The 236,890-nt window shown below is 54.5% G+C and overlaps 5 protein-coding genes across 16 annotated transcripts; 4 read left to right on the top strand and 1 right to left on the bottom strand.

The window, feature by feature from the left end:
• Positions 1-29,451: 29,451 nt before the first annotated feature.
• ULK1 (unc-51 like autophagy activating kinase 1) lies at positions 29,452-50,531 on the top strand. Of its 2 annotated transcripts, none has more exons than XM_081253038.1 (28): positions 29,452-29,776; positions 30,124-30,216; positions 30,299-30,340; positions 38,115-38,147; positions 38,473-38,509; positions 39,203-39,376; positions 39,460-39,533; positions 39,799-39,900; positions 40,948-41,006; positions 41,094-41,176; positions 41,617-41,667; positions 42,013-42,101; positions 42,868-43,018; positions 43,702-43,762; positions 43,966-44,055; positions 44,563-44,688; positions 45,142-45,290; positions 45,415-45,501; positions 45,961-46,229; positions 46,895-47,088; positions 47,420-47,529; positions 47,617-47,760; positions 48,115-48,308; positions 48,409-48,581; positions 48,662-48,780; positions 49,172-49,329; positions 50,119-50,254; positions 50,346-50,531. In XM_081253038.1, the coding sequence occupies exons 1-28, from the start codon at positions 29,666-29,668 to the stop codon at positions 50,399-50,401; spliced, it is 3,165 nt and encodes a 1,054-aa protein (XP_081109164.1). In that variant the 5' UTR covers positions 29,452-29,665; the 3' UTR covers positions 50,402-50,531. The 2 variants fall into 2 exon arrangements, with proteins under 2 accessions (XP_081109164.1, XP_081109165.1); XM_081253039.1 differs by having other exon boundaries at positions 29,754-29,776; positions 39,247-39,376.
• A 5,790-nt stretch (positions 50,532-56,321) lies between these two features.
• Positions 56,322-68,794, top strand: PUS1 (pseudouridine synthase 1). 2 transcript variants are annotated; one of them, XM_081252279.1, is made up of 6 exons: positions 56,322-56,421; positions 57,180-57,411; positions 59,272-59,409; positions 63,352-63,454; positions 66,322-67,013; positions 68,516-68,794. In XM_081252279.1, the coding sequence occupies exons 2-6, from the start codon at positions 57,190-57,192 to the stop codon at positions 68,561-68,563; spliced, it is 1,203 nt and encodes a 400-aa protein (XP_081108405.1). In that variant the 5' UTR covers positions 56,322-56,421; positions 57,180-57,189; the 3' UTR covers positions 68,564-68,794. The 2 variants fall into 2 exon arrangements, with proteins under 2 accessions (XP_081108405.1, XP_081108404.1); XM_081252278.1 differs by lacking the exon at positions 56,322-56,421 and adding an exon at positions 56,428-56,885.
• A 6,897-nt stretch (positions 68,795-75,691) lies between these two features.
• EP400 (E1A binding protein p400) lies at positions 75,692-189,847 on the top strand. Of its 10 annotated transcripts, XM_081252269.1 has the most exons (55): positions 75,692-76,046; positions 92,388-92,550; positions 95,001-96,360; positions 97,877-97,987; positions 110,559-110,649; positions 112,060-112,167; positions 112,676-113,037; positions 115,126-115,419; positions 115,992-116,177; positions 118,158-118,298; positions 119,067-119,145; positions 119,829-119,878; positions 120,230-120,287; positions 121,130-121,219; positions 125,374-125,481; positions 126,413-126,585; positions 126,831-127,008; positions 131,631-131,767; positions 132,786-132,955; positions 133,317-133,491; positions 133,594-133,730; positions 136,506-136,692; positions 138,977-139,143; positions 140,605-140,771; positions 141,624-141,866; positions 143,721-143,885; positions 145,826-145,981; positions 147,600-147,691; positions 148,198-148,469; positions 153,162-153,364; positions 153,452-153,621; positions 155,054-155,250; positions 156,924-157,035; positions 157,186-157,329; positions 160,360-160,503; positions 160,700-160,783; positions 161,091-161,225; positions 161,432-161,476; positions 161,582-161,735; positions 161,854-162,095; positions 162,206-162,379; positions 163,570-163,706; positions 163,839-163,895; positions 166,955-167,033; positions 167,141-167,398; positions 168,460-168,508; positions 168,589-168,698; positions 174,285-174,492; positions 174,602-174,756; positions 176,380-176,598; positions 178,538-178,733; positions 179,094-179,218; positions 180,641-180,787; positions 185,830-185,907; positions 186,709-189,847. In XM_081252269.1, the coding sequence occupies exons 3-55, from the start codon at positions 95,035-95,037 to the stop codon at positions 186,979-186,981; spliced, it is 9,318 nt and encodes a 3,105-aa protein (XP_081108395.1). In that variant the 5' UTR covers positions 75,692-76,046; positions 92,388-92,550; positions 95,001-95,034; the 3' UTR covers positions 186,982-189,847. The 10 variants fall into 10 exon arrangements, with proteins under 10 accessions (XP_081108395.1, XP_081108397.1, XP_081108396.1 ...); XM_081252271.1 differs by lacking the exon at positions 92,388-92,550 and having other exon boundaries at positions 110,562-110,649; XM_081252270.1 differs by lacking the exon at positions 92,388-92,550 and having other exon boundaries at positions 168,463-168,508.
• Positions 189,848-199,281: 9,434 nt separating this feature from the next.
• Positions 199,282-205,545, bottom strand: DDX51 (DEAD-box helicase 51; the record flags this gene model as incomplete). The annotated part of the gene is made up of 15 exons (XM_081253036.1): positions 199,282-200,836; positions 201,069-201,203; positions 201,302-201,365; positions 201,479-201,580; positions 201,766-201,882; positions 201,964-202,079; positions 202,156-202,354; positions 202,499-202,644; positions 202,722-202,830; positions 202,994-203,100; positions 203,195-203,266; positions 203,368-203,513; positions 203,824-203,974; positions 204,988-205,139; positions 205,227-205,545. 15 exons carry the CDS (start codon positions 205,543-205,545, stop codon positions 200,810-200,812), a joined length of 1,962 nt encoding a protein of 653 aa, XP_081109162.1. The 3' UTR covers positions 199,282-200,809.
• A 65-nt stretch (positions 205,546-205,610) lies between these two features.
• NOC4L (nucleolar complex associated 4 homolog) lies at positions 205,611-211,548 on the top strand. The gene is made up of 15 exons (XM_081253037.1): positions 205,611-205,813; positions 206,138-206,258; positions 206,741-206,847; positions 207,144-207,251; positions 207,422-207,571; positions 207,656-207,755; positions 207,836-207,870; positions 208,191-208,241; positions 208,324-208,435; positions 208,604-208,664; positions 208,798-208,908; positions 209,075-209,235; positions 209,325-209,407; positions 209,695-209,808; positions 209,896-211,548. The coding sequence occupies exons 1-15, from the start codon at positions 205,697-205,699 to the stop codon at positions 210,013-210,015; spliced, it is 1,551 nt and encodes a 516-aa protein (XP_081109163.1). The 5' UTR covers positions 205,611-205,696; the 3' UTR covers positions 210,016-211,548.
• Positions 211,549-236,890: the final 25,342 nt, after the last annotated feature.

The following is a 236,890-nucleotide window of genomic DNA, read 5'->3' as shown; positions in this document are numbered from 1 at the left end:
TCACTGAGCCAGGCCAGGCCGCATCCCACATCCGTCTGTTCGCCATCTGGTCCCTGGACCCAGGAAGGGTCTCCGCCCGTCCGACCACACCAGATGGACTAAAGGTCCCTCCTGGGGGAACAGGCTACCTCTGCTCATCAAGGACAGCCCCGCGTGGTCCCACTTCATGCTCCAGCAGCCTGCGAGGGGGTGGGGGGGGGCAGTCCTAGGCCCTCGTGTATTTGGGGAAAGGGCACACAGCCCGTGGGTCAGAGCCGGCAGTGGACCGGGTCTACAAGAACCCAGGCTCTCTCATGGTGGGTGGTGGTCTTACTCTTGTGTTAAAGCCAAAGACCATTTTATAAAACGTTCCCACTAATTCTGTCTCACATGAAGTAAACAGTAGACACAGAAGTGGTGCATCTCTGTGTTCAGTCCTAAAGGACAAATTAGCAGTAAAAGTAGTAGCAGCAAGAGCTGCTCCCACCAGGGGCTGCAAACCAGGGGTCTGGGCACTGAACAAACCCATGGAAATACTTGGCTTGAGCCCATCTTTTTATAAATACACATGCTTTTACATCTTGAAATAGTCTCACATATACAGAGAAGATACAGGTAGAGTACAAGACTTTTTTTTTTTCTTACCTGAATTATTTGGGAGCACACTGATGACCCCGGACACTTTTCTGTGTATTTCCTGCAAACTAGGACTTTCTCTCAAGTCTCTGTAAAATCAAGAAATAATAGGACACATCAGACCCCACTTGGTTTCTGCATTTGTCCCAGCAACGTCTTTTATTGACAGGACCCAACCCAGCATCACACTCAGCTGTCCTGAGGTTTTATGCTCTCTGAGCCTTGGTTTTCCCTTGACCTCCATGACCTTGGCCCTCATGAAGGTCACAGGCTGGCTGTCCTGTAGACTGTCCCTCAATGCCAGCGGCCTTAAGTGTCCCCGTGGTTCAATTCCGGTCCTGCATCTCTGGTAGTAATGTCACAGAAAGATATTATGCTCACATAAAATTTTCAATTTTAGGTGAGTCACTATTTAAACACCTGGAGCTTTCATGTAAAATTTTAGGTTTTCAGTCAAAAGTCTCTATTTTCACCCCAAGTTGTGCTGGCTCTACTTGGAGAAGCTGTGGATCCCCCAGGGAGCCTGCAGCCATGGTGACAGACCCAGAGAGATCCCTCAGGAGGAGAACAGGGCTCACACCACACCTGTGAGAGCACAGACCCCAGGCAAGGTCAGCCGTGGAGGCCCAGGTGCTGGCTGACCTCAGCATGACTGGGCCTTGCAGGCAAACACTCATATGCCTGTGTGCATGGGTGTCAAGTATACAAAACGCGTCTACACAGGGGACCCCTGGGACCAAAAGGTCTCTGTTCTAGCTCCCATTTTACAGGTGGGGAAACTGAGGCTCTGGTCTTGGCTCAGGCTGTCATAACAAAGGCCGCAGTGCAGGCTTAAACAGCAGTTATTTATTTCTCACAGTCTTGGAGGCTGGACGTCCAAGGCCACGGTGATGGCAGATTGGGTTCCTGGTGACGGCACCTTCTGGCCGTGTGTTCACATGTGGTCTCTTCTTCTTATAGGGACACTAAGCCCATCATGAGGGCCCCACCCTCATGACCTCATCTCAGCGTATCACCTCCCAAGGTCTCATTTCCAAGTACCATCACGTTGGGGGTTAGAGCTTCAACATACGACCTTCGGGGGGGCACAAACATTCAGCCCGTAACACACAGGGAGAGGGGCCCCCAGCACCGCAGCTGCCCCTTGGATGGGACCGAGGCCAGACCCAGATTCCAGCCACACCTCATCCCCTCCTGCCACCTTTCCTAGGAGCAAATTATGGGAGGTTAGGAGGCTCTGGGTGACTCACCCTAGAGAATAATCACGATGGTGCAGTTACTGGTTCTGTTCTGCACTTGACAGGCACAAGGGAGGGAATGTGCTTAGTTTCATTTTCCAGATGAGGAAACTGAGGCTCGGAGAGGAGCGGTGATTTGCTGAAGCTCAGGCATTTAGTGGGTGGGGGAGCTGGGAGTGAACCCGTGATGCTCCTGCTCTGGGGGTCCTGCTCACAAGCTGCTGTGGCCCTCCCTGGGTGGGGAGGGGGTGTGATTATGGGACAGCAGTGCGGGTGCCCCTCGTTGGAATCCCAAGGACGGTGAGCGGGTTTTCCTCCAGGCCTCTGGGACCAGGCCAGCGCTGGGCCGGTGTCCTCCCGCCTCCCAGGTGTCCCTCGCGACTGTGTGCCTGTGGGCCTCCCACCCCAGCTGGGCATTGGGCCCCTGCTGGCTCTGCAGCCCCTGCCCTCTCTGGGTGGACCCAGACAGGGTCCCAGTGCGTCCAGAGAAATGAGAGGAAACCAAAGCAGATGGCCCCCAGCACAGCTGCCTGCTCCCCTGCCTCCGAAGGCACTGGGCAAGCTCGAGGCTACAGCAAGCACTCCCACCTGCCCTCTCCCATTTCTGGGTTCTCACCCGGGGCCATCGTGGACTTGCAGCCAGGTGGTGACCAGGGCCGCGTCCTCCTCACCCACATGGCGGTGATGCTGGCTGTCTCTGGAGCCCCCGCCTGGCCTGGGCTTCCTTACCCGGCAGCGGCCAGTGCCAAGGGCAGGAGTCCCAGGAGGCTGAGCGGAAGCCACAGGTCACTTCTGCTGGTCTCATGCCCACTGGCCCCAAGGGAAGGGGACAGACCCCACCTCTCCGTGGGTGACAAGTGTCAGTCCACAGGCTGAGAAACCATGTGAGATCCAAGGACTTTGGCCCCTCTTGGAAAACTCAGCGGGCCACACTGCTCCCCTGAGCACCCCAGACCCACTCCTCCACAGGCAGACAGCAGGCCACCCTGTGGCTCAGACGGAGACTTCATCACGCTGGTCTCACCTCCCGCCCGGCCCCTCAGCCCCTCTGACCCCCAGGCAAGCCACCATCCGCTCTACCTCTTAACTGTCCTCTGCATCCGCACTGGCCACTCTCCCGTCTGTTGTCCACACGGCAACCACAGGACCCGTGAAAAGCTTCATCAGGCCAGATCCCTCTGGTCTCCAAACCCTCCCGTGGATCCCCTGGCCTTGGGAGTGAGCGTGAGGGTACAAACCCAGTCCTGACCATGGCCTAGATCAGGCCCCTCGTCCCTGCCCTCCACCTCCCCTCCCCACCTTCGCTCCAGCCACCCTGACCCAGCCCCTCCCAGACCACAGCTCCTGCCTCAGGGCCTTTGCACACGCAGGTGCCTCCAGTGTCACCTTTGCAGTGGTGCCTCTCTGACCACCTCCCTGCAACTGCAAACAGCCCTCCTTCCCCATAAACGCGCCCACACCCCTTCCCTCCTTTATTTTCTCCATGGCTCCCACTACCATCTGACCCACTCTATAGTCAGTTTATATACTCAGCTTGTATTTTGTCGGCTGTCTTTCCTCTCCACTAGAGTGTAAAGATTTGGCCTATTTTGTTCAACGCCGTGGTTCTGACTTACTAAATGTTTGCTGAGCGAACAAACAAATGACAGAAATGCTGCAGGTGGACCCAGGCCCCATGCTGGCGGCTGGGCCAGGCCTTCTTTTCCCTGTGCCGTCTCAGGACTCCCCTCTTCCTCCTGGCCCAGGAAGCGGCCTTTGGGAGGGCGGCCGCTCAATTTGGATGAAAACCAGGACTGTCCTGGATGGACCTGGACGGCTGGCCCCTCGTTCTAGGCCAGACCAGGAGTGCGGTGCCTGACTCGGGGGTAGACTCCCTGGGACTGAAACAAGCTCTATGCCCGGAGCCTCTCTCAATCCTGACTCCCTCCTGGGGCCCGTGGTGTTTGAATCTCTCTCCGTCCAGCGTTGGTTTCAGAGGGGAGAGGTAAGCCTCTTGCGCTCCGCTATCGGGAGGCCCAGGGATGGTTCAGCAGAGGCCACCTGGCTGATTGCGGCGAGCAGCACGAGGACCTCGAATCAGCACCAGGTGGAGACACGAGAAGCAGCGTGAGACAGGGCGGACTCGGCAGACGGACGCCGCGCAGCAGCCTCAGGGTCTCCTGGCCCTTTGTTTAGTGATGACACATGAGACGTGAACAAGTGATTCCTCAACGATGCGGCCACTCCCTGCCCGGCAGAGCCCTTGTCACAGAGACACAGGGGCAGGACGCAAAGTGCTGACCGAGCCCACAGAGGACACAGGCGGGCCCCCGAGACAGACTGCACCGCAGCATTTACTGTCAGACGCACTTCACAATCGCACCCAGGAACCAACGGGTAAATGTAAGTCGGTGGCTCTGCAGGGACGGGGGCGCAGGTTGTGGGGAAACTGAGTAAATAGCAAGGAAAATGGGTGGTGACCTCTCGCCGTGAGTGAGAGGCGGGAGTTCTGGGAAGGACGGAGGCCCTAGAGGTCTGCGCGGAGCAGCCGGGGCTGAGAGCTGTCTGGGGACCGTCAGAGGGTCATGGAATGTGGAGCTCCCAGGGCCCGCCCTCATCACAGTCACCGCCCAGGAAGGCGGCCACCGGCCAGGGTTGCATCACCCCAGCGAGGCCCCAGGCAGCCCTGGGCCACAGCAGCGTGGACCCTGATGCAATCCTCCACCTGGACTCGTGTGGCCTCGCTGGCCTGCCGGCCTGGACTGTGCCCTTCCGGGGGCCCCGGCCCCCAGTGCAGCCTCCAGCTGCCCCCTCCTCGCAGGCTCCATCTAGAAGCACTTGGGGTTATTGCCTTGCGGTGCCAAGCAAGTCACTAGCGGCCTCCGAGGCTTCCTTTCCCACCTCCCAAGCGGCCCGGGGGTTGGGGAGCCAGGTGCGTGCCTGTCGGGAGCGTCCCCGGCCAGGCCCCCGTTCACGCCTGCTAGTCTTCTCCTTGACGGTGTGACTCTGACTAGTTACTCAGCTGTTTTGTGTGTGAATTGGGGATGAGCACACCTGCCCGGTGGGCCGGATTAAACGAACAGCCACACCCGGCCGGGGCACAGGTGCAAGGCCAGAGCCTGCTCATGTCACGACCGAGTTTCACCGAGTCCTTGATGAACAGTTTGTCACGTGAAATCAGGATGTGTCTTAAAGCTGATGGAGGGTCAAAGTACACCACAGGGACTTCCCTGGCGGTGCAGTGGTTAGGACTCCACACTTCCACTGCCGGGGCGCGGGTTCGATCCCTGGTCAGGGAACTAAGATCCCGCATGCCGCGCGGCGCAGCCAAAGAAAACAAAGGTACAACCCGCAACATTGTGTTCTTTCTAGCAGCTCGTAAATGAATGGGGGTCTTACTATCAGAGGCATTTAGATTTGACTGAACACAGAAGTATTACTAAGCCGGAGAGCACAGGGTGTCATAGACTCCACGGAGGGGAAGCGGGGGAAGAGCTCTGTGAACCAGGAGTGGCGTTAACGGTGCCTGGGCTCGGGGACCCCAAGAAGGTCCCAGGCTGCCCCATGGGCACCGTAGCCCCTGGACACCTGGCCCCTTTCCTGGGGTCTCAGGGACTCCAAGATGCCAGCAGACGTCATGAGCTCTCATTCCAGAGGCAGAAGAGAGAAGTCAGTGCCGCCGTCAATAAAAGGAAGGTTGTAAGTGGTGATCACAGCGGCCGGGATGAAGGTGGGCGTGGGGCACTTTAGACCAGGTGGTCCCGGAGGGCCCCTTGGAGTAGGCGACATGTGAGTGAGCCCTCCATGATGGGAGGGCATGGGGGCAGTGTTCCAGGCAGAGGGAACAGCCAGAGGCCTCAGGCTGGAGCCAACTTGAGAGGCGGGGGAAACAGAAAGAGGCCAAAGGTCAGGGTAGCTGACCCAGGTCACCCGGCTCCACTAGGTGGATTTGAAGCCAGGGCCCAGGCACGTCCAGCTGCACTTACCGCGTTATTGGTTCTAACGAAGGAGAAGAGGAAGAGAGGGGGCAGCTCCAGGCGTTTGGGAGGCAGGTGGCCGGGAGCGGGCGGAGGGGGGCCGGCAGAGGCACATCTTGCATTCCGTCCCATGCACCTCTGACCGTCCCTGAGGAAGGCAACGCTCAGACCCATGGGGTCCCAAGGCCAGGTGGCCCTCCAGGTGGAAACAGGCAGCCGGGCACTGGGGGAGGAGCCGGGGGGAAATTCAAGGGTCTGTTTCTTTCTGAGCCCAGGCCCCTCCCCGCAGGATGAGATGCCCAACTGCAGGGGCGCTGGCCACACCGCAGCTCACACCTCAGGTTATTTCGCCTCTCCACTGAAACTGTTGTACTGTTTCTGACAATGTAGATTTGACGTTCTTTTTCGCTTATCCATACTTTATTTCAGCTCATACCTTTTTCAACAACTGTATGCTAAAATCCACGACACAAAATTTACCATTAGTGACACTGAGTACACTCCCGGTGCCCACCCTGCCCTCCACCCAGCTCCCGACCATTTTTATCTGCCAGAGGGAATCTCCGTGCCCCCGAGCGGTCAACCCCAGCCCCTCACCAGCCCTCAGCCAACACGAATCTACTTTAAGTCTCTGTGCATTTGCTTATTACGGTAACCTCATCTGGGAGGAAATCCCACAATAGTCGTCATTTTGTGTCTGGCTTCTTTAATGTAACATGTTTTCGAGGTTCATTCGTGTTGTAGCGTGAATCAGAGCTTCATTCCTTTTTACGGCTGAATCATGTTCTCTTGTATGGCTGGCCCACATTGGTTTATTCATTCATCCCTGGACGGACATCAGGGTTGGCAACTGTGGATAACGCTGCTATGAACGTGGGTGTGTGTGTTTGCTGAGCCCCGGGTTTTGTCCTCCGGGGAGTAGACACGGAAGTCTAACACAGGCTTTACCGGGGAACCCGAGTGGGCTTCTGACAGCACAGCAGGGGTGCAGATGTGTAAGGTGCTGTGTCACCCAGCCTGAGTCAGGTCTGGAAGAGTAAAGCTCCTCATCCTTTCCCGCGCCCCTCCACCCAGCTGTTAGGGGAACCACTGACCAAAACGCCCCGCCCTGGCCAGACCCAATAGTAACCACTTGCATGAGTTATCTTACAACTGGAGGTCCTGGTAAGGAACGTGGAACTAACAAGCTACCACCAACCGGAAGAATTCGGGAAAGGCCCAAAGGAGAGAGGGAACGCCAGTCCGTATGTCCTACCAACTTCCCAGAATCCTTCTCTCTGGAATCCATCCAGGCTGAGCGATGTGTGTGCTACCAGCAAGGACCCTGAGTCAGAGTGATTGGCCAGAGACAACCCGGAAACTAACCCCGTCACCGTAAAACCCGAGACTGCGAGCCTCGTGGCAGAGCCGTTCTCCTGGGGTCCCTCACCCCGCTGCTCTCCGCCCGGGCGCCCCTTCCCAATAAAGTCTCTTGCTTTGTCAGCACGAGTGTCTCCTCGGACAATTCATGTTCGCGTGTTCGACAAGACCCCACTCTTGGGCCCTGGAAGGGTCCCCTTCCTGCAACACAACCGCGACCCAGAAGCTGTGCCCGGGGAAGGGCTGCTGAATGGGTCTGACCTCTAGGCTGGAGCTGCAGAGTTCCAATCCACCAGCTTCCCAGACAGTCTGCTGCTCAAGGGTATAAATGCATGTGACAGCTTTGCCCGGGCCGTGTGCAATGTCCTGCACCCTCCATCTCCTGCAGAGGCTCTGCCGTGTCCCCGAGGGCATCTGGATTTGACACCCGGGGCCTGTCTTGGTCTGGGGAGGGGAAAGGGGTTCCTGCAAAACCCCATCAGGTAGGTCCTGGAGGCTGAGTATCACCTGTTCCAGATGAGTCCAGGGATGCCCAGGTGTGGACTCTGCAGTGTGGCTGGGCTGGACTGTTTCCTTGGGGTCACTAGGGGGTGAGGAGTGGGAGAGTCGCCAGGACCACAGAGCCAAGCGGATACCTGCGGGGACCCTGAGGTAATGACCCGCAAAAGCCACGTGTTAGGCAAACTGATTTGGAGCCTGTACCAAAGTTTATCATTTGTCAAGAAGGGAACTAGCAGGAGATAAGAGAGTGCCCTTCTGAGAGGGTTTGGAGAACGTGCTTTAGGTATTTGGTACACGTGCCTGTTGGATTTCATGAGGTCCTAAATCTTCTCACCCCCATCGGTCAAGGATGTTGCGGCCATAAAGCCAACAGCCACTGAAGTTGCACCTATGGTGCACCCTGAGGGGAATTCAGGATGCAGAAAAACAAGATACTGGCCCTAGACAAGATGCATATTAAAAAAAAGAGAGAGAGAGAGAGAGCCCATGCGAGAAGGAAAAACAAAGAGGCACATCAAAGGAATGCTAAACAGGAGATGTGATTTCCAACTCCTAACCCAAAGCGCACACAAAGGGGCCATCGAACAGCTTGTGGGCTCTCGCCCTGGGCAAGCAGAAGGATGGGGAGAGGGTAGGACTGACTTGGGACGGCCAGGAGCTCCATCCTTCGCCCCTACCCCAAGCTAGAGATGCCTGGTGGCCCAGGCCCCTCAGCTTTGCTCTCCTACCTGGGCAGCGCAGAGCAGAGGTGCCTGAGGTCTCGGGGAAACGTTGCCCGCATGCATATGCATTCAGTAGGCACTCACCCCCGTGTTCATTCACCGCAGAACTATTTGTGGAGCACCTACTCCGTTCCACGTTCTGTTCCAGGCACAGGGGATGGCAGAGAACTTGAGCCCCAGGGGCAGCCCCTCCTCCACCCTGGGCCGACCTGCTGGGATATGAGCAGTCACTTCACAAAAGAGGCTGGAAGAGCTGAATTTGAGGCAGCAAAGAGATGCTCTTTGAACTGGACACTGTCCAGTAGTGAGTGCTGTCATGGGCTGGTGTTAGCAGGGAGGACCCATGGGTCCGGGGACTCTGGTGGGTGTGTAGCCCTCTGCAACCCCTTTGGAGCATAAATGGGCATATGATTTTGTAAAGTGGAAGCTTTGCATACTTTGTTACTCTGCAATTCCACCCCTAGGTACGTCCCCCAGAGAAACTCTGGCAGGGGACAGTAGGAGACATGAGTGAAAGTGTTTGTAGCAGCAGCCAGTTCCTAACAGCAAAGATCTGGAAACGACCTACGTGTCCATCATCAGAACGGATCATGGCTCTGGGACGGACCTTACAGGGCAGAGTGTAAGGCAGCCGTGACGAGAACGGGCTGCTGCTGAACAACACAGAATGGATCTCAGTGACAAAATGTTTAGTGAGAACAGCAAGGTGCAAAGGACTACAAATGCTATTGTTAAAGATGATCAAAAAAGGAAAAATCATGATTCAGAGCTATAAAAAAGAAGAGGTGTTAAAGATTTTGCTCAAGGAGGGACCCAGGCTGATGTTAGAAACTTCAAAAGAAAATAAAGAGGGACTTCCCTGGAGGTCCAGTGGTTAAGACACCTCGAGCTTCCACTGCAGGGGGCACGGGTTCCATCTGCCCCTGGTGGCGGGGTGGGGGGACTAAGATCCCGCAGGCCCAAAGTTGCGGCCAAAAAGAAAAGAAAGAAAAGAAAAAGACACCTTTATAGATAAGGAGTATTGAAATGAATATGTAAATGGAGGAAAATCTGTATTTCCCCCCCCCGGGGGTGGAGGGAAGATAACTGAACCTCTGTGGATAAGAAAGAATTCCCATGTCTGTCAGTTATGTGCAATTTACAATGAGTTGTAAAACAGCTCAGAGACAACGGAAGCCCAAATTCCGATAGCCCTGAAGCACCTGAAGCAACAGGGTGTGTGGCTGACCCTTGGAATATTTTTCCATTCCGTTCCTTTCAGCCTGCCTGTGTCCTTAAATCTACAGAGAGCCGCATATAGCAGGCAGCACACAGTTGGGTCTGGGTTTTTTATCCACTCAGCCACTCAATGACTTTCAATTAGGAAGTTTAATCCATTTGCATTTATGGATTTACATTTACCCATTTACATAATTACTAATAGGGAAGGATTTGCTCTTCCCATTTTGTTCATGGCTTTCAGTTCACCCTGTAATCTCCTTTCCTTGATGGGGTTTGTTGATTTTTAAAATATTGATATGCTTTGATTCCTTTCTCTTTCTCTTTTGTATAACTCTATAGGTAATTTTTTTGTGTGGTTACTTTGGGACTTACATAAAATATCACAGTTATAAAAGCCAATTTTAAGCTGATAACAACTTATGTTCAGTTGCATACAAAAGCCCTATGGTTACCTCCCCCCTACACATATTTCTTTTTAATTGAAGTATAGTTGATTTACAATATTATATTAGTTCCAGGTGTACAACATAGTGATTCAATATTTTTATAGATTATACTCTATTTAAAGTTATAAACTATTGACTATATTCCCTGTGCTGTACAGTGTATCCATGCAGTGTCTTTATTTCTTTGGAGTAGTTTGTACTTCTTAATCCCCTGTCCCAATCTTGCCCCTCCCTACTTGCCTCTCTTCACTGGTAACCATTAGCCTGTTCTCTATATCTGGGTTCCTGTTTTGTTATATTCACTGGTTGGTTTTATCTTTTCGATCCCACATATAAATGATAACATACAGTATTTGTCTTTATCTATTTCACTAAGTATAATACCCTCCAGGTCCATCCATGTGTTGCAAATAGCAAAATTTCATTCTTTTTTATGGCTGAGTAATAATATTGCATTTTATATGTGTATACTACATCTTCTTTATCCATTTATTTTAGATAAGCATTTGGGTGGCTTCTATATCATGGCTACTGTAGATAATGCTGCTATGTATCTTTTCAAATGTATGTTTACATTTTCCTTGGGTATACATCTGGGAATGGAATTGCTGGATCATACAGTAGTTTTATTTTTAGATTTTAAGGAACCACCATAATGTTTTCAGTAGTGGCTGCACTAATTTGCATTCCCACCACACACACACACTTTATGGTATTGTCACAATTTATATCTATTCATACTGTGTACTTTTTGACATATTTATTAGTTATAGTTATTGTTTAATACTTTTGTCTTGTAACTTTTAAACTAGAATTAAAAGTGATTTACCACCACCATTACAGTGATATTCTGTATTTGTCTATATATTTACCTTCACCAACAGTTTTCTTATGCTATTGTGTTGTGTTTTTTGTACACTAAGATGTCAGTTTTATAAAGCTTAAAAACAAGCAAAACACAATGTCAACGTATATGAATATACATATACAAATACATACATACACATATATATATGCTAAGATTGTTTTGCAAAAGCAAGGGAAGGATGTGATCTCATAGGTGAATCTTTTTTTTTTTTTTTTTTGCTGTACGCGGGTCTCTCACTGCTGTGGCCTCTCCCACTGCGGAGCACAGGCTCCGGACGCGCAGGCTCAGCGGCCATGGCTCACGGGCCCAGCCGCTCCGCGGCATGTGGGATCCTCCCAGACCGGGACACGAACCCGTGTCCCCTGCATCGGCAGGCGGACTCTCAACCACTGCGCCACCAGGGAAGCCCCCATAGGTGAATCTTATGGACATACCTCTTCCTGAATGAAGCCAGACACAGAGACTGAGCTCTGTATGATCCTTTTTTTTTTTTTTTTCTGGCCACACCATGCGGCACACAGGATCTTAATTCCCCGACCAGGGATTGAACCCATGCCCCCTGCAGTGGAAGCTCGGGGTCTCAACCACTGGACCACCAGGGAAGTCCCTGAATGATCCATTTTTATAATGTTCAAGAACAGGCAACACCAATCTATGGAGAAAGAGGCCAGGGTAGTGGTTCTCTTGTCAGGAGTGAAGAAGAGTACCTGAGAGCTTTCTGGGGCCTGGAAAGCGCTGCATCTTGAGCTGAGCAGTGGTTACACAAGTGCAGACATTTGTAAAATGAATCCATATCCTTAAGATTAGTCTACTAACTGCGTGTAAGTTACACCTCAATTAAAAGTTAAAGCAAAGGAATAATAAACACGAAACTCAGGCACTGGCAACCTCTGACTGAGGGGTCAAGTGGACAGGATGGGAAGGAACACGGACAGAAATGGAAATTATCAGGAATGTCGCCCCTCTTTGGCACGGTTTTCAAGGTTGTTCATTCTCTGGTTATGCCTTCCATGTGTGCTACAGATATTATTTTGTATGTATTGAATGGTAATAAAGAAGATTTTCAAAGTAAACATATAGGGATGCCCAATAACAAGTACTTTTCTATATCTCTTACACAGTATTTCTTTCCAGTTGTCGTGAAAAAATTCAAGCTTAGAAAAGAAAATAGTTCAGTGAGCAGTCACATACACAGCACCTAAATTTAATTATTGTTAGCATTTTGCCATATTGCTTCACTTATTTTTGGTCTTGCTGAAGTAATTTTAAAGTAAAATAGACCTCCTTGTTTCATTCTTACTGCATTTTATAAGAAAGTAGACTTGCTTTTTCTGGATCAGTTAAGGTGTTAGAGTATTACATTTCTTGGAAAACATAATTTGGTTTATCAGGAGCCTTCATTGTCTTAATGCAAAAAAGTTCCAAGTGCAGTGATTTCCAAGGAGCTAAGTTCTGATGTTTGTTCAATAAATGTTTCCTGAGTATCTGGTAAGAGCAAGATACTGTGTATTAGGTGCTGTGAAAGAAATCCAGTTGAGAAAACCATAATCCGAAAGGATACATGCACCCCAATGTTCATAGCAGCACTGTTTACAATAGCCAAGACAAGGAAGCAACCTAAATGCCCATCGACAGATGAATGGATAAAGAAGATGTGCTACATATGTACAATGGAATATTACTCAGCCATAAAAAAGAATGAAATAATGCCATTTGCAGCAACATGAATGGACCTAGAGATTATCACACTAAGTGAAATAACTCAGACAGAGAAAGACAAATATCAAGTGATATTACCCATATGTGGAATCTAATTTTTAAAAAAAAAGAGAAAAGGAAAAAATGAACTTATTTAAAAAACAGAAACGGACTTACAGATATCAAGAACAAACTTACGGTTACCAAAGGGGAAACATGGTGGGGGAGGGATAAATCAGAAGCCTGGAATGAACAGGCACACACTACTATATATAAGATAGATAACCAACAAGGACTTACTGTATAGCACAGGGAACTCTATTCAATATTCTGTGGTGACCTATATGAGAAAAGAATCTAAAAAAGAATGAACATGTGTACATGTATAACTGAATCACTTTGCTGTACACCTGACACTAACACAACATTGTAAATCAACTAGACACCAATAAAATAAAATTTTAAAAAAGAAAGAAAGAAAGAAATCCAGTTGCATGAGACTTGGTCCTTGCTTTCACAATTTGGAAAGTAAAATAAAATATTTACACATATACCCCCCCAAATTTTTTAAAATAAAGTAACATAATGACATATTACTCCTAAGTACCTTGTATGAGAATACAGACATTTTAATATGTCAATTATACGTCAGTTAAAAAGAAAAAGATCATTTTCCTGCATGACAGAGACAGCACTGTCACACTTCCCAAAATTAACACTAATGCCCTAATGTCATTTCCTACGTGACCGTATTCACAGTTGCCCCCTTGTCTCCCCAAATACCTTTACAGTGGATTTGTTCAATCAATCCTGGTCCAGAACTACGGTTGCATTTGTAAATCTTTTTTTTTTTTTTTTTTTGTTGTTGTTGTTGTTGCGGTACGCGGGCCTCTCACTGTTGCGGCCTCTCCCGTTGCGGAACACAGGCTCCGGACGCGCAGGCTCAGCGGCCATGGCTCACGGGCCCAGCCGCTACGCGGCATGTGGGATCTTCCCGGACCGGGGCACAAACCCATGTCCCCTGCATCGGCAGGTGGACTCTTAACCACTGCGCCACCAGGGAAGCCCTGTAAATCTCTTTTAATCTACAACAGACCCCTATCTTCCCCATGTCCTTAACTTGATGAGCAACTGGGATTGATTGTCCCAAGACAGGTACTTTATTTTTTGTTTGTTTAATTTTTATTTTATATTGGACTATAGTTGATTTACAATGTTGTGTTAGTTTCAGGTGTAACTTATATGGTTACTACAGAATACTAAATATAGTTCCCTGTGCTATTCAGCAGGTCCTTGTTGGCTATCTATTTTATGTATAGTAGTGTGTATATGTCAATCCCAAACTCCTAATTTACCCCTCCCCCCCACTTTTCTCCTTTGGTAAACACAAGATTTTTTTTTTTGAAGTCTGTGAGTCTATTTCTGTTTTGTTGTTGTTGTTGTTGTTTTTGCGGTACGTGGGCCTCTCACTGTCGTGGCCTCTCCCGTTGCGGAGCACAGGCTCTGGTCGCACAGGCTCAGCGGCCATGGCTCACGGGCCCAGCCGCTCCGCGGCATGTGGGATCCTCCCGGACCGGGGCACGAACTCGCGTCCCCTGCATCGGCAGGCAGACTCTCAACCAATGCGCCACCAGGGAAGCCCTGTTTCTGTTTTGTAAATAAGTTCATTTGTGTCACTTTTCAGATTCCACATATGTGATGTCATATGATATTTGTCCCAGACAGGTACTTTAGACAAGGCAGACCAGGGTGAAGTGATGGAGATGGAGGGGGCGTGGCCTTGCTTTAAGTGGTCAGGGACGCTCTCGGAGGAGGGGCCACCTGGGCTGACCCAAGAGCCAGCCACGCAAAGTTCTAGGGGGAGAGTGTGCCCAGCAGGGGCGAGGCACAGGCTCAGCATGTTTGAGGTGGAGCGTGGAGGCCAGAGTGGGCGGGCGGGCGAGCCCGAGGAAGGGCTAGAAGTGCAGTCAGAGGAGCCGGGGAAGCAGGTCACGAGGAGTGAGCGAGCCAGTGGACAAAGGCTGGCACAGACATTCCAGTTGGACGACTGCCCGTCTCTGTGAATCATCTGCTGGGCATGTGCTACGTGCTGGGCACTGCAGCGAGCATTTTATGTGGTCAAGCCACCCGATCCCCACGACAGCCCAGTGAGTTCCTGACCATCAGTCAGGACCCGCTAGGCTCTGCAGCAGTAACAAACTGCTCCGAAAAGCTCTGCCGCTCGAAACCCTGCAGGTTTACTTCTTGCCCCTGCTGTGTGGTGATCCATCCCAGTGTTGGCTAAGGGCTCCAGAATGAATGTGGGACCATCTGGCATTGCCACACCAGGGGGGAGCTCAGGAGGGGCCGTTAGGAGCTCCATTCCGGAAGCTTCTACTGACAGCTCATCCGTCAGAACTGACCGCACGGCTCTAACCACAAGAAGGACAGGAAGTTTCTTCCCACTGGGCGCCCAGAAGCTGGGAACCTGGAAATATCCTAGTAGCATTGTGGCCCCATTTTACAGATGAGAAAACTAGTTTAAAGAAGATAAAAGTAAGTTGCCCAAGGCCTCACACCTGGTTGCTGGAAAGGCAGGGAGAGCTGGCCTGGACTTGGGCTTTGATGGCAGAGGCCTCGGCAGAAGGATGGTGATGGGCGTGGTGGCTGTGGCTGTTCTTCCTGCCCCATGACACAGGGTGCAAGTGTTTTGCCCGTCTGCCTCCGAAGGCTGGAATCTGCCTCCAGACACTTGCTTCCTAGCCCAGAGGCACCCCAAGTCCCCAGAGGGCTGTGAAGCTGGTGGTGAGGGCTGGGACCGGGACCCCGGGCCTCCAATTCCCCCCCGAGAGGCGTGTCCTACACACGCTCGGTGCCCCACACCCAGACCAGGCTCTGGGCCCTGGAGGCTGCGTCGCCCGGGGACCTCTGGCTTTTCCTGGGTTTGGCCCAGCAGAGGCCCTTAGTCCCCGATCCTCCACATCTGTGAGTTCTATGACCACCTCCCACCCGGGCCCTCCACCCAGCTCCAGCAGCCCCTGCAGGCCTGGCAAAGCCCCAGGTCCCCACAGCCCTGTGACTCCCTTCATTAACGTCCAGTGAGACCCTGCGGAGTGGGATTCTGTCTCTCGTCAGGATATTGACTGATAAGGTCCCTTCACCAAGAAGGTCTGGGAGGTTAGGCAGGGACCACTCACACAACAACTTCGACTGAGGGCTGCCTGAGGGCCAGGTACTGCCTGAGGTTCTGGAAAATCCCTTCCATCATGGAGTTCCCGTTCCACTGGGAGACAGACAAGAAACGCCATTAAACGAGGTCTGTTAGATGGTGCTGGGTTTCCTAGAGGGAACAAAAACAGGGAAGGTGCGCGAGTGTGCGGGAAGGGTCATAACTCTAAACAGGGGGGTCAGGACCCGGGGTTGGGGGGGCGGGCTGGGTGACACGGGTCCCTCCCACCAGAGCAAATAGCAAGTGCAAAGGCCCTGGGGCAGGGGCAATGAATGCCCTGTGTGTTCAGGGGAGGCTAGAAGGGGGAGGCAAGGGTGTCCAGCCTGGAGCGTGAGGACCTGGGCTCCGGCTCGCAGCGACCTGGGCGTCCTTGGAGAGGGGCTGCAGGCTCTGACTTGGATTTTCCAGAGCTGTGGGCCTGCACAGGTGAGAAGAGACTGTGGTGAACCCCGGCTAGAGGCTGGGGATGCGGCCCAGGAGGGAGATTCTGGTGGCAGAGGCCAGCACCTCCCACCTGGATTAGGTGCTGCACTGGGCTGCATGGTGTGCCCACAATTCATGTCCACCAGGGACCTCAGAATGTGACCTTGGACTTCCCTGGTGGCACAGTGGTTGAGGGTCCACCTGCCGGTGCAAGGGGCGTGGGTTCGATCCCTGGTCTCAGAGGATCCCGCATGCGGCGGAGCAGCTGGGCCCATGCACCAGGGCTGCCGGGCCTGCACTCTGGAGCCCGTGGGCCGCAGCTGCTGAGCTGCCTGCCGCAACTGCTGAGGCCTGTGCACCTGCAGCCCGAGCTCCGTGGTGGGAGGGGCCCCGCGGTGGGGGACATGCGCGCCCAGAGGGGATTGGCCCCGCCCCCTACCGCCCCCTCACCCGCCCCTGCTCACGGCGGCTGCAGGGCTCCCGCGTGCAGCCAAAAATAAATAAATTAATTTTTTAAAAAAAGGAATGTGACTTTATTTAGAGATAAGGTTTTTGCGGATGTACTTAAGTTGAGGTCATGTTCAGCTAGGGGGGTTCTAAATCCCGCAACTGGTATTCTCACAAGAGGAGAGGATGCACAGTGGTCTAGGGACTTCCCTGGTGGCACAGTGGTTAAGAATCCGCCTGCCAATTCAGGGGACATGGGTTCGAGCCCTGGTCTGGGAAGGAAGATCCCACATGTTGTGTAGCAGCTAAGCCTGTGCGCCACAACTAGTGAGCCTGTGCACTAGAGCCTGTGAGCCACAACTACTGAGCCCACGTGCCACAACTACTGAAGCCCGCGTGCCTAGAGCCCGTGCTCTGCAACAAGAGAAGCCACCACAATGAGAAGCCTGCACACCACAACGAAGAGCAGCCCCCGCTCGCTGTAACTAGAGAAAGCCTGCGCCCAGCAATGAAGACCCAACACAGACAAAAATCAATCAATCAATATATATTTTTTAATAAAAAAATAAAAATTTAAAAATGTGGTCTATCCGAGCAATGGAGTATCATTCAGCAAGAAAAAGAAATGAAGCACCAATACGTGTTCCGGTGCAGATGAACCTTGAAAACAACATGCTGAGTGAGAGAAGCCAGACACAAAACAAACCAAAAAATAAATAAATAAATAAATAATAAAAGAAGGAAAAAAAGAAATAGAAATAAGTCTGACACAAAAGGCCACACATCGTATGATTCCGTTCATAGAAAATGTTCAGAACGGGCAAATCCAAGAGACAGACTAGTGGTCACCTGGGGCTGGGGGAGAGGGAGCCTGTCAGTGGGTGTGGGGTTTCTTTCTGAGGTGCTGAAAACGTTCTGAGATGAGATAGTGGTGATGGTCGCACAACTCAACATGCTAAAAAACCGCTGGAGTGTACACTTTAACATCCTGAATGTTATGGTATGTGAATTGTAACATACATTTTTAAAAAAATGAAGACAAGGGCTTCCCTGGTGGCGCAGTGGTTGAGAGTCCGCCTGCCGATGCAGGGGACACGGGTTCGTGCCCCAGTCCGGGAAGATCCCACATGCCGCGGAGCGGCTGGGCCCGTGAGCCATGGCCGCTGAGCCTGTGCGTCCGGAGCCTGTGCTCCGCAACGGGAGAGGCCACAACACTGAGAGGCCCGTGTACCGCAAAAAAGAAAAAAAAAAAAAAAAAGGGCTTCCCTGGTGGCGCAGTGGTTGGTAGTCCGCCTGCCGATGCAGGGGACACGGGTTCGTGCCCCGGTCTGGGAAGATCCCACATGCCGCGGAGCGGCTGTGCCCGTGAGCCATGGCCGCTGAGCCTGTGCGTCCGGAGCCTGTGCTCCGCAACGGGAGAGGCCACAACAGTGAGAGGCCCGCGTACCGCAAATAAATAAATAAATAAATAAATCCTCCCATCACTACCTTGCCTTACCCTACTTAAAAAAAAAATAAAAAAAATGAAGACAAATGCAATAAAGATGTTTAAAAAAAAAAAAGAAAAACGCAGTACTGCCTGACCCGCTTGCCTCCGGGTGCAGAGATTGGAAAAGCAGCCTGGGGTGGGTGGACGTCGAAGGCGCCACCGCTGTGCACTGCCCACAAGACAGGCTGACCTGTGTGGATGCTGGTCCACAGCCGGGCTCCAGGACCTGCCAGGGTGTGGCTCTGGGCCAGCCAGGCCTCTCCTTCATCACCTGTAGAATGGGGAAGGTAATGGTGCCCAGTTGGAGCCGGGGGTGAGGAGGAAGTGGGTGGGTTTCCGAGAAGCCCCAAGAGCAGGGCCTGGACGGGGCGCTGTGTTACCCGTCCATCCACAGAGCCCTCGGAGCGCCTGTCCCCAAGCCAGAACCCCTCGAGATATTTTTTTCTGAGGTGCGATTCACACAACACAACATTACCCACCTTAAAGTGAACAATTCAGGGGCGTTTAGCACGTCGGCAATGCTGTGCAACCACCACCTCTGTCTAGTTCCAAAACATTGCATCACCCTGAAGTAAACCCCATCCCAGTTAGCAGCCCCTCCCTCTCCCCTCCTCCTCCAGGCCCTGGCAACCGGTCTCTGTGGGTTCACCTCTTCCAGGTGTTTCATATAAATGGACCACTTGCGATATGGGACCTTAGACTTTCCCTCATTTGAAGCTGCTGGGAGATGAGAAAATAAAAATATGTCTCCACATGGTTATATGAATTGTCCTTTTCAAAAAACTTCTAAGCAAACCCCAGGTGCACTGCTTGGATGAATCTTAGCTCGTGGTGCGTTGTCACCATCAGCCTGGACTTATTTATAACATACAAATGCGTGAGTTCACCAGCCCACCCAAGAACTAGAGTATCAATGGTACCTCCCACCCGCCTCTGCGCCTCGCACCTTCTCATCCCTCCCAGGGACCACTGAGTGTTGCACTGTGACCTCACCGTTGTTGGATGGCAGTTTTAACACAAACGGACAATCACCCAGATATTCATCACACACGCGTTACAACGTCACGTTGCGTTTTAATTGTTTTCAGCTTTGTCGAAAGGGTGTCTGTCATGTTATAGGTCATCTTCTGGGACTCATTTTTTCCCACTGCATATTATGTCGGTAAAAAGCATCTTTGTTGTTGCAGGAAGTTGGCATCTGTTCCTTCTTTTCCACTACGGGGTACTATTCCATTGCAGAAACAGATTATAACAGCGGTTTGGGGAGGGGAGGGTTCAGTATTTTTCCTTTTATAAAGACTACCTGCTGCCATAAAAAGGAACGAAATTGGGTCATTTGTAGAGACGTGGATGGATCTAGAGACTGTCATACAGAGTGAAGTTAAGTCAGAAAGAGTAAAACAAATATCGTATATTAACGCATATATGTGGAACCTAGAAAAATAGTACAGATGAACTGGTTTGCAGGGCAGAAATAGAGACACAGATGGAGAGAACAAACGTATGGACACCAAGGGGGGAAAGGGACAGGGGTGGGGGAGTGGTGTGATGAATTGGGAGACGGGGATTGACATATATACACTAATATGTATAAAATGGATAACTAATAAGAACCTGCTGTATAAAAAATAAATAAAATAAAATTCAAAAATTCAAAAAATTCAAAAAAAAAGACTACTGCTGTAAACATCCTAGGTTGTCCTCTGTGAGTGTGTGTGTCTGTGTGTGTGTCTGTGTGTGTGTGTGTGTGTGAGTGTGAGTGTCTGTGTGTCCAGGGCACAGGCCTGGAGGGGGCTCAGCAGGGACAGGAGCAAGAACAGGCTCCCACAGCAGAGAGGAGAGGCGGGTCTCCGGGGATGGATGGGAAGGTGGGAGCCTGGACACGCCCAGCCCCTGTGCCCCGTTCATTTGCTCATTCATTCATTCAACAATAGCGAACTGGGGACTTCCCTGGTGGCACAGTGGTTAAGACTCTGCGCTCCCAATGCAGGGGGCCGGGGTTCCATCCCTGGTCGGGGAACTAGATCCCACCTGCCACAACTAAGAGTTCTCAGGCCACATCTAAGGAGCCCTCGAGCCACAACTAAGACCCAGCACAACCAAATAAATAAATAAAAAACAATAACGAATTGAAGGTTTCCTAAGTCCCTTTTAGGCTAGTCACAAATTCAAGCTCCCTGTTTTGGAGCTTCCACATTGGTGGAGGGAGCTAGAAAATAAGAAATCAACAAGGAGAGTTCCCATAAGGATAAGTGAGGAAGGAAATGAAGTGGGGCTGAGGAGTTCTAAATTTTTTTAATCTTAAGCACTTTGGAGAGGGTGAATGGTAAATTTCTGCTGGAGGTGAGCGAAATAAGGATGTAAGTGTGTCTCCCATCCCACCTCCCAGACCCTTGACTGTGCTTCTCGGCCCACAGTCCCCTTTGTTAGAGTGCCAGAGGGGACCGGCTCCTTTAGATGGAAAGGCAGTCAGGGAAAGCCTCTGGAGGAGATGACTGGCTGAAGCCAGCGTTTTGACCAAGAGCCGGTCAGTGCAAAGGCCCTGCAGCTGGGGTAGGTTGAGTGGGGCTGGATGAGGGAGGTGAAGAGGGAAGAAGACAGCAATGCTCTGAGCACTGTGCCCACCAGGAGGCCCCAGGCCCCAGACAGTGGTTTAGACCAGGGCGTGGCCAGGACTGGAACTGGGGGAGGAGGAGGACAGCAGGTTGAGGCAGGGAGGCGGGGGGGGGGGGGGCATGCGCATCATCAGAAGACACACCTGGCTGCCCCTTGAAACGGGGCTAGAGGGAGGGCAGGACACCACAGGATTCTGGAGTTGGGGCCCAGGCGCTTAGAGGAAGCCCAAAGTCCCGATCCTTGCTCCAGGCCTGGCAGGGGCTTCTGCGTGCCTTTCCGACGTCCCGAAGGGCTCCTAACTCTCTGTCGTCCATCAGCAGGGTGGCAGTGGTCCGTGTCAGGTTGAGTCACCCATCTGGCAGGATGCAAAGGCCTTGGGGCACTCTGCTTTGACTTCTGCAAGAACCAGCAGCCGCAGGCTCTGGGCCAGCTTGGTTCTCACTCAGGAGCTGCTGACTTCAAGGGCTGGAGCCCTCTGGGCCTGGGAAAATGCGGGCTAAAGCTCGGCGCCCTGGACACAGCAGCCACTCACTCCTTCTCCCTCCAGGCCTTCGAGGAGGCTACTGGCACCCAATGTGCCTTCTAGAACCAGAGCTGCCAGCCCCCAGCACAGCCGCCCATGCCGCGGGCACAGTGGGAAGCCCCCTACCCCTCAGCAGTCCCTGCCCCTCCCCCTCCCCATAGCCCCTGCCAGTCGCCAATCCTCTTTCTGTCTCTATGGATTTGTCTGTCTGGATGTTTCATGTAAATGTCTTTGTACAAGATGTGGCATTTTGTATCGGGCTTTTTCACTCGCAGGATGTTTCCCAGGTTCATCCACACTGTAGACTGTGTCAGTGCTTCTTTTTATTTTATTTTATTTTGGCCACGCCACGCGGCTTGAGGGATCTCAGTTCCTTGACCAAGGATCAACCCTGTACCCCCTACAGTTGAAGCACGGAGTCCTAACGACTGGACCGCCAGGGAATTCCCAGTGTTTCTTTTTAAAATTAACTTTGGGACTTCCCTGGTGGCACAGGGGTTAAGAATCCGCCTGCCGATGCAGGGGACACAGGTTCGAGCCCTGGTCCGGGAAGACCCCACATTCCGCGGAACAACTAAGCCCATGCGCCACAACTACTGAGTGTGCGCTCTAGAGCCCACGAGCCACAACTACTGAGCCCGCATGCCACAACTACTGAACCCGCACACCTAGAGCCTGTGCTCCGCAACAAGAGAAGCCACCGAAATGAGAAGCCCACGCACCGCAACAAAGAGTAGGCCCTGCTCGCCGCAACTAGAGAAAGCCCGTGCGCAGCAATGAAGACCCAACACAGCCAAAAATAAAAAATAAATAAATTTATTAAAAAGTTAAAAAATAAAATTAACTTTACTGAGGTATAATTCACACACAGTTAAATACTCGCATTTCAAGGGTTTTGACAACTGTATAAAGCCATGTATCCACCACAACCCCAATCACCATAGAACACTTGTCACCTCCAAAGCCCTGCCTGTCCTTTCCCAATCAATCCTCCCAGCCCAGGCAACCAACAAGTGATCCATTTCTGACGGATGAATCCCTACAGCAGAGGTCTTCTGGGTCTGGCTTCTCTCGCTTTACACACAGGGTGTCAAGGTTCGCCCGCGCTGCTGCGTGGACAAGATGCTTATTCTCTGTACTCCAGAGTGCGAATATCCCCATTTGTTTCTGCTTTTGCCTGTTGACGGACATTGGTTTCCAGCTCTGGGCTACTCTGAATAAAGCTGTAATGAACATTTCCCATCAGGCACCCTCAGTAAACACCTAGGAGCGGGATTGCTGGGTTGTAAGTTTATGTTCAGCCATCCCTGCCTGGGGGACACAGGTACAGACCTTCCCTCTGGGCTTGAGGCTGGAAGGGGCTGGCTGCAAGGCCAAGGTGGGTGGTGCCCTGAGGTTACCCAGGACTGAAACCAGCCCGGAGCCCCCTTAGAATCCTGGCTGTCACCATCCCAACCTTCTGGAAGCCAGGAAGCAAATTCCCATCTTGCCCCAAAGTCTGAAGTCCTTGAGATGAGCCTATGCCCTGAGAAGCTTTGCCTAAAGTCCCCTAGAGGAGGACAAAGACCTTTTCGGGATGAGATCACCAGCTCTCCCTTCAGCAGTGCTCCTTGATGGCTGGAATTAGCTTGGGATGGGGCTGGGAGGTGGTGGTGTTCTAGGGAACTCCTCTTGAGGAAGCTGGCTGTCTCCATTGTTCTAGTTAATCCTCTTTATTATCCCAGCTGAGATGACCTAGGCACAGAGAGGCCAGGTGGCTACCCAGGCTTCCCCGCTGTGCCTAGAGGGGACCCACCCAGACACTCACCCACTCTGCCGTCCAGCCCATGGGCTGGAGGAGGAGTGTCCTCCCAACACACACACCAGTAGTGTTTCAGTGGCATTTGAGGAGTGGATTCACCTCTGGGCATCGTGGACTGGGGTGATAGAGACAGGAACTCCTAGGTTTTGCTGGTATCCACTACCACTGTTTGGAAGAATGATCCAGAACTTGTAAGTAATGACTTCAGCATGCTCTTTCGTGGTCCAGTTGGAGCATCATTGAAGGACTACTTAGTAATTCAAGGCCAGGGTCACCAAACTCATTTTGTAAAGGGCCACATGGCAAATACGGCTTTGCAGGTTGCATGGCCACCTTTGCAGCTACTTAGCTTTCCAGGTGCAGCTTGAAAGCAGCCAGAGACACTAAGTAAGCAAGTGGGCGTGGCTGGGTTTCAATAAACTTTATTTACCAAAGTAGGCAGTTAATCTCTAGAATATATAAAGAACTGCAACTCAAACAATCCAATTAGAAACTGGTCAAAGAACTTGAGTAGACATTTCTCCAAAGAAGATAAACAAATGGTCAATAAGCAAATAAGATGCTCAACATCACTCATCATTAAGGAAATGCAAATCAAAACCACAGTGAGAAGCCACAACCACTAGGATAGCTATTTTTAAAAAGCAGAAAATAACAAGTGTTGGTGAAGATGTGGAGAAATTGTGATTGCTGATGGGAATGTAAAATGGTGCAGCTTCTGTGGAAAACTGTATGGTGGTTCCTCAAAATATTAAAAATAGAATTACTAGCAATTCCACTTCAGGATATATATCCAAAGGAATTGAAAACAGGATCTGGAAGAGATATTTGTACACTCACGTTCATAGCCGCCTTATCCACAATAGCTAAAATGTGGAAGCAGGGCTTCCCTGGTGGCGCAGTGGTTGAGAGTCCGCCTGCCGATGCAGGGGACACGGGTTCGTGCCCCGGTCTGGGAAGATCCCACATGCCGCGGAGCGGTTGGGCCCGTGAGCCGTGGCCGTTGAGCCTGCGCGTCCGGAGCCTGTGCTCCGCAACGGGAGAGGCCACAACAGTGAGAGGCCCACGTACAGCAAAAAAAAAAAAAAAAAAAAAAAAATGTGGAAGCAACCCAAGTGTCCTTCACTGGATGAATGGCTAAACGAAATGTGACGTATACGTACAATGGAATATTATTCAGTCTTAAAAAGGAAAGAAATTCTGCCACATTATACAACACGGATGAAACTTTTGGACATTATGCTAAGGGAAATAAGGCAGACATTAAACGACAAATACTGTAGGATTCCACTTTTATGAGGTACCTAGACCTGTCAGATCCATAGAGACAGAAAGTGGGAGGGTGGGTGCCGGGGTGGAGGGAAGAGGGAGTAGGTGTTAGTGTTTTCGCAGGGGGTGGCATTAGTGTGTAATGGGGGCAGGGTTTCAGTTTGGGAAAATGAACAATTGCTGGAGATGATGGTGGTGACAGTCTCACAACAACATGAATGTATCGTACACCCTGAGGTGTACACGTAAAAATGGTTAAGACAGCAATTTTTAAGTTATGTGTATTTTACAAATATTAAGAAAATAAAAAGAAAGAAAAAACTGGGACTTCCCTGGTGGTTTAGTGGTTAAGACTCTGCACTTCCACTGCAGGGGGCACAGGTTCAATTGCTGCTTGGGGAACTAAGATCCCACGTGACGCAGGGCACGGCCAAAAAAACAAACAAACGAAAAACAACAAAAAAGGAAAAAACCAAGAGGAGGGCTGGATTTGCCCCCTTAGACCATAAGTTTGCTGATCCTTGATGTAGGGGTTCTGCACCCGTGTTTACCTTTCTGTTGACAATTGATTCAAAGCTCTGAGTCTGTGACATTATCTCCATGTTATCGTGTAGGTTTTTGTCAAACAGAAGACAGATGATTTCTCTGAGATAGAAAAGATAATCAAAGGTTAATGTTTTGCCCTGGGAAACAACAACCAGTTTTGAAGCGGGCTGACCAATCTTACTCTAACATTCTTCTTTTCAAATCCCTGTAAATAAACAATCCCTCAAATTCTACCCAGGAACCATCTTTACTGTCTGGCTGGTTCCCTCCTTACTGAGTTAGCTAAACCTCTAGCCCACTTTTTGCTCCATATTCATATGAGAGTTTGTTGGTTTGTTTTTTTAATTTTTCGGTCACACCATGTGGCATGTGGGATCTTAGTTCCCTGACCAGAGATCGAACCCACACCCCCTAGATTGGAAGCACAGAGTCTTAACCACTGGACTGCCAGGGACGTCCCTGACAGTTAGTTTTTAACTTCTTGAAAATTACAGTGGTGAAGTCACACTGACACAGGAATGCAGCCCTCTGTCTGTTTTAAGGCACACAAACCACCCCTCACCCCCAGCACCTGTGACAGACATTACTAATCCATCACAGAATTCTCAGAACTCTTAAGCTTAAGACTCTGGGTAGCTGCCACCAGTCCCTTTGAAACGACACCCATTCACCACTCCTTTCGTAGAACGTGGCAGCAAGTGCTGGAGGCCTGTCTGGGTGGGCAGGTGGCACCTCCATGGGAGGTGGTGTGTTTTGGCCTGTTGAGTAAGCAAGTCAGGGGTGGTTTTCTTCACTCAACATCCTTTCCACAGGTTTCTTTACTGACTGCTGGGTGCTGGGCTGAGCACCAGAGGTCAGAGATGAACAGGGTTTTGTCCTTGCCTTGGGAGGTTTGGAGACCTAGGAGGATGAGGTGCAAGTGCTTGCAGCGGAGAGGTATCACTTCTTAGTTGTATGACCTTGGGCAAGTCACTTCTCTGGCCATCAGTTTCTTCCCCCATTAAATGGGAGTAACCATAGGAATCTACCTCCCAGGGTTGATGTGGGCATAAGAGTTATTTCCTGTAAGGAGAGTTGCCTGCACATAGCAAGGGCAGTTGATTCTCACTGTTCATGGTACTGTGAATGAAGAATGTTTCCTGCCGTACCAGTAAACAAAGGATGTTGCAGCCATCAAGCCATCACATGACAGCTGCCCCAACGGTGTACTCTGAGAAGACTCGGGATGAGAAGCTGAGGATACTGGCCCTGGATAGCTGAGGTGCATATCAGAGGAATGGTTTCAATGCGCCCAGACTTTGCATCTTCCCATACATAGCAAAGCGCTTAATTCCTTAACTTGTGATGTCTGGTTTTCCTCATTTAACAGTAATCTTTCAATGTTCCGACTACCTGGTCTTTGTTTCAAAAACTCCTATAGATCCTGGCTCCCCGCCCCTTGCCCATTTGGGACAGTCTCTCAGAGTTTCTGACATGCTGTGTCCCAGGCTTAAGTCCTTAGTTTTGTCCATCAAATAAAGCATAACTCTGAACTTTTAGGTTGTGCATTTTTTTTCAGTCGATAGTACTCATGCTCTATAACGTTGCCACCAGCACAGGATTAGCGGATTTTGAACCTGCTCTGGGAAAAATACATTTAGGTTCCTGCCACCCTCTGGTCACAACATTTTTGTCAATCGTTCAATACATCACTGTGTGTTTATGCGTGTTTCTGTTTAAAAGACATCTTATTTAATATATGCTGTTGATTCATTTAACATTGTTTACTTTTGAACAGCGAAATCACCAACAAAAAGCACAAAGATCCGAAGAATGTTGTAGGGCTCCAAGGACAAAGGATGACCCTGCTTGAAAAGGTGTCAGCGTCACAGCCCCTAGGGACCTTACTCACCCTCCCCACCCTGTTGCAATGGTTACAGAATTCCTAAGCCCACCTGGGCGACACCCATCTGAGCAACAGGGGCCTGTCCCAAATAAGGAAAGGCATCTGCCCTGTCCCACTGCCACCCTACAGAAGGAAGGTATATGTGCCTCGACCAATCAGTAAACGAAATTTTCACCTCGGACCACTCCTTTGTTTCCTGGCTATAAAAACTGATCAGTAGCACATGTTCAGGCTCGACTCTCCCAGAATGCTAGGAAGTCAGCCCGCTGTTCTGGCAGCGATGCTTCCCTCCAATAAATTCTATCTTCTTTACGTTCTGCCTTGTGTCTGGAAATTCTTTTCCAGCCCGCGTTCGGGCCGCGACAGATGTGGCCCCAAATAGCCCACAGGACCCTTGTTTACAGTATGAGAGCTGCTGACGCAAGGCAGTGGCCTCCCTCACCCTCAGCTGGGGAAGAGGGCCTGGGGCAACAAACATTTTGCCCACAGAAGCATGTGAGTACTGATTTGGGGGTTACATGAAACACTTAGTGAATAGGCAAATTCGCAGATATGGAATCTGAATCACGAGGGGGGACTTGGCACAGACCATGGTGGGTGTGTCACACAGAGGAGGATGGCAGCCTGAGCAGCTGAGCTGGGCCCAAGGCCAGGGGAATCGAGCATAGCTCGCCTCCCTTCTCTTCCACTGTCGAGGGCCCAGAAACCTTTTCCAAACGCACATCCCATCTCATCTGCCCCCTTCCTAACTTCTGCCCTGTCACTGCCCAAGTTTAGGGCAAATATCTCCTTCCCAGGGTGCGCTGGGATCCTGGAGGCATGTCTCCAGGGGAGCTAGGCTCCCTCTAGCAATCTTGGCTCCCACCATCTGCCCTGCCCATTCTCTGCACTTTCCTGGGTTGAAACTTTACAACTGTCTGTGCAATCATTGCCCGCCTTGTCCCCTGACCCCAACCACTGGATAGGAAGGTCTTGAAGGAGGGGATTCTGTGTTTTTCTTCTGTGGCAACTCTGGGTGTTGAAAAAACAGTCACTGGATGTAGTGAGGGGATGGATGAGGAGGTGAGGGCAGGCTACAACTGACCACATGGCACTGCAAGACCTCGTCTTTGGAAAACAAAGGTGGTGGGCCAGGAGACCCATTGTCCCTTCCAGCTCTGATGGTCTCTGGCCCCAGTCCGGGGTATGGAGTGCCTGGGAGCCTACCCCTCAGAAGTGTGTTCCCACAGGTTGGTGTAACCATCCAGGGCTATTACTGAAGACTGGGAGTGGCAGGGAGGATTGTTTAGAATTCTGCATTTGCAAAAGCAATAATGGAAGGTTATAGGAGCAATTCACACTCAAGGTGTAAAGTGGAAGGGACCGGCTCTTCCCAAAGCAACCACTGTTAACAGTTTCTCCTGTGAGAATCCAGGCTCTTTCTCTTGCTGGCTGTGTGACTTTTTTACCTAACTTCTCTGGGCCTCAATTTTCTCATCTGTAAAATAGGGATACAACAGCAAGTACTTCATGGGATCATTGTGAGGAATAAATGAGTTAATATATGGAAAGACTACTGCCTGGCACATGGTAAGCAATGGGTTAGCTGTTATAATTACCCAATGTACTATATATGCATACATAGTATAGTACTAGGAACCCTATATATGTAGATACATACATAAAACTATATACACACGTAGGTATGGTATACACACATCTCTCTCCAGTGACTTTCTTTATTTTTAATTAATTAATTAATTCATTCATTTATTTATTTTTGGCTGCACTGGATCTTCGTTGCTGCACGCAGGCTTTCTCTAGTGGCGGCGAGCGGGGGCTACTCTTCGTTGTGGTGCGCGGGCTTCTCATTGAGGTGGCTTCTCTTGTTGCGGAGCATGGGCTCTAGGCGCGTGGGCTTCAGTAGTTGTGGCTCGCGGGCTCTAGAGTGCAGGCTCAATAGTGGTGGTGCACGGGCTTAGTTGCTCTGACGCATATGGGATCTTCCCGGACCAGGGTTTGAACCCGTGTCCCCTGCATTGGCAGGCGGATTCTCAACCGCCACGCCACCAGGGAAGTCCCTTGGAGCAGTTTTTATCTGAGCATCTCTGCCTCTAAGAATCTGCTGTGTATTATTCCATAGAAAGGATGCACCAGGATTTACCTAACCTTAGGACTTGTGGGCTATTTCTTAGGTTTGGTGCAGTTTGGGGGACAGTTTGTAACTATCGAGCGCAATTTAAAATTCATAACCTGCAACTCAGTCGTTCCCTTTCTAAGAATTTATTCTATCCAATCTCCAGCCTTGGGGTACACAGGCCACGTCCCAGGCATTAATGGCGGCTATGGCACATGTGCGCCCCCCAGATGCGCAGACAAGGGACGTAGTGTAAGGCTGCAGCAGGAGAACTGGTTGGAGGGCGACCCCTGGCTCATGCCCAGGCTTGCAGCTCCCCTGTCATTCCCAAGGAGGCGGGCCTGCTACTGACCCCGCCCCAACCATCTGGTCCCGCCCCAACAGGCCCCGCCCCGCCGCCAGCGCCACCACCCACTGAGCGCGGCCGCCCGGCAGGCCCCGCCCCGCCCCAGCCAGGCTAGCCCCCAGGCTCCGCCCCGCCCGGCACTCTGTGCGCTTGCGCCGGCGTCTCAGGCTCACGGGCCCGGCGGCCGCGGCTCTTTTGTCTCCCGGCCGGAGCCCGAGCCGGATCCTGAGCTAGGGTCGGAGCCCAGGTCAAGACTGGGTTGGAGTCGGATCGCGTCCGCAGCCCGGGCTGCCCGATGGGGCGCTCCCCCTGCCCACCACCCCCGGCCCGTGCCGTCGCCTGAGCCCCGGCCTGCCTGGCCCGGCCCGCGCCATGGAGTCCGGCCGCGGCGGCCTGGAGACCGTGGGCAAGTTCGAGTTCTCGCGCAAGGACCTGATTGGGCATGGCGCCTTCGCCGTGGTCTTCAAGGGGCGCCACCGCGAGGTGAGGGGTCGGCCGGCCCGGACAGAGCGCCGGCGAGGGCGGCCCCCCCGCCCCGGGGTCCCTCTCCGCATCCCCCGCTCCAGGGACCCCCCCTCATCCCCACCGCCGGCCACCCCTATCCCCACCTCCCCACCCCAGAGGCCTCCTCATCCTGCCGGGGACCCCACATGAACACAGCCGGGCGCCCCTCGTCTCACCTCACAGCCCCGGGACCCCACGTTCCCCTCACATGCACGCCTGACCCCCTCATCTCCAGGGACCTGCTGGGCGCTTACCTGGCTTGGGCAAGGCCTTCAAGGGGTTCCCGGGTTCCCCGCCCCTGAGGGACACCCGCGCTTGGTTTTCAGAAACACGACCTGGAGGTCGCTGTCAAGTGCATTAACAAGAAGAATCTCGCCAAGTCCCAGACGCTCCTGGGGAAGGAAATCAAGATCCTCAAGGTGAGCTGGCCTCAGAGGCCGGAGGGGAGAGGGTGATGGGTGAGTCCGCTTCACTCACGGGAAACTTGGGTTTCTGTCCTAGGAATTGAAACATGAAAACATCGTGGCTTTGTATGACTTCCAGGTAAGGCTGCGGGCCGCCGTCTTGGTGGGGAGGGGGTGTGCTCCCCTCTGCCCCCGCCCCCACTGGCCCCAGTACAGCCTCAGGCCCCGGTGACTTAAGTCCCAGTCCAGCCAAGTGCTGGAGGCCCTGGCCAGGAGTGGACTGTTCTAGGCTAGCATCTCGTACTGGGGGAAGGGGCTGGGCACCCCCCTGTGTGGATGGGCGTCGGAGGCCTGCGGGGACCTTGGAGACCCCACCCTCAGCCCAGTTCTTGGGCCTGGGTTTCCTCTGGGCATGTTGGGAAAGCTCCCACCTTCCCCGGCCACCTGAGTGCCATGGGCGCCAGCGCTGTTCCACTGAGGGAGGTCTGGCTACAGCGTGGCCCTCGGGGAGGCTCTGGCTCAGTGGCTGCGACGCTGAGTCCTGTCCCCAGCGCAGGCTCAGGGCAGCCCTGCCGGCCTGGACCACCTGTCTGGGCCAGCGGATGGTTTGTTGACATTACCCCAGCGGCCCGGCATTGGCCACCGTCTCCCTGTGTCAGACTGGGGGAGGGGCGGGGCTCAGGGAGATTCCTTCTTGCTGGCAGTTGGGGCCAGCCACCCGGGCAGGAGGGAGGCGGGTGCCCAGCTGATGAGGCCATCTCAGGCCTAGCTGGCCCAGAAGACCGCGGCCTGTTTCCCCCAGTGACCCCGGGCCCCCAGGCCTGGCGGGGGGGAGCCCAGCCTCGGCCCAGGTCTGGGACCCTGGAGACCCAGTTTGGGGACCAGGAACCTGAGGCAACAGATCTGAGGGCCAAAGTGCTGACTAATGGTTTTGAAACCTGTTTACTGAGGCCACGGGACCAGCCCCTGGCTGAGGGGAAGTTCCCAGCCTGGCTGTCTGTGTTTTGGTGGCCTCCTCCCTCCTTCCCTGTCCTCTCCCTCCCCCTTCAGAGCTGGGCTGCGGCCTTGGGGGCTGTGGCATGACAAGAGGTGACTTGGGGAGGGCCCAGGTCCAATGTGACAGCGACAGGGGGAGTGCCTGGAAGCTGTGTTCTGGGGCCAAGAGGGCAGCCCCCTTCCCCCTCCTCCTCTCCCACCCTTCCCTGTCCCCTGCCCCCGCCTGTGCGCACCCTCCTTCCCATCCTGGCTGGGCCACACACCTGGTTGTGGGCAGTGCCACTTCCTCCAGGGCTGGCAGTGCTGTGGCTTCCCTTGTGCAGAGGAAGTGCTTAGAGGCCAGCCAGCCTCTCCCTTGCAGGCCCCCCCCCCACTGCCGGGGCTCTGTGCTCTCAGCCTTTGGGGTGTGGGGTGGCTCCCCAAGTCCTTAGACACTTGTCTGAGACACACGTGGGACCCAGGAAATTATGGCTTTTAAAAACAGTTAATGATTTGGCTTAAAAAAAAAAATGAAGAAACAGTACAAAAGGGACGTGGAAAAAGGTGACTCTACCATCCCTGTGCCCATGAGCCCCATCTCCCCCAGAGGGTCTTGCTGGGGACAGTGACACATGCTCACGTACCTCCTTGCTGCCGCACCGTCCACAGCTCTGCTGCGGCATCTTTCACTTCAGTGTGTCTTTGAGAAGGTCTGGGTCACTCCACCTTCACTCAATCCATATGTGAGAAGTGACACCCCTCCTCCCAAGAAAATTGTCCCCCATTCTTTCTGCAAGGTTCAGAGTCCAGACTCTGAAGTTAGGTGACCTAGTTCCAGTCCTGGCTCTGCCACTTAAACGAGCTGTGTGTCCTGGAACGAGTGTCTTAATCTGTCTGTGCGTCCGTGTCTTTCTCTGTAAAACAGAGGGTCTGGAGTTGTTTGGTTGACACTGGTCCTAGGAGGCACTGTATGTGCTGGCGTTGCTGCGACCGTGGCTGTGGTGTTCTTTGCAGCTGTGTGGTGTTCCGTGGCCCTGTATTCCACAGTTGACCTCACCAGCCCCCCACTGGTGGGACGAGAGGTTATTCTGGGATTCTGACATGTCAGCAGTGTGGTGGTGACTCTCCTGGATTCACCTTTGCCGTGACTGTGTGTCTGCAGGGTGGATTCCTAGAAATAAGAGGATGCGTATTTTAGTTTGGAACAGTTGCCAGATCGCGGTCCACAGAGGATGGGCCGTGCACACGGCAGCGCTGCTGGCGGGAGGGGCTGTCTCCCCACAGCCTCGCCAGGAGGTCGGTTATCAGGCTTTCATCTTGGCCTGCCTGAGAGGTGGAAAATGACATCTCTCACGGTTCTGTTTTTCACTCTGGGGGGAGGCTCAGCATCTCTCTGTGTGCACGTGAACACCAGGAATGCCTCCTACCCAGGGATGTGCTCCTGTGGGTCTTGTGATTACTGAGGTTGGACGGCACTGTGGTTAAGTGGCTAACGGCATGGGCCCTGCGCCCTACTGCCTTTCTGAGCCCAACTCGCCCATTTACTTACCTGTGTGGCCCTGGGCAGGTTACTCAGCCTCCTGGTGCCTCAGTGTTGCCCAGAAAATGGGAGACGATAATAGTACATCTATGTCATAGGGTGGTTGTGATGACAGCTTGAGTCTGTGTATGTTGAGTGTTTAGGTCTGTACTTGTTAGTTAGTAAGCGCTATATAAATATTGGTTGGTGGAAACTCTTTATATATTAATGACAGCCCTTCTGTGATAGGTTGCAAATCTTCCTCCTCAGGGGGCTTCTTCTCTGTTGAGGTGGTTTTGTTTCGTGGCCAGACGGCATAGTGACTGTTGTCAGGCCACGGTGGGTGCGTGGGGGAGGCCTCTGGGGCGGTGCTGTGCTCTGTGGCCCGCAGACGTGTGGGCAGGCAGCGGGAGCCCCTGGCCTTGCCTCTCCTTGAGGGGCAGACGGCTGGCTCTGGGTCTTGCCCTCCCCTGCTGGGCCGTGGTTGGGTGTGCTCTTTCTGGGGAGAGTGGTCATCACAGGGGTCAGGGGACAGCTCTGCCCAGCGTGCACCCTGGGACGAGGGCCTTCCTGAGACCGGCACGCCGTCCAGCTGCTTCCCACAGCTGGGTGACTCACTTCCCAGCCTGGCTGACAGAGCCACCCCTAGTGACTTTGGGTGGGTGGACACCTCAGTCAAGGGGAGAGGTCTGCCTCGCTGTGGGGTCATTCAGGACAGTGCCAACCTTTGGCCTTGCTTTTTCTAGAACGCTGGCTCTCGGTGGTGGGCACCATGACCCAGGCGGGCTTGGTGGGTCCCGGGCAGGGATGTGTGGATTCTGTGTTTTCCATTCTGGAAGCGTCCCCTGCTTCTCCCGAGTCAGGGGCAGGCCCGGTGTGTGGGAGGAAGGGGGCTGGAGAGGGCAGCTGGCCTCCCCCCGGCTCCCCACCCCTCGGGAGCCACAGGCACACAATGGAAGCTGAAGGAGGCTCCCTGAGGAAGGGTGGGCTTCCTCCTCAGGGTGGGGCTGGGCATCCCTTCCTGTCTAGGCGCTGTCCAGGAGAGCCCAGCCTGGGGGCGGGGAGTGCCGCGGCTCCCATGGGCTGCTGTGCTCCGGCCCTGGCTGTGGCTTTTGCCTCCTTCTGGAGCCAAGGCGGCCCACTCCAAGGGGTTAACTAGGTCAGTGCCCGCCTGCCCACCTGCCCACCAGGCCCAGCCCAGGATCACCAGACAGAGTGGGCTCGGCCGAGCCCGGGAGCTGGGATCCTCTTAAGCAAAGCACCTTAGCGCCCTGTGGAGGCAGGGCGGCCTCCTGCGTGCCTGGGCGCCCGTGCCAGGCAGCTTGGGACACCTGGCCCCGACACCCGGGCCAGCCCAGTCCCCAGGGCCTGTGGGCGCGCCACTGAGAGACGGAGAGGGCGCCGCTTCATCCCGCCTTCAGGGCTTCGCCTGTCCTCTCGGGGTGTGCAGGTCAGGGTTCACTGCCCCCTTCCTTGGGGGCCACACGCACGGTGGAGTGGCCAGGACTCTGGCGCCCGGCCCTGCCCCTCCCGCGCCAGCTGGATGACAGGCAGAATCACAGGACCTCTCTGTGCCCGTTTCCTCCCCTTAAGTCGGCTGGGACGTCGATGGGACCTGCCCGGTCCCAGGTTGCACCGGGGGGACTGGTGGGCTGGGGGTGACCCCGCTGTGCTCCCTGTAGGCCCGGGGGCCTGGTGGGCCGGCGCCTCGGCCGTGTTGGTGGTTTTGCATTAAGAACATGACGGACTCCTGGGGCCAAGAGCGCAGCCAGAAGCTCCCTCATCCGCCTCCCCCAGGAGGGGAGCCCTCTGGTTCAGCGGTCGCCGCAGCCCCAGGAAGCAGTCCTGGTCCTTTCGAGTGTCCAGGCCGAGTCTGGACCCGACCCCGAAGGAGGCGGCCTGCTGTCTGCAGTCCCCTTGGTCCCCCCGCCTGGGGGAGCTCGTGGAGACCAAATATAGCTCAGGAGGAGGAAGGCCGAGGCGTGACCCTTCCGGGTCTTGGGTGGGCAGCAGGCTGCCAGGGGCAGACCAGCTGTGCCACTGAGGCCGCACTGACCTCCCCCGCCCCGGGGAGCCTGGAGAGCCGGCTTCCTCAGGGGGGCCTGGGCACGCAGCTGTCCTGGAGACCGCCGCACTGGGGGCGCTGCAGGCGTGGCCGAGGCTCGTGCCGGACCGTGGGGTTAGAGCCTAACAAGCTGATGCCACGGGCGGGGAAGGGGCCTCTGAAGCCAGGGCAGTGGGGGACCCCGAGGCCGGGCCTCCGCGGGCCCGAATCCCACGTGGTGAGGGGAGGCGGGCACGACTCCCCCGGCCCAGTCCTGCTGTGCTGTCCCCCTCAGGCCCTGACCCTCTGGGCTCCGCGCACAGTAGGGCCTGCGGGCGACACCCTTGGTCTCTGCTGGTGGCCCACGGGGTGAAGGGACAGCGGTCGGGGAGGAGAGCGGCCCCGGAGCCCCTGGTCTTTGCTCACTGAGGGCTCGCCGAGGCCCGGGGGCACCAGGAAGGCTTCAGGGAGGTCTCGGGGGGCCGGGTTGTCAGGCGGTGGGGAGGGCTAGGAGCCCCGAGCCAGTGGGCGGCGGGCCCCGTGGGGTGGCCCCGCGGGAGGGAGGGTGTCTGGCCCGGCGTTTGGAAGCGGCCCCAGCTGGACTGGGCTCGGGGGTCCCGTGCGGGGGTCCCATGGGTTCCTGGGCACGAAAGGCAGTATGCTGTCAGTGACGCACGGGCACCTCCTTTGTGGGGCAGGAGGTCCTGGGCTCCAGGCTGCGCGGGGCTCACCTCCCCGCAGCAGGCCCCTCGTCCCGTCCAGCCACCGTTCTGCCAGCCCTGGGTGACTCCCCGGGGACCCTCGGGGGGCGTGGATGCTGCATCTGTCTCCTGTCCTTGTCATCCGGCCTCTGTCCGTCCTGGTTCGGTGGGTGATCGGAGGCTTTCCTGGGGAGCAGGGTGCCTGTCGGGAGGACAGCCAAGAGCTGGGGGTGCCTGGGCCCCGCCCTGCGCTGCCCCTCTGGCAGTGTGACACCTCTGGGCCACTCAAGACAAGGCTGCTCCCTGGCGGGCGAATTCGGGAGCCTGCTCAGCGTGTCCCCAGAGGTGGCTGTGGTCAGGGTGACGGCAGGTGAGGGAACGGGTGGCCTGGGTGTCACGGGGAGTGGCTGTTCTATCTCCTGGGTTAGTTCTGGGTCCTCATCTCTGGCCCCTCTGCCCGGGAGCCTCCGGCTCTGCACCCGGCTCTCAGAGCCTCCCTCCGTTGGGACCTCCCTCCTCCTGGTCCCCCTCTGTCCCCGTCGGCCTGGGCCCACCCCGCCGGGGTCGGTCGCAGTCGCAGTCGCAGTCGCAGTCGCAGTCGCGGGCGCGGTGTGACCTGAGACTTTCTCCCTGCATTATCTCTCTCTGCAGCTGGCCTGGGAGGGCGGGGCCTGCGTGCTGGGCTGAGGCAGCTCCCACCTCTCTCCTGGGCGGGGGTGGGGGGGCCTGCTTTGGTGGGCGGAGCCCGCCCCCTCCCAGAGGAGCCCGGCTGGGCAGTTGGGAAGGCTTCTGCATCCCTGCCGGACACGCGGCTGAGTGAGGGCCTGGGGAGCAGGGTGGGGCACGCGGCCCAGCCAGCCCCGGGAGCTTTCAGTGTCCACCTCTCAGCCCTGCTCCCCGGGGCGTCCCCGTCCTGGACCCACAGCCCCTCTGTTGGGGGAGCTCTGGAGGCATGGGGGCTTCTCTTTTGTTTCGAATATAAATGTATCTATTTTATTTACTTATTTTTGGCTGCATTGGGTCTTCATTGCCGCACGCGGGCTTCTCTCTGCGGTCGCTTCTTTTGTTGCGGAGCACGGGCTCTAGGTGCGCAGGCTTCAGTAGTTGTGGCGCACGGGCCCAGCCACTCCGTGGCATGCGGGATCTTCCCGGACCAGGGCTTGAACCCGTGTCCCCTGCATGGGCAGGCGGATTCTCAACCACTGCGCCACCAGGGCAGTCCCGTGGGGGTCTTCTCTTGTTTCAGGGGGCTGACATTTACACCTGGGGTGTCATCCAGTGGCTTTGTGTTCTACTGGTGTGGGTCTGAGCCCAGGCCCAACCTCCTGGGGGTAGGGTGACTGATCAGGGGTCCTCTGTCCTGCCAGGTCGGGGTGGCGGGGGCATCCCTGGGACCTGAGTAGGGGTGGAAGGCGGTGGTCCGCTGCTGGGGATCAAGTCTGTCTGGGCCTCGGGTGCCCTCCGCCAAAGGCCGCTGAGAAATGTCCCTCCTGCAGCCACCTCCCTCCTCCCACCCAGGCTTCCCTCGGGGCTCCCCCCATGCCTTGAGAGCTCTGGGGCCAGCTCATGCACTTGCCCCCTTGCCCCTTGGGGGTTAGAAGTTGGAGCTGCCCGTGAGCAGCGTGCTGGTGGGGAATGGGGACTCGGTGCATTCTGCTGGGCGGCGGGGAGGGGCTGTTCCTGGTCCCCAAGGCCCAGCAGTGTACTGGTGCTGAAGGGGCTTGGGGACTTGCTCCTGGCTGGCAGGGCCCCTCAGTTAGGGAAGACCCCGCCTGGGGAAGAGGGGAGGGGACTGTCTGCAGGAGAGCAGAGCGGTTAGGACCCCACCTGCCTGGTTGACTTGGCTTCGCCAGCCTCAGTTTGCTCATCCGTGACCTAGGGATCTCAGGGGCCCCTCCTAGACGGACGCCGGGGCCGTGAGTGCAGGAAGGCGTCTGTGCGCTGGCCTGAGCAACGGGCTCCTCAGTCCTGCTGGCGTGGACCGAGCTGTGGATGCTGGTGGCACCCCGATGCCATGGGTGGCCAAGGGCTGAGCCGGAAGCTGGCCGGCAGTGGGCTGGCGGCGCCAGCCTATAATGCTGTTGGCATCTTTGATTCCGGAGCCAGGAGCAGTTTCCGTGGCCTGAGAGTCAAGGCCCTCACACCCTCGCTGTGTCCCTTCTTGGGGGCCTGAGTCCCCCACTAAGTGCTTCTCCTTGGCCAGGACTCACCACTCATAGAAGAGCAAGCTGAGCCGTCAAAACCTCCGGGCCAGGGCTGACCCTGACCTTGATGGAGACCTGGGTTGCTGAGGGCTCGCCCTGGGAAGTGGGGTCCTTGCTCCACCCCTGACACCTCTCCTGCATCCTCAGCCCCTTCCCCAGACTTGACAAATGGAGTGGTCTGATTGGCTGCTTCTCCGGTCACTCAAGCCCACTTGGCTCAGACATCCTCATCTCCTGGCCACTAACCAACTGGCTAAGCCCTGGCATGACAGGCCCCAGGGCTGCCAGGCCAGCCAGTATCCACGCTCACTGGCCTCTCCTGCCTGAGCCCAGGTGGTGTGTTGAGGGCAGCTGCAGGTGCCGGGTGCCCAGGTCACACTGGGGCCAAGCCAGGCTTCCCAGACGGCTGCCAGACTGGCGGACAGGGCGTGCTGCCCTCCACCTCTCACTGCCTCTTCTGTGTCCTGCAGGAAATGGCCAATTCCGTCTACCTGGTCATGGAGGTGAGTCCTGGAGGCCAGCTGTGAGGACGGGGAGGCTGGGCCCTCTTGGCTCTCAGGCCCCTTGTCACCTTGGGGTTAGAAGTTGTTTTCATGTCCGTGGGCTTAGGGCCACCTCACCAGCGGCCACAGCAGATGCTGGAGGGGCGGTGAGCACCCCCCATTGACCTCCTCAAGCACGGATTGCGGGGGGCGTCTGCCCTGGGCTGGAGACAGGGCACCAAGTGCCCGGGGAGCAGGCGTCCAGGGGTAGGGTGGTGGGAGACCTGGGCAGGGCTGGAGGGCCTGCCCTGGCCGCTGACCAAGGCGTGTGGCCGGTCTCTTGCAGTACTGTAACGGCGGCGATCTGGCCGACTACCTGCACAGTGAGTGGACACGTGCGGCAGGATGGGCTGCCCACCGAGGCTCACCCTGGCCCATTCTGAGAGGTGGCCTGGCGTGAACGAGCTTTCCTGGGCCTGCTGGTGATGGCGGATCCTCGCATCCCCCTGGCGCCTGCTGGGAAAGATGGAAGGGGGAGTGGAGCCCCACTGGGGACACATGCTGTATCAGAACCACGAGGGGTGGCCTCACAGGGCAGACCTGGTCTGCAAGGGTCACTCTTGAGCGGGGCCCCATGCAGCCCACTGTGGATGCGGTGCCCGGCAGGGTCCCGGTCGCTGGTCGGCTGCTCTGTGGGAGCCAGGCCTGTCCTGGGCCCCGGCGGGGGCCGGCTCTCCACAGGGGGCGGGCCTCCGCAGGGCCCTGGCGCAGGTGGGGGACTACCGCTGAGGCCAGGCCTGGGGCTCATCGCACAGCCGCTGGCCATGGTGCACGCTGTGAGCAGCGGGTAGAGGGAGCTGCTGAGAAGCGGCCCTCAGCTGAGAAGGGGCGGGGTGTGCTGGGCAGCAGCGCGGGCCTTGCAGGCGGGGAGGGGACACCGGGCCAGCTCAGAGTCAGACGGCGTGGCCGACAGGCCTGGAGACCGCAGGGAGGGGCGCGGGAGCTGTGCGGGGCAGGAGGCCCCTGGCTCGGGGCGCCCGGGCGAGCTGCGCCCCACGGAGCCCGTCTCCCCTCAGCCATGCGGACGCTGAGCGAGGACACCATCCGGCTCTTCCTGCAGCAGATCGCGGGCGCCATGCGGCTCCTGCACAGCAAGGGCATCATCCACCGGGACCTGAAGCCCCAGAACCTCCTGCTGTCCAACCCTGGCGGGCGCCGTGCCACCCCCAGCAACATCCGGGTCAAGATCGGTGAGGCGGCGGCCGGGGCCCCGGGAGACCGGCGGAGGTCCGGGGGCCGCGGCCACCCCTCTCACGCCTCTCCTCGCCTGCAGCCGACTTCGGCTTTGCCCGGTACCTGCAGAGCAACATGATGGCGGCCACGCTCTGCGGCTCCCCCATGTACATGGTAGGTGGGCCACCCCCAGTCCCTGCTGCCCTGTCCTGTTGGAAGGGGCGTCCGCGGTGGGGTTCCCTCCCGTGTCCAGAGTGGAACCCCATCCTGTGGCCTCACTTGGGTGGCAACCGGCACGGCTGTACCGTTTCCCGCCACGTCTGTGGCATTCGGCTGGTGTCTGTTATGATTGGCTGGCGCCTGGCTGGAACCAGACTTTGCTCAGCGCACGCTCAGCGTCCATTCTCGCCGTAGCGCCGACCGCACTGTACCCCCGCAGGCCCCGGAGGTCATCATGTCCCAGCACTACGACGGGAAGGCGGATCTGTGGAGCATCGGCACCATCGTGTACCAGTGCCTGACAGGGAAGGCGCCCTTCCAGGTGAGGGCCCCCCGGCAGAGGGTGTGGGCGCGCTCAGCTCTTCAGCCCCGCGGTTGTCGGCCGCCACAGCCCTGCGGCCTGCCCTCACTGGAGTGACGTGGCCGCCCAGCTCCCCACCATGCAGTCACTTCGGGGCCACGTCCTGCTCAGGGCCGAGGCCGGAGTCTCCACTGCCTCTGGGGCGTACCTGTGTGTGTCCATGGGTATGTCTGAACCAAGTTTCGTGGCCTCCCTCCTGCCCATTCCAGGGCTGGCGTGACCCACCAAATCGGTACCAGGACCCCAAGCTCTGGGGTACACCCTGCACTTGGAAGGCAGTGGCCTGCTGTGTGCTGGACCCCAAAGGGTCCAGGGCTCTGAGCCCGTGCCGCAGGCCCTCGTGTCCCGTAGTGGCCTCGTGGACCGACCCGGCAGCTCTCCACTGTCGCCAGCTTGCCCCAAAGCGCCCTCTGCCTGCCCGGTGACCTAGGCTGCCCCCTTCCCCCCTACCCCCGCACCTCCCTGCCTGCCATTTCCTGCATGTGAGCAAGTGACTAGCGGAGGGCTGTCCCCCGCTGGCATGTTGGCCTTGGGAAGGCAGGGGCTGTCTTGCTCTTGGCTGTACCCCCTGTGCCTTGAACAGTGCCTGGCGCACAGCAGTGCTGAGCGTGTGACACATGAACAGGCGTGTGGGCGGGGCCCACTTGGGGGGCGAGCTTGTTCTGGGGCCCTTTGCTGGGGTGGGGTGCACGGGCCACATTTTAATTTCAAGAAGCACATGACCGGTCACACCAGATACCCAGGATGCACCCACACCAGGTGGGAAGGGGACCCAGTCAGCATCCTTGCTCTGGGCCCCCCTGGCCCCCCTGTGTGGTCCCCGTGGTTCCACAGCCTGGCTGGGGGGAAGGGGGGCCCCTTCCTTGGAAGCAGGCGAGGGCGCTCAGTGTTTGGACAGACAGGCTGGCAGTGCTGGACCAGGGCCTCTCGGGAGACAGAGGCTCTGAGCGGCTGGTGGCCGAGAGCAGCGGGGATGCTCACACCTGGCCCCCTGGCCCCCACTTCCAGGCCAGCAGCCCCCAGGACCTCCGCCTCTTCTACGAGAAGAACAAGACGCTGGTCCCCCCGTGAGTGCCCCTCCCGCCAGACACAGACACCCCGCCCCCCCACCCCCGGGCAGGCTGCCCTGTCAACGTCGTGCCCTGTGCCCCCAGCATCCCCCGGGAGACCTCGGCCCCGCTGAGACAGCTGCTCCTGGCTCTGCTTCAGCGCAACCACAGAGACCGCATGGACTTCGGTGAGCACCACCTGGCCAGCCCACCCCCTCGCCCGACAGGCCTGGGGGGTCAGGGCCCTCTGGCTTGCACCCCTGCCCCCCACGTCCTGCACACCCCGCTCCCAGGAGCCCTGTGGCGCCAGTGAGTGGGTTTCCCGGGGCCCGCAGCTCCTTTCCCAGCAGCGGAGATGGTAAAATCCCCGGTTTTGCAATGGGCAGCAGTGCTGGGAAAACCGTGGGCAGGGTGGGTGGACCCGGGCCTGGGCCGCGCTGGGGACGCCAGCTGTGTTCAGGAGCCGCCCGCTGGGGCTCTGCCTCCCCCCGTTCCTGGCGTGAGGCAGCGGAGACCGGGCCCAGAGCCAGCTGGAGCTCGGGCCCCAGGGCACGGCGGGGCCTGGCCTCGACGCTGGGAGCCCTGGCGTCGGACCCTCCTGAGCCCAGGACCGTCCCTCCTCCTGCAGATGAGTTTTTCCATCACCCCTTCCTTGACGCCAGTGCCGCCGTGAAGAAGTGTGAGTCCCCTGAGGGTCTCGGCACTCCCGTGCCCCGCCCCCTTCTCCCTGTGGGCTGCCAGCCCCACCCTGGGAGGTTGGGGGCTACCAGCTCCTCAGCCCTCCTCCAGCCTGTGGTCCCCAGGGGCCCCCGAGGCCAGGGGGTGGGCTCGAGCTCAGCTGACTTGGTGCCGTGGGATTGGAGAGGTGAGGGCGGCCCTCGCCCAGGTCCCCTCCCGGCCCCTGGGTTCCTCCGGGGCGGGGCGGGGCGGGCCCCGAGCAGGTTGACATGGGCAGGGTGGGAGCGCGCAGGGCCGGATGGGAAGCATCCCGTGCTGACGGGTGCTGACCTGTGCCCTCTGCCAGCCCCGCCCGTGCCCGTGCCCTCGTACCCAAGCTCGGGGTCCGGCAGCAGCTCCAGCAGCAGCTCCACCTCACACCTGGCCTCCCCACCGGTGAGTCACGCGCAGGGCGGCGGGCGGCAGGCTCCTCTCGCCTTCGGGGCGTGCAGGCGTCCGCAGGAACCTCGTCGGGCCCCGCCCCAGCTCGCGCCTTTATTTCTGCTGTGTCGTCCGGTCCCATCACACCAGACTCAGACACGTTCCGCTTGTGAATGTGGCGGAGTTAGAAGCGGGTGGGGGCCTGTTTCAGGGTCCCTGTGTCCCGTCGGTCTCTCCAGCACCGTGTCAGCTCCGCGCATGCGTGTACAGAGGCGCGCGGGTGGCCACGGGCGGGGGCCCCGTGTCCTGGGAGCCCACCCGCCCCGCAGCCTGCGTCCCCAGCACAGGGCTGGGGTGAGGTCTGCCGAGGTTGTGCTCGGGGGCGGGGGCCCTGGGGCTTGAACCTCCCTTGGGCCGTCGGTCGGTCTGTCCGTCCGTCCTGCCAGGCGGGGGCCGGGGCCGGGGCCAGGCTGGTGGCGAACAGCTGGCTCTCTCACGCCCGAAGGCGGACCTTCCAGACGCCCCACCTCCCGAGCGCAGTGCAGGGCCACGGGGGGCGGAGGGGGTCGCTTGACACGGGGTCTCTGGAGCCTTTGGGGGCCAAGCGGTTCCTTGTGCTGGGCAGCAGGGGGCTCCGTGAGGTGACCGCTCCTGTGGGGGAGGTCAGCGGAGAAGGAGTGGCCTGGGGGAGGAGAACGTGCAGAGCCTCTGCCTTGTCCCCACGGCCCCCTTCACCCCGGCCCTGGGGCCGGGTCTCAGCGGCCTCCCCTCTTAACCCCAGTCCCTGGGGGAGATGCAGCGGCAGCTCCAGAAGACCCTGACCTCCCCAGCCGAGGCCGCCGGCTTCCTGCAGGGCTCCCGGGACTCGGGCAGCAGCAAGGACTCGTCCTGTGACACGGACGACTTCGTCATGGTCCCGGCCCAGTTCCCAGGTCAGGGGGCCACCAGGCAGGGGCGGGCAGGGGGATCACTTCAGACGTGCCAGACGGAACCCCGAAGAAGGGGCTTCTGGAAGCTTCTACCCCAGATCAGCCTGGCCAAAGAGCCGGAGCTGAGTCCTGCCCGCTGCGGAGCATCCGGGCGCCTGCTCCGAGGGGGAGCTGCTGCCCTCGCTGTGTTTGCTGAGCTGCAGCCCCCACCCAACCCCGCAGAGCTCTGTCCTCGGGTCCTCAGTTCCCCTCGCGACCCCGGATGCTGGCACTTCTGTCACGGCCTCGGCCACCCTGAGACTCCCGGGACGGGGCTGGGAGGGAGCGGGCCCAGGTGTCCGACGGGCCACCTTGAGCCTGTGGGCTTGGCTCCGCAGGGGAGGAGAGGCCCCGCACCCAGCCGCCGGCAGCGCAAGGAGGGCAGCGGGAAGGTGGGGACCCAGCGGTCCTGGAGGAGGGGTGAGGCCCAGATTGGGAGGTGTGGACACCCAGCCTGGGGTTCGCTGAAGGCTGGCGTGTGGGGAGGGTACCAGGGTCTCCTTCGAGCGCCGTGAGGTCCTGACAGGCAAAGGGGGTTGTCAGCGCGAGCGACAGAAGCGGGGACGGGAGAGTGCTGGGCTCGCTGTGGCCCGGGCCCGCCCAGGAAGAGGCGCCTGGGCCCAGCCTCGCCCGTGTCCCATCCACAGGTGACCTGGTGGCCGAGGCGGTCGGAGCCAAGCCGCCATCGGACAGCCTGATGTGCAGCGGGTAAGCCCCCAGCCCGAGCCCCGCCGGCTCTGCGGGGAGGGCGACGCCTGCTCTCAGGCTGTCCCCTGACCTGCCTGGGTCAGGCAGTTTGGGAAGGGCCTAGTCTGCTGTGCCCAGTGCAGGACGGAGTCCCAAGGAGGGGCCAGGGTCTGCGCTCCTTTGGCCTGAATGTGAGGCCCTGCCGTCCGCCCTGTCCCCGCCAGGAGCTCGCTGGCGGCCTCTGCTGGCCTGGAGAGCCGCGGCCGGACCCCGTCTCCTTCCCCGCCCTGCAGCAGCTCCCTCAGCCCCTCAGGGTAAGCGGGGCCCAGGGCGCAGTCGGCATCACAGTGCCCCAGCCCCAGTTGGATCCTGCAGGAAGCGGTCATGTCCAGAGGCCCTGCCTTCATTCAGGCCCGGCAGGGTGCCAGGTCCCTGTGGGTGGTCCAGCGGAAGGAAGGGATTGTGGTGGAAGGGATGCAGGGGGGCCTTGGGGCCCAGGGGTGGTTACCGGAACCACCAGAGACCAGTGTCGTCGCTCCCTCCCCCTCCCCCTGAGCTTGTGGGGCGAAGCGGGCAGGGACTCCCAGTGCCAGCAGGAGCTGGCCCAGCCCCGCTGTCCTCTGTCCACCCCCGCACTGGCTGGTCCCAACCAGAAGCCACGTGGGTGCAGAGAGTGGGGGGCATGGGGCACCAGGGCAGCAGTGCTGGCCGTGTGCAGGGACAAGCAGGTGGCCCGGAGTGGCCTCTGCCCCGGGATGTTAGGGCCTGGGGTTCAGCCCCGCGCCCCATCCGCGGTGACCCCAGCCTCTCCCGCCGCACAGCCGGGCCGCGGCGTTCTCCAGCAGCAGGGGCGGGGCCTCGGTCCCCATCCCAGTGCCCACTCAGGTGCAGAACTACCGGCGCATCGAGCAGAACCTGCAGTCACCCCCCCAGTACCAGACGGCACGGTGAGTGCACGGGGCCCCCCAGGGGCCAGGCACGTCCCAGAGGACTGTCCTGAGAACCCCACGCAGCCCACTTGGACGGTGCAGGGCCACCTCGCACGCACGGTTGTGCAGACTGCACGCTGTGTGACTGTCAGCGCCACCGCTCTGTGGACATACTGGCACTCAGGCTGTACCGTGACTGCTTTCTGGTAGATGTCAGTGAAGTGTCTTGTGTCCACAAAACCGACGTTGATTTTTCTAAGTTTCGGAAGAGGAGAGGGCACCTTTTTTTTGTAATTCACAGAAGCCCCTGTGGGTCGGGGGCTGCCCTGGTGGGGACTCGCAGCTCCCACCGGGTTGTGGCTGCTGGTGAGGCCCGTTATTTGGACGGAGGGGGACAGACACGTGGCATTCTGGTGGCCCTGGCCGGGCGTGGCTAGGGGCCTCACACCCTGTGCCTGCTTGCGTCCGCAGGTCCTCTGCCATCCGCAGGTCAGGCAGCACCAGCCCGCTGGGCTTTGCACGGGCCAGCCTGTCACCCCCGTCTCACGCCGAGCACGGAGCCGCCCTGTCCAGGAAGTTCTCCCTGGGTGGGGGCCGGCCCTACACGCCGTCTCCCCAGGGTGAGCCTGCGCGCCGCTGGTGGACCCAGCCTCGGCGCTGGGACGGGGAGTCTCCACGCGGGGGGTGGGGGAGGGACTCACTCTCTGTCCCACATTGACCTCGGCAACCCCTCTTGCCCCCAAGTCGGAACCATCCCCGAGCGGCCGGGCTGGAGCGGGGCGCCCTCCCCCCAAGCAGCCGAGATGCGGGGTGGCAGGTCCCCTCGTCCAGGTAGGTGCAGCTCCGGCCCAGTGGGTGTGCAGGTGGGGCTGGGGAGGGGCGGAGGAGCTGGGCTGACCTCCCTGCGCTGGCCTGTCGCTGCTTGGGATAGTGGCCGTTTTCCTGGTTCACAAGCATCATTTCTTACGCGTTAAAAGAAGGCAGGAAACTCCGTGAGACTATTTTAACAAGCTTAAGCCTTCAGCTTACGGAGGCCCACTGTGGGGCTCAGATCCCACCCCGACCCCGCCATGCTGTGTGACCTCGCACAGGTGTCTCAGCTCCTCTGTGCCTGTTTTCCTCAGGTGCGCAGTGGAGCCTAGGTGCAGTGCGGCACAGGTGGCCACGAGGGTAAAGGGAATCCTGAGTAGGCGTGGGGGTCTCCATACAGTGTCCTGGTTGGTCGTGTGGGTGGGGCCAGCCAGGCAGTCCTTGGACGGCTGTGATTGGGCCCGTCCTGTCCCGCCCTAGGCTCCTCGGCACCTGAGCACTCTCCCCACAGCGCCGGGCTGGGCTGCCGCCTGCATAGTGCCCCGAACCTGTCTGACCTGCGTGTGGTCCGTCCCAAGCTGCCCAAGCCCCCCACGGATCCGCTGGGTTTGGCGTTCGGCCACCCGCAAGCCAGCCCCCCACAGCCCTCCCACGGGCTGCAGTCCTGCCGGCCCCTGCGCGGCTCGCCCAAGCTGCCCGACTTCCTGCAGCGGAACCCCCTGCCCCCTATTCTGGGCTCCCCGACCAAGGTAACGGGGCTGCGGGCCTCCAGGGGGGTGGGTGGGGAGTAGCTCTGTATGTGCGCGGGCCACCGGGCTTTCTGTCTGGTGGGATTCCCACAGGACCTGAGGGGCCCCGGAAGCCAGAGCCAGGGCTGGTGTGCTCCAGCACAGCTGCACCTGCCCTCTGCTGAGACCTCTTGCGCTGGCTGGTGGCTGGATCCGTGTCTCCCCGTTCACGTGTGGGGTGGCCACGTCCCCGTGACGAAGACTGGCTTCCAAAGCCAAAACATCTGCTCTCTGGCCCTTGACCGGAAGCGTCCCGACCCTGGTCCAGCATCTAGAGCCCCAGAGAACCCAGGCTGCCACCATGGACACATTACTTAGTTCATCCCTTGCCTCAGTCTTCCTGTCTGTGAAACGGGGCCAGAACCTGCAGCTACCTCATGGTGTCTCTGTGAGGGCATAGGTGCACACGTGCGTGGCCTGTGTCGGACGCGTGCGTCTGCGTGTATCACTGTCCTCCAGCACAGGGTGGAGTCAGCCTTCACACCTTTGCTGTGGAGACCTGGGTCGTGGAAGTTTGGGGTTTTGCGGCGTGGGGCCCTGCAGACTCAGGCCAGCGCTGCTGACCCCGTTGAGATGTGAATGTCACCGTGGCGGGTCGTTCTCAGCACTTCACCTGCCCCTCCTAGGCCGTGCCCGCATTCGACTTCACCAAGACCCCCAGCTCCCAGAACTTGCTGACTCTCCTGGCCCGGCAGGGCGTGGTGATGACGCCGCCTCGGAACCGGACGCTGCCCGACCTCTCCGAGGCGGGGCCCTTCCAGGGGCAGCAGCTGGGCCCCGGCCTGCGGCCCACCGAGGACACCAAGGGCCCCTTTGGCAGGTGAGTGGGTGGGGACTCCCCCGACGTGGCCTGCGGGAGGAGAGACCCAGCCCTGCCTGCTGTCTGCGGGCACCTCACTCCCTCTTCAACCCCTTCTGAGCCTCAGTTTGTGCGTCTGTTCAATGGGTGACAGTAACTGCCCGGGGTGGGTGGGAGGACCGGGTGGCCAGCACAGTCGGGACAGGCTGGGCATGCTGACCAGGCTTCGGGGCCCCCAGACCCTGCCTGGGGGGGCCGGGGGGCTGGCCCTGGGCAGCGGGTGGCCTGGTGCCTGGGTCTCTGGATCCCCTGGGTGGTGCACGGCACGTGTTCACCACCCTCCACCCTGCAGGTCCCTAAGCGCCGGCCGCCTCACGGATCTGCTCCTTAAGGCTGCCTTTGGGACGCAGGCCCCTGACTCAGGCAGCGTGGACAGCCTGCAGGAAAAGCCCATGGAGACCGGTGCGCGGGGGGCCGCCAGGGAGCGTTCTGGGAAGTGGGGGCCCCCCCGCGGCGGAAAGATCCTGAGCCCCGCCTCTTGCTCTCCAGCGCCGTCTGCTGGCTTCGGAGGGAACCTGCACCCGGGAGCCCGCGCCGGGGGCACCAGCAGCCCATCCCCCGTGGTGTTCACGGTGGGCTCGCCCCCAGGTGGGACCACGCCGCCCCAGGGCCCCCGTGCCACCGTGTTCTCAGGTGAGGACCGTCGCTGGCCTCGCGGCTACAGCGGATCAGCAGCCCGTGCCGTCCGTTAGGAGGCGGGAGGGGCCCTCGCTGTAGAGTCAGGAGCTGAGCCGGGCGCTACCCTCACACGAAGCCCTGGGAGGGTCCTCCTTGGAGGCTCGGGGGCACGGCTCCCACAGACAGCCCCCTGCAGCCCTGGCCCTGGACTCCGGGGTGTCCCTGCAGTGGGCGGGGGCCCGGGAGGGGTGAGGCCTCCGCTGGGGCGCCTGCTCGCAGAGGGGCAGGAGTGTGGAGCGGGTGGGGACCGGGCTCTGTCACAGAGCAGCGGAGGCCTGATGGGGAGGGTGGCCGGCCCTCTCCCCACAGGGGGCCCCTCCAGCCCCCTCGGCTCGGCAGGCTCCTCCTCCGCCCGTCACCTGGCGCCCGGGGCCTACGGCGAGGCCCCCCTCGAGGTACCCGCCCCCGGCCACTGCTGCAGCTTTGCCGACCCCGTTGCCGCCAACCTGGAGGGGGCCGTGACCTTCGAGGCCCCCGACCTGCCCGAGGAGACCCTCATGGAGGTGAGGGCTGGGCGGGGGCAGGCGCCTGGCCCAGCGTGGCGTCCGGGCAGGGCTGGTCGCGGGTGCCGAGGTGCATCCCTCAGTCGCCCCGTCTCCCCAGCAAGAGCACACGGAGATCCTGCACAGCCTGCGCTTCACGCTCGTCTTTGTCCAGCACGTCCTGGAGATCGCGGCCCTGAAGGGCAGTGCCAGCGAGGCGGCCGGGGGGCCCGAGTACCAGCTGCAGGAGAGCGTGGTGGCCGACCAGATCAGCCTGCTGAGCCGCGAGTGGGGGTGGGTGTGCCCAGCGGGGCCCCGCGGGGAGGCGGCGGGGGTGCGGGCCCCACCCCTGACGCGTCCTTGCCGCCCTGCAGCTTCGCGGAGCAGCTGGTGCTGTACCTGAAGGCAGCCGAGCTCCTCTCCTCGGGCCTGCAGACCGCCATCGACCAGATCCGGGCCGGCAAGCTCTGCCTGTCATCCACCGTGAAACAGGGTGAGGGCAGCCTTGGCCGGTGGCGGCGGCGGTGACAGCGGCGTTCGGGGCACGAGACCCTGAATCGGGGCAGGGGAGTCGGGAAGGGAGGGATAACTGTCTCTGGGAGAAGGTCAGCGAGGAAGAGGTGACGAGGGAGGCCTTCCTGAGGAGGTTACCTGGTGCAGGCCCAGCCCGCGGAGGGATAGTTGGGTGGGGGCAGGTGCAAAGGCCCTGCGGCAGGGCCCCCACGGGTCTGGGGTCGGGAAGGCGCAGCGTGCGTTGCTGGGGCAGAGTGCCTAGGAGGTGGGGCCGGACGGTGCCCCGGGGACGGAGCGAGGGGCTTCTGCCCGCCGGTCGCGTGGGTTTCCTTCCTGGGGGCCGGCCTGAGCTGCCGGGGCTCCTCCCACAGTGGTGCGGAAGCTGAACGAGCTGTACAAGACGAGCGTGGTGTCCTGCCAAGGCCTGAGCCTGCGGCTGCAGCGCTTCTTCCTGGACAAGCAGCGGCTCCTAGACCGCATCCAGAGCGTCACCGCCGAGAAGCTCATCTTCAGCCACGCGGTGCAGACGGTATGACGGGCGGGGCCCCATGTGGGGCAGGGCGGGGAGAGCGGGCTGCGGAGCGGGCAGGGGCGGGTTGACGGCCACAGCTCCGCCGGATTTCAGGGGGCATCACTCCCGGGGTGGGAAGTTACACTACGCTGTCCCCGCAGCCAGCACATGTCACCCAGGCCCCTCCAGCCCTGGTGGGGAGCTGGGAGCTCACCTGGGCTTCCGCCTCGCTGTGAGGCTCCACGGCCCAGGCCTGTACCTCCCTGAAACTCAGGTTCCTTACCTGGAAAGCGGGGAACCTGGTTTTCAAGGCTCTTAGCAGATGAGTTGGTTCCTCCTTCTCTAGAGGAAACCAACGCAGGCAGCCCAGCTGGGAGGTTCGGCGTGAAGGCAGGAGGGGCTTGGAGGGGCCGTGCTCAGTGCTCTGTGTCTGTTGCTTTGGGGTCCTTGTGCCCCAAAAGCACTGCTTTTGAGGCAATGCTTGTTTTTGAGAAAATTCACTCGTGCAGTAAAAACGCACCCCGAACAGACGTTCGGGAACAGTCGGCCTCCTCGTCCCCGAGCTCCCCCTCCCCCAGGGGTGACCATCACCGACATGACTGGGACCGAGGGCGTGCTCTGCCCGGTGCGGGTGGCCGGTCGCCTGCCCTGTAACCCTGGCTGCCTGCGGCGAGCAAGCCTCTGTCGAGACTGGGCGTGACCCGGCGGCGCCCACAGCGTGCTGCACCGTGGCTCGTGCGGCCGTCAGCCCTGGGTCCCCGTCTCTGTGGAGGGCAGCTGGGCCCAGCCTCCGCCCTCACCCGGCAGGTGCAGTCGGCCGCCCTGGACGAGATGTTCCACCGCCGGGAGGACTGTGTCCAGCGCTACCACAAGGCCCTGCTGCTCATGGAGGGGCTGCAGCAGATCCTCTCGGACCAGGCAGACGTGGAGAACATCGCCAAGTGTCAGTGCCCGCCGGGCCCCTGGGTGCGGGGGCGGGAGGGGGCAGCCGGTGCCCGCTCACCATGGTGCCCGCCCCCCCTCCCTCCCTCCAGGCAAGCTGTGCATCGAGCGGAGACTCTCAGCCCTGCTGACGGGCATCTGTGCCTGACCTCCTCGAAGCCCGGCCCACGGCGCCCAAGGGGCTTGGACCTTCGCTGCCGATCCATGGGGTGGGGAGCAGCGTGTTGGCCGGACTCGGAGGGACAAACCCGCGGCCGTGACACCACTTGCTGGTGCTGCGGAAAGGACCATGGCTCCTCATCCAGCGTCCGGAGCCAGGCCTCTCTGTCTCCTGGGCTCCGTGCCCGTGGACTTCAGGGCGCTGGAGGGCCCCGCACAGCACCTCAACGTAGGCCAGTCCCCTGGCCTGGCTGACGGGCAGAACTCCCTGCCCAGCCGGCAATCAGAACTTCTCTCCCGGCTGCCTCGATGGCAGGTGGGGATATGTGGGCGTCCCCCCCCAACCCCGCCCAGACCCCAGGGCTGTCTCGCTGAGGACAAGCAGAGGCCCTGAGACCGTGATGCCCACTCAAGCCAAAGCCGCCAGGCCTGCCCAGCGGATCCACCAGCAAAAGGTGTGTCCTCCTGGCTCCCTCTCCTCCCTTCCCCGAGACCACCACCCAGCTTTGTGAATCACCCAGCACTTTATGCAGGCGGACTGGACCCGGGGCTGCCGCTCGGTCCCGGCTGTTGCACCACCAGGCGCGTGTACACACCCGTAATCACATATCCGTGTGCAGACAGCTCCGCGAGCGCGTGTGCTGTGCCTGCCGCCCGGGTTGCTCGCGGGGCGACACAGCCGTCTTATTTAAATGTTCTTTTAGGGACGGACAGTACGAAGCACCGAGCTTCCAAAACGCAGCACAGACGTTGTTGCCGTCTTTCACACTTTACTCCTAAGACGTGTCTTATCTTCTGCAGCTCTTTTTCTTTTTTTTTAAAAGAAGAAAACTCGTATGAGTTGACGTTTTGTTCTGAAAGGACGGGGGCAGGGTCGGGGCAGCCTCGGCCACGATGCTGAGACCCGGGGGGCCGGTGGCGCTGGGCGCGTGTGGCCTGCGCGTGGCCGTCCGCCCTCCTGCCTGTAGGGCGGCCCTGCCCCTACCCCTGCCCCTGCCCCCTGCCTGAGGACGGCGGGCGGCCGAGGACCGTTTTGTGCATGAACCTCCCTGTCCAGCTCTCACAGCGGGTTGTGACGTCAAGCCCTCCGTCCCCTCGACCGGTCCTGGCTGCCGTGGGGGGTCGGCGGGGAGGCCACCTTCCAGGCTCGGGGGGGTCCCTTTTCTGGTCTGCCCAGCTCCGCCGAGCCCCTCTCGAACGTGTCCTCAAGGATGCAGAGGGAGCCGCCCCGGTCCAGCACCCCTGGCGCTGAGGTTTCACCACAGGCCCAGGCGAAGACCCCACGTGTTTCTCTCTTGCGATACTTGAAATCTTGCCTCTGTGCTTGGACGCAGAAGAAGAAGAGCAGCCCTGGGGCTCGTTTCTGTCTCCGCACCAGTGACTTGAGCTTCTCCTGCGCAGAAAATGTCCGTATTTATTGCTTTACGGTTGGCTGGAACCAGGGCCTCTGGGGGGCCGGCGCCGTGGGAGGGGCCCCTGGGGCTCTGTCCGCGGGCCACCTCCGGGGTGCGGGGTGAGCGCCGCCCGCCCAGCCTGACCTCCACAGCACAGCTCTCCGCCCTTGGTCTACCTTACAAGACGTTCGTGTCACCCGCCCCCCCGCCCCCACCCCTTGCGTTAAGTTGTGTAACATCAATTTAAGGAAATAAACCTCTGGAGTTGTTGGGCTGCTGTTACCGATGGTTTGGTCACGGCCTACCCTTCTCCCGCCGCCTCCTTTCTCGGACTACACGCCCCGCCCCACCATGTCCTGCAGCAGCAGCCGGAGTTTGGAGGTCAGGTTCGGGGCAAGGCTGGGAGCTCAGTCCTCCAGGGGTTCACCGGGTGCCAGACCTGGACAGCAGCCGCGTCACTTCCGTCCCCACCCGCGGCGCAGGAGGGTCCCCCGCCCCACCTCTGGGTGGATGTGACAGGCTGTGGTTGGGATGTGCACGCCCCCGACAGTTAGTGACCTCAAGTATCTTTTCATGTGTTTGTCAGCAATTTCTAGATCATTTTTGGAGAAATATCCATTCATGTCCTTTGCCCGTTTTTGAATCGGATGGTTTCTCTCTTGTTGAGTGGTAAGGTTTCCATTTTTTAGACTACGTGTTGTTTTTTTTTTTTTGCTGTACGCGGGCCTCTCACTGTTGTGGCCTCTCTCCCGTTGCGGAGCACAGGCTCCGGACGCGCAGGCTCAGCGGCCATGGCTCACGGGCCCAGCCGCTCCGCGGCATGTGGGATCTTCCCGGACCGGGGCACGAACCCGCGTCCCCTGCATCGGCAGGCGGACTCTCAACCACTGCGCCACCAGGGAAGCCCCTACGTGTTGTTTTTTATTTATCTGTTTCTAAGTGTATTTTATTTATAAATTTATTTATTTATTTTTATTTTTTTGGCTGCATCGGGTCTTCGTTGCTGTGCGCGGGCTTTCTCTAGTTGTGGCGAGCAGGGGCTACTCTTCATTGCGGTGCGCGGGCTTCTCATTGCGGTGGCTTATCTTGTGGAGCACGGGCTCTAGGCTTGCAGGGTCAGTAGTTGTGGCACACGGGCTTAGTTGCTCCGTGGCATGTGGGATCTTCCTGGACCAGGGCTCGAACCCGTGTCCCCTGCATTGGCAGGTGGATTCTCAACCACTGCGCCACCAGGGAAGCCCCACGTATTGTTTTAATAGGTTAAAAGTATCTCATTAAGTTACCAAAAAGGCTAACCGCAATGTGAAATGAAAGTTCGCGGAGGGGTAGTGATAGAGGAAGTGGAAGGTGGGGCCTCAAAAGGCCAGGTCCCAGCAGGGCTGCTCCAGTCTGGCTTCCTGGAGTGCGTGCTCCCGGCTCTGCAGACAGGAAGGGCCGTGCCTGGTGGAGATGCAGCCCCTTCCGCTCTGTGGGGCTCCCGGTATGTTATACAAAGAAATGCCAAAAGAGGATTAAGAGAACCGTGGCATTTTGTTGTCACATTAATAGACTTCGTTTCTTACGGTGGTTTTAGGTTGACAGAAAAATTATGCAGAAAGTACAGAGAGTCCCCAAATACTCCCTCTCCCCCTGCCACCCACTTTACTTCTCCTGTTAACACCTTGCATGGGTGAGATTCATCTGTTACAACTGATAAACCTACACTGACACATCAGCATCACCCAGAGTCCATGTTTACATTGTGATTCACTCTTGGTGCCTGTGCTGTGGGTTTGGACACACATATGATGACCTGTACCATTTCAGTGTCATGCAGAGTAGTTTCACTGCCCTGAATATCCTCTGTGCTGTGTTCATTCCCTTTACTGTCTCCATAGTTTCGCCTCTTCCAGAATGCTGGAATCACACAGTGTGTAGCCTTTTCAGATGGACTTCTTCCGGGTCTTTCCATGGCTTGATGGCTCATTTCTTTCCAATGCTGAATGATACTCCCCTGTCTGGGGGTACGAGTTTATTTATCCATTTTCCTACTGAAGGATATCCACTTGCTTCCCAGTCTTGGTATTTATGGGTAAAGCTGCTGTAAAGATCCCTGTGTAGGAGCCTGACAGTAAGGAGGGCCCAGGAGGGCTGGCTGGGCTGGGGGTGCAGCGGGCACACAGGAGGGACCGGCTCCCCCCTTCCTGCGGAGCTCACCTTGCCCTGCACGCTCCTGGCAAGCTCACAGGGGGCCTTCGGCCAGGAGGTCTGGCTCAGGTGCCTGCCCCACTTCCAACTGCCCCCTGGGCACCTGTCCCAGCCTCACAGGCCTCAGTTTGTTCTCCGTAGATCAGAGATGTGGGATCGGGGCTGCTGGGTCCGGCTCGGTGCCACCATGGCCAGTTTGCAGGGAGGCCCGTCGGTGGTCTTTTTCTTTCATTCTCTCAGCTGACACAGGACCTCAGAGCACGGCCCCAAGCTTCCGTCCTCTCCACCTGCTGGCCTGTGGCACAGCCTGGGGTCTTGGGCTTGCCCCTGAGACTGCCCTCACCCGGCCTGGGTTTCTCTTCCAGCACCGGGAGCTTCCTGGTTCACACGGGCAGGGGGAGATGGACTGCTTCCCGGGGCACAACCCGAAGTCCCAGCATCCAGTCTCAACTGCCTTCCTCTGCGGCTCTAGTTCCAGCTGTCACAGTTGCCCAGGTCTTGCGTTCACACGGATGGTTCAGCCTGGGCCCCGTGTCCACCTCATGTGCCAGAGCGGGCCCAGGCCTCCAGAGCTGCAGAGGCCGAGGGTGGGGAAGGAGTGTCCCCCGACAAAGGAGTCTCTATGGTAAGGGGTGCTCTGTGATGGTAGGTGCTGTGTGACGGGGTTCTCTGGGGGAAGGTAGGGTGCTGTGTTTTGGGGTGCTCTGGAGATGGTAGGTGCTCTGTGTGAAGGTGCCCCGATGCTTCCTAAGGCTGCTCAGCCACCTGAGTTCCCCAGACCACACGTGACCTTGACCTTTCCTCATGCCTGGAACCCTGGGGCAGCTCTTTCTTCCCTTCCTCAGAGGGGTGGGCTGTCCTGGGGATTGGTTAGCACAGGTGAGCTGTGCCCTCCCGCCTGCCTGAGCTCTTTTCCAACTAGGCCTGAGTTTTCCAACTAGGAGGCTGAGTAGACTTTGGTCCAGGAGAGAATCCTTGTCAGCAGCCATTGATCCCCTTTCTTGCTTGTGGGTTCGCTTTTTCTGGACATTTCATATACAGGTGACGTGTGAGCAACGTGGTGGTTAGGGGCACAGACCCCCCCCCCCACGCAGTCGAAAATCCACATATAACTTGACAACTGGCTCTCCGTGTCCGTGGTGACGCATCCGTGGATTCAGCCACTGGCAGACTGAGTAGTCCTGCACTTTGTATTTAGTGAAACAAATTCTGTATAGGTGGAGCCGCACATTCAACCCTGCGTTGCTCAAGGGTCAGCTGTACATGGAATCATACACGCACGACGTGGCCTTCTGCGCCTGGCTTCTCCACTGAATGTGTTTTCAGGGTTCACCCCCAGCCGTAGCACGCGTCAGTACTTCTGAGTCGTTTTCACACAGCATTTAACACTTGATCACACACTCCCTTGCTGTTGGTCTGTCATTGTCTGTCCCCCCTAGAGTGGAAGCTTCCCGAGGGCACGGGTTCTGCTCCTAGTCTATTCCCAGCCTCTGCAGGCGCTGGGAACCTACTAGGTGCTCAGAAAATAGCTACTGACTGAGTGGCCATCTCCGGGAGGTCTGAGTCCCGTGCTGCCAGCCGCACTTCCTTCCACTTTCTGCGGGCTGTCACTCGCTCCCGCCAGCTGTGGTGACATCTGTGCCGCCTCCCAAACCCCATGTGTGGACGAGTTTCCCATCTGTCTTCTACCAGCTTCCAGGAGGTCCTCACTCCCTGGAGCTCTCACACAGGCGGCTCCAGCATGACCCAGTCTCTCCCTGGCATCTGGGCCCCTCTCCGTGCCTCAGCTTCCTCAACTGTAAAATGGGGACAAGAGAACCTTCCTCAAGGCTTCATGAAGATTGAATAAGCTAACAGGCATCAAGCCACTAGAGCAGCACCTGGCACCGGCACATGGCAAGTGTTTTCTTACGAGAGGTTTGTGGGAAGGCGCTGGTCTGCACACTGTTGAAAGACAGGCTGTCATTCCAGATGCCGGGACTGGTGCTGTGTGGCTTCCGGCCATGGGCTCAGCCTCTCTGTCCCTCGGGTTCCTCTTCGGTAACGTGCTTGCTCTTATGGTGCTTGCTCCCTAAGGCGGGCGAAAGGACTGAATGAGCTAACACTTGTAACACGGAACAGAGCCTGGAAGCGTAGTTGTTAGGACGATTTGTTCGCCCTAAGAGGGCGCATCCACATCGGCCTCAAACCACCCCCGGCCTCAAACCACCCCCGAGTTGGCAGCGGGGAACCGGGCTCCCGGCGCCAGGCCCCGCCCTCCCCGCCCCGAAGCCCCGCTCAGTCCCGCCCCTGACACCAAGCTCCGCCCCAAGCCGCCTCGGCCCGCCTCCCCCAGAAGTACTTTTGTCCACGTCCGGCCGCCGTCCGGCCGCGCGCTCCGCTTCCGCCTTCGCCCACGTGGTCCGGCTCCGGCTCAGTCCGCGGCTCCGTGAGTGGGGCCGGGTCGGGGCGCGCCCCACTAGTCCCGGCGGGGGTGGCCGGGGTCTCCCCGATTCCCGAGGGAGAGCCGGCTGGGCGAGGCGAGAGGACGAGGGGGGAGCAGGAGGGACTGGGGAGGTCAGAGGTCAGCCTGGGGGTCAGGGACGTCTTAGGTTATCCGCGGGCGGGGCTGGAGCGTGAGAGGGTCCCGGGAAGGTTAGCGTTCACAAGGGGTGGGGCTGGAGCGTGGCCGTGGTCGGAGTTAAGGAGGGGCGGGCTGGTGTGTAGGGGCCCCGGGGAGGTTAGGGGTCTAGAGGGCCCGGTGGGTGCGTACTGGGGGAGGTCACGGGTCGGGCGCGTGCCCCCCCGCCCCTCCCGCGTCTGCATGGGGCTCCCCAGCCTGCGGGCGGCGGCCTGGGCCCTGAGGAGAGCCTGCGGACCGTGGACCCCGCGCCTGGGACCGCGCCTCCTCTGGTAATGACAGTGCACTTGTCCGTGACCCCAGGGTAGCACGCTGACCCCCACTGAGCCCGACTGCATGCCCGGCAAGCACCAGCCCTGCTGTCACTGCTCCATTTCCGGGACAGTGAAACCGAGGCCAAGTTGGTGGTTGGGCAAGATCTACAGTTAGCGCCCAGCTGGGATCTGGACTCGGTGGTCAGCCCAGGGTGTCTACTGGACCATGCTGCCACCGTCAGTCTTTCACTGGGCCGCTTCCTTCTGTGTTTTGCTCACACCCCACCCCTCCTCGCCACCGTGTCTTTTCAGTTTGCCCCCCATGGCAGGGAATGGGGAGGCCCCCATGCCCGTGGGGACCAAGCAGGAGCAGGACAGGAAGGCCCGGCGTGGCTGGCAGGGCACGGCCAGGATCTGGGAGGAAACAGAGCAGCAGGCGAAAAAGCTCAAGAGCAGCGAGGACGGGGAGCAGCACAGGAAGCTGCCCAAGCGGAAGATCGTGCTGCTCATGGCCTATTCCGGGAAGGGCTACCACGGCATGCAGGTGAGGGCGCCCGCGGGCCCGGGCAGCTCTGACTTCTCTCGAGGCCCATGTGCTTGGGGCAGGGACCTCGGAGTGACAGTTACCCAGTGAGCCATCTTGGGAAGTGGCAGAAAGCGGGGGTCTCATTCTTCACCTCCTTTACCGTGTGGGTCCCATCAGGCAAGATTTAGATTCACACTGAAGCAGCCTTGAGCCCTGTTTCATCCATGCATTGCTTGGGGGGGGGGCGGGGGGGAGATGTGCATGAGTCTCCCAAGGTGGTTAAAGGCCCAGGCCTGCCGATGGCCAGAGGCGGCAAGTGACTCGAGCTCTCAGTCCGTCGTTTCCTCATCTTTCTGATCACAGTGCTGACCCTATAGGGCGTGAAGGGCCATTAGGCTGACCGATACCGCACACTAGAACTGGGGCAGCGCCAGGGGTGCTCAGAAGAGGCAGCTGTTACTCTTCGTTAGACACGTGAAGGTGACAGTTGTGGGTACGCAGGCACGTGAGAACTCCCTGCCCAACCCAGCCCTGTGACCCTTTCCTGAAAGGCACAAGAGCCCCCGTACCCCAGCAGACGCACGTAGATCTTCTTCTTGTTCCTTGTGGCCAGCGTTGTGGCTCTTACACTTTGGTGCCTTGTTCTTTAAACTTCTGTAAGCTTGACTCGCAGGGAGGAATTCCCTGCTGTGTAGAGTGTCTAACTGAAGCGGGAGTTGAAGGAAACAGTGCCCAACCTTACCAGGTGCTGTGGTCACCTTTGCTGTAAATAGTAGTAGTAATGAGATACTTCGTATCCTATTTTAGTATTTTTTATTAAGTATAGGGTTGCACCCGTGAAACCCATTTGGTGACCTTTGATGACCACGGGTAGATTGTGACAGTGGTGGAAACAGTGCTTCGGTCTCACTTAGTGGAACAAATAAACCACCTCTGCTGCTCTTTGCGGGTGTTTAAATGCTTTTTGGTTTGAGGCTGACTGATTACGTGTGTTGTTGCCTTATGCGCTGTCTTGAGAATTTTGCCTGTGTCTCATCATCTTCTGTTTGCCTCAGTTTCCCCATTAGGGGAATGGATGGGGGGTAGAGGGTGACGGTAGCTCACAAGGTGACGGAAGGACACAGCGGGATGTGGGGAAGGGTTGTTATCCCCGTTTCTTAATATCCATTCCGATCGCGGGAGGAGCATTTGTAGCTTCTTGCTGAGTAAAGGGATTGGACTTAAGCTGCGGTGGGGACTGTGAGGTAGACTTTGGGAAGAACCTGCCCCCTGTGGTGCGTCTTGGCGAAGTGCTTGTCGCCCTGTGTCCCTTGCTTTGCAAAGATTTTCTTTGACAACGTCAGGGTGGTGATCTCACTGATGTCACAGGGTCCTGCAGGCCCTGGACTGTGATTGCACTTCATCCGCACCCACTAGGTGCTGGCAGCACCCTGGGGTGGCTTCCTCCTCCAGCAGGGGGGGCCTGCCTCCCTGTAGTGATGCAGGAGGGCCTGCTCCCTGCTGTGGTGAGGGAGGGAGACCCTGGGGTGATGAGGGAGGGGAGTCCCTCTTTGGCCGGGTGCAACAGACAGATGGGTCTCCAGCAGGAGGGTGCTGGTCTCACATCTGACCAGGTAGGGGGAAATGATGTCTCAGGTGATGCCCGCTGTCAGCTGCCCAGGGTGGGAAGTTTCTAGGACTGTGGGCACCCACAGGTGGCTCTCCTGCTTCCCACAGGTCGGGGGACGAGCTGCAGGGTCTCTCCATGCCCACAGGTGCGGTCCCCACCTGCCGGGTGCGGGCACAACGCACATGCCCCTACCTGGATCGGCCGTGGCCCAGGGCCCCTACTGGGGGTGGTGACTGAGTGAAAAACAAGTTTTCCTCTCTTTTCCTCAGAGGAACGTTGGGTCCTCGAAATTCAAGACCATCGAAGATGACCTGGTGTCCGCCCTGGTCCAGTCGGGTTGTATTCCTGAGAATCACGGGGAGGACATGCGGAAGATGTCCTTTCAGCGCTGCGCCCGGACGGACAAGGTAGGTGCCGTCCCCACATCCCCTGCAGGTGCAAGCGGCACCGAAGCCGCCGGTCTGTGGTGTGTGTGTGTCCTCGTCCCACTTTCCATCTCAGCGCCTTTATCTCTCAAGATTCTCTTGGTCACAAATGACAGATGCACAGCTCAGACTAGTGTCAGTGGAAAGAAAGTTGTTGCCTCGGGTGGCCAGGAAACTGGGGCATTTCTGGCCCAGGTGTGGCTGGACCTAGGTGCTCAGGGCCACGAGGTCTGGCGTCCTCTCCGTCTGTGCTTTCTCCTCCGTCACTCCTGTGGGTGGCACGGTGGCCACGACATCTGCCTTAGATCCATCCATCTCAGGCTCGCGACACAAGTAGGACCGTGTGGCCGCAGAGGCCTGCCATGCGTGTGATGTTAAACTTCCTAGGAGCCACAGCCAAAAGGGAAAAAGGAAACAGGTGACGCTGGGTTTTGTTATCAATTTTATTTAACTTAGTGTGTCCAAGGTAGTCGCTTTTCAACGTGTAATCAATATAAAAAGCGATGAACGGGAAATAGTTTCCGTTGTGCGTGTGTGAGTGCCACGTCTTTGGAGCCCCGCGGGAGTTGCACACCCAGGAGTCTCGGGGGGCCGTGACCCAGCACTGTCCATTCACGCTCATGAGATTGAGTCCTGCTGTCTGGTTGGCTCTCCCACCGTCCCAGGCCAGTCGCTGGCTGGTCCCACCCTGGCATATTCCCAGGTGTGGGGCTGGTGCGAGCAGGGGCTCCCCACAGAGGAACGGAGGGTGTCGCCGAGGCAGGTGGGACAACCAGCCACGGAGAACGTAAAGCTCTCCCCCAGGAGATAAAAAACCCAAAGTGCCCGTGCACCTTTGAGCCTGCTCTCTCAGACCCGGGCCCTGAAATCATCTCTCCGGCCACCTAAGGTCACTGGGAGTCTGTGGTACATGTAGCTTTTTGCAGGTCAGGGTCCCGGGAATCTGAATAACGTTGAGTTTCAAAGGTACAGCGTCCCCTGGGATCCACAGGCCCAGGCCAGAACCCCGGAACCAGAGCTACCGCACAGACAGCTAAGAACAAAAACAGGCGCCTGGCAGTCTCGTGGGTGATCCAGTCACATGGTAGTTGGTCCAGGTAAAGAGTACCGGGGCTATTCGTGGTGTTTGTTTTCTTTTTAACTTTCCCACTTACAGCTCTCTGGTTGTTTTCAAGGCAGAAGAAAAGTAAACATTTGCCTGAGCTAATGAAGACAGCATTTCCAAATACAGGGCTAGCATTTATTTCAGTTTTCACTGTTACTAGAGATGGTTTTATTCGAATATGTTTTCCTTCTTACATTTTGGGAAATCTAGAAAACCTTTGATACTAACATCCCCATGGATGAACAAATGATAATATTTTGTTAGTTTTTGTTGCATATTAAAAAAGAAAGTTTCAAGGCGCTGTAATTCACTCCCACACATTTTGCCCATTTAAAGGGTACATTCATTGATTCTAGTCTTTTCTCACAGTTGTGCAGCCATCACCACAGTCAAGCTTAGAACATTTTCGGGCTTCCCTGGTGGCGCAGTGGTTGGGAGTCCGCCTGCCGATGCGGGGGGCACGGGTTCGTGCCCCGGTCTGGGAGGATCCCACGTGCCGCGGAGCGGCTGGGCCTTTGAGCCATGGCCGTTGAGCCTGCGCGTCCGGAGCCTGTGCTCCGCAGCGGGAGAGGCCACAACAGTGAGAGGCCCACATACCACAAAAAAAAAAAAAAAAAAAAAAAAAAGCTTAGAACATTTTCATCATCCCTAAAACTTCCCTGTACCCTTTAGTCATCACCCACTCTCCACCAGCATATCCAGAAAATTCTCATTTCAACGTGTAATCAGGGCTTCCCTGGTGGCACAGTGGTTAGGAATCCGCCTGCCAGTGTAGGGGACATGGGTTCGAGCCCTGGTCCGGGAGGATCCCGCATGACGCGGAGCAGCTAGGCCCGTGTGCCACAACTACTGAAGCCCGCGCGCCTAGAGAGCCCATGTTCTGCAACAGGAGAAGCCACCGCAATGAGAAGCCCGCGCACCGCAACAAAGACCCAATGCAGCCAAAAATTTTAAAAAAACAAAAAAACATGTAATCAATATAAAAAGATAAGCAATGAGATGTATTTCCATTCCTTTTCGTGTGCTGAGACTTTGAGACCTCATTTCAGGACAGCCATTTTATGCCCTCGGTAGCCACTCGTGGCCAGATGCCTCTGTGTTGGAGGGTGTCTGCCTGGGGAACAGTGGATTCGGCCTGTGTTCCATCTCACCAGTTTGTTTTTTGTCTTCCTTCTTTTTTACAAAAATCTCTCCAACTTTTTATTTGGAAAACGTTCAGACCCCCGGAAGTCCCAGGAACGATGCGTGAACACCCTTAGTCTTCCCCTAGACTCGGCAGTGTTAAACTTTTGCCATATTTGTTTTCGTTTTTGTGCCTTTGAATGGAACCATTTGAGAGGAAGTTGCAGACGTCATCACCCTTCACCCCAAAATATGTCGCATGAGCAATGGCGTCCCCTGGCAACTGCTCCGTGTAGCTATCACCCTTGGGAAATTTAACACTGATACACCGTTTCTTATTGCTCCTGTGTCTAACCCAGGGTTGATGGTTCCATTCAGTTGTCATGTCTTTTGAGTTTCCTTCATTTTTTTTTTTAATTAAAATTTTTTTTTCCTATTTCTTTTATTTATTTATTTTTTTGGTTGTGTTGGGTCTTCGTTGCTGCACGTGGGCTTTCTTTAGTTGTGGCGAGCGGGGGCTGCTCTTCATTGCGGTGTGCGGGCTTCTCATTGCGGTGGTTTCTCTAGTTGTGGAGCACGGGCTCTAGGCATGCGGGCTTCAGTAGTTGTGGCACATGGGCTCAGTAGTTGTGGCTCACGGGCTCTAGAGCGCAGGCTCAGTAGTTGTGGTGCATGGGCTTAGTTGCTCCGTGGCATGTGGGATCTTCCTGGACCAGGGCTTGAACCCATGGCCCCTGCTTGGCAGGCGGATTCTTAACCACTGCACCACCAGGGGAGCCCTTGAGTTTCCTTTAAAATGGTCTCCTCACCTCCTTTCTGTCCTTCCTGACGTGATGTTTTTGGATAGTTCAGGCCAGGTATTTTGACGAATGTCCTCAATCTATTTGTCTGATTGTTCTCATGACTAGATTCAGACTAAAGAAATTTTTCAGTGGAGTGTTACATGTGTTACACAGTACTCTATCTTCTTTGCTTACGTTTAAAAAAATCTTTTTAGAAAGTATGACTGTAGTAAACAGAAAGGTGCATACAGTGTCAGTATAAAGTGAAACGGGTGATTCTACGGTGAACGCCTGGATAATCTCCACTCAGGTCAACACGTGGGTCTCTGCCCGCATCCCAGGAGCCCTCCCCGTCCACCTTCCGAATCACACCGCTCCCCTCCCCCAGACCTTACTGCCATATTGCCTTTCATGAAAACTTGCTTTTAGAAAAAAGGTATAACATACAAATGGTAGATGGTACTCTTCTTGAGTGCAGAGCTTGATCAGTTGTACCTGTGTCACTAGCACCCCATCCCCACAGGATACCTGCTGTTGTGACTTAGATGGTGACCTCTTCCTTGCTCAGCTCCAGAGTTCTGTCACCTAAGTTGCATTTTCTTTTTTCCTAAGTCCTTGAGAGTCACATCCAAGGTGGGACTTTATCTCCTGTCTGCAGGATTTCATGTACTTGTTCCCATGTTTTTTGGGCTGTGAAGTTCACCTGTAATATTTTATAAGTTATGTGGCACTCACTCCCTTGTTCTTGTATCTGATTATTCCCTTCAGAGGCACTTCTAAAAGCAGAATTCCTCCACGGAAAGATGTAGCGCGCAGTGTGGTCCTTCTGCTGAAGAGACCAGCTTGCAGAGTGTCAGAGTGTCGTGCTCCAAGTGCAAGGCCCAGCTGGCCCTCCCATGTCTGCTTCCTTTGCAGGGTGTGTCTGCGGCCGGCCAGGTTGTGTCCCTGAAGGTGTGGCTGATTGACGACCTTTTAGAAAAGATTAACAGCCACCTTCCGTCTCACATTCGGATACTGGGTAAGCCTTGCAGCGCTGGGCTGCACACTGGGTGGTGGCCGGTCTCACAGGGACACGAAATTTCTTCTTTCACCGAATTTCTCTGTTGCGGAGATAAGATAAACAGGGTGGTTGCTTAGCAGTTGGTAGGAGTGGTTGTGAGTCAGCTGTAAGAAAGGGTTCAGGATTCCCACCTCCTTCAGAAAGGGACACAGCCAGACAGACTTGGAAAGGCCCTCGGTACAGCATCTTGGTGCTACATATGCCTTGTTTTAACCAAATGCTTGGATATGAAAGTCCAGATTTGATAAAATTAAAACAGGGGCTCTGACTCCCTATTGTAACAGGCCTGATAATGGGATTTCCAGTCTGACCCTCTCTGCCTTTTAAGTGGCATATATGTGCCATTGATAATTAATGTGGTTACTGGGGCGGCTGGGGGTAGCTCTTCTTGCCTTCTGTTCTCTCTGTCCCATTTGTTTCCCTCTTCTTTTTCTCCCTCCTTTTGGATTAATTGATGTTTCTTATCATTGCATTTCATCATCACCTTGGTTAGCTAATGCGATGACTCGCTATGGTTTTTTTTAGTGATTGCTTTGCCGGCCCTTAAAGCAAGGGCTGGCAAAGTCTTTCTGTAGAGGGCCAGGTAGTAAACTATCTGAGGTTTTGTGGCCACATAGATTACTGTCTCTGTTGCATATTCTTCTCCTTTGTTTCTTTTTTTAACCACCCTTTCAGCCTTAGCTCAGAAGTTGTACAGGAACGGCCATGGTTTTGGCCACTGTTTGCCAGCCCCGGGGTCAAAGCATCCATGGGCCAGTTACCACAGCTGCCTTCACGTGAAGCCAGGCCACCTTGCACGCACCTAACACCTGCAGCCATGTACTTGCGCCTCTCCTGCTGTCGTGACGTGTATTTCAGGTCTGCCTGTGTTATCGCCCGCACACTACAGTGTCAGTTTTTCTTTAACCAGAGAATTAAAAACACTTTTCAATGCTTTTTAAAGTTGAAGTATAACCAGTGTACGGTAAACTGCATAGTTCATTATACAATTAAAAAGTTGTGATATGTGTGCACACCTGTGCAACCAGCCCACTTGAGAGAGTCACCCTCTCTGTCACCCCCAGAAGATTGGAACCCTCCCCACGTCCCTCCCACCCCATTTCTCACCAGGCCACCACTGATCTGCTCTCTTTCACTATAGATTGCTTCGTATTTCTAGAGTTTTATGTAAATAGGATCGTATGGAATGGCTTCTTTCACGGAGCCTGGTTAAAGATTCCCACACGCTGTCGGGTGTATCCGGTTTGTTCCTTTCCATTGCTGCGTGGTTTCCAGTTGTTTATCCACTTGCCTGGTGGGGAACGCTGCGGGTGTTTCCAGTGTGGGGCTGTTACAAAAAGAAACTGCCATGAACGTCTGGTCCAAGTATAAATAGGGATCTCAACACAAAGTCACAACCGTTATTTTTGGTTACTTTGCCCACTATTAAATTTATTTTTTAAATGTTTATTTATGTATTTATTTGCTGCACTGCACGGCATGTGGGGTCTCATTCCCCGACCAGGGATGGAAGCCGCGCCCCCTGCAGTGGCAGCACGGAGTCCTAACCGCTGCACCGCCAAGGAAGGCTCTGCATTTATTATTGGCATAACGCGGTTTTATTTTTATTACCCTGTGGTCTTTCTCTGCCTGGTGAGGATAATTCCCTCCTGAAGACCTTCTCCGGGAGCCAATCCTCTGAAAGTCCCGTGTAAGGCCTCTTGACATTCATTCCATGGGGATGTCCTCATGTACGCACAGGTTGTTCCCCACTTCTGCTAAAATAACACCAAAGCCTACACAGTTCGCAGCCGTTAGCACTGCTTACATAACACAACACAGCAAGGCTGTGTTTCCCTCATTAACAGCCCAGCCATGTGGTCGGCTGCCGGCCCCTTTCAGCCTTTTCTTGGCAGTTACGTTCCGCACGACAGAAATTAGGTGCACAAAGCATACCTGTGACGCTCTGTGTCGATGAAATTGGATTCTTAAAGCAAGACAAAACACAAAAATAAGATTACCCCAAATCAAACGCGACAGCAGAGACAGAAGACGGGAAGGGCGGTGCGGATGCAGCCTTGAACTGGCAGCCCCGGCGCGGTGTCCGAATCAGTCCTTGTAACATGAAGCCAAAGTTGGCCTTTAAGTCAGCCTCCTTGTGAGGCTGAGTCCTCGCGACCCCGTCTTGACTTTAGCGTGAGGACAGCCGCGGAGCACGGAGCACCCAGGGCCACAAGGCGCTTCGTGGTCCCCAGTTCCCAGAAACCGCCCCCCCTAACAGTTGTGATTCTTTCCGAAATTTTCTATACAAATACAGACATAATCCGTATGTTTGTGTTTCTCTCCAAAGAGAAATACACACGTAGTTCTTCGTTTTGCTTTTCTTTTTTCACTTAACGGTTAAGAAGTCTGTTGGGAGGCCTGGCCAGGCACAGTGAGCGCCCAGCGGTGCGGCCCCCGGTCCTGGGGACGGGCACCTGCTCTGCGGGGCTGCTTCCGGTTCATTCTGCAAATGTCTAAGAGCTGTTGATCGTTTCCCTGTTGCTGGACTTTTTAAGTTGTTTCCAGTTCTTTTGCTGTTTGAACACACTGCTGTCCCTGGCCTCACCTGCAGGATGGCTTCTGATCCAAGGCTTCTGGGTCGGGGTCACCGGCTGGTGCTTTAGTCCGCGTGGGTCCCCCAGGATCCGTGAGGCGAGCAGGGTGTCCCGCACCTCGGGGTTTGGCTGAGGGTTTAGCGCACGGAGCCGGGGCCCCCTCGGGCTCGTCCGGGTTCGGCAGGTGACGTGCCGGCACTCAGACCTGCTCCGGGTGTCGTTGGTCCTCATGGCCTCCTCTGCCCCCAGGACTGAAGAGGGTCACGGGCGGCTTCAACTCCAAGAACAAGTGCGACGCCAGGACCTACTTCTACATGCTGCCCACGTTCGCCTTTGCCCACAAGGACCGCGACGCGCAGGACGAGACGTACCGGCTGCACGCGGAGACGCTGGGGCGTGTGAACCGGCTCCTGGCCTGCTACAGGGGCACCCACAACTTCCACAACTTCACCTCGCAGAAGGGGCCCCGCGAGCCCAGCGCCCGGCGCTACATCCTCGACATGTTCTGCGAGGAGCCCTTCGTGCGCGAAGGCATGGAGTTTGCGGTGATCAAGGTCAAGGGCCAGAGCTTCATGACGCACCAGATCAGGAAGATGGTGGGGCTGGTGGTGGCCATCGTCAAGGGCTACGCGCCCGAGAGCGTGCTGGAGCGCTGTTGGGGGGAGGCCAAGGTGGACGTGCCCAAGGCGCCAGGGCTCGGCCTGGTCCTGGAGCGGGTGCACTTCGAGAAGTACAACCAGCGCTTCGGCCACGACGGGCTGCACGAGCCGCTGGACTGGGCACGGGAGGAGGCTGAGGTCACGGCCTTCAAGGAGCAGCACATCTACCCCACGATCATCAGCACCGAGCGCCACGAGAGGTCCATGGCCCAGTGGCTGAGCACCCTGCCCGTGCATGACTTCAGCGCCACTGCCCACGCGGCCGCTGGCCCGGGCACCAAGGTGGGGCTGGCGCCACGGGGGCTGGGGGTCAGGGGAACCACGGGGGCTGGCGCTGGCCCTTCCAGGAGCTCAGCCAAGCACTTGTCCACATCTGTCATTGTCCGTGGCTAAGCTTAAACCCACTCTGCCCCCTGTCATTGTACCCATTGTGTAGATGAGCAAGCTGAGGCACCAAGAGGCCTGTCGCTGCCCCGGGGTCACAACAGTGGGAGGAGCAGGGCCAGGGCATAGGACCTGGTGGCCGGCTCCCCTGCTCTGCGCTCAGTGACGCTGGGTGAGGGACGTGCTCGGTGGCCGTCCTCCCGTGTGTGAGGTGGAGGTGCCAGTAGGACGTCCCCCTCTGGCTGATGCTGCTGGGCAGTTGGCACGTACCTGGCTCCAGAACATGGGGTAGCTTGACAGGCGCCAGGGACGCTGAGCGGCCAAGCGTCGTTCTCCTCGCCCTCTGGGCGGCGTTCCCGTCCAGGCCCGCGGTGCCCTCCTCCGTCTGGGAGGGGACGCAGGCTGTGCTTTGGGCTCCGCTCCCCTGGAGCCCTGCTGTCCGATACCGACCAGGGACCTGGCTCAGAGTGTGATCCGTCTGTGGGTTAACTGCCAACCTTATGTATGTCAGAAGGAGAGCGTCCACGATTGGAGGTGCTGGAGCTGAAAGTTAACATTTTACTTTAGTTCTCAATTCTTTACCCTGGGGCGAGGGAGGTCCCCAAAGCCATGTTCTCTCACGGTGTCCCAGCAGGCTGTCAAAGGGTGAGATTCGCACCTGGAGCTCTGGGAGATTTCTTCCCATTACCTAGATATCTAGAAAAACACTGTCCTTCCTCCCCAACCCGTGTGCGTACAGGTAAGGGGGGCAAGCAAGGTGGGCCAGGCGTGAGAAAGGCAGGGGTTGTGGGTCGGATGGTGAATTCCAGGCAGCGTCGGGGAGGAGACAGGACTTGGTGGAGACTGAGAAACAGCAGGGCTCTCGTTCCACCAGAAGGGCCCCTGCAGCTCAGCGCCAGCCAGTGGAGGGTGGGCCTGAGCGTTGTCGGAGCTTACCTTTTCTCAGGAGAAACTGGGATTCCAGACTTGTATGTGAAATAGTCCACTCTTTAAATGGTGGTGGTTATTAATTTTCCCAGCACTGTGAGGCCAAACGGAGCACGTGTACAGATGGGACCTGGGGGCCAGGCTTGCTCTCTGCCTGATTCCCACAGACAGAGAGAGGCCTCTGACCGTCTGCCGTCTTTATATAGCGCTGAGGGGCTTGCACTTGACCAGCTTTGCAGTAGATCAGTTTTATGTCCCCAAGGTCATTGGAGCCTCTGGGAGCTGGAGGAGCCCGGTGAAGACCCCCTCTGGTCCCCAGCCCTTGGCTTTGCCTGTTCAAGACAGGTTCTTGAATCAGTGAAGAGGAAGCCGGGGTGAGGCTGAGCCTCGCCCTGGGCAGCCCCCGAGCAGGGGAGCCCTCTCCGGGCAGCGTGCTCCCCAACAGCCGTTTCCTGTCTGCTCTCGCTCTGCAGGTCCCCCGCCCCCTGGAAGGCAGTGACGGGGACGGGGACAGTGACTGAGCTGGCCCACGACACGCACGCCGGGACCTGCCAGCCTGCCTCGCCCCGACGGGACGGCCCGCGCCGGCCTCCTCAGCTCAGGATCCTGAGACCTGCATCACTGAGTTTCCGTCACAGGGAGAACCTGCTGCGAGTCTATTTTCAGCTCACGCGTTGACTACACACAACTCAGCATGTAAAGACACTATTTTTTTAAAGAAGCGATTTTCTTATTAAATAAGTACAAACCTTGCTTAGTCACTTCTTTTACCTTTTTCTCAGTCTTTTCCACGGGTCTTTCACCGAGAGAGGTGCAAGGGAGCACCGTGTGCTGTGTCAGCAGCAGACTGGAGCGGTGGGAACGGGTGACCTGGCGGGGGCGCGTGCCTGGGCGGAGGCTGGAGCGGGCGGGACAGCGGGCGGCTCCTGGCAGGACTGGCTGTCAGGCTGTCAGGGTGGGGCTCGGCGGCCCGGCGAGCGGCGCAGACCAGAACAGAACGGGGGCCGTCGGGCCAGGGGTAGCAGTCCCCAGTGCTGGAGGACACGGGCTCCTTCTGGGTGTCCACCTGGCCCCCTGCGGCACGCAGCTTTCATCCTGGTCCGTGCATCCCTGGCGCCGTCCGTGTTCCGGGCGGGAGGGAGGAGGGAGGGCAGAAGGAAGGGGCACAGCGTTGCCTGTCCCGTAGCGAGAGCCCTCCTGGACGTCCCGCCAGCGGCCTCATCCCCTCGCTGGCCAGAGGTGTGTCACGTGGTCACTTCCAGCTGCAAGGGGGGCAGGGAAATGCTTTTAAGTGGCGCCCTGCGGAGGCTACGCTCTGTTACCAAGGAAGAGGGGTCAGGCGGGGGTCTGCTGCAGGAGACGCGTGGTGTGTGTGCACGTGGGACGCACGCGTGCACGTGGTGTGTGAGCAGTTTGTGCACGTTTCTGTGATGTGATTGTCGGTGACGTGTCTGCATGGGTACGTGTGCACGTGTGATGTATGTGCAAATGCCGTATGGTGGGTTGCACACGTGTGTACAACGTGGCTGGGCAAATCTCCTCGAGGGAGCACTCCCTTTCGGAGAACAGAGCCGGTGGGGTGAGTAGAATCGGGAAGACTGGCAGTGACCTGGGGGAGAGGCCAAGTGAGGTGTGCCTTCGGGTCCGAGAAACCTTAGCGAGTGGTTGCCGCTGCCCGGTGGCCTGGGGCTGGGACAGGAGGGAGGGTTCGAGGCTGACTTGGGCTTTGGGTTTTAGGAATTGATGAGCTAGCTGGGCCATTAACAGGTGGCGTGATTAGGAACAGGATGGGCTTGAAGGAGAAATATTGGGGCTTGGCTTTACGCATGTTAATTTTACCTGTGATAGGGCTTTTTAAGTCACTTCCCAGGGCAGAAAGTAACCTAAGAACTGCTGGGATCGTGGGCTTCTCCCCATGAAATGTTACATGGTCTTGGTTTCAGGGTCAAATTGTAGACAATTCCCAAGTGTGACTCCAGGCAATTAGTGAGTGAGTCTTGTTTTGTTTTTTAGCAAAGAACAAACTCCTTTCTTTAAAAAAAAAAATTATTTATTTTCTTGGCTGCATCGGGTCTTAGTTGCGGCACACGGGATCTTCGTTGAGGCATGTGGGACCTTTCCTTGCAGAGCGCTGGCTTCTCTCTAGTTGCAGGGCGCGGGTTTTCTCTCTCTAGTTGAGGCGTGTGAGCTCAGTAGTTGTGGTGCAAGGGCTTAGTTGCCCCGCAGCCTCTGGGATCTTAGTTCCCCGACCAGGGATCGAACCCACGTCCACTGCATTGGAAGGCAGATTCTTTACCACTGGACCGCCAGGGAAGTCCCTGGGTGACTCATTTTAATCACCTTGGAGGATCCATGGGTATGTGATATTTTAAAATATGTACTTGGAGGGAATTCCCTGGTGGTCCAGTGGTTAGGACTCCACACTTCCACTGCAGGGGGCATGGGTTCGATCCCTGGTCGGGGAATTAAGATCCTGCATGCTGCATGGCACGGCCAAAAAAATAAATAAAATAAAATAAAATATGTACTTGGAAAAACAGAGTACAAAAAAACAGAAGTTGCCGTCCCTCCCTAATTCCCAGTGTCTCTCCATAGGCCCCTACTCTTACTTTTTTCTTGTGACTTCCAGAGATCTCTGTGCATACGTGAGCATGTCTGACCCTTGTCTTCACACAGACGGTGGTGGTCTTTGCCGTCACAGAAGTCTGTGTCATTCTTGCTGGTGGCCCACAGTGTACGCCGTCCAGACTACTCAGCCTGCTGGTGGACATGTGTCCAGCCTTTGATTTTGCACACAATGACCGTCCCTATACATCCTTGTCCACGTGTGAGCATCCCTAGATGCAGACTCGGTGGTCTTGCGGGGTTCTAATGCCTACCTAGTTCTGACAGCCCCTGTCCACCGTACAAGTGTTTCCTGGGATCCCTGCCGGTATGATATGACAATGCCTGTTCCCCCACTCTCCACAACGCCAGGGAGCAAACCTGATCTTGGGGCCGGCCTTCTTTTGGGCCTCGTGCCCCTTCCCTGAGTGGGGAAGCACACTCAGGAGAAAGTCAGAGTCAGGGGCCTGCATAGTCGGGGTCTCACTTGTCAGCAACTGAGACTGAGTCTGGCTGATTTAAACAGAAAAGCAGGGCTCCCCTGGTGGCGCAGCGATTAAGACTCCGCCTGCCAATGCAGGGGACATGGGTTCGAGCCCTGGTCTGGGAAGATCCCACATGCTGTGGAGCAACTAAGCCTGTGCGCCACAACTACTGAGCCTGCGCTCTACAGCCCGCGTGCCACAGCTACTGAGCCTGTGCTCTAGAGCCCGTGCTCCACAACAAGAGAAGCCACCATAATGAGAAGCCCGCACACCTCAAGGAAGAGTAGTCCCTGCTCAAACAAAGACCCAACACAGCCAAAAATAAATAAATAAAATAAATTAAAAAACAAAACAAAAACAGAAAAGCACTGTATCCCCCCGATGCAGGAGGGCAAGCAGAGCCTGAGCTGGCACCTCCTTCCCCTGCCCCAGTCCTGGCTGAGGGAGGAGCTTGGCGGCCCATCATGCCAGCCTTCCCCGGCTGCCCCGCAGATTCCCACATTGGCCAGCGTGTAAGATGTGCACAGGAATCAACCATCCAAGAAAACAGTGGGAAAATCATTTAACGTTTTTTTTTAAATTGAAGTATAGTTAGTTTACAATATTCTATAAGTTGCAGGTATACAATATAGTAGTTCACAGTTTTGTTTTGTTTTTTTTGCGGTGCGCGGGCCTCTCACTGTTGTGGCCTCTCCCGTGGCGGAGCACAGGCTCCGGACGTGCAGGCTCAGCGGCCATGGCTCACGGGCCCAGCCGCTCCGTGGTATGTGGGATCTTCCCGGACTGGGGCACGAACCCGTGTCCCCTGCATCGGCAGGCGGACTCTCAACCACTGCGCCACCAGGGAAGCCCGCGGTTCACAGTTTTTAAAGCTTACATTTAAGCAGTTTTGATCTGTGTGTATTGAAACTGCAGTTTGAGAGGGTCTATGAGGGAAAATGTTACAGTCTGCTTCTGGAAACGGAAACCACTCTGCAGATTTAGTTGGGCAGACATTTTCTACAGGAAATTTGGGGCTTGTGCATTGTTGGAGGGGCCTAATAACCTGGTTTGGACTGGGTCTCCTGGAATGACTCCCAAAACAAAACAGAACTGACCCCCCCCCCCAAGGCACCTCCAGTTGCTGATACTGCCTCTGGAGCCGAGAGGGATGGGAGGACCCAGGACCCCCAATAGCCCCACACTTGGAGATGTGTTATGGCAGGCCCAGAGCTGCGTCCAGGGTCAGGGATTCAGGTCAAGAAGCTACCCACCACTGGACCTCCCTTACAGGAGAGACTCAAATTTGTCAACTCATATTCGTCAGCAAGTGCAGCCAGGAGCAGCAGGAAGGAGGGCACCTCCCCGCCACCCCCAGTCATGCACAGATGCAGCAAGCCGGAGGGGCCCAAGTCTTGGCTGGGGCTCTGACCTCCAAGGAATCTGGCAGGTGTAGTTTTTAACTTTCTAACTTTGCTAAGTAGGAGGGTGGAGTGAAGATTGAAAGGGCCTCCCTACCAGTACTTAGAAACATGAAATCACTCCCCCCCTTCATCCAACTCATTTTATCCCTTTCATGTCCCTCTCCTGTCTCCCTTTTATAGTCAAGCTTTTTTTTCTCTTTAGAATTTTCTGTGTGTTTAATATCAGAGAGGATATTTGCATCTGCTTTTTGCTGAGTTGATCACTTTAGCCTGCATTTCTTTTTTAAAGATAGATTTCTGATTGAGATATAATTCATGTACCACAAAACTCACCCTTCCAAAGTGCACAATCCAGTGGTGTTCAGTAAATTCACGAAGTTGTGCAACCATCAGCACTCCCTAATTTCACCTTTTTCATCAACCTTGAAAGGAAACCCTGCATCCAGCTGCTGTCATTCCAATCCCCTCCCTCCAGCCCCTGGAAACCAGCATCTACTTTCCATCTCTATGGATTTGCCTATTCTGTACATTTGATATAAATGGAATCATGTGATACGTGGCCTTCGGTGTCTGGCTTCTTTCACTTAGTGCAGTGCTTTTTTCAAGGTTCATCTATGTTGTAGCCTGTGTCAGTATTTCATCTTCCTTTTTTTTGGCTGAATAATATTCCATCGTATGGATATGCCACATTTTGTTTATTCATCAGTTGATGGATATTTGGGTTGTTTACATTTCTTGGGAATTATGAGTAATGCTGCTAAGAATATTTTCATACATACTTCCGTGTGGCTGTGTGTTTTTAATTCTCTTGGGTATATACTTAGGAGTGGAATTCCTGGGTCATATGTTAACTCCTAACAACTCTTTTGTGGAACTGCCAAACCATTTTTTTCAAGAGGCTGCATCACTTTAAATTCCCACCAGCAGTGTATGAGGTTTCCGATTTCACCATAGGCTTGTGCACCTGTTATTACCTTTTTTTTTTTTTGGCTTGAAACAACGCAGATTTATTACCTTAAAGTCATGCAGGCGAGAAGTCCAAAATGGGTCTCATGCGGCTAAAATCATGGTGCTGGCAGGAGGCTCCAGGGGAGAATTCATCTCCTTGTCCTTTTCAGCTTCTACCCACATTCCCTGCATCACAGCCCACAGCCAGCAGTCGTACCTGTCCAGCCTCTTGCTTCTCTCATCTCCTCTCCTACTTCTTCTGGAGTCAAATCTCCCTCTACCTCCCACTTGCGATTACATTCGGGGCTCACACGGGCTCATTCAGAGCTATCCAAGATAAAGATGCAGTTACCTTTTTTTTTTTTTAAACAATGTCTTTTTAAAATTTAATTAATTTATTTTTGGCTGCCTTGGGTCTGCGTTGCTGCACGTGGGCTTTCTCTAGTTTTGGCGAGCTGGGGCTACTCTTCATTGCACTGCGCGGGCTTCTCATTGCAGTGGCTTCTCTTGTTGCGGAGCATGGGCTCTAGGCACGTGGGCTTCAGTAGTTGCAGCATGCGGGCTCAGTAGTTGTGGCTCACGGGCTCTAGAGGGCAGGCTCAGTAGTTGTGGTGCACGGGCTCAATTGCTCTGTGGCATGTGGGATCTTCCCAGACCAGGGCTCGAACTTATGTCCCCTGCATTGGCAGGTGGATTCTTAACCACTGCACCACCAGGGAAGCCCTACCTGACTTTTTGATTCAAGCCATCCTAGTGCTTTTGGTTTATATTTCCCCGATCCCTAATGACGTTGAATATCTTTTCATGGGCCTATTTGTACATCCTCTTTTGAGGCATATATGCAAGTCCTTTGCCCATTTAAAAAAATTTTTTTAACTGAAGTATAGTTGATTTACAATGTTGTGTTAATTTCTTCTGTACAGCAAAGTGACTCACTTATACACATATACATGTATATATTCTTTTTCATATTCTTTTCCATGATGGTTTGTCACAGGATACTGAACATAGTTCCCTGTGCTATACAGTAGGACCTTGTTGTTAATCCATCCCTTTGCCCATTTTAAAATTAGTTGCTTTTTGACTCTTCAGTTGCAAGTTCTTTATTCTGGATACAAGTCCCTTATCAGGTATATGATTTGCAGCTATTTTCTCTCATTCTCTGGGTTGTCTTTTCTTAATGGTGTCATCTGAAGCACAAGTTTTTAATTTTGATGATGTCCAACCTATTTTTTGTTACTTCTGTTTTTGGTGTCATAAGAAGCCACTGCCTAACCCAAGATCCTGAAGATTTGCATCTATGCTTCCTTCTGAGAGTTCTGTAATTTTAGCACTTACATTTAGGCCTTTGATCCATTTTGAGTTCACTTTTGCATATAGTGAGGCTGTGGTCCAACTCCATTCTTTATGAAAGCAGCTCGTGTGCCCCTTTCTTGTTTGCCCATTCTGTTCCCCTCTAACCTTAAAAGAACCTAATTATAGGAATGAGGTCACTAGGCAATTTAACCTAATTCCTGACTAATGCTCTCCTGAATGCACACATGCCTTGCCTAACCTGTTGATTCTTTCCCTAGATTAAAAGAAGTCAGAATGAAGAACTAAGCAGTTAAAGAATGACCAGCTCTCTGCCCCCAGCAACCCCCTTAGCAATCCTGCAGGCAGATCACCGAGGCAAGATAACATCTGAAGAGTCAGCCAGTGTGCACGCAATGGAGAAGGACGCAGAACCCACCCTCCTGCTTCGATGACTGCCTGAGATTCTCCCCGCTCCTTCCCTTTAAAAACTGTCATGGCTGAGCAGAATCCTCGGAGTTGATCTCTGGACGCGAGTCCACCTCCTCCCCAGACTGCCGGCTTTTCTGATTAAAGCACCTTTCCTTTCTCCTGACTCTTGCTTCCCGTTTATTGGCTTTGAGCAGCGAGCAGCCGAAGCTGAGCTGGGTAACAGTTACCAGTGGACACCCCGTCTCCCCGCACGGTTTGTCTGGTTCTGAGGGATGACTTCCTCGGCTCCCGCCCCCTTTCTGCGCCGCCTCCTCACTCCGCCCTCCGGCTGGCCCTTGCTCCTGCTCCGCCAGCCCGTCTGCCCGCCCCCGCCCCCGCCCCGCTCCGCCCCGCCCACAGCACCGGCAGCCGACCTCGCCCCCCCGGGATGGGCGGCCCCGCGGGCTTCCGAGACCTCCTCCGGAGGCTACCAGCCGGCGCGCAATAGGCGCTGCGGCGGGAGGACCGAGCGCACACCCGCGCCCTCGTCCTCGCAGCGCCCCCAGGGCAACCTCCGCTCTCCACAAACCCGGCGCCCGCTCCGCCGCCGGCCCATCGGCCCGCGCCCTCACCTTGCCGCTCTAGCTCTCGCCGCCGTCTCCACGCCTCCCGCTCCGCCTACGTCACGCCGGGCGCCAACGCGCAGCTGCGAGCGCGGGGTGCGCGTCCCTTCCGGCTCGCCGTAGCAGGCGCGCCGCTGCTTCCTCCGGCCGGGCCCCGGATGTGTCGAGCGGAACGGTGCCGTCTGGGCCCGGTCCCCAGCCCCAGCCCGACGTGGAGGAGCGCGGACCAGACCCGGGGTAGGTGTGGGCGCGGCTGGGACAACGGGCCGGGGGTCTTATGGCCTGCGCCCCGGCCTCGGTTCCCCCTGGAACCTCCCGGCGGGGGCCCGGGGCGCCGGGGAGGGAGGCCCCGCGCGGCGGTGGCTGTGGGACGGGATGGGCTCGGCGCCGGGACTGGTCGGTCGTGAGGGGGGCCGGCGGCGGCCGGGGGCGCTGCGGGCCCGCTGCGGGCCGGCCCGTTGCTCCCGGTGAGTGGGCCGCGGGGCGCCTCGCATTGTTTTTTGTGCGCGGGATTCAAGTCAGGTCTGTTGCTTTCTTTTGGTCTCGTGGTCCGGGTTCGATGCCCGACCCTCTCCGCAGCATGGGGATGGCGCGGCGTTGCTTCTTCGCGCGAGGTGTCCCGCGCAGGTGTGGGCACAGGTGCCGAGGGAGAGTGACTTGTCAGACGTGTCGGCCAGGGAGCCCTGCGGCGCCACGGCGTGCGGCCGCCTCCAGCCCCCCTCCCTCGCCCACTTGCAGCCCTCAGCTGGCTAAGGCTTGTCGCCCCCGGGGTCTTCGCGTTGTCCGCGCCCTCCGCCCGGAACACCTTCCCGCAGAGATCTGCCGTCCGCATCTCTGCTCAGACGCCACCTCCTCAGTCGGAGAAGAATAACCTAGCGGCGGGCTAGTAGTGCTTATCCCGGGCGTTATAGATGAGTTTTATTCTCTTCGCTTATTTGTATTTTCTGGTGAATTTTTTTTATACCTGATATGTGCAATAAAATGGTTTTTGTAAATTTTTTTTAGTGGAACCAATGAAATATAAATATGCTCTCTGAATGGTTGGAAAAAAATGTAAAAATACATATTAAAACTCTAAATCATTCTATCACCCAAAGATAAGCACACTTAGCAGTTTCTTTGTGGCCCCTTGTTCTATTCATGTAATTTTTTTTAATAATGGGGATTGCACAGTGTAATTCTTTGTGCTTTTAAAAACGTGTAGTTAACATGATCAGGTGCCATGAAATCCTCTACAGCAATTGCTGTTAGTGGGGTACTATTAGTGAACCATTATCTACTTAATTTCTTGTGTTGGATCCACTCTTTCTTGCCTGTCCCAGGCCGTGGCTTTAATATTCTTGTTTTGCCTTCAGTTTATCTCCTCTTCAGAGTATTCTCGTCAACGTACAACCCCTCCAGCTACCGTTACCCTTTCTAGGGCTTAGCTTCCTTTTATACCAGAATTAGGAAGACTCGCGAGCTCCCTATCACTACTTCCTCCTCTTGTCCTTTCTCTTGAACGCTGGTTCAAGCTAAGCTTTTGGTCCCACCTCGCCTCTGAAACAGCTCCTCTTGGGGTTAGGTGACACCATATTGCCAAATGCCCCTGTTGGCAGCCTTTGACTGGGCCTCCCATGGCTTCCTTGAATCGCTGTCCCCTGGTGGCACTGGGACACAGCTCTTTTGATAGTCCTTTTACCTTGATGGTTGCTCTCCTCAGCCTCCTTGCTGGTTCCTTCTCATCTCCCTAACTTACACAAATTATAATGCTTCGAGGTGGTCCTCCCACCTCCTCTCTGGTCTGTACAGTGGGTGATCTCATCCCGTGTCACGACTAGATCACTTGTCAACACGCCCTGAATGTGTTTCTCCTGGCAGGATCTTCCAAACAGCTACTTTTACATGTGTGAAACCTGCTTATACACTGCTGCATCTCAGTCAGAGGCAGCGCCATTCTTCCTGTTGCTCAGGACAGAGCTCCTTGTGTGGTCTCTGCGTTCCTTCCACGTTCCAAATTTGATTGGTCGGCACATTAAAAATTGATCTCAAACCTGACTGCTTCTCACTGCCTTCTTGGCTACAGCTGTCGTTTAAGCCCCCCGGGTCATCTCGCCTGGGTTATTCCAGTGACCTCCTCCCTGCTCTCTGCTCACCTGAGCTGAGCTGCTCTGCAGTTGACTCTCAGCACAGATTCGGGTGATGCACTGCTTTGTTCAGAGCCCTCCATGGTTTCTCATCTCCCTCAGAAAAAAAGCCAAGGTCCTTAAGGCAGTTTATGAGGCCCCTTGTACCCAGGTCCCTGCTGCCCCTGTGACTTCATGTCCTGACCCCACTCCTTGTCACCTGGCTCCTGCCACACCCAGCTCAGGCCTGGGCATGCCTCGGCTCTGTCTGAAACATCAGGTCCCCACGTGCCATGGGTCTGCCTCTCACTGAGTTCTCTTTTCAGAAGTTCCCTCCTCTGAGACGCTGCTGGATAACCCAGCACCTTGCCCACTCGCTCCATCCCTTACCCTGAGCTTTGCCACTGCACCGATAGTCTGGCACTTACTGCTTTGTGCATTGCCTTACTGCCCCCCATGGGGCAGGAACTATGCTTTGTTCGCTGTGGTACACACAGTGCTTCAGATCGTGTCTGATGGCGTACGTGCTTAATAAACGTTTGTTGAGTAAATAAGTTAATGAACACATTCTTTTCTAAAGCAGGTGGATTTGGTAGGGACCTAGGCACACAAGGGTAATTAAAAATTATAGGGGTTGCTGAGGAATAGACTTCGCATGCTGTGAGTCAGAGGAGGGAAATTGGCTTATCTAGTAGAGACTTAATGCACGAGGTGAGGTTTGGATTTCGTAGGTAGAAATGAAGAGAATTGAATTTGACTCCTGCAGTTGGAGATGGGAGCTGCGGAAGCCATTGAAGGAAGGGTTCAGCTGCTGGATCTTGCATTCAGGGGGCCCTGGGTGCAGTTGGACGTCCTGCACAGGCAGCATGGTGTCCTTCACGTGGACCGTTCACAGGGGCCGTCCGTCTCATGTCTTGAGTTCTCTCGTTGGCATTCTCTCTGCGCTGCGACCCGCACCCTCAGGGCCCTGTGTCCCCAGGGTGCCAGCAGTGGGCGCCTGCGGGGCAAGCAGCTGCCTGCGGCTGCGGCCTCACATCTTGCTCTGGAGCCTGCTTCTGCTCCTCAGCCCCCTGTAGAGGGACTAAGAACCCGCTGCCTTTAGGAGTCAAGACCCTGGCCCGTAGACTTTTCTTCCGGGTAGAGCATCCTTTGGGCCTGCTATCTCAGCCCCGCCCCTTCTGTGTTTTTTGCTTTATTCTAACCAACAGAAACTTTTATTCTGGTTTGGCGCACTATTATATTGTAGAAATAAATTTAAAAAGTCACTTATGTTCTGAGTGGAAGGGAAGGTCTTTGCATATCCTCACTTTGCTGTTTTACTTAGCTTTTTTTTTTTTTAATGTACGTTTAATAGTATTCACTTTTTGGAGTAGAATTCAGAGAATTTTGACAGATGTGTAATTTCCATGACAATTGGGGTACAAAGCAGTTCCTTCCCTCCCAGCAGTTCCCTTGTGCTGCCACTCTGTAGTCAACTCTTTCCCCAGCCCTTGGCAGCCTCTGACCCCTGAGTGTGTGTTTTCTGTTTTTTTCAGGATGTCAGCTAAAGGAACTCACACAGCGTGGAGCCTTTTGAGTCTGGCTTCTTCCACTGAGCGTAATGCATTTGAGATTCATCCAGGTTGCTGCATGTACCAAGAATGTTTCTTTTTGTGGAGTAGTAGTCCACGGTGTGGATGGACCACGGTTTATCCATTCACTCGTTGAAGGACATTTGGATTCTTGCCAGCCTTTTAATACAAGTAATGAATGAACAGTTCACATTGCATTATAGTCAGACAGTACAGAAGTACCCCAAGCATGATGAGGTTCCTCTTTGCTCTTTCTCCTCATTCTTGACTTCCCCAAACTGACTGATTTGGTATCCATTTCTTTACTTATTTTTAAATTTAAAAAAGAATTTTTTTTTTTTTTTTTTTTGGCCATGCCACGTGGCTTGCAGGATGTTAAGTTTCCCGACCGGGGATTGAACCCAGACCCTCAGCAGTGAAAGCACCGAATCCTAACCTCTGGACCACCGGGGAATTCCCCGGTATCCATTTCTTTTCAAAGTGTATTCTTGTAAACAGCATATAGTTGAGTCTTATTTTCTTAATCTAGATTGTGACTTTAAGATTTTTATTTGATATTTGGTCTATTTAATTTTTTTAATATAAATTTATTCTACTTATTTTTGGCTGCGTTGGGTCTTCATTGCTGCACGCAGGCTTTCTCTAGTTGCAGCGAGCGGGGACTACTCTTGGATGTGGTGCGAGGGCTTCTCATTGCAGTGGCTTCTCTTGTTGCGGAGCATGGGCTCTAGGTGCGCAGGCTTCAGTAGTTGTGGCTCACGGGCTCAGTAGTTGTGGCTCACGGGCTCTAAAGTGCAGGTTTAGTAGTTGTGGCACGCGGGCTTAGTTGCTACACGGCATGTGGGATCTTCGTTCCCAGACCAGGGCTCGAACCCATGTCCCCTGCATTGGCAGGCGGATTCTTAACCACTGTGCCACCAGGGAAGCCTCTATTTAATTTTTAAATAAACGCTTTGGAATAACTTTAGATGTACAGAAAATTTGCAAAAATAGGTTTCTTTCTATATATTAGAAGCTACATTCTCTGTGAGGGTGATATCTCCCACAAGGGGATCAGAATTGGTTCTTGAGAGGAAGGTGAGAAAAAATTAGGTATGACAGTGGGTTGTGGCATCCCAAAGAGTCATGGTACTTCACAGATAGACAGCATAGCTATGGTTTACAACTTCATGGGGGACGGTGGGGAGAGAAATTCCTAACTAGGCTTCTCAGGGGGACAGTGGGGAAAAAAAGGTTGAGAAATAGCAGCAGAATAATGCATTGGGCATTTGTAGCTTTATTGGCTGGTGTTTAAGGAAGCACTTCTTCAGTTTGTCTTGAATGTTCCTCTCAAGCTGAGATAGATCCCACCCGGTGTAGTACAGGGGGCGCTGGCCCATCGGGTTAAGGACCCACCACCAACACCATGATTTTAATCAGAAGGGACCTTGGGGACCTGAAGTCTGGGCTTCCATTTCCACTGCAGCCCCAGAGAGGTCAGGCCTCTGTAGTAGCACATGGTGTAATGCACCCTTAAAACTGAGTTTTAAAACTCAGTTTAGTTCATTTTATATCTTTTGGAACTTACGTATTTTAGGAACTACTATGGAACCTTCATAACCTGCTCTGAAGTGGGAGAAGAATGAGTGTTTTGTTAGCCAACAGGACTTTTGTTAAGTGACATCTGGAGTTACCATCGTAATAGATGCTAACAGTTTACCACGAAAAATTTCAAAGATACACAAAGATTGAAAGAATTTTATAGTAAACACCTAGATAGCCACCACCTAGTTTTCTATTATTAACATTTTACTGACCTGCTTTATCACACATCCATCTATCCATCCATCTTTTAAAAATTTGGGGGAGCAATTCAAGATGAGTGAAAGCATTGTTTTTAATGTGTTTAATTTCAGCCTTTCTTTTACTCCCTCTGGCAGAGGTAGTTGGTCCATTTTTGGGGTGTCTATCAAGTTACTTAGGGCCGCACAAAGACAACTTATAAAAAGCCCTTGAATACAGGTTACCAGGGAGTGGAGGGCAGAGAGCATTCTCCGCAGAGGGGAGTTCTGGAGGGCGGCAGTGCTTTTCCAGGGAAACAGGGAGGGTTCATGTGGCTGGACGTGGGGTGTCTGGGGGTGAAGGTCCTCGTGGTGTAGCTGCCACCGCTCTGCTGACAGGGGTCAGTCTCCATGCCCGCCTGGGCTCCCCCTGAATCACTTTCTCACAAAACTGAGATGTGGTGGTGGTGCCTGGAGCTCGCGGACCTCAGACTCCCCCGGCCGACGCTGCCTGCGTTTCAGCCCTGCACAGGCCTGCGCCGTGTGGACGTGGCCCCAGCGGTGCCCTGAGTGGCGTCCTTCACCCTGGCCTTTCTTAACCCGCCTGTGCCTGTTACTAGGCCTCCAGTCTTAACTCTGCTGGTTTTCAAGAGTGTGAGTGTGTGTGCAGCAGCATCTCTGTTTGAGGAGAGCCCCAGGTTGAAAGGAGAAGCTTTACTTAGTCTTGGATTTGTTTGTCGTCCCATCGCTGACTTGACTTTGAAATACAGATGGTGTTAAACGATGGCGTGAGTTTCTTTGTTTTCAGAGATGGAGATGAAACAGCTGAGAACCACTGTCCTAGAATCTCCTAACCTTTCTCCCTGTCTTCCGTCGCCACCCCCGGCGAGGCTGTGTACATTGCTGCTTGTTCTGCAGAGCTCTCTGCCCCTGGTTTTCCTCCATTCTGCCAGGATGTCATTGTTTTTAGGCCATTTCAGGAGACAGGAAATGTGTTTTAAGGAAAAACCATGAGTTGATACTGACTCCCTGTTCTTATCCAGCATCATGGAGTTGACCCGTGCCTTCCTTCCCCGTTCCGCTGGTGATTATTTTGTCCTTTCCAGAGTTAGATTTGCTTCTGTTTGCGTTCAGTTTTAGGGAGTTCTTCATCCCTATTGATTTAATTTTGCTTTTTGAACATGTAACACTTTAACATGATTCTAAAAGTCAAAACGATATGAGATGGTGTACTCAGAAGCGCTCCTTCCTTCGCTGTCCTGCCAGTCCGCTTGCACCCACCCCCTTCATTTCTGGCTTATTCTTCCTGAGTTCCTTTTTTTGCAAAAGTAAGTAGGTATTTATCGGGTGTTGTTGCTTCCAGACTCTTTAGTGGACATAACTAGGAAATATATTTTTTAAGAAAAATATATATACAGATATGTATATTTGCTTATTTTTATTGGAATATAATTAACATACAACATTATATTAGTTTTAGGTGTTGATCATAATGATTTGACATTTGTGTACATTGCAAAATGGTCACCACAATAACTCTAGTTACCATCTGTCGTCATACAGAGTTACAATTATTTTTTCTTGGGATGAGAATTTTCAAGATTTACTCTCTTGGAGCTTCCCTGGTGGCACAGTGGTTAAGAAACCGCCTGCCAATGCAGGGGACATGGGTTCGAGCCCTGGTCCGGGAAGATCCCACATGCCGCGGAGCAACTGAGCCCACGCGCCACAACTACGGAGCCTGCGCTCTAGAGCCCGTGAGCCACAGGTACTGAAGCCCACGTGCCTAGAGCCTGTGCTTCGCAACAAGAGAAGCCACCGCAATGAGAAGCCCGTGCACCGCAACAAAGAGCAGCCCGCGCTCGCTGCAACTAGAGAAAGCCTGCGCGCAGCAGTGAAGACCCAACGCAGCCAAAAATAAATAAATAAAATTAAAGAAAAAATTGATTTACTCTCAGCAATTTTTGAACATGCAGCACAATATTACTGGCTACAGTTCCCAAGCTCTACCTCCCCAGGACTTATTTATAACTGGAAGTTTGTACCTTTTGATCCCCTTTAACCCACTTCGCCTACCACCCAACCCCCACTGCAACCACCAATTTGTTCTCTGTGTCTGTGAGTTTTGTTTAGCTTTCACATACAAGTGAAGTCATACAGTATTTATCTTTCTTTGTCTGACTTATTTCACTTAACATAATACCCTCAAGTTCCATCCATGTTGTTGCAAATTGCAGGATTTCATTCTTTTTATGGCTGAGGAATATTCCATTGTATATATCTCTATATCTATCTCTCTATATATCTCACATCTTCTGTATCCATTCATTTATTGATGGGCACTTAGATTGCTTCTGTATCTTGGCTATCGTAAATAATGGTGCATATGAACATAGGGGTACATATAGCTTTTCAAATTAGTGTTTTTGTTTTCTTCAGATACAGTGGAATTGCTGGTAATAGAATTGTCGTATGGTAGTTCCATTTTTAATTTTTTTGAGGAACCTCCATACTGTTTTCCATAGTGGCTGCACCAGTTTACATTCCCACCAACAGTGCCTGAGGGTTCCCTTTTTTCCGCATCTTTGCCAGCATTTGTCATTTGTGGTCTTTTTGATGATAGGTGTGAGGTGTGAGGTGATACCTTTCAGGTGTGAAGTGCTATCTCGGTTTTGATTTGCATTTGCCTGATGATCAGTGATGTTGAGCATCTTTTCATGTACCTGTTGACCATCTGTTTCTTCTTTGGAAAAATGTCTATTCGGATCCTCTGTCCATTTTTCAGCTGGATTGTTTGTTTTTTTGTTATTGAGCTGCATGAGTTCTGTATATAATTTGGATGTTAACCCCCTATCAGATATATGATTTGCAAATATCTTCTTCCATTCTTCCTGTAAAAAGATGGCCTTTTTATTTTGTTGACGGTTTTCTTTGTTGCACAGTGCTTTTAAGTTTGATGTCTCCCGTTTGTTTATTTTTGCTTTTGTTGCCATTGCCTTTGGAGTCAGATACAAAAAAAGAAAAAAAAAATCTCCAAGAGAGATGTCAAGAAGCTTAACCACCTGTGTTTTCTTCTAGGAGTTTTATGGTCTCTGGTCATACATTCAAGTCATTAATCCATTTTGAGTTAATTTTTGTGTATGGTGTAAGATAGTGGTCCAGTTTTATTTTTTTGCCTGTGGCTGTTCAGTTTTCCCAACACCATTTATTGAAGAGACTATTTCTTTCCCATTGTATTTTCTTACCTCCTTTGTCATAAATTAATTGACCATATATGTGTGGGTTTACTTTTGGACCCTCCGTTCTGTTCCATTGATCTGTGGGTTTGTTTTTATGCCAATACCATACTTTGTGACTACTAAAACTCTGTAATGTAGTTTGAAATCAGGGAGCTTGATGCCTCTAGCGTTGTTCTTCTTTCTCAAGATTACTTTGGCTTTTCATGATCTTTTGTGGTTCCATACAAATTTTTCGATTGTTTGTTCTATTTCTGGGAAAAATACCTTTGGGATTTTGATAGGGATTGCATTGAATTCGTAGATTGCTTTACGTAATATGGACATTTTAACAATATTAATCCTTCTAATCTGAGAGCACAGGATATCTTTCCATTTACTTGTGTCATCTTCAGTTTCTTTCATCAGTGTCTTACAGTTCTTAGTGTACAGGTCTTTTACCTCCTTGGCCAGAAAATTCCTAAGTATTTTATTCTTTTTGATGCAATTGTAAATGGGTTTTTTTCTTAACTTCTCTAATAACTCTTAGTATATGAAAATCTAACAGATTTTTGCATATTGATTTTGTATCCTGCAACTTTACTGAATTCATTTATTAACTGCAACAGGTTTTTGGTGGAGTCTTGAGGGTTTTTTTGTACATCATATCGTGTCATCTGCAGATGGTGACAGTTTTACTTCTTTTTGATCTTGGATGCCTTTTACTCCTCTTCCCCGTCTGATTGCTCTGGCAGGGCTTCCAACAGTGAGTTGAATAAAAATGGCAAGAGGGGGGGCATCCTTGTCTTGTCCTGATGTGAGAGGAAATGCTTTCAGCTTCCCACTGTCGAGTATGATGTAGCTGTGGGCTTGTCATATGTGGTCTTTATTACGTTGAGGTATGTTCCCTCTGTACCCACTTTGTTAAGAGTTTTTATTCTAAATGGATGTTGAATTTTGTCAAATGCTTTTTCTGCATCTATTGAGATGATCATATGATCTTTATCCTTCATTTTGTTAATGTAGTGTAACACGTTGATTGATTTGCTGATGTTGAACCATCCTTGCATCTCTGGAATAAGTCCCAGTTGATCACAGTGTATTATCCTTTTAATGTATTGTTGAATTCAGTTTGCTGATACTTTGTTGAGGATTTTTGCATCTGTGTTCATCAGGGAAGTTAACCTGTAATTTCTTTTTTGGTGGTGTCCTCGTCTGGTTTTGGTATCGGTAATGCTGGCCTTGTAAAATGAATTTGGGAGTGTTGCCTCCTTTTCATTTTTTTGGAAGAGTTTGAGAAGGATAGGCATTAAATCGTTTTTGAATGTTTGGTAGAATTCATCAGTGCTGCCGTCTGGTCCTGGACTTTTGTTTGTTGGAATGTATCTTTCTTTTTTATTTTTTATTTATTTATTTTTGGCTATGTTGGGTCTTCGTTGTTGCATGCGGGCTTTCTCTAGCTGCAGCAAGTGGGAGCTACTCTTCGTTGCAGTGAGCGGGCTTCTCATTGCGGTGGCTTCTCTTGTTGTGGAGCATGGGCTCTGGGCGCGTGGGCTTCAGTAGTTGTGGCTCGCGGGCTCTAGAGCGCAGGCTCAGTAGTTGTGGTGCACTGGCTTAGTTGCTCTGTGGCATGTGGGATCTTCCCGGAGCAGGGCTCGAACCCGTGTCCCTGCATTCTTTTTATTAAAAAAATAAACAGGGCTTCCTTGGTGGTGCAGTGGTTAAGAATCCGCCTGCCAATGCAGGGGATGTGGGTTCGATTCCTGGTCCAGGAAGATCCCACATGCCATGGAGCAACTAAGCCCACGGACCACAACTACTGAGCCTGCGCTCTAGAGCCTGCGAGCCACAACTTCTGAGCCCGTGTACCACAACTACTGAAGCCCACATGCTCTAGGGCCCGCGTGCTGCAACTGCTGAGCCCGCGTGCTGCAAATATTGAAGCCCGCACGCCTAGAGCCCATGTTCTGCAACAAGAGAAGCCACTGCAGTGAGAAACCCGTGCACCGCAATGAAGAGTAACCCCCGCTCGCTGCAACTAGAGAAAGCCTGCGCGCAGCAATGAAGACCCAACGCAGCCAAATAAAAATAAAAATGAATGAATGAATGAATGCAGGAAAGGTATGTCTCTGTCCTTCCATTAGTCCATCTGTCTGTCTTTCTTTTCCCCTTTCTTATACAAAGTTATTTCCTCATATATAGTCTTTTGCACTTTGTTTATTTGATTTAACAGTATGCGTTCTGGAAATTGCTTTATACCAGTTCATGGAGATCTTCCTCATTCTTTTGTACAGCTACGTAGTACTCCATTAAGTGAATGTACTGTAATATAGTCAACCAGTCTCTGAAATATTATGGACATGCAGTTTATTTTGCGTCTACAAATAATGCCTTAGTGAATAAACATTGTGCTTGTGTGTTTTCATTTTGAAGGTGGATATTCATGGTGAATGTGTAGTGGGACTGCTGGGTCGAAGAGTAAGAGCATGTGTAGTTTCTTTTTTTTTTTGGCTGTGCTGAGTCTTTGTTGCGGTGTACAGGCTCTTCGTTGTGGCACGTGGGCTCGGTAGTTGTGGCATGAGGGCTTAGTTGCCCTGCGGCATGTGGGATCTTAGTTCCCCAACCAGGAATCAAACCCGCGTCCCCTGCATTGGAAGGCGGATTCTTAACCAGTGGACCATGAGGGAAGTCCTGAGCATGTGTAGTTTTGGCTAAATGGTGCCAGGTCCCTTTGTAGGGCTGTACAGCTTAACATCCCACAGCAGAGTTGAGAGGGCCTGGTTCCCACAGTCTCACCAACAGAGTGTGTTGTCTGGCTTTTGAATTTTGTTAGGCTGATAGATGAGAAATGATATTTCAGCTTAGTTTTAATTCATGTTTCTTTCATTATGAGTGGTGGATTTACAAGTGAATGTGCTTGAAAAATTCAGCTTCAAGTCTTACCTTGGAGTTTTACTTTGTTTTACTGATTTTTGCAATAGAAAATCCCATTTCATAAATATAGGCTAGGCGTGAGTGAAATGAATCAGACGTTTGGTTCGTTACTTGTGAGCAGCCTTGTAGAGAGAGAGTCATAGTGTTTTGGTGGGTCTTGATGTTAGTCACGAAGGCCAAGCCTGGGTTCTGGTTGATGCTGGTGGTTGTGTTAGGAAGTTGTGGAGCTGGCCTTATTTCCGGCAGGCCAGGCCTTCTCTGGTTTCTGCCTCTGCATACCTTCATGGCCTGTGAGGGGCTCTTTGATGCAGACGCTGCGCATTGGACGTGGGGGCTTCCTCCCGTTCAGAAATGGCCCTCTTGATGGTGCAGTATAGAAACGCTTCCCCACTCTTAACAGCAGGGCTCCCTGGGTGGTGAGCGGTGCCTGGCCCTTGGCTGTGGTGTGGGAGGCTCCTCGACTGTGGCGATGAGCGCAGTGAGCCTGGCGGCCCGGGGCGTCTGCTCAGCTCCCGCTTCTCGTTGCCGGGTGGGATGAGGCCCAGTGTGGCCAGTGCTTGGATGTTTCTAATGAATGAAGCTGACAACTTACGTTTTTTATGTGAAATCTCCTGGTTTAAAACTATCAGTTGAAATGAACCCAAACAGCAGATGACGTCATACAGACTAAAACCGTTTCTTCGGTCTGCATAGAGCCAGGGCGGCCATGATTGCCAGCATCTCCTTCCGAGCGACTTGGGGACTCCCCACCCAGGGTGATGTAATTAATGGCCCTCTGAGCCCTGGCGCTGTCTGTCTCCTCGGCCTTGGTCTTCAGCATGCTAATATTCTAGCACTTTCCTCTCCTCTGCTTTTCCCCTGCTCGCTCGTTTACTCACCAAGCACCTACCGGGTGTCTCTTATATGCCAGGCACTGTTTTGGTTGCTGGTGGTTCATCAGTGAGCCCAGTCAGACAGCCCTCCCTTACACTACACGCTGTTGTGCTTGGCCAAAGACGTTTCTTTTAACGTGTACAGAGAGAGCTAGAAATAGGTATACGCCCATATATGTGTTGCCACGTCGAGATTTTAAAAACGTATATACATATAATATATATGCTACACGTATGTTTGGCTTTACTCAAGTTATATAACTTAAGTACGTACAAGTGTTTCCTCATTCTTTTAGTGGCTGCCTCTAAGGGGTGGTTATACCAAATTTTGTTAAAAGTTCCCTATAGGTGAGCATTTACATTGTTTGAAATTTGACATTATAATTAATATTATAATAAACATCTTTGGACAACTGTATATTTGTGTGAATAGATCCCTAGAAGTGGAGTTCCTTGATCAGTGTACATTAAAATTGTGATAGGTAATGCCGCGTTACCCTCCAGAAAGCTATAGCTGTGCTTTACTTCCCTCATTTGTGTATGGCGGGTTCGCCATTTCCTAGCAGCCTTGCTAAACCTGAATATTATCAGTCTTTTGATCTTCACTAACCTGTCAAACAACAAATAATTGTCTCACTTTATTTCATATTTTGTTATTAATAAGGTTAAGCTTTTTTTTTTTTTTTTTTGCGGTACGTGGGCCTCTCACTGTTGTGGCCTCTCCCGTTGCGGAGCACAGGCTCCGGACGCGCAGGCTCAGCGGCCACGGCTCATGGGCCCAGCCGCTCCGCGGCATGTGGGATGTTCCCAGACCGGGGCACGAACCCGTGTCCGCTGCATGGGCAGGCGGACTCTCAACCACTGCGCCACCAGGGAAGCCCAAGGTTAAGCATTTTTGATGTTTATCTGTCATTTGAACTTCTTGTAGAATTTCTAGTTTATAGCCTCTTTTCTTGGGCTGTTTGGCTCTTTTTGATTTGTGGGAATTCTTAAGGATGAATAACCTTTTGTCATATAGGCTTCAAATATTTTTTATCAATCTCACTTTTTTATTGTAACGTTCTTCTTTAGTAAGGTTGTCAGTTGTTAATGCTTTTTAAAAATAAAGATTGTTTCTAGGTTTCACGCCATGTTTAGGAAACTCTTCATCACTGCAGGATTATAAAGATATTCTCATATGTTTCAAAATATTTTTATGGTTTGATTTTGCGCCCCCTGAGTAATTTTTGTGAATGGTGTGAGGTGCAGGGGTGGGTGGGGCTCGGGGTAGATCTGACTTTTATTTTTCTGAATGGATCGATCTAAGAAAGTTTGGATTTTAATTCTCTAGCTTCGGGACTTCTCTGGCTGTCCAGTGGTTGAGACTCCGCGCTTCCAGTGCTTCCACTGCAGGGTGTGCAGGTTCGATCCCTGGTCAGGGAACTAAGATCCCACATGCCGCAGAGAGCAGCCAAAATATAAATAAAAAAATAAATAAGTGATTAAAAAATAATTCTTTAGCCTTACAGAAAGCTGTTATGAACTTTAGTAATGCTTTAAAATGACTTCTTATTTTAAAAAATCTCAACAACAGTCAGAGAGTTTTAAAAATAGCATCTGTCTGTGAGAGGCCTTTTTCTCTTTGGTCTGCAGCTCTTGGTGAGGCACGAATTTGTGGGCCCCACAAAACCCTGAGAGGCTCACCGGGTGGACCATTGCTGGAGGTGGCAGGGAGGCAGGGACAGATATGTCAGCGGGGTCTTGTGTCTTAAGGCAGAGAACTGTGGGGGTTTGTGTGATGGGCTAGAGTGGAGGGTGTGGCGTCTCTTCTATAACAAAGTTTTTTTTTTTAATTGAAATATAGTTGGTGTACAATATTGTGTTAGTTCCAAGTGTACTAATGATTTGACATGTGCGCACATTATGAAACCGTCACCGTGATGAGTCTAGTAGCCATCTGTCCCCGTACAAAGTTTTATTACGGTGTCACTGACCATATTCCTTATGCTGCACCTTACATCACATGACTTCTATAGCTGGAGGTTTGTACCACTTAATTCCCTTCACCCATTTCACCCACCTCTCATCCCCTCCCTTCTGGCAACTACCTGTTTGGTCTCTGTATCTGTGAGTCTGTTTTCATGTGTTGTTTTCTTTATGTGCTGGATCAGCCAAGATATGCCTGGCTCTTGCAGCTAGCAGGTGTGCCCCAGGCGCTGCTGGCATCCAACACAGGGCGGAGTGCCCGCCACGTGTTCCCTGCAGTTAGCTTGTTTGTTGTGCTCCCTCGGGGCCTCATCTCTGTGCTCCTGTGAACTGCCAAGCAGGACCAAGTCAGTGTGGCAAACAGCATGCCCCTGTCTTTGCCAAAGCGTGTCACGTGACCACCCAGTCCAGGGCTGGGAAATGCACACCAGTGTTGTGACTGGCGGGAGAATCGGAGTGTTCGGTGAAGATCACTAACGACTGTGGCACAAGCCAGTTCAGGACAAACTTGGAAAGCATAGCAAGGTAGCAGGGAAGAATCAAAGTGTACTCTGTCACATATTCAGTATTAATACTGTTTGCATAGATGTATCAAAATTTATTGATACTTATCGTCGGGCATGCCACCTTTCTGCTACAAATAACATTTCAGTGAACATCCTTGTATATTGAACACAGCTCTGATTTTCTTCTTAGGCTGATCTAGAAGTGGGATTATCGGGTCAGGAGACGTGAATGTGCTGTGAGACTCGTGTACCTGCTACCAAGTTGCTCTCTGGAGTTTCCACTTGAAAATATTCCCAGACACTATCTGTGCTCCCTTCACTCCCGTCATGTTCTGTCTGTTCCTTCTGCCCTGAGCTCATGCTCGTGTGTCCAAGACCTGATCCACCCTCCTCCTCGTTCCCTTCTCCTCACTCTCCGTCCAGCCTGGGAGCTATTGACGTAGCAGAACTACCCAAAGCGGGAGCCTGGCCGGAGGGCCGGATCCATCCGGGGCGCTGAGGGGGCTGAGAGGGAGATGGGTTTGGGAAGGGAGCAAGGCTCATGACCTGAGCTCCCTGCTCACTGAAGGGGAGAAGAGGCTTCCCAATCCCTAGCTGCCTAGACTCTGGGAGCACCGAAAGAGAAGCTGGGGAGGGAGGCCTTGGGGGGCTGAGAGCACGTCCAGGCCTCAGTGGGGGGTGAGGGGGTGGGAGCAGCTGCTATCGGGACCCAGTCTCCCGAGCCCTTCCCCCCTCACTCTTTCCAGTCTGACCTGGGGACCCCTGCCCTACACCAAGGATGGGGCCCAGGTAGGTGTTTCTTAGGGTGGCATCTTCCCGGCACCAGATGTGCCCCTGCGTGACGTCAGCATTGCCCTGAGTGAGCAGCAGCCACACAGACGGCGCCAGCCCCGCATGGCCCCGGTGGGCGCTGCGCGCAGTGGTCTGAGGGCTTGTCCCCGCTCCTTGCAGGCTGCGGTGGTGCGCTGATGCGGCCCGCTGATCTCGGCCTGCTCCTGGGTGGTGTCCTCCTCAAACCATGAGCCAAACAGCCCGCTGCAGCTGCTGGAGGACCTTACAGTTAGGGACATCGCCATCACCAGTTCAGGAGTTGTTTGGCTGTTGATGGTGGCTTTGCTTTCCACCAGGGTACCTGTACCATGTTCCGGAGGATGCTGTTTTAGATAAGCGGTTTCTTTACATTATAGTTGATTGGGTTTGTTCCTCCAACCTGCCTGTAAGCTCACTGAAGTCAGAACCTTTTTAAAAAGTCGAAGTGTGGGCTTCCCTGGTGGCGCAGTGGTTGAGAGTCCGCCTGCCGATGCAGGGGACACGGGTTCGTGCCCCGGCCCGGGAGGATCCCACATGCCGCGGAGCGGCTGGGCCCGTGGGCCATGGCCGCTGAGCCTGTGCGTCCGGAGCCTGTGCTCCGCGATGGGAGAGGCCACAACAGTGAGAGGCCCGCCTACCACAAGAAAAAAAAAAAAAGTCGAGGTGTAGTTTACAGGTTTTTGAATTTGAACGAACACACTCATTCTTGTAACCATCGTCCCAAATCAAGTGTAGAACCAGTTCCACACCCCCAAGTTCCTTCCTGCCTTTTCAGCTCCTCCCCAACCTGCAGCCTGGCAGGGTCTGTCTAATCTGTCCCTGTGGTTTTGCCTGTTCCAGAATGTCTTGTCATGTCAGTGGCCTGCAGTCCGTGGTCCTTGCGTCTGGCTGTGCTCCTTGGCGTCCTCGTGGTGTGGGTGTGTCTGTAGCTCGGCCTTTACGTTGCTGAGGCAGCTGCGTTGTGTGGCTCTTCCAAGGTGTTTTATTCCTTCGCCAGGTGAAGGTCAGTATTTATGTTTCCGTATGTCTCAGTAGATAGTTTGTTAATTTATATCTTTAACAGAGTCGTGGTTAAGTTGTACAATTAGTATGCTACTTTTTTCACTTAATAATATATCTGGAAAACTTTTCCATGTTTATAACATAGTCTCCATCTAGAACTTGAATACTGGATATTTCTGGTTACACTTCTTTTTACTTTTACTGTATTATTCTGTAATAAATATATTTATGCATAATTTTAAAAAATTGGTAGGTGAATTTCCGTAGTGATTCCCAGAGGTTGGATTAGTAGGTCAAAGTAATGGGGCTGCTTCCCCACCGTTGTGGGCCACCCTGTGAGGCACATTCTGAGCTCTGAGCCCTCTGAGATCTGTGCTGTCTCCGTCCACATTTTCGCAACAGGTCAGCCATCACAACGTATTTCCCCCCCTAATTCTTACCTTCCCCCTGGTTTTGTAAATTATTATACGTGAGAGAGTTTCTTTCTGGCCTTCGTTCTCTCTTATTGATCATCTTTGGTATTCTGGGAATGTATTTTAAGGAAATAATCCAAAATATGTCCTAATGTGTTTGTTTATTCTTTTTATTCTATTTTTGTGTCTGTTCTACACTAATCTTCCTCATAATGTTTGTTTAAAAAGATCAGGAACAAAAGCTCTTTTTTAAAACTTGATTGATTGACTGATTGATTGGGCTGCGCCAGGTCTTAGTTGCAGCATGCATGCGGGATCCAGTTCCCTGACCAGGGATCGAACCCGGGCCCCTGCATTGGGAGCACAGAGTCTTAACCACTGGACCACGAGGGAAGTCCCAAAAGCTCGTCTTGAAAGCAATAAGCATGCCTCAGAGTCCTCCGCCCTTGAGTGTCCCACAGCTCACAGTTCCCGCCCACGTTGCTGGGCTCTCTGCTGGGGGTGAGGGTGGGAGAAGGTTCCTGGGTTGATAATTAAGGCTGTGGTCCCGATTTCCCGTTTGGATGTGTTGGCTGCAGCTTGCCTGTGGTCTTTAGACTCCATCTTCAGAGACGGTCATCAGAGCAGAGAGTGCCTTCTCCTGCTAGTCTAAGCAGGCACTGATCTTTATGTTTCCTCAGCCTTCACTTGTGCACCCATGGGTTCTGTAGCTCTTGATTTCATACATATGTGTGTTTCAGCCAGGGGCCTGGGACTGTGGGAGCATTCATACAAATGTGTATTTCCATTTTTTAAGTCTTGTAACTTTCGGTTTATAATGTTTTTCATCCCTTGTCCGTTTTCTCCGTAAAACAACAGTGACGCCCTGAAGATGAAAGGATGCTCCTGCTTGTCTTGCGGGGAGGGCTGGAAGGAACACCAAGAAATTGGGAGCTAGGTGTGTCAGTGAAGACTTGAGGATTGTAACCAGGGGGAGGATATTTCTGACCCAGCCAGTGGGGAGCAGACAGGCTGCGGCTGTCGTCCTGTTCCCAGCGGGGTCACCCCCTTGCGGACAGCGAGGCTCCAGCCCAGCGTGCCTTGTGGGTGGCCTCCGTGCCTCACCTCGGAATTAGCCTCCTCCCGCTCGCCCTCTGCTTCCTCCTGTCCTTTCTCAGCGTCCTGTCCCCTCTCCTGCCCCCTTCCCTGGTCCGCGGCCCTCAGCACTCTTGGGGCCATGAGCCCCTTTAAAGCCGTGTCCCAGCTCCCAGAGAGTTGGCGGACCCCTGACGGGGACTCTCCCGTCCTGGCCGCTCCCTTCTCTCCTAAGGTTTTCTTCAGGAAACGCCCGCCCCTGCCCCCCCCCCGCCCCGGGTGAGCTCGTAGAGAGGGCTGAGGTGCGAGGCTGCCACCAGGCCCGGGCCTCTCCCCCAGGAGCGCAGAGTCTGACCCGGGATGGGGGCTCTGTGTGTTCACACTCAAGTAACCCGGGGTGTTCGCAGGGGCATCGCACAGATGCTCATGAGAACTGCCAGCTGGTGAGCGGCGGTTCTGTTCTGATGACATGCGACGGTGGCATGCTTGGGAGCCTCTGGCGGCCTCCTGGGCGCCACTCCTCCACTGGGAGAGACGGGCGGACTGCCCCAGCACGTGGCGTCACGGAGCAGGGCCGCCGGCCGAGGAATAGCCTCCCAGGAAGAAACATGCCTGTCGCGAGCGCCAGCACCAGGTTCAGATCCCGCTGGTCTTAAGCAAGTGATTGCTAGTTAGCTTCCTCGGGAGCTGGTTGGGAACACCCACCTGCTCCTGCCAGGCCATGTCCTGGCCCCAGGCACAGCAGTGACCCAGAAGGCCCCGTCCCTCCTCTGTGCTGAAGGAGATGGTCTCCAGTGCCATCTCGTCGGGCTCGATGACAGTAAGACAGTGGTTTGTATCAGATTCTGGTGGGAACATGCCTTCAGAGCGTCTGTCCAGTGCTGCTAAATGGTACTCAGAATAAGTAGTGATCAGATGGTTATATTTGCCTGTAAGTAACTTGATTTTAACTTTGATTTTTCAGGAGAGCATTAAGTTGGATAAAAAGGAGGGTGATCATGCACCATGGCAGCGGCCCTCAGAACGTCCAGCACCAGCTGCAGAGGTCCAGGGCCTTCGCCGGCGGCGAAGGAGAAGAGCCGCAGGCCCGCCCCAACCCCCCGCAGTCCCCCGCCACACCCTTCGCGCCGGCGGCGAGCCCGTCCGCGCCCCAGTCCCCTGGTTACCAAGTTCAGCAGCTGATGAACCGCAGCCCCGTGGCCGGGCAGAGCGTGAACATCGCCCTTCAGAATGTGGGGCCGGTGGTGGGAGGGAACCCCCAGATCACGCTGGCCCCCCTGCCGCTGCCCAGCCCCACTTCTCCGGGATTCCAGTTCAGTGCGCAGCAGAGGCGGTTTGAGCACGGGTCTCCATCGTACATCCAGGTCACCTCGCCGCTGTCCCAGCAGGTGCAGACTCAGAGCCCCACCCAGCCCAGCCCCGGGCCGGGACCGGGCCTGCAGAGCGTGCGGGCGGGCGCCCCTGGCCCCGGCCTGGGCCTGTGCAGCAGCAGCCCCACCGGGGGCTTCGTGGACGCCAGTGTGCTGGTGAGACAGATCAGCCTGAGCCCGTCCAGTGGTGGCCACTTCGTCTTCCAGGAGGGCTCGGGCCTGGCGCAGATGGCCCCGGGCGCCCAGGTCCAGCTGCAGCACACGGGGGCGCCCATCACGGTCAGGGAACGGAGACTCTCGCAGCCCCATGCGCAGTCGGGAGGCACCGTCCACCACCTGGGGCCTCAGAGCCCCGCGGCCGCAGGCGGGGCCGGCCTGCAGCCCCTGTCCAGCCCCGGGCACATGGCCACGACGAGCTTGCCGCCCCAGATCAGCAGCCTCATCCAGGGGCAGCTGATCCAGCAGCAGCAGGTGCTGCAGGCGCCTCCGCTGACCAGGCCTCTGCTCGCCGGGGTGGGGGTCGGGGGCGCTTCGGCATTGGGGATGACGTCCCCACCGCCCCCCACCAGCCCCTCCAGGACCGCAGCGCCCCCGGGCCTCTCCAGCCGTCCTGTCCCGTCTGCGGGGAGTGCGGGGATAAGAAAGGCTCCCAGGAAATTGGAAGAGATCCCCCCGGCCTCCCAGGAGCTGGCTCAGATGAGGAAGCAGTGCCTGGACCATCACTGCAGGGAGATGGAGGCTCTGAAGGAGGCCTTCAAGGAGTACTTGGTCGAGCTGTTCTTCTTGCAACACCTTCAAGGAAACATGATGGATTTCTTAGCTTTTAAGAAGAAACATTATGCCCCGTTACAAGCTTATCTTAGGCAGAATGATTTGGACCTGGAGGAGGAGGAGGAGGAGGAGGAGGAGGAGGAGGAAGAGGAGGAGGAGAAGTCTGAGGTCATCAATGATGAGGTGAGGGGCGGCGGCTCAGTAACCAGCAGGCCGGGCTGCTTGGGTGTGCGTCTAGGCGACCGTGAATTGCACGTGATCTGTGAGCCTGGGGTGTTCATAAGATGCGGTTTCATAAGGATTTGATCCAGGAGTAAATGGAAGATGCATTTGCTTTTTCCTTCATGGAAGGAAAGAGCTGCTCTAGTTGGGAGGGTGGTGCAGAGTGGTGCTGTGAGTATCGCCGGTGCATTTAGAACAGGGATGCTTCCCTGGTTTCGGGAGCTAACCCGGCCTGACCCAGCTTTCCCCGGTGCTCTGCTGGGTGTGTGGAGATTGGCCGGTCCCCAAGGGCCTGCAGAAGCCAGGGGTGCGGACACCTTCCCGCTCGTTCCCCAGGTTTCACAGTTTACTTACGTACGTCCACCCGTTGGGATTCTCAACACCATGAATGTCATTTTTAAAGAAGGGATTTGAATCACTAGCTTGTTACAGTATATCAGTTATGATTTAAATCACTAGATACATTTATAAGGTATCTTAATGATTAAAATATGGTTATTATGGCAAAGCAACTGAGAATTTTTTCAATTTTTAGATGTAGTCTTAGATTTGAGATCACGTATTTAACTGACACTGTTGCACGTAGCTACTGAATGGTATTTAAGATAGAATCTTTTTTAGATAGTGAACTTTTTGGGTGCCTGGAATGGGTACTTAATAAATTCCCCAATTGGGATTCTCAATACCTTAGTGATTCCTAAGATCCCTTTATTGGTACTTCCTAAAAAGGAAGCTGATCAGACAGGGCGACAGTGAGGTGCACTGTGATGCACTGTATTTGTGCCTTTGTGTTGTGTACTGTACACTGTGTTGGTGGAGCTGATTTTGTTTTTTGATATAGCTAAAATAATGTAAATCTCTGTCAGTTCTTCTGCAAAGAAATCAGCCTTTGATGAACAAAAGCTGGCCTCTTTGCTCATCTCCTCGTTGATATTTATTATGTGTGGCTTTGCCATTTGGTGTTTTCTTTAACACCCTTTCCAGGATGAACCATTTTTATTTTCTAAAAGGTTTATATGATTTTTTTTTTGAGGATTTCACCTCTGTTGCCATGAAATAGTGAAATTCAGTTCTCTTTATGTTTGTACACCAATGTTGTCTTTAGGCTCAATCCCCCTTATCTGTCATTGCCATTCTGACCTGCACATAGTAAGCCAGGGTGTAAACTGCCTATGAGGTTGTCAGGGCTTTGCTACTTGAAGACTGTCCGCCATTACCATTTTTAAAGTTTGAAGTTGCAGAATCTAAGGACATCGTACTTGTGACTTAAATTGGAGTTTCTGCAAGATTTGCAGTTGAGTTAGGGTATTATAAATCTGTCATAAATCAGTTCAGTGTCCTTTTACAGGATTTGATGCAAAAGCATTCCATTTTTAAACACCAGACATCAGTGAGCTATCAGCAGTAAAATTCTAACAAAATTTTGAGCAGTCTTAAAAATTATGTTGCCTTTTTTTCTCAAAATATTTCCTCTCAGGTAAAGGTTGTGACAGGAAAGGATGGGCAGACTGGTACTCCTGTTGCTATAGCAACCCAGCTTCCTCCAAATGTTTCTGCTGCTTTTTCATCCCAGCAGCAACCATTTCAGGTACTTTTCGATGGTTCTAAAATGTAGTCTCATCCGAAACTTTTCCTTCATCCAGATATTTTAACCTTCAATTTACTATTTGCTCTTCAGCATTTTTTTCCAGAGCCCATTCCTTATTTTAAAAAAGTAAAAAAGTCTTCCTGCATATAAAATTATACAACTAAATTGCATGAGTAAATGACAACACAGACCTTAATGCATTATTTTTTGTGTGTCTTGACCTGTAACACAGTAGTAGCTTCAGCATGCATGTCATCTAATACCTACAGTCCTGTTGAATGTATGCTCAGGATTCCTTGTGTGCTGTGTTTTAAATGTTGGTTCTTTCTTGTGTCTTCTATCTGTATTTTTGAGAACAGTGCAAACAGAAGAAAAAAAAAAGATTACACAGATGATAACTTGATATTTTCTGTAGCTAGAAGAAACAGTGAAGTGAAACACACTTCTAAAATACCAGAACCTTAGGCTTCTAAATGGATGTTAATTGAATGCAAACTGATTATTTTTAATTTTTTGAAAATTAAATCACTCAGTGTTACATTAATAAATGCCAGGAACCTAAAAGTACGGGTCAGATTCTAGTCATTTTGGAATAGATTGTGCTAGGTTCTGAAAGCAGTTGAATCTTGTGGTGATATATTTTAAAAATTTTTTTAATTTTTAATTTTGGTATAATTTCAAACATATATAAAATTGCAATAACAGTACAAAGACCTACCATTATATCCTCTACCCAAATTCACCAGTTGTTAACTTTTTGCCCCATTTGCATTATTTTTATTCTCTCTCTCTTTTATATGTACACACATACACATTTCCCCCAAACTATTTGAGAGTAAATTGCAGACATCATATCACACTTGCATCCCATATCACACTTCCATCCCTAAGTCCTTTGGCATATGGTATCAGGTACGAGTGTTACCTGACCTAACCATGGTATAACAATCAATTCTGGAAATTTTACAGTAACTTTTACTATGACTAAGCCACAGCTCATGTGCAAATTTTGTCTCTTGTTCTGGTGACATCCTTTGTATAGTTGTTTTTCTCCCAGTCTGGGATCACCCATTGTGTTTAGTTGCCGTGCCTCTCTGGTCTTCTTTAATCTGGGCAAACTCCTCACTCTTTCATGCCTTCACATTTTTGAGAAGTGTAGGTCAGTTATTTTGTAGAATGTCGTTTGACATGGGCCACTAATTCTGTCATCTATTGACGAGTCTTGCTGGAGTCAGGTGTCACGTTAAAGATCGCAAAGTGGATTTTCTAACTCCATTATTCCTTCTGCATTCATTAGCTAGCATTCTGCTGTAATGATGAGCTTTCTTTTTTCTTCCATTACGTATATTCCCATACGGATTCTTATTTTAATCAGTGCGTTTTCATATGTCATTAACGGTATTTATTTATTTAAATTTATTTAATTCAGTAAAGTTTATTCTTTTTGGTCTGTAGTTCTGTGAGTTTGGTTAAATGCCTAGAGTTGTGTAACCACCACCCCCCAAGAAACAGAGGGGTTCTGTCATCCCCCCAGACGTTCCTCATGCCACGTCTTTGTTGTCAGATTTTCTCCCTCCCTTAACCTTTGTTCTCTGTCTATGATTTTGCCTTTTTCAGAATAAAATATAAATGGAATTTTATACAGTATAGTATGTGCATGCTGCCTTTTCAGTCTGGCTTCTTTCAGTTAGCATAATGCGTTTGAGATTCATCCACGTTGTTGAATTTGCCAATTGTTTCCTTTTTTTGCTGAGCGGTATTCCATTGTATGAATGTTCCCCAGTTTGTTTAGCCATTCACCCTTTGAAGGACGTTGGGTTGTTTCCAGTTGTTGGCATACCTAGGAGACAGGTTTCTGGGTTGTTATTAAGAGTACATTCAGTTTTATATGCAACTGCCAAACTTTCCACAGTGGCTGTTCTGTTTCACTTTCCCACCAGCAGTGATTGAGAGTTCCTTTTGTTCTGCATTCTCCCCACTACTTGTTCTTGTCAGTTTTCTTCTGTAGTTATTCTAATATGTATGCAGTGGTTTTAACTTGTATATCTCTAAAGACTGATGATGTTGAACAACTTTTCTTTTTCATGTGTTTTTTTCCCATTTGTATATCTTCTTCGGTGAAGTATCTATTCATTTCTTTCACCATTTTTTTTCCATTGAGTCATTTGCTTTATTGCTGCATTTGAGAATTCTTTATATAATTTGGATATAAGCTTTTTGTCAGGTATAAATTGGCAAATATTTTTCTGTCATTCTGTGCTGTATCTTTTTTTCTTTTATATTGTTTTTTACAGAGCAGAAGTTCTGAATTTTGATGTGGTCTCTTTTATCATTTTTTTTTCTTTTATGGATTGTGCTTTTGATATATAAGAACTCTTCGCTCAACCCAAGGTCATAAAAATTTCCTCTAATTTTTTTTTTTAGAAGTTGTATAGTTTTATGTTTTACATTTAGGTCTGTGATCCATTTTGAGTAAAGTATTGTATAACATGCAAGCATCAGTAGAAGTTTATTTCTTTGTATATTGACAGCCAGTTAGTTGAGCACTGTTTCTTAAAAAGACTGTCTTGTATCTGCTGAACTGATTTTGCATCTTTGCCAGAAATCAGTTGATCCTGTCCGTATGGGTCTGTTTCTAGGCTCTCTTCTCTTCCATTGATCTCTGTGTCTATCTTTTTGCTTAAGGCCACACTGTCTTTACTGCTGTATCTTTGTAGTAAGTCCTGAAATCAGTTAGTGTGAGTTCTTCAACTCTGTTCTTTTTCAAAATTGTTTTGGTCATTCTGGCTCCTTTCACTTTTCATATACATTTTAGAATCAGCTTGTTGATATCCATAGAACATCCTGCTAGGATTTTGATTGGGATTGCATTGACTCTATTGACCTGTTTGGGGTGAAGTAATATCTTGACAACGTTGAGTCTTCCAGGCCAGGAATATGGTATGTTCTCCATTTATTTTTGTCTTCTTTGATTTCTTTCATCAGTATTTTGTAGTTTTCAGCATGCAAATTCTATGTATATTTTGTTAGACTTATACCCAGCTATTCCAGTTTTTCTGTGGTGCTGTAGATAGTACTTAAATTTAAAAATTTTTTTCTAGCTGTTCATGGCAAGTATATAGGAATACAGTTGATTATGCAACCTTGCTAAACTCATTTATTAGTTTTAGGAGCTTTTTTGTAGATTCCATGGGATTTTCTACCTAGAGAATCATGTCTGCAAAGAAAGCAAAATTTATATTTTCTTTTCCTATCTGTATGCCTTTTATTTCTTTTTCTTGCCTTATTTGCACTGGCAATGGCATGGACTGGCATGGACTTCCACTGTGATGCTGAATAAGAGTGATAAGAACAGACATCTTACCTTCTGGATCTTAGGGGGAAAGCATTTAGCCTTTCACCATTGAGTATGATGTTAGCTGTAGATTTTGTAGCTGTCCTTTATCAAGTTAAGGAAATTCCTTTATTCCTAATATTTATCATGAATGGATGTTGAATTTTGTCAAATACTATTTGCTGTATCTATTCACATAATCATGTGATTTTTCTTTTTTGGTCTGCAAAAGTGGTGAATTATATTAAGGTATAATTTGTAGTCAGGGAATGCACAGATCTTAAATGTTAGAATTTGTTGAGTTTGACAAGTGCCCGTGTAACCCATACACGTGTCAGGGTGTCCACTTCCATCAAGTCTCCTCGTGCCCTGCCAGTCAGCCGCTACCCAGCCCCCCCGCCCCAGTTTATTACTATTTATTCTATTACTGTTTATTTTGATGTTCAAATTATCTGTAATTTGACCAGTGGGAGCCCTTTCAAGCGGGCTTTCGTATACTTTTGACACATCCCTGTCACTCTCTAAGTACTTCCTTACATTCTGGCACAAAATGTTTAAAGTTTATCTTGCACATGCCTTGATTCAGTCCAGGAATCTGTCATTTCTCCAAGGAACTGGGTTCTTTTTGGTGGGGAATAATAATTTGAACCCAATATCTAGGTGTTCTTGTAATGAATTTGATACAACTGAAGATAAAATTTCTTGAATTGGAAATTGTCAGAAGGTTTATTAGTGGGACAAATTTCCTGTTAGTGCTTAGAGGAATGTAATACATCAGTGCGTTTATAGACCACATTAATAAATACTTGCATAAGAACCATGGGACAGTGGAGGGCAGGGAGTGCCTGTAAACTTAGGTTGCATGGTCTCCACAGTGACACAAATTAAACCCTCTGATTTACTGTCATACTCACCAGATTGCCAGAAATTAAATTGGACAGAATCTGTTGATTTAGGTCTATGAGATTCTTACCCACTGTTGATCGGGAGTGTAGCATGGAAACATTTCACATGATCTGGAAAAGGTGAGTGTGGGTAGGCCCTTTTGATCCAAACAGCATGCTCTAAAGGTATTCTTGTGTTTGTGTGCCAGAAAACACATCTAATAATGTTCCCAGCAACATCGTTTCTTCTAATAGCCCCAAACTGGAAAGAAGCATAATGTCCGTCAGCAGTAGAACAGATCAGTGGGTTGTGCACATTCATACAGAGGAATGCTAACAGTAATCAGTAGTGAAAATGAGTGAGTCCGTGTGGGTGGGTCTCAGCAGCGCCCTGTGGAACAGAAGGAGTTACGGGAGGGCCCAGCTGCAGCATTCCTTCAGGTAGAATTCACTAGGAAGCAAAGCCACACACAGCGTAGCGTGGAACTAAGCCTGTAGGTGATGGCACCAGGGGAAAATGTTCACACACAGGTCAGGTGGGGAGGGGGACGCCTTCATAGTGTGTGGGGGCTCCAGGGCGTGCGTAACAGCTTATTCTTAAGCCTCAGGATGAGTACACGGGTGATTGCTTTATCATTACTTTTTAAACTTAGAAGTTTTTCTAATTCTCAGCATTTTATTATGAAAAATTTCAAACAGGAAAGCTAAACAGTGTTCAGTGAACACTCACATCCCACTGTATAAATTCTGTGATTATGCACAAATAAGTGAAATTCACACAACCATTTTTATATTAACCACATAATATTCAGTGGCATTTAGTACATTCACAGTGTTAAGCAACCACTATTATGTATATCAATTTCTAAAATATCTTTATTGTCTTAAAAGGAAACCCCATATACCCAAAAAGCAGTCACTCCCCAGTACCTGCTCCTCCAGCCACTGGCAGCCACCAGTCGGCATCGTCTCCATAGATTTACCTAGTGTGGAGTCATGCAATATTTTGTGTCTGGTTTCTTTCACTTAACATGATGTTTTCCAGGTTCATCCACATTGTAGCATGCCTCAGTACTTCATAACTTCTTATAGTAGAGTGTATATCCACTGTATGGGTATGCTGCATTTTGTTTATCCACTCTTGATAAATATTTGGACCGTCTGCAGCTTTTGGCTATTGCGAATAATGCCACTATAAATACTTAGTAGCTACCCCGTTCTACGTCCCATCAGCAATAACAGAGGTTCCAATATTTCTGTATCCTTGCCAACTCTTATTTTCTGTTTAAAAAAAATTCTAGCCATCCTAGTGAGTGTGAAGTGGTGTCTCATTGTGTTTTCTTTTGCATTTCTCTTACGATGAATGCTGTTGGGCATCTTAATGTGCTTGTTGGTCATTTGTGTATCTTCTCTGGAGAAAACCCTGTTCAAGTTTTGAAAAAAATTTTTTTTAAAAATTCTATGATTAACTTTACTATGCTTTTAAAAATCACATTATTTAATATTATAAATATTTAAGAGACCTAAAAGAGGAAAACCAAGGAATCTCCATTTTGAATTATAGATCTTTGTCGCAAATACTAGTGGATGTCTAAGGAGACAAGAAAATGGAGAGTCTATCAGGAAAGAATTGAATGAAAAAACATACCCTTTGTTTTCTTTGGAAAAAAAAAATCTCAGTATGAGTTTTATTATTTACAGCCAGTTGTAGAATTTTTATATTGGCCAATGAAACTCTAGAAATAAATTCAGAATTCCTTGTATTACATACACAGTATATTAATTTCTGTCTGCTTCCAAAAGACTTTGAGGTAGTATTTTTTTCTTTTTTCTTTTCTTTTTTTTTTTTTTTTTTGGCCGCACTTGCGGGATCTTAGTTCCCCGACCAGGGATTGAACCCTGGCCCATGGCACTGGAGGCTCTGAGTCCTAACCACTGGACTGCCAGGGAATTCCCCAAAATAGTTTTTATTACAGTTATTTAGATCTTAAAAAATCCTAAGCAGAGATTATTTTTCAGTGATTATAGCATTAAAGGGAATGAATAATTATAGTTCTGTAACCCTACCCCAACTATTGATTTTTTTTTTTTTTGCCATTTAAAAAAATTTATTGAAATTTAGTTGATTTACAATGCTGTGTTAGTTTCAGGTGTACAGTAAAGTGATGCAGTTATACACACATGTATATATAAATAGATGTATATTTTTTTTACATTTTCTTCCATTACAGGTTATTACAAGATATTGAGTATAGTTTCCTGTGCTATGCAGTAGGTCCTTGTTGGTTATCTATTTTATATATAGTAGTGTGTATATTTTAACCTTAAGCTCCTGATTTATCCCCCAACTACTGATTTTTTTATTCTTTTAAAAATTTATTTATTTATTTATTTATTTTTAGCTGCATTGGGTCTTCGTTGCCGTGCGCAGGGGCTGCTCTTCGTTGTGGTGCGCGGGCTTCTCATTGTGGTGGCTTCTCTTGTTGCGGAGCACGGGCTCTAGGCGCGCAGGCTTCCGTAGTTGTGGCACGCAGGCTCAGTAGTTGTGGCTCTTGGGCTCTATAGAGTGCAGGCTCAGTAGTTGTGACGCATGGGCTTAGTTGTTCCTCAACATGTGGGATCTTCCTGGACCAGGGTTCAAACCCATGTCCCCTGTATTGGCAGATGAATTCTTAACCACCGCGCCACCAGGGAAGCCCCTTATCTTTTTATTTTAATGAAGTTCAATTTATCAGTTTTTTCACATGGATATCCAGTCTTCTAGCATCATTTGGTTGAAAAGACTTTTCATTCCATTTGGGTTGCTTTGGAGTCTTTAGGAACTGGCAGGGTTGTGTAAGTCTGAGTCTCCCTCTGGGCTCTCTGCTCAGTTGTTTTTATCTGTCGTCCGTCCTTAAGCAGCACTATGCCATCTGCTGAGTCTTGAAGTCCAGGCTTCCTCTTGTTCTTCTCTCAAGAATCTGTTTTCAATTCACCGACCTCTGCGTCCCCACCCTACTCTTCAGGCTATCCAATGAATTTTTTAAATTTCAGACACTTTTTCTGTTCGAGGGTCTTTATTTGGTTCTCTTCCTTTTTTTTTAATTTTTATTTTTTTACTGAAGTATAGTTGATTCACAGTGTTTCTGGTGTACAGCAAAGTGATATGTATATTCTTTTTCAGATTGGTTCTGTTTTTTAATCGTTTCTTTTTTTCTGTCAAGATTTCCTCTCGTCTTTCATTACAACATACTTTTATGTCCTTGGGCATACTTATTAAACCTACCGTAAAATCCCTGCTGCTAATTCCAGAATGTGAATTGTCTGGGGGGTTGGTGTCCATTGATTGTTTTGAGTATGGCTTGTGTTTTCTTGTCTCTGTGTTCTGGAGTAATTTTTTTTTAATATATATATTTTTAACATCTCTATTGGAGTATAATTGCTTTACAATGTTGTGTTAGTTTCTGCTGTATAACAAAGTGAATCAGCTATACATATACATATATCCCCATATCCCCTCCCTCTTGCGTCTCCCTCCCACCCTCCCTATTCCACCCTTCTAGGTGGTCACAAAGCACCGAGCTGATCTCCTTGTGCTATGTGGCTGCTTCCCACTAGCTACCTATTTTACATTTGGTAGTGTATATAATGTCCATGCCACTCACTCACTTCGTCCCAGCTTACCCTTCCCCCTCCCCGTGTCCTCAAGTCCATTCTCTACGTCTGCGTCTTTATTCCTGTCCTGCCCCTAGGTTAATCAGAACCATTTTTTTTAGATTCCATATATATGTGTTAGCATACGGTATTTGTTTTTCTCTTTCTGACTTACTTCGCTCTGTATGACAGATTCTGGGTCCATCCACCTCACTACAAATAGTTCAATTTCATTTCTTTTTATGGCTGAGTAATATTCCATTGTATATATGTACCATATCTTCTTTATCTATTCATCTGTCGATGGACACTTAGGTTGCTTCCATGTCCCGGCTGTTGTAAATAGAGCTGCAGTGAACATTGTGGTATATGACTCTTTTTGAATTATGGTTTTCTCAGAGTATATGCCCAGTAGTGGGGTTGCTGGGTCGTATGGTAGTTCTACTTTTAGTTTTTTAAGGAACCTCCATACTGTTCTCCATAGTGGCTGTATCAATTTACATTCCCACCAACAGTGCAAGAGGGTTCCATTTTCTCCACACCCTCTCCAGCATTTATTGTTTGTAGATTTTTTGATGATGGCCATTCTGACTGGTGTGAGGTGATACCTCGTAGTTTTTTGTTTTTTTGTTTTATAAATTTATTTATTTGTTTGTTTTTGTTTTTGGCTGCATTGGGTCTTCGTTGCTTTGTGCGGCTTTCTCTAGTTGCTGCGAGTGGGGGCTGCTCTTTGTTGTGGTGCGTGGGCTTCTCATTGCGGTGGTTTCTCTAGTAGTGGAGCATGGGCTCTAGGCGCGCAGGCTTCAGTAGTTATGGCACGTGGGCTCAGTAATTGTGGCTTGCGGGCTCTTGAGCGGAGGCTCAGTAGTTGTGGTGCACGGGCTTAGTTGCTCCACAGCATGTGGGATCTTCACGGGCCAGGGCTCGAACCCGTGTCCCCTGCCTTGGCAGGCAGATTCTTCACCACTGCGCCACCAGGGAAGCCCACTCATTGTAGTTTTGATTTGCATTTCTCTAATGATTAGTGATGTTGAGCATCTTTTCATGTGTTTGTTGGCAATCTGTATATCTTCTTCAGAGAAATGTCTGTATAGGTCTTCTGCCCATTTTTGGATTGGGTTGTTTGTCTTTTTGTTATTGAGCTGCATGAGCTGCTTATAAATTTTGGAGATTAATCCTTTGTCAGTTGCTTCATTTGCAAATATTTTCTCCCATTCTGAGGGTTGTCTTTTGGTCTTGTTTATGGTTTCCTTTGCTGTGCAAAAGCTTTTAAGTTTCATTAGGTCCCATGTGTTTATTTTTGTCTTTATTTCCATTACTCTAGGAGGTGGGTCAGAAAGGATCTTGCTGTGATGTATGTCATAGAGTGTTCTGCCTGTCTTTTCCTCTAAGAGTTTGATAGTGTCTGGCCTTACATTTGGGTCTTTAATCCATTTTGAGGTTTTTCTGTGTGTATGATGTCAGGGAGTGTTCTAATTTCATTCTTTTACATGTAGCTATCCAGTTTTCCCAGCACCACTTCTGTCTTTTCTCCATTGTATATTCTTGCCTCCTTTATCAAAGACAAGGTGACCATATGTGTATGGGTTTATCTCTGGGCTTTCTATCCTGTTCTATTGATCTATAGTTCTGTTTTTGTGCCAGTACCATACTGTCTTTTTTTTTTTTTAATTTATTCATTTATTTTTGGCTGCGTACAAGGGCTTTCTCTACTTTCGGCGAGTGTGGGCCACTCTTGATCGCGGTGTGCAGGCCTCTCACTGTCGCGGCCTCTCTTGTTGTGGAGCATAGGCTGCAGATGCGCAGGCTTAGTAGTTGTGGCTCTTGGGCCTAGTTGCTCCACGGCATGTGGGATCTTCCCAGACCGGGGCTCGAACCCGTGTCCCCTGCATTGGCAGGCAGATTCTCAACCACTGCGCCACCAGGGAAGCCCCATACTGTCTTGATTACTGTAGCTTTGTAGTATAGTCTGAAGTCAGGGAACCTGATTCCTCCAGCTCTGTTTTTCTTTCTCAAGATTGCTTTGGGTGTTCGGGATCTTTTGTGTTTCCATACAAATTGTGAAATTTTTTGTTCTAGTTCTGTGAAAAATGCCATTGGTAGTTTGATAGGGATTGCATTGAATCTGTATATTGCTTTGGGTAGTATAGTCATTTTCACAATGTCGATTCTTCCAATCCAAGAACATGGTATATCTCTCCATCTGTTTGTATCATCTTTAATTTCTTTCAACAGTGTCTTATAGTTTTCTGCATACAGGTCTTTTGTCTCCTTAGGTAGGTTTATTCCTAGGTATTTTATTCTTTTTGTTGCAATGGTAAATGGGAGTATTTCCTTAATTTCTCTTTCAGATTTTTCATCATTAGTGTATAGGAGTGCAAGAGATTTCTGTACATTAATTTTGTATCCTGCTACTTTACCAAATTCATTGATTAGCTCTAGTAGTTTTCTGGTAGCATCTTTAGGATTCTCTGTGTATAGTATGATGTCATCTGCCAACAGTGACAGTTCTACTTCTTTTCCGATTTGGATTCCTTTTATTTCTTTTTCTTCTCTGATTGCCGTGGCTAAAACTTCCAAAACTATGTTGAATAAGAGTGGTGAGAGTGGACAACCTTGTCTTGTTCCTGATCTTAGTGGAAATGGTTTCAGTTTTTCACCACTGAGCACGATGTTGGCTGTGGATTTGTCATATATGGCCTTTATTATGTTGAGGTAAGTTCCCTCTGTGCCTACTTTCTGGAGAGTTTTTATCAGAATTGGGTGTTGACTTTTGTCGAAAGCTTGTTCTGCATCTATTGAGATTATCATATGGTTGTTTTTTTTCTGCGGTACGCGGGCCTCTCACTGCTGTGGCCTCCTCCCGTTGCGGAGCACAGGCTCCGGACGCGCAGGCTCAGCGGCCACGGCTCACGGGCCCAGCCGCTCCGCGGCACGCGGGATCCTCCCGGACCGGGGCACGAACCCGCGTCCCCTGCATCGGCAGGCGGACTCTCAACCACTGCACCACCAGGGAAGCCGTATCCTATGGTTTTTGTCCTTGAGTTAGTTAATGTGGTGTATCGCGTTGATTGATTTTGAATTGGGTTTTGGGTGTCGTGAACGGTAGGTTGCAGAGACCCTGAGCTCTGTTATATCCTCCTGAGGGGCCCTGCTGGTTTGCTTTCACATCTGGTTAATGTGACGGGATTGAACCTGTGGACTCTGCCTCCTGAGATCTCAGTGTGGTTATGCTGGCCTGTGCTTGGCGTCGTGGCATGTGGGCGGTCAGGAGGCAGCCAGAAAAACAGGGAGCTTGGGGCCCATCTCTGCTGCCTCCTGTGGCGATTCTCCCTTACCTGTCTCTGCTCTGGTCTCCTACTCTCCATCCTAGTGGTCTTCAAGCCAGTGAGGCCCTCCCTGTCTGGGTCTGAGACTGGGGCCTGCCCTTGTGCCAAATGCCGTAAACCCAGAAACGTCTCCTAGTTTCATTCCCTCCTTGCAAGTATCGAGTCCCATGCTGTATCTGCCCACCTTTTCACATTTTTTATATCTCTTTTAGAGTTTATATTTATCTGGAATGTGTTTAGTCCAACAGGAAGTACTTGGCCATTACTGGACACACAACCCTGTATCAATTTCTTTTATTAAAAAAAACAAAACCTTTTTTTGATTACAGAAGTAATACATGTTCATTGTAAAACATTTAGAAAATTTAGAAAAGTGCACACACACAAATTATAAATTGATTGTAATCTTGTCCCCAGAGACAACCACTGTTCACATATTGTCTGTTTTTTAAGTCATTCTTTTCTCTTCTCTCTCCTTCCTTCTCTTCCTTCCTCCCCCATCTTTGTTAAATGTAAACAGGGGGTGCTTACTTCCCCTTTTCATTACTCTGAGGCCTTTCCCCATGTGAGGCAAAACCTGCAGCATGGCTGGTCCTGGCAGCGTAGTGTCCATTCCTAGGGATGCTGGGGTCAATAGCCACTCTCACAGGCAGTTTCTTCGTTCAGACATCTGTAACTTTTGCATTTAAAATGCCTCGCTAAGTAGAGTGGATATAATTGAATTATTTTAAAAGTTAGCAACTGTTAAACATCATGCTTAGCCTTCAGTAGCCCTTCAGGGGTAGTGCAGAGGTGTCAAAGGTGTAGAGCGCCCAGAGTCAGCTAGTTTCTGTCTTTGCCAGTAGCTTTTCACTTAAACATTTTAAATAACCTGTATGTATTTCACACAGTTATATATAAAGTAGGGTACTAACTGCAGTAACATTTTGAAGTCAATTAGATAGTTATTAATTGGAGTTTTAGTGCCATTTTCCAGTGGGAAGACAATTTCAGTCTTCTCATCATTCAGCTTTTGTGATTTTGGCGGGCTCAGTGACGACAGGCAGTGTGACAGGTCAGGAGGCTAAGCTGTGGTTCTCCGTGAGACTGATGTTTCCTGCGTTAGCTTCTGCCGTCATTGTGTGTGCAAAGCCAGCTCGTTTCTCAAGGACTCTAGATTTGCATTGAACTGAAATTCCTTTTAAAACCAGAATGCAAATCCTTTTTTATCCTCCAGAGGTAAGTTAGAACTTTAAATTATGTATTGTAATACATTGGGTAGATGACATTTCTCTTCTTAAAAAGAAGGGAAGTCAGTGTTTGGGATAATTATGATAGTGTTAGTTTATATTCATGCTTGTAATGCGTTTAAATTATGAAAATCTCAGTTTTTCCTTTTTTTTTTTTTCCAGCAGCAAGCCCTTGCAGGGACCCTCGTGGCAGCGGCCGGCAGTGTGCTCGAAACGGACCCTTTTAAGAGGCAGCAGACGGGACCCCCGGCAGGTACGTCACAGAGCACAGGCCGAAGGGCCCCCGGAGCCAGTCAGCATCTTGGTTTGGGTGTTCCAGTGGAGTGGCCACCTGTTTCTAAAGCGTGGCCCCTAAGGAACTTAGTGTTGGTTAGTTTCTACTTTGAAAGTTTATTTTTCTTTTGGTGGTAATCAGCTAAACAAAATATTTATGTGCATGTTTATGTGTACTGAAGTTAGAAATTTGTCAGTTGAACAGGCATATTCCAGTTTGATTTTCTGTATGCATTTGTAGGCTGTTTAGTCCTCATGACATGATTAAGTGTAAAGCCATCTGCCTTTTCAAATTGTCATTCATTTTTCAAACTGAATTTTTTCTCCAACTTAGGAACTTAATACACATTTTGTGTAAAAGATGCAAACAGTTTAGGAGGGTGTAGTTTAAGTCTGTCTCTGGTTCGGTATTCCTTCCCCATTCCCTAGCCACAGAACTGGCTACGTTTGTTCAGTTTCACAGACAAGCATTGCTACAGGTGTGTCATTCTGAAAAGGTTCAAACGTGATCCTATATATATATATATATATATACACTGTTATGTCTTTAATATTAACTGACTAAGCCATCTTTCCCAGTCATGGACCTCATTCTTTTTGATAGGTGCAAAATACTGCACCCACTGCATGGGTGCTTCCTTCTTTATTCATCAGACCCGTGTTAGCATTCATTTGTTAGTATCACCTTTTTTCTGTTGTAATCAAAACCTGATTGAACATTTAGTTTCACATTTTTTTCTGTACATGTCTGTCCATGTATCTAAAAGCAGCGCTCCAAGAGTGAAATTGCTAGATCAAAATGTATGCATAGTTAAGTATTAGTGAGGCTAAGTTGCCCTCCAAAAGGGTAGGGTCAGTTTTTGCTCCCATCATCAATTTCTGGTTCTCTCAAATTTTGGCCATTTTATTAAGTATCTTTTAATCTTTGTCGATCCAGTGGGTAAAAACTAAAATCTTTGTTTTGATAATGGATTTCTTTAATTTTGATACGGTTTCAGTTACCTCTTCATGTTTTTAACCATTTGTGAATGTGTCCCTCTGCTCGTTGTTTGTGTTCTTTGCCCATTTTGTCTTTCTGGTTGTTGATCCTTTTCATATTAATTTGTAAGAGCTTTATGAATGTTGCCCGTTATGTATGTTGCAGGTAATTGTCTCTTAGGTTGACGCTTGTCCTTTGCCTTTTTTTATGATGCTCTTCTTTATATTTACAAATTTTTAACGGAAAGAAATTATATTTATCAACCTTATCTTTTATGGCTTCTGCATTTTGGTTCATGCATAGAAAGGCCTCTCTGTTCAAAGATGATAAAAACACTTACACATGTTTTTTCTACTACTCTTGTGGTTTTATTTTTACATCAAACTGCACCTTTTCTGAAAATTATTCTAGAGCAGTCTAAGAGACCTCGACTCGAAGTGGGTCACCAAGGGGTAGTTTTCCAGCACCCAGGGGTGAATACAGGAGTTCCTCTCCAGCAGTTAATGCCGACAGTTCAAGGTAAGACCCAGCGCCAGAACTAGCTCTCTTAGCTCAGAAAGAGGGAGTGCAGAGAGGGCTTAAGGAAGCAGCAGCAGACTAAAGCGTGTGCAGTCCAGGTAGCATATCTGAGGTGGTTTCTGCCATTGGGACGTCCCTCGGAGTCCCACTTCACACAGTATGAAGAAAGCACCGGAGACCAGCTCTTGTCCCTTTAGCGGAGCCGCACGTCCCACTGTCCTCAGCTTCTCTCCGGCTCTCCCTCCTGTGTTTTTTCTGACTTGCTGCTGTGGCAGGGACCCTGCGGTTATCCCGTGCCTGCTCTGCTTGATGCGAACTCGCAAAGGCCGAGGCCTTTCTTTCCTTTGTTGTGTGCTCATTTATCACGTTAGACCTAACGCACAGAGGTCTCCCGCCAGGTAACCCTCCCGTTTGAGTGTGTGTGTTGCGAGTGCAGGGTCTGAGGCGGCAGCGGCCGGTGGGGTCTGAGCCCCGGAGTCAGGGCCGCTGGGTCTGCCCTCTGTTGCAGGGGGAATGCCACCCGCGCCGCAGGCCGCTCAGCTCGCCGGCCAGAAGCAGAGCCAGCAGCGCTACGACCCCTCCACGGGGCCCCCCGTGCAGAACGCCGCCAGCCTGCATACGCCGCCGCCGCAGCTGCCCACCAGGCTGCCCCCGGCCGGCCTCCCCGCCGCGCCCCTGCCGCCGGCGCTGCAGTTCCCCCCGCAGCCGCAGACGGCGGAGCCTCAGACCCCGCTCCCGGTGCCGGTGAAGACGCAGCCGCCAAACGCCCCCGCCCCGGCGCCCCCGCCCGGCCCGCTCCCCGCGGCCCTCCACGTCCCGGTGCCCGCGCAGGCGCAGATGCAGGCCCCTCCGCTCCCGTCCCAGCCGCAGGTACTCCGGGCCCCTGCCGTGCCCCGAGCTAGAGGCGGAAGGAGACAGGCTGTGTGCTGGCCGGGACGGTGCCCAGCGGGGTCACTCCCTCTCTCCCAGCGCCTCGCTCTCCGCCGTGCTGCAGTCAGTCAGTTCAGTAGCTGCAAAGTAAATTTACTGTGCGGTCGTAGTTATTGTTATTAAAGTGTCAGAAAACGACACGATTCCAAGCGCTGCTCTCGGCACAGGGAGCCCCGTGCAGGGCACGGTGGCCCTGGTCCCACCTGCTGTGCCCGTAACGCTGGGGCTCCCGCAGCTCCTGGCCGCCCGCTGGGCTCTGTCCACGGCGCCCCCCCGACGCTCCACTCCACGAGCGTGGGTGAGGCTGCTGTCCAGGCTGGATACGCGTTTCCAGGTTCATAGGGCCCCTCCTCGTCCACGAATTACCCTCCCCCAGACGTCTTTTTGGAACGTGTACAGTAGACCACGTGGGGCCCCTGAGGAGCAGTGCGTTTGTGAAGCACGGGTCTGGGGCACCAAAGGGGCCAGAGGCAGTGTTCTCAGAGGCTTGTCTCAGCAGCGTGTGGTCAGCGGCTCAGGAAAACCCCCCCTTCCTCTCCCCTCTCCCTCGTTAACAAGGAGATTTCCTAGCTGGGCTTGGAGTTCGAGTTCTTCTGGTGATGGTAGAGGTTTGCTCTCATGTAGGGATGCTGCCTTTCACTCCCCGCCTGCCAGGTGTGAGGCGTGGTGACGGGCGCCTCCGGGCCGTTACTTGCTCTCCTCTGCCTGGCACCCCTCTGTGGTAGAATCTTTATCACGCCCGTTAGCTATGAAAAGACCAAGGCCAGAGAGGCCAGATAACTTGGCAAGGTTGGTCAGCCAGTGCTGGAGGGGCTGTGACTGGCCCCCTGGGTTGATTCTGGAGCCTTCTGTGCACCTTGGGAAGGAGCACCGCCTTCCCCCGCCAGGGCGCTGAGCTTCTTGGGCCTTCGCAGGCTTGAGGTTTCCGTGCATGTGAGGCACTCTGTTCTGAATACTGTCACTGAGCCTGGTGCCGACCTCACGCAGCACTGACGTTTTTCTTGGGTTTATTTCCCAACCTTATTGTCGACGGTGTGATCTGTGGAATGTGATTTTAGAGAAGCTCCTTACAGAAGCCGTGGAATTCCGTTCCTTCCAGAAGTTCTGGAATTCTGTTCCTTCCAGTTTGGGCGGGGCCGGCAGACTTCTTCTGTAAAGGGCCACAGAGAGGGAGCGTAACGGTATTTCAGGCTTTGCAGGTGTGTGCTTCCTGTTGAGTCACTCAGCTCCGCCGCTGAAGGTGAGAGCAGCGCCAGGGCCCACAGATGAGCGACCGTGGCCTGTGGAACTCTCCCAAAGTGTGTGGCCGGCCACAGTTTACCGACCGCTGAGGTGGAGGAAATCTCCTTAGAGGTGGGCGGAGAAGCTGTGCGCCGTGAGGGGCCCGGCCTTGGCCGCGGTGTCTCGTCCGCACCGCGGGTTATAAATGTGCCGCGTGCGCATCGCTCTGTCCTCAGGCCTCCTGGCATGGCAGGGCCTTGCCTTCCCTGCTCTCTGTCCCCCCACTTCCTCCCGGCCGGAATTCCCGTGTGAATCTAAGCTCACCTTCGGCCCGGGGAGGGCTGGGCGGAGGGGCTCCTCAGTTTTATAAGCTTGGCTCTCGGGACGTCACAGAGGAGGGTTTCCAACCTTCAGCTTGCCCACCACAAGAGGGCCGCATGGAATTTGTCTTTGCCCTTCAGAGAGCAGGTGCACGGTGAGCATTTGGTACTTCTCAGTTAAGAAGTTTCTACAATTAAAAATTCTAAAAAATTACTTGAAAAAGCTGGAAAAAGCAAAAAAAAAAACCCAAAAAACCCGACATAAGACCATATGTGAAGGCACCGTTTACAGGGAGCTCTGATGTGGCTTTGTGGACTAGCAGGGCTTCTTCTCTTCTGTAGACACGGTTAGTCTGCGTGGCCCTGTGGTCCGCAGCGGGCCCGCTGGTCGGCCTGCGCTGCTGGGGAGAGGGAGGGGCGTTGCACAGGGGCCTCCAGCCGGCCTGTGGGTTCCGGGCACGGCGCTGAGCCCTGTTTTCCCTGCCAGACGGTGGCGCCGCCCAGACCGCCCGTGGACCCCGCCCAGACCTGCCCGCGGCCGCTGCCCTCCGCCTCCTCTGCCTCGACCGTTGCCCCCGCCAGTGGCTCAGGCCCGGGGCCTTCGCCTGCCCGGGCCTCCCCGGTGAACAGACCCTCCCCGGCAGCCAAGTCGCTGTCTCCGGTCATCGCCCGCTCCCCGGGGGCAGCCGTGTCGGCGCCCCTGAAACCACAGAGCCCCGCTCAGAATGCCGCCGCGCCCCACGACGGTTCTCAGGACAAGCTGGCAGAACAGATAGCGCTGGTAAGTGCGCCTAAAGGGCTCTTGAAGGTGCTCGAGAAGGACGCACCGTACATGCCAGCCTGCGGCGCGCGTGCGCTCTCGCTTTCTAAGGGGCAGTAGTGTAAGGCGGAGCACCTGATAGTAAAGGTCTGTGAGCCGGAGAAACCAAGACTAAAACCGCGTAGTTGGCCCCGTCCTGCTGGAGGGGCAGCTAGACTGGTGTGGAGAAGGTCTTTTCTATGCTGGTGTCAGCAGTCGGGGGGAGGGGGGCGTGGGGTGCAGGCTGAGAGCTCACCAGGCCAGTGCAGCCCACACGGCCTGCACCTAGTGAGCGCTTGCTGTTTGTTGGGCGACTGAGCAGTTATTTGTAAGTGCTCCGCTGTGAGCACTGGTCTGGGAGCTCTGTCCCGGGTTTCCAGGATGGGGCTCCTGGGGGTCGCACGCCTTTGCCTCTGCCTTCTCGTAGAGCCTTGTTCAGCAACTCTTCTTTGTTGCTGAGACTTCCACGTAGCAGGGTCGCACTGACTGGGGTGTGCATCGGTGGCTTGCACTTAAACTGTGCTGGACATCTTGCACCCCTGTGCTCCTTGCAGGAGAACCAGATCCATCAGCGGATAGCAGATTTAAGGAAAGAAGGCCTGTGGTCCCTCAGACGGCTGCCCAAGCTGCAGGAGGCCCCGCGGTCCAAGTCGCACTGGGACTACCTGCTGGAGGAGATGCAGTGGATGGCCACAGACTTCGCCCAGGAGAGGAGGTGGAAGGTGGCTGCTGCCAAGAAGGTGAGTTTGAGACACAGGCCACCGCGGCGCCCAGGGGTCATCAAGCAGCGCCAGAGGCTTAAAGTGTGTGGACGGAGGTCTCCCAGCCCCACTTTCTAAACGGTTTCTTTTTCTTCTTAAATATTTATTTATTTGGCTGTGTTGGCTCTCTAGTTGTGGCACACAGGCTCCAGAGCGAGCGCATGGGCTCTGTAGTTGGCGGTGCCTGGGCTCTCTTCGTTGAGGTGCGCGGGCTTAGCTTCCCCACGGCGTGTGGGAACTTAGTTCCCCGACCGGGGATCGAACCTGCGTCCCCTGCACTGGAAGGCGGATTCTTAAGCACTGGACCGCCAGGGAGGTCCCTCTAAAGGGTTTCTTGACTTACGATGTAGCTGAAGAATGTTCTGCTGCCGTTTAGGAAGTAACTGCTGCGTTGCTTCACTTCTGAGGGCTGTCCCCAGTGCTCTGGCGTGGACTGCTGGGAGCAGACACGGCCCTCCTGCTGCAGTTCTGTCCTGGGATTTGGGTTCTTCTTCTGGCCAGTTTTGCCTGGCAGTTGGCGTGAGGGTGCCTGCAGCCCCCCAGATCCAGGCTGAGAGTAGGAAGGGGGAAGAGGCCAGGTGGCTGGCCAGAAGCTCAGGCACTGGTCCCAGCCTTCTGGCTGCCCGCAGCCTGCCTGCTCTGTGCTGCCTGGTCTTCCAGTCCAGCTTCTCTCCAGTTCTGGCTCAGAATGTATTTCCTTCTCTCTGCCCCCAAAGTAGGCATCCAGCCCGGGGTAGGACCTCTAGAAGATGCTACTGCTAAAGCTGGCAGTGTGGAAAGTGACAGATTTCTAGGGCTCTTGGGTCCCAGAGTGTAGAGCAGCTGTCCTTGCGTACGTGTACATAGCTCCAGGCCCAGCTGCTTCTCCCTCCATCACTGTGTGTCCTTATTCCTCGGGACCTGGATGCTGCCTTCACATTTCCTATACTCTCAGGACTGGGGATTGATCCTGTGTGCCTTGCCTGTCCACCTCACTCCTCTGAATTCTCCCCCTTGCTTTCCCCACGTAGTTTTGGTAGAGAGAAGCCGAGACCAAGGGGGTAACAGCAGAGTCTGAGTATAAAGGGTCTTTAATCAGATTCATGTGTATTTAAGAAAAAAACAAGATCGCTTCTTAAACACTTCCTTTTTCACAAAAGTTGATGGTCCTGAGCATGTGGGTGCAGGGCTGGACAGGGCAGTGGCCGGGGGCGAGGGGCAGGGGTGGACGCCGGGCAGCGGGGCTGAGAGGCAGCTGAGCCGGGGGCCGCGGCTGTGCTCTGTGCTGCCCCTCCTCGCGCCGTCCCTCCACCCCCGGGAGCAGGCGGCTTCTTGCGAGGGGTGCGCGCTGACCCGGACAAGGCCCTGGGAGTCCTGTGCTGGGCGGCTGCCTCGGGGTCATCGCAGAGCTGAGGGGCTGGCAGCTCCGCTGCACTCGGGGCTCAGGATGTGTCCCTTTCTGAGTTACTTCTCTGCACCTTTTGGAGGTACAGCTGGTGAGGATGTAAAGAGTAGAAATTCTGGAAAGCGGTTTGGCAGTTTAAAGCAAAAGCCTTAAAAAATGTGAATTATCCCAACCCAACTTTTTTCATACCTAGGAGTTAAATTTTGCTGCATTCACGCAGTGGAAATGATACGCATTAAAAATGATTTTGATCTGTGTTGATTGATGGAAAGATGTTACTCATATATTAAAGGGGGAAAGGAAGATTGTAGCACAGTGTGATATTCCATTTTGGAGAAAAATATGTGTATTTGGTAAAATAATACTTGTAGGAAAGTCAAGCAGACCGTTCATTGGTGGTGGTTTTCACTGGAATCAGCATTTCTCCCATGCGCCTTTAGAGCAGGTGAGGGTGTGTCTCTCTGTGGATTATATGTAGTTACGGGCTGAGAAGATTTTAAAGAAGCGTTATGTATCTTTTTTCTGATAGCATGACACAGCGCACAACATAAAATTCTTGGACTTTGATTTACTAGCTTGTCAGAACTGTAGTGCGTCATCACGAAGAGAAGCAGCTTCGGGAGGAACGGGGAAGGAGAGAAGAACAGAACCGACTGAGACGGATAGCTGCGTCAACTGCTAGAGAAATAGAGTATTTTTGGTCAAATATTGAACAGGTAAATTCTGACATGTTGATGGGCTCCTGGGAGCATAGACTGTGTCGGGGTTGGTGAGGCTGCCTTCTGAGCCCCGCCTGCCTGTGCGATGGGGAAATCCCACAGGCAGAGCCTGCAGTGTCGTTCGGAAAGGCGGGTCCCCGCACCTCCTGGGCGCCTCTGGGGTGTTGGCTCATCAGGAGACCCGGTTCTGCCTCTGTGTTTCTCTTTGTGCATCGCAATCCCCATCAGCCGTGGCCCGCGCGCTCTGTGGCGTCTGGGAGCCTTCCTGAGGGGCCCTTCAGGTAGTTCTGCTTAGGGTCGGCGCAGGTCACTAGAGGCTGCGTAGGTCCAGAGAGGCTTGCTCCGCCTCTCGCTTCCTTTTCGTAACAATTCTCTTCTCACCGTCTGACCGACTTGGGGCAGGATGCAGCTGACACAAACTAATGAAAGAGAACCACACTGAACGTGTCTCTTCGAACAGCGCGGGGGGTTAGGGCCGCTGCACACAGCTCGCCATGCGCCCTCTGCATCTGCGGTCGCATGGCTGCGGGTGTCGCTAGCCGCAGACCATGCAGCTCTGTAGGATTTACTACCGGAAAAAATCTGAGTACCGGTGGACCTGCACAGTTGACATCCACGTTGTCCACGGGTCAGCTCTAACCTGAAATGGGGTTGGGACAGCTGTGCTTTTGGCCTACATGTGTGAGTTTTAATGTTTTCATATGTAGAACTTTTATAATATGCATTCTTAGTAACATGCTTATTTATTTAACTCTTTGCATTTAGGTTGTGGAAATAAAACTACAAGTAGAATTAGAAGAAAAAAGGAAAAAGGCTTTAAATTTCCAGAAGGTTTCCCGGAAAGGTATGATTCCTTTTTAAAGAGCCTTCCCCTTTGGCGGGCTGTGTTTGCTCGATTCTCTGCTCACCGTCGCCTTGTGACATCGTGGCTTCCCGCCGAGCCTCCCCAGCCAGGCCGTTTACTCAGCAGCCTGGTCCTGGCATTTCAGCTCTTCTGAGATTCGGTAGTATGAGCCAGTAAGCCCCAGGGTGACCAACTCTGGGGGGCTCTCAGGACTGAGGTTCCGAGCCTGTGCCCTGTGTCCCCGGAGAGTGAGGTGAACTCCCCAGGCTTTGCCCCCCACCCCGCCGCGGTCCCCGTGTCTAGGCGTCGTGCTGCTCCCACGGTGCTCAGCAGTCGCTACCCCGTCACTGGAACCTGGGGAGGGGGCCGGGAGGATTCCTCTCTTTTACTGATGAGGAAACTGAGGTGAAGGAGGTGGTCCCTGTTGAAAGTCACGGAGCTCTAAGATTATGCAAGTCATGAGTGAGAAGCGTTGCCAGGTTGGAGACTCTAGGTTCCTGCTGAAGCCGAGAGTGGGCGTGGCGGTGTGGCTGTGCCGCCCTGCGTCGCAGAGGGGAGGTGGGACCCGCCTTGCTGTCCTCTCCGCTCCTCGGGGGGCGGGCAGAGGTGCCCATGGTCGCGTGAGGAGCGTCACCTCCTCCACTGCCTCAGTGAAAGCGAATCAACGTTACCTGTCTCTTTAGGTAAAGAGTCGAGACCTACAGGGCTTGACGCGTTACGGGCAAACTTTGTGGTGAGTTCGGGACTGTCCCGTCGCTGTGTGAGGGGGTGTCTGTCTGCAGGAAGGCGTAGGCATGAGCAGCGTTCTCTCTCACTGGAGAGCGGTGCCCCCTGGGCCTACAGCTGGTTCTTTCCAGCTTCAGGCTCACCTGGGTGTTACCTTGGTGGTTTGGGAAGAGCAGGAGGGGTCTCGTCCTGCTTCCCCGCAGCCTCCTGCCCGCCGTGCGGCGTCTGTCTGCCGGGGACACGCCTGGCTCGGGCCCTCCCAGGTCCTCCCGGGTGCGTGTTGAGTAGGCAGTTCTGCTTTGGGTCCTCATTCTGTGTTCTCGGATCTCACGCTTACGATGTGTGTTCTGTGTCACAGGATTCAGGGATACCTGGAAGAAAAAGAAAAGCAAGCACATCTTTAACCGATGACGAAGGTCTGTCCCCCTGGTGCCTTGGCTGTCTGCAGGGCGCTCTGAAAGCGCAGCTGGAGAGCTCGCTCGGTGCTGCCAGGGCATCGAGGACCGCCTGGACTGGAAGAGTCCGGTGGCTCAGTGGCTTACGCTCTTGGGGGGCCGGGGGCCTTGGTGGGTAGTGGGGTTTTGCAGTGGAGAGACGAGGAGTCGGATTGTGGAGGAGGGACGGTGTCGGACCGGGCGCGTGCGTGCGTGTGCTTTCTGTCGGTAGGGAGGAGAGGCGGTGCGTGTTGGGGGCAGGAGTCAGCGGGAGGGAAGGCGTGCCGTGGTGAGGGCTCAGCTCAGATGGAGAGGCGACCCGAGGGCGGGTGGGGCTCTGCCGTGGGTGCTGGTGGACTCTTAGCCACCAGGAGCCGGCTGTGGGGTTGCAGGGCTGAAGCTGCCGGACAGGAGCTGAGCTCGGGGAACCCTCAGCTGGGCAGGGGCTGGGGCCTCTGAAATGGGCGATGACGGATTCATAGGGACACTGAACAGCATGCTTGTGGGTCTCTCTGTAGTGGGCTCTGCAGGTGGACAGGAAGTTCCACATCGCTCCCTGTTTTGGCCCGAGTAGGTCTGTCATATGATGAAAACCGACCTCTATTTCACACTGAAATGCAAGAGGAAGTATAAAGTATGGTCCCTGGTTTTTTGCTTACTTAATAAACGATCACTTCCAGATTTAACCTGAGAAATTAGGACTTAATTTTCACTTCTCTAATGGCTGTGCATGACAGTTTTGGAGCCTTGTAGCGTTTCATGAGTAATTGCAGGGAAGATGCCGTGGGGTCTCTCTCGCTGACATTTGATGGTGGCCGTTCCAGTGGAAGACGAGGAGGAGACGATCGCAGAGGAAGAGGCACTGGCGGGGGCTGCGGACCACCAGGCGGAGCTGTTGGAGTTAGCCAGAGAAGGTGAGCTCCGAGCGGCTTCCTACGATGCTCCATTAAACATTTATTAAAACACACACGGAAGGTATAAAAAGCGCAATAGGTCGCGTGCGGTGTAAGCGGCCACGCCGCCCAGTGTAGGAGAGAGCGCCATTCTGCCTCTGCCCTCGTCCCAGGGGTGACTGCGGCCTGGATCTTGCATTTATCATTCCTTCCACTCAGTTTCCCCCTTCCCCTGCGTGGATCCTGAACGTACCGCTTTGTTTGGGTCTTGGAGCTTGGTATGAATGGAATCACTCCGGAGGCTCACCCGCTGGCCTTTCTCAGTTCCGTTCCCGAGTTTCGTCCCCGTGGAGGTGTGTTGCTACAGAATCAGTGCCCACGGCTGAATGGTGGTCTGTGTGTGCACGTGTCACGGGTTAGCAGTTGTGCTGTTGGTGGGCAGTTTGGGGGTTTCCCTGCGTTCGTCCTCACAGGCAGCGCTGCCTGCAGCACTCTCGTGTGTCCTGTGCACACGTGCTCGAGCGTCTGTGCTCAGAGCAGGGGCCCGGCTTGCGGGGCGTGCGCACATGAGGTGGCGCCCCACCGTGGTTGGAGTGCTGGCCCGGGCCCCGCGTCCCAGGAACGCCTGGTGGTGTCTTCCTGTGCTGGGGGACCGTGACCCACGAGGTGCAGCGTCTTCTCACAGCTGTCCTCGCCCACTTGGTTTTGGGTTTTCTTTTCTGTACTGACTCTGGGTGTCCTTCCTGTGTTCTGGACACGTTTCCTTGTCAGTGACGTGTGTCCTAGTGACCTTTTTCCAGTCTGGGGTGGGTCTTCCCTCTCTTTATGGTGCCTTTTGAGGAACAGGTGTTCTTAATTTTAGTGTAGTTGAGTTTGTCCGTGTTGTTTAAAAGAAATTTTTTTAACCTCAGGATCAAAAGGATGTCTTTGTGCATTGTCTAAAATTTTTTGTTTTACGCTGGTACCAATGTTTGTAATCCACCAAGAATCACTTTTGTCTCTAGTGCAGTTTCTTTTTTTTTCCCCAAACGGCTAACTACCTCTCCCCGTGCCATCTGAAAAGGCCATCCTTCCTCAGTGATGCTCAGTGCCAGCTCATGTGTTAGTCACGTTTTCCTGATACGCATGGCTCTTTCTGGGACCTTCATTGTTTTACTGGTCAGTTTGTACCAATACCACACTCCCTTGATTACTCTAGCTTTATAATAATTCTTGAGGCCTAGCTAGGTCAGTCCTTCTGCCTTATTCTTTTTTAGGAGAGTTTTGACTAATTTGCGTCTGTTTCAGATACACCTCAGAATCAGTTTATCAAATTTCAGAGAAAAACTGGTTGGGGATTTTGATTCGAATGTGGTTGAATTAGTGGGTGTTTGGTGAGAATTGCATCTCTATGAAGAGCTTTTCCAACCTATGATCAAAGTAGCCTCTCCGTTTACTTAGATCTCCTTAAATAGCTTCCGCTAACATTTTATGGTTGCATATTTTTATTAGATTTATTTCTAGGTGCATTATATTTTTTGAAGTTGTAATCAGTGGTATTTTTTTAAGATGACGTTTTAATTTGTTGCTGGTCTGTAGAAATGCAGTTGATTTTTATTTACTGATCTTAAATCCAGCAGCTCTGCTAAATTCTCACATTACTTGTGTGTATACAACCTCTTCATCTCTGAAAAATAACAGTTTTTTCTTTATAATCCTGGTCCTTCTATTACCGTTCCTTGCAATAAAGTGTAGAAATAGAGGTGCTGATGGTGGGCACCTTTGGCTTGTTCTTTTTTTTTGGATGCACCACACAGCTTGTGGGATCTTTTGTTCCCCGACCAGGGATTGCACCTGGGCCCTCAGCAGTGAAAGCATGGAGTCCTAACTACCGGACCGCCAGGGAATTTCCCGGCCTTTGGCTTGTTCTTGATTTGAGAGGGACATTTTCACCCGGAAGGGCAGTCGCTTGTGGTGGTTGGTCGTGACTGCTTGTTCCGTTTCATCTCTTCTCTTAGCCTTTGAGCTACACCTTGTCTCGCATTCTTGCTGCAGGCCTTTCTGATCCTTGGGTGCATCCCTGACGTGTAGAGTCCGTGTTACCTTGGAGCCTCGGCTACTCTTCCCCTTCCTGTAGGGCAGGAGTTGGGAGCAGCCCGGCCGGGTGCTTCTGGCTCAGGGCTCATGGAGATGCGGCCGTCAGCAGGCCCAGCCTCCAGTCACCCAAGCTGGCCCCCTCGCTGGCCGGGTGGTTGGTTGTTGTCAGGCGAGCCCAGTCCCCCTGCACAGGGGCTTCTCCGGGCGGCTGTTCGAGCGTCCTCAGGACGGGGTGGTGCGGTGGCTGTGTCCCCACAGCAGGCGATCACCCTGGTTAGCCCTGGCCACGCGGGGGAACTGGCCAGGCTGTGACCGCGGGGAGCCGTGTCACCAGGGGCACATCTTCGTCCGTTCACTGGGGCGCCTCTTCCTGGTCGGGTCCCCTCTCGTGCCCCTCGTGAACCTTTCAGCACTTTCTTTATGTAGATGTTGTGAATTTTTTAAAACCTTAATTCTAAATATTTAAATACTTTCTATCTAAAGAAGTATAGAAATATTTTCTGTCTAAATAGAACCTTCTTTCCCATTATATCTTCAAACTAGTTTATATGTGTGAAGGCTGTTGATTCCTGTGAGTTAAATTTGTTCCAAGACACCTTACTGAATTATCTTATTATTGAGGTGGTTTTTCAGTTGTTTCTGCTGCTTTTTTTTCCTACTTTGATAGCCATTATATGATGTATATGTACATTTCCCCGCATTGTGTTATGAAAACATGCAGACAAACAGAAAAGTTGAAGAACCTTATTACAAACACCCATACACCCGCCACCTCCCTTCCACAATTGGTCTTACTTCGCTTTATCACATATCTACCTGTCAGCCCCATATGATGAATAGTTTAAATCATGAGCAAATGAAGTCACTGGATTATAAGTCTTAAACGAAGAGAGCCCTTAATACTGTTCTTTTGGGGTACTTCTCTGTGGCGTTTCTTACTTTGACCACAGATTTTATTGACATACGGTGTACATGCAGAAAGGCTTATGTATCACAGGTACACAGCTCACAGCGTTCGTTGCCTTGTTATGTATAACACCCAGTGGAACTGTGTTTGAATACAAACCTGGGTCCAAGTTTCCGATTACTCCCCTGGGCAGACCCATGGAGTGGGAAATAGTGACGTCAGAGGGCATGAAATTTAAAGCTCTTCAGCTTGTCATACTGGTTTCCAGAAAAGTTAAGCCTGTTTATACCATCACCCGCAGTGTTGAGACTGTTTGATTCATTATATTCGTCCAGCATTACGGTTTTAAGGTGGTTGCCATGCAATGGGGGATACATTGTGCACTGGTTTCTGGAGATGCTCAGTTAAAGAGATACTTTATGAGCCCTTTAGAGTATTTTGTGTGTGAGACAGCTCCATATCCCTCGCCCACTGGGCGTTAGTGTGGTGGGCTATTTGATCAATTAGGGTGAGCTCTTTATACAAAAAGTCTATAACAATATTTTATCATCTTTTTTGAACACTTTTTGTTTTATTTTTGACTTTTACTTGATGTTTTGTATTTTTATGTATCATCTCCACTGATTATTTCTATCAGTAGTATTTTTATATTTTCATTTATTAATCTATAGATTTTACTGTGCATTTATTAAGATTATTTCAGGAATATTTGTTCCTTTATGAATAAAAGTTGAGTTTCTTCATTTCAAAGATTCTCATCTTTATAAAGAAAAGGTCGTATATCTTGTATCAGTAACGGGCAATCATTATTAGTTTTTGGAAAAAAATAAATGTGCTTTTAGAAAATGCATACATTTCCCAAGGAATTAATTTAAAGCTAGGAAAAGGAATATACATTTGACCCCTGAACAACACGAGTGTGAACTGCACAGGTCCACTTACTTACACGTGGATTTTTTCCAATAGTAAACGCTACCGTGGTACACGATCCACAGTTGGTCGGGTGTGGAGGAACCTCGTACAAGGAGAGCAGACTAAGTTACACTCAGGTTTTCCACTGCAGGGTCGGCACCGCTAACCCCTGTGTTGTTCAAGGTCAACTGTATATGAAAGGGCTCTTCTCCTGATTGTGTTTTCTTCTCTGCTGACACTATTGGTGTAAAATAATCTTTCTTCCTACAATCCTTTCCAGCTGAATTGCCCTTAATTGATTTGATGAAGTTGTATGAAGGTGCCTTTCTGCCGAATTTCCAGTGGCCCCAACCTAAACCTGACAGTGAAGAGACAAGTGAAGACGAAGGTCTGTTTTAACATCTTTGAAGAATTCAGCTTTGAAAACAAAAGCCAAAATACTTAACAGAGGAAGGGTGCTTAAAACAGAGTTTAAGAATTACCTTCACTTCTTTCAGTCTGATAAAAAGTTGAAACTATATTTAATATGAAAGTTTATATTAATACTTTCATTAAATTCTGTGCTTTTTATTGGTTAACTTGGCATAATTATCAGAGTACTAGATCAAGTTGTGAACAATGTAGAAATACTCTTCTCCAGATTTATACAAATTTTACGGGCCTAGGTTTTATCATTGATCCAGGCTGTGCTGTGTTCCTTTAATTTAACACACCCACTTTAAGGACTTTACTTGACTTTTATTGGACGTTCCAAGGAGGTACACAGACTACGCCCAGAAGAGTCCACGTGTTCTTGTTTTCATCCCCCCTGTTTTGGTCCATAGACATGGCTGCCTGTGGGGGGCAGCAAGGGGGCGCCCAGAAGATTCTGCGGGGAGGCCAGGGCTTGCTGGACCCCACGCTGCAGCAGGACTCGAGGAGGGGCTGGTGGCCCCCTTGCTTGCCCAAACTATGATGCTTCTGATTCTTCCTTTCTTGGTGGTGGAGGGCAGTCACTAAACCCTTCGATGGCCGTACATCTCCGGCTGATAGTAGCTCCTGATGCTGCACAGACATTTTCTGACTTCACCCAGGGGCCTTCCAGAGCGGTCCTACAAACTCCATCAGAGTTCGTACCTGTTTATCTGGATGCATTGTTCACTATCTGAAGTGGGTTAAAAACGAAACTTTGGCGCTCAACTCTGTCTTTGAAGTGCTTGGGGTCTAGCGACTCCTTTTCTTTCTTCTCTTCTCTCTCCTGTGTTTGTCATGTTAAGAGGCCTCATAACACTATCACAGGCTCTCAAACCTCGCAAATCCCGTTTTTCCATTGATCGCAGACATGGAAGACTGCCGGAAGGATGTGGTCCTCATCGACTCGCTGTTCATCATGGACCAGTTTAAAGCCACAGAGAGAGTGGTTGTCGGGAAGCCTCACACAAAGGACATCGCGGAAGTGACCGCTGTGGCCGAAGCCATCCTGCCCAAGGGCAGTGCTCGGATCAGCACCGCGGTGAGCCGCTGTGCCCTGTGCGAGGGATGGTGTCTCTGTTCAGGGGAAAAGTTTCCTTCCTCCTTCCTCATGAGCCCTTTATCCCGGTGGCGGAAGCTGTCAGGAAGAACAGTTAAGGGTCTTCCTTCTTCTGTTGTCCGCACGTCATCTTCGTGGCTTCCCGGTGGGCTCAGCATGCGACTGATCAGACGGCAGTTGTGGCGGTGGTTCTGAGATGTGCCTGTCGGGCCCGTCTGCCCCTGCAGGTGAAGCTGAGCGCTCCGGCCCTCCTGTACGGCGCCCTCAGAGATTACCAGAAGATCGGCCTGGACTGGCTGGCCAAGCTCTACCGGAAGAACCTCAATGGCGTATTGGCAGATGAAGCTGGGCTTGGTAAAACAGTGCAGATCATTGCTTTTTTTGCCCACCTAGCCTGTAACGAAGGTAAGAGCTTGTTGTTTTTTGAACAGTTCGTATTTGCTGAAACTGAACCGTAGGCAGTGCATCTGGCGTGCGGGTGGGGAGAGGCCTTTATTCTCTGCTCCTTTGCTCCGTGCTCTGGTCCAGACTCGGAGAACTGGGCTCAGAGGCACTCATCACTGGAACAAACAATGCACTCGTTCACAACAGACACTAGATCGAGTAACTCACCATGTTTCAAAGTCTAAGGTAACATAAGACCCAGCAGACCGTGTGACTGGGGCTTCGTGACTTCCAGGCGGCAGGGCCTCTGCGCTGCTTCACATCAGCATGAGTCCTCAGCCGGGCTCTCCCCTCGGGCTGCCCGTGGGCCGGCGGGTTCGCGTCCCCCGTGGTGTGATTGGTTGCCACCATGCCAAGGCCCATCGGCGTCTTCCCTGTGCTGTGGCTCAGGCCCTCCTGTCTCTCTGCTGGATCCCACCACCCCTGGAGCCCTGTGAGGGCTCGGCGTCTGTGCAGCAGCAGAGGGACGGAGTGCCCGCACTCCTCAGCAGGCCGTGCCCTCCGCCCCGGATGTCTGCCTCCTCACCCCTTGGCTCTTTCAGCTCACAAGGATGTTCAGCCTTCGGCCCCCGTTTACTGCCCTCCGCTTGGCTGTGGGCCTGGTGCCCGCCTGCTCTCCGCCTGTGCCGTGGGGCTGTGGATGAGCCTGTGTGCGTGTCTCTAACACGGGACAGGGGCTTGTAGGCTTCCTCTCGCAAGGGAAGTGTCCCGTAGCCCCGGGGGCTGGGCACGGAACCTCACGTTCCAGCACTTAGCCAGCTCCTGAGGAAGAACAGGCCATCACCTTCATCTCCGTGTCACAGCTTTAGTAGCAGGGAGGGGCCCCTCGAGTTAAGGGGGAGTTGGCGCCCTGAGTAGGCTGGATGGAGATTCCTTCAGCCCTGGGGTCGTTTCTTCCTCCCCGGCCCCTCTAAATTCTTTCACAGTTACCTTAGCATCTTTAGTAAATAACTCTTCTTTGCCCTTGGTTTTGAAAGCTTACTTGATCTTACTTTTAGTACAAATGGATCAACTTTGGGGCCTTACTTCCTTGTGCTAATATGTTTGTTTTTGACCCAGTACCACAAAGTGTCCAATATAGTACTTTAAAATGAGTTTTTATATATATAGTTATCTCAAGATAGAAGAGCTACCTTGTCTTACTATTTTATTGTTTAGTTGAAAAAAGTGTTCATTATTGTATTTTATAATAGAAAGAAATTGGAAGCAGTGTACACTTTCAAAAGTAGGGGATTTTATTTCATCTGTTGAAAAACAAATGGATCAGTTATTCATTCCATAGGTGCTTACCTAGCACCTCACTGGTTCCAGGCACTGTTGTAGGCACCGGGGGTGCAGCTCTGAGCAGAACAAAGCCCCCCCCCCTACCCGGGAGGCTCACAGCAGGCACAACGAATAAGGAGTCAGCACGTGGGGAGCAGCACGTTGCCGTTGCGTATGGCGTGCGCGGCACAGCCTGTGAGCGGAGGCCTGAGAAAGCCGTGACCACCAGGATCGGGGGGCTTGGGAAGGTGGGGTGGTGGGTGCAGAGGCTGAAGGGGTTGCCGGTGTGTCCACAGGACAGTGCTGAGGCTGGTGCGGGGGCCAGCGGGTGCAGAGCCAGGCAGGCCGCCGGCCGGCCAGCTGAGGGCCTTGCAGGCTGCGCAGGGTCTGGCTCTTCCTGGTTAGAGGTCTGTGTTAGTGTGGGTGTCGGAGGGGACACTAGACCTCCTTGGTGCTGGGAACAGACTCAGAGGGCCAGATGTTGGGAAGCTTGCCGCCCTGGGGGCGAGGCGGGTGCCCGGCAGGTCCTGGGGGGCCCAAAAGGAGAGTGGGCAGGCGCGTGCTGCCTGCTCTGCTTCCGCACAGGACGGGCCGAGTGGGGCCCACCTGGGACCTGGCTCCCCTGTCTGCCCCACCCCCTGGGGCCCAGTGTCCTTGGGCTCCTCCTCACTGTGGAACCATAACACTGGAGTTCCCCAGTTCCTCCAGGGCAGAGGGCTGGCTCCGGGAGACTCTGAGCGAGGGGGTCCTGGTCAAATCCCTCGCCAGCTCACCAGTCTTCTTTTCAAAGTAAAACAGCCAACACTCTGTAGCTGTCCACCTGCTTCCATCCCCAGTGGTGACCCCTCGGGGCAGTCTGGTGTGTGTCCTGCCTTGCTTCGCCCAAGTGTCAACAGACATGCTCACAAACATAGACACTTGTTCCTCCTCTCCAGAAATGGAACAGTGTGCTAAATGCTAGTGAAACAAACAAACTTGTTTGTGAAAGGCACCTGGGGTTGATTTGCATTTCCCTACTCACGAGGTCATGCCCTTCAAAGAGTTTATCCTCTGCTTGTATTTTTCCCTTTGTGAAATTTCTTTTTTCTTTTTCTTTTTTTTTTTTTTTTGGCTGCGCCGCGCAGCTTGTGAGATCTTGGTTCCCTGAGCAGGGATCGAACCCAGGCCCTCCGCAGTGGAGGCACGGAGTCCTGACCACTGGACCGCCAGGGAAGTCCCAACCTTTGTAGAATTTCTGTTCACTTCCTTGTTCATCTTCCTCTTAGGTGTTTTTGTTTTTAATTGAAGTATAGTTGATTCATATTATTGTGTTAGTTCCGGGTGTACGGCAAAGTGATTCAGTGTTACATATATATATTTTCAGGTTATTTTCCATTATAGGTTATTACAAGATATTGAATATAGTTCCCTGTGCTATAGTAAATCCTAACTGCTTGTCGATTTTTTTTTTCTTAAATTTATTTTTGGCTGCGTTGGGTCTTCGTTGCTGCACGTGGGCTTTTCTCTAGTTGCGGTGAGCAGGGGCCACTCCTCGCTGCAGTGCGCAGGCTTCTCATTGCGGTGCCCTCTCTCGTTGCAGAGCACGGGCTCCAGGCGTGCAGGCTTCAGTAGTTGTGGCTCGCGGGCTCTAGAGCACAGACCCGACAGCCGTGGCGCATGGGCTTAGTTTCTCTGTGGCATGTGGGATCCTCCCACACCAGGGCTCGAACCTGTGTCCCCTGCATTGGCAGGCAGACAGACCCTCAACCACTGTGCCACCAGGGAAGCCCTGCTTATCGATTTTATGTATAGTAGTTTGTATCTGTTAATCCCATACTCCTAATTTCCCTTTGGTAACCATACGTTGTTTTCTTTTTTTCTGTGTCTGTGAATCTTTTTTGTTTTGTAAATGGGTTCAGTTGTATTATTTTTTAGATTCCACATATAAGTGTTAACATAATATCTGTCTTTCTCTGACTTACTTCACTCAGTATAATCTCTGGGTCCACCCATGTTGCTGCAAATGGCATTATTTCATTCTTTTTTATGGCTGAGTAGTATTCGTGTGTGTGTGTGTGTGTGTGTGTGTGTGTGTGTGTGTGTGTGTGCACACCACAGCTTCTTTATCCATTCCTCTGTTGATGGACATTCAGGTTGTTTCCATGTCTTGGCTATTGTGAACAGTGCTGCTGTGACCATTGGGTGCGTGTATCTTTTCTAATTAGAGCTTTCTCTGGATATATGCCCATGGGCGGGATTGCTGGATCATATGGCAACTCTAATTTTAGTTTTTGAGGAATCTCCATACTGTTCTCCACAGTGGCTGCACCAACTTACATTCACACCAACAGTGTAGGAGGGTCCCTTCTCTGCAGCGTTGACCGCTTGTAGACTTTTTGACGGTGGCCATTCTGGCTGGTGTGAGGTGATATCTCACTGTAGTTCTGATCTGCATTTCTCTGATAATTAGCCATGTTGAGCATCTTTTCACGTGCCTCTTAGCCATCTGTGTCTTTTTTGGAGCAATGTCTGTTTAGGTCTTCTGCCATTTTTTTGATTGAGGTGTTTGTTTTTTCAATATTGAGTTTTATGAGCTGTTTGTATATTTTGGATGTTAAACCCTTGTCAACTGTATTGTTTGCAAATATTTTCTCCCATTTTGGGTGGTTCTTTTTAAGGATCAGTAGTAATAACACTTTGCTTATGAGCCGTAATGGCCATAGATGAGTGTGTTACAGATATTTTTTCCAAGCCTGCCATTTCTGACTTTTAACTTGGTTTATGTTTATTTGTAGCACAGAAGTTGAAATGTATGTGTGTACTGCCCAGAAATTTAAGAAACGCTTACTTTTCCGAAGAATGCAGTTGAAACCGTGTGCTTTGGGCTGGGTTGGGATGGGTTTGGGTGTGTTCTGACTGGCGGCCGGGGACTGTGATGAGCGTGAGTGGTGGACCGGCGCCTGTAGCGTGGGGCTGCCAGTGGGCCGTGCTGGCTGTGGGGCTCGAGGCCGAGGGTTTTTCCTTTCTGAGCATTGTTCGCTGTAGATGAGAGTCCTTGCCCTGCTTACGTTATGGGGTCACTTTGAATCCGTTCTCGTTTTACTGGCTACTCACTCATTCAGCTCCTCTCTGTTGAGTGCGTCCTGCCGGGGCCCTGGGAGCGGGGGAGAGACCCGTCCTGATGGTGGTGGCTGCGCTGTAGGGCGGGCGGGGCATCCCAGTGACGTCTGCTCTAGCCGCTCCCGGGCCTCACGCACACCTGCTGACCGGGCACAGCGCCGGGCACCTGCCCTGGACAGATGGTTTTTGTTACAGAGGGCACTTGTATGTCTCCTGTGTAGGCAACTGGGGCCCGCATCTTGTCGTTGTGAGGGGCTGTAACATACTCAAGTGGGAGCTCGAGCTGAAGCGCTGGTGTCCGGGGCTCAAAACGCTCTTGTATGTTGGCAGCCGTAGAGAACTCAAGGCAAAGAGACAGGTATGTCAGTTTAAACCTGAACTAGAACTAAACAGAAAACATCTTAATTTCTATAGAAGACACATTTCAGAGTGTCAGCGCATGCTTGTTAGTGTAATTACTGTCCATCACTCGTCTGTGAGATACGAGACCTTCTAGTTGTCTGGGCTTAGGGCCCCCTTGAAGCATAGACTATGCTCAGGAAACTGGCCGTTCCATGCAGGGCTTGTGCTCACCTCCCAGGAAGTGAGGGAGCTTCCCCCAGAACTCAGACGGTCTCTGGTGGTGCTGTCAGCCGTTTAAACTGTGGACCTGTTGGTCGTCACAGGCAGAAATAAGAAACTGTGGTGCGTCCTGAGTTCTGAATTACAAATCCTTAAAGTAATTCCCGTGGATGTGTTTATTAGGAATATTTGTGACAGACAGGTGAGCTTCTGAAACAAATTTGGAGTCGTATTTTTCTGTTTTCTGCCCAGTAGTTTCTAGTACTAGATTCTAAGTAAAAGTATGTTACAAATCACAGTTTTTCATCGGAGAGAAAATTTTGGCTTATGATTAGACTCTACTGTGTTGAGTAATATTTACTTAAAAAATGAGTACTTTGAGGGGTCTTTTCTTTTTCCTCTTTTTTTTTTTAACTCTGGTTATTAATTTGCTTTTTAATAACTTGGAATGTAGTCAGCTGCAACATGGATATTCACATTTCCTATCATCTTCTGAATACGTGTTCCATCACTAACATGATATACTATGAAAGCGAGCCCCACTTCTGGATACTGTGTGCTGATCTGTTTTCCAAAAGCGATTGTTAATGCCTCCAAAGCAGTTTCTTAATTTGTCCACACAAGTGCTTAGCCTCCTAAAGAAAAAGGTCATAAAAACATAAACAGCTGTTTTCTGAGTGGTGAGGAGCAGGTTACCGAGGAAAAGGAGAGGTGACGGCGGTGGGGCAGGTTAGGTGGGTGGTGAGCGCGCACGGAAGTCCTCTCCAGGCCGCTGGTTCCTGCGCAGACAGTGAGGCCCGGCTTCTGTGCTACAGGGGTGGACAGAGCCCAACCGCTTCAACGTCTGCATCACGTCCTACAAGCAGTTCTTCAAGGGCTACGCGTCCTTCACGCGGGTGCGCTGGAAGTGCCTGGTCATCGACGAGATGCAGCGTGTGAAGGGCATGACCGAGAGGCACTGGGAGGCCGTGTTCACCCTGCAGAGGTCTGCCCCCCTCCCCCCACCGCGCGCCGTGTGCTGGGTGTTGTTGGTGTAAAGGTTCTTTGGGGGGACCGTAGGGAACTGCATACGCCCAGGTGGCCCTGCAGCTTCAGGGGCTGCCCTCGCCGACGGCGCTCGTTTGATTCAGTCCGTTCCTCAGGACGTGTGTGTGTGTGTGTGTCTGTGTGTCTGTGTGTGTCTGTGTGTGTGTCTGTGTGAGCATGTGTCTGTGTGTGTGTGTGTGTGTGTGTGTGTGTGTGTGTGTGAGCTCCATAGGATCGCTGTCCCTTTCCTTGAATATCTCCAGAAAAAGGCTCTGCGCCCAGCTTGACGTTTCAGGTGTCGTCTCCCATTGTGTGTTCAGCCAGCAGCGACTGCTGCTCATCGACGCCCCCCTGCACAACACCTTCCTGGAGCTGTGGACCATGGTGCACTTCCTCATCCCGGGCATCTCCAGGCCCTACCTGCACTTCCCCCTGAAAGCCCCCAGCGAGGAGAATCAGGACTACTACCACAAAGTGGTCATCCGGCTGCACCGGGTACGTGGCGCCGCCGCTGCGGGTCCTGCTTGACAAGCACCCCCGGCTTAGCATGGATGTGTCACGACTTCATTTTAGAAAAGGAGAGCTTTCTTTTTTCAGGTGACACAGCCCTTTATCTTGCGGAGAACTAAGAGAGATGTGGAGAAGCAGCTAACGAAGAAATATGAACACGTCCTGAAGTGCCGCCTCTCCAATCGACAGAAGGCCTTGTACGAGGATGTCATCCTGCAGCCGGGGTGAGTTCAGGGCTGCGCACTCCTGGCCACCTTCCTGGGGAAGAGCGGGCCCCTCTGGCCTTCCAGAAGGCTCTTCCTTGGCGGGGGGGGTGGCGGCTTCTGCAGCTGGAGGCCATGCTCGCGCCCGGCCCTGGTGGCTCCGCTCCTCTCAGGCTGGCAGGCTGCCCCTCCCTGGTCCCGTCAGAGGCTGTGCCCAGAGCCGGCCCAGGAGGAGCACAGCGTCGCACGCCGCTCGGTGCTGCACTGCACTGGAGGTTCACGCAGGAGACCGTGCTGATTGGGTGGCTCGTCCGTTCACAGCCACATGTAGGACGTGGGACTGAGGCCCCCATGCCGTGTGGTCAGGCACAGGTGGCGCTCCAGGGCCACACCGGGTGGCCGCGGGCACCTCCGTATGGACCCTAGAAGGGTGGGGCCCCGTCCTGTCCATGATCCTTCCCGTGACCTGTTCGGCTCTTTTTGTCATGTACTCTGTGTTCTTGAGTTTACATTAAAAAAAAAACGAAAATAAGCCCATGGGATTCAAGTTTCGAAGATTTTACAGGTACTTGCACTCAGTACTACAGCGCTCTGTGCAGAGCTCACCAGTTTCCCCACAAACTCACCCTTGGCAGCCCAAGCGGGGGCTCAGCATTCCACAGCAAGCTCCCACGTTTCTGTGCCAGGTGACGGGCGGGCTGCTCACCTGGCTCACCTGCCCGCTCCTCGTGGGCGGGACGTGGAGGGCAAGGGTGTGGGCCTGGGCACAGGTGCGGGCTGGGGCCCTGAGGCTCTGGAGGCAGGTGGTGGGGCGGTGGCCCTGCCCTGGGAGCTGGGTCGCCTGGCACAGCCGTACGTAGCACGCGGGCAGATGCTCTGGGGCTGGTTGCGAGCATTGTGTGCTTAAGTGCGTAACGTGGTCCAAATAGTGTCCGCAGCAGCAGGTGTGCAGGAGAGGGTTTTGCTGTTACTGCCTGCTCGTGTCATAGGCTTCTTTTTAGACAGCTTTAGGACAGAGTGTAAGTAGCCAGTCCTTGGCAACCAGCGTTGTGCTGTGGCAGGCCGTTGACCATCTCAGTCAGGCATAGGAGCTGTGGAGACCCCACCCCTGACAACACATGCAGTGACAGATCCTGCTTCCTGGACACTGCAGGAGCAGACAGCCCGCGGCACGGCTGGCGCCTGCTGGCGGTCAGCTGTCTCAGCCTGTGCTGATCCGGAGAGAATCGCAATGTGCGCAGAGGGCGGGTCCTGGGCCAGCAGGCGCGGGCTCGTGCGGCCAGGGCGTCCCTTCACCCAGACAGACGGAGCCCCGGCGTCCTCGGGATGCCTGCCCTATCGCTCTTTGGTGGCGTGCCGTGGGACGTCGCTTGGGTTGTGCTTGGCAGTGACGACCGCAGTCCCGCTCGTCGAGTGTGGGATGCTCTCCGTGTGCCCGTAGGAGAGGCCCCTGCATCCGGGAGCCACTGGGCCAGCAGAGCCTAGGTTGTCCTGTGCCGCAAGGTCCCGATGGAGCGGCGGGGAGATTCCCTGTCTTAGGTCCCTGCACCTCTTTCTCTCGAGCCTGTTGGTCAAGTCACGGGGGGCTGTGAGCAGGCCTGCGCTGACCCCACGGCGGCTCCCGGGTGTGCCCCGCACACCTCGGTGCGTGTTGACGCGATGGTCTCGGGGTCCTCGGGTGGGCTCTGAGCATCGCTCCCGGTCAGCGCTTTCCTGCCCTCTGCGTGGCGACTGTGTACACGTTTCTACCGCCTTCCCGGAGAGCCCTGCAGACCCACCCGTGTGGACCCGCCTGTGGTGGCGCCACCTCCTCCTGGTTTCTGTTACAGTCCTTCCGGCGGGCTCTGAGCCCAGCCCCTCAGGAGCCTCCATTTGCAGTTTTCTTGGTCTCTCATGTTTTCTCTCCTGTCTCATGCAGACACATATCACTGGCCTCTGAACGGCCGCCCTCCCCTCTCCCCTTCTGCTCTCTGGCACTGCCTGTGCTCCGTCCGCGTCCCCGACTCCACCCTGCTCCGCCCCTGCGCCCACGCGCTCCGTGCTGGCGGGGGCTGCCTGGGCTGCCCGGCTGACCGCATCCTCCTGTGGCGGCTTGAGCTGCCCCCCGGCACCGCACATCCCATGTGTGCGGGACTGGCCTCCCCAGACGTGGCTCTCCACTAGGCTTCCCTGTCTCAGGACGCTGTTGCTCCACCGGCCGGGCCGTCCTCCCGTCCTCCTGTCCCCTCGTCCCCTCTCCTCCCCCCCTGCTCCCGAGTCCCTGCCCGCCCCGCTCCACGGCTCCTTCCTGCCTCACCCGCTGGGCACGCTGTGCTCTGTGGCCGCCCTTGGGGGCCCCCAGCCTGGAGGTCTCAGCTGGCCTCCATGCAGCCCCCGCGCCGTGGCCCCCGTGGCGCGGGCGCGGTGTCAGGCCTGCGGGTCACCTCCTTCGCCGGACCACCCCGTCCAGTCGCTCTTACCCCTACCCCTTGAGGGCCTTCTCCCCCAGGCCGGGTGTTCTCACCCCGCCACTGCCTGCCGGTGCTCGTCGTGGCTACCGTGGAGAATGGCGTCGTCCCTGCCGGCAGGAGGCGAGGAGGGCTGCTCGCGTCTGCCGCGCGCCCTGGCTCTCCGGCCGCCCGTCCTGTGTCACGGGGGCGGTGAGCGAGTCTGAGAACCCTCACCGCACGGAGGTGGGTCCGGATGTCGCTGCCGTGCAAGCCAGGTCTGGGGAGAGCGCACCGACTGCGTGTCTGTGGAGCCCGGCCGGCACGAGCTCGCAGCCAAGGCAGTGCTTATGTCTCTCCCCACACGCAGGACGCAGGAAGCTCTGAAGAGCGGGCGCTTTGTGGACGTGCTGAGCATCCTCCTGCGGCTGCAGCGGATCTGCAACCACCCCGGGCTGGTGGCGCCCCGGCTCCCGGAGTCCTCCTACACAGCGGGGCCGCTGCAGTGCCGCTCGGCCTCACTCATCCTGAAGGCGCTTGACCGAGACTTCTGGAAGGTACGCAGAGGGTGCGGGCAGCTCTGCCTGAGGTCTGTTCCGGGTGCTTCTGGAACGTCAGTCTCCACTAACTCGCATCCTGCGTTTCGCCATCGCCTGATGCTGGGCAGCATTGAGTGGCGGTGTGATGGGCCTTCCCCTCGACCTAGAACCCGCTTTGGAACGGGCCCCGAGGGGTGAGCGTGAGGAGCAGGGAGGGTTCTCCTCGCTGGCCGTTGGCCCCTGAGAAACGGCAGAGCGTGTGGAGGAGCGCAGGGCTCGGGACGGCGGGACCGCGGGGCTGTCCTCACAGGCGCGCGCGGTCTGAGGCCTGCAGGGGCCTTTCCGTTAAAATGTTAGCAACTGTCCCTAGGTGGGGAAACTCGGTTATTTTTTGACCAAAAAAGTAGAGTTGTATACCTTTCTGTGTTTGGATTTTGGGGTAATTTTGGAAAGTTTTTCCAAAACCAAAAATTTTAAAACAAAAGAGATCGGGTTAGGTTGGGTGATTCTGAGCACAGGTGTGCTGAGCTCGTGGCTCTCGGCAGGCCAATGCCGAGCCCTCAGAGGCTGTCGTTCCTGCTCGGGCTTCCACGCGGGAGGCCGAGAGCTTGCCCAGACCAGCTGGCCGCAGGCAGGCTGTTGCCTGAGTTCCCCTTGGCTGTCTCCACCCCAGAGGACCAGGGACCGAGGTCTCACAAATGCGGAGAAACAGGGACCAGCTCTGTGGCTTCGATAGGCTTGTGCAGGTTCGGGGTGTGGACAGGACAGGGACCCTGGGGCCAGATTGCAGGGGCTCACGTCCCGGCTCTGCCCCATGAGGAGTGCAGCCTCGGGTGGTCAGTCTGCCTCTGTTTCCTCACCACACCGGGAAGGCGTGAGGAATCGGTCAGTTAGTGTACGTCATGGTCTGAGGAAGGGCCTGGTTGGTAAGCAGTATGCGGTGAGTTACGTGATGAATGGGATTCCTGCCGCTATGCCTACTACTCTCCTATGGGAGTGTAGTTGATTTATAGTATTACTTTCAGGTGTACAACAAAGTGAATCAGTTATACGTATACATACATCCACTCTTACGATTACTACTCATGACTTAGGGATGAGTTTTTCGTTGAGTTAAAGAAAAATTGAGCCATGGGGGATAAAGATGCGTCAGAAGCAGGCTACCTCAAGGTACCGGTGGGGCGGGGAGATGTTTATGGATAGTAGTTTTTATGTTGTGTGTTCGTTTTAAAAACACTTTTATTGAGGTAGCTCATTATCGTAAAACTCACTGTTCTGAAGCGTACAGTTTGTGGTTTGAGTATATTCACAGAGTTGTGCAACCATCACCACTAATGCTAGAACGTTTCATGACCCCAGAGAGAAAATCCACACGCACTGTCATTCCCATTCCCCCTCCCCTTCCCAGCCCTGGCAGCCACTTACCTGCATCTGTCTCTGTGGATTCACCAGGTCCAGATAATTTATATCAGTGGCTCACTTCACTTGAGCATAATATTTTCAGAGTTCATCCACGTTGCAGCCTGGGTCAGAATCTCCTCCCTCCATTGTCTGGATGGACCGCAGTATGTTCATCCACCCACGAGCTGATGGGCACTTGGGTGGTCTCCACTTTTTGGCCACTGTGAGTGCACATTCATGTGCAGGTTTTGCCTGGGCGTGGGGCTCCCTTCTCATGGGGCTCCTCTTGGGCACGTGTCTGACGGGCGGGGGGTTGCAGGGTCACATGCTGAGTCCATGTTGAACCTTTTCATCACCTGCCTTGCATGGTGGCTGCCAGGTTTCCCATCCCCACCAGGGTGTGAGGGGGTGGGGGCATTCACATCTCCACATCCTTGCCCACACCTGCTGTCCCTCCTCTTTGATTCCCGCCATCCTGGTGGGAGTGAGAACATCCGAGAGAAGCACAGGTGGAGTGAACGTCCTCAGGGCTCCGGACATGGCGACGTGCCACACGCCCGCTGCACCTGCACCAGCGCGCTAGGGTCTCTCCCTCGGCCTTCCCAACGAGGCCGAGCATCTCCCTCTGTGGAGACGAGCGTTTTCCAGGCTCGTCCCTCTCTGCTGAGTCTAGTCTGTCTCTGAAGTGCCACCTCTCCTTTCCCACTGCCACTCGGGGTGACCACGTGCCATCACTCCCACCTTTAAGTTGGGGAACTGAGCACACCGTGGTCCGGCGGGTGCCGCTCAGCAAGACAAGCTGCTCGGGGCCTGGCCTTCCCGGTTTGGAATCGACTTGGATTCCTAGTCAGCTGTTTTTTTCCTGCCTCCTGTAGCAAAATTGTTTTCTTTTTCTCCTTAGGAAACCGACCTTTCTATATTTGATCTTATTGGCTTAGAAAATAAAATGACTCGCCACGAGTCAGAACTGCTGGGTAAGAAGAAGGTGACACGGAAACTCTTCGAGGAGCTGTTCACCGCGCCGCCACCGTCGGGCAGGCCAGCGGCCGTCAGACTGAAGCCCAGCAGGTGTGTAGTGTGGTGTGGAGCGTCACTTCCTGCTCACCGGCCAGCTCTGGCTGGGTCCTGGCTGGTTGTGTGTCGTGGGGTCTGGGTGGCATCCCCTCTTCTCCTGCTGAAAGGGACCCCGGCCCCGCAGCCTCTCGGGCAGACCTGGGACCACCGGGTTGGAGCTCCACACGAGAACTGGGGCTACAGCCTGTGAAAAGAAAGGCTAATCATCTAATTTGGCTCTCTGCTTCTCCTGGAAATTAATTGCCCAGATGTCCTTGGATCCTGGGATAAACAGCAGGGGTGTGCAGGGCACAGGAGAGGCTCTTTTCATCATCTTGAAGAAGCGCTGGGCTTTGGGAGGGCTCTGCGTGGGGAGGTGGTCAGGGGTGGGGTGGTCAGGCTGCCTCTGACCTGGTGCAGGTGTGGTGGCAGCCGTCGGCAGGGGAGCACTGCGGGGGGGGCAGGGTTGGGACCCTGAGGTCTGGCAGAGGCTCCACCCCTGACTGCAGCATCAAGGGCCTCCAGGGACATGATGCAGGTGCCACGAGACTGGGAGGAGCTGGGAGGAGCGGTGCGTGCAGATGGATGAACTCGAAACACGTGATTCAAGACAGGCCACACCCGTGCAGCCGGATTTGTGCACAACTCTGTGCTCCAGCTAAAAACAAAGAAAAAGCAGACAGGTGTTTTCGAGAGAAACGGGCCAGCTCTGCAGATGGCAGCCCATTCCTGTTGCCTTTTCTCTGTGTGACCTCCCTGGTGACTTGGATCCGACCACCCTCGCCTCAGCTGCGTGGCCCACGCTCACAGGAGCCTGCAGCCCTCAGTTAAACACATGGCCAGGGCAACGAAGCCGCAGTCCTCTTGGGGCTGGCCCGGCCTCGTTTAGTGGCTTTCTGCTGGCTGCACATTGCACGGGGGTTTTGATATAGAAGTCCTGCCATCATGGTTTTCCAGGTTAAAGAAATAGGAGGAGCATGTTGCCTGTGATAAATCGGACAAAGCAGCCATGGTGCGGATCCCCCTTCGCAGTTTTACCCACTGGTGCCTGTGGGGTGCCTTTACCATTTCTGCTGTTTCTCTCCATTTCCTGTACTGCCTTGTTATCTAGTTGTGCAAGTTGACTTTTCACCCCACTTTACTCTTATTCAAAAGAGTAGTAGAATGGACTTTATGTGTTAGATGCAGTTTTTCTAGTCCACGTTCATGGGAACTTAATCACATTCACCCCTGCATCGCCCAAGCGTTGGGGTAGATGTACCATTTTTAGGTACTAAGCACCTCCCTCAGGGTCCCTGGTGAGCGCTGCTTCTTAGCACAGCATTTAGAAATCCCCCTGCCCCTCTTTAAATGCACCCAGGGTGTGGGAACCCCACTGCCCGCGGGGCACCCTGTATCCCCGGGGCCCATCCAGGAGACTGTGCCTGCCACGTCTCAGAAGCGCTCATGTCTTCCTGCCCGCGCTCGGGCGTCCAGGTTGTTTCAGCCCGTGCAGTACGGCCAGAAGCCCGAGGGCCGCACCGTGGCTTTCCCCAGCACACACCCGCCCCGGACGGCCACGCCCACAGCCGCTGCCACGCCGCAGGGCCATGTTCGAGGACGGCCGCCCATCGCCACGTTCTCTGCAAATCCGGATGCAAAAGGTATGCCTCTTGTGGGGGTGTGCCCGGCACCACAGAGAGTTTTTGTGAAAGAAGTTCCTCGTGCTTCCCTGGCCCCATGGGGACGTGTGACCACTCCTCTGGGCAGGAGTGGGACCGTCCACTCTGGCTCTGCCCAGGAGACCATGTGTAGTTCTCACGTGAGTTTTAAGCTTTTTTTTTATGTCTTTGAACCGTATAAGATATCCCCTTCTTAGTCGAGTTACTGTTGATGAGATGGTGAAGATGTACCTCGGCAGAAACGTTCTCTTTTATGTCGGGAAACGCGTGTCGAAGTCATTTATGAAACTTCTGAGGAAGTCTGCTTTTGTGTTCTGTGCCACCGCTTCAGTGTAACCTGATTGTTACTTGAAGAAGGATAGGGTTAAATGGCAGAAAAGGTAATAAAAATTGTCTTCTAACCCTAATCTACGGGGTCCTCAACGTCAAGTCCCCTGTGCTTTTCTGAGATCTTCATAAATGCCAGAGCTGCTTGTTGCAAGAGCTCTTCGTGCAGCTGGGGACGCCGGCGCTGCCTGACCTCCGTGCGTGGTTAAGGTGTGGTTCTCACGGACACGCCCGAAGGGGCCGGCTTGTGACACTCCCGTTTACTCCAGAAATGCAGAAATGTCGTGGGCTGGTGGACTCGAAGTGAAAATACCAGTAGTTAACGATGGATAAAAAATTAGATTTCTCTCATCCTGTAGACCACCCACCCCCCTTTTTAGAGAGGGCGTCTCCTTTGAGAGACGGTATGAAGTAATGTTTGTTTTATTTCTTTAAAATTCGGGTTTAATACTGCATTTTCTGAAGAACCTCTAACAGCTTTGCACAAACCAACCTTATCGATTGCAGCGCCAGCAACCCCGTTTCAGACCTCTCAGGCCTCCACCGGTGCTCCGAGACACCAGCCCGCCTCGACCTTCAGCACAGCACCTAGCCCAGCCCATCCTGTGAAACTGCGGGCTCAGACCACTGCCCCGGCCTCCACCCCGGGCCCGCCCCAGCCCCAGCCCCAGGCCCCCTCGCACCCGGCCGGGCAGAGCGCGCTGCCTCAGGGGCTGGTGCTCACCTCGCAGGCCCAGGCGCGCCTGCCTAGTAAGTGGCTTCGCCTCTCCTGGGTCTGCCACCTCTTTGCACAAGGACATCGCGTTCACACGAGCGGCGTGTGAAGAGCCTTGCTGTCCACTCCCTTTGTCTCCCCAACCCCGTGTCCGGTGCTGCCTTTCACCACGCTGTCCTTTCCAGCCCTAAAGCTACAGAAGGAGGGCTCCACTCAGGGCCGGCGTCCAGGGTCTTGTCCTTTCTCTGTCCTTCCTTCTGACCCCCTCCGTCAGCCTTGCTTCTCTCCCGTGCTCATGGTCTGCCTCGGTGGCCGAGGAGGGCACTTCTCCTTAGTGAGCCACGCGTTTGGGCCGTCAGCCTCCAGGGCCCCTCGGAGAGCAAAGGGCAGTCAAACGAAAGCCTTGTGAACTAGGGTTCGACTTCCTTTTAGTCTCTTGCTTATTACCAAATTTAAATCTGGAATGACTGTTGCTCAAGCGAGACATTTTGTAATAACTCACTGAAACATCGCAACCTTCTTGCATTTTTTAAATAGAACTTTTTATTGTGACCAGCGCGATTAGGGTGAAACCTCTGTCCACCCTGCTGTTGGAAGTACCCTGATGGAAACTGTCCTGGGCTACACCATTTCTCAGATGCCACCTGGAGCACTTTATCTGTTGGCACAAGTTGTGTTGAGGCCTTTCTGGAGAGACGGGAGAGAGAGAAGTAGTGTCATGAGGAGACACCGGGTTCAGGCTCGTTTTCTCTTGTGATGAGCCCGTCCTCCGTGCCAGCAAATGCAAAGCCCTTATCCTGGTTCATTGCCCAGGGGAGGAGAGCCCTTGCATACATTTCGGTTTTTCTTTCTTTTTGGCCAGGGGTAGGAGTCCCGGGGGTGTACCCAGGAGCCGTGCTTGGGGGGCGTAGGGCCAGGCCGCCTTTCATGCCTCCACTTCTGGACTGAGGAGGGCTCGTGGGAGAGTCGTAGTTCTGTGCACAGATCTCTGCGTCTCTTTTTCCGTTTTCCCTTCATGTTTATGGTTTCTGTGGGCAAGATATCCTTGGATGTTTTCCTCGTCTTTTGCTAACTATCCTCTTTATAGCATCACTACTAATTCTGGCCTGAATTTTCATGGGAGGAACATTTAGACTCGAATATCAACCATTGGGTTTAAAAAGAAAAAAAAAAGCCTTTAAAGCTATTATTCAATTACAGTTTGAAGGTGGTACCTTTTTGAGTTAGGTGCATATGACTCCATCTGAGTTCTGTTTTTTAAAAAAAAAATGCTTTAAGCAGTGTTAAATCTTCCATTTTTTCACAGTTAAAATTACAGACCGAATCCTACGATCTAGTTCAAATTAGTGTGAAACACTGTATCATAAAGTGTGATGTATTTATGTACTTAAATACATTTCCACATTTTGAAAAGGTTATGGGTATAATTGGAGCTAGTTCTCTATTTCATATCTATAGTGATAAAATCTTGTTTATCTCTGTGAGCTAAATTGGACATGTAGAAAGGATTCTGACGTTTAGAGGTTGATATGAGAGTTTCAAAGTGTATGACCAATACATTTCCACTACTTCTGATGTTTGCTACTTTTTTATGGCCTGGAAAGAAAAGCAAAATGTTCCTTAAGGGCTTGGTTAATTATATTAACATCTGATACTCTAAAATTTCTACCAGTTATGATGAAGTTAACCATTAAAATCTGGTGTTAATTTTAATTGTTTTTTCTTTTCTATTAAAATATTTTCTGAAAGTGTTAGAAATACCTAATAAATGTTTCTGTGATACTTCAGTTTGCTACAGACGGTCATTCTCTGTGACAAGTGATCGTCAGTATAGCAATCGAAAACTTTTCCCAAGAGTTTTCTTTCTCGTCTCCTCTGCGTCTCTGCAGGTGGGGAGGTGGTCAAAATAGCCCAGCTGGCTTCCCTCGCGGGCCCGCCGAGCCGAGTCGCCCAGCCGGAGAGCCCCGTGACGCTTCAGTTCCAGGGCAACAAGTTCACCTTGTCGCATAGCCAGCTGCGGCAGCTGACAGCTGGCCAGCCCCTGCAGCTCCAAGGTAGGGTTCGCTGACGGGCGGTGACCCACGAAGGCTTTAACCCGGGGCGTCCCGGCAGCTCCCCCCTGCAGCTGTGACTTTGGCCCCCTTAAGCACAGGTGCTTCACCTGTAAATGGCCTTAATGAGTCTCACCTCGTTGGTGTTCAGAGGACTTGGGAGGTAACGGGTAAATCACCTGGTGGCCTGGCCCTTGACACACGTTAAATAGAGGATAGTCGTTTTTAAATAAAATCTGCCCTTTTTTTTTTTTTTTTTTTTGGTGCACCATGAAACTTATTTATTCAGTTCCACACTTACACAAAAGTGCTGTAATAAAATATCTGTACACTACTTTTGTTACAAATATAGATAATATTTAAAGAGACTTTATATATTCTAATGTAGGAGTTTCACGCTCTAAAATGGGAATGAACACATGATAATTCCTCACCAGTTGTCTCAATAAACAGCTCCATCTGTTTCCCTTAGTCTTAAGCTATTGTATTACAAGATGTTAATATAAGGCAATGAAATGAACTTATGTTAATCCCCTTAATTTTTCTATCAATTTACTAATGGCATACAACCAAAATAATTACTAACACATTGCTTTTTCTCTGTCATTAAGATTAATACTAATTGAAAACCAACTGCACAGCACACTGACACAGTTTCCCTGTTTTAAAAATCAAAATAGAAATATTTACTCCTTTCAAATTTCATTGTGAGGTAAATTGTCCTAAAAGTGCCAAAGGTCCAGCAATTTATGTAGGAGAAATTATTTTCTTTTATGTACAGATTCCAAAACTTCCAGACCAAAGCCCTCCCAAGCCTTTGGCTGAGAGCACCGTGTTCGTGTAGTAACTGCTTCTCGGAGGAAACGAGGGGATGCAGCTTAGGTCATGTTAACCCTCAGTGACTCAGCTGGAGGGTAGGACCCAGAGGGGGGACCCGGCCACCTCCCCAGGCAGCCGCCCCCGACGCGTTGTCGTTCACGGCTCTCATCGGCGTGGGAGGTTCAGTTGTCAGCCAGGTCTGGAGTGCTCTGTGTGGACGCTGGGGACACGCACCTCAGCAGAGCAGAGGCCCCCAGGAAACCCGCAGCAAAGAAACGGGTTCATCTGGTTTTATTCCATATTTCTCTGGGTTTTTTTTTGTTTTTTGGGGTTTTTTTTGCGCTACGCAGGCCTCTCACTGCTGTGGCCTCTCCCGCTGCGGAGCACAGGCTCCGGACGCGCAGGCCCAGCGGCCACGGCCCACGGGCCCAGCCGCTCCGTGGCATGCGGGACCCTCCCGGACCGGGGCACAAACCCGCGTCCCCTGCATCGGCAGGCTGACTCCCAACCACTGCGCCACCAGGGATGCCCATTTTCTCTGGTTTTTTGACCAAAGGGGCGAGGTGATCTCTTAAAATTTCTGGTGAACTCTAGTTTTTGTAGAGGACGATTCCGGAGTAAAAGATGCCAGGAGACTTCATCACAGAGAGGTTGAAAATGGCAGGCTCCTGGGACAGTGGCTATAGAGCCACGGCATTTGGGCTAAACAAAAAACGAGTGTTTTGGTATTTCTTCATCCAGCTTGTCTGGTTGGCAGGCACCCAGCATGGGATCTGGGAGCCGGGACCTTGCAGCCCGTGACGGGCTCAGGCCTCGAGCAGACGTGACAGGTGCTGAGCGGGCACTCGCCGCGTTCCCCGGAGTCGGTCAGGCACCGCAAGGAGTGGGGGAGCTTCTTCTCGACGTTAAGCCAAGTGACCTTGACCCTCGGCGTTTTCGCTCATTGTGAACGAAATAGTGTCATTTTTCTCCAAGTCACTGAACTTGGCATTGCCTCGTTGGAGGAAATTTCATTTTGGATTTTCGGTTTATTGCCTTGTTTCTGTACCTTAGGAAGTGGGTGTAGCCTGGGGGTTGAAGGCACACTCGGCTTGTGACTGACCCCCGTGCACGTGTGCTTGCAGGCAGCGTCCTCCAGATTGTGTCCGCGCCCGGGCAGTCCTACCTGCGACCTCCAGGCCCCGTGGTGATGCAGACAGTGTCTCAGGCGGGGGCCCTGAACGCCCTGGGAAGCAAGCCCCCGGCCGGCGGCCCAAGCCCCGCGCCCATGACCCCGCCAGGTAGAGTGCTGTGAGCCGGAAGGAGACTTGGTTTTGAAACTTCTTTTCTTCCCTCCTTCCTTCCTTCCTTCCCCTTTCTTTCTTTCCTTTCTTCCTTCCTTTCTTTCCTTTCTTTCCTTCTCTTTCTTTCTATAAATTTATTTATTTATCTCTGTTGCCATGCACAGGCTTCTCATTGCAGTGGCTCCTCTTTCTGCAGAGCACGGGCTCTAGGCACGTGGGCTCAGTAGTTGCGGCTCGCGGGCTCTAGAGCACAGGCTCAGTAGTTGTGGTGCACGGGCTTAGTTGCTCTGCGGCATGTGGGACCTTCCCGGGCCAGGGCTCAAACCCATGTCCCCTGCATTGGCAGGTGGATTCTTAACCACTGCGCCACCAGGGAAGTCCCTGAAACTTCTTTCTGACTTTCTTTGCTTCTGAGGCAAGTGGGGAGTGTGGATGATTTCTGTGATGCCTCAGAACGGGTAGTCCCAGTTGTGGCCACCTCTGATTTCCATAGATGGCCCGTGTCAGCTTGGTTTCTTTTCTTTCTCTTTTGCTCCCAAAGGTACTGGTCGAACATAACCACCCTCACTCAGCCTTTAGATGTTTGATTTGGTTTTGCTCTGACAAGAAACTTGGAATCATGAGAAATTTTGCTTGTTAATGTTACAGATACACTTAGGGAACGTGCTAGAAGTTCTTGGACAGGTAACGGAGCAGGGTTTGGCCCTGGACCTGTCTGCGGCCAGCGCTCCTCCCTGCCTGTTCGGCAGCCTGCTTCCCGCCGGGGTCCCCTGCTCTCCAGACACACCCTCACTGCAGACATCGGGCACGGGCACTTGGTTCGGGTTGATGTATGCGAGCGGCAGGGACCTCTCCCGAGTGGAATCCCTGGTCACTGCCCAGCCCCAGGCCCTGGGTCATCTGTGGTGCCGCTGTGGTGGGGCCTCTGCACCCCGTCCCCACTGGGCTCTGTCAGTGGGTGGGTGCCGGAGGGACCGTGAGGCTGGCAGCATCGCCTGGCGGCCGCTCTGCCTCCCAGCCAGGCCGTGCAGCTCTACTCGGTTGGTCTGTTCTTCAGGCTTTTTTCCTGCTTCCTGGAACCAACTGCCAGCACCCTCCCCAGAGGGCGCTCAGTCCTGGTCTGCGGGCCCCAGGTTCCCGACCTGACACCAGTCTGGCTGCTAGGTTCTAGTCACCTCAGCCCTTCCCTGTCGCTCCCTGCAAGTGGCCCCTTTTCGGTCCTCAGCCACCTCTTCTGCAGGCCCTTGCGGTGGAGCCTGTCAAACGGGCAGTGTGGTGCGGCTGACGGGAGCAGGCCGCTTGGGGCCCAGGCTTCCCTCTGTCCCGGGCACGCAAGTCAACGCTGCCGAGATGCCAAGGGCAACAGAGCGCTGGGCCCGCGTGGCTGCTGCTTGGTGCAGTGACGGGAGTGACCGCGGGTCTGAGGTCACGCTGGGCGCTGCCGAAGGAAGCAGATTGCGGCGCTCAGCTCAGACCCTGGCCAGAGAGCGGGAACACTTCACTGGTGGTTGTGAATGGTTGACACACTCCAGAAACGTGCTAGTGAAAACTGACGATGTTCCAGAGAGCGTTGCCGGTAGTTTTGTATGCCAACCCTTCGTTTTTGCCTTTGTAGTGGGTGTGCCCAGCCGAGTGGCAGTCAGTCCCCTGGCAGGAGAACCTGGAGTGGCCTCCAAGCCAGCCTCTCCCGTCGCCGGGCCGACCCAGGTACGGGGCAGCAGACCCCAGCACGCGGTGCCAGCGCCACCCCTGAATGCGCGGAAGTCGTTCTCGGAAGCTGCTTGTCACCCGGGAGGGTTGTGATACTTAACCGCTTCTGCGAGGCGGCGTCAACTTACCTGCTGCTAAACACACGCCGTCTCTCCAAATTAGAGAGTTGTTATCTGAAAGATGCTTTCCTACTAACAGATGAAACCAGGCTTTAGGATTGCAAAACTCCCCTTTCCCATATTTTTATATCCTTCTGCCGGTCTTCCAGGCGTTAGAAGCGCCCACTGTGTCTTGAGAAGCACTTGACACGTTGGCGGAGAAAACGGCGCGCATGTGCTCTGCTCTCGTTTCTGTCACTGTTTCCCGTGGAGCCAGGCCCCCCCGCACGTCTGAGCGTGCTCTGCGGCCGGTCACCACGCGTGAGGGACCCATGGGGCTTGGCGAGGCCGGGAACCGGCCGTGCTGTTTCTCAGTAACCATTTTCATCCCTGTTTTTGATGAAGGAGGAAAAGACCAGACTTTTGAAAGAGCGGCTGGACCAGATTTATTTTGTCAACGAACGGCGCTGCTCTCGCACCCCCGTCTACGGCAGAGACCTATTGGGGGTTTGTTCCCTGCCCGGCAGAGGACACGTGCCTTGGCTCGGGGCTCCTGACGGAGGTCATGGGAAGGGGGCTGGGCCCGGGAGCCGGTACATGTCACCCTCGACAACTCACAGGGACCTGATTTTGACGCTGACTCAGCGTCAGGAATCCCTCCAGGACGTCATGGACAGGTAAGGTAGCGGCTGTAAGCGTTCTCTACTCAGTTTCTGTGTCACACCCAAGCAGCTTTTGTTGTTCTGTGGACGCTCATCTCATTCCTCTAAGTTTCTCCCCGGGTTGTCCCTTGGAGTCTGTCCGAAATCTGTTTCAGAGCCTTCAGCTTTGGCACCAGATGGCCTTTCCACCCTCCGGGAGCCTGTGTGCCCCTCCCTGCGGGTCAGTTCTGTACCGCACGGGCCTGGGCCTGTGTACAGAGCACAGCACCGCGCTCATTCAGGGCTGGGGGCCAGACCATTGTGTTGTAGACCACTTTCTCCATTTTGCTCTTTTAAAATAATATTTTAGGGACTTCCTTGGCGGTGCAGTGGTTAAGAATCCGCCTGCCAATGCAGGGGACACGGGTTCGGGCCCTGGTCCGGGAAGATCCCACATGACGCAGAGCTGCTGAACCCGTGTGCCACAACTACTGAAGCCCGCGCGCCTAGAGCTTCAGTGGTTGTGGCACATGGACTGAGTAGTTGTGGCTCGCGGGCTCTAGAGCACAGCCTCAGTAGTTGCAGCGCACGGGCTTAGTTGTTCCGCGGCATGTGAGATCTTCCCAGACCAGGGCTTGAACCCGTGTCCCTTAGCATTGGCAGGTGGGTTCTTAACCACCGCGCCACCAGGGATGCCCAATAACAGTATTTTATTAAGAAACCACAGGAATGATTTACCGTTGCATGATGAGAAGAAACATGTAAGAGTCCAGGGGTTACGATTCCACGCTTCCGCTGCAGGGGACGTGGGTTCAATCCATGGTCGGGGAAGTTTTGCATGCCGCTCAGTAAGGCCAAGAAAAGAGAGAGAGAGAGAGAGAAACAGAAGCCCAGATGCTGTTGGGGCCCACCGGCCGTATCAGCCCCTCCCCCGCCAGACCCGGGTCATGGTCTCTCTTTGCCCCACGTAGAGTGTCAGGCCCTGCTTGCAGCTTCATTCACTGCTTTGGCCTGATTTTTAGGTTCAGCCTGAGGGTATTTTCTCTCCCTTCTGTTCTGTTTGCCCTGGCTCCGCTTTCAGGGTTTTCAGGGCGTGTCCTCTTTAGGCCTCTCAGATCAGGAACAGCAATGATGGAAACGATGGAACTGGGAGTGGCCTCCAGAGAAGCTCCTTCCTGCGCTCTCTGTGGAGGGAGGTTGCCGCCCTCCATGCACTTGTCTTGTTTCGGATGCTGACTTGTCTTTTTGCCTCCTTTTCCTCTGACGTTACTAATGACTTTTTAAGACAGAGGCTGTTTGTTAGAGCAGTCTCGGGTTCCCAGCAAAATCGAGGGGAAGGCGCGCAGGGTTCCCGCCTTCCCCCAGCTGCCCCCACCGTCAGCACCCCGCGCCGGAGTAGCGCGCTCGTTACAGCCCACGCGCCTCCGGTGGTTCATCCTCAGCGCCCAGGGTCCGCGTTGCAAAGGGGGCTTTGCTTCTGGCCTCGGGTGTTCTGTGGGCCCGCACAAGTGTATGATGACACCCGCCATTAGAGGATCATACAGAGTCGTGTCACGGCCCTGAAACCCCGCTGTGCTCCGCCTACTCATCCCTCTCCCCCCAGCCCCACCCCGAAACCCTGGCAACCACTTATCTGTTCACTGTCTCCATAGTTTTGCTTCTCCAGAATGTCAGATAGTTGGAACATAGAGTAGGCAGCCTTTTCAGATGGCTTCTTTCACGTAGGAATGTGCACTTAAGGTTTCTCCTTGTCTCTTCATGGCTCGATAGCTCATTTCTTTTTAGCCCTGAATAATATTCCATTGTCTGGAAGCACCACAGTTTGTTTAAAAACGTTCACCTACTGAAGGACAACGTGGTTGCTTCTAAGATTTGGCGATTATGAATAAAGATGCTACAAACATCCATGTGTAGGTTTTTGTGTGGACATGGTTTTTAATTCATTTGCGTGAATACCAAGGAGCATGATTACCAGATCATACGGTAAGAGAATGTTTAGTTTTGTTAGAAACTGCCGAACTGCCTTCCAAAGTGGTTGCACCATTTTGCATTACCACCAGCACTGAGTGAGAGTTCCTGTTGCTCCACATCCTCACCAGCAATTGCTGTTGTCAGTGGTCTGGATTTTGGCTGTTTTAATAGATGTGTAGCGGTATCTCATTGTTTTAATTTGCATTTCCCTGATGATACGTATGTTGAGCATCTTTTCATATCCTGATTTGTCATCTGTATACCTTTGGTAACATGTCTCTTAAGGTCTTTGGCCCATTTTTAAAACAGGTTGTTTGTCTTTTATTGTTGCATTTTAAGAGTTCTTTGTGTATTTTCGATAACAGTTCTTTTTTAAAAAAAATATTTATGTATTTATTTATTTATTTTGGCTGCATTGGGTCTTCGTTGTGCTCATGGGCTTTCTCTCGTTGCGGCGAGCGGGGGCTACTCTTTGTTGCAATGCATGGGCCTCTCATTGCGGTGGCTTCTACTGTTGTGGAGCACGGGCCCTAGGCGCACGGGCTTCAGTAGTTGTGGCACGCAGGCTCAGTAGTTGTGGCACGCAGGCTCAGTAGTTGTGGTGCACGGGCTCAGTAGTTGTGGCGCGTGGGCTGTAGAGCACGGGCTCAGTAGTGGTGGCTTGCCGGCTTAGTTGCTCTGCGGCGTGTGGGATCTTCCCGGCCCAGGGCTTGAACCCGCATCCCGTGCATTGACAGGCAGATTCTTAACCACTGCGCCACCAGGGAAGTCCTTGGATAACAGTTCTTCAGCAGTTCTGTTTTTGGCAAATATTTTCTTCTAGTCTGCAGATTGTCTTTTCACTCTCCTGACTTTCACAGAGCAGATGTTTTGTGATATCATCAAATGTCTATCCAGTCTTCACATTTCTGATTATTTCATAAGTATTTTTTTATATCTCAAACCAGAGTCACAATGAGGTAGATATACAGCCATCAATTCATATCTCTTATGTATCTTTTAATCTGTAGGTTCTATTTCTATTTCTCCGTTTTTTTCCTTGTAATTTATTTGTTGAGAAAACCTGGTGGTTTGCCGTGTAGAATTTCCCACAGTCTGGATTTGCTGATTGATCCCTCAAGGTGTAATTTAACATGCTGCTTTGTTCCCTGTATTGTCTGTAAACTGTTCATTAGATCCAGAGGCTTGATCAACTTCAGGTTTATTTGTTCTTATTTTGTGGGTTTTTTATTTTTTGTTTTTTTGAAGAATAGGTGTTACTGTATACTGCCATTAGGAAGACATTGTGTCTGGTTGTCCCTTTTAGATTCATTTTTTTGCACGTGGATGTCCAGTTCTAGCACTATTTATTTTTTGGTTTTTTTAAATAAGTTTATTTTATTTACTTTTTAAATTTTTGGCTGCATTGGGTCTTCATTGCTGGGCACGGGCTTTCTCTAGTTGCAGCGAGTGGGGGCTACTCCTTGTTGCGGTGCGCAGGCTTCTCATTGCGGTGGCTTCTCTTGTTGCGGAGCACAGGCTCTAGGCGTGTGGGCTTCAGTAGTTGTGGCTTACGGGCTCAGTAGTTGTGGCTCACAGGCTCTAGAGTGCAGGATCAGTAGTTGTGGCTTACGGGCTTAGTTGCTCTGCGGCATGTGGGATCTTCCCAGACCAGGGCTCAAACCTGTGTCCCCTGCATTGGCAGGCGAATTCTTAACCACTGCACCACCAGGGAAGCCTTCTAGCACTATTTGTTGTAAAGAGTGTCTTTGCTCCCTTGTGTTATCTTTGTTCCTTTGCCAAAGGTCAATTGACTGTATTTATGAGAATCTCTTTCTGGGCTTTCTGTTCTGTTCCATTGAACTGTTTGTTTGTTCTTTTGCCAGTACCATGCTGTTGATTACTGTAGCTTTCTGGTAAGTCTTGAAGTCAGGTAGTGCCAGTCCTCCAACTTTTTCTTATTCAGTATTGTGTTGGCTCTTCTGGGCAGTTGCTTCTCCATATAAACTTTAGATTCAGTCTGTTGGTATCTATAGAATAGCTGGCTGGGATTGCACTGAATGTCTAGATCAAGTCGGGAAGAACTGACATCTTGACAGTATTGGATCTTCCTGTCCGTGAACATGGAATATTTCTCCATTTATTTAGTGCTTCTTTGATTTCATTGATCAGAGCTTTGGTCATAAGTGGTTTTGTAGTTTGCATGCAGTTGGTACCAAGTCATCATGCAAGCCCAGCTTGTGCTGAGTCCCAGAATGAGGGCTTTTCTGGAGCAGGTGGTGTCTGCAGGTTGGGAGGTGGGTGTCAGGTTGGCTGTAATGGCTCATCTGAGTCATCATGGTGCTGCTCTCTGCGGGGCCCCTCCTCCCAAGTCTGGCTCCCTTCCTGGTGGCACGGTGGCTGTAGCAGCTTCAGGGCTCACATCCTCCCGCAGGCCGTCCAGGAGACAGAGTGCCTGCATTCCGGAATTCCCACCAGAAGTCGGCAGGCTGCCTCTGCACCCATCCCTCTGCCCTGGGGGGCGCCCTGCGCTGGTCACTTTGATCTGGGAGCCCTCACTGGCTGGTACCGGCCGGGACCCGCCCCCGTGGTGGCTGTGATAGTGTGGTCCAGCAGCCCGGTGACTGGAGCTCGGCGCTCTGGCTGCTCTGGGGACTCCCGGCTGCCAGGTGGTTCTGCCCTCTTCCTTCTCGAGCCTTCGCTGCCTGAGACGGAGGGGCCGCTCGGTGGGGACGCCCTGGGCGCGCCGCCTGTGACGCGTGTGCTCCTGCTTCTCAGGGTGGCGTGCGTGGTCCCGCCGGTGGTGGCCGCGCCCCCGCGCTTGTGGGTGGCGAGGCCGCCCTCCCGCTACGGCCACAAGATGAGGCTCTTCAGACACTGCCTGCGGGAGCGCGCGGCGCCCTTCGCCCAGCAGCTGCGGCGGGTGACGGCCCTGCGCTCACTGCGGTTTCCTGAGCTGAGGCTGGTCCAGTTTGACTCAGGTACGAGACACCCCGTCTGTACTGCTGACCGTGTCGGATTTACTTGCTTTGGATTATGAGATGCTCTTGATGTTACTCATTTCATAGGAAAGCTGGAAGCGTTAGCTATCCTACTTCAGAAGTTGAAATCTGAAGGACGTCGAGTGCTGATTTTGTCACAGATGGTTCTCATGTTAGACATTTTAGAAATGTTCTTGAACTTCCATTATCTCACCTACATAAGAATTGACGAAAACGCCAACAGTGAACAGCGGCAGGTAGGGAGGAAATCATCTCTTTTGTTACCGTTTATGACTCAGTTGGGTCAACTTTGATGGCCAGCTTCTAACCTAGTTTCTCAGAGCTGTGCAAACTCAGTGTTGTCGTGCTTTCTAAGCAAGGGGAAGAACTTCTTAATGTCTTTGGACTTTAGCTCCATCCTTTGCTATTTTTTCGTAAGTCCTGTTATTTGGGAAATGCAGTCGGCTAGATGTCTCAGAATCAAAATTGGTGACCTGCAGTCCTTACAAGGAGGAGATGGGTGTCCTTCGGGAGGCAGCCACACGAAAACAGGGAAGTTCTCCAGACGGATCTACAGTTAAAGAATTACATGCCCGTTCTTTACCTGTCAGGTTAGCTAAGGGTAGCTTGATTCCATCAGGCACAGTGAGAGCAGCTTTCTCGTGCGCTGCTGGTGGGGGGCAAATTAGCGCAACTTTCTCGAAGGCGAGCTGACGGTGTGGGTTGTGCGCCTGACCTGCTAATTCTGCATCCAGGGCTGTGTCTCCTTCAGCAGCACTCAGAGATGCATATGCACAGTTGTTGATGGTGGAAATGTTTGTGATCAGCCCCAGTTGGGAGCGAAGTCCCAGTCCAGGAGTAGGAGAACGGGTCAGTAGTGGTCTGCGCGCCACAGGGCTTGGCCCTGTCCCGAGTGTCCCACAGCGTGAACTAGGAAGCCATCTTCAACAGCATTTCAGAACAGGTTTGAGTATCAAGGCAAAGCATTCCCGAGTGCAGACAAGCTGCTGGCCTGTGTATCGCATTACCCACTTCACGCCGTCCAGCACAGGCAGCCCTCCCCACGCTGAGAAGGCCTGGAAGGAAGGACACCACAGTCTTGGTCACCGGTTCTGTCCGGTGACGTAACAAATTATACAGAGAAGGTCTTGAAGGAAAAGGGCAGGTCACACCTGCTAAGGTCTGTTTGGGCGCTGAGGTCATGGCAGGAGAGAAGTATGGGAACGAGGCCACTTCAGCCGGAGGCCCTGCGGGAGTGGGGAGGCCAGCGGCTGCTCCCTCGGCCTTACTCCAGGGGCTTTTGCTGTCAAGCGCCTGGCATTGCCGGCGGGTACATGAACGAGCACGCATCCCTCCCCAGGGAGACTGCTGTCCTGTGGGGCCCACTCGTGGAGCGGTCAGCATAGGTCGGGTGGGGTCGGACACGCTCCGTTCTGTACCTGCTGACGGGCGACGCTTACGCAGGGTAGAGGCGTCGGCTACCGGTAGGCGAGAGCTGCCGCACGTGCCCGGAAGAGCCAGAATAAACTGCTAAAGTCCGGTGTCATCGGAACCCGGAGCTCGCGTCCAAAGAAACACAAACCGAACAGTTTTGTTACGGAATAATTTCTAACCGATAAGTACCAGAACACGTCAGCGTTTCCCTGTCGTTTGGCAGGGACGCTAACTCGGGGCTTTATTCCGCCGCAGGACCTGATGAGGAGTTTCAACCGGGACAGGCGGGTCTTCTGTGCCCTCCTTTCCACACACAGCCGCGCCACGGGCGTGAGCCTGGTGGAGGCCGACGCGGTGGTGTTCTACGACCATGACCTCAACCCCGTCATGGACGCCAAGGCCCAGGAGTGGTGCGACCGGATTGGGCGGCGCAAGGACGTGCACATATACAGGTGAGGCGGGCGGCTGGGCCGGGGGCCGCCGCGTACTGCAGAAGCTTCTCCCAAGTTCTGTGTACTTTCCTTCGGGCAGGCTCGTATTCCTGCCGTCCTGTCTGTTCTTTCTTTATACTCAGCATCTGCCTGAGTTTGTTTGCAGCAGTGACTGGGTCGTGCTGCTGAGACATAACTGCTGTCCTTCCGACGTGTACTTGTATTTCTCCTGGAGTCCCGGACCCTTAGGAGGGTGCTTCATGTTCTAAGTTGTTTCGAGTATTTTCAGATATAAATTATCATAACTTAACAGTTAGCAATTTGTAAATTCCCTATTGAAAGCATTTAAATCTTATAAGCGGCCAACCACACGCAGTTGAGGAAGGCAGAGAAGGCTCTGCCGTTGTGTCTGAGCTCTGGGAGTGTCGACGGGGACAGCGCGGCAGCACTCGGCCCCCGCTGGCTGCCCGTCTGGTGCCCGCGTGTGCCAGGCACGCGCCGCGCCCCTTCCCCTGCACTCCTGCCACCTCTGGGCGGGGTCGGCACCGAGGGTGCGGTCCCTGGCGGCCAGCCTGGGACGGGGACCCCAGCCCACGCGCGTAACCCTCGCCGTTTTCATCAAGACGTCGTCATCCATGCACTGTGTTTAAATAGCTTTAATTTTTTCCTGATTATAAATGTATTACTCGTTCATTGAAAAGAAAAAGAAAAAAAAAAAAAGGAAAGCACACGGAGAACATTAGTATCCTGCCCAGACGGCAGTTAGTAGCATTTTGGTGTGTGTCTTTCCAGACATTTCCCTGATTTTTTTAGATGGCTCACGCCAGCAGTCAGTCTTATTGCGTAATCCTGTTTTCTTTTAACAGTATATTATGAGTGTATTTCTGTGTTAGTACATATAAATTTGATACATTGTTTATAGAAATGAATAATGTTTCATTGTGTAATCCCTTCCTTATCATTGGCCCTTTAGCAATTACTAGCTAGAAATGGGGAAAATGTTTTATTCTCAGGAGACACAATCTATAAACTCTCAGGAATGACCTTAGCAGTAAAGGTGCTGGATGTGTTAGGAAGTAGAGTGTAAAATCGTGAAAGGGCTAAGCTGAAGAGATGTCACCAGCAGGAGGATGTGCTCTGTTCTTAGACAGGAAGACCTGGTTCATAAAATTGTGAAGTTTCCCCAAAGCCATAGTGAAGTTTAACATCATTTTTTAGTGAAAGCGCTGATCATGGGTGTGGGAATGGTTACTGCAGCGTTCCGGGGGCACAAAGCAGGAGCCAGGGGACGTGCATCCTTGGGCTGCAGCCACTGGACACGGGTTCATTTGGGGGCGCAGTGCAGAGAGGTGCACAGTGATGCAGGGGTGCCCGCCCGCCACCGTCAGCGCTGAAGGAGACAGGGCTTGAGGGTCCGGAGGCCCCCGGGGGCCTTTCCAGGTGGAGGCCGGTGGGGTACATGGATGGCCAGCATGGGTGGCATGTGGGCCTCCGGGGCCCGCCCTCCTGCCGTGTGGGAGGCGGGACAGGCATGGTCACCTCTGGGCACCACACGAAGGAAGGAAGCAGTGCAGAGTGGGGCTGACAAGCCATGCCACGCAGGTGCTGTTCTGCCGGGCGGTCCAGGCACCGTGGCCCTCGTGCTGTCCTCGGCTCCCGGGGACTTAGCTGTCGCGTGTGTATTTGGTTTATAGGCTTGTGAGCGGCAATTCCATTGAAGAGAAATTGTTGAAAAATGGAACCAAAGATTTGATCCGAGAAGTGGCTGCTCAGGGAAACGACTACTCCATGGCGTTCCTCACACAGGTACCTTCGTCCACGTGGAGGCCTGGGGCCGTGGGGCGGGGTTGCCACACAGTGACGGGAACCGGGCGGGTTTAATGGTTGAGGGGGTGGCCGCTGGCGGTTTTCCACGCGCGGAGGCCTCAAGCTCAATGGTACTCATTTTTGTTTCAGCGGACGATCCAGGAGCTGTTTGAGGTTTATCCACCCATGGATGACACTGGCTTCCCAGTGAAAGCCGAGGAGTTTGTCGTCCTTTCTCAGGAACCTTCTGTCACAGAAACCATCGCACCCAAAATTGCCAGACCTTTCATAGAGGTGAGGGTGGCCAGCGCTGCCTGGCAGCATCGGGCCCGGGGCTTTGGGTCTGCCTTCCGCTACTGCGGCACTGCTGCTCGCCCCCCACCAGGCTCCAGCCCCTCGAGCCTGGCCTGTCAGCCCCTCCCTCCCTGCTTGTGGTTGGGGGATTTTAGCTGTAAAAGAGGTGGAGGACGCGCGAGAGAGCGGGTGGGCCTTGCGTGCCTGCCGCCCTCCCTGCCACCGTCACCCTTTCACCCACGCTTCTCGGGCCACCCCTCGCCGTCCTGTGTGACTTTGTGCCCCGACCCCTCGACCCCGCTGTGTCAGCACCTCTGTCACAGCGTTGCTGGGGAGGATGCCCCGCTGTGCAGGGAGCCCCGGCGTGAGTGTGGGATACACGTCCCACTCTGAGGACAGAACCAGAAAGAGCAGCAGCTGGCTCAGCCTTCCTGCGTTGGTTACCCGCTAAGATGATAATGCCTTGGATTCTCACTGAAACCTTGGCTTCTGTGTTGCCAGCCTGGACACTTGAGATCGCAGACCACGTGCTTGGCTCGCGTGCTGCTGCTCTGGGGCAGTGCTGCTGTGCAGACCTGGCACACACTTGGCTGTCAGGCCCCTCGCTTCCCTCCCCGAGGCCCTGCTCCCATCCTGCCTCCTGGGGGCCTTTGACTGCAGGACACCTCTCCTGTTTTTGAAACTTGACTGTCCAGTGATTGAGAAGTAATAAATGCATGATGCATGTGGTAAAAAACCTTCAGGAATTTATAATGAAAAGTAAGTGTCCTGCACCAGGCCCTCACTTCCCTCTCAGAGGCAGCCACTGTCAGCTGTCTCTCACGTTTCCTTCCAGGAGTTGTCTGTGTGTAATGTCACTTGCACAGAAGTACCTTACAGCTGTTTCAGTATCAGGAGGGACAGATAGATGTACCGTTTTCTTTTAACAATTGGTGATACATGCATCAGGTTTTTTCTTTTTTTAAAAAAAGAAAACGTCAAACAGCATGACGTAAACCTCATAACAAATGATAGTAGGGAAACAGTAGGTTACCTGTGCTGGAGGTGACCACTCAACCATTGTTAAAAGTCTTATGGGGTGTCCCCGGTGGCGCAGTGGCCAAGAACTCGCCTGCCAGTGTGGGGGACTCGGGTTCCAGCCCTGGTCCGGGAGGATCCCACAAGCCACGGAGCAGCTGAGCCTGTGCGCCGCAACTACTGAGCCCACGTGCCACTACTGAAGCCTGTGAGCCACAACTGCTGAGCCCGCGTGCCGCAACTACTGAGCCCACGTGCCACTACTGAAGCCTGTGAGCCACAACTGCTGAGCCCGTGTGCCGCAACTACTGAAGCCTGCGCGCCTAGAGCCCGTGCTCCGCAACAAGAGAAGCCACTGCAGTGAGAAGCCCGCACACCACAACGAAGAGTAGCCCCCGCTCGCCGCAACTAGAGAAAGCCCGCGTGCAGCAACGAAGACCAAAAACACAGCCAAAAATAAATAAATAATAAATAAGTTTTTAAACTATATATATCTTACATGGATCCTGGAAGAAGCATGAGACCTGAAGGCATGTGTGTTTGAGGACTGTGAGTGTGTTACACACCCTTGCTGTTGTTTCTCAGTGCGTCTCTGAGGTGTTGGCACAGTGGTGTTTCAGCACACAGAGTCTTTGAAGTGTTCCGGCTGAACGTCTTAACTGTGAGTTGGGCTCTGCTGTAGGCTGGAGGGGTAGAGCGTCGGGAGAAGGAACTCTCGCTTCCACAGAGCTGCTCTTGTAGTGACGGGACAGATGACACGCCGTCACCCTGCGCAGGTGGGGTGCCCCGCAGTGTCCAGGAGGAGTGCTGGGGTGGAGGGGTAGCACCTCCGGGTCCGGAAGTAGGGGTCAGGTATGGCCGGGGGACGTGTGGGTTAGGACCATCACCTGGCTCTGTGCTGACGCTGGACTGGGGCCCAGTTCAGAGGTGCAGGCGTGGGGGACAGTGTGGGCACATCTCTGGTTGAATTGCAGTTTGCTCTTGGCTGGTGAGCTTTGTGTTCATTGGCGGCGTGGATACCTTTTTAAGTGCTCGTTTGCGTCTTTTTCCTATTTTTTTTTTAACTGGATTGTCTTTTTTTCTTAATGGCTTGTGGGCTTTTTTTCTGTATTCTGGATGCGAGGCTTTTGTGGGTTACATGTAAAAGGTCTTCTCCCAACCTGTGGTTTGCCTTTTTTAATGCTGTCTTTCAGCGAGCAGAAATTCTTGGTCCTAATGCCACCAGCAGACTATATTTATCACATGGTTGGTACTTTTGCGTTCTAAGAGAGGTTCTTCTTTATTTTCTTCTACATGTTTCAGTGTTTTGTTCTTCATACTTAGACGTACGGTCTGTCTGGAAATACTTTCTGGGTATCGCGTGAGGAAGGGTTACATTTTAAATTTTGCAGATGTTGCCCAATTGCCCTGGAAAGAGGTACCATTTCTTAACTGACATCCTCTTAGCTGCGTGGTCCCCCCAGCCCCAGCCCCGATGTGAGCATGTGTGTCTGCATTTGCCAGCCCTTGGCTGTCGGGTGTCGGGAGAGGCGCCTGCGGCATCTGCTAGTCTCATGGGCGTTTCTTGAGCTGTGGTGACACTGACCCTTATGTGTCTGTCGCCGTCTGCAGCACGTTTTCTGGGGGCTTGGTTTCTGTCTTCACCACGGACCAGGGCCTGTATCTCGTGCACCACGAAGAATTGTTCTCATGGTCAGGACCGGGGCAGGGTGATGGGTGGCGGGTGTGAGACGCAGCCGGACAGCCCATCCTGCTTGGTTCTCTGAGTCTGGGTGCCGGGCTGTGCGCGTCAGCCTGTGTACCTGTGGCTCTTCTCGAGGGCGTGCCCGTTCTCCCTGTGCCCACGGCGCCGTCGTTGCAGGCGTGCGAGGGGGGCCGAGGAGAGCAGGCGTTGCTGTGGGAGGCCCGGTGTGCAGTGCGGGCGTGTAGCCAGCAGCCGTGTGGGCTGCGCCCCTCAACTGAGGTGCTGAAAGCGCGTCCGAGTCACATCCACTAAGGGCGCACTTCCTGCAGGCCCTCAAGAGCATCGAGTGTCTGGAGGAGGAGGACGCGCACGAGCCAGCAGAGGAGTTGGCGCCCGGGTCTCGGCGCCCGGACGGTCCCCGGTGGGGCGAGGAGCCCTCGCCGCTGGAGGAGCTGGCAGACTTCATGGGGCAGGTTTGGCGTTTCCTACTTCCTTTGCTTCTCTGCACCTAAATGCTTTAAACGTGTGACCCTTCTGGGAGATATTTCTTGCTCATCTTGACCAAGAACAGTCGCTGTTTTGATTCAAGTGTTGGTGGGGGGTTGTAAGAGGAACTAAATCCTTGTGAACTTGCTGTTAACCGTATTCAAAAAATACATCTTGAAACAGCTCACACCAATTGAAAAATATGCTTTGAATTACCTGGAATTATTCCATACTTCCACTGATCAAGAAAAGGAGAGAAATAGTGAGGTAAGAGAATGAACTTCTGACCATCTTAACACGTGAGAATCTCAAATTCTTCAGAGTTAAACTGGGTTGGAACTAAGTGTGACTTGCCTAGAGTTAAAGGAATAAACCCAGACCCACCCGTGTACAAACTGATTGGAAGGGAGAAGCCTCAAGAACCTGCAGGTGCAGTTTTCCTCGGTTCTGAAGCAGCTTGGGGCTCGAAAGAGGGTCCTGTATTGGGAACAAAGAGAAGGGCCCGGTCCGGGAGCAGGGGGCGGTGCAGGGCGGGGGGCGTGGGCGGCGACGGGAACGACCGCTGTCTCCCCAGGGCGCCGTGCTGGCCGCCGTGGGCGAGTGGGAGGCCCGGCATGCGCGGGCACTGCGGGAGCGCGAGGCCCGGGCGCGGCGCGAGCACGAGCAGCAGCAGCTTCTCACCTACACCCGGGAGGACGCCTGCAGCGCGGTACGTGTGCCCGAGGGCTCCCCTCACCTGCCCTGGCTTTCCCCGCCGTCCTGCCAGCCGGCCGCGGTGCAGACACACCGTGGGGCTTCTCAGCAGCCACGCTGTGAGCTTGTTTTCAAGACTTGACCGGCGTGAAGGTAGATGCTTGGTGGCTGCAGCTTGAAGCCAGGGCTGGGTGGACCTGAAACGCTCCCATTCTCCTGTAGGAATTCGTGTGTGAGGGCGCCGACGGGCAGACGGAGGTCATGCCGGTGAGTGCCCGCCTCCCCGTGTCCCTGGGCTCGCCTCCCGCCTCCCGCCCCGTCGGGCGGCTGCTCCCAGGGCCGCCGGCTCAGGGCTCTCCCTTCCGCACGCAGCTCTGGACGCCGCCCACGCCCCCCCAGGACGACAACGACATCTACATCGACTCGGTCATGTGTCTCATGTACGAAACCACTCCCATCCCGGAGTCTAAGCTGCCGCCCGTGTACGTGAGGAAGGAGCGCCGGAGACACAAGACGGACCCCTCAGGTGGGTTCCTGTGGCGGGAGAGGGTTTGGCGCTCCCGGTGGTCTCACTAACCCTCCTCCGCGGCCCTGCGGCTCCCCGTGCCCGCTGACCCGCTGGCTGAAGCAGCCTCTCCACGCAGCCGCAGGCAGGAAGAAGAAGCAGCGTCACGGGGAGGCCGTGGTGCCCCCGCGGTCGCTGTTCGACCGCGCAACGCCCGGCCTGTTGAAGATCCGCCGGGAGGGGAAGGAGCAGAAGAAGAACATGCTGCTGAAGCAGCAGACGCAGTTCGCCAAGCCTCTGCCGACGTTCGCCAAGCCAGCCGCCGAGTCCGGTCCCGACAACCCTGAGTGGCTCATCAGCGAGGACTGGGCGCTGCTGCAGGTGAGTCCTGGGCTCGACCTGGGCCGGCCGCGCCCTCAGGGCCCTTTGGAGGGCGGGGAAGCCGCTGACCCGCAGCGCCTTGACCCGCGGCGCCTGAACTTGGTCTCCAGGCCGTGAAGCAGCTGCTCGAGCTGCCGCTCAACCTCACGGTCGTGTCCCCGGCCCACACGCCCAACTGGGACCTCGTCAGCGACGTCGTCAACTCCTGCAGCCGCATCTACCGCTCCTCCAAGCAGTGCCGGAACCGCTACGAGAACGTGCTCATCCCGAGGGAGGAGGGGAAGGTGAGGCCCCCTTCCTGCGGGGCACGCGGCTCGGCAAGGGGGCGGGAGGGGCGTGGGGCGCAGCCCCGAGCTGGGGCAGGCACAGTCCCAGCCCCCGTTCCCGCCGGCCGGAGTCCCTGCGCCGAGATCTTGCCCGATAGAGAGCGTCCGTGCCGCTGCGTCCTTTGGAAGCTTCTGTGCTGTCTGTGGCCCGGCGCCGTCCTAGCGCCTCATCCTCCCTCCCGGGTTGGGTGTGTAGACGGGCACGGCTCTGTGCTGTTAGCCTCATTGAAGGAGGGCCTGTCGGTGCCTCCCGCTTCGTGCATCGCCGTGCTTTCCCGGGGTCTCGGCCGCCGCAGCGGCTTGACAGGCGCTAGACACTCTGGTCCCAGCCGCGGGCATCACAGACTCTGAGTGCAGAACAGCCGAGTACGTGGTGTCTGTCATCAGGAGGCCACCTGTGGGGCAGCCAGGCCCCTCGAGTCCGCGTGGCTACTGAGGGAGGTCTCCAGGGCGCTGCCTTTTCTCGTCTCCTTTGGGCTGCATTTGTCTCTTCCATTTCTCCGTCTGCTCTGTCCCCGCCTTGCTGCCTCTCACTCCTCGCCTGTCCTCAGGAGGGTGTCTGTGGCCTCCATACAGAAAGCCTCTGCACGCGGCGTCGGCCTGGCGTGTACCTGTGGCCGGTGCCCAGTCGTAGAGTGGGAGCGATGACCGCGTCTCCCGCCTAGGACGGGCCAGGGCATGCGTGGCAGCGGCAGACGTCCCGGGCTTTGATGAAGTTTGCTCCTGGGTTTCTAGTTCATGGAAATCACTTACTTTGTTTCTATAAGCACTCTTTAACGAATCTCGGTTTTCATTTTTCTAAAAACAGTTGTCTCTAAATTGGGGGACAGCCGCCGCTTGGTGCCCCGGGGCCGACCAGGGTGAAGGCGCTCTGGCTGCGTCAGCCCGGCCACTCGGCCTCACTGCTGTCTGCCGAGCTGGAGGTGGGACGGACGGGAAGGCGTAGCCCAGGCTGGGGAGTGTGTTTGCGGTCGGTGGACGACGGCTGCTATGTCGTTGCTGTTCCATCTGTGTTGAGTCTCAGAGAGAAGGGTGGGAAGAAGGGACTCATTGTTTAAGCCGGGGATTTCACGTTGGACCTCCACTCAGGGACCCTGTTCGCAGGGTCAGCGCCTGACCCTGCTGTGCCCCCCCCCATCCTGTTTCAGAGTAAGAACAACCGTCCTCTGCGCACGGGCCAGATGTATGCTCAGGACGAGAACGCCACGCACACCCAGCTGTACACGAGCCACTTTGACCTGATGAAGATGACCGCGGGCAAGAGGAGCCCCCCCATCAAGCCTCTGTACGCGCCACGCACCCCTGCGCCGGCTCCGCGGGGTCGGGGGCTTGGTTTCCACTGTGTGTCCTTGGCCTTCCCTTCCTTCTTCAGTGCATTGTCCTCTCTTCAGTAATTCTGTCCCTTTCTGTGTTACAGGCTTGGCATGAATCCCTTTCAGAAAAACCCCAAGCACGCTTCCGTGTTGGCAGAAAGGTATTTCTATATTTGTGACACGGTTTTCATCATTTGAAATGATTTCATTTTAATGTTTTCTTAAACCCTACAAGTTCAGTGAATTGTTGTGCGAATGGCATGTCCACGCATCATCTGGGGGTGGTGTCGAGGTGAGGTGGACCGGGCACACTCGTGTCCCCGTTCACGGGATGGGGTGTCCTGCCTGCAGTCTGACAGCGTCACAGCGGCTGTGCCACCTCTGAGCTGGCATATGTCTGCTCGGCCCCGCCCTAGAAATGTACCCAGTTGACTGGGGTTGGGGGTGGGGGTGAGTGTTCTTTTTATTTAGTTAGTTAGTTAGTTGTGTATTTGTTTATTTATTTATAGCTCCGTTGGGTCTTTGTTGCTGCGCGTGGGCTTTCTCTAGCTGCGGTGCGTGGGCTTCTCACTGCGGTGGCTTCTCTTGTTGTGGAGCATGGGCTCTAGGCATATGGGCTTCTGTAGTTGCAGCATGCAGGCTCAGCAGTTGTGGCTCACGGGCTCTAGAGCACAGGTTCAGCAGTTGTGGCGCACGGGCTTAGTTGCTCCACGGCATGTGGGATCTTCCCGGACCAGGGCTCGAACCCATGTCCCCTGCGTTGGCAGGTGGATTCTCAACCACTGCGCCACCAGGGAAGACCTGGGGTGAGTGTTCTTGCCTTGAAATTTTGCAAAGGAAGAAAACTGACTGGGTAGATGGGTAGGGAGATGGGTAGGTGTGAGAGAGCAGACAGAGGGAAAGAGAACTGTACGGTCTGAGTTGCTCAGCACGTGGGCCTTTGCTATAAAATCCCTGCAACTTCCTGCATGTTTGCCTTTTTCTAATAAACCATCGGGAAAAAACACATGTTCAGATGGAGCCCAGTTGCTCCTCTGGCTCAAGCCTTCCTCGTCACCAGGTAGGTTTTGCAGATACTGCCTGACACGGGCCCGGGCCTGCTGAGGGCCCCCGGCCGCACCAAGGACCAAGGCCTGTGCTGCCCATCCGCTCCGTGCACCCTGGCCTCCACGGCCTGCTCCACCGCCTGGCGGCTGGCTCTGCCTTGCGGGTCGCTCCGTCTGGGACCGTTTCTCTGGACCCGTCGGCCCCCCTCCAGGCCCTCCCTCACACGTCACCTTCTCCTCGTTGGTACTCGCGCCCCAGCCCCTCTCTGTGTTTCTTGCTGGAGCGGATTGTCTTTGCGTTTTTTTTTTTTGGTTTTTGTTTTTTGCGGTACGCGGGCCTCTCACTGTTGTGGCCTCTCCCGTGGCGGAGCACAGGCTCCGGACGCGCAGGCCCAGCGGCCATGGCTCATGGGCCCAGCCACTCCGCAGCATGTGGGATCTTCCCGGACCGGGGCACGAACCCGTGTTCCCTGCATCGGCAGGCGGACTCTCAACCACTGCGCCACCAGGGAAGCCCTGTCTTTGCGTTTTTACTTGACTCCTTCAGCGTCTTGTGTGAGCTCCGTGGATGTAGGGGTGCTAGAGGCACAGAGCACATGTTCCATATGTGCGTATTGATCAAATTGATGATTAATTTCATTAATTGGTTTTCTTAACAAGAAAAACAGGCTGGGCCGGGGGTCAGCAGTGAACAAGGCGGGCCCAGCCCTGCCCTCCTGTTTCTCTCGCACAAGACACAGACTCTGAGTAATCCTTACGGAGGCGAGGATTCATCCTGAAGGGGAACAGAATCTACAGCCTGGCTGAGCTGGGGAGAACGGGCCGGGTGGGAGAGGAGACACTTGTTCCTCCGAGTGAGGGCCGGCGCGGGTGGGCAGGCACGGAGGGCAGGGTGGGCGAATAGAAGGCTGGCCTGCGGGATGGGAGGGAGGAGGTCTGGGGATGGTGCCACCACGGTGGGGAGCGGGGCAGCGCCCGGGTGGCCCGCAGTTTGGGCGGAAGCAGGGGTGGTGTGAGGCCGATCAGAGTGAGCTGGAGAGAGGCTGCAAGGTGAATGCAGACCTGGAGGGCATCTCAGTGGCTCAGTTTTGTTTTTGTGTGTCTGGCGCCGGTGGGAGAGGTTGGTGGACAGGATGAGGGTGGAGCCGGGCTGGCCTTGACCACACGCAGACCAGGTGTGCTGAGGGGGTGTCTCTAGGTAATGGCCAGGGTCAGGGTCTGTGAGCAGTGGGAGGCCAGGCCGTGTGTCCCAGGAGGGAGCCGGATGTGGAGCAGGAAACGCTGGGGTGGCTGGACCATCGCCACACCCAGCGGTTGAATTTCCCCCCAGTGGTGGAGGCCTGGGGCAGGCGGAGTAGGGAGTGCTCTGAGCCTGTGGCTTTACCACCAGGCGTGATGGAGAGACACGGGGTGAGGGGGACCAGCCTGCTAATATGGGGGCGGCAGGGTGGGTTGCAGGACTTCCTCGGGGGGTCGGGGGACTGAGTGGACTGACGTAAGCGAGGTCAGAGAATGGGAGAGAACGCACTGCGCGAGCTGGGGCACGTGACGTGGGAGGGCTGGTGTCCAGAGGGGCCAGACAGGCGCAGCAGCGGCACCTGCGCCGCCCCGAAATGCAGAGGCGGCGCATGAGGGCACAGCCAGCCTCCCTACGGCAGGACTCAAGGCTGGTAGGTGACCGTGGTGGGGTGGGAGCCCAGGAGCCCCTGGAAGCAAGGGTTCTGTGAGAGGCTGCGGAGGGCTGTGGGGCGCTCACGGCACTGGGCGGGTGGCCGGCTGCTCTCCGCAGAGCAAGGGCTGGCGCTCAGTGCGGGCGGGGGCGGGCCTGGCTTTGGAGGGCGGGGCCGGTTGCTTTGCGGTGAAGAGCACGGCGCCGAGGGGCTTTCTTGCCCCACGTGTTCCGGGACGCGTGGTATCCAGGCGCCACGCCAAGTGACGCTGCCGCAGGGGACCGGGCCCAGGCCTGCCTCTGGCAGGTGGTCCTTGCTGCGAGGGAGTGGGAGCCGCCGGGGTCTGGGGCTGACTGGCAGCCCCTCTTCTCCAGGGCCGAGCTGCTCGGGCCCCGGCCTTGGCGTCCCGGCACCCGGCGTCGTGGGAAATGAGGACTTTGGATTTCTAGCGCGTTTGTCTACTTAGAACTCGCAGTTTATTTCTCGTTTTTCCCTTGTCTTTAGTGGAATCAACTACGACAAACCCCTGCCTCCTATTCAGGTCGCGTCTCTCCGGGCAGAGCGCATCGCCAAGGAGAAAAAGGTGTGTGTGGTACAGCGGGCAGCGGGAGGGCCGCGAGGGGGGCCGGGGGCTGGGGGTCCCCCCCGGGCCAGCTCCTCCACACGGCTCCATTCCCTCCTGCCCCGTAGGCGCTGGCAGACCAGCAGAAGGCGCAGCAGCCGCCTGTGGCACAGCCGCCGCCGCCGCCACCACCGCCACAGCCGCAGCCACCGCCACCGCAGCAGCCGCCCCCGCCACTGCCCCAGCCCCCGTCGGCCGGCAGCCAGCAGCCCGCGGGGCCGCCCGCCGTCCAGCCCCAGGCCCAGGCGCAGCCCCCGGCGCAGCCCACGCCGCCCCCGCCGAAGGCGCCCCCCGCGATCACGACGGTGGGCAGCGCTGCAGTGCTGGTGAGAAGGCCACAGAGCGGTCGGCTCCAGCGGGTCGGCTCCAGCGTGCCCCGGTCCAGGGTCCTGCGGCTTCCAGCCCGCGGACCCTCCTCTCAGAGGAAGTGGGAGGCCGGCCCAGTCTCCCCCAGTCTCCCCCTCGAGGAAGCACGTGCCTCACTCCATCTCTCCCGTGCTGGGTCAGCTCCGCCCTCTGGGCTGGGTTAACTGGGCAGTGATGTGGGAGACGAGGTCACTCTTCTAGGTGGAGGTGAGCGGGAGGTGTGGAATTAGGGTTTTGTGAAGCGTGAAGAGGTCGCCCTCTCTTGTCCCTACAGACTCGAAGAGCAGGTACTGTTAGTGCAGACTTCCCTCTCCCCACCCTGCCCCACTTTCCTCAGAGCTGTGCACACGCGTGTGCATCTTCAGTGCCCGTGAGAGGAAGGTGGTGAAGTGCATAAAAAAGGAAAGGCAGCGTGTCGATCCTACACACCCCACGCTGTCGCCGCCGTGCCCTGCCGCGTTCCCTCTCTGCGTGTGCCTGGTGACACGTTAGAGTCCCACGTGGGGAAGCACTGCTGCCAGGCGCGGGATGGTCTTGTCGTACGGGGTCATTTCCACCCCGTGTTCTTTGTTACATTTGCCGCAGTGGCATTCGATGAGCACTTGGCAGCTCCGTCCTTCGTTGTTCAGAAAACTAAGCACTTGCCTGGTGTGAGGGCTGCTCCCTGCCCAGGAGAACAGTGGTGGGTGGTCAGGAAGAGACCTTCTGCAGGGCTGATCCCTGGGCTGCGGCCAAGTGACATTAGTCAGTCAGAAAAGAATGGAAAACAGCCAGTACAGAGGCCCTGAACTTGGCAGGCGTGGGGCTCAGAAGGGTCAGTGTGGCCAGAGCCTGGTGACCGAGGGACAGACTCAGCACTGTGGGAGGAGGTGGGGGGAGGAGGCTGAAGTCAGCCGTGCGGGCCGAGTGACCGAGTGACCGTGACCAGGAGTTTGGATTCGATCCTGATGAGGGGGAGGGCTTTGGAGTGTTAACGCAGGGCGGAGCTTGACCGGAAATTCAAATGGCTTTCTGTTTTCAGCAGGCAGGAGCCATCAAGACATCTGTCACAGGGACAAGCATGCCCACGGGTAAGAAGTCACACGGGTGAGATGCCGCGACTGGAGGTGAGTTCTTCCCTGCTCTCCTACCTCACGCCCTCTCCCCGCAGGCACGGTGAGCGGAAACGTGATCGTGAACACCATCGCCGGCGTCCCCGCGGCCACCTTCCAGTCCATTAACAAGCGCCTCGCTTCACCCGTGGCACCTGGAGCCTTGACTGTGAGTTGTCCCTGCTCGTGGGTGCTTTTGGTGGCCCGCATGACCCAGGACACTGCAGTAGCTGTTGGCTTCTTTAAAAAATTCCATTCCATTGGTACGGAAAGTCCTGATCTAGTTTGCGTTTCATAAAATACCGAGGACACTGAGGGGTGCAGAGGATGCTTTCCACGTGTGCCTTCTGGGAGAGAGAGTGTTGAAATCCCCCACCGTGGGTCCAGGAGGAGGGAGGGGGTGCGAGGGCACGTCTCCAACTCCACGGACAGGGTGCCCACGTGCCGGAGCGGCAGGTTTGCCCGTGTGTGTGGACGTGGCGCCGTCGCACAGCGGGGCACAAGGCGGGGCAGTGTGTTTATGGGTGTCTAGGCCCATGCATGGGAAGCAAGAAGGGGCCAGGTCTGGGCAGAGGGAGAGACGCAGAGCCACAAGACCTCGGAGCATGTAACCAGAAGGAGACAGGGCGCTCACCTGGACACACCTGCCGTCTGTGGTGTCACCATAGAAAACAAAAATAAACGACAGAAAATAAGGAGTTTACATTTACATCCTGAGTTCAAGTTTAGTCACAGATCTAAAGACAACATGTACCCTGAGTGAGAAGCTGCTTCAAAGTCAGCAGTGCTTTGGCAAATAGAGTGATGTCCCTGTTGGGTTCTGAGAAATGTCTTCCCTATGAAGGTGTTGTTGGTAGTGAACTAGACAGTGTGGTGTTGGGAAAAGGATGGACACATAGATCCATGGAGTAGGATAGAGAGTCCAGAAATAGACCCACATGTACATAGTTGATTAATTTTTACTAAGAGTGCCGGGGGAGGGACTTCCCTGGTGGCGCAGTGGTTAAGAATCCGCCTGCCAGTGCAGGGGACATGGGTTCAAGCCCGGGTCCGGGAAGATCCCACATGCCGCAGAGCAACTAAGCCCGTGCACCACAACTACTGAGCCTGCGCTCTAGAGCCTGCGAGCCACAACTATTGAAGCCCACGTGCTTAGAACCCGTGCTCTGCAACAAGAGAAGCCACCGCAACAAGGAGCCTGTGCACTGCAACAAAGACCTAACGCAGCCAAAAATAAATAAAATTTAAAAAGAAAAAAAAAAAGAGTGCCAAGGGATTTCAATGGAGAAAGGGCAGTCTTTTCAACAAATGGTGCTGGAGGAACTGGGGAGCCGTTCAAAGCCAAATGAACTTTGAACTGTTACTAATACTGTATATGAAAAGTCACTCAAAGTGGATCGTGGGCCCAAATGTAAAACCCAAAACTATAAAATTTCTAGAAAAAAACAGAGAACATCTTTGCTTGGTTTTAGGCAAAGATTTCCTAGGATACCAAAAGCCTACAAATTATGAAAAAAAATAAATGAGGCTTCATCAAATCAAGAACTTCTGTTCTTTGGAAGATATTGTTAATAAAATGAAAAGCAAGGCATGGAAAATATTTGAAGAACATATCTGATAAAAGACTGGTACTTGGATTATACAAAGATTTTTCAATCAATAATAACAAAACAACTTTTAAAAGTGGACAAAATTTTTTTTTAATGGACAAAAAGATTTGAGCAGTTACTTCACCATGGAAGTTACATACAGATATAGATATATATACACACATACACACCATATGGATAGCAAATAAATAGGAAAAGATGTTCAACATTGTTGGTCATTAGGGAAATGTAAATTAAAGTTACAGTGATCTACTGCTACACATCTCTGAGAGTGGCTTTAAAGAAAGAAAAACCTGGCAGTACCAAATGCTGGCGGGGATGCAGAGCAACTGGAATTCTCATTGCTGATGGGAATGCAAAACCTTAGCAGTCAGTCTGGAAAACGGTTTATTTCTTACAAAATTAAACGTACACCTACTCTGCAACCTATCAGTTCCACTCCTAGGTTTTCTCCCAAGAGAAATGAAAACACGTCTGCACAAAAAAACCTGAGCATGAATGTGTTTGGCGGCTGTGTTCATAATTACGACCTAAGGGGACAGCCTAGATGTCCTTGAGCAGGTGAGCGGAAGGGAAGGTGGTGCAACCGTGCCGTCCAGCACTGCCCAGCGGCGCAGGAGACTGCTGGCATGTGCAGCTGCACGGCAGAGCTCAGTGGCATTGTGCTGGCTGATAGGAGTTTTGAAAGCCTTCTTATGTGTGTGATTCCATTTAAACCACATGGAAAAGGCAAGGCTTTAGGGACAGAAAACAATATGCTCTGTATCTATCTGGTGGCTACTCGGCCTTACACATTTATAAAAATTCATAGAACTGTATTCCTGAAACAGGTGAATTTTACTGTACGTGAGTTACACCTCAATAAATCGGGTTTAAAAAATTAGCATACTCTAAGCAGTAAAGTAACTATGAAAACAGTTTTTCTAGGATGTGACTTTGGCTTATTTCATTTATTTTTCTTTCTACTTTGTAATAAACCACTTTAGACTCAGCCACTTCACTGAATACAGAAGCTATTAGTTAGGCTTGTGGCATTGAGATCATTTCCTATGACCAGTGTCACTACTTCTGTGAGGCTGGCAAGCCCAAATCATTGCACTTGGTATTTTATTTTGAAAAGACCTATTTCTGTGGTCATATTTTTAAAAGATAAAGCAATTTATCCGCAATGTATTTTTTGAACAGCTCTTACAGACAAGATACTTTCCATGGTGAGGTGGGGCTAGAAGTAGGACTCACACATGGCTTGCTTTCATGGGGTTCTTACAGTCAGTCCTGTGGCCGCACCTAAAAGAGGTACAGATGACAGGGAGGCTTTCTGGAGAAGGGAGCATTGGGCTTCCACAGAATAGGGGGATGTCATCCACAGAAATGGCTCTTTGGAAGGCAGGGCAAGTCGTACAAGCAAAGTTTCAGTGGTGGGAATGTGAATGGTGTATACTGGGCACAGCAAGCGGTTCTGTTTGGATGGAGCACAAGATGCATCAGCAGAGACGTGGTGGTTCCCACAACCTCTCAGAGGCTCTTGAGCGGCTGTGCGTGCTTGGTCTTGGGCGACAGTGAGCCTAGGCTGTCATGGTGTTTGGATTTCAGGCTGAAGAATGTGGATTTCATTCACCAGGCTATGGGGAGCCCTTGAGAATCTTTGAGCAGAGGTGTGTTTTAGGGAAATTCATGTGATGTTTTATGTGTAGAGTAGATTATTGCAGAAAAGGTTAGAGAGAAAGCTATTTCAGTCGTGCGGGAAAGGACTTCTGTTTCTGGTGATAAGGTGAGTTAAGATATTTATACCACTCTCCTAATGAAAAGAAATGAAATTATTGGATAAAATTTTTAAATATCCTCTTCAGAATTTCAAGGAGCTGACAAAAGAGTAAATAATTATTAGGCCAAAATCTAAGGGAAGAGGCAACCCAGAGAGATACACAGGGTGCCCTTGTGTCCGCCTTGGAGTACACTTCACCTTCTCAGACAGGGGGACCCCCCGTTCAAGCCCAAGGCTCAACTCACCCAGGTGGAGAGTCTAAAAGGAGGCATTGATGCCTTGAGACAGGCCCCCAAGTGGCTAAGCCCTTAAGGCAGGGTGAACCAGAAGTAAAATCCATCATGCTGAGCAGAGGGTGGGGCGGGGGCTCTTCCTGTGGAGCTCTAGCCCCAAGTCAGCTGTCAGTTTGCAGCTCACGTTGATGGCTCCCCAAAAGGGCTCCCAAAGCCCCTCAAATCATGTGCCATAGACCTGGATGAGCAGTGTTCCTGGGTAAGTGGCCAGAATCAAATGCAGATTTTCTGGAGGAATGTGCCTTCATCCTGGACTTCTTAGAATGTCCACAATGCTTTCCAAGTATAATGAGCCACATATAATAGAAGATAACCAAACACACACGGAAAGAGGGCACCATGAGTGAGAACCAACAGAAACAACAGACACGGGGCAGATCCTTAAAGACTTGAGATGGTGGGGTTATCAGGCATAGATTACAAAACGATTATACTTGGCTATTTTAAAGAAGTAAAAGAGAAGCTTGCGAATGTCTGTAAAAACCAGGAAACTATACTTAAAAGAATATAGAGAACTTTAAGAAATGAAAAGTATGGTTACCAGCATTGAAAAATAAATATCTTATAATCGGGCTTAATATCACTTTCCACACAGCTGAAGAGAGAGCTAGTGAACTGGAAGGTAAATCAGAAGACGTTATGCCGAATGCAGCACAGGGAGACACAGCAGGTGGAAGTATGGACGAGAATTTAAAGCCATGGAAGATTGAGTGAGAGGATGTAATCAGAGGTTAATCCGAGTTCCAGACAGAGAGGAAGCTGAGCAGAGATAGTACGTGAAGATGTAAGAGTTTCCCAGAACTGACTGATGACACTGATCCATACACACCAAAGCTCAGCTAATCCCGGTCAGGGATGACGAAAGGGACTCCACGCTCACATAATGCCAGCGACAAGGAGGTCTTCAGAGCAGCCTGAAAAAGTCAGGTTGCCTTCAGAGGTACAGCTGCTTACGTCTCAGCAGTAGTAATGAAGCCAGGAACTAGCTCCTGGAATGGAATGACATCTTCATTGTAGTCAGAGAATATAACTGCCAGCCCTGAAAATACCTTGAAGAACAAACATTTTCAAACAAAACCTAAGAGAATTCCCTATAGATCTCGACTAAATGAACTAATTGTGGTGAAAATGGACTTTACAAACAACAGTAACTTACTGTAGGGTCAACAAAGGCAGACATAACACACGATACAATGACGTGAGCAGGGCTAAGGATGTTGAAACATTCCAGAATCCCTTTATTGTTCAGGAAAAGTGTGAAATGATGGATTAGGCTTTTGTTAAGTTCTTGATATAATTTTTAGACAAGCCACCAAAAGAATAAGAATAGAGTATAACTTCCAAACTTTGGGAGGGGAAAGTGGGATGAGAAGAAAGTAACCTGCAGGAAGGCAAGAGAGGTGATGAAAAGGAATACGGAGCAGGCAAGTTGAATAGAAAGCACAGAATAAGGTATTGGATTTGGATTCGAATGTGTAGGTAATGAAATGTAAGATTAGGGACAAGCAAACTAAATGGGAAAACATAATGACCATCTGCACCAAGGGGGCCAGCAGGGGCCAGCGTCACGTTTCAGGGTGTTTTCAGAGGCGGACTCGGTGGAGCTGGGCCCAGTCCGCTGAGGGGCTGCGGCAGCCGTGGCGCCAAGGGACGAGGACACAGCGAGGCCAAGTTGAGACGCCGCATGGGTCCCGGGCTGCAGCCTCCGCACCTGGCTGGGGATGGCCCTGGGGGGTTAGGGGCCTGTATGTTTCCGGGGGATAAACACGGGCATCTAGATGGTTTCTGGGACCAAAAGGTCTTTGGAGCGAGGACAGCGGGGCGGGGACGGGCAGTGTTTTAGACTGGGGGCGGCAGCGTCGTGATCTTCCCTTCTGCGGGCGACCCATCCACGCTAGCCCTAGGCACAGGCTTTGAGTTCACAAGGGAAACAGTCTCTCAGCACTCTGTCAAAAGGCCAGAATCTGGAATGTGCTTCGTTTTCTAGGATTTAGAGTTTGGTGCCCTTTTCTGTCCACCCGACGACTGTGAAGAGTCTTGAATGTTGCGCAGCAGCCTGACAGTTTTCTTCTCTTCGCCTCTTCCAGACCTCGGGAGGCTCTGCTCCTGCCCAGGTGGTCCACACCCAGCCTCGAGCAGTTGGGTCCCCAGCCACGGCCACGTCCGACATGGTGTCCCTGGCACCGACTCAGGGTGTTCGAGCGGTCACCTCGGTGACGGCCTCGGCTGTGGTCACTACCAGCCTGACCCCGGTGCAGACCCCGACCCGATCTTTGGTGACTCAAGTGTCCCAAGGTAAAGGCAGGGTTGGTTTCCTGTGTGGCCTGCCCCGCTCTTCAGGCCCCTTAGGGCTTAGGCTTGCACACGTGTGCGGGGCCGCAGTCTCACCAGACGACCTCTTCAGCCACAGGGGTCCAGCTTCCGGGGAAAACCATCACGCCCGCGCATTTCCAGCTCCTGCGGCAGCAGCAGCAGCAGGCCTCTCAGGTGCAGGTCCCGCAGATCCAGGGCCAGGCCCAGGCGCCGACGCAGATCAAGGCAGTGGGCAAGTTGACACCGGTGAGCGTCCTCTAGAAAACCGAACGCACACACTGTGTGATGATGCCTTGGTGTGTCATGTGATTCAGAGTGTGTTTTGCACAATCTGCCATCGTCTTTATGTGGGAAGTGTGTTTGTGTTGTCTTTAGAAATCACTTTGCACACAGGGCCGCTTCCATGATCATGCGACCAGCTTGTTCACAGCTCTCTGAGGCCTTAATCCCCGTTTCTGGATTCATCTTCCCACTCGCTTGCTTGTGCTCTGTGCTCAGGCTCCAGGGACCCTTTTCCCAACCTGAGAAAATGTCAGTGAAAAGTATTTCTCAACCGTTTTAAGAGATGAGGTGGTGAAGACTTGGTTTCTTGAGGAATAGTTCACTTGCAGTATTGTTTCTCTCATTTGAGTGCTGATGTTCCTGAATTTTGCCAATCTGTGTACGACCTGTGCTGTTACATGAGTAAACACATTCATTTTAAAAGGAAATACTATATTCCTGCCACAAATGGAAAAGCATTAATACTCAACATAGAAAGTAACCAGAAAAACGTGTAATAAAAGCAAGATGGTACTTCAGAATTCCAGCTCGCTGTCGGGCCTGCCACAGTAAGTACCTGACCTCGGGCCTGCCCCTTGCGCGTGACAGAGGGGGCGAGGGCGCTGGAGGGCGGTGAGGACGTGCGAGCACCAGCTGAGACTTCTTCGTCCCGGAGGCACCCGAATGCGCACCAGGGAAACGAGGCGTTCCGTCCTCCATCACACCAGCCACAGCTCAAGGGCGCAAGGCCACACGTGGCTGTGCCTACCACATTCGACAGCCCAGCTCCAGAACGTGTCCGTCGCCGCGAAAGCTGGCGGCCAGCAGACAGCGCGGAGTTAGGGTCGCCCCGCCCGGCAGAGGCGAGCTGTCAGAGCTGGTCTCCTCCGCTCCCGCCCCACGGCCTTCACTTCCCACCCCCCCGCTCCTCGTGCTCTAAGGCAGCGGGGCCTTCAGTTGCCCCTGCTCCCCTCTTGCAGCTGCTCAGAGCCCCACGCACCGGCTCGCTTGCCTGGTTCTGTTACTCCCTTCCCTTCCCTCTCCTAAACCAGTGGCAAAGTCCTTTTCTTTTTCAGCACCTTGAACAAGATCGGACAGTCATGAATAATTCAATATAAATTTCCTTAAAACATTTTTATCCCCTAAAATATTTCCTGAGCTATCTTTATCTTGATATTTTGACTTCTTTTAGAGACATGGGTTTATTTACCAATTAAACTTTCATTTGGAGACAGTTGGAGTACAAAATTTAGAGCTAATGCTTATCTTAGAGTACATTTTAAAATTTCAAGAGGGACTACGATTTCAAGACTTAAAGAATTTTTGGTGGTATTGCAGATTTGAATCGCCTTGCTTGTAAGCGATAAGAACCCAGAAATTTTGCTATGCGTTTGCTAATCTGTGAGAATCACTGTTGCTAGTTTTCATCAGTGGTAAGGGAACATTTAAAAAATGTTGGCAAGGCCTGGAGGATGGTTTGCATACTGCACATCAGCAACTGTTTACTTCGACATTGAACGGGTAGTAGAACAGTAACTTAAAACCAAGATATATACGAAATGGAATACGGTTGACGTTGATGAAAAGATTACTTTATCTGGGTTTTAGGAACACCTGATCAAAATGCAGAAGCAGAAACTGCAGCTGCCCCAGCAGGCGCCCCCAGCACAGGCCCCGCCGGGGCCCCCGCAGCCAACGGCACAAGTGCAGGTGCAGCCCCCGCAGCCCACGCAGCAGCAGAGCCCCCAGCTCACCACGGTCACGGCCCCGAGGCCCGGCGCCCTGCTCACGGGCACCACCGTGGCCAACCTCCAGGTGGCCCGGCTCGTAAGTTCCGGTCGATACGCTTGTTTTTCCAGAGCAGCGTCTTCTTACGTTTTAACTGAACCGTTGTTGCTCGCTCAGGCCCTTGCAGGTATTATGGCGGAGTGACAAGTAAAGGCACGGTCGTTCCCCCAGGAACTTAAGTTCTCCTCGGAGAGGGCGAAACAGCACGTGGGAGACATTTACACAGTCACGCTTTCCAGAATGTCGGTGTCGCAGGGCTTATGGTGGCCTGAGAGACTGGGGGTGGGGTGGGGCGCGAGCCCGACCACGGAGAGAGGGCAGGCTTTACGTGGGGGGGCAACGGGAGGGCAAGATGTGGCCCCTGGAAGGTGTCCCGGTGCTGCTGGGGCAGGGGCCAGGCACGAGGCCCGTGTGGTCAGAGCAGAGGGGCGGTGGAGGGGCGAGGGAGGCCCCAGAGCCAGGCTCAGGGGTCGCGGTGCTCTGCAGGCCCGGAGAGGCGTCGAAGGTTTCTGAAGGAGGGGACGGTGGTGCGGTGAAGGGCTGTCTGGGGACGCCAGCTGCACTCGGCGCGTGTCGAGGGGGTCCTGGGGCCCAGGTGCTGTGACGTCAGGCAGACCAGTGCCCAGCGCGGGCGGCTCCCTTTCTGGCACTGGCGACGGCTAGCATTAGGGGTCCTGCTCTGGGTCAGGCGCTGCTGTAGGCCCTCGCCTGTCACCTGATGGGCGCCGAGGCAGGAGTGGGTGCTGTGATGCCGGCTCCGTTTTGCAGGTGCAGAAGCCAAGGCAGACACCTTCAGGAACTTAGCCAGGCCTTACAGCTTGTCACCCACAGCACAGCTGTGACCTGGGGCTTTGGGGGCCCAGGCTCTGCATCCCGTGTGCTTCACTCCACTTTAAGTCTGTAAGAGAGGGGATAGAAGCGGATAAAAACTGTGAAAGCAAGCTTGGTGTTACCTGTGTTCACAAGAAAATGCCAGTTCAAACGAGCAGAGTAGCAGTCGCGCATGATGGCCCGCCTGGGGGCAGCCCACGCCTCGGGCAGGGCTTGCCCGCGGGAACCAGCTCCCTCTGCAGAGGTTGTAGTCAGTTGAGCTAAGAAATGTGCCCCTTATTTTACCCAGTGATTCTATCTCTGCTATATCCTTAAGAAATGGTAGAACAAGTACAAAGTAATAAACGTACAAACTTGTACCAGGAGTGTTAGGGGGACCTGAATCTCCATTACTGAGGAGTTGACTATAAATGTACAGCATGCACGCATGGAATAGCACGCAGCTTTGGAAAAGGATTGTTGTAAGAGGAGGAAAGTCAGGTTACAGATATCTAGAATTCATCCCATTTTACACGCCTTCCTGGCAAGCCGCACAGATAAGGACGAGGTCTGGTGGGCGGGGTCTCATTTCCACATTCACACGTGGGCACCTTAGGGTTAGGGCTGGTTTTTACTTCCTCGTATTTTCTTAGGTAGTCTGAGTTTTTGTATGTATAAAAACGGATCTACTTCCGTTTTCCTTTTAAAAAATATAACTTAAGGAAAAAAGTGCTTGGTAGCCGAGTGATAAGCAAGTCGCAGGAGGTGGAGACCGAGGGTGGCCCTTGGTGGGAGGCCGAGGCCGTGATCTCGGGCTGATCTTCCGTGGCCGCTGAGGGATAGGAGACGAGCGTAGGAAGTGAGGCAGGAGCGGGTGCTGTCAGGCCCTGAGATGCAGGAGGCAGAGACGCTCGCTGTGGGACAGGAGCGCATCCGAGCAGCAGTGCGCCCGGGCGTCCGGGGGCTGCCGAGCCCCGCTCCCTGTGTCCGCTGGCGACGGTCAGGGCACGTAGGCGGCCCACAGTGAGCTGTTTTCCATTAGCTGACCGCCACGCAGCACCTTTGTGAATGTGTCAGTTTCTCACCACCTGACCGCTGGTGGGGGAATGTCTGCAGATGTGTGCAATGCTGAATGTCTCTGGACTCTCCCATTGTTTCTACTGTCTAGACCCGGGTCCCCACTTCACAGCTGCAGGCCCAAGGGCAGATGCAGGCGCCGGCGCCCCAGCCGGCCCAGGTGGCCCTGACGAAGCCCCCGGTGGTGTCGGTGCCCGCAGCCGTGGTGTCCTCGCCGGGCGTCACGACGCTGCCCATGAACGTCGCTGGGATCAGTGTGGCCATCGGGCAGCCCCAGAAAGCCACAGGTGCCTGTCTCATGCCACCCCTCGCCCCCCACCGCTCTGCGTGCAGCCTTGAGTGGGGCTGACAGGCCTCTTCTAGTTAGTAGCTGTGGCCCACAGCCGTCTCGGGTGTGTCACGGTGTATTTCAGCAGAAGTGTCCCTCGATTTAACCGTTCACTTTCTTAGCTTCCCCAGCCTTTGTCCAAATGTTGTTGTGAACCTAGAAGCATTTTAAGCAGATGTAAGGGAGGCTTTATTTAGCTCAGCATCATTTCAGCGTGTAGTTTTCTGTACAGAAATCACTGAAGCTGAATTCACTGTGAGCCCTGAGACCTTGTCCCTACTCGGTGCTTGTGATTAAATGACCTGATCGGTGTTCTCAGGGCAGACTGTCGTGGCCCAGCCTGTGCACGTCCAGCAGCTGCTGAAGCTCAAGCAGCAAGCCGTCCAGCAGCAGAAGGCCATCCAGCCACAAGCCGCCCCAGGCCCAGCCGCCGTCCAGCAGAAGGTACAGTATTCCCGGTTGTCCCCTCTTTACGTGAGTCGGGTCCCGCTGCCAAGCGTGGGATGCACGGAGGTGGAGAGGGTCCTGAACCGGCCCTGCTTGGCTGCCTGGCCTCCACGCACCGGAGACCCCGTGGTTGTGGCCTTGGGCCGCACAGAGGACGGCCTTGGGGCTGGCCCTGGAGGGAGGGCGCGGTTCATGAGAGGGGGAGCCCCCATGTACTGCGGGCTCGTGGGGGCAACTGTGAAGGACGCAGGCTGTGGAACTGCATGACTGGGAGGGGCCGGAAGGACTCAGGGAAGCAGGTGTAGCTCCTGGTGTGCGACCCATCTGGGTGCACAAGAGCCAGCTGAGGACCATCTCCGTGTGTGTGTGTGTGCGTGTGTGTGTGTGCACACACGTGCTCGCCATCAGCGGATGGATGGAGGGAGGGGAGAGAGGGGAAGGGGTACTGTGAGAGGAGTGCTCTCAGCGACTCTGACTCAGAAGGCTGGGAGGCAGTTCTGAGCTGATTGAGGCCCCAGAGGCGAGTCCTCCTCGGAGGCGGGGGTTCGGGGCTGTGCTGGCGAGCGGGAACAGAGTGCAAGGCTCTCTGCTCCCCGGGGCTTCTGCCTTATCTGCTCCTGGTGACACAAAGCCTGATGCCCAGATGATGACGTCTTGGCTCTTGAACTTCATGTTGTATCTGTGCTATTTTCTGAACCGGAGCGAGCCAGCGCACTGTCCCCGTGCGCTGAGGGCTCTGCAGGCGGCTGGTGCCCCTTCCCAGAAACTGACAGACGCGCAGAGACGTGAAGTGACTTCCGGGGAGGGGCGTGCGGGCTGGGAGGCACTGTGACAGGACGGAGACCGGGCTGGGTCATCGCGGAGGCTTAGCCCACGTCTGAAAGAGAAGGAGAAGGGCTTTAGCCAAAGTGCCCGTCGGTATGTTCACATAACTTGAAAGAAGACTTCTGAGACGTTAAAACTGTCCATAGCTGTGGCTTTGTAAACCGAGTATATGGGCCACATACACGCATGGCTTTCTGAATAGTATTTAAACGCTCCTGGCAGGGAAAACTGAAAATTAGACTAAATGTGTAAAGATTGTGCGTACAGGTTTGTTTCTCTTTTTGCTAAATAGTTTTGAGTATGGGCCAAATTCTTCAAGTTAGATTTGGGAAACTGTGCGTGTTTCCTGTATTGTCACGTTCGCTCGCTTACATGATGAGCAGACGTGGCACCAGGTGCCGCAGAGGATGGAGATGAAGCCCAGCCTGGGCCGTGAGGGGACCGCCCGGCAGGGGAGGAGATGGGCCAGGAGCCGGGGTGGTCACGCTGTGGGCGTCTGGGGGCAGTCGGGGCCCACGGAGGAGGCCCGGTGGCTCTGAGAAGGGGACCCAGAGCCTTGCCTGCTCCAACCCTGGGTGGCCTCTCTTTCCTCAGATCACGGCACAGCAGATTGCCGCTCAGGGCCAACCACAGAAGGTCACCTACGCCACCCAGCCTGCCCTTAAAACCCAGTTTCTCACCACGCCCATCTCCCAGGCCCAGAAACTGGCTGGGACCCAGCAGGTACAGACCCAGATCCAGGTGAGCAGCGGGGAGCCCGAGGGCTGGGAGCAGACGCAGCGGGCGCTCGGAGGTAGAGCAGGGGGACGCCGCCAACCAGCGCCCCATGGAGAGCATCATGGGGCCCCGCAGCGTGGCCTGGGGACTGCGCTCACTCAGGTCCTGCTGTGGTGGCAGCCTTTGTGCTGCTGAGGTTCCTCCAGGGGTCGTGGTTGTCCCTCCGCTGCCGCCGGCTGCCCGGCACTGGCCAGCCGGCATTGCATGTCTCCTGGGTCCTGGCATGCGTGACGCCCGGGTCGGGGTGCGGGGCTGTGGGCACGCGCACCTGCCGAGCCCCTGTGGTCCCTCAGCCTCGGCCCGTGCCGACCTGCCGTCTGCCTTCCTCTGGCAGCGGTGCGAATCTGCTGACCGTTGGGGCCCCTCCCTTGGGACGAGCCTGTTCGGGGGCTTCCCGGTGGGGCTGTATGTCCCGGGTGTCTGCCTTTGGGTCTGTGTGTCACACTTCTCCCAGCTTGTGCCTTATCTGCTCACTCACTTTACGAACAGAGCTTCTGAATTTGAGTGTATTGGAATTTATCAATCTTTTTGTGTCTGAATAGTGCCTTTTGCACTTTGCTTAAGAAATCCTTCCCAGAAGTCATGGTGCTGTTTCCTAGATCATCTTCTAAAAACTTGATAATCTTTTTGTTCACATTTATGTCTTTAACCTTCCTGGAATTGGTTTTTGGAGATGATCCAAAAATAGGGGCTCAGTTTTAAGTTTTCCACGTGAACACAACGCCCTGTTACTTTCACACTACTCATTCAGGAGTCCCTTCTCTCCTCCGGCCCACTGTGTGACCAGGCACGCGTGACGTGCGGTTCCTCGGGGGCTTCTCTTCAGCACCGTGGTCTCGGTCCCTGTGAGCCCACACTGCCCTCTCTTCATCACTCTGCTGCATGATGATTCTTGGCATCCACCTCCTGCTGTCGGGAACGTCCTGCTTTCCCGGCTCTTTGCACTTCCGTATCGATTTTGAGTCAGCTTATTTAGTATACACACTGTGGTCAAAACTGATGGGGTTTTTGTTAGAACTGCATTGACTCTGTAGATCAGTTTGGGGGAGAGTGGACATCTCTATAGCCTTGACTTCAGATTCACCAACATGATACCTCATTTGCTGTTTAAATCTTCTTTAATGCCCTTTAAGTAAGTTTTCTGATTTTTTTCCATAAAGACCTTACTGCGTGTATTAGATTTATCCCTAAGTAAGGGCATTTTCTGATACTCTGCTCTAAGTTCCCTCTTCTTGTCTGTGTCTCTAGGACACTGTGTGTTGACGTTTGCATCCCACAGCCTCCGTCTGTTCTAGTTGGTTTGCGTTTCCCTTGTGTCGATCACATCACCTGTGAGTCCTGGCGGCCGCATCTTCCCCTTCGTCCTTCTCTTTCTCATTCCCGCCTCGTCGTGCTGGCGATGCCCACAAGGCAGTGTGACAGGCACAGACAGGAAGCTCGGCCACATCGTTCTCCTCGTGGTCGTTCTGCGGGTTGGGTTTTTTAAATCCCCCTTCAGCACAGTAAGAAAATTCTCTTCTTTATCTAGATTGCTACAACTTTTTGTTCCTTTGGTTGTGGTGTTTTGTCTTTTTAAAAACCCTCTGTCTGCACCCCTCCCCTCGTGGTCCCTCCAGCCTCGAGGCTTTGAGCCCATCTCTGTGCCCATGAGTCCAGATTCGCATCTGCGGCCAGCTCTCATCCCGCCCAGGGTTTTAATGCTGGCTGCCTTTGGACGGCCCCCTGGAGGTGTGTGTCTCTGGTACCTGAGCCCCTCCTCCTGCAGCTCTGGGACAGCAGTTCTGTCTTCCCTGAACTTCAGCCTGTCCTGGGCCAAACCCTCCGCTGTTCTTCACGCGCCACACCCGGCCCAGCACGGATCCTGCAGTGAAGTGCGCTGAGACGTGCTTTGTGGCGACGTGGGGTCCCTTTGTCACCTCCAGGTCAGGTTTATCCGGGGTGTTGTGCCTACTAGTTGGCTTCGTCTGTCAGTTATGAGGGGGGTGAGTTAAAATCTCCCATTCTGGGACTCCCCTGGCGCTCCAGTGGTTGGGCCTCCGCGCTTCCACTGCAGGGGGCGCGGCTTCCATCCCTGGTCGGGGAACTGAGGATGCCACATGCCGCTTGGCACAGCCAAAAAAATGGAGGAAAAAAACCCCCTCCCATTCTGGTTATGGGTTTATCCGTTTTTCCTTATATTCCTTTGCTTTTTACATTAGGTGCTCTGTTATTAGCTGCACATAAATTAAAATTTTACATTTTATTATCTTGAAGTACTGTTTTGGTCTGGCAGCCTGTTGTGCCTCATGCCGAGAACTCCACCCATGTCACAGAAACGGTCGCTGGACGCCGCCTCACTGTCATTGTCCCGCGTCTCAGTTTTGGTCCTTTACCTGTGACACATTCACTCCCTTTATGGTGAGGCCTGGGTGGAACAGCCTTTAGCTTCCATTTTGTGTGGGTTTTCAACTTGTTCCGTTTTCTCTTTCCAGCCTTACTTACCTTCTCTTATTCCAGTTATGTATTTATTTTTTGTCATTCTGGGTTTTTTTCCTCCTCTGACTCGTTTGATAATTACATGTTTTCTTTCCGTTCTCTAAGTGGTTATCCTAAAATCTCCATGTGCACATGTACCTTTCCAAAGGATAGCACAAACCACCATCTCTGCTCTGCTCTGGAGCACTGGTCTGTCAACACTGTTGCTCCCTGGCCCTCTCAACTCACGTGCCGCTGCAATCACGCAGTTTCCTTCTATCCTGTTTCATTTTCACTTTTCATGTAAAATTACTTTTCTTCTGCTTGAAGTACACCCTTTGGAGTTTCCCATAGTGTTTGAAAATGCCTGTATTTCACTCTTGTTCCTGAAGGATGCTTCTGCTTGGTATGGAATTCTAGATGGACATTTATTTTCTCAGCACATTAACAGTACTCCCTGGCTCCTGGTCTTTTGTTGTTGAGGAGAAGTCAGATGTTTGTCCAGCGGGTCGCTGCTTCGATGGTAACCTGTCTTTTCTCCCTCTGTTTCCTTTTGAGATCTTTTCTTTGTCTTTGGCGTTTTATAAATGCTATGACGCTCTAGCTTGGAATTTGTTGATCGTCTGGAATCTGGGCATTGATCTATCTTGCCAGTTTAGGAAATGAGCAGCCGCTGTTTCTTTAGATGCCGCCTCTGCCCCATTCCCTGCCCTCCGTGTCTCTTCAGTCTCTGTGCTTTCCTTTCATTGTCTCTCTGTGCTACGTTCTGAGTAATGTCCTCTAACCTGTCTCCCATTTCACTGAGTTTTCCTTTCATTAGGTCTCATCTGCTGTTAAGCTTGTCCATTGAATTTTAATTTTGGTGATTATAAGTATTTTATTCTTCGAAGTTCTGCTTTTGTCTCAAGTCTGCTTGGTCTTTGTAGTCTCTTGTTCCCATATGTGTTTTCAGGCTGCACAGGACGGCACACTGTTTTGTGCGTGCCTGATAATTCCTCTATTTGAAGTCCGTGTGCATCTGATTTTACTTGTTTCTGCTGTTCTTGCTTCAGGAACTGTGGGGGTTTTGTCATTATAGGAGTTGTCTTCTTGTGAGCCAGTTTCCCTTGAAGCTCTGTTTGTGGGAAGGCTTTGAGGTCTGGGTTGAAGGTGGGTTCTTCCTTGTGCTGGGCTCCCATGGGTACCATCAGGACCATATCTGCTGTGGCTTGAGGGTTTGGTCTGCCAGCCTGTGTCTCCCCCTCCCCTGCCTAGCACCGAGGCCTAAGGCTGGCGGCTTCCTCACAGACCCTTTGAGTGCCAGGATCGCAGCTGCGGGGGGCATCGGGCAGCCCTCTTGTTAGCTCCTCCTGAGAGTGGGTTTGGACTTGGTCTCTTTGCTGCACCCGGGAGGCCATGAAAACCCAGTGTAAGGCTTCCCCTGCAGCACGTGGTCTCGGGCACGAGCTGCTGTAGCGCCTTCTCATGGCTCAGGGTCCCCCATTTGCTTAAGTTTTGGCACTAGGAGTTCTGGACTTCCTGCAGGTTTATCGATGCATTTTAAGACGTCCCCTTGGTGTTATGCGTGCCATCTCAGCATTTTCGTGGCTGCCGATCTGGGCTGTGGCCCATGCGCTGCGGTAGCTGACCGAGCGTCTCTCCCATCAGAGGAAGCGCACAGGCTCACTCAGGGCTTCCTTTGATGTCAGTGAATGCGGTTCACAGTTTTTGATTCAAGTTACAGTAAACTAGTCAATGCCTTCTGATTCATTTTAATTTCCATGAGAACTCATATTTACTTGGGAGCTTGTCATTTGCAAGTACATCATATAATTTCACATTTCCTCCAGGATTATCTTGGGCAGGACTTATTTTCATCCCTGTTCCGCCAGTTAGAGACCTGAGGGGGCTTTCCATGGCCCCCAGCAGCTACCCACTCGGGAGCGCCTTCTGCTTCTGTGAGCCGGTGTCCCCAAAGCCCTGAGTAGACACAAGTGGCCTGAATCATCTTATTACAGCAGGACAGCAAGATAGGCAGGTTTATAAAAAGTGACCATTGGGTGGAAGGTTTTGTTTTATAAAGAGGAAGATCTCAATCATGATGAAGAAGAATGTAGAAAAATGGTGAAATAACCACTTCAGAGTTTGGGCGTAGATGTCTCTGGACTAGGGCTGAACCTTGGTGTTGGTCTGGGTCCCCTGACAGTGGGGGCACACGTGGCGTGGCACCCAGGCACTCCATCTTCCATGTAACTCTCTCATATAGACTTGTAGCGATTTTTATAAAAGAAAAATGTGACTGTCTGAAATGTGAGACCGATAATAAGCTTCAACTTACGCGTGATTACAGATTAGGAAGGCAATCGTTACTCAGTGCAAAGGTGAAATAACTTGTTCTCTCGGGGTTCCAGGTGAGCACACTTTTGAGAACTGCTATTTTGTGTCATCTGACCACCGTCTTTTTTTTTTTTTTTTTTTTTTGCATTAAAAACTGAGAAGGAGAGAGGGCAAGAAATCTCATTTGCACACACGTTCATTTGGCATCTCCATTTGGCTTTTTTGTTTTGTCCAAGGTTGCGAAACTCCCTCAAGTCGTCCAGCAGCAGACACCTGTGGCCAGCATCCAGCAGGTTGCCTCTGCTTCCCAACAGGTAGGACCTGGAGACCCGCCCGCAGCTGTCGGGGGTTCCCACGAAGAGAGTTCTTGCTTTTCATCCGAGGAAATAGAATTTTAATTCCTAGAGAACCGCTTGTGATTATCATAATACAGAAAAGAAAATTAACTTTGGGGAAGACACTTGATATCCTGAGACTAGCGGGAAAAAAACCTGAACAAATGTGTTTGGACTCGGTGTCACATGTGCTGAGGGGGCTCATTTCTGGGCTCCTTCCTTCAGCCAGTAAACCTTCGGTGCATCCTGCCAGCGGAAGCCACCACACCTTCGTTTTAGGGAAACGAAGAAAGAAAACAGAATCCGTTCATATCGACCTTGGGTCTTAGAGTAGAAATACTACTGGGGACAGCCAGGACTTACCTTCCCAACAGAGCCTAGCTTTTGGTTCTTACCGTTTTTTTTTTTTTTTTTTTTTTTACTGCTAAAAATGTGGCTGTATAAAAGCAGTGCTTTAAAATAATTTTAGTTTGTTCAGAATCACACTGGTATGTAGATTTCACGAAACCAGATAGTATTAGAAGCCGAACCCCAGCAGCACCAGTGCCCGTCGTCATTTCCCCAGAGGCATCCACTTGTAGCCTAAAAGCAGCAATAATTTCGTTTTCTGTTTCTGTTTGGTTAGAAACCAGAGGTCCTATTTTGATAGGTCAGGTAGTTTTTACATTTCACGGAAGCATTCGCGCTAGTTAGGTTTCTAACCCCCACCCCTAAGGATGTCTAATTTTTCATGTCACCTGATCTGCGTCTTCTAGGGGATGTGTTTCTGTTTTGGTTCAGGCTTCCCCGCAGACTGTGACCCTCACCCAGGCAACAGCAGCCGGACAGCAGGTCCAAATGATCCCCGCAGTGACAGCAACAGCACAGGTGGTCCAGCAGAAGCTCATGCAGCAGCAAGTCGTGACCACGGCGGCGGCCCAGCTGCAGGCCCCCGGTGTTCCCAACCCAGCCCAGGTGCCGGCCAGCTCTGAGAGCCCGAACCAGCAGCCCAAGCTCCAGATGAGAGTCCCCGCTGTCAGGTTAAAGACGCCCACCAAGCCTCCGTGCCCCTAGTCGGGAGAGCGGCACGGCCCCAGGCGGGCCGCCGTGCCTTCCACCGTCCCGCCAAGACGGGGTGGACTTACTTGCGGAGCCCAGGACCGTGCCCTGCAGGACGTCCAGCGCCTGGGGCCGCGGCCCTCAGCGAGCACCCCGTCACGTGTTGTGTGGCTGACTGAAAAGGCGGCAGTGGCAGTGTTTCCTCAATGCTTTACCTTTTAGATTCTCCTCCAGAGCAGCACTGCTGGGTCTTGAAAGCCGTTTAGAATTTCTCTGTTAGTGTGCAGTGTTTCTTGCACATGACAAGTAGCCATTTGGAAGGTGCAGTGAGTCGTAAAATAGACCTTATGAAGCTAAAATGTGGTCTCACAGCATCTGTCTCTGCCTGGTTCTTTATTCCTAACTGAAAACACGTTACGGTCCTTCAAGAGGAGAAAGACTGTCTAACATCAAAGGTGGGTCACCTCAGATCAGGGAAAACCTGGCATGCGTTGAAGCACATTCATGACGCGTTCCCAGCTCGTGTTGAAGGGGAGTCATCTGTGACCGAACTGTCATTGCAAAGAGCATGGCGCGCGGCTTCCCTCAGCGACCGGTTTCCACGTAGACGGAACCCTTGGGGCTGCTCCCCGTCCCAGCACATCCACGATATTTTCCCAGGTTTCGGATAAACTTGTAATTGGACTTAGATTACTGAAGCAGCGCCAGCAAACTGTGTGAGGCTGCTGTCTGGGAATGGTTCAGGGCCCAGAGTGCCGTGCAAGTGTTGTCACGTTGCAGATGGCACTGCTGAGTGCTCGGTGAGGCGAGACTCTTGCTAAGGGGGCGGCCTGCCATCGCCCCTTTGCTTTCGTGCCCAGCCCAGGCGTGCCGTGCAGAGGTGAGAAGCCTCCTTGTACAGGTGGTGTGTGTGTGCACCTACAAGTGTTACCCACAGAAGTGGGTGTGGTAAACTCTTCACACTAGACTGCCCTGTCTCGTATGTGAGCAGATCGCCCACTTGGGGCTCTGCGTAAAGCAGAGAGCCGTGCAGGCTCTTTGGGGTGGGCGGCCCGTGGTGGAGGGGCAGAGAGGACGCCCTGGATTTGCTGTTTTTATTTCTTTACTGTGGCAACTGCAAAGGGCTTGATTGGCTGACGATGTCTGCTTACCTGGAAGTGTCCACCCAAGCAAAAGGCGCGTGTCTGATCACACCCTCTCTGCTCTCTGTGCCTCCTTTACAGTTTTGGTCCAGGAAATCAGGTTGTGTTAGGTCTGTGTGTACTTAGGAACAGTTCCGGCATACTGAGAGATTTTTCATTTTTCATCAGTCTGTTTCCTCCCCCTTTATATCACTTTATATGACACAAAGGAAAGTGTCCTGTCCCGAATTTTTTTGTTTCCCATCAATATATGTGGACAATAATATGGCGATTGATCCCTTAGTGAAGCCAACCGGGCAGCTCATTTTTGAGTTCTTGGTGAGAAATTTGGAAAAAAGTAAAGGTCAGTTGTTCAAAGTGGACAGGATTTAACGTTCTAGTTAATTGAACATATCAAAACAGAACACTATAATTTGCCTTCTAACTTGTTCATTGTGGGTTCAGCACGTGCTGTAATGAGAGAATACGGCACGCAGGAGGCTTTCTGTGTTTCGTGTCTGGGTACTGAGAGTTCCTACTTTTTCTTTTTAAATCCTCAAATGTGCAGAACTAAAAAGGAATTCTCCTTTTCAGCTTATCTTGTGCAGCCTGTTGGTTTTGTTCTTACCCTTCATGGGGTGTTGACGGTCTCTTTGTAGGTGATGGTGAAGTGTTGAGTGTTTAGAATATCCTAGACATAGCTGCCTGAGTAGAAGTCCTCTATTAATCTAGAACACTAGAAGAGAATTTAGAAAAATCTCTCAAAAGCTTTCTAAGAGAACAGAACTAGGGTCTGACTATTTGCAGTGTGGGACTCCTGCCCTGTCTTACTATGTGAGTGAAAGAAGTGTGTTTTCTTCAGCGATTCCCTGTTGCAAAATACGGGACAGAAAATAGTGTTACTGGTATCAGTCGATTTAGTTAACATCTAGATGTCCGCACTGACCTCATAGTCTTCTACAGTGTCATTTAGGTAAAGGGTCCAGTGTATTGTTTTCTTCGCTTTCTGTTTTAAAGGTTAAACTTTCCATATTTAAGAATAAGTGTGGGGCTTCCCTGGTGGCGCAGTGGTTGAGAGTCCGCCTGCCGATGCAGGGGACACGGGTTCGTGCCCCGGTTCGGGAAGATCCCACATGCCGTGGAGCCGCTGGGCCTGTGAGCCGTGGCCGCAGAGCCTGCGTGTCCGGAGCCTGTGCTCCACAATGGGAGAGACCACAACAGTGAGAGGCCCGCATACCGCAAAAATAAAAAATAAAAAAAAAATAAGTGTGAGTTTAGGACGATGTTTTCCAGGCTTCCTCAGATTGTTACTGTTGTCAGAATCCCACATTACCTTGTAGAACAGGGTTCCCACCCAATGCATGGTAAGGATTGAGAGAAATCTTCAGAACATAAAATATAAAGACAGCAGGCAAAAACACCGTCAAAATGGAATTGGCCACCACGGAAAGCAGTCGCCCAGTTTTTCTTTTATTCAGAGACACTTGTTCCAGGGACGCCGGGTGGTGGTTGGAGGATCCAGGGCCAGGGGAAGCAGGAGGCCGGCGTGAGCCTCCTGAGGCAGGGGCTTTCCCTTTTGCCACCTTCAGGACTTTTTGTTAACTGTTGTAACCCGATAGCTGTTGTGTTTTAAAATATAAAGGAAGAAGACCGAAATTGTAAATACTTTGTAAACAATCATTTGTACTTGAATAGTAGGGTTTTAAAGGGCACTGATATCCCACCAGACAAAAGGTGTAATAAATTGACCTTTTTATATGCTTTTTTGTTTTGTCTTTCATAGAAAGCTACTGTTCAGGTTAAAATAAGATACCAGTCATATTCATTTCATTGTGTGAAGAGAAAACAAGACACAGGGAAACCAAGTTAGTGTTGCGAAGGAGGTTTTCTTCTCGCCCCTCCCCCAGACGGTAGCCAGAACTAGAAGGGATGGAGTTTCTCAGTGAAGTCACCATTTCTCTCCGCAGAGACCACGTGCACCTGGCCACTGTGTTCCAAAGCCACACGAGGAGGAAGGACCCGGTGCGTTTTTCTTCGTAGTGTTCTTGTTCTCCAGTACTACCTCGTACTAGACAGCAGCGCTTCCCAGCTGCACTGTGGTTGTGTCCCTATGCAGTGAGTATTTATTGAAGCATATTACACGCCATCTTTATCACTAATGGTGGAAATTTTTTTAAAAAAGCAACACTTGGCTTTTCAAGAAAATCAAAACTAATGAGAGATAGATGGGTCAATTACTGGTTTATTCAGCTGATGCTTACTGAGTGCATACTGTGTGTCTAGGCCCTGGAGCTACAGCTACGAGCAAAGTAGTGCAGACAGATGATAAAATGATTCAGAACGGTGTAAGCACCATGAAGAAACAGGGACAAGGTCACGGCCGGCGATCTGGACTTCATGCTAAGCAGAAGCCTGGAAGACAGCTTGACTTACAAGTTTGAAAGCTCACCGTGTCTGCCGGGGAGGTGGTGGTTGAAGGTAGCCAGAGTGAAACCAGGGACAGACCCGCTGGACCATCTCCCTGGTCACAAGGGAAAAAACCATCCTTGTGGGTCTTCAGATCCCAGCTCAACAGCCTTAGGAGGCATTTTCTGACTGCCGCCCCCTAACTTAAAACGGGCACTCAACCTCCACCTCCTTTTCTCAGCCGCTCGGCCCTACTTCCTCTAACCGGGCATCCATGTGCCGATGTGTGCCCCCTGCTCCCTAGGCCGCAGGTCCTGCCAGGGCAAGGACAGGACGTGCTTGGTCAACGCAACAGGCAGTTAAGTGTGCGATGAGGGGGTGGGTGGGCAGGGGAGGAGCGGACGGACGGGTGGATGGAAGGGTGCAGGCGAACGTAGGAACGAACGAAGCCTGGCGCGCACGTGACCGCGGGCGAAGGAAGCCGCGGGAGTGCGCAGGCGCGGGCCGGGGGCGTCGCGTGCAGGTCCCGCCTCAGCCGCCGCTGCTTCCGGTCCTCCAGCCCTCGCCCCGCCTGCTCGCGCCGATCGGCCGGCGCCGCGCCTGCGCACTGCGTCCAGGCCGGCCGCCGGCTTGCGTCGGGTCGGGTCGGGTCGGGTCGGGTGGGCCGGGCCTACCCTCAGCCGCCGCCGCTGTCGTCCCCTCCGGCACTCTCTGCCGCGTCGCCCGGCCGCCGCGGTGAGGGCCCGCAGCCTGTCCGCGCCGGGGCGGGGGCGGGCGCTCAGGGCCGCGCGGCTCTCCTTCGGCCTCCCCGCCCGCCCGTTGCTCCAGCGTTCCCCCGGTCCACCTCCCCCTCAACGCCCCCGTGACCCTCGCCGCTGACCCCCGTCCCGCCGGCCCCGGGAGGCCGCTGTCCGCGGTGCTGACGCCGCGGGCGCCGCGTGTCTGGAGGGGCCGCTGGTCGGGGTGCCCCCGCCCCACACCCGGGAGGCAGAGTGGAGTCCGGGCTGCGGCGTCTCCTCGGCCGGCCCCGCCGGGGCGTCTGTCGGGAGAGGCGCCTCGCCACCCCTGCCCCCGGAGGCCTTTCCCAGGACGGAGAGCGAGAACGGCGCTCAGCTTTGCTCTCAAGCCCGAAGACCGCGCGGCCTAGCAGACACTTCACAACCCGGCCCCAGAGCCGAGTGAGGATCCCTTCCTCGCCGAAAACTGCTTTGGCTACGCGCAGCTCGCAGCTCGCGCGCGAAGCCCCAGCTCCCAGGTCTGTTCCCGGGCTTCACGGGGCTGGCGTCCGCCAATGACACGTGAGAACGTGGAGCACCTCTCAGCCCACGTGACTGCCTTCCAGTTGTGGTGTTGGGTCTTGAGGATTACTGGGTGCTTTGTGCGTTGAGTGGGGATGCCCAACGCCTACACAGTGACACAGGTATTGCGCACGCATTTCTGTAACCTTTTGCCAAGTAAATAGGATGTTCGTTTATTTGTAAAAGTGTCTTCTTAATGTTCACATCAAGGTAGCAAGAAAAATACGACCTTTTCCTTTAAAGGTTGTCAGCTAAACCGGCTCCTGCAAAAGTGGAAACGAAGCCCCAAAAGGTGGCAGGAAAGAATAAATCTTCAGACCAAAAAAAGGTGCAAACAAAAGGGAAAAGGGGAGCAAAAGGAAAACAGGCTGAAGCGGCTAACCAAGAGTCTAAAGGTGTACCCTGCAGAAAATGGAGAAACTAAAAACAAGGACAGCCCAGCCTCTGTTGACGCAGGAGAGAGAGAAGCCAAGTCTGATGAGTATCACACACCTGGTCCTATCAGTGGTCCCTGCCTCTCTTCCTGCACAATCCAGAGGATTTTTTTTTTTTTTCTTTTTTGCACAGTATGCGGGCCTCTCACTGTTGTGGCCTCTCCCGTTGCAGAGCACCGGCTCCGGACGCGCAGGCTCAGCAGCCATGGCTCACGGGCCCAGCCGCTCCGTGGTATGTGGGATGTTCCCAGATCGGGGCACGAACCCATGTCCCCTGCATCGGCAGGCAGAGACTTTCAACCACTGCGCCACCAGGGAAGCCCCAGAGGAATATTTTTATCAACGATTTCGTAAATGACAGTTTTTTAGTAGCTCTAGAAACATTTTTTAAAAGGAGGGAATCCCCCCTCATCCCATTTTTTAAGTGTAAAAAAAAATTTTTTTTTAAGAGGGAAATCATTCGCTGGTTATTTATTTTTTGGTACAACCAGAAAATAGTGGGATATTGAATACGGGAGGCTTTGACTGTCTTCGGTGTCAGCTTAACATTCCATAGATGGGGGTTGCTTTTATATTCTGTAATACAAAGCTTACTAAATGGCAGTTTGGAGTCAGTTGTGCATTTAATGTCTTGAACACTTTTGTAATTAGAGTACAGTTGCTTTACAATATTGTGTTAGTTTATACTGTATAGCAAAGTGAATTAGCTATACATATTCATACATCGCCTCTTTTTTGGATTTCCTTCTAAGTTAGGTCACCACAGAGCAGAGTAGCATTCCCTGTGCTCTACAGTAGGTGCTCATTAGTTGTCTATTTTATAGATAGTATCAATAGTGTATGTGTGTCAACTCCAATCTCCCAATTCATCCCACCCCCTGACCCCCAACACTTTAAAATACTTCTCGTCCCGTGTTGTTTTTGGTAGAATTTTTCCTGAAGCAAACCCCTCACCCCTTGATCTTGGCTCTCCTGGTCAGAACTCTGTGTGCTCTGTAACATCCTTGGTCGTGGTGCTACAGTTCTAGTAACTTTGTTCATGTGCTGTGAACGATTGACAATTTGAGTATGTACAGTATATGATATTAAATTGTGAATTAGTGGGACTTATGATGGACCAGCATATCAATATTTGAAGATATTGTTACTTGCTGTCCTGTTAAGGAAAATTTGCCTCCAAATTTTAAGCTGGAAAGTCACTGGAATAACTGTTTAGAAAAGAATAACAACTACATGATTTTTTCGATTTTTGGTACGTATGTTAAGAATTGTGTGCAGGGACTGCCCTGGTGGCGCCGTGGTTAAGAATCCACCTGCCAGTGCAGGGGACACGGGTTTGAACCCTGGTCCAGGAAGATCCCACATGCCGCAGAGCAACTAAGCCCGTGCGCCACAACTACTGAGCCTGCGCTCTAGAGCCTGCGAGCCACAACTACTGAGCCCGCGTGCCACAGCTACTGAAGCCCGCGCACCTAGATCCTGTGCTCCGCAACAAAAGAAGACAACACAGTGAGAAGCCCACGCACCACAATGAAGAGTGGCTCCCACTTGCCGCAACTAGAGAAAGCCCACACGCAGCAACGAAGACCCAACGCACCCAAAAATAAATTAATTTTTTTTAATGCTTAAAAAAATTTTTTTTCTTCAAACTGAGTTTGAGAATTCTTCTGGATAGAAATTCTGTATTGGATCATGTGATTTGAAAAACTTTTAACTGTTTCCCCTGAATTTATATGATGTATTATGATGGAAAAACATGAGATCTGAGCATCTTATAAAATACCTTTGTCTATAAAATACATGTACTTTATACAAACATATTTAGAAATAGGGAATCACCTGTATCCCGGGCTTTAGTCCCAAGTTGTGATGGAGTGGAGGGGCTGAAGACACCAACTGCCTCTTGGCTCAGGCAGGGTGTTCCCCGCTCATCCTCAGTTTCCTTGGTGTCAAATAGGAAGATGGTGGAATTGGTCTGGTGGTGTTCTCATGAATAATCACTGAGGGATGGGAAGCCATTAGCACATGTCTGAGCCCAGAGGACTGGCCTTGGAAAATGTTAGCCTGGCTGGAGGAACCCTCAACTCCAGGCCTCAAGGAACTCCAGCCAGCAGCCCCCAGAATGTATGCTCATGACAGAAAATCACAGCATACACAGTGAAGAGGCCTCAGGAGTGAGGGTCAGACTCACACCTGTAGAGACGTTAAGATACCAGAATTGCTGGATCTAGAATAAGAAATGCAAAATATATTTCATATGGTTAAAGAAACAAAGGAGGAAATAATAAGCATGGAGGAGAAACAAGGGGTCACCAGAAACCAAGCAGATTAAAAAAAAATGAACCAAATAGTTCTTCTAGTAATTAAACATAAAACAATTGAAATTTAAAACTTAGTGGAAGTAACCTCAATCCCTACCTCACACCATATGCAAAAATTAACGCAAAATGGATCAGAGACCTAAATGTGAAACAGTTCTGAAACACAGGAAAAAAATCTTTGTAGCCTTGGGTTAAATTAAGATTTCTTAGCTACAACATCCAAAGCACAATCTATAAAAGAATAAAAATGAAAAGTGGAACTTTATTAAAATTAAAAACATTTTTGCTACGTGAAGAACATTATTGAGAGAATGAAGAGCCACTGGGAGAAAACATTTGCAAAAGACGCGGCCAATGAAGCACATGTAATCAGGATATACAAATTAAGGAAAAAGCGCATCTCCTTTACTCCCGACACTTCGGACACCAGCTGCATGGGGGTCTCCCACACCAAGCAGTTCTCCAGGTCTCCGTGACATGGACCGGCTGTCCTACAAGAGCCCAGGTCTGACGCTGACTGCCCGAGGCTAGCACAGAGCCTGCAGGCTAAGGACCCAGCCCCACAGACGACCCCCTTCAGATGCCAGTTACAAGTGCCAGGTTGTCACCTGTCCTTTTGACCAACCAGCTATAAATTGGAGGATTCCATGACCCCTCCTTGGGTTGGATCATTCGCTAGAACGGCTCACAGAACTCAGGAAAAGTTTACTTACTAGGTTAGTGGTTTATGATAAAAGCATATAACTCAGGAACAGCCAGATGGAAGAGATTCATAGGGCAAAGTGTGGGGAATGGAAGTGGAGCTTCCTTGCCCTCTCTGGGCACCACTCTCCCAGAATCTTCATGTGTTCACCAACTGGGAAGCTCCCCCAAACCTGTCCTCTGGGGTTTTGTGGAGGCTCCGTTACATGGGCCGGACTGATTATTACCTCAGTGTCTACCCCTTCTCTGCTCCCCAGAGGATGGGGGGGGGTGGTGAGGCTGAAGGTTCCAAGCTTTTGATCATGGTTTGGTCTTTCTGGTGACCAACCCCCAGCCAGGAGCCCACCAAGAGTCACCTCACTGGAACAAAAGACCCTCCTGACACCCCTGCCACTCAGGGGATTCCAAGGGTTCTAGGAGCTCTTATCATTTCACAGTAAAGAATTGTCAGAGGGCTTCCCTGGTGGCGCAGTGGTTAAGAATCCGCCTGCCAATGCAGGGGACACGGGTCCGATCCCTGGTCCGAGAAGATCCCACATGCCGCAGAGCAACTAAGCCCGTGTGCCACAACTACTGAGCCTGTGCTCTAGAGCCCACGAGCCACAACTACCGAGCCTGCGCGCCTAGAGCCTGTGCTCCGCAACAAGAGAAGCCACCACAACGAGAAGCCCGTGCACTGCAACAAAGAGTAATCCCCACTCAACGCAACTAGAGAAAGACCACGCGCAGCAACAGAGATCCAACGCAGCCAAAAATGAAAATAAATGTATTGTTTTTTTCAATTGTCAGGAGCTTCCCTGGTGGCGCGGTGGTTGGGGGTCCGCCTGCCGATGCAGGGGACGCGGGTTCGTGCCCCAGTCCGGGAGGATCCCACATGCCGCGGAGCGGCTGGGCCCGTGAGCCATGGCTGCTGGGCCTGCGCGTCCGGAGCCTGTGCTCCGCAACGGGAGAGGCCACAGCAGTGAGGGGCCCGCATGCCACAGAAAAAAAAAAAAGAATTAAAAAAGGGGAAAAAAATTGTCAGAACTCCATAACAAGAAAATAACTCATTTTTGGAACTTCCCTGGTGGCGAAGTGGTTAAGACTCCCAATGCAGGCGGCCCGGGTTCAATCCCTGGTCAGGGAACTAGATCCCACATGCGTGCCTCAATTTAGAGTTTGCATGCCACAACTAAGGCGCTGGCAAACTGCGACTAAGGAGCCCATGAGCTGCAATTAAGGAACCCACCTACTGCAAGTAAGGCGTGGTGCAACCAAATAAATATTTTTTTTACAAAAGAAAGAAGACTCATTTTTAAAAGTGGACAAAAGATTTGAACAGACACTTCACCAAATAAGCTCTAAGAATGGCAAATAAGCACATGAAAAGATGTCAGTATCCTTTCATTAGGGAAATACAAATTAAAACCACGAGGAGATATAAGGACACACCTATTAGGCTGGCTAAAAAATGAAGACCTTGGCTAGTGAGGATGAGGAGCAGCCTGCTCCCATGCTCTGTTGGTAGGCATGCCAAAGAGTAAAGCCCCTTTGGAAACAGCTTGGCAGTTTCTTATATATTTTACTTAAACAATCATTTACTCTCTGACCCAGCAATCTCGCTTCTCACAGTTTACACAGAAGTGAAAACACACATCCACATAATAACCTGTATGCAAATGTTTATAGCACCTTTATTCGCAATCTCCCCAAACTGGAAGCAACCCAGTCATTCAACTGCCAAATGGAGAAGCAAACCATCGCCCCTCCGGACGATGACATGGCACTCAGGTAGCAGGACCAGGCTGCTGGTGCTCAGACAGCAAGGGGAATCTCAAATGTATTGTGCCAAAGAGGCCAGACACAAAAGGCTACATACTCTGTGATTTCACTTATATGACGTCCTGGAGACGGCAAAACTATAGGGTCAGACTATAGCTCAGGGGTCTCAGGGGTGGGATGGGGGCGTGGGGGGAAGGACTGACCTCAAAAGAGCCATTGGGGATTTGGGGGGGTGATGGAAATGTCCTGTTCTCGATTGCGTTGGTGATTACATGACCACAGGTTGTCAACGCTCATAAAACCATACATCAAAAACGGTGATTTTGGGGCTCCCCTGGTGGCGCAGTGGTTGAGAGTCTGCCTGCCGATGCAGGGGACGTGGGTTCGTGCCCTGGTCCGGGAAGATCCCGCATGCCGCGGAGCGGCTAGGCCCACGAGCCATGGCCGCTGAGCCTGCGTGTCCGGAGCCTGTGCTCCGCAACGGGAGAGGCCACAAGAGTGAGAGGCCCGCGTACCGCAGAAACAAACAAAAAACACATGAAATCTGTTGGGGGAATGGAGCGGGAGTAGGGATTCACAGAGAGGAGTATGGGGTGAGCATCCAGTCGTAGATGGAGTATTGGATGGTACCCGACAGTCCCCTTATTTGCCTTTTCATGGCTCTGTCGTGATGCTCTGGGGGTGCGGGTTCGCAGACACGGCACGTGTCCAGAGCTGCGGCCGTGGCCTCGCCATCCTCCTCTTCTGTCTCTTGTACCAGGAGGCGTCGATGTGCCCGGGGGAGGAGAAGCTGGCAGGCCACTGCACCCCCTTCACACACTTGCCAGGGAACGCTCCCAGGAGCACCGGTGGGCACATTCTAGACTGCTCTTCAGCAGGAGGGAGACTTCGCTGCACCAGAGAATGGCACCTCCCCTCCAGCCTTGTGAGAGGCAGCGCCTGGGGCTTTCCTGGGTGACGAGACCTGCAGGTGCCTCGCTTCCCATCCTTGCCCCGCGTGCCCAGGGGGGCGAGGGCAGCAGAATGGTTGCACCAAGGCCACGCTGTCATCCGCGTGCCTCGGTGCTCGTGGGCCGGCCTGGCCGAGGGGTCCCCCCAGGAGGGCCGAACAGCCAGCCCAGGGCCGTCGGACGACCGGCACAGCTGCTGGACCAGTGGGTCCCTGCCCGGCCCTGCTCAGTTCTAACCCTCGGGGGGATGCAGTGCCGGGGTCTGAGGTCCCCCTGGAGCCTTTGTGAGCTCAGCTCCTGCCAGCACAGAGCGTCTGTGCCCGCCCTGCTGCGTGTGCGGTGGCAGCAGGGATGCCCGCGAGGCTGGTCTGCCACGTTCGCGCCCCCTTCTCTCTTCCCTTTTTTCTCCCAGTTTTACTGAGATATCACTGACACACAGCACTGTATACGTGTAAGGTGTGCAGCGTGATGACCTGACTTACTTACACATCATGGAGTGATTATCACAGGAAGTTTAGCGAACGTCCGTCATCTCACACAGACAGAACATTAAATAGAAAAAAAATATTCTCCTTGTGGTGAGAATTCAGGATTTACTCTTCACAGCTCTCCTACACATCATGTATAACCTACAGCAGTGGTAATGATATCTGTCATGTTGTACGTTACATTCCTAATACTATTTATCTAATAAAGGGAAGTTCGTGCCTTTCGACCGTCTCATCCAGCCCCCCTGCTTCTAATGACAAACCTGATCTCTTTTTCTCCGAGTTTGTTTTGCAGTATGATTGATTGGCTTACACGCTGTTAATTCCTGCTACTTCACTCTTCTCTCAAGTCTTCTTTTCCAGATAAATGCCCAGCAAGTCGCTGTTGAAACCCAGCAGCAAAGTGACCTGCACACCGCAGCCTGCCTTGAAGACACCACTACCGCGTCTCCCAGATGCCCAAGGCCCCAGAGACCCAGCAGGTGCAGGGTAGGCCCTGTATCTCCAAGTTCAAAGTGAAGGGCTACAGCAGGCAATGTCATTTCCTCCTGTGGTCGCTTTGCTACTCCCAAGGCCCCCCCACCCTCCTTGGAAGTGAGGGGCAGGAAGGCTCGGGACAGGCCACAGCCGAGGTGCTACTGCTCGGTCTCCCTCAGCAGTGGCAGCACCTGTGGCCCCCACGTGAGTGGCTGCATGCTCCTGGCCCCCAGCCTCCACCTTGAACCTCTTCCCAGAACTCGTGGGCAGGCTCGGGGCCACCGCGCACACTGCAGCTTCTCTCCTGTCCCCACGCGCCTGGCCACTCCACAACACTCAGTAAAGGTGACATCGGAATTCTTTGTTCTGCTGGCATTTATCAATATTACAAAACTTCAAAAGGCTCAGCTGTTGTCTTAGTCACCTGCCTGGGCCTCTTCCCGTCTTCTGACACAAGCGGGACTGAATGTAAAGAAAAAGGCAGGTTGAGGAGGCAATCTGGTATTTCCAGCAATCCTATCACCCAGGGGCACGTGTGTTCACTATTTTTTAAATTTTTATTTATTTTTAAAAATTACTTATTTTTGGCTGCGTTGGGTCTTCACTGCTGTGCGCGGGCTTTCTCTAGTTGCAGCGAGCGGGGGATACTCTGTTGAGGTGCGCGGGCTTCTCATTGTGGTGGCTTCTCTTGTTGTGGAGCATGGGCTCTAGGCACACAGGATTCAGTAGTTGTGGCACACGGGCTCTAGAGCACAGGCTCAGTAGTTGTGGCTTGTGGGCTCTAGAGCACAGGCTCAGTAGTTGTGGCCCTGGGCTCAGTAGTTGTGGCACATGGGCTTCGTTGCTCCGTGGCATGTGGGATCTTCCCGGACCAGGGTTTGAACCTGTGTCCCCTGCATTGGTGGGCGGATTCTCAACCACCGCGCCACCAGGAAAGAAGTCCGTATTTGTTTTTAAACAGATGCTTTACTGAGATACAATCCACAGACCAGGAAGCCGCCTCTCAGAGGCCGTGCATGGCTGTGCCATCCCCCCGGGTCCCGTGCGAAGCCTGGACTGAAATGGGAACGGGTTCGGTACGCAGAGTGCGTTCACAGCCCTGAGAGGCCCGGGCTGGTGCGACCCGAGTCCTGGTCTGCATGCTCTCCCGTAAGCTGCCCACTCCGCCCCATGACGTCCACTCAGGCGACAGCGAGCACACGGGACGCCAGGACTCATGGCGGTTATTCTGCCGACACGAGGAGCCGCGGTTCATTCCCGTTAAGGCTCTCTCAACATGAGTTTTGGAAACAAGGCTTTCTCAGGGACGGCAGTCAATGCTCTGAAGCCTGTTTCCTGGACACTCGTCCCACACGCGCGGTGACTAATTGTGAAGTATAGCCGCGATGACCACGCAGCGCATCCTCCGGTCTCTGTGACGCCTCGCGGGGAACGGCTACTTAGCGGCTGGCCATTCACCCCAACAGCGAGGGACCCAGGGCCACCTCTCCCACACAGGGTGGTGGCTCACACTGTTAGAAGAACTGATTTCCTGAAGGTACCTCAAGGCCGATCCCCAACTTACAGCCTAACGCGTGGCAGATGCCACCCCATCAGTTCCGGGGGAGTGTGAACAGTTTCGCTGGAGACTTGTTTCCAGAAAGACCAACCGACAGGAGGCTGACCTTGTGCCCCCTGGAAGTGAGACCTCAGGCCTGGGCCAGAGCCTTGTGTCCAAGGGGCTGGGCCCAGGGCAGCGGCGCGCCTGGGGACCGAGGCTCTCTCAGCTGAGGAATCCCCGTCTCCTGCTCATGCGTCTGGCAACCAGTGCTCAGGATGCTTCCAGAAAGGAGGCGGCTCTCCCACCAGGAGGAGAACCCCTCGCCGGTCTGTCCCGAGCCCCGGCCTAGGCTGCCTTCTGCTTCCGCTCCTCCTGCGGGGGTGGTGGGGATGGGTGTTGGCAGGCGCCACCCTCCCCTCACTCCCTGCGGCTGGCCCTGCCCTCCACCCCCGAGGGCAGAGACGCCCCACGCCCACGCCCCCTCGGAAAGTGAGTGCGGCGCCGGGCCCCTCCGCGCTGTGGGCCTCCCCTGCCCGTCGGCCTCCCCTGCCCGTCTCCTCCCTCCAGCTCGGCTGTCCCGAGACGCGCCCCCACGGCGCCTCACCCTAACGGCCCTCTCCAGCTGGCACAGGGCCTCCCGGTACCGCGGGACCAGCGGCTGCAGGAGCTCACTGGGGGCGTCGTGCCGCTCCAGCCCGGGCACCCCGCCTTCCCTGAGCATCCGGACAAACCTCCTCTCCTGCGGGGAAGGAGCACGTGAGGGGAAGAGGCTCCCGCCCCGCCGGGGCCCCCAGGGCGAGCCCAGGCCCCACCTCCTGCTGAGACCGCCAGGCTGACCTGAACCTCGAGGAGCAGCGTGAAGGCCTGTCCGGATTTCCCGGCGCGGGCGGTTCTTCCAACCCTGAAACGGAGCACAGCCTCCTCCAGAGCCGTGGCCCCCAGCCCCCGAGGGCTGTTGGGACCAGGCTTTCTCCCCAGGCCACGCCCTCCCCAGACCCAGGGCCAGTCCCGCACCGGTGCACGTAGGTCCGCAGGTATTGCGGGGCGTCGTAGTTCACCACCAGCTGCACGCCCTGCACGTCGATGCCGCGGGCCGTGGCGTCGGTGCTGATGAGGCTGGCGGGACACAAGGGGCCATGGGCCCTGAGGCCGGGAGCGGGGACACACGCCTCTTCCCGCCCTGCTGCGGACGCCGCCACGGAGCTGGGGAGGGCCCGAGGCGCCCTTCAGGAACCCAGGCTGACACCGGAGTGAGCGCCCTCCCCGGAGCAGGACCCCGGCCTGTCTCCCCAAGTACTCACAGCTGGATCTTCCCCTGCTGAAACCGCTTCAAGATCAGCTTCCTAGAGCCAGGCCCATAGCGGGAGGAGAAGTCGGCCACGCGAATGCCCCCAAAAGCCTGGACCAGCAGGAACAGCCTGGGCGGGAGAGGCCAGAGCCGGGTGGGCTGGGGGAACCACCTCCTCTCTCCTCCGGTCCCCGCACCGTGAGGGCCTCACCTGTGGGAGTTCTCGCGGGAGTTGGTGAAACACAGAACCCTTGAGAGATTCATCTCCGTCATCAGGTGCAGGACGACCAACGGCTTGAGGCGGAGGCTGCAAGGCACGTAGCGATGCTGCGGGGGCGGCGCAAGGTTGGCCACAGCCCGGGGCCTGGACGTGCCCCCTCCCCCCTCCAAGTGCCCTGCTCACCGTGAGCCCCGCAGGGAAGGTGTACTTCCCGCCCGAGTCCCCGTCCCCGTCCACGTCGGGGTCTCTGGGGCCCCCGTGCACCGACCCCGTGGCAAAGAGCCGGGGCCGGTAGAGGCCGAGCTGCTGCAGCTTTTCGGGGTTCTGGGTCAGGGTGGCCGAGAAGAGTAGTTTCTGCAGTGGCATCTGGGGGCAGCAGACGCTGAAAGGGGAGGGGACGCTGGGAAAGCAGCACAGCCCAAGCAGCCCACCCCAGCCTGGCGGGAGAGCGTCTAAGACGGGAGACAGGAGGGGACCAGCTCAGGGTGGTCCCACTGGGCGCAGAGCAGAGTGCAGGGCCCGGTACCTGGCTGCAGTCACAGCTCGGGGCTGCGTTCTCTGGAGCACAGCAAAGGGGTCCCTAGTGCCCTCACTGGGAAAGGCCGCGGCCACCACCCGCGGCAGCCAGGACTGGTGCATGCTGTCTATCACGCGGTCGGCCTCATCGATGACCTGCGGGCCGGGGGGCAGGGGGGGCCGCGGTCAGCCTCGGGTCTGGGCCCGGGCCTCCCTCCATGTGGGCCACCTACCAGGAAGCGGAGGTGCTGGAGGCTGAATCCTGGGGTCTGCTCGATGTGGTCCACCAGGCGGCCAGGGGTGGCCACCACGATGTCTGCCAGGCATCGGAAGCCGTCTGCTCTGTGGAGCGGAGGGCGGCTCAGGACGGCCGCCTTGCACTGACCCCCCCGACATGGGGACCCTGTGGACGGCAATGCTCCGCTCCCCGGGGCCAGATGGCTACGACGCGGCTGCACAGAGCGGGCCCACCTCTCGGAGGAGCCCACAGACCGGAGGGACCTACGTGTCCTGCACGAGGCTCTCCTGCTCCTTGGCCAGCGACTTCTGCCCGGTGACCAGGGCGACCCGAAGAGGAGTGGCATCTGTGTAGACGCTAAACACTTTGCTCACCTGGAGGAGAAGCAGCCATCACCAGCCTGACCTGAGGCCCCGCGCCGCAGTGACGAAGCCCCTGGGTCTGCCCTCCAGGCACGGGCCCACGTACCTGCTGGGCCAGCTCCTTGGTCGGCAGCACAACCAGGGCCCGAACCTGGCACACGGCTCGCCGCAGCAGGGCCTGCGGGGAAGGACCACCCCCCGCGTCAGCCCGCCGCCCGTGTCAGCAGGGCCGCTCCTGCCTGCAGACCCGCCTGGAGGGCGAGGGCTCCCTGCGCTCACCTGCACCACGGGGATGACGAAGGCCAGCGTCTTCCCGCTGCCCGTTGGGGCAGACACACAGAGGTCGCTAGGCCGATAGCCGCCTCTGCTTACCAGAAACCCGTTGGCTACGCTCTCCAGGAGAGCGGGAATCACTGCTGCCTGCACTGGACAAGGAACGGCGAGACACACGTCACGTCGGTGCAGGGACACCCAGTACTAGCCCAGGCACCGGAGACGGCCGCCTCCCTGTCTGTGACCTCTGGGCTGGGCCCTCACTCAAGGTCGGCACCTGAGCCTCCCAGAGCGCTGAGAGGCTGGAGGTGCTGAGGCCAGGACCACATCTGCCACTGGACGTGTGCACAGGCTGCCTGTGTGGGCAGCTGCTGAGCGATGGCCTTGCACGGTTCTGGGAGAAGATGCTCTGGAAGGAAACCCTGCTCGCACCCCCGCCCCACCTGCGCAGGGCAGGGGCACCTGGAAAGTAGGAGGAGATGCCCTGAGCCCGCAGCCTCCTCCGCAGGTCCGGGTGGACTTCCGGGATGTCCTCGATAGACACCAGGCCTTCCGTGACATTCTTTCCAACGCAGCTTGGCTCAGCCAGCCACGCTGGCAGGAAAGGCTGGACCTATCACAAAGGGAAAGAGAAAGAGACGAGGTGAATACTCCAAAACCCGCCAGGCCAGCAGAGCAAGGCCCCGTAAGCCAAGCACTCAAAACACTCAGGCTGAAGAGACTGCAAGAAAGAGGCAAGCTTTCTAGCTTCTCCTAGATCGCCCCCGTCTCCCTCTCCATGAAGCCTTTAAAGGGCGTGAAAAATACATACCAAAAAGCGCCACTCCCTGAGCCAAACCACCCAGGGGCTCACCTCCGCACCTAATAACACCCATGCTCCGGACTACACCGCAAGGTGCCCGTGACCTGGCACTCTCCTGCCCACGCTTTTGTTTGCTATCACTGGCTCTGCGCCAACCATACAAACCCTCTGTCGTTTTACACTCCAAGCTCATCGCTTCCTCGGGGCCTTTGCCCCAACTCGGCCCTCTCCCTGGCACACACTTCCCTGCCCCCACCCCACCTTAACCAGGCTGATGCCTGTCTTCGGATTCCAACTCAAAGTGGACCTCCCCAAGGGCACTCTGCCCAGCCTCCCTTATTCTTCATGATGAGGATCACTCTCCAGACATTCTTTAGCTCAGGTACTCGACTACTGAAATCTTATGCTAACGTGAATCTGCAACTCGCTCAGGAACCTGGTAGACCGGGTAGACCTGGCAGGACCTCCCATTTTGTTCTCTAGGTTGCTGAGCACAGCGGAAGATCCTTAACTGTGCACCAAGGAAGCGAAGCTGTTTGGAGGAATCTCTGTAACAGCAGCACGGAAACAGAATCAAGCCGCCGGTTTCGGAAAAGAAAGAGAAACTCTCACAGTTGAAAGGAGAAGTGCCGAGTTTGCACAGAATTCAAACCGTAAACAAGGATGCTAAGACATCAGCGGTCGGCCGGCTCAGGCGTTCACTCACGGAACACAAACCATACACCCATCAGGCGCAAGCACCGTCCTCCAAGCCGTCCCACGAACACAAGCCGCGGTAACGACAGCCACCCCAGCGCTTCAGCCTCCCCCCCCGGGCCGCTCACCTTTGGCGCCTTGCTCCTCCCGAAGCCCCCGAGCACCAGGGCGTGGGCTGGGGGACCAGAGGCCTCTTCGGGGGGCGGTCCGCCCTGGCCCTCCGGCGACCCCGCGGCTTCGGCGCCCACGCTGTCCCCCGCCGGCGCCTCCTCGCTGCTCTCTGCGCGGTAGAAGCGGGGGCGGGGCGGCACGTCAGCCCCACGCGGTCCCGAGTCCCAGGGCCCCGCCCCGCCCCGCGAGGCCCCACCTGCGCCCGCGTCCTCATCCTCGTCGTCCGCCTTCCGCCGCTTGCAGGGAGATGCGTGCGGGCTCCCCGGCGCCCCGCCGCTCTTGCGCCTCCGCGTTCTGCGCGGCCGCCGTCGCCGCTTCCCCGCCGCCTGCGCGGTCTGCGCGGCCTCCGCGGGCTCCGAGGGCTCTTGCTGTGGTGGCTGCTTCTGCAGCTGCCGCTCTCGGGCCCGGCACCGCAGCCGCTCCAGCAGCGCGCGAGCCCGGCCGTCCGCCTCGGCCTCGGCCTCCGCCCCGGCCGCCTCGGGGCCCGCGTACCGCGCGACGTGGAAGAGCGCCATACTGCCCGCCGCGCGCCACTCCGGCCCGGCGCGCCGCGATGACGGCGGGGCGGGAGCTTACGTCATCAGGCGCAGGCGGTGACGTCAGTGGCGCGCCGGGAGGCGGAGCCGGGGGGCGGCTGGTTTGGTCTCTGCCGCGTGGGGCGGCGGCATGGAACTGGAAGCCGGTCCTGGGGGCGCGCGCCGGGCGCTGGGCCTCCTGGTGGAGGCGGTGCTGGCAAACCGAGGCAAGGCTAACGCCGTGTTCGACATCCTGGCCGTGCTGCAGGTGGGGGCCCGTGGGGAGCGGCGGGGGTCGCGGCCGGGTCCCGGGGTTGGAGACCAGAATGGGGGGCCTTCTCGGACTCGGACCAGGTGGGGCTTGGGTTCGGATGCGGGCAGATAATTGCAAAGCGGAGTTCAGGACTCTACTGGGGGTCTCCACCAGTCTCGCAGGGCTCCCAGGTTGGAGGGTCTGGTGCGGGGTTTGGCAGAGGTGGGATGGGAGGGTCACGCGGGCTCAGGGGTGGGGTGGGGCTGGGGTCCTGGTCGGGAAAGGGGGCAGGGGCCACAGCTCCAGGTGGGGCACCCCGCGACCGGCATCTCCCCGCAGTCTGAGGACCAGGAGGAGATCCAGGAAGCGGTGCGCGCATGCAGCCGACTTTTCGGGGCCCTGCTGGCCCGCGGAGAGCTGTTTGTGGGCCAGCTGCCCTCTGAGGAGATGGTCATGGCAGGTCAGTGTCCAGGAGGGCCTGGTCTCTGACAAGGTTAGAGGGGGATCTTGCTAACATGGGATGAGCCCCCCCAAAAAAACTCCATCATAGGCCATGCGGGTCGGTGGGATCGGGAGATTGTGTTTGGGGAAGGGGTGGCTCATAGGAACGTTGAAGCCAAGTGTAAGTAAAGGTTGGGTGGGGTGTGACTGTTTTGTTTTGTGCCTCTTGTGGGATTTGATGTTGCGTGTCGTTGACTGTTAATTCCACGGAGCTTTAGAGTTACGTGTCTCAGTCTTGGCACGTCTGGGTCTTGGGGTGAAAAGAGAGAGGATCCTGCCTGGGGGAACGTGCTGGTCTTGCCCCAGGTCTGGAGCCATAGTGACTCGTTTTCATTCATTCCTCGGCTGGGCTGAGTAGAGGGCAGGGGGGTGGGGTGGGGCTGGGTCCCATCTGGCGTGTGCGGGCATCGGTGTGGGCTGACCGCCCTGCCCCACCTGCAGGGTCCCGGGGGGCCACTCGCAAGTACAGGGTGTGGATGCGGCACCGGTACCACAGCTGCTGCAACCGCTTGGGGGAGCTCTTGGCTCGCTCCTCCTTTCGGGTCAAGGTGAGTCTGGGCGGCTAGCCTCGCTTGCCCGCGCAGCGCGACCCCAGGCTCTCCACGCAGCAGGGGTCTGCGAGGGGTCTGGGGCCGTGGCTGCAGGTGCCGGTCCAGGTGAGGGTGCTCTCTCTTTCTGTGGCTGGTTCCTCTGGGTGTGGCTGTGGCCGTCCTGTTTCCTGATTGTCACAGGAGCTTTATTTTGTGGGTATTCAGGCCTGAGAGCCAGGGGAGCTCTGTGGGCCTGTCTGCAGGGGTGACGTATGGCAGGAGCCTCGCGGTCCCTTTGCCACCCCTCCTTCTAGGAGCTGGCCCTCAGCACGCTCATGAAGTTCGTAAAGCTGGAGGGCGAGCACCCCCTGGAGAAGCCCAAGTGGGAAGGCAACTATCTGTTCCCCCACCAGCTCTTCAAGGTGAGGCCCAGGCTGCCCGCTTGGGGGTCTCCCTGGCTGCCTGTGGGTTGTGGGTTTTGGGGGGACTCTGGCAGCCCCCCCCTTAGACTCTGCTGTGTGAGCTCCACACCTGGGCCGCCTGTCCTGGGGGTCAGAGAGGTGCTCACCGCCTTGTTCCCCCTCCCCCCCAGTCGGTGGTAGGAGGCCTGCTCTCTCCAGAAGAGGACCACTCCCTGCTGCTCTGTCAGTTCCGGGAGTACCTGGAACACGACGACATCCGCTACCACACGATGCAGGCCGCGGCGGATGCTGTGGCCCGGACTGCTGATGGGCGCCCTGAGGTGAGCCGCCTGGGTCTGGGGAGGATGGGGGCGGGGGGGTGACGGGCACGCGGCGTCCAGGTGCTCAGGCCAGGTCTGCGGCAGGTCCCCCTCACTTTTTGGAACAATGCCTTCACGCTGCTGTCCTCCGTGAGCCTGCCCCGCCAGGAGAGCGCCCCCTCCAGCTTCTATGTGAAGCACGCGGGTAAGCGCCGGGGCTGGGAGGGCGGGAGGGCAGGGGCCCGGCCTTCTCCCGTGTCAGGTGACCGCTTGCTTTATCTGCAGAGCTCTCGGACAAGTGGAAGGTCGTTCATCTGAGGGTGAGACGCCCTGGGTGGGTGGTGGTTTCCCTGGGAATCCCCCGGTCCTGGGCCAGCGCCCCCTTCCTGGCCTCGTCAGCCACCGGGGTCACAGGAGGCCCCGAGGGCCCAGGCACGGTTCCCGGAGGTCAGGGGCGGCCCGCCCAGACCTCTCTGGGGCTGAGTGTCGTTGCCAGGGTGGCTGTGAACACAGGGCCTGTGGCCGAGAGGGAGGTGTTCTCTCGCTGGGGTTTCTTAGGCCCTGGCTCCGTACCGGGGGCAGGAGGAGGGTGGGCAGGATTGGGAACGTGGGGCACGTCCACCCTGCCGCTGCCCCGCAGGAGCACAGGAAGGCCTTCCAGCAGATGTGGCTCGGCTTCCTCAAGCACCAGGTAGGGGTGCGGGACGGACCCCAGGGCTGGGCTCGGGCGAGCAGGGCGGGCCGCACCCGACCTGACCTGCTGCTTCCGGCAGCTGCCTCTCCGCGTCTGCAAGAAGGTGCTGGTGATCATGCACGACTCCATCCTGCCTCACCTGGCGCAGCCCAGCCTCATGATAGACTTCCTCGCCCGCGCCTGTGACGTCGGTGAGCAGGGAGCGCCTGGCGGGCCCGGAGCCAGGGGCAGTGGGACTGGGGTGCGGGGTGGGGGGCGCTCTGCAGCCCCAGGCCAGGCAGCCGGCGGGGCTGTGACCAGCGTCCCGGGGCGGGGCTGTGCCATCGGGTTGGGCTCCACAGCTGCGCGTCTGTCTGCAGGTGGAGCCGTCAGTCTCCTGGGTTTGAATGGACTTTTCATCCTGATTCATGAGCACAATCTGTGAGTGTCCGCCTCGGGGTCTGAGGGCTTTTCAGCTCTGCCCGTTCATCCGTGACCCTGGCCGGGATTCCTGACCTGTTCTGTTTGTGGCTCTACCCCGACACGTGTTCCGTCACTCACCTCACTCTCCCAGGGAGTACCCTGATTTCTACCGGAAGCTGTATGGCCTGCTCGACCCGTCTGTCTTCCACGTCAAGTACCGGGCCCGCTTCTTCCACCTGGCCGATCTCTTCTTGTCGTCCTCGTGAGTGGGGGTGGGGCTGGGGACACCTGGCCTGCCTCAGAGCCGCAGGGCTGCCTGGGCCCCGCCCGTCCTTGTGGGGCTGCGGCCACGGGCCAGGAGGGGAGCTGGGGGCTGGCACGGAGGGGTGGAGTCTTACACACACCCCCACCCCCACCCCCCGCCCCAGGCATCTGCCTGCCTACCTGGTGGCTGCCTTCACCAAGCGCCTGGCCCGTCTGGCCCTGACGGCGCCCCCCGAGGCTCTGCTCACGGTCCTGCCCTTTATCTGCAACCTGCTGCGCAGACACCCAGCCTGCCGCGTCCTCATGCACCGCCCCAGGGGCCCTGGTGAGTGCGGCCGGAGCCCCTGGGGGGCCTGGCCAAGAGGCCAGCACACGGGTGCAGGTGGCAGACTGGAGCCTGGGTCTCGTTCCTAGAGCTGGACGCCGACCCCTATGACCCCCAAGAGGAGGACCCTGCCCGGAGCCGAGCCCTAGAGAGCTCCCTGTGGGAGCTGCAGGTGAGGGCGCCCTGCCTGCCGGTCACTCCCTGGGCTTCCTGGAGCCACCCCACCTGGGCGCTCCCCCTCGGCCACCCACCCAGCCCCACCTGCACGCCCCTGCCAGCATCTCTGCCGCGTCCCCAAAAATCCCGCCTTGCCCCGTCACTTCGGTCACCCAGGGGAGCCTTTGCCTCCGCCTGTCCCGTCCCTGGCCTGCGGAGGCGGTGGGATGGTCCCCTGCTCAGTGCTCCCTGTGCCCCTCGCTTTACCCACGAGGGTCGGTGACATCCCACGTGCCCCTCCAGGCCCTCCAGCGGCATTACCACCCCGAGGTGTCCAAGGCTGCCAGCGCCGTTAACCAGGCGCTGTCCGAGGCCGAGGTCAGCATCGCGCCGCTTCTGGAGCTCACTGCCTTTCAGGTGAGGCTGTGAGGCGGGCTGTGGGCTGGGGCAGTGAGGGCCATGCAGTATGGGGCGCCTGACCGGCCGCCTGTCTCCGCCCTGCAGATCTTCGAGCGGGACCTGCAGAAGAAAGGGCCCGAGCCGGTGCCGCTGGAGTTCATCCCGGCCCGGGGTCTGCTGGGCCGGCGGGACGACCTCTGTGCCCAGCACTTCACGCTGAGCTGACCCTGCGCGCCCCGCTGCCCCCGACGGACGGTCTTGTGGGAAAGCCACTGCGGGGGGCTGGTGGGCGGGGGTCTCGGGAGGTGCAGGTCCTTCACCTGTGCTCCTGGGGCTGGGGTCAGAGCGCCAGCGGGGTGCCCTCCCGTCCACCTGCCACCCCTCCACCCGCCCACCCTGCTGGCCTCACTGGAGGGTGCTGCCCGGGGCCCTCCCTTCCCTGCGCCCTGGTGGGGAGGGGTGAGGTGGGGTATGGGGGGCGCTGCAGGGCAGCCCCTGCTTCCGGGGCCTCAAGTTACAAGCGCGCCAGGTCGTGGCTTCTGTCGGCCCCCGCGATTCCCCCCCAAGACGCGCCAGGCCCTCTGCATCGCTGTGCTTCCTGACACAGGGCAGCCGCGAGAGCCTCTCTGCTGCAGTTAGACTGTGACGTGGGAGTGACGTGGGGGGGGTTCTGTGCCCTGGTCAGTCTCCATGGGAAGCACAGAGAGGGGCACGAGCTCTCTGTGCCCGGCCAGGCCCTACTGAGGTCATCTTTGTCCCCAGAAGCGCAGTGAGTCCGGGGGTGAGCGTCTGCCCTGTCGAGGGGTTACAGGCGGGGCCGGGCTGTTCCTCCACCCCCTGAGTGGAGTGGGCCAGCAACCCGGTTGTTTCCAGAGTTACCTTTTCGAGGTTTCTTTTCTGCCAAAGGTGCCGGGTTTTCTGAAGGCTCTGGCAGTGACCCCGTTTCCTTTAAAAAGCCCCCTCGGGGCTTCCCTGGTGGCGCAGTGGTTTGAGAGTCCGCCTGCCGATGCAGGGCACACGAGTTCGTGCCCCGGTCTGGGAAGATCCCACATGCCGCGGAGCGGCTGGGCCCGTGAGCCATGGCCGCTGAGCCTGCATGTCCAGAGCCTGTGCTCCACAACGGGAGAGGTCACAGCAGTGAGAAGCCCACGTAATGCAAAAAAAAAAAAAAAAAAAAAAAAAAACCCTCAGCCCAGCACACGCCTGGCGCTGGCACACGCTTGGCCAGGGCTGACGAGGGCATGGGGGTGGGGCAGCCCACAGGGAGATACCTCGCTGCCCCCTGCTGCCTCCTGTCTGTGCCCCGCTCCTGGCCCCGCCCCGCCCCTGCCCCTGGGGAGCAGGGTGGGAGCTCGAGGCGGGCACCCTGGAGTCCCAGCAGGGAAGGGTTCCGCCAGACTGGTGTCCAGGTGCCCCCCACCGGCCCGGGGTCCCAGTGCGCCCTGCTGGTAGCAGCACACCACGCGGCCCCGCTGCCTTTCACCCGTCTTCCCCCGAGCAGCAGGGGATGCTCGTTACTGACCTGGAAACCGCCTTGTCCCTGGGGCGCAGGGCTTGCCTGGAGCGGGGGGCGGGGGTGGGTGGTCTTGAGAGAGCCTGGCCGTCTGGCACCAGGAGTGTCCAGTGGACCAGAGGCCGCCGTGGCCTTGTGTGGGGATGCCAGGGGGCAGTGCTGGACGGCCCGAGGCCTCCCGCTTTTCTTGAAAAATGCCACTATGTGAAAAAAATTACTACAAAACACTTGAACAGGTTCTGTTGGTCTTGTCTGGATTCGGCGTCCTGCGCTCCCGTAGGTATTTGCTGTGGCCCATAGCCGTGCTGGTGCCCGAGCAGCTGCACTCTGCCATGTTTGCCCTCCGGCAGGTCCCCATTTCCTGTCCTCTGGCCCTGGTTGTCCGTGGGGGAAGAGGGGTGAGCGTGCCCTTCCCAGCGGCTGTGAGGTCGCCTGAGAGGCTGCATGGTGGGTTGGAGGTGAGAACTGAACGGGGGCTGGGGGCACCGCTGGGGCTCTGCCTGTCCTTCAGGAGCCCAAGGGGTGGCCGGGGCAGCCTCCGGGGCACATGGGGCTGACTGCAGGGCTCCTGCCTCCAGGGGAGGTACAAGCTCAGACTTTCAAGGGCTTTGGAACCACCTGGGATCAAATAAGATGTCTACGTGGGCGGGCGGAGGGAAGGGCCTCGGGCAGGTGTACCTGAGGGCGGAGGACAGAGGCTCCCTGGCCTGCACCAGGAGAGCGTCCTGAGCCGCTTGTGGGCGACCCCCTCTGAGCCCAGAGACCAGCATGCAGGCGCTTAGAAAGAGTAAACGTGTATATGTTTAAAAAGAAAAAAAGACAGGCACCCGCGAACCCGCTACTGGCAGCTTCGCCCCTCCGACGGCTCCCTTGGAGGAGGAAGGGGAAGCCAGCTGCCCTTTGCTTAATTAAAGCCCCGCCCCAGTTTGTTCATCCTTGTAAATTACAAAAGCAGCAGGAGCCTAACCAGGAACTCAAGTGAAAGGGCGGCGTGTGGGGAGACTTGGAAGCCTGCCCGGGCCCCACCCGTAACCCACCCTCCCCTCTGCCGCCACTTCGCCCACACACACCCTCATGCTGCCCGCGCGGGGGAGAGGCCCAGCGCACCTGCCCAAAGCCTCCCTCCACCTGCCCACGTAGACGTCTTGTTTGTGGTACGGGGACGCTGTCGTTTCCTAGGTCCAGTTTTTACAAACTGCTTAAAAAACAATTTCAGACACAGGATGAATACCTTTTCAGCGTAAGTATGCCCCGTTTGATATTTGAGATGCACTAAGTTTTAAAAGTTGAAGTGAAATCCACAAAACATAAAGCTAACCACTGTAAAATGCATGATACAGGGACTTCCCTGGTGGCACAGTGGTTAGGAATCTGCCTGCCAATGCAGGGGACATGGGTTTGAGCCCTGGTCTGGGAAGATCCCACATGCCGCAGAGCAACTAAGCCCGTGCGCCACAACTACTGAGCCTGCGCTCTAGAGCCTGCGAGCCACAGCTACTGAGCCCGTGTGCCACAACTACTGAGGCTGCACTCTAGAGCCCGCGAGCCACAATTACTGAAGCCCATGCGCCTAGAGCCTGTGCTCTGCAACAAGAGAAGCCACCGCAACGAAGACCCAGTGCAGCCAAAAATAAATAAATTTATAAAAATGCATGATTCAGTGGCATTTGTGCATCCATGACGTGTGACCACTGCCTCTATATAGTTCTAGAACTTTCTATCGCCCTTGAATGGTGTGTATCTTGACCTCTCCTGCTTCAAGATGAGGCCCATGGGAAGGTGTCTGGAGGCCAGAAGTCCCCACAGGCCTGCTCGGGGCCCCATGGAGTGGTCTCTGCCATCGTCTCCCTCCAAGGCCGGGTGGCCACTCAGAGCTGGGTCAGCCCCAGGCCTCCGACAGGAATCAGAAACCTGAGTGGATGCGCAGAGCCAGGACCCCTGGGTGTCGGCGCCTGGGTTGGGGTAAGAGGGAGGTCCGCGCATTCTGGGCTGCCAGCCTGCCATGCCCACCCCCGGGAGTCTGGCGTCTGGTGGGGGATTTAACCTGGTTGGAATTGAGGGCTGGCCTTTGGCTCCAGGAGGGACCCGAGGCCCCGGGCGTCCTGATGGGAGCGCCGTCTGCGGGGCCGCGGCCTGTCAGAGTCCCCGATGGGGGTCACGGCGGGGCTTTGGGCTGAGTGGCATCCGCTCCCCCTCCAGAGGGGCTGGACACTGGGGGCAGCCACGTGGGTCCCACGGCCCCGGTAAAAACGGGACGCCGAGGCGGGGAGCCCCCGGCGGGCAGCACCCCGTGCGTGCACTGTCACACGTCAGGGCCCACGGGGGAGACACCGGACGCTCGGGGTCGGGGGTCTCCTGGGTCTGTCCTGCGCCCTTCCCTTGGCTGAGGCTACTTCACGCCCCCTCCCTGCAGTGAAGCAGGACCGTGAGAACAGAGCCCTGAGGGGGCTCGGGTAGTCCTCCCGGGGGGTTGTCCAACCCGAGGGGATCTCAGGGGCCTTGGACTTGTCGTCGGTGTCAGGGTGGGGATGGTCTTGAGTGTGCATGATGTTGGAGGGCCCCTGAGAAAGAGGGTCCCTGCCCCTGCCACCCCACCAAGCAGTAAGGGGGTTGATACCCCCCTGTGATGAGGGTCCGGAGCAGGGTGGGAGGCACCTCCAGAGTAGAAAGGTTGGCAGACGGTCTTGGACAGGACATCCAGGATCCCCAGGGGCAGCGGGGCAGGCGGGAGCCTCACGGTGGGGAAGAGAGGACCGCTGGGATCCTGCATGGTCTCCAACCGCACGGAGGGGACGACGGGTCTCTCGGGGTGCCAGCGAGGACAGGTAGTGCCCTGCGTGCCAGGGGACTGCCAAGTCCTTCCCATGTGACTGGAGGCCAGGCTCCTCGCAGGGATCTCCGCCGTGGGTGTGGCCGTCCAGGCGGCCTGGGCCCTCCCTCCGTGCCTCACTCGCTCAGGGTGACGGTGGTTTCCTTGCTGCCCATCTCAGGGCAGCCCGCCCTCCCCCTGACTCAAGCACTGCTTCTCTGTTCCCGGCACCTACACCTCTGTCCCGACACCACCGGGGAAAGGGGGGACCCCGACCAACAGAGACCTCATTTCTGCCACATCTGGAGCCGGAGCTTGAAGTAGAATTTCAATCCTGCGGCAGAAACACAGGGACGCGGTGTTTCCTGCACGACCCGTGGTCCTGCCTCTCAAGGGACTGAGACCCAGTGAGCCAGGGACATGGGGGACCCCTTCCTGCATCTGCGGCGGGCCCCCGCTGACTGCCCCGCTGCACGATGCCAGGGCTCCAGGACTGTCGGGTCTGGGGTTTCAGAAAAGCTTGGAGGGAGGGCGGGGGTGGCCCGTTGTCGGGGGGCTGCCTGCTGTGTGCCCGGGGCGCCGTCCCCCGGTCCTGCTGCACAAACAGGCCAGCCCTGTCTGTCCTTCTGTCCCCTGTCTCCCTGTCTGTCTCTCTGCCTCCCTCCAGGAGATGAACGGGGCTGTTGGATGATTAAGTCATAGTCACACGCGTAACGAGGGATGTATCACGAGACGCGGAGAACACTCTCCAGCGATAGGAATGCTCAAGCATTTAATTGGCATTTAGCAAATAAGCTGCAGAGAACTGGATGTCAGAGGGGTACCTCCTGAAACATCAGTCAGGACGTAGACCTTGGGGAATGGGCACCCCCATCAGGGCTTCCCCGCTGGGCTGGGGGCACGGGGTGGGGGGCAGCAGCTGGCCCCCTGGCACTGAGCCGCCCTCCTCCGTGGGGCACCCTCCGTTAACGGAAGCCTCCCGGGGCCCCAGCCCTGCCCCCAGCTGGTCATGGCCTGGTGAGGTCACGGCCTCGGTGCCCACCGGCTGATGCTCTGCTCTGCGCTCGGGAAAGTTGCCCGGCCCCTCAGGCCTCAGTCCTCTCATCCACAAAGTGGGCGGTTCCAGGGGCTGTGGCTGCGTAGGAAATCAGTCCAAAACTTGGAGGCATGAAACTACCACAACATCGATTTCGCTCATGAGCCTGCAGCCTGCGCAGGGCTTGGGGGGGACAGCTGGCCTCTGCTCGCCTCGGCAGGAGCTGGGGCGGCTGGAACATCGGGGCTGAGCTCCCCTGAGGTCTGGGCTGCTCTGGGGTCAGAGCCGGAGCCATTGAGGTCGTTATGTACGGCGTGTCAGAGGTCAGAGGAGGCCTGGACCACTGACATTGCTTGAGGCTTAAAGGCCTGCCAAGACAGACGTGCCAAAATAGGGCAAAATGTTTTTTCTCCACACAATTCATTTGTGCTCGTTATAAAAACTTCAGTTATTATAGAAATAGACATAGGTGGGAAGGGAAAGCTGCATATGGAGAACCTGTGAGGCTCTGAAATGATCAAGGAGATTCCCAGGAGACTGCTCTGGGAGATGGGCACTGCCCAGGGGGGCCGGCCACGAGGCTTCTGGAAAGCCCAGAGGGTGGCCGGGGCAACAGCTCACCTCTACTGTAGAAAGCCGCCAGGACAGCGCGGATGTGAACACTGTGTGCCTACAAAACTCTCTACAAAGTCGGGGTCAGATCCGGCCTGCGGGCCACAGCTTGCCCACCCCTAGTCTAGCGACCTTCCTGGTCTATCTGTGTGTCTCTGGGTCTTCTTTGGTGGACATGACCAAGAGCTATGCAAACAGTTCTTGTCCACGGAATGAACTTGGTCTGTACGAGGGACAGTGGTGTCCCCCCCCACAGGTGGAAGGGGGCCAGCTTTGCATCAGTTTGGGGGATTCACTTCAGTTCTCCCGATAGGCCTGCTCTCGGGTCCCCCCCCCAGGAACAGTTTGAAGTTTTACCAGCCGTTTCATGAATTAACGGTTAAATTGACTCTCTGAGAGGTGTCCATTTGTATCTGTAGGTGAGTTATGCTTCTTCCCTTTTACAGAAACTGACCATTAATAGTCCCCGGGATTGGGCTTCCCTGGTGGTGCAGTGGTTAAGAATCTGCCTGCCAGTGCAGGGGACACAGGTTCGAGCCCTGGTCCGGGAAGATCCCACATGCCGCGGAGCAACTAAGCCCGTGCGCCACAACTACTGAGCCTGTGCTCTAGAGCCCGCGAGCCACAGCTACTGAGCCTGTGCTCTAGAGCCTGTGAGCCACAACTCCTGAGCCCACGTGCCACAACTAATGAGCCCACGCGCCTAGAGCCCGTGCTCCGCAACAAGAGAAGCCACCACAATGGGAAGCCTGAGCACTGCAACAAAGAGTAGCCCCCGCTCGCCGCAACTAGAGAAAGCCTGCATGCAGCAGTGAAGACCCGATGCAGCCAAAAATAGATAAATAAATAAATTTAAATATATTTAAAAAATAGTCCCCGGGACCCCAATCCCAGACACGACCATGGTTGCCAGCTTGGTGCATATCTGCCCTCTCCCCCGCATCTGTTTAATGAAAAATCCCAGTATCACATCACAGGTCTCGTGTGCCCCGGCCACCCCTCTGCCTCGGAAACATGACGACACAGTGTGTGCACGTGGCATTCTCGCTGACTGGCCGCCCTGCATGTCCCCTGAGTTGTGATGTATTGAATTGTCATCGAATGTCTGTCATTGAAGTATTGATTCTCCCTTTCTTTTTTTTTTTTTTTTTTTTTTTGCGGTACGCGGGCCTCTCACTGTTGTGGCCTCTCCCGTGGCGGAGCACAGGCTCCGGACGCACAGGCTCAGCGGCCATGGCTCACAGGCCCAGCTGCTCAGCGGCATGTGGGATCTTCCCGGACCGGGGCACGAACCTGTGTCCCCTGCATCGGCAGGCGGACTCTCAACCACTGTGCCACCAGGGAAGCCCCCACCCCCTTTCTTTTTTGACCTGTGAGGAATTTGTTTGAATTTCCGAGAGGCCATTACTAATTTCTAGTTAATTACTGGACACAACAGACTCCTGGGAAGTGGATTAAATATTCAACGTATGACCGGGTGTTCTCCCGGGAGAACGTGACCGTGTCTGTGCTGTGACGCCTTCTGTGTCCCTCCCTCTGCATCCTCGCCACCCCAGGAGCTGCAGATGCCGCCGCTGAACCAGTCTCAGTTGGGGGGCAGAGGGGAGGGATGGTCCCGAGGGGCAGGGCCTCTCCTTGGCGCCCACCCCCATGTAGTGGAGGCAGACAGGTGAGCGTCTGACCGGAAATCTGGCTCTCTTGCCAGAAGAAGGAGCTCCTGGCCCCGCTCCCCACCCTGCGGCCCGATCTCTGCCTGGCCGCACTCTTGGGCAAAGCATTCAGCGCTGCCCCACTCCCCGCATAATGCCAGGCTGGGATCGGAGGCCCGTCGCAAGCTGTGTGATGGGGCCTCCAGGAGACCTCCCCGAGCAGGGTGCGGCCCTGACAGTCTCTGGGACGATGTGCGCGTCTCCCCGCAGGCCTCTTATCCCTCCCCTCACTGTCCCTGTGAAACAAACCGCCCCCAGACTCGGTGGCAAGAAACAGCATTTTACTATGCTCCCAAGCTCTTTGGGTCAGGAATTCAGAGACAGGGCCCCCTGGGATGGCTCACTTCGCTCCACAGTGTCTGGGGCCCCAGCGGGATTGTGGGAGCCTGGCGGGGATTCCATGACAGGGCCAGGTCTTTTGGAGGCAGCTGGATTCCCAGGGCTGGTTCTGTGGCTCTGCGGGCCTCGGGCCTGTGGATTCCATGGAGCAGCCAGGGCTCTGAGAGCAGGTGGACGCTGCGTGGCCTTTAATGACCCTGCTTCAGAAGTCACCCAGGGCCACCGGCTGTGCTCCCAGACTCGAGGGAGGGAGCACGGACCTCACCTCTGAACTGGAAGGCTGTCAAACCGCGGAGCCTCCGCTGGCCCCGGGCTGGGGGGAGGGAAGGTCCTTCCTCTTACAGGCATGGGGAGGAGGGTTGTGCATGGAGGGAAATGCTGACCCGGCTCTACCACTGTGGGCAAGTGACATGACATGACCTGGCTAGGTCTCAGGGTCCCCACCTGTAAAATGGGAACAAGAACAGCACACGTCCCATGGGGGATGACGAGGGGTACATGAAGAATTGGGGGAATTAGTGTCCTGGGGCCATGTAACAAACACCACAAACTTCAAGGCTTAAAACAACAGGAATTGGGACTTCCCTGGTGGTCCAGTGGTTAAGAATCCACCTTCCAAGGCAGGGGACGTGGGTTCGATCCCTGGTGAGGGAACTAAGTTGCCACAGGACAACTCAGCCCGCCCGCCACAGCTATTGAGCCCATGCGCTCTAGAGCACCACAACTAGAGAGAGAAGCCTGCACGCCGCAACAAGAGATCCCGCATGCCACAGCAGAGATCCTGTGTGCCGCAACTAAGACCCGACACAGCCAAATAAATAAATAAATAAATATTAAACAAAACAAAACAACAGGAATTTATTCTTTCACGGTTCTAGGGGCCAAAAGTCCAAGATCAAGGGGTCACGGGGCCACAGCCTCCCCACCACCAGGTTCTAGGGGAGGGCCCTTTCTGCCTCTTCCAGCTCTGGTGATGGCCGATGGTCCTTGGCTGTGGCCGCATCCCCCCAGTCTCTTGGAGAGGAGGGTCCATCTTCACATGGCTTCTCCCTGTGTGTCTGCGTCTCTCTGTATAAAGGCACCTTATATGGGATTCAGGGCCCACCCTACTCCAAGGTAACCTCTTCTTAACTGCTCACACCTGCAAAGGCCTTATTTCCAGACAAAGTCACCTTCTGATGTCCAAGCGGATGTGAATTTTGGGGAGACTGTTTAACCCACTGCAGCACAATCCCTGACCCAGCTGGCATTTACCAGATGGTAACCAGTGTCCAGCTCAAGGGGTCAGTGCTCTGGGGAGGTGACCCAGAGATGGTCATGCTGGGTGAGCAGAGGCTGGGCCCTGGCCTCTCTCCATCCTGCTGCCTGGCTGGGGCAGCCTCTCCTCGTCTGGACTGGTCAGCTTTAGCCCCTTAGGAAATCTGGTTGAAGGCCAGTTCCACTGACTTCCCAGGCTTTGGACATCAAAAAAGTGTCCTCAGGCTGTGGCTTGATGAGAATTCCATCTGGCTCTTGGGCACCTCTGCAGAGGTGACGAGTGAGCTCGGGGCCCCGCAGGTGAGGGAGGCGTGGGGCTGGGGTTTGATTTCCCCAGGGGACAGCAGCTCTGGTGGCGGGAGCTGGGCAGCCTCCCTGGAAAGTGCCCTGACTTCACCAGGAGGGTGTGACGGGCTGCTGGACCTGCAGCTGTTCTGCTCTGGGCTCGCTGGTCGATAGAAGAACAAGGCAGAGCTTTAATTTCAGGCTGGACGTGAAGTCGGCCACGATTTAAGATTGCTGGGCAGTAGCCACCAGGGTCACGGTCGGCATGGGCAGGGTGGTGGTGGGGGTGACAATGCCGAGCAACCCCGCAGGGGTGCCTTGGTGGGTACCAAAATGCCACTACCATCTATCTTCCAAATTGTCCTCCCGGCCTGTGGTTGGTGTCATCAGGGTACAGGGTCGCCTACTCACACGCAGATTCTCCCTGAAGGGAAGATACAAGACTCCCTCATCCACCATTAACAGGGACTGGAGCCATTCAGCAGATCTCACTGTGAGTTGAAGCGTGTCCCCAGAGAGCTGTGTCCACCTCCTAAGCCTGGAACCTCATAGGGCAGATGGAACCTCACAGGGCAGATGGGGGCCTGCCCTGGATGGTCCCGGGGCCTGTGTCATCACAGCGGGGATGACCTCTAGGAGGAGGCGGGACAGGGTCACAATACAGAGGCAAAGAGACATTAGCAGAGGCTGGAGGGAGGGGCTGCGAGCCCAGGGCCGTGGGCGCCTCCAGAAGCTGGAAAAGGCAGGGGGCGGAGGGGCCAGCGGCCCGACTTGCACGTCACCCGGGGGGCCCTGGGAGCCTCTGGCCGTGAGACCAGAAGGGGCCTTTTCACGCACAGGCTGTGGCACCTGCTGTAGGGAGGGGGGAGGACAGGCCCTCCCCCCGGTCCCCTACATCCCAGCCTCACCGTTCACCGTGTCCCCCACTTCTGTGCCTTGGCTTGAGGGATGTTCCTCACGGGACAGAGAAGCTGTTTTTGCAGTAAATGGTTCTCTGGCGGCAGCAGCCTTGGACCGGGGTCCCCGGGCAGGAAGGGCCTCCGCAAAGCTGTCCGCTGCACCGCCCCCTCCCCCGACAGAGCGGCCGTCCCTGGTCTCTCTCTCTCTCCACGGCCCCTAGACGGCTGTCACCATGCGCCCTGGGCCTCTGGCTTCAGTGGCTCGTGGTCTGAGCCCCACTTTGGGGGGGCGACGTCTTGGCTCCTTTGTCCCAAGGCCTGTGGCTTTTCAGCTGCCGACGGAGGGTCCCCACCACTGACCTCCTTCCTGGACTCGGGCAGCCTCTGGCCTGCCACTCAGCACTGCACTGCGGGCCCACTTTCTGAACTGGCCGGGACCCTTTGACGGCAATTGACGGCCACCTCGGGCCAGCTCACATCCATAGGAGGCCGAGGCCAAGCCGCTGGGCAGAGAGTGTCAGAGCTTCCTGGCTGCTGTGGGAAATTAAAGGCTTGAAGAAAACACAAATCCACTGTCTTAGAGTCTGTAGGTCAGAAATCCCGCACTAGTCTTGCTGGGTGAAATGAAGTGTGGGCCGGCTGGTCCCTCTGGGGCTCCAGGGAGAACCGCTCCCGGCCTTTTCCAGCCTCTGGAGGAGCCCGTGTTCCTGGGCTCCCAGCTCCTTCCTCATCTCAGAGGTCACGACTCCAGCCTCTGCTTGCTTCCTCAGGCCCACCTCCCTCTTATCGGGGTCCTTGGGATGACCCTGGGCCCACCGATCCGTCTCTTAGGACAATCTCCGCATCAGAAGACCCTTAACTTAATCTCATCTACAAAGTGCCTTTTGCCCCGTGAGGCGACATGTGCACAGGCTTCTGGGTTTAGGACGCGGCAGGTGGGCTGGGTGGGGGGCGGGCACGGCCCCCCTTCTCTCAGCTTTTCTCCCCGCCCCCCACGGACCCAGGCATTGTCCACACGGAGTCCAGGGCACTCCGAAGTCCCTGCACTGGGCACCAAGGCCCAGCTCAGGTGGGCTCTGCGGGCCCCTCTGCTGTCCCTGGGGCCTGGGCGTTGGGTCTGGCGCGGCGGATGAGCAGTGGCCAGCCGCCTGCAAGCGTCATCACCGCGGCCCGATGGAGGCACGGCTGACAGGGCTGTCGGGTGAGGCTGGTGTGGCTGGGGGCTGAGTTGGGGGTGGGTATGTCGCTGACCCCATGCCATCCGGGTTCAGTGTGGAAGAGAACGAAAACCGCGGGCAGAGGGCCGAGAGGAGGAATCAAGAGCTAAGGGTGTGGGTCACAGGGACGGGTCTCAGTTCCAGGTCTGCAGAGTTCTGAGCCTGCCAGAGTGGCCGTGGTGATCGGGGTAGAGGGGTCCACCCCCGGGGGCTCTGCCTGCTCCTGGGAAACCAGGGGAGGGGGTCCTGAGAGGGTGCCTGAGTGTACGAGCTTCTGGATGATTCTAGCCCCCAGACATGGAGTCACCTTCCCAGCAGAGGCCTCCGGTCCTGTGTCAGAGCCCTGCTGTGTCCTGTCTGATCCTGACCCACAGAACCGATGGTGTAAGGAAGCAACTGTACTGCACCTTTGACTGGGGATGTTTTTGTTACATAGCCATCGGTCCATGGCTGGCTGAGTGAGCCAGCCCCTTGCGGTTCAACATCTATGGCCATCACCTGTGCTGACCCCAGCTCCCACGAGGTCACTGCCATCTTAGAGTCTACATTCCAGCGTTTCCTGGGTGAGGGGCCAGCTTGCAGGTGGCCCCAGTGATCCCTGCCCGAACAGCCTTGGACCAGGGTGGAGCAGCATCACCGTCACCGAAAGCACCTGGCAGAGGAGACGGTGTGTCGCTTCCAAGATTCGGTGTGAAAGACCACGGCTTCGGTCTTCAGTGTCCTCTCTCTCCATCACTCACCCCTGGGTGATGCCAGGCCGCCAGGAAGCTCGGCAGCCCTGGGGAGAGCTGCGTGGGAGGGTCTGGAAGAAAAAGGTAGGAGGCCAGGTGGCCTGTGGGGCAGGGGGTTCTCGGCCAGCGCCTTGGGTCAGGACCAGAAGTGGGGTCCTCCAGGCGGGCCCCGCACCACTGCCTGATTCTGGAGCTAGCTATTTTCATGGGATCAGCAATTGCACTCTGAGGAAAAATTACTGCTATGAAACATTTCCCCCGCCTCCACAGTCGAGCTGGGCTTCGTTTAAAATGCAGTAACGGGGGCTTCCCAGGTGGCGCAGTGGTTGAGAGTCCGCCTGCTGATGCAGGGGACACTGGTTCATGCCCCGGTCCGGGAAGATCCCACATGCCGCAGAGCGGCTGGGCCCGTGAGCCAATGGGAGAGGCCACAACAGTGAGAGGCCCGCGTACCGCAAAAAAAAAAAAAAAAAAATGCAGTAACGGCATGGCTGTCTTCCCGGCCAGTGGTGGCTGGAAAGGGGGAAGGTAAGGGCTGGCAGGGCTCCTTCACTGCCTCTGCGGCCGCTGTCCTGCTTCTCCAGCACCGGGTGGATGGAGGTTGCGGCCCACCCGTGAGGGCCCAGGGCGGGGCAGGGGCACGGCTCGTCGGCTCTTGGTCTCCGAAGTGGCTCCCGGGAAATCCCTTCCCCCAATGTCCTCACCGTCGGGCAATGGCCTTGTTAGTCATTTTTCAGGGAAGACCGGGAAACCATCTCTGAATTTGCTGTTTGTTCCGTCTGGACCTCAGGGCCGACCCTCGTTACCTGTCCTGGCTGTAACGTGATGGCTCCAGGGGCGTCTGGTCGGGGTTCTGGCTCCATTGCTCTTTGGCTCATTGCTTTTCCCTCCGTCTCCCTCTGTATCTGTTTCCCTCTGCACGTCCTCCCCCTCCGGCCCCCCTTCCCTGGCCCTTCCTCTCTCTGACAGCCCACCTCGCTGCACCCACCCAGCCCGGGGCCTCCTAAATGACGCCGTGCCGACAGGTCCACCTCTAGGCAAGTGGGAGCTCTTAGACGCCTGTACGTCTCCTTTTCCCGAGAACGCACTTGACTCGCGCAAGGTTACTGACGGGCTCGGGCCCCTCGGGAGACGGCAGGGGGCTCGGGTGGGCAGAAGGGGGCTTCTGCTGCTTGGGCTGAGGTGGGCAGGGGCTGCAGGAAGACCCCAGAGCTCCACAGCTGTCACCTCCGTCACACGTCACCTCCCCCCCCAGCTGAGCTCTCTCCTGAGTGTAAATGCCAGCAACGTGCTCACAACTCACTCACAGTGCTGTGCAGACCTGACCACAGAGGCTAGTCTCTGAGTTTGTCCAGCGCCCGGAGGGATGGGGACAGGGCGGGGCCATCCCCAGAAGACGCTGCCCTGAAGCCTCAGAGTGTCGCAGCATCACTCACAGAGCCAGAAGTCATTGCCGAGGCTGCTCGCACAGGCAGCAAGGCCTCTGGAGTTTGATGATGTTTCATCTCTGATGGATACATGGCCAGGAGCCGGCTGTACCCATCCCATCAAGGACGGACCCTCTGAGGGATCCCAGGGTCACACAGCGACTGAGCCCCGACTGTAGCCTCTTGAGGACTGCAAAGCCCGTCTCTGCCCCACAGGGCTCAGCAGAGCATCTGGGGTGGGAGATGTGGGAGGACTGGGGTGTCCCTGCCTTGCCCCCAAGGCTCTGTACTGCCTACCATGAGCAAAGGGAGCCTCTTCAGTGCGTGGGGCTCAGGTGGGACACAGGGCAGAGCAGAGGCAGTGCGTGGAGGGAAACCTGATCATTCACTCATGCTTCTGGGTCCAGCTGTGCCTGAAGCGGGACCCACCCCTCCTTCCAAGAAATCATGTGAAAATGCTTTGGTTCTGCAGCTTAGGGGTCCTCAAGACCACACTCATGTTCAACAATTCGATAAAGGGGCTCAACGTTGCCTGGTGAAGCCAGTATACTCATGATTCACTCATAATTTATTGCAGTGAAAGGCACAGACTAAAAATGGCAACAGAAAAAGCCATGCATGGGGCCAGGTCCAGGAGAAAGGCACGAGCTCCATCCATCCCTTCCCGGGGTAATGTAGACTGAGCTCTCCCAGCAGCGACACGTGACAGTGTGTGGAGTGTGGCCAACCAGGGGGCTCACCCGAGCCTGGGGGTCCAGGATTTTTACTGGAGCTTGGCCACTTAGATGTGGCACGTGGCTGACCTACCACAAGCCCCCAGAGGTCAAGCTGATACCACATGGCCCAAGACCCCCTAGTAAACAGAGACACTGATTAGGCAGGACTCAGGGTCTGGGAGTCACCTCCTAGGAGCCGATCAAGGGCCAGCTCTCACTGTGGGCACAGTTAGTCTCTTACTGCACAGGATCTTCTGCAGACAGTGGGGCAAAGGGGCACGCCCAGGCGCCCGCAGCAGTCTTGGGCACGCCACTGACTTTATGCAGCCCCTAGGTCGAGCCAAGCCTTAAGCCAGAACCCTGTGTTTTTTCTAGTTTGTGAGCCGACATCTTCCTTTATCATTTGAATCAGTGCGAAGAGGTTTTCTATCTCAAATAATTTGTCCCTAGGGCCCAAAGTCATGCAACTTCTGAGTGAGTGTGGTCTAACCCTGTCGACGAGTTCTCTGTCACACTCCCCACCCAGAGTGGATGACTGGGAGCGGGAGGCTGGCTGAGTGTTCCAAACAACGGGATGGATGAGTGAAATGTGGGGGCACAGCGGCGGGGACCAGACACGCAGACAGCAACGTGCAAACATGGTGACAGGCAGGGTTTGATGAGAAAAAGGAGAGGAAATAGACTGAGACGTGGACACACAACACCCCTGGTGTGACTGGGAAACACACACAAAACAACAGTCCTACACATTTTGCAAGAATACGTGTCTATTTAAAGATAAATATCAGACATGCTGGAAAGGGGGCACCTGGGGAGGGACCAGGAAGTGGGGAGGGAGGTGCGGAAGAGTGAAATTAACAGAAGTTGCCCAGACGGTGTCTCAGAACGAACATCTGATGAACTCACCTTTACGCTCGTTGTAATGAGGTCCCAGTAACAAGAGGAGTGTCTTCCTGGGCTCGAGGCCACACCTGAGCTTCTCAGGGAGCCTGGGCTGCTTCCCACCCCTGGTTCTCAAAGTGGGGTCCCTGGAGCCGCGTCAGCAGCACCTGGGAACTTGTTAGAAATGCCAATTATTAGTATTGGTATGAGTATTTTAAAGCACTTTTTATTGTGATAAGAACTCTTAATGTGAGAGCTAGACTCTTCACATGTGTCTTCAGTGCCGAGAAGTCTGGTCAAGCGTCCTGCCCATTTTTCTATTTAACTTTTGTTGATTTGTAGATGTTCTTTCTTGCTTTTTTTTTTTTTTTTTTTCAGTACGCGGGCCTCTCACTGTTGTGGCTTCTCCCGTTGCAGAGCACAGGCTCCGGACGTGCAGGCTCAGCGGCCATGGCTCACGGGCCCAGCCGCTCGGCGGCATGTGGGATCTTCCCGGACCGGGACACGAACCCGCGTCCCCTGCATCGGCAGGCGGACTCCCAACCACTGCGCCACCAGGGAAGCCCTGTAGATGTTCTTTACATACATTTTGGTTGTGGTTCTTCGTTATATGTATTAAAAATATCTTTTGCCCTAGAAACAAAGAAAAGAAATGCAAATTCTGGCCTCACGTGGCTTGGAAGCTCCAAGGGTGGGGTGGCCTCGTTCTTGCACAGGCCCCCAGGGCGAGCAGCACTGGTTTAGAGGCGCCAACGTGCTTGGGGCCCTCCCGCCCCGGGCTAGCAGGGGGCCTTTTCGGCGCTGCTGATGGGGCCTGTCTCGGGTGGCGCCTGAAGTTGCGGTGCAGAGTTTGTTAAGAGGCATCGCTTTGCCCACTGGCTGCAGTGGGGCAGACGTAGACCTGCTCTTACTGTAAGAAGCACAGCGTTTCCTAAAGCCCTTAGGCTTCATTTTGTGGGGTGGACCCGGAATTAAATAAGAGCACGTCCTGAGGGGCTGGGGACGGGGAGGACTGGCAACGCCTGGCTGGAGGTGGGGGGCGGGCAGCCAGGTGGTGAAGATGGGGTCAGGGCCCCACACGCCAGACCCGAGGCTTTTAGGTCTGCCTTTGAGGAGCGAGGTGGGGCCTCGGGTCTGGAGGATCCTGCTGCCCAGTTCCCCTCTCAGGGGCGGTGGCTCTCCCAGAGGACGTCGTCCGTCACTCCCGCGGGCCTGGGCTTTCCTGGGACGAGGTGGGCCCTGCACGGAATTGCAGGTGGGCGCCAGTCAGGGACCCGGGATGGTTTGCCTGGACCCCAGCCCAGCAGGCGGTCTCAGTGATGCACAGCTGCCGATGGGCCCAAAGGTGACTTTTCAGGTGACAGATGACATCGCTGGCCCCTCGTGGGAAGACTGTCCCTTCCACGACACTGACCAGGAGCCTGGCCAGCAGAAGATGGTCAGAAGATAGAGCAGGACATCATGGGGCCAGGTCCCAAGGGGAGCCTGCATCTGTACCAGCTGTCCCCTGCGTCCCTGATTCTTTCAGCGTCTGTAGGGCTGGTAGTGGTGTCTTGGTTGCATTCCTGATTCTGGTGATTAGTCTTCCACCTTTTCTGTCTGTCATTCTCACTAGAGATTTGTCCACTTTACTGATCTCTTCACGGAACCAGCGCTTTGATGGTCTGCACTGTTTTCCTTTTTCGGGGTCACTCATTTCTGCTGTTTATTCTCTCTTCTGCCTGCTTGCTCTGGGCCCATTTTGCTCGTCTTTCCCAGCTTCTTGGGCTGGAAGCTTGGATGATGGATCTGATAACGTTTCCCTTTCCTGTGAGCGTTGGGGGCTGCACGTCCCAAATGCCCCCCACATTTGATGTTTTGTTTCTGTCTCCATCTGGGGGATCCTAGTCCCCGCTGGCCTCTGTGCAGAGAGCCCTGGCAGGAGCAGGTGGGGGCAGAGGTCCTGGCTCCCCACGTGGCCTCCGCTGACCCTACGGTCGGGCCTTGGCCAGCGTGCGTGGGTGTGAGGCCCAGACCTTCCACGGCCTTTGGGTAGAGGAGAGAGTTAGGGTTTGGGAGTTTTCTGTCCTGCTAGCTGCCCCTTTCCCGGTCCTTTGGCAAAGAGCAGGTTTTGTTTGCTGGGCGCATCGTGGTTTCTGAGTTGCTGCCTTCTGAGGCTCCCAGTCAGCGTGGGTTGACGCGGCAAGAAGAAAGCCACTCCTGTCACCGAGCAGGACCCTGTGAGGCCTTCCCAGAACAGACTCTACCCGTGTCCTCCGCCTGCCCTCGGTCTGTAGAAAAGACTTTAGTCAAAGAACAAATTTAATCAGAGAAGTGAGAAAATGCAGAAAGAAAGGAAAACAGTCAAGTGAGACAAACAAAGTCAGGGACCTTTAGTTCCTCCTCAAGGGCTGTAGATACTATGCTGAGCCGTGTCCTTTGAGCTGTTCTGCAGGTACTGAGACCCGCACCAGGTGGGAGACGTTAACTGTCTGCTGCCCACAAGCACGTAGACCCCAGACTGGCTGGAACCTGAAGGTCGACCGCACCGACTCCCGATGACCTCACCACCAACCAATCAGAAGAAGGTCCATGGGCTGACCACGTCCTCCTCTTTTAATTTAACCATTGCTATAAAGCTCCTCACTACCCCCTCCAGGTCGGGACCCACAGTCTTGAGGGCAGTAGCCCGCTGTGGCCCCCTTTGCCTGGCAAAGCAATAAAGCTGCCTCTTTTCTCCTTCACCCAGAACTCTGTCTCCGCGTTTCTATTCGGCACCGGCGCACGGACGCCGAGGGTCAGCAGCCCCCCTCACCTGTCGCTCCTCAGGCCCGAGGCCCGAAGCCAGCCTGCCCTTCTCTGCACCTGCCAGGGTCTCTCTCCGGAATGTCCTGAGTTTCTGGCTGCACTTGTGGGGGGAGGGGAAGACGAGGGGCCGCCGGGCGCCGTGCGTTCCTGATGGTGGGCGCGGGGTCTTCCCTCCTGCAGCCCCACAGCCCTGCCCAGAAACAGGAGCGAGCCCGCCGCGAGGCTGTTCCTGTCTCTGTGGGCACATTGGGAGCAGATCCCTCTGCTGTGGCTTCCGGAGCGCGCACTGGACACCCCGTGAAGGTGGGTTCTGAGGTTAGAAAGGACACAACCTGGAGCCCACTCACCTGTGACCTGCAGGAAGAAAACAACGCTGGTTTTGCTATTCATCACTTGGAAGCCCGTGGCCGGGCTGAGCTGCGCTGAGATGAGTGATGTTTGCAGGGCGAGGATACTATCGGCCATCGCTTAGCCACTGGAGGAAGATCACCCGTCCGTCTGCATTAGCCCAGATAAGCCATTTAATTTAATTTTAAAATGTCTATCGGGTGCTTAAAAGAGCAAGAAGGAATAACAAACAAGGCATCTCCTCTTATTTATCCCTGAGCAGTTACCCCTGCGGCTTATCGAGGCTGTCAGTTTAATTGACTCTGGCCTGGGAGGCAGTTCTCATCAAGAAGACAGCGCAGCACTGCTGGGCCGGACCCTGCAGGTCCCTCTCCGTTCACGCGGCTGTGGCTCTGCTGGGGCCCAGCGGTTCGGGGGGCTCACGCCCATCGGCCCTATCTCCGGCGCGCAGCCCTCGGCCGCCCTCTGCTCAGACCCCGAGCCCCGGCGCCAGTCCCTCCTCCTGCTTCCCGGAGCCCGACGCACGTGAGGGCATCCGAGCCCGACTGTGCCGCCCGGGTCTGGGCGCCCGAGGAACGGAACTTGGCTGCTCTAAACACCTCTGTGCGCCGGAGGCCCCTCCTCATAGGGGGAACACGCATCTCAGCCAGTTCGAGGGCCTCCTCATCCCCTTCCCCTGGGCCCGAGTTTCTGTGGCCTCACAGGGCATGACAGGAGCCAGAAGAGGGCCAGCCCGTCGCGGGAGGTGGCAGTGCCAGCACGCGGCAGCCGTTCCCAGGCCTGTGACCGTGCGGGGGAGAAACCACGTCTTCGTGCTCGCTAACTTCTAAATGGAAAGCAGTGTTTCCTTCAGTTATAAACACGCTCGGTTCTCATCACCTGCAGGAGTCCCGGGCTATGAGGTCGCATGAACGCGGAATTAGTGGTTACCAAACCTGCTCCAGGGAAAATGCGGGGTTAGTCAGGGTCCCATGAGCCTCTGGGCATGTTTTGTCAACCGTTCAATAGACAACTTTATTCGATGTGTTTCTGTTTAAAGACACCTCATTTAATCTACGTTGTTGACTCATAACGTGGACCTCGGGCCCACAGCGCTGTGATCACGCTGGAACCAAGCTCGTCTCACACGCATCTTCTCCGTGCCACGTCACGGCTTTCTTGTCCTTAGGACACTGGATGGCACTTCAGCTCTGAACTTGGGCCATTTTAAACAGCAAAACTACCAACAAAACACAACAATGCAAAAAACCCTAAATAGATACAAAGGGCACTTGCTCACAGCCCCAGAGCTGACACAAGACAGTGTCACCTGGCTCCGCCCCCGCCGGGAACACGCGTGTTGGGCCAGTCATGGGTCTCCTGCTCTACCACGTTCTCAGCACCCACGAAAGCACCCAACTCTTGGTGTTGGGGTTACAGGGAGATTTAACAGGCAGGTACATCACAAATACAGAATCTGTGAATGACACGGGTGGCTGCACGGTGGCAAACCTCGGTTTTATTAGGAGCGTGTGGATGGCGATGTCGTCAGTGGAAATCTCAGAGTTTCAATTTGCATCGTTGCCGTCGCTGAAGAAATCTCCCGCCTCATCACGGCTGGGATACTGAGGCGCCCTCACACCTGTAGGCCGCAGCTTCATATCTGAAGCTCAGATAAAGCAGCCGATTCTGTCTGTCACACTTGTGTTTGTTTTTATTATTATTATTTTTTTTGCGGTACGCGGGCCTCTCACTGTTGTGGCCTCTCCCGTTGTGCAGCATAGGCTCTGGACGTGCAGGCTCAGCGGCCATGGCTCACGGGCCCAACCACCCCGCGGCATGTGGGATCTTCCCGGACCGGGGCACGAACCTGTGTCCCCTGCATCGGCAGGCGGACTCCCAACCACTGCGCCACCAGGGAAGCCCTTGTGTTTGTTTTTAATACTTTGCCAGCTGGCTGGATCCCAGCAGAACTGGTCTCCTCTATAATCCCATGTCCTTTGTCAGCCCGGGTGGCCTCATCCTTGTGCAGTCTCCGTGTGGACACATCCTCGGCCACCAGGCCTGAGAGATCTGACTTTTGCTCTGCAGCCCCCAAAGGCGGTGGACGCGTGCTGGTCCAGCCGCCCCGAGATGCCGGCAGGGAGTGGGGAGCGTTAGGGGTTGTTGGGCGGGGAGTGTCCGGGATACAAAGACGTCAGCTGAGCGCCCAGGCTGCGGTCCCGGCTCTGTCCTTTAGGTGCCATGGGTGGCGAGCGCGGTACCTCACGCATCTCTGAGACGGGAGTTATCGCTAAAGGACTGCATCTGTGTCCTGGGCGACCGTGCCAAGTGACCACAAACATCCTGGCTTAAAACAGCAGGACTCTGAGACCCAGGTGTTGGCAGGGTTGGTTCCTTGTGGTGTCAGAGGGAGAAGCCGGTCCAGGCCTCTCTCCCTCTCCGGGTGCTGCCGGTGTCCTTGACGTCCCGGGCGTGCGGCCGCATCACTCCGACCTCTGGCTCTGTCTTTACGTGGCCGTGTTCTCTGTGTGTGCCTGTGTCTAATCTCTTCTTCTAAGGACCCCGTCATTGGATTAGGGCCCGCCTACTCCTGGCTGAGCTCTTCCTAATCAATGACCTCCACGAAGACCCTAGTCCCAAATAAGGTCACCTTCTGAGGTTCCAGGTGGACACCATCTCAGGGGCACTGCCGATCCCAGCACAGGAAATGACCTTCTCCCTGGCCTGCCCATGTCCCAGGAGGGCATCGCTGTCACCTACGCTGCCCAGGGCGAGCTGGCGGCTGTGGTGCTTCCCTCTGCACCCCGTGGGCCCCTTCTGGCTTGGGCCCAACTCTGTGCCCCTTTGATGCTTCGGCAGCGTGTATTTTCGGAGCCAGATTCGACTCAGGGGACCTGGTGGCGGCCCCCCTTCGGTCCCTAAGCTGCCCCTGCCAGGACGGCTTCCATCCTCGACCCGCTGCACGGGGCAGGGGACCCGGGGCACTCCTGAGGGTCTGGACGCGCCACGGGCTTGGGACCCTGGGCAAAGGAGAGCCAAGCCCGAGAGTCAGGGTGAGTCCTGGTCCCCAAGGACGGTTTCTGGCTTTGGTCGGGCGGTGACTCCCTCCAGCCCGTAGGAGGCTCCTGGAAGGGAGGGAAGCCGGGCTCCAGGGTGGGCGTCCACGGGGGCGTGGCCTCCCGCCTCACACGGCCCCCCGCACGCTCACTGCAGCCCCCAGCGCGGCTCAGCCCTTCTACCCGGGGAGCCGAGCCTCCAGTGTCCACCCCCCTGACCCGGCTTCTTGTCACTGGGCTGGGATGTGGCCCCCGGCCCGGCCCCTCTGTCTCTCGCTCTGCAGGGGGTCTCGCCTCCCCGGGGCCAGACGGTGCTGTTGGTCTCAAAGGCGGGCGCTCCAGCCCCCTTCCCATTCTGCCAGGACAGCCCGTCTGCTCGAGGCCCGGGCACGGCAGCGTCGGGGCGTGTACCTCACGCAGGCCCCGGGGGAGGACAGCCCTCAGGGTGGGTGAGCCTGGGGGTTGGGGGCGCTCGTCTGCCATCAACTTCTGTGGGACAGCTTACCGCTGAGAGCGCACCCGGCCAATGTGCTCCCCCAGTCATGGGGCCAGCCTGCCAGGCTGCTCTGTCTTCCATAGACGTTAAAGCATCAGCGTGGGGTGGCGACCGTGTCCCCCTCCCCACTGCCGCCCCAAGACGTGTTTAGCTCCTAATCACTGACCCCTGCTTTCGCAGCTTCCTCGTGACCTTAAGTGGAAATGGGGCCGTCCGGGGTGGGTCTTCATCCACGGATGGTGTCCTCAGGAGCCGGGAAGAGGGGCACAGACCCACGCCGGGGGGCGCTATCCTGAAGGCCTGGGCAGCCTGGCGGGCGGGGTCCCGGTGGGGGGCGCCTGGGATGTGCCTCCTGACGCCCTCGGCTCCCCTGGGAGTGATGGTGGTTGGCAGTCAGCGCTGTGGTCCCGTTTTATGCCCCCCTCCCGGCCTCGGGGCTGGCAGGGTTCTCTCGGGCTCCACTCCCCCGTGCCCAAGGCAGCACGATTCTTTACTGTCCAGGAGACCTATCTTGTGTCTTTGAGGGTCCCAGCTGCACAGGGTGCCGGGAGACCCCGGTCCCTGAGTCTACGGTGTGGCTCTGGGTAACACCTTTCTCTGCAGGAGGCCCCCATGCTTTCTCAAAGCTGCTGAAGGAGATTTCTTGGGCTCTGGGGGTCTTTCCGCTGCTGTCTACCCGGAGCCCCAGGACAAACCGCGTCCCTGGCTGCCCCTGCCTGCCCGGGAGAGGCAGGGTGGGGAGCCTCTGTCTGAAATGTTCCGTGGGCCGGGGGCAGTTGATGTCCTCATTTTTAATCCTCTGCTGCCAGACACAGAAGACGTTTTTCAAAGACAGTTTATCGATTGTGCTCTTGCTGTCGCTGTACAGATATTCATCTTCCTTTAAGCGACGCTGGTGGGAGATCCACCACGCGCTGCGGCTCGAAGCAGCAGCATTTTGAAGCAAAAGGGGGTATGACGGCCTGGGTCCAGGAAGGGGAGGATGTTCCCTTTGCCAAGCCTCAGGGATGCTCCAGGGTCCCCTCCCAGGCAAACGGCAAGGCTTCCGGATGCTGTGATGGGGATGACAGGGGCAGCGTCCTGGTCACCCAGTAGATGAGAACCATGGATCAGCTGGGAGCCACACGGTAAAGCCACTCTGATGGGGATTCTTTCATTTCCTTTTGGAGAGCTTTGGTGACTCCAGAAAATAGCAGCTCTTTGGGCTTAAAATGGCAGAGATCCACAGACCAGCGGGGCTTCCCCCAAGGCCAGTACACCGTAGGGGCTAACTCAGTGCCTGCCAGCTGGCCACCAGCCATGCTCGGGGCTGCAGGCTCATAAAATCTCAGCCCACATCTCAAGCGAGCTCCAGGCTCTCGTCGTGAATAAAGTTCTTTGCACACCTTTGTTGAGAGAGTGCTCGTAATTCAGCTCCCCGGGGGGGCCCTGGGGAGGCAGGGCTGGGGCCCTCGCCCCGACTCTGGGGGCTCCTGGCCCCTCTGCTTCCCCGGCGTTCACTCCCCAAGGCTTCGCACTCCCAGCCGGTGTGCTCAGAGCTCCCTCGCTGAATAAGTGAGCGAGTGAATAAGTGAATGAATGGCCCAGGCAAGAGGTATTTCCCTCCCTCCAGTCACCACTGAAAGGGGGGCTCAGGACGGGCTCCGGGGGGCAGCGGGCGTGTGGCCGGACCGACCACTCGATTTGCCCAGCTCCTCGTTCAGATATGATTAGGGACCTCGGGTAAGTCTTAAATGCAGCTGGGGTCCTTCTGAGCGGGGAGGGGGGCACTGTGGGGATGCCAGGTGCGCCATGACCCTTAGTGAGTGTGCCTGGGGGTGAAGTCTATCCCCGAGAGAACGCCCAGCGATGGCCCCTCTGTGCCTGTGGTTGGACCAGGGACCACAGGGACCCCAGGGACCCCAGGACGGGGTAGGTGCCGGGGGCCCCCTCATCCCATTTCTTCTTCCAGGCCAGGCCCTCCCTCGGGGCTGCACGAGGGCTAGTAATAATAATGGCTGTCTTTGGCTGTACTCATGCCAGGAGCTCTGTGGGCTGTGCTTTTCCCCAAACGGTGATGGGCCGTGTTTCTGAAGCTCTTCTATTGTCTGGCGGTCATTTCCGTTGTCCTCTCGTGCCGTCTATGGGCACACAAGCTCTGTCTCTCCCCCGTGATGTGCCTTCTTCACCGGCCTCAGTATCTGAGCTGCCCTGCTGTGGGCTGAATTGCGTCTTCCCAAAAAAACATGAAACCCTAACCCCCGGGACCTCGGGCTGTGATCTTATCTGGAGATGAAGCCTTTACAGAGGTGGTTAAGTTAAAATGAGACCCTTAGGGTGTGGGCCCTGATCCAACGGGACCGATGTCCTTATAAAAGGGGAAATTTGGACACAGACGCACACAGGGAGAACATCACGTGCAGCAGAGGCAGAGATGGGGTGATGCTCCTACAAACCGAGGGAAGTTGCCAGTGGACCGCCAGGACCTGGGGCGGGGATAGACCCCCTTGCACGGCCTCAGGAGGAGCCAGCTCTGCCGGCACCTTGATCTTGGACTTCTGGCTGCAGAGCTGGGAGACATACGTGTCTGTTGCTGAAGGTGCCCACTTCGTGGCACTTTGTCTGGCGGCTCCAGCAAACGGGTTCTCCTTCCCCGGGGCCTCCTTGTCTCCGAGGCCTCTACACTGGAGCCCTTCCTGGCTTCTCCTCCCTGGCCACACTCACTCCTCGGCGATCTCACCTAGTCTGATGTCTTGAAGCATCCCTGATTCCAGCCCGGACCTCTCCCCCAGGCTCAGACTCCATCGGTGCCCTTGGTGAGCTGTCCGAGGGGCACCGGCCCCCATGCACCTGTGCCCTTCCCCCACCTTCACCTTCCCCAGACCCCTGTCTTGGTTGATGGCAACTCCGCCCATCCTGAGCCCAGATACCTGAATCGGCGGAGGCCGCTTCTTCTCTCTCACCCCCTCGTCCAGTCCTCACGGTCTCTGCCGCCACAGACAGTGACGCTGCCCCGCCCGACCTCCGATGACCCCACATCCCAGCTGGAGGCACTCCCCGAGGGTCTGCAAGGCCTACACGCTGCCCTGCTCTGATCACCTCCACTCCTCTCCCCTCGCCTGCCCCAGCCCAGGGCACTTGCCCTCTGGTTGCTGCTGCCCCAGGGCATTTGCACAAGCTGTCCTCTCTGGTCTTTGCTCAAGCGGCACCTTCTCCGTGGGGTTTCCCCTGATGTCTCTTTAAGGATTGCACACCAGCCTCTCCCTCTTCTGTGGTGCTTTATTTTTCTCCTCAGCATTTACCACCATCCAACACGCATTTTGCCTACTGCTTATCATTGTCTGACCTGCTCTGTAAAGGTGAGGCCCAGGTCCACGGCAGGGCGGGTCATCCGCACCAGGGACAGCGCACAGTGTGTGGTGGGTGTTGAATAAACGAATGAATGAAAGAGTAAATTATTGCTCGCAGCCGACACATTTCTTGGCAGAAAATTTTAAAAATACAGATAAGAAAAAGAAGCAAATGAAAAAAGTCAAAACCACCGTGGATAAGATCTCTTATATGTTTTTTCCTAATCCTCAGAGCAAACTTTGGAGCAGGAATTAACTTCTCCTTTTCAGGTTCAGACAGGGAAGGAAGTTGACCAAAACCACACAGCAAGTAGAAGCCTCTCCTGGTGTCCCTCCCTAGGACACAGGGCTGCTTCCCAAAGGTCCCACAGACCCCGGAGCTGCCCCTCTGTTTATTTGTTGCCTTTGCTTCCTTCTTAGCTAAATTTTGCTCATGAACAGAGACAAGATGCTTCTCTTGGATTCTCAGAAGATTCTCCATCCCTTGTGTCTGTTGGGTCCCTGGCCAGCCCCTGCCAGGCCTGCACCCCGGCCTGAAGCCCCTGGGGGCTGCCTCTCCCTGGGCCCAATCCCACTGCAGTCTGCTTCCCCCAGGGTCACTCACTCAGACAGTCTGAGCTATAAATGAAGATGCATTGGAGTGATGAACATTTTTATTAGACAAAATTAAATTCTGATATACATTATCTCTCAAGAGCAGAGGAAAGGAAAAAAAAAAACAACAAAAAAACCCAACACTGCACATTCACTGTTTCCCATCAGAAGCATCTGCTTGTTAATGGCCTTTCCCAGAAACCCGTTTATTAGGTTGGGTTACAAATGAACCATTTTAAACAAACGACATGGATTTTTCTGAATTTGCTACAGAGCCAATTTATAATTGAATTAATGAAAAAAGCGGGCCTGTTATTAAGTTTTATTAAATTCTAGTTGCTTGTATCTTTGCCATTTAAAACACGACTGTTGGCTTCCCTGGTGGCGCAGTGGTTGGGAGTCCGCCTGCCGATGCAGGGGACGCGGGTTCGTGCCCCGGTCTGGGAGGATCCCACGTGCCGCGGAGCGGCTGGGCCCGTGAGCCATGGCCGCTGAGCCTGCGCGTCCGGAGCGCTCCGCAACAAGAGAGGCCACGATAGTGAGGGGCCCCCGCTTGCCACAGCTAGAGAAAGCCCTCACACAGAAACGAAGACCCAACACAGCCATAAATAAATAAATAAATAAAGTTCATTCTGCAAGTATTAAAAAAAAAAAAAAACACGACTGTTGTTTAAAAAGGAAAAAAAACACTAGGCAGCCGGACAGAGTGGAAGAGCAGAGACTTGGGGTCAAGCAGATCTAAGTGGGCCCCCGGGGCCTGCCTTGGGCAAAGCGTGTGCTTGTGCCAGGTCACTTCACTCCCAGGGCCCCTGTTGCCCCATCTGCAAAATGGGCACAGAAGTTCTCAGTGCTACTTGGGGTTATTTCAAGAATTAAGCGGGATTAAAATCTGGCATTTTAAACATATTTCTCCCTCCCTCTCCCCTCCTTCCTTCTCCTCCTCCTTCTAGAGAATGGTTGCCAGCTCTTTCCCCAAGCAGGCAGGGGTAGGAAATCGTTGGGCAGGAGATCCCCTTTGTTCTGTGTGTCTATCCTAGTCCTGGTCATGAGACCGAGAAGACTCCTTGTCGGGGTCC

The sequence above is a fragment of the Mesoplodon bidens genome (assembly GCF_964165515.1).
Source record: "Mesoplodon bidens genome assembly, chromosome: 13".
NCBI classification, from domain to species: domain Eukaryota; kingdom Metazoa; phylum Chordata; class Mammalia; order Artiodactyla; family Ziphiidae; genus Mesoplodon; species Mesoplodon bidens.
Note: the sequence above shows the minus strand (reverse complement) of the source record. Positions and strands in the feature narration are given on the sequence as shown.

Bases quoted from the DNA above. Each gene is read 5' to 3' on its own strand.
- ULK1 (XM_081253038.1), top strand. From the start codon at position 29,666: ATGGAGTCCGGCCGCGGCGGCCTGGAGACCGTGGGCAAGTTCGAGTTC. The intron at 42,102-42,867 runs GTGAGTCACGCG...TCTTAACCCCAG, and splicing joins CACACCTGGCCTCCCCACCG to TCCCTGGGGGAGATGCAGCG. The intron at 46,230-46,894 runs GTAACGGGGCTG...TGCCCCTCCTAG, and splicing joins TTCTGGGCTCCCCGACCAAG to GCCGTGCCCGCATTCGACTT.
- PUS1 (XM_081252278.1), top strand. From the start codon at position 56,797: ATGGGGCTCCCCAGCCTGCGGGCGGCGGCCTGGGCCCTGAGGAGAGCC. The intron at 59,410-63,351 runs GTAGGTGCCGTC...CTTCCTTTGCAG, and splicing joins GCTGCGCCCGGACGGACAAG to GGTGTGTCTGCGGCCGGCCA. The intron at 63,455-66,321 runs GTAAGCCTTGCA...CTCTGCCCCCAG, and splicing joins GTCTCACATTCGGATACTGG to GACTGAAGAGGGTCACGGGC.
- EP400 (XM_081252267.1), top strand. From the start codon at position 95,035: ATGCACCATGGCAGCGGCCCTCAGAACGTCCAGCACCAGCTGCAGAGG. The intron at 131,768-132,785 runs GTATGTCAGTTT...TCTGTGCTACAG, and splicing joins AACTCAAGGCAAAGAGACAG to GGGTGGACAGAGCCCAACCG. The intron at 160,504-160,699 runs GTTTGGCGTTTC...ATCTTGAAACAG, and splicing joins TGGCAGACTTCATGGGGCAG to CTCACACCAATTGAAAAATA.
- NOC4L (XM_081253037.1), top strand. From the start codon at position 205,697: ATGGAACTGGAAGCCGGTCCTGGGGGCGCGCGCCGGGCGCTGGGCCTC. The intron at 207,252-207,421 runs GTGAGGCCCAGG...CCTCCCCCCCAG, and splicing joins TCCCCCACCAGCTCTTCAAG to TCGGTGGTAGGAGGCCTGCT. The intron at 207,871-208,190 runs GTGAGACGCCCT...GCTGCCCCGCAG, and splicing joins GGAAGGTCGTTCATCTGAGG to GAGCACAGGAAGGCCTTCCA.